A 224492-nucleotide genomic window follows, 5' to 3' on the forward strand; every position below is an offset into this window, starting at 1 on the left:
AGCTGTCACGTATACTGTACACAGCTCATCAACTGGCTTGTCAAGTTTTATACACACACCACACTGTACAGTTAGCATGAAAACAAAGCACATGTGTACCCAATTACGACAAATAAAAGTAGAATCTACCGAGTCTCTCTTGCCTTGCAGCGCTTCTTGCCATTACTGTACTGTACTCGGAGAATAAAATTTGATGGCCGGCAGTGAAAATAATAGCCTCTGTGTACCGTCCTGCGCTCGCTGCATCCGACTCTGCGCCTGTTTCTCAACAGAGTGTGATAATATCGCCACTTGGGAGCCGAACTGAACACCAGCGGGTTACAAAGCGCATTAAAAGTGTCGACAATGAGCTGTGAAATATCTCCTCTGCTACCTTCACTGGAACCGAATACTTACACAGTGTATTCTTCATAATGCAAAAAAATAAGACAAGAATCAGCCTTCATTACAAATGACTATATTTCAAAATCCGATCCAAGAAACCGTTTAAGTACTGTACTTTCCTCCCTCTGTCGAAAAGAAACTCCCAGGTTTGTGTGTTTTGAGTATGAAGTGATGGGTGTGAGCCAACGTACACACGTTTTGTAGATACACAGGGACATTTAAAGTTACAGTATACACTCACCGCGCTTAAGTCACGCTACAGACTTTGTTTGAATATTGTTGTTGGATAAAAAAGTATAGTCTTTTTCATGTATTCGAATGCAACCCATCATTAGGTCACGTTGGTGGGAGGGGTGGCAGATGGCATAAGTCAACGCCAATTTTATGCAAAGTTGCAGACAGTGCTTTGGCAGTGGCATCATTCATGTTTCAGCGGGATTTTAATTTTTTTATTTCACACATTTTGTGAAATGTTGCTTTTCCATTGCCCCCCCCCCCCCCCCCCCAACAGACGCTGTTCTCGGGGCTCAAACGGTGCAGAAACATTCATCAGAAAGTCCCGAAACTGCAAATGGCCTTCGAACGGGTCAGACTAAATTCCAGCAAAGTCCTGGCAAGTTCTGTCCTGACCGTATCGTCATAAACCACGGAGCGTGAAGTAATGTTCCTGCTTATTATTCTGGTTATGACCTGGAGAAAATATGAGCTGACTGTAGAGAATCTTGCTGCAGCAACAAAATACTGTAGTTCAGTACGGAACAAAATACAAGGAAGAAGCTATCCAATTGGACCGGGGATTCTCAGAAGTGTGGGACGCTTACGAGACTTTCTAGTGATACATCGGACACGAGCAGACTACGTATGTTTCAGTTGTATTTCCATTTGAAGTTCAATTTTTCAGAACTGTTTGTTTTTAAACATTTAGGTGTAATTTTGAACGTACAATACATAATAATAAATTATTCATCCGGAAAAGCACTGCATTAAGACTTGAATTTTACATGTTACACTTAAAGCGGGCGGCACGGTGGGGCAGCTGGAAAAGTGTTGGCCTCACAGTTCTGAGGACCCAGGTTCAATCCCAGCCCCGCCTGTGTGGAGTTTGCATATTCTCCCCGTGCCTGCGTGGGTTTTCTCCGGGCACTCACACACCTAAATTGCCCCTAGGTGTGATTTGGAGTGCAACTGTTTGTTTCTATGTGCCCTGTGATTGGCTGGCAACCAGTTCAGGGTGTACCCTGCCTCCTGCGTTTTGACAGCTGGGGGAGGCCCCAGCACTCCCCGTGACCCTCGTGAGGATAAGCGGCTCAGCAAATGGATGGATGGATACACTTAAAGCGTGTGCCTCACAGTTCTAAGGTTCAAATCCCAGCCTCGCCAGTGTGGATTTTGGATGTTTTCCCCGTGCCTGCGTGGGTTTTCTCAAGGGCACCCCAGTTTCTTCCCACATCCCAAAAACATGCATTAATTGAAAACTTGCCCATACGTATGATTGTGGGTGCAACTGGTAGTTTTTCTTTGTGCTGACAACCGTTTAGGGTGTAGCCCGCCTTCTGCCTGAAAATAGCTGTGATAGGCTCCAGAACTCCCCTGATCTTAGTGAGGATAAGCGGCTCAGAAAATCAATGGATGGACACTGAATAATGAAATGAAATAAATGAATTAATACATGTTGAAATGCAAAACAATAAATGTTTAAACGTTGTGTCAATTTGACTCTGCAATATAACTGTAATACTGCATATTTGCATTCTGGCATTTTCAAATTTGCCCTTTTGCAAATTTATTAGACCCTATCTTTTGATATTTGCCAAAAACTCACCTACTCGCTGATTTAGGCCTGACCCCAACGCAATAACACGTATTGCTATAGCGCCATCTGGTGGCATCTTGATTTTAAATAAGTATGTACACACATTTATTTCGATGTATATGGTGCTTTTCTGGGCGGCACGGTGGCTCAGCTGAAAAGCGTTAGCCTCACAGTTCTGAGGTCCAGGGTTCAATCCCGTACCTGGTTGTGTGGAGTTTGCATGTTCTCCCTGTGCCTACGTGGGTTTCCTCCCTCATCCCCAAAACATGCAACATTACTTGAACACTCTAAATGTCCCCTAGATGTGGTTGTGAGTGCAGCTATTTGTCTCTATGTTCCCTGCGATTGGCTGGCAACCAGCTTGGATAGGCTCCAGCACTCCCCACGACCCTCGTGAGGATAAGTGGCAAAGAAAATGGATGGTGCTTTTCTGCCATCTTGTGACATCTACAGGTAATTTCAAACGTTTTTTTCAGTAGGGATGACTTTCACTTTTCGCGGTTGTCTGTGGTCTGCCATGAAAGGTGGGCGTTCACTGTCAATCCATTTCTGAAATTTCCTACTGGCAAAATAAAAAAAAAGTGAACCAATTGGAGGACAAACCTTACTAGCAAAATGCCGACATATATTTCATAGAGCTCGGCGTTACAGGACGAAGAAAGGAAATAGTATGTGGAATATATTGTGTAATCTAGTATGTTGTACCATTCATGATCATGTTAAAGTGTTCAATTAATAAACAATCAATCTCTTTAAATCTTTTGATCTCATTTTCTCAAGCTGCACATGCTTTAGAATTCATAAAATATAACACTTGCAGATTCTTCTTTTACTCTTGTTGCAAGTTTTAATGTTTTATTTTTAGTACTTTATTTTTCCCTTTTCCTTTCTAGTGTTCTGAGAATAAGCTACAACTGCTTCCTTACTTTTCATAGATGATTACGCTGTCATTATTTCAATAAATAGACACACGTTGGCGCTCACACTCGTATACACACAAACGTACAGACAAACTGTTCAACCTCAAACCTCACACAAAGCGCAGACAGGACCACACGCACACGTTGCCCTACACGCTAAACATTTTGAAGTCCTTTAAACATTTATTTAGGTTGAAAGTTTTTTTTTTTTAATTTTTTTTTGCATGCGGTTAGGTGTATACAGTCATGTGAATGACTTATTTTTGCAGAAATGGATGGAAAGTTACACTACACGTGTCGTCGAGGACGTGTGTCCACAAAACTTAACCACGTGACACAAGTACTGGTCGAGTACGGTTGTACCTTGAATTATAAGTTTAATTTGTTTTGGGACCAAGCTTGTAACTGAATTTACTTCCATCCATTCATTTTCTTCACCACTTATCCTCACGAGAGTCGCTGGAGCTTATCCCAGCCGTCAACGGGCAAGAGGCGTGGTACACCACGAACTGGTCGCAAGCCAATCGCAGGGCACATCGAGACAAACACCCGCACTCACAATCACACCTATGGGCAATTTAGACTGTCCAATTAATGTTGCATGTTTTTGGGATTGGGAGGAAACCGGAGTGCCCGGACGAAACCCACGCAGGCTCAGTGAGAACATGCAAAGTCCACAGAGGCGGGTCCGGGATTGAACCCGTGACCTCAGAACTGTGAGGCCAAATCTTTACCATCTGAACCACCGTGCCGTCCTGAATTTACCTTCTATAACAAATCAAGTTGAATGTAGGTATTATTAATGTATAAATTGTGGTGACGTTGGTATATGAAACTTAATTCTTTACATTTTAAGCTATAAAACTTTTTTTTTAATTCCATGTACTGTATGTACATTATTTTTGTAATGGATGTATCGTGTCCTTACTAAAGTTTGCATCAAGTTTCCCAATTGAAATTAATTTGTCAATCTGTTCCAGCCTTAAAAAAAAAAAAAAAAAAAAAAACATTTTTTGGCTAGTTATAAGTAAGCAAAATATTATCAAAATCATAATAAAAGGGTGCGTAAAGCAGTAAACAAGCTTAATGAAGTGAAATTAATATCACACAACTTGTAGTATCAGTTTTTGGTATAAGGACCACTGTACCGTATTTGTTTGATAACATTTCCAAAGGATTGTGACAATCAAAGCCTCATTGGTATCTAATTAACTTCTGGCAAAATATGAATTTCATACCGGTATCAGTCACCAAAAAGTAACCAACTTTAAAATGTAAGAAGAAAAAACATACAGTACGGTAATGACAACTATGTGTACTGACGGCATCAGAGTCCATTTGTTTGGTAAAGATTTTGCAGATTTTAATGCCCAAGTGTCATCCCTATGAACATTCTAAAATGGATATTGTCATGAAAAATACATATAGCATTATTCACTTCAATGTCTATACGACAAAATAAATGTGAGCAGAGAACGTGTCATCCATGCGCAAAGTTGCAGAAGTGTCATTCTACGACATCCAAGTGGTCGCCATATTGGCTGCATCCTCTGTACGTGACGTCACCCAGACATTGGCCAATGAAAACACGCGGTGCACCCTAACTATGGGAGACAAACGCGCCCCTTCTGACACTGAAGCTCTTTTCGAAAAGGACAACACCACACAACCGAGTGAAGTCACCGGGGCAATATTACACTATTGTTTCGAGCCCTCGGGGCAATATTACACTATTCTTTCGAACCATATTCAGATGATATGCGATCACGGCCAAACCGCATCCCTGTCCGATTCGCTTCCGTGGCGGAGATGAGCCATCGCGGCTCATCACAGCCGGCCGGTGTGGCTTATGACAGAGCCGAGCGGTGCTGCTTTAGGGGGAAGTTCACGCCGCAGGACTGAGCAACACAGTCGAGCCGGGGCGTTTTATGAGCTCACGCGGCTGAGTGAGGCATTCTCGGCTGGGTTCTTCAGAGCCGCCTCCGTCCCCAAAGCCCGACGCGCAGCCTTCGCAGAAGCAGTGCCGGTGTGGCTGATTTTCGGCGCCGTGGTGACATATGATGGAGCCGACCCGTGCTGCTTTTAGGGGGATGTTCAAAACCGCCGCAGTACTTGTTGAACACCGTCGAGCTGGGGCGCATTAATGCCTACCTGTTATTTGGAACCCACGAAGCTCTCGTCCTCTGCACCCGTGCAATCCATTTTTCACAATGAACCGGGTCTCTTGCAAACTTATCAAGGCTAAATGTATTCCCCCGAGTGTTCAAGCAATGTCCAGCAATGCAATGAGCCGGCATTTTGGCTAACACGAAGGAACAACGAGCTACTTTCCCAAAAGTAAAACTAATGAAAACAAACGAGTCCACTTGGGGGAGCCACTGTCCTTTACGTCACTTCCTGGTTCTTCTTGAAAACAAATCCCTCGAGAGGATTTTCACGGTAGGAGTTACAAAAAGCTGTATACGTCAAAATCATGTTTTGTGGCGAAAAAACGCATGGGCCCATATTGGCTGACATTTTTTTTCCATTAATAACATACTAAAAATCATCCATTTCATGACAGGAGCCCTTTAAGAATTGCTGTTGATCACATCCGCTTTCCCCTTGTTGCAAAAAAAATGAATTTTATTGTGGAAAATAAAAAGAAAGGAAGCTTGTGCAATAGTTTATTAAGCAAGTGAGGTTAACGCATTCAGTCATTAAAGAGCCGTCATTTCAAAATTAACACACCCCGAGAAAGGAATGTCGTTTGACACTAAATAAATGTGTGTTAGTGCTGCGGGCCAACAGCGCGGTGAGACATCTTTATCTTCGGGTTTTATGTACGCGCGTTAATCTCTGACATCGGATTCTGAACGGGCCCATGTTGGTTTCCACGGCAGCCGAGTGGAGCCGCAGGGCGCTGGCAAACGCAGACTGCAACATACAGGATGCGTATGTACATAACGTGTACTACTGTACATGCCAATGTGAGGCCACATTTGTAGGTGTTGGTTATGACGAACCTCACACGCACACACGCACACAAGTCACACTGTTGCCTCAGCTCTGCGCTCAGTCTGGGTGGTCCGTGCTGAAAATGTTTATGATCTAGAGTGAGCTAATCCAACTGGCTTGTTTCGCTGAATTGAGAATGATTTACAGGATGCTGTCGCAGAGGAGGAGGCCCGAAAAAATCTCAAGGCTCCATTTCAAGCCATTCTGGGTCCAGACGTGCACACTTGTCTACCCCCCGCCCCCTCCCCCACACCCCCAACTGCTTCTCACTGCAATGTGTTTTTGTATTTTTGCCTCGTGCTGCTTGGACGGCCATCTTTGACTGTCAAATTAGCTGCACCTTGGACAGCAGGCACAAAGATGTTTTCCTCCCCTTCATGGAAAAGGGAAATCTTCATTATGATATCAATCATGTTTTTCAGGCACTGACTGTTGAAAGCAGCATTTCCAAAAATGGAGTCGGAGAATATGCCAGTTGACTGGCAAATTAAATTAAAGGAATACTCCACTGGACAATGAAAAACCTTAATCTGATCGGTCATGTCATATGTACTGTACCATGAAAATTTGAGGTTAATCCGATATTATTTAATGGTGTTTTGAGAAGATTTTTATCGGCAATTGCGAATTTTCACGGGCGTTGCCATTTTGGCGAGAAAATTTACATATTCTGTGCGCAAACAAAGAAATCCTGTCCATTTGTAGTATCATCACATGCAGTACACCACCATCGGACACGTGAAAATGCCCTACTGTATCGTGAAATTATGCCATAATTCAGATGGGAAATAATCCGAGGAAGGCTTGTGGCATATTCTGCTCAGTAAGAAAAAGAAAGATTTAAGGACCCAGCGGCTAGCGAAGTGTGGTCGCCCTTAGCCGTCCGACATAAATACAAAACACCATTAAATATCGGATTAACCTCAAATTTTCAAGGTACAGTACATATGACGTGACCTATCGGATTAAGGTTTTTTTCATTGTTCCGTGGAGTATTCCTTTAAGAGTTTGTGTTGTTCAATAGTTTGAAGATATTTTCCCTTTTACTGCAAATGAATCTGCTAATCAGCGGCAAACACTGTAATTATTATAAGCCCCCTTTACTAATAATCAGTTGCACCAGGCAATTACTATGGTGCATTGTGGGACTCGTAGTATGGACTGTGCTGATTTCTACCCCCAAAACACAAGGATTGATAAAAGCAGCTCAAACATCCATTTTATTTGCTGCTTATCCTCATGAGGGTCGCAGGGATTGCTGGGGCCTATCCCAGCCGTCAACGGGCAAGAGGCGTGGTACACCACGAACTGGTCGCAAGCCAATCGCAGGGCACATCGAGACAAACAGCCGCACTCACAATCACACTTAGGGACAATTTAGAGTGTGCAATTAATGTTATATGTTTTTGGGATGTGGGAGGAAGCCGGAGTGCCCACCTGAAGAAAACCCACGCAGGCACGGGGAGAACATGCAAACTCCACACAGGCGGGGTCGGGATCAAACATGGGTCCTCAGAATTGTGAGGCCAAGGCTGAACCACCGTGCCGCCCCAGCTCAAACATGTTAGAAGTAATATTTCAAATTATATTTGACTTTAGTGTATCCCCCCCTATCATTTATTTATGGATTCTGGCATTGAGGTAATGTAGTTTATGTGCACCTAAACACTCCCCCTCTCTCTCTCCCTACTGTCAACCAAGCAGCGAGTTAGTCAAGCTCATCTCCTGGCCAGCGGAAACACAACCAAAAGCCACATTCCCTGAGCTCAATTTGCTGTTACGTCTCTCGGCTCTATGAAATGGGAGTCGCCAAGCTTGAAGTCAGGAGGAGTTATTGAGTCCCTTCTGACTGCTAATCTGTTCACACCGCTTTGTATAAGTGTGAATAAAATGGGGGGGGGAATAAAAGAAAACAAAGAGAGCAGTGGGGGGAAAAAACATTCCGTGACGGTGAGGCAACCACAGTAAATTGTAAAACGTTTATCACATAGAAATAATAATAATAATAAGACAATAATAGATTGTTCTTATTTTGCCATGACATAATGGAACAATTTTTAAAGTATTACGTATCATTAAATGCAATACACATGAACACATAAAAAGAAATATGGATTCCGTTTACTGCTGTATACTTACATTATTTTTTTAATCTATTTGAATTCTTTATGGATTTTTTTATTTGTATTTTTTTTCTGGCGGAACGATTAGTTCCATGAAGTTGTATCCCAGTCGGACGTGTTACAGAGAAACCACCGTGATAGCAACTCGCAGCACAAGTTGTTAGTGTTCTATCCTCGGCCGTTTAAACCCTCTCCGGTATGATTATTATTGTTTTTTTATTCGGCAAGTTTTAAGCTCGTTCAGTGCCGGATCCCACCTGCTCGACAACAGTTGTTTCAGCAGCAGTACAGTAGAATTTTGTTCCGTGCAAAATGTTAGCCGAGTGCTGAAAAGTCTTTGACAGCAGCCCATTCAATTTACATGTGTCCACAGCAGCAAAAGCTCACCTCGGATTCGGGATCCATTGAGAGGTAAACTCATATTTAAAAAATGACTTATCCTTCATCTGATTTATGTTATCGTGTAAATGTGCTAAACATTCTGTCCGGACTTGGATTAACTCGCCCTTCTACCGGCCTGTATCAGCATGATACCCCGAAATTTCTGTCAGGGTTTCATAGACTTTTCAAACATTTCATCATTCACCCGACACTTTTCTATTGCTTTTGTTTGTGTAATATTCCTCTGGTCGCATATTGCGGTCATAGACACACGCATTTGAAATATGGAATTGTCACACTTGTGCTGACACTCTCCATATGGCTATGTTCCTCGAAGGGTTTTGATGATTATATAACACTTGTGCATATGTTAAATATTTAAGGCATTATAGTGGTGTGGTTATCAACACGTCTGTCTCACAGTCAAGAGATACTGGTTGATCGTTATGATTGTTATTCTGCTGTTGTAGGAACACGTGAGTTTCTCTGCAGGCTTATTTTTTTTTCTGCACTTGCACACGTGTTATGCAATTTCAATAAGTTGATGTCTCTTTCAGTCATTCCTAGCAGACAGCATGGAGCTGCAGGCGGTGTTGATGGCGGCCGGCGGGGGGTCACGGATGACCGACCTGACGTACAACACACCCAAAGCAATGCTGTCGGTTGGCAACAGGCCGCTGATTTGGTATCCTCTGAACCTGCTGGAGCGGGTCGGCTTCGACGGTGAGAAGTGGGTCATTACGTGCAATGTACGCTGGATTGTGTTGTCTCTGAGCGTGTTAAATTGAGATTGCAGTCAAATTAATTTGACAGTGTGTGCTTTGCAAGTTTGATATTTGCATAATTTCACGTGTATAATGTGCCCCCCTCCTCTGAAATACGTCAAGTTCTTTTGTATAGCCCCTAATCACAGAAGAGACCCAAAGGGCTTCAGCGGGCCAAGTTGGCAATGATTGACAACATCCAAAAGTCAATAAGCGCGCATTAGGTGTAAGGAAAATGAAACAAATCTTTCAAATTGTCTAAATGTATACTGGTACCTACAGGTTGTCAAAAAGGTGTACTTTCATTCTAACAGGATTGGTCATATCTAATTGTACATATTTAAATACAATATAAGAACTTTTCACTGCACACCCGAGGCCATGATGTCCTTGCAGGTGTCATCATATCTCCCAAGTAAAGAAAAAAAATAATCTTTTTTTAAAAAATGAACCAAAATGAAAATGTGTGGCAGAAACCAAAAATGTGTGAACAAGGACCAGAATCAGAAACACTGACAGAACTTATTTTGTTAATTATTTCTAAATTTACGTATGTGGCGATGACTGTGTACTAACTTCACTAAAAGCTAAGTATTGCCAGTGTATAAATAAATATTAATGTTTCAAATGTTCAATATATTTACTTAGCATTGAGACTAACATTCCAGCAATGCACAGGTAGCACTCTGCAATATAAAGAAAAAAAATCCCATCAAAAATGTTTTATTACATTTGTCACGTATGCTGCAAAAGTAGCCCACCACTCGTTACTCAGCGGCGAGATTTGTCACAACAGTGGTCACAGGTTTGGGACACCTATGGCTCCTCTCCGGGTCCTGTCGTTCGACAGCCTGCTCTGCATATGTGTCCACTGATCAAAAAAAAATAATAATAATAAAAGACTGGATAGCGGATACACATTGAGTGTCATAGTGATTGGTTGAAGCTAGTTGGCCGCCATCTTGGTACTCCCAAAACATGTGGAGGACATGCCTTATAGGTTGGATTATGGTGGGGTTTTTCCTCAAAATTTGGCATGTAGAATTAAAACTGGTCATGTGATCTTGATATTTTTTCAGTTCTGGTAACGTGAAGGATTTTTAATTTGACTTTGTCAGCCAAAAAAAGGCTAAAGAGAGAACACCGTGACTACCAAGAAACCTTGCATATTACCTAGGGCCCGATTTCCGTGACATGTTAACTTTTCCCAAAGTACGCTGTGAAGCACTATCATCATAACATAGCAAAAAGCTAACCATTTTTTTTGTCATAAAAACATTCAATTTTAAGGCAATCAGTTTGATATATTTTTGGAAATATGGGAAAATACATGATAAACGCATTGTTCATTTGTTGCCTCTGCGATGCCCTATTTCAGACAGAAAATTTAAACTTGTTTCCTCACATGTGACACGTGAAAATCAAATTCAATTTGCAAAGTTCTCTACCATGAACTTCATCCAAAATTTCACAAAAAAATCTGTTCTTGGTTATCCACTGAGGAAGTTTGGAAAATATTTACATCGCTTTTTCAATAAAAACCGTCGGCCTATAAAGGTGAAGCAGAGAGTGAACAGTGAACAACAACAACCTTAAACAAAACATTGTTCAAGTGTATTAAGCTCATCAGAAAATAAAAAAAAAAAAAACTTTACAAACACACGTTAACAGTGTCAAAGTAAATCTTTCTAACTTATCTGTGGAATGTTTTCTCACAGCCAAGAAACTGGCGATTAACGCACAGGTTGGTATTGTTGTTTTGGGAGTATCAAGATGGCGGATGGCGACTTCATTTTTGGTGGCCCATGAGCCATTCATTCTTTTTCTTTAGATCAGTTTATGTGTCCGACAGTGCAGTCTGCTAAGACCCGTCTGTTCCCACCCTGTCAAGTCTCCTGGACACTTACCTACTATCTTTGTAGATGGACTGACGCTGGCTCGCTGTGAACGTGATTGAACCGGCGGCAGCCGGGTGACGTCATTACACTCTTGTGTGTGCAATACCGTGAAAAATGTCAAACTTTTCCACACCCGTATTCACACATACGCCTTTACGTACCAAAACGTCATACTGTTTGATTTGACGTGAATCAATACTCTGTAGCACTGACCAAATTTGACTGGTTGCAGAACCCATCCCAACTTGAGAGCATATTAGACATGAGAAATTACAGTAGTCTGTACCTGTTGCTCATTGAAAAAAGAAACCATTTTGGGGCACATTGCTGTCAAATACTCATGCAATATGATGGTGATTGGTGTGATACCAAGCTTAGAAGAGTCAGCCAAGGCCAGCTAAACTTTATGTAATATTTAGTATTTGTGTTGCTGATCTCTTATCATATTTTTGCACGGTCTCTGCCCCATATTGATGATCGTGAAGTAGTTACTCAAGTGCAACTTCGACCATATTGGATGTGTCACTTGAAATCAACATGAGCATACAGTAGATAAATATAGGCAGTGAACTGCAATATGGCACTTGGAGTCTGTTATTCTTCATTTTTGATCCATTGGAAGAGCTATGCAAGTTTTCCTGCCCAACTTAAAGCTCAACTGCCATGGCTATAAACATTCAAAAAATAAATATTGTAATGAAAAATACATATAACATTATTCACTTCATTGTCTTTATAAAAAAAATAAATATGAGCGGAGAGCGCGTCATCCTTTCACAAAGTTGCGGAAGTCTCATTCGACATCCAAGTGGTCGCCATATTGCCTTGTCGACAAGGCCGTGCGACTGCTGCGTGGAAGCTGTCCATCGCGCTCATCGAAACATTTACCACCCCTGACTTACGTACGCGGATCTTTTGTTACATTATGAGAGGACAACTGTTTTTTTTTTTTTTTAAGTATATCTATACACAGCTACCTGTCATTTGGAACCCATGAAGCTCTCGTCCTTTGCACCTGTGCAATCCATTTTTCACAACAAACTGGGTCTTTTTTAAAAGTATAAAGGGTAAATCCATCCTCCCGAGCGTTCGAATGATATCCAGCAATACAGTGAGGCGACATTTTGGCTAGCACGAAAGAACAACGAGCTACCTTCCAGCAGGTAATACGTGTATAAATACATAAACCAGCCTCAAAACAAATCCCTCGAGAGGATTTTCATGCCGGGAGTTACAAAAAGCCATATATGTCAAAATCACGTTTTGTGGTGAAAAAATGGATGGGCCCATTCCGGCTGCCTTTTTCCCCCATTAATAACATACTAAAAATCTTCCATTTCATGACAGTGGACCTTTAATGTTGTATGTCGGGAGGTGAGTCTGTGTGCACAATTTCTTTGTGGTCTGGTGGCTTGAGACGGTGCGGATGAGAACAAGACTGGTCAACAAAAATCGGCACAGGGGTTCATTCAGTAAATTCAAACACACTCCTGTGTGGACACTTCTTATGTACTATAAATTAATACCGGTAAGTAAATACTGTCGTGTTTATCTTGTTTGGTTCACCTCATGCTGTTTGGTGCTTGGAGGACAATGTGCAGCTACAGTGTAACACGTCTTGTTTCATGGGATGACGTTAATGATTATTCCGCTTCACTGTCCATATTTTCACCAGCTTGACAGCACTTCATCCGCCGTTGTCATATGTGTGTGTGTGTGTCTGACTCCATTTTCGCTGCAGTGTTTTGGCCCCTGGTGCTGGGACATGGGGTCAGTCCAGAAGCGCTTGGCTTATAATTGGATTTGTTGCACTGGGCTGTTCTTGCCAGTAAACAGGGCTGTTCGGTGTTAAAAAAAAAAAAAAAATACTGTTGCTCCTCACTGCCTTCAATAAAACTACATTTCTGTATTAATCGCCATGTGTGGCCAGCAATTTTTTTTTCTTTTTTTTTTTTTTTTTTTTTTTTACTGTGCAGCCAGCTAGCCAAAAGCCTGCAATTTTCTTTTACTAGGCTGACACAGCAAGTGGAGAAATGCATTACACAAACCATTTTATACTGATAAGTAAGCAATTCATAGAAGAATTAAAGAGGTCTGCTCATGTTATTGTGTACTAAAAGTGAAGATTAACTGTGGGAGTTGAAAAGAGGACATCTAATGTTATGTTGGGAATAGTTGTAGTGGTTAAACAGAGACCTGCAGCTGTCAAGTAATGCGTGCAATTTTACCTCAATTCTGTCAAGGTGAGATTAACCAACTAACGGTTCCACAAGACTGACAGAGTTTTAAACCAAATAATCGATGCCATTTCAAGTCATAAATTCAAAACAAAGTCGACCTGAGACTTGGGAGCAGTGTGAAGTGACCATTTTTTTTCAGTAGGACATTAGATGCACAATATATATCACTGTACAAGTAACAGAATGTACATTATTGTTGGTTCTAGCATATCACGTATGATGATGACCGTTTTGTCCAGGAAAACTGATTTGTTCTTTACTTTAACTTCAGAGGTAATCGTGATCACCACCAAGGGGGTCCAGAAGATGATGAGCGCAGACCTCAAACTGAAGAAGGATGTGAAGATGAAACTCGACTTCGTTTGCATCCCAGAAGACACGGACATGGACACGGCCGACGCTCTTCGGCACATCCATCCGAAGATTAAGGTGTGGCGCATGCAAACATTTTATCAGTTGTTCTCATACATGTGGTACAATTAGTTACAATGTTATGTTTGATGAAAGAATTAGGACGACAATGATCTGGAAAACAATCGATGCAAACCATTCAAATTGTTGTCTAATCACGGAGTGGTGCCTTGACTTATGGACAGTATTTAAATAATTCCGTGACCACACTCGTAACTCAAAACAGTTGGATCTCAAATCATCTTTACTCATTGAAATAAATGGAAATGCCATGAATTAGTTCCAGCCTCCATTAAACCCAACAACAACAAAAAATACATTTAATGAAAAAAATAGCCCTCTATTGTGCTATACTTTAGTAAAATGTAGAGTTATAACACCATTAAATGGAATGAAAATGATTAAACAATTTGCATGATGAATTAATGCACAGGTGTCAAACTCGAGGCCCAGGGGCCAGATCCGGCCCTCCGCATGATTTTATGTGGCCCGTGAGGGCAAATCGTGTGTATCAACTTTCAGGATTTTGGTGAAAATCTGTAACAAAATTTCAAATTGTCATTTCATTAAAGATAAAGTTGACCTGTTGCAAGAATTTTCATGTTACCAAACATGAACAATAGTTGGAAAAACCCATTATGCTTGATTTCTGATTCCAAAAGTAGTTGATAAATTTCATGTGTGAATATGATGAGGCAAAAGATTTTCACGGTTTCACAGTCATAACGGCCCTCCGAGAGAAACCGTAACTACAATGTGGCCCGCGACAAAAATGAGTTTGACACCCCTGATTTAATGCATTCATTGTGTGGCTTTTTCTGGAGTGTACAACTTTGCCACCAGGGGGCATCATATGTATAAACCTGAAGAAGACAATCACAATTGCTCAGTAAGCTGCGGAAATGTGGTTTATTGCAAAGAATAAAGATATGTTTGTGAATATTATTATATTGTCTTTCTACATGTGTTGCTGCAATGTATGTGTTCAAATATCTGTCGCTCTAATGGTTAAACAACATTTTATGGATGCTAGTATTGTTAGCTCCTTCAAGAGTGTTTTGCATTGTGTGTTAACATTAATATACTTTCAGTTATGTGGTGTTTGGTTAATTACACGTTTGATAGAGTAGCATGTTACCTCTACGGATATGGGTTATGTATCGAGGGAACCCCCCCAACCCCACTGTATAGACGGTCGTCAGGCACACGCAGACATGGTATTCCTGACTCCCAGTCTCAGTGCCCCACCCCATCACTCCCACTCATGCCTGCTGATCTCGCCCGCCATCCCTTCGTCTGATTCTCTGAAAACAGATGAAGTCAGAGTTTAGACGCGCCGCACTGCCAGCTCGCTCATTTATTCTCATCCTGTAGTGGCGCACATCTGTGCACCACTTGGGTGTGTGTGTGTGTGTGTGTGTGTGTGTGTGTGTGTGTGTGTGTGTGGTGTGTGTGTGTGTGTGTGTGTGTGTAACTGCTTGAGCTACACACTGCTCTGGGTTCTTTTTGGGATGTGGGAGAAAACCGGAGTACCTGAAGAAAACCCACACAGGCACGGGGAGAACAACAAAACCCCACACAGGCGAAGATGAATTTAAACCCGGGTCCTCAGAACTGTGAGGCAGATGAGCATATCTCTATAATATATATAACCCATATCTGCATATCTTTTGGTCTTCTGAAATCAGCTGTTTCGTCTCATCTAAGTATCTGGGCCATCACCCTGGTATGCAGTATATAATGGGTACTCCTTGTTTGGTTATGGTCTGGTACGTTATTCAAGAATTTGTATAAAATGTATCAAATACAATCACATCATGAAAAATAACAAGACTGAATAATAATTGATAACAATAACACAGTCTTAGAGGTTTTACATGTTGCCGGATTTTATTTTGAGCTTGAGGACTTCTGACTTCATTTTTTTTTTTCTCCGTCCTTTCTCATCTCGGTGAAGTACCATCCACATTTCGTCACGCGAGTATCTACTGTTGGTTCGTTCAGTTAGTACTTCTCCAAGATGTCTTCTGCTACCGATGCTCGAGAGCTTCTCGGCATGGAGATATTGTGTGAATCCTCCTTGAAAAGCAGACGCAGAGGTTGACCTGGGTACGGCGCTGGCCCGGTGTGACTGTCTTGAGCGCTCCCGGTGCTGCAAAGTCTCTTTGTGAGTAATGCGCATGCGCGTATATTTTGCAAACTTCCAGCCATTCTGAAACATCCCCATCCATGCTTCAACATGTGCCATTCGACAACTTGTCGCCGAGTGTTCATGTTCGCTATGGACGCCTGAGAAAGACGAACACAGCAGACGTACATATATTTGTATATCTTTTTTTTTTATCAACTTTTGTTTTAAGGTTAAGTTATAACATATGTTAGCTCCGTCTGTGTAGAAGAAGGGGAACTATGTGACCGGGAGATTTCCCAGGAAGCGTCTGCTACGTACCCAGAGTTCCCGTGTTAGTAACGCATGGGCATTCATCACAAGGAGACTTTTCAGCACAGGAGAGCGCTCAGCCTGTCAGACCGGACTAGATACTTCTGAACCTGAAATGAGGAAAAATGCAAGTGACTGTGAAAACTTTGAAGACACTTAAATTTCTAGAGCCACCTGTTCATACATTTTAGTGTAACGGTAAAGAACATCTGGCCCAGTTTATCTTGCACACAGCCACTGCTGGCTAATGTACGTAATGATTGCATTGGGTTTTAATGAATTGCGCCCTCTGCTGGTTGCTCGCAAACAGTGAACAGCCACTGTGCGGGTTTTTTTTTTCCTGCCAAGGCACTTTCTCTACGCCACCTGAACCGATTGATACAAAGGTGAGATCAATCAAATCCTCAGTGATTGGCAAATTTCCTATCCAGAAGTGTCCCTCGACCAGGAACTGTCAAACAGCTGTCTTCCATTTGCTCTATGTATAAAAATGCGTTTTGACAGGTTTAATGTTTTCCCCCCCTCTGGCATTTGTGCGAAATCATCGAGCTTCTTATTATTCCCCTCGCCCAGGAGTTCTTTATTTAACCCACAGCGTAACCGCACACAAGCGCACTCCGATGGGACAAGTTCCCTCACGCTCCCGTCGAGGATATTGGAGTCCGTAATCCTTTGAGCAGCCAGCTCAGCCAGCTAGATTAGAGGCATTGAGTTACAAACACTCTCACACTGGAGGGTGATGAGTGAGGGACCATAACCGTGGGCTGCCAAATCCCACCGGCGGAATCATTCGAACTGTCAGCGTGCTTCATGAATACAGAATAGACACGCGCACACGCACTCGCCCATCTCTTTATACCAACAACGTTCTGTGAGTGGATTTTGTCTTACTGATCACACAAAATACTTAGAACAATACGCCCACACTCTCGGGGAGCAGCAAAGTTCTGTTCCCCGAATGGTGAGATTAGTACAAGCAGCATGTTTTATTTTGTCTATTGAAGCCGCATAAAGCTTGATGCCTTTGTCCAAATTCTTTCACTTTAAGCCCGAGGTATCCTAAGAAGTAACCTTTATGTCATCCATCCATCCATTTTCTTTGCTTCTTATCCTCACGAGGGTCACGCGGAGTGCTGGGGCCTATCCCAGCTGTCAACAGGCAGGAACCCTGAACTGGTTGCCAGCCAATCGCAGGGAACATCGAGACAAACAGTCGCACTTACAATCACACCTCGGCGCAATTTTGTGTCAAATTAATGTTGCATGTTTTTGGGATGTGGGAGGAACCCGGAGTGCCCAGAGAAAACCCACGCAGGCACGGGGAGAACATGCAAATTCCACACAGGCAGGGCTGGGATTGAACCCAGGTCCTCAGAACTGTGAGGCCAAAGCTTTACCAGCTGAGTCACCATGCCACCACATTTATGTCATACTTAATACAAAGTACATCAAGGTCAAAGCAGGACACTTTATTCATCACGTCTTGTTTAAATCAGCCCCCTTTTTGTTTTTATGTCCACTAGACACTACATTGTTTTTTTCCCCACCCTCATATTTCCTTTTCCATTGTGTCCCCGACCATAAGTGAAATTTGTTCAAAAAAAAAAAAAAACCATGCAGTTGGTTGTGAAGTGAGTTAGGATCAGTTGTTGCTCTAAAGAGTTTTGTATTTGAGTGATTCTTTAGCCACGTTCAACAAAAGTTTGTTTTGGGTTTTTGAACAGTATTCTTCACAATTACACAGCTTGTTGGCTTTATTGAGTATCATACACTATATTAACAAGTACTCAAATGTAACATATTACCAAGTAAAAATACAGACCGTCGTCGCTCTGGCCATTGCTTAAAAGTAGCTGTTGTTCTTCACACAGTCTTGCTGATCACATCATGGGTGTGCAAACTGTGTGGTTGGGCGGTCATCATAAACGATGATTTCTGGAGATTTTATACCGTAATTTCCGGCCTACAAGCCGCAACTTTTTTCACCCGCTTTCAACCCTGCGGTTTATGCGGTGATGCGGGTAATTTGTGCATTTTTTTCTAATGGACGCAAGGGGGCACTCGAGCAGAAAAGAAAAGAGTGAGACCGGTGGAATATATGTGCCGAGGAAGTGACTTTTACCGGTCATATTAGTGCTCCGCTAAAGTTAGCACTGTGGTAGTGCGTTGCTGCTGTGTTACTGGCGTGTCTCAATGGTTTTACTGGTAAGTTTTTTTTTTTTTTTTAACTTACCCTCTCAGCGCCACGCTAGCGTTAGTGCCGAGCTAGCATTAAACTTTTTCTGTGTACTGTCTTTCTTTGAAAATATCTCATGTTTCAATGTGGGCACTTGCGGCTTTTACACAGCTGCGACGTATGTATGTACCAAATGGTATTTACTCGGTGAGGCTTATAACCAGGTGCGCTCTGTAGGCCGGGAATTACGGTACATTAGCTTCCCAGAATTTTCTAAACAATACATATATACATGGATGCATACAAACATATATGTCTAAACAAAACTTTTCATGGGCCCCTTTTAAGGGCCACATTTATGCAGACTATTTTTTTTGAATTTGTAAAACAATTGTAAAAAAAAAAAAAAAGAAAAACACACTTGGTATTTTAAACTATTAAAATACATCATTTAAACTATTTAAATAAATCTCAATATGTTGTCCTGCCTGTTGACAGCTGGGATAGGCTCTAGCACTCTCTGTGGCCCTTGTGAGGATAAGCGGCTAAGAAAATGGATGGATGGATTAATATATATCTAAAAAAAAAATGACAGTAGATTATTTGATATGTCATTTTTCCAATTAGTCAACCAAAGCAAGGAAATGCTGTCACACGCCGAAGCCTTTCACCCATTGCAGTGGTGGAAAGGTGCTCAAAGATGTGAGCTCGACATTCTGACATCCGTTAATTGGTTATGTCATCACTTCCATGGACAACTGCAACGGAATAGGGAGAACACAAAATGTGGCTTCCCTAGAACAAGAACACCAAATTCTGGACGTCCTCCAGGGTTATCACACGCAAAATGGTGGCCTCGTCCTTGACAATCCCAACATCAAAATCTACAAACCACAGCTCGCAATATTTGTCCCGTAAGAATGTTTTTTCATCGAGGAAGCTAAAAAAGAAAGGCACTATGACTGCGTGTGTGGCAGCGCGTGTGTGGTCCTGACCTGTCCAGAGATCCTGGGCGTTGAAAGGCCGGAGTGTCTCCGTCTCTCCAGCTGACTCCACTCCGCCGTCGCCTGTGAGTGTCCATGTGTGTGTTCTGTTCCAGAGCATGTGTACCAGCCTTCCTGTGTGCGTGCGCGAGTGCGCGTTAAGACAGAGAGTTGAAAGGTCTCTGGGTCGTAGTGTCAGTAGATCTTTTGCAGACGCCCGCAGCCTTAGTGCGGCAGCTTCCTGTCGCCAAGTCCAGACCGGGATATGTTATACGTTGCCAGCGAGTCATGACCCTTGAACCCAATCATACGCTCCTCTCACACACGTTCACTCTCCTGGCTGCAGTTGACATTACGACCAAATATCGTGTGCATCTTCACGATGCTCCGTAGTGCCCCAGTTTGCGAAATTTTCACCTTAGGAAACTTTGTGTTCAATTTTTGTGAAAAAGGTTTTGCTCTATGTTGCCAGGGAATATTTCACTTATGAGAAAGCTTCTGATACGCTGATGACCCAAATTTCTGAGAATGATTACACTCATCCATGAGCAACAGCTGTTTAGCAACTGCCTCAAGGTGTATTTCTCCATGTTTTTTTCCCCACTGTAGCCAACCACAATTTTTCCTCTTTTCACTGAAATCACTCCGCCAACATCTCTATTGGATCATTCAGCTGTCGCCGAATTGAATTTTTCTCTCCCGGCAGCAGCGCAGCACCTACGCAATGAATGGGTTTGTTGATTGGGCGTGGTGTGAAAAGGCCTTAACCCTCCTTGTTCTTGAGGTCCTTCACCGGACCCTGCCCTCACATACAACTCTACACTGGAAAGTGAATAGTGTTCCCTCGGTATGTCACGGTTCTATTGCAGTTTTACAGCATTATGGATTTTTCATATTCATATCGCCCCCTAGGAAATTAATTAAACCTCATTACAAGGAGTAAAATACAGTAGTACTGTGGATCACTGTATGTTTCAGAGTTTATAACGTATTTTAGTGAATAGAACCTTTTTATAAGAGTATGGTAGCGGTTTATAGGAGTATGGGGAAGATTAATAAGAGTCTGGGAAGGTTCGTCCAGCTTTAAAATACACTATATTGACAAAAGAAGTTGCTCACCTGCTTTGACTTAGAAAAGAATTTAGCTGCATCCCATTCTTAAACCTCAGGATTTAATATGACATCGGGCCACCCTCTACAGTTATAACATCTTCTTTGAAGGTTTTCCACAAGGTTTAGGAGTGTCTCTATGTAAATTTATGACAGTTTTTCCAGAAGTGCATTTTTGAGGTTATACACTGGTCTTGGACAAGCAAAGCTGGCTCTCAGCCTCCACTTTAGGTCATCCAAAAGTGTTCTATTGGGTTGAAGTCAGGATTGTGCCAGCCGGTCAAATACATCCACAACAAACTCTCTCATTCATTTTTTTTTTTTTAATCAACCTATATTTGTCATGTTGGGACAGGATTTGGCCATCTCCAAACAGGTCCCAGAAGGTTGTAAATGTCCAAAATATAAGCCCATTGTGGTCAAATAAAAGGAACTCCAAGTGCTTCAGCATACCAAGAGATTCCGGACAGTGAAACAGTTTGGAAAGTTCCTCTTCTTGTCTCATTATTCCTGTGCACCTGTGGAAGGGCCATAAAGACATGGATGAGAGAATTTAGTATGGTTGTACTCAACCCAATAGAACACCTTTAAGTTGATTTCGAGTGGACAGTGAGCCAGGCCTTCTCGTTCAAGATTAGTGTGTGACCTCATCAATATGCTCCTGGAAGAATGGGGCAAAATTCCCTTTAAAGTCACTCCTTCACTTTGTTGAAAGCCTTCCCACAAGAGTTGAAGCCGTTATAGCTTCACAGGGTAGACCAACATAATATTAAAGAATAAGACTTGAGGGTAAGATATCACAGTCAAGGTTGGTGAGCGAATGCTTTGGCACTGTAGGGCAGGGGTGCTCAATGGGTCGATCTGCAGTCTTGGTCAATCGAGGGACCACGTGCTAAAAAAAAAAAAAAAAAAAAAAGACGTCAGCCAATGTTTCCTCTAAACTGCGTGCGTATGCAATTGTGCTCCACTGATGCAGCCTCTTCGTAGATATTCTGCGTTGCACGCAAAAAAAAAAAAAAACAATGCAAATTGAAATTATAACCAACAGCAATTCAGTTTGTGGCATTCTATAGTGCAATCTGATTCAATGAGGGAGGGATGACTGGTTGTTACATCCAATGGCACAATTCATATACGTACTGTAAAAAATGAAAAGAAGAAGCCACTGGTTTCTCTTGGGCTGTACACGGAACTTTCTCTAACAACGACCGGTGCTCCGCCACACTTTTTTTCTAGTTTAGCTTACACCCACCCCACGCCCCGCTCTTAAAGACGTACACTCATAATTACAAATGTTACAGTACTTACGCAGCCCAACAATCTGTTTTGTAATGACAGCGTCCACCTCCGCTGCTTTAGCACAGTCTGGGCAACGTAGAGCAAAGACGAGCTAGACATGCTGCTTATGTTTGCTTTCGAGATTAATGGAGAAAGTTAAAAAAGAAATGCTGTTATTTTAAGGTGCTATGACTGTTGGAGTATGTGAATAATCGAGGAAAAAGTGGTTAAACTGGACGAGATTTTCTCTTTTCCGAGTGGGAAAGGTCTTGTCTGAAGCCAAAGTAGAAAATGCAGGATGAGATGGTGTGTAATTTTAAAATTCCACCTCACCCCTCCCCGGCGCGCGAGAGGCTAGCTGCTTGAAAAGTAGATCTTGGGGTAAAAAAAACAAAAAAAAAATGAAAAAAATAAAAAGTCTGAGCACCCTGGCTCAAGGGAATGTGTTCATAAACAAAAAAGTGTGTAGTCAGCAATTTCACCTATTTCGGGAGTGGTCTTTAACATACCCCTGGTATAGACTGGATTACTTGAGAGATTTTTCAGTTCATTCAAATGATGAATAATAACTTTAAATACAAGTGTTCATACAAGTTATGATCTTAGTCACTCACTGGAATAAACGAAACTTGTAAGTCAAGGTTTACTGTAGATTTGTCCTACTCTTTCTTTCCCAGGCTTCCTCCTTTGTAGCCCTAACAAGAGGTATCTCTGTCAATAAGGCGGCGGGAACTAATGGTAGGATTAGTCCTCATGCTGACAGCCCACATCACTGAGCAGACAAATGGCTACTGTGAACGCAGGCACAAGTTAAAACACATACGCACGTACTCGTGCACATAAACACAATTGAAAACCTGTTAAAATGGCCAATCTCGCTTGCACGCCGATGCGGTGTAAGCGATATCTTAATGGCGTTCACAAGCAGCGTATTGATGTTTAAGAGTGCTCTCATTTACTGAATTACTCAGTACCTGAGATGCATTTGTGTGAAAATCCCCACAGTTACTCTAGCTCCAATTTTATTTTCAAACCTCACTTGTTTTAGTAATAAATTATACAGGCAATGTTTTGACTGTAATGCAAGTATCACGAGAGTTTAACCAATGTATAATAAGACTATACATTTTTTAAACTACATTACTTATTTTTAGATGCCTCATAATAGATAATAAAACTGCAGTTTGTTGGAAACATTCTCCAGTCATTAGCCATTATACTTTCAGCTACGTGTTATTTATGTCAGCCATATTTTCTTTGTCTTCCCGGCTTTTGCTTGTTCATGGCGCCATTTTGGAATACTGTAGCTTTAAAATGTTCCTAAGAGCACTCCTTCTGTCTGCTTTTTCTCCGTATTCATGTTGTGCTATGTTTTCTAAACGGACTATAATGGTATCTGAAGTGGGGGTGGGGAGGCTTTTCTGAAGAGCGAGCTGCAAATATACATATACATCATTTAGTGTGTTTTATAATGAAAAAGCAAAAAAGGTCTTTCCTTTTTCTTAAAGGTCAAGTGTCATGCCTATAAACATTCTAAAATAGATATTGTAATGACAACTACATATAACATTATTCACTTCGATGTCCATACGAAAAAATAAATATGAGCGTAGAGCGTGTCATCAATGCACAAAGTTGCAGAAGTCTCATTCAGGTGGCAGCCATATTGCCTGCAACGTCTGTCCATTACGTCACACCGGGACATTCGCCATTGAAAACACGCTGTGCCACCTACTATGGGACACGGAGGCTCTTTTCAAAGAAGAGAAGATCTCACAATCGATTGAAGTGACCGGGCAATATTACTTTATCGTTTCGAGCTATACGTTTTTAGATGATATGCGGCCCACTTCTAACTGACAACAGACTCCCAGACAGTATGTATGAGCCAGCCCAGTCGAAGCTGTGCCTCATCGACGGGTACATCGACACATTTAGCAGCCCTGAGTTACGTACGCGAATCTTTTGTTACATTACCCACCCCAAAAGGTTTTTTTTTTTTTTGTAGCTGTATACATACCTACCTGTCATTTGGAACCCACAAAGTACTCATCCTTTGCACCCGTGCAATCCATTTTTCACCACGAACCGGGTCTTTTTGAAAAGTATGAAGAATGAATCCATCCTCCCGACTGTTCGAACAATAACTAGCAATACAACGAGCCAGCATTTTGGCTAACACGAAGGAACAAAGAGCTACCTTCCAACGGGTAAAACTAGTAAAAAAAAAATACGAGACCGCCTGAGTGGGCGTCTGCTACTAAAGCCACTTCCTGGTTCTTCTCAAAAACAAATCCCTGGAGAGGATTTTCATGGCGGGAGTGACAAAAAAGCATATACGTCAAAATGATGTTGTGTGGTGAAAAAACAGATGGGTCCATTCCGGCTGCCTTTTTTTTTTTTTTTTTGTGAATAACATCCTAAAAATCCTGCATTTCATAACAGTGGACCTTTAAGCAAAGATCTTTTGTTTGTCTTTTTCTATCTTGCCTCCTCAGACGGACATCCTGGTGTTGAGTTGTGACTTGATAACAGACGTGTCACTGCATGATGTGGTTGATATGTTTCGGGCCCATGATGCAACACTGGCAATGCTAATGAGCAAAGCCCACGAATTCACAGAGACCGTCCCAGGCCAAAAGGGCAAGAAGAAAACCGGTACATAAAAAGCATACCACTGTCTGCATGATACATTTTTATATATATCTTAATACATTAGCTTAAATGACTTTACTTTCTGTAATGAAAATGTAATTGAATCTTCTATTTGTTTCTCTGCAGCTGAGCAACGAGATTTTGTAGGCTTGGACCAATCAGGGAAAAGGATCTTGTTCATGGCCAACGAGGTGGATTTGGAGAATGGGTTATCAATTAGGAAGTCAATCTTGACCAAGTAAGCATCTCAATATTTTGTTTTCCATCCCGCTTATCCTCACCAGAGTCGTGAGTGTGCTGCTGTCTTTGGGCGAGAGGCGGGCAATTTAGAGTCCTCAATTAACACCATTCATGTTTTAGAAATGTGGGAGGAAATCAGAATACCCAGAGAAAAACCACGCTGGCACAGGGAGAACATGCAAACCTCACCAGTCTCGTACACTCTGCCATTTAAAATTTTAATACTGGAATTTTCTTTGGGATCATCATATAGCTTAACTTGTCTAGTTAATGCAGTGTAAACCTTGACTGTACACAATGTACATGACTGCATTCCACTTTATTAGAAGACCAGATGTTTTGTGTTTTAATCAGGGTTTCTGTAGCTGGTGTGTGGGATATTTGTTACAGGAAGAGAATGCGAGGTAGGTTTTCATTTCCTCGTCCTAAAACGCACGTATGCGCGAGAGCGGCGTTGTGGGAGCTTGTAAATACTTCGTGGAGCCAAAGCCACTGTAAATTCCGGAAAAAGGAGAGAAGCATCCAGAGCAGCTCCTCGCGAGCGTCCTTTGCACAGAGAAGTCACTGTGCTCATTCACACATTTTGATCATATACACGGACTTAGTGGGTACATGCTACCGAAGCACACGTGAATGCATCCTTGACAACATTGTGCAGGAAACTGATATAGAAAGGGCATTCTTTTGTGATGCTATCACAATGTGTGTGAGCCCACCACTAAACATTTCTAACTTTTATTCCCTGTTTTAAAGGCTGTAATCTATACATCTATATATAAATTAGAAGAGAAATGCATAAAAAGCAAACAGTGCAAAGTATTTTTATGTAAGGAAATGGGAGACTAATTTCCGGAGTTTAGCAATTCTACAAGCCACTCGTGGGTAGTTTTAAGTGTAGCGGGACTGTTTTACACATCAGTTTTCTTCCAGCCACTGGGCCCATCAAAAGCATGCACAGGCTTTTTATCGTCTGTTTTTCTTCTCCTTTTTTTATGTGCTTGATGATTTGTAATGTTTATTGGCCAATCATTAAACGTATCGAGTGATGATTGGAGGGCCGAGGGATTAACAATTGTTCAAGATTTAAAAAAAAACATTTACTCTATTTACTTAAATTGTGCCTGTTACAGAACACTTGACGTTTTATTTTGTAAAGACTGATCATTTCAAGATTCAATCATTTATCAACAATTGCTTTTTAGCAAACATTAAATGCAAAAAAAAATAAAAAATCATGAGCTTCTTTAGACGCTCAATAAATTGAAACATCAATTCAACGGTACACGAATTAATACATATTTACCAGGTAACTTGTTTTACTTAAAGACTGCAAAGTGAATTCAAACTTTTTCTTTCTTCTAAATACATGAAAAATATTTGCTGAAAACATCCAAAGACTGAACTACGTAGTACAGTGGAAACTCGATTCTCACAGACCTTGATTTAACAAACTTGGACACAAAATAGTGTCCAGAGGGAATTCCAAATTACCTCTCCTACCCACCAGTCAGGTAAATTTGGATAAACTTACAAACTTTAAAAAACAATTTAAAGCTTTTTTAATGCTTGCTTGTATTGTTTTTAGGCTTTGAAAAAAATTGCAAAAGTACTACTGAACCATTTTTTTTTAACCCTCATTATTTTGAAGCCCGATTTAAAATTGAAAATTGGATTCAAAGTTGTTCGGTTTCTTCACGACACTATTCTTTGTGGTATGCCAAATTTAGAAGACATTTATTTTCAATTTACAGGGACTTAAACGCTCCCAAATCCGTGCTTGTAATTCAGCCATTTTCCCCCTCCCAAATTCAGTCATTTTTGCTCAGGGTCTTGAAAAAAATAACAACTAGACAATTACAAATCAAACATTATATTGTTTAACAAATCTCAATCCTTTTCTTATCAAGTTCCTAATCTGCATTGATGTTTAATCACCCTTTGAGGTCAATTCCTTTTTTATTCTCATGTGTGCAACTCATCTCATCTATAAGTGGATGTTTGGGAGTTAAGATGTTCAGTTGATGTATTTGGGCATCTTTGCAGTGACTTTAAGAATTTTGGCTTGAGAAGCTTATTTGCAAGTGTTTCAATTGATGGCTCAAAAAGCTCACATGCTGCACTTTCAAGTAAAAAGGCAGGGTGACATTGTGTCAATGGTGTAACTACATTTATGCACAACATGTAAAGTGAGTTACCGTAATTTCCGGCCTACAGAGTGGACCTTACTATAAGCCTCACCCAGTACAATTGTAAAGGAAATACCATTTGGTACATACATAAACCACACCCGTATATAAGCCGCAAGTCCCACATTGAAACCCACGTTGAAACATACGATATTTACAAAGAAAGACGGTGCACAGAAAGAGTTTTCAATGTTTTAATACCTTAGCTCAGCTTAACATCGCAACAACACGGTAGCACGAACTGGGCTGATTTAAAAAAAAAAAAAAAAAAAAAAAAAAAAAACAGTTGGACAGCACTAACAGGGCCGGTTAAAAAAAACAGCATACCTAAATCACTGAGACGCAGCCGTAACACCGCAGCAACCCGCTACCACGGCACTAACGCTAGCACAACGCTAACAGGGCCAGATAAAAAAAACATACTGGTAATAATCATTGAGACACAGCAGTAACACAGAAGCATCAGGCTAGCGCAACGCTAACAGGGCCGGTTAAAAAAAAAAAAACATACTGGTAAAAGTCACTTCCTCGGCACATATATTCCACCGGCGTCACTCTTACCTTTTCCACTTGAGTTCCCCCTTGCGGCCATTAGAAAAAATGCACAAATGAGCCGCATCACTCCATAAACCGCAGGGTTGAAAGCGTGTGAAAAAAGTCGCGGCTTATCGGCCAGAAATTACGGTATTATGTAGTGTTCTTTGAGATCTTTTCAAAGAAGAGAAGATTTTTTGTCTTTTAATGAAATCATGAAATTGGATGATTTTGGAAGGCTTGATTGATAAAATCTTGTGTGTGGGGAAACATGTCAGCCTGGCTGCCATTTCTTATTTCTCTCACTTGGCCCTGAACATTTTTATACATGTTTATTTCATTATGTTACACAGAGAAGGATCTAGCTCAGTTTCCGGATCATCAGTACGCCAGACTATCCTTGTTGCACCAGCAGTGGACCATATGTGGGTTTAAGCTGCTTCAGACATGAGACAAAATGAAATGCATTAGACTATCTCAGCATTAGGGGAATCACAGGCATTTTTATTTTGCAGGCTATAAGCGAATATCCTAAATAAGCTCCTTAGCCATGTTGGCTCAGCCGAGGAAACCTGACTAATGAGGGTATTAGCAGTCATTCTACAACGTCTGACTCACCACGCAGTGCTCCTTACAACTAAACTATACATCATGCCACATGTTTTGCTGTGACTCTCTCCTGCTGAGGATTTTGGAAGAACTTTAGTCGTTGTCATTAGTCCAAGAATTGTGTCATGCTTGCCTGCCGAGGAACAGAATACCTGCATCTTCCCAACAGTAACCTCTGTTGCATTTATTGTGGCCACAAGACGCGGCTGCTTGTGATGAACAGTGAACAGTCCTCAAAATTGTTCATTATTCATGCCGCAGCTAGAATATGTCATAGATTTTTACAGTATGCAGGCGAGTCTGAATTTTAAGTCGTGTGTCTTCAGCATACTATAGTACCATCTTGTGCTGCAACATGGCTTGGCAGCATTGAGTGCTCCTGGAAGAGATACACCGTAATTACAAGAAACAAGAAGAGACACAAAAAGGTCCCCAGTTAAGCTTCAGTTCCAGTTCCAACAGAAGAGTCAACGCATGCCTCTGAGTATTGACACTCTTTTACTATGAATCCGTGCCCTGTGATTGGCTGGCAACCAGTTCAGGGTGTACCTCGCCTCCTGCCTGTTGACAGCTGGGATAGGCTCCAGCACCCCCTGCGACCCTTGTGAGGATAGGGGGCGAAGAAGATGGATGGATAGATGGATACTATGAATCAATGCTGTTGTAACGTGCAGAATTTGTTTTGGCAGTGTCTCATTTAAATAAGCAGGGTCGTCAAAGAAAAAGACATTGCTTGGATGGCAGCATATGTTTGTAGCATTGGTGGTGCCTTCATAAATGTGTAAATTACCCATTGTACTAATATCACCCCATACCATCACAGATGATGGCTTCTGAACTTTGTGTCCATAACAGTCCAGATGTTTTTTTTTTCTTCCTCTATGGCCCAGAGGACACGACGTCCACAATTTCCAAAAACAATTTGAAATGTGGACTCGTTGGACGACAGAACACTTTTCCACTTTGTATCAGTCCATCTTACATGAGCTTGGGCCCAGAGAAGTGAGGGTTGTTGATAAATGGCTTTTGTTTTGCATAGTAGACTTTTAGGTTTCACTTATAGATGTAGCGTCGAACTGTATTTACTGGCATTGGTTTTCTGAAGTGTTCTACGTGGTCATATCGTTGACACATTGTCAGTTTTTGACGCAGTGCCACCTGAGGGATTCAAGGTCACAGGCATTCAGTGTTGCTAATATATTATCTTGTAGTGTATTCAATTAAATATAGGTTGAACAGGATTTGAAAATCATTCTATTCTGTTTTTAATTTCCATTGAACACCACGTACCAACTTCATTGGAATTGGGTTTGTACTCTATTTTTCACTTCTTCAGCAAAAATAGTTGCAGACTTTGTCATAATTAGTAGTAATGCTCAGATCTCGAGACAACCAGTCAAGGGTGTGGATGTGGGCCATCAGTCATTTTCAAGTGTCGCGACACGCCAGAAATTCTTTGGTTCTGTTGTGGAAATGGAAATCAAGGTTTTCGTGTCAAAGCTTCAATGTGAACAGTGAATTGTCGTGTCTGCTTTTCATTTTGTCAAAGCTGCATGATTGTTCTGTGGTAATGAGACACAGTCCTTTCAAATCAATAGCTTCCAACCAAAAAGAATACAAATAACTCACAACACTGTGTGTTGGAAAATGTTTAACGGTGGTCTACATGGTAAAAGTTTGGCGTCGTCTGTTTTAGGGGACAGTGGGGCTTTTTTTTTTCTTTTTTTTTTTACGATCTAATAATTGAATGGGCGGTGAAAGAGGAGTACATGTATGGCATAATGGGGTGAGGGTGGATTTGTTTATTGAACCCTGAAGGATGACTTGGTCTTCTTTGGCTCTCGCTTCATAAATGTCACATGTTTGTGTACAAGCGCCCCCCCCCCACTGCCTCAAGGAAACCTTTACAGTAGCCGACGCAGGACAACACACAGATTTGACACCCCCCCCCCCCCCGCCCCCTTCACTTTGTCCATCTGTAGCTGATATCTTTTGTCATATTGTCGTTACAAAATAGCGCACTTAATTTTGCCCAAGTTAGAATTAGACGTGATTTATTGTTATTATTTATGATTGATTTATTATTTAAAAATTAAGTCTCCACATACAGCAGGGTGGCTCAACTGGAAAGCGTTGGCCTCACAGTTCTGAGATGCCAGGTTCAATCCCGCCCTCGCCTGTGTGGAGTGTGCATGTTTGTCTCTATGTGCCCTGCGATTGGCTGCCAAGTGGTTCAAGGTGTACCCCGCCTCCTGCCCGTTGACAACTGGGATAGGCTCCAGCACTTCCCGTGACCCTTGTGAGGATAAGCAGCTAAGAGAATGGATGGATGGATGCATGGATATGATAAATATAGAACAATCAATCGTGTAATTTGGTTTTGTAAACTTTTTTATGTTGACTCACGTGGTTAAAATACAAAGAAGAAGATAAAGTCTGTCACAAGCCATGATGGTCAGTCAGTGGTTTTGCTGCGATTCAAAATTTAAATCGCTGGTGCGTGTTGACAGTCTCGCAGATGTAACAGCCAATCAATAATGCACGTGAGGTTTCACATACATGAGCTTTCACACACAAAGAAGTGTCAACAAACTAGTTGAGTGATTCAGTGCCACCTCTGCTGGTTGTTGTCAAGTTGTGCACTCTGTTTTCTTTCAAGATGTGATCGAATCAGCCAACAACTCCACAAAATCAACACAATTCTTCACAATTAATTTAGCAAAGAAGTAATTGCGCCCATTTTTCTCTCTTTCGCTCTCTCTTTACCTCCCTCCAGACATCCAAGGATATTCATCAAAACAGGCTTGGTGGACGCTCACCTTTACTGCATGAAAAAAGAAGTGGTGGAATTTCTGATGGACAACAAGTGAGTTCATTCCTTTTTTCAATCAATAAATCAGAAGCATGATTTACCCTCGTGTATTCTTGAATTTCTGTCATGAAGCATTGAAGATGATCAACGTTGGATTTAACTGGCATGCAAGACACTGTCCAGACACACGTGCTCATTCACTGCTTAATCTGGGGCAAATGTTAAAGAGGGTTCCATAGTGTGTGAGGCTTTCAAAGGTCCTGTTCGCAGGATATTCTACTCAGGTGTTAATTTGTTTTACAACGTGTCACAGAGGCAGGCTGTGAGGCCTTTAGCCTCTGAAGTGGAGGGGTGTCACCTGGCCGCCCACAGCTCCACACCAGTGGCTAGACGGCCCCCGAAAGAAGGAGCGATTTGGCCTCACGCTTGGAAATATGCACTCACGAGGTGTCATTATCGAAATAAAATCAACCGCTGTTTTATTTGACTTCACTGTATCGTGTGCGTGTGAATGATGATGATAATGAAATGGTCTTTATTTGTAGCCCTGTTTTTGTGTCAAAGTAATAGGGTTGTTGCTTCTGGATGTTGTTCAAATTCCATAATTGGTCCGACGACAATTCAGTTTAGTGATTTCCAAAGAGAACGTTTTGCTTTCACGTTGGAAATTTAGAAAAATAACAACATCATTTGATAGCTTGTAAGTCTGGGCCGTTTACCAGAAATTGTTAAGCTGCTTGTAGTCACACCAAACATCAGTCAAGGAATTCATCCTTTGACTGCCTGGCCAAAAGACACAAGGGCAGTGAATTTCCGACAGACAAACATTTTTCGCACCAGCTTCGCGAAAGAAAATCTGCCTCTTTAGATTCGCTACCATTCCAAGACTAACCTCTCGTGGCCAAGTAATTTAAATAAAGCAATAATTTGCCAGGTTTTATATCTTTATCTGCAGTCGCTACATATCTCTTGTTATTTGACTGTCTCGGCTCATCTCCTCCTCCCTTCTCTCCAGAAGACACGGACACAGTAACTTGTTTTTCTCCCGTTATTCACATGGAAATTCTAATCTCCCCCTTTAAAAGAAAGTAAGGGAGAAGGTGAAGGGGGTGCAGGGTATTGGAGAAGGAACACTGAGTACAGCAAAGTTCTGTGCCTAGAGGATTAAAAAAAAGGGAAAAAAATCTGATTCATTTCAACCCGCTCATAAAGTTATCACAAGGTCACTGACAGATTTATTCATATCTTCTTTGTAAAAAAAAAAAAAAAAGGTGGCGATGTCAATAAATCTTGCAGCCTTTTAAATTTGCATGTTTATATTAAGGTAATGTTACATTTCAATCATGCTAAGTTAATTTAACTTCAAAGAATCAAACTTTTTCCAAGACTAGAGCTCGTAATTCTAATAATGGTAAAATAGCGGTGTTGTTGTTTTGCTTTATTGCTAATCTAGCGCCCCTCTTGACTGCAGATCCATTTCATCAGTCCGTGGTGACCTAGTGCCGTATTTGATGCGCAAGCAGTTTTCCAAAACACGGACCTGTCCAAAACTTAATGATGACGCCGATGAGCAGAGTCAGAAGAGGAGTGACAGCTCTACAAACAATGGTATTTGTCATGGGCACACGTACATCAGTGTTTGCAATTAATACAACTCCCCTTGCTCTAAATGAACAGTGGACTGAATTGTTTATACTTTATGAACAGATGTTTGAAATTAATTGGCCATACGAAGTCTTGTTTGGGTTTAAAAACATGTTTACAGAACTGATAAAGTTTGTCTTGATACCATATTTGATCACGTAGTGGGTAGGGTTGTTTATTTACTCCAGATCAAAGAAGACCTTTATTAAGGCATGTACCTTGGATTATAGAAATTAAAAAATACACAATACATATGCGAGCTTCTGTTTTTAACATTACAAATGCTGCTGAATTCCAGATAAAGTTCACAGTGTAAAGTATTTCCCCCAGGATTATTACATGGTGAAACTAAAACTAAACTCGTTGAAACCTGGAAATACTGGAGGCAAATTCCTCTTCACATTTGATAGACCTTTCTTGAATGTCGAAACTTATATTTAAGTACCGTAATTCTTGGACTACAGAGAGCACCTGGTTAGCTGGCCAGCGTTAGCGCGGCGCTAGCGTTAACCTCTTTCTGCGTACCGAGGCTTATAACCAGGTGCACTAACGCCAGCGCACAGCGCCACTCAGGCTTACAAACAGCGCGAGTTACTGTCTATGCATGTTTAGCTTCTAGCTACGTTTATAGAGAGATATCTTCATATAAACAGGTAACTTCTGGACTTGTCACATATGCGTACAAAGAGATTTGTATTTACCTTCATGTCATCACCTTCCGGTTGCTTCCGCTGGAACCTCTTCTTCTCTGGTAAAAGCAAGCCACGTGTATCCTTGTTTTTCTGACGAAGGTGATGCATACTGCTATCGAGTGTACTGAAGTGTAATGACAAACTGAATACATAGAGCGGTAGCACAAAAAATGTTTGTGACAGCCATGATTTATTCGGAATGGGTCACTACAGATAAATGTATATGTATATATGTGTGTGTGTGTGTGTGTGTGTGTGTGTGTGTGTGTGTTTCTCAAAAAGTACTATTATTGAGTAATGCAGAGAAACTATTTTGAATTTGAAGCAAGCACTTCAGAAAATACTGTGTTAGAATGAAACTCCCTAGAAAGATGCTATCTTCACACAGTTTAAGGCAGGGGTGTCAAACTCATTTTTCTCACGGGCCACATTGTGGTTGCGGTTTCCCTCAGAGGGCCATTATGACTGTGAAACAATACAAATATTTAACCGTCTCATCGTATTTACATCATCAATTTATGATCTACTTTTGGAATTAGAAATCAAGGGGAATGTGTTTTTCAGCGATTCATGTTTGATTGTATGACAATTTGAAATTTTTGCACAGATTTTTACAAGAATAATTGAAATTGACTCTCTAGATTTGGCTTTGCGGGCCACATAAAATCATGTGGTGGGCCCTATCTGGCCCCTGGGCCTTGAGTTTAACAACTGTGGTTTAAGGTCATCTTGGAGCAGCGTTACAAATTTGTCACCGGTTTTGTAGTCCCTGACTGGTGTTCCCTGCCAGTTTAAAAAAAGAGTTATGGCACTGCTCCACTGCGTAATACAGTTTAATCTGTCTTTGGCAAGTTTCTCAAATCAGGATCTGTTCAGCTAGTACCACCACTTATAACTGTAAACTGCTAGAGCAGAAGTTTGCGCAAAGCCAGGAAAAAGTACACAAAGAGCTACACTGGAACTCTGCATCAGCAAAAGCTTTATTCGGCGGATGCTTTGGAGAGTGATAAAGCTTTGTTATTCTGAGGTTTCAAGCGGAGGAATGTGATGTTCAAGATAGCACTTTGTGCACAGCTGCTCAAAGGGTTTTGATCAGTGGTGGTAGGAGCAGGGCTTCCCCTGTGTGGTTTGGAGATTCTCTTTCCAGATACATACCATGGTATACTTTAAATTGTCCTACATATTGGAGCAGTGTGACAGCCATGAAGCTTCCCTAACTGAACTGCACTTAGAGACAGGAAAAACCCTTTGCCAGGCAGCATTTTTGCAAAGATGGTCCAATGCCGATTGCCGAGCCACAGGCGAGGGAATTATATGCTTACGGAAGCCTACCCCATCAAATGCTTCAGCCCTCATGTTGGTCCAGCCAATACCTTGAATGAAATACAAAAAAAGGTTGGAAGTGACTTTTGGGACACCCTTTACATAGTAAATTTCTTTTTTTTTTCCCCCCTCCAATATGGTCCAATTCAATGTTTTGATTTCTACCATTGCCTATATTTACAGCAAACAAATTAGTCCTGAATTAATTGTGCTGTGTCTTGGTCGCTGCAATAGAGCTCGTGCACCTCCGTCATCACATCACGTCACTGGCCAGAAGTGTCGGTCTAGGAAAGCATTCTTCAATGTTAAGTCGATTGGAGACGGCACGAAAATATGTCTTATAGCACGACGCCCAGAGTTTTGTGCAATATCTTTTAACATTTAGAAGGTGATAATAAACGAATGTACGTGGAAAAATGAGAGACACTTGGTATAGAGGACCCATATTTAATGCTGAAGTCGATGTTTTCGCCGATAAGAAAGTGGACTGTTAACCCACTCCCGCTTGTCTGGTGAGTAAGTCGTCGAGATTTACACAGAAGAGTTGAAAGCGTAGAAAAGGTCTGGAGGCATACAAATACTTCATTGCTGGATCTGGATCAACGGGGACACGGCTCGTGAAGGCGGAAGTGTGTTCGGCTACACGTCAACCTTTGCCGAAATCCATCGATCTTTTCAAATCGTATTCAATACAAATACCAATATTTAAATATATGACCCCTGGTTTTACACAAACTCGCATTCATTAACTATGATTGGGAAAAAAAAGAGAACAAGTGAGTCGGCTCCTCCACAGCGTTTCCCAAGAAGTACTTATAATGCCAAGTTGGCTCATTTGAGATCAATGCATTAAAATAAATAAGTCAATAAGTCGGCTCCTGCGTACACGAAGCGTGTTGCGGCTACACGTTAACTTACGTAAACCTCTGTGTGACCGAAGGTTTATTTTATTTTTTTAAATACTCATTGGACTCATTTGAGAACAACGCATATTAAAAAGGAAAAAAGTGTCGGTTTAGAAAGAGAGGTTTACCGAAGTTTAACGTGTGGCTGCAAAACGCTTCCGTGTACGTTGGAGACGGCTCCGTGTCGTTTTCTTTTGTTTTTTTTAATATGTACTGTTCTCAAATTAGCCAACTTGGCATTATAAATACTTCTTGGGAATTTGAAATTGAGAAGAATAATTCCTACCTGAAATGAAGTGATCACTACACAGTCGTGTGTATTTGGTTGGGCACCATCCATCACGTTTAATTCCCGAAATCCATCAATCTTTTCTGGTCTTTTCAGCTGGTATTCCGTAGAATGATCTCTTTGAATATCTGCCCCGTCTGTTGTAACAACCAACAGCACAACAAGTTTCGGGCATTGTGTATATTCTGCTCCGGTTCAGTGTCCCCCACACTGTAAAGCAGCTCTTTTTGACAGGCAATATGGCGCCGTGAAAATGGTGACGTCACGTGCACAAGCTCTATAGCTACTTCGTTGCTCAAGCTGTTCTATCTAGCAAAATATTTGTCTTGCATTTCAAGTTGAATCACTTATCAGCTGCCTCTCCTCCCAGAGCTTCTCATATCATCACCCGACGATCCTCTCCTCCAGCTGGCCCAGGAGCTCTCATGCTGGAACGACCATCACGGAGACATGAGCGAGGCGTACCACGGCGGAAAGCTCCGCTGCTACGTACACATCATGGACCAGGGCCTCTGCTTCCGCGTCAACACGCTCGCCGCTTACATGGAGGTGAACCGCCTGGTAAGGTGGAGGCGCTCAGATAAAATAAAAATGTCAACTGTTTTTGATAAATCCCACTCCCTTTTTTACTGTGCTTATGCAAGGTTCCCAAGCTTTTGTTTGAAGAACCGGCAGTCCACCCATCTGCCGTCATTTCAGAGAGATGTCAGGTCTGTGTCAGTGGTTGTTTCAACCTTTTGTCTCGTGTTTCCGGGTCAATTGGGGTTGTACTAATTTTCCTCAGATGATCAGATCATCTCAGAACTTATAGTAGACTTTGATAAAAATCACACGTCTGTGTGGGTGTAAATGACTGAGTAATGTCTCTGTCTACTGTCATCTGCTCAGATGGGATCTGACAGCATGATTGGGGCCCAGTGTCAGATTGCGGATAAGACTTCAATAAAGAGGTCCACCATCGGAAGCTCCACCACTATTAAGGAGAAGGTCAGGGTGACGAACTCCATCATCATGCAAGGGGTTACCATCGAAGAGGGGTGAGAACACACACAAACAGATTCTCATTTTTGATTTTGAAGCCAGCATGTTATACACATTAAGAAGGAATTCTGCCTTCGAGACAAGTTTTTGGTTTAGGTCTGAATTTTAACCTCAATAGCTGTGCAAGATTCACTTGATGCACTTATTTTGCTTAATAATGATTTCAGTTTATTCCTCTTGCCAAAACACAGTGAACACCCAAAATGTCTAATTAGTTGGCTGTTATTTTCCACATGTGGCATTTTGGGTCCCTGTAACAACCACTCCCACTGTTTTAAGTCAACTTAATACAAGCATAAATGGATACCAGGAATATGGTTGATAGCTTTGAGGAAAGTGTCGAGTAGGGCTATGTTTGAATCAGCGGTGATTTGAAATGACTTGCAAATTTGTTTGAAAAAAACAAAAACAAATCCTGAATCATAAATTCTGCTTCGAAGCAAAATGAATCAAAGAATAACATAATACGTACGTGGAGCCGCATACCTACAGTGATTACAGTCGCCACCGTTTCGACTTACTGGGCATGCGCAGTTGAACAGTAGCTGCTATCGTTGATGACATGGATCGGCTAGCTGCCTTCCCCAAGACAACAAACTCCACAATTAATCGAACAATTGCGGTACCTGAGGAGCATCGCGGATGTTCATGGGAGAATGCGACCACAGCAGATGAATTGGATAAGACAGCTGGCTTGATGCTCTTACCCAGCAGCTAAGATAACGAGCTTGCTTCCAAGCCAGCCAGTGGGGATTTACACATTTTACGGCACCGAGACAGCAAGGGATCTCGGTTAAAGTAAGCCATTTTAAACTAAAAAGAAGCATTTTTAGAAACATGCGCCAGCCACAATGGATCTTTTCTGTGGTTGTGACAAAATTTGTGACCCAGAAAAAACTGTGACCACGACATAACCACAAGGGTGTGGATAATTTTCAAATAAAATTGCCTTTTTGTTGGACCATGACATCTTTATTTTGCAATAGTACAAAAAGAAACGATTCTATTTTATCTTATCATTCCTGACTGTCAGTCGGAAGAGAGCATGGCCATCATATTTAAATATTTTATTTTTCTAACATTACCTCTTTTTCCACAATGATATTTTGAGCTACTACCAAATACTAATGGCATGACATGACATGACTTCTCCTTTTTCTGGCATTTAATAAATAAAAATAATTTTAGTCATGTTAAGTGACATAAAATGGGACAAGTTTACTCTGATTTAATGTCTGACAGTGAGGGGCGGGGGGGAGTATCCTTTTATTTAATGAATGTAAACTTCAGGTTTCAACTGTAGCCGACCATTCAATGTTAAGAATGAACTGTTTTGAATTTGAATACGGACAAATGGTGTCTGCCGGTGTGTGTGTGTGTGTGTGTGTGTGTGTGGTGTGTGTGTGTGTGTGGTGTGTGTGTGTGTGTGTGTGTGTGTGTGTGTGTGTGTGTGCGCGCGCGTGTGTTTTAAGTCAGATGCTTTGTAAATGGGAGGTGTCACAGGTTTTGTTTTCCACGCTCCGCGGGGTTGAACAAGGCGCGCTGGGCCCACAATGTGCCCATTGGTGTGCGACCAGCCAAAGGGCAGCTCCAAACAAACTCCAAGCCGCTGAAGTGAAGCACACAACATCCCAATATCTCATTTGACCGCTAATTTACTCGGCCACACCAGGATTCCCACTGCTTATGGAATTTGGAGAACACTATGAACCCTTGTTATTATTCCACACAGTAAAATCCTGCGCTATTTAGGAAATGAGGGAGTAGAAGTTTCCCAAGCACATGTGAAAAACACATTGGGGTTTGAGAGTTTTTTTCTGTAATTCCACGCATAGATATCAAAGTAGAGTATTCTGTATATTCCTACATTTTATCGTGAAGATTCATGCATTCAGAAATGAGGTAAAATGTCATATTACATTTTTTTTTCAATATAGTTTTTTATACACCAGCTTTATTTTTCTCAAAATATTATACCTTTTCTCATGTAACGTTACAACTTTATTTTCATAACATTTACACTGATTGCAACTTTGTCACGTTACAACGTCTTCATCCAAAAATCATTCCTTTTTTTCTTGCACCATTACAACTTTGCTCCCATATTTTTTCTTTTTTTTTTCTTCTTAATATACTATCATGTTACACCAGTTTTTGGTAACATTAGAACTTTATTTTCATACCATTTATGCTTGTCATTTTTCAACTTTATCGTTGCAACATTCTAATGTTTTCTTCATGAGTTCTTTATTCACACATCATTACACAATTTTGCAATATTTTTTAATTTTCACTAGTACTCATTGTTCACTGAAAGAATTTCAGAAAAGGCCTGTATATTGGGACTTTTTTTATTTTCTTATTATACCTTTCTTCATGGAACATTGACTTTTCTTAATTAGCATTTTAAAAATGTTTTTAGTAAATTTAACTGTTTGGCTCATCACCTTTTTTTTTTTTCCCCCAAAATGAAATGGGCTCTTTTTCTGCCTCACAAAGTTTCAGTTTAGTAGTTTTTGCATAATCTCAATTGGGAGCAACCAAGCACAACAAAAACTTCCTTTGCCAAGGTAATGAGTGAATCAAATCGCACAGGGCTCATCTGTGATGCCGCAGATATTTCACTGTCGTCATCATGACGCCCAGTCACTCATTCGTGCGGCTGCAACAAGAAAGCGCTTGTATCGAAAGAAGCAGAAACTACAGTACTGTAGAATTTTAACGCAGATTAATCAGATCTCCGGTCCGGCGGAAAGCCATTGAAATTGGCCCGAGTCTGGATCTTTAATGAAACTATTCAAAGGGTCCACTTATTTTCATCCTCTCTTCTCTCCACCGAAGCCTCAACGCTGTCACCCTTCCGTCCCGCTGTCTCCCCGCAGCACTTCTTAAAAACCTCTCAAGGACCCCAGCCAGCTAGCGTGGGGACCCTCATCGTGGCCACATAGGCGCACGCACAAAGGCATGAAAGAACGAGAGAGCGAAAGGGAGATGGCAAAAGGAGGCAAAGCAAGCTCGACTTCAGGGAGAAAATTGCAATTCTTTCCTTTCTTTCATTGGGCACATAAGAAGGGAGGAGAAAGAGGGAAAGAAAGAGCCAGTATGAGCGGATTAGCAGACCCTGGCCATGTCGGCGAAACCCCTCGCATTTCTGGTTTCTTTGTTTGGAGCTGACCAGAGCTTGTTGACAAAGCGCTGCGTGTTTGGCAAGGGGGATAGTAGGGGTCAACTTTACAGGGGGGGGGGGGGGGGGGGGGAACAGGAGGTGGGGGTTGCCGTCTGTGTGTGTATGTGTGTGTGAGAATGAGTGAGAGGATGATGGGGTGGTCATGGCAAGGAGGAGCCCTGGTGTTAGTAATTAGTGGTGTTTCAGCTTTGAAACTTCTTTGGTGGTCTCTCGCTCTCCCACTCTTGCTAATGTTACAAAACTGGGATTCTTGTAATCTCCCATCACCAACTAACACCGCCACCTCCGTGGCAGTCACTTAAACACACAGACATGCACACACGCACACGCACACACACACACGCACACCGTCTTCCACTCTTTCCTGGCTTAACCACCTGAATAAAACGAGGCCAATACAAACCTGTCTGTTTTGGAGCTACAGAAGGCCAAGTGTGTGTGCGTCACTGCCTGGGCAAGACCAACATGTGTTCACCACTGGTCTCCCCAAGCTACTGAAGCACGCACACACATTTCACACACACATACACAGCCTCCATGTTCAGCCAACACAAGACCGTCTGTGTGTCCTCTCCAAAAAATTCTATGCCAATGGTTGGGGTGAAGGTGAGAAGGCACGGGGGGTTAGCAGCACGAGCTCAGGTGGGAGCGACGGACGCCGCGATGTCCTCAAACATGCCGACGCGTGTGCCCAGCGTTGTTGTTCTTTAATATAAATGCTAATGTGTAGTTATTGGGATGTATGAGATTGAACCTTTCGGAGCAGGTGGACGGTGCGAACAGGCCAAACATTTCGCTCACGTCCGGTGTGGTACGACATCAGTGGTGGAGGCGGGTGGAAAACTGTGGTCGCACTGGGCTGCTCCCAGTATGAATGCTTCTAGCTGTGTGCGTGGGCACGCGTACACACGTTTTTGAGGAATTAATGAGATCAAATCTTCTGCAGCCTTTCAAACAGTATAGTGGGAAAATCGTGTTTTTCTTACATTACTGAAACCACCTTAGTAGTTAGGAGTACTTTTTAACTCGTCTGTAATTAGTACCCGCAATCAATCCCTCACAATGAACAAAATTCTTAAAACAGTTGGTGTAACTTCTATTTATGGGCATTATAATCAATTAATTACATTGGTGCTTTGACATACGACTGCCCCAACTTCCAAGTTTTTCAATACACAGGCCAAAATTTATTTTTGACTTGCCAGCAAAAACTTGAAACTCAAGCACTGTATGGGCAGTAAACTTGGGAGGAAGAGTGAAACCTCAGGGAGAAGAGATAGTGAAGGTAGACGACTTCTAATACTTGGGGTCAACAATACAGAGCAATGGTGAGTGTGGTAAGGAAGTAAAGAAACGGGTCCAAGCGGGATGGAACAGTTGGGGGAAGGTGTCTGGTGTTCTATGTGACGCAAGAGTCTCTGCAAGGATGAAGGGCAAAGTCTGTAAAACAGTGGTGAGGCCAGCCATGATGTACGGTTTAGAGACTGTTGCTCTGAAGAAACAACAGGAAGCAGAACTTGAGGTAGCAGAAATGAAGATGTTGAGGTTCTCGCTTGGAGTGAGCAGGTTGGATAGGATTAGAAACGAGCTCATTGGAGGAACAGCCAAAGTTGGATGTTTTGGCGACAAGCTTCAAGAGAGCAGACTTGGATGGTTCGGACATGTTCAGAGGCGAGAGAGTGACTATATTGGTAGGAGGGTGCTGAGGATGGAGCTGCGAGAGGAAGACCAAAGAGAACGTTGATGGATGTTGTGAAGGAAGACATGAGGGCAGTTGGGGTTAGAGAGGAAGATGCAAGAGATAGGCTTAGATGGAAAAAGATGGCACGCTGTGGCGACCCCTAAGGGGATAAACCAAAAGGAAAAGGAGAATAAACTCAACTCACTTCACAACAAGCAGGAGTTTGGTCAATAAATCTTCAGATGTTGTTTTATGCCACTTTGTTGTTTACTGTCACACTAAACAAATGACAAAGAGAAATATGTGTATTTAAAGCCACACATCTTTGCCTGCCGCTAACTGAATGCTAACACACGATGTAAAATGACATGGACATGGTAATGATTACCAGTTATAGTTGTGGTGTTGTCACCCTTTAAGCAACAGTCCCCCAACACAACGATTGAGTCCCCAGCGGGAACACTCTCCAGCATTCCTTTCAAGGACTTCAAAAAGGCTGAACTGAACGAACCCCAATGTACAGATGCCAACGTAATGAGGATGGTTCCACCTGCTCTGCGCCTCTCGCCGTGGGCAACTCCAGAGTGAAAAAGTGTCTAACCCCTCTCGAGAGAACTGGTACCAGATCCCAAGCTATGTGTGGAAGCAAGGATGACCATGTCCAGTCAGAACTTCTCGACCTCGCACACCAACCTCCTTCCCTGGCAGAGAAATAACGCTCCAGTTTCTGTGGCTGAGGATCAGATCGCCAAGGTCTCGGCCTTCAGCAGCCACCCAGCTCACGCTGTCCCCAACTCCGATGATCCCCTCCCACAGGTGGTGAGCCCACGGGAAGGGGGGACCCACATTACCCTTTCAGGCCATCCTAGGCTGGACCCCATGGGTGCAGACCCAGCCACCAGGCACTCGTCTTCGAGCCCCACTCCAAGCCTGGCTCCAGAGTGGGGGTCCAGTGACCTGCAAGGGAAAACGTGATTCCATCAATTTACTCATAATAGGGGGTCTTTTAGCCATGCTTTGTCTGGTCCCTCACTTAGGACTTGTTTGCCATGGGTGACCCTGCCAGGGGCATAAAGCCCCGGACAACTGAGTTCCAAGGATCAGTGGGACACACTCACCCCCTTTACCCCGATAAGGTGACGGCTCAAAGAAAGGCTTATACTATTATTCTTATATTATTATACTTACTTTTATTATTATATAAGGATTATCGTGTGCTATTTTCCTGGGCTTGACTGGATTCATTGCATTTCAATTCATTTTGACAGGGAAAGATTTTTTTTAGATATGTGTTGACATGGATGGAATTAGTCATATCCTAAGGGACCACTTGATTAGGTTCTTCGGGACAAGTGCTTTAAAAAAATGGATTCATGAATAATTATGACGATCCGTAGTAGTAACACGCCCTTATTAAGCAGAACAAACGGGCCAAATTGATTTGACAGTGATATTCTGCTTTAACCGAAATACTAAATGAAAAAAATCGACACATCTTCCAGGTGCAACGTCCAGGGCAGCGTGATCTGCAGCAACGTCGTCATCGGCCGAGGCTCGTACCTCAAATACTGCCTGGTGGGAAGCGGACAGCGGATCGAACCGGCGGGTGAGCACCCAACACACTCAGTAAAAACACAAAAGTTGCAATTTTTTGGTTCATGCGACATATTTAGAATTTTCGAATGGAAAAAGATTCCACGCCGCAATATTCAATACTTAAACAGATGTTTATGGTTTTACAAAGCTTTACGAAAAAAGAAATATTACCGTCCTTCATACTCAATCTGATGTAAATAGCAGAAAAATACCACAAAATGCGACTGAAGGAATTCAACGTTCAGTTTCCTCTCAAGCAAAAATATACGTGTGGGGTGTCTGGTGGAAAATTGGCCAACGCGGGATTCCCCCCCCCCCCCCATGATCAAGCGATTGGATTTTTTTTTTTTCATGTTCTTAATCCTCTTGTAGCCAAAGCTATATGGGAGTATGTTTGTGTGCATGCATGAGTGTCAGTGAATGTGTGTGTGTGTGTTTGTGTGTCACATTGATGGAGAGGTTAGAGAGCAGGGCCAGAACAGGACCACCCGGAATTCAACAGCAGCGCCCTCCAGCCACGTCCAGCACACACATGCACGTTTAGAGAAAGAGACACACGCTCGGGCCACCAGACCACCGAACCGCCTAATTGAGTTAACAATAGACCGCTTTTAAAAAAAAACTCTACTTTGACTCTTGCTTTAGTTTTCATCTTCACCTAAATTTAATCTCAATTTGAGGGGAACAACAATGAAACTCACTAAATTGATCAAAAACAATTCATGTATTTGGCCTTTCATAAGAAGCTTTTTCGTCTGGTTATTTTATTTCCAAATCCAGGAAATTCCTACTTATAAGCATTCTTCAGTCTCTAGTCATGTTGTGTATTTATAAAGGAACAAACATCAGTACGTTCAGTATTTGTTCCTAATATCTCAAAAGTCAAATCTACTTGGATCCAATGGAGATATTGTTTGTCCTTAATCCACAAAAAAAAATAATAAAACGGTCCAAAACAATGTTCTGCTTCATCAAATATCAACTAGTCAAGCTCCATAACACACTAGAACAAGGTTGACCAGACTTTTTTTTTTACCCCAAGATCTACTCAAGCAGCGACGTCGGGGAAGGCGGTGTGCCATTGCTTTATTTTTGTTTTGTTTTTTTAGAATGACCAGTGATGAAATAGAATGACCAAGTCACAGAGATCTACCCACGATGAAAATGCTAAACGTATTTATTTCAAAGTATATTGAGGATTCTTTATGTGTAAATGTATGTTTGTGTGCCTTGCATAATCTCAAGAGCCAATATTACACAACACAACAAAATTAAGCTATAAACTCTTTTTGTAACTATCTGAGTTCACGTTGACGATCACGAAATGTGGTACGAATGAAAATGCACAAATGGGCTGTGTCACTCACGTCAGTGGATTCGTCCACCTGCAGTGAGAAACACCCACAATCTGAGATGTGGGACACACAAACCAACCCCCTCTATCCCTATAAGGTGACAAACAGATTCTCATTTTTGATTTTGAAGTGAGCATATTATAGAAGGAATTCTGCCTTTAGGACAAGTTTTTTGGTTGAGGTCTTAATTTTAACCTCAATAGCAGTGCAAGATTCACTTGGTGCACACTTATTTTGCTTGATAATGATTTCAGTTTTTTTCCTCTTGCCAAGCCACGGTGAACACCCAAAATGTCTAATTAGTTGTGTGTGTGTGTGGGGGGGTTTGAAGGTAACAACCACTCCCAGTGTTTAAAGTCAAATTATTTCAACCATAAATGCATACCAGCAATATGGTTGATACCTCTGAGTAGGGGTGCCCGGACCTTTTTACCACAAGATCTACTTTTCAAGATATTTCCGTCTTATTTTTAAAAGATCGGAACAACGAGCCAGCTGTGCCTCTTTTGCCATCTCTCCGTCTTGGGAGGACTTCTCGTTAAAGATGATGTGATGAACCCGGAATTCGGTGGCGGCTTTCGCTGTTGAACTATATTGTGTGAAAAGTGACTGCTGTGCGGCCATTTGGGATTTTAGTTCGTTCACTTTTCTCATTCTCAGCTCGCTTTTTGGCGGAATGTCAGTGTCGTATTTTCCATAAACAGTTCGAAAATGCCGCGACAGATTTCACTACACTGGCAGATGAGGCATACGCACTTTGAAAATGACACCGTGGAAAAAAAAGTCTGCCTCCCATTCCGCATGAAAGTGATACGTTTTTGTCTTCTTTAAATTTAGAAATACTACATTGTGACAAATTAAGCAAATTTTATTTTCAGATCGTATCATAGTTATCGTCTGTCTTCATTGAATGTGTGATTGTTTTCGAGATCACTGTGCTAAAAAGGTTGGTTCCCTCTGGGTTTTTATAAGTGGAGCATCTGCCGAGTGCAACAAATCAGATAGCGTGTTTTGGCACGGTTGCCGCTCCTGGCAAAGCGCACGTTTGCTAACATGATATCATTCAATCCTTGAAACGCGCTTGCATAATTGTAGCGCAAAAGCCGTCTGGCCAAAGTTCTGTCAGATCAAGACAAAGCTTTAGCTTTTGTGTCTTCAATGGTCTGAAGTGCAGTGTGTTTGAGGAAAGATTTGTTTTTGGTGCATCAAGACGGGCTACCGGTGGGAATCTAATCATTTTACCCACACGTTTTGTGAAAGTCAACTAAAAAGAAACTCAGGTATCAAGTGTTGCAAAAAAAAAAAAAATGTCCCCAATATTTTTATCTTATTTTAGGATTCACATGGCTGAGGTAGGGGAAATGAAAAGGAGGTCTGGGAGGGCAATAATAACAGGAGGAGGGAAGGAGGTCACATGGTAATTAGGAAGGAAGGCAGGATGATGGGTTGGAATGAAGGTGGCTCGGATTTATGGAAGGGAAGACATAATGGATGTGGTAAGAAAGGGAGAAAAAAAGGCGGGACGCTGGGTTAGTAGATCGGCTGGTACGTTAGAAGGAAGGGAAGCCGCGATAGAAGCGTGGTAGGTGAGAAGAATGGCAAGACAGTAGGTCAGGAGGAAGGAAGAATGGAAGTGTGGTGGAACAGTTGCTAGCACTCAAGAGAAGCGGTGACAAAACCTGATAGGTACCATACAGAAGAAATGTAGCTTTAAAGAGGGAGAAACCAGAATGGAGAACTAGTGGGAAGATAAGATAAGATGGTTGCACAGTGAAGAAAATAAGTACTGTCCTGGGCTGATTCCTCACCTTTCTAAGGATCGTTGAGACCCCACGAGTGATAGCTTGCATGGGGCTCCACTCCAATTGAGATTGACCGTCAAGTTTAGCTTCTTCCATTTTCTACTGATTGCTCCAACATTGGACCTTTTTTCACCAAGCTGCTTGGCAATTTCTCCGTAGCCCTTTCCAGCTGTGTGGAGTTGTACAATTTTGTCTCTGGTGTCTTTGGACAGCTCTTTGCTCTTGGCCATGTTACAAGTTTGAGTCCGACTGATTGTATGGGGTGGACAGGTGTCTTTATGCAGCTAACGACCTCACACAGTTGCATCTGATTCAGTATAATACATGGAGTTGAGGCAGACCAGCAGGTCTTTGAGGGTCAGAATTCTAGCTGATAGGTGTTCAAATACTTATTTGCAGCCATATCACACGAATAAATCGTTCAAAAAAAATCATTGTGATTTCTGGATTTTTCTACTTAGATTCTCTCTCTCATAGTGGACATGCACCTACGATGAAAATTTCAGACCCCTCCATGATTTCTCAGTGGGAGAACTTGCAATATAGCAGGGTGTTCAAATACTTATTTTCTTCACTGTATGTGTATGTGTACAAAGGACGAGATCAGAAGTTTGCGGAAAAAGCAACAGAATGAAGTAAAAACAGGAAGGACAAATTGATAGTTAAGTGGACAAGAAAGAAGTGGTGTAGGCAGTATGGAATTAAAGGAGTGCAGGAGGTAGAGAAGAAGAATGGCTGCAAGAAACTGCTTTACTTACTCATAGATAATTGAATTCATTAACGTAATGGAAAAGGTAAGCGGTTAACGTAGCAGCAGTGGAGCTGGATTGGTTGAAGGGCCGCTGAAGGCATTACACTATCAGTACTTCTAAAGCTGCGAGGAGGCACGGACCACCCAGACTGTCCGCCACACACACACACACACACACACACACACACACACACACACACGCACGCACGCACACACCCATACGGCCGTCAGGTTTTGATGTTATTGCGTAGACACTGTACCTCTGTGCTGTGAGCTTTGTAAACACACACAAAGATTGGGTGTGTTTTGTATAATTGCGTGTTGCCAGTAATATCAGTCAGTAACTAATCAGTCTCGCAGTCTTTTGTGTATCATTACGGGGTCATCCACGTCCACTCTGTTGTGTGAAACAATAGGAGCAACAATAAGCCACAAGGCAACACTCCCCAGTGATTGTCAACCAGTGTGCCGTGGAAAATTATAACATTTGACATGAAAACAAATACATTTATATATACAATAAATAATGGCCTTGGCTCCATAAAGGTTGGAATTCACTGACTTAGCCTCATGCTAATAAAGACTGCAAAAGGCCATAAATGGGCGAAAGAATAGCATGTAATATTCCCCCCTTTGCGTTAGTAACATGGTCACGGGATGAATTAAAAATTATGTATCAAGACAACAGTGTACAATACAACAATGTGAAGAAATTATTTTGTAGCCCAATTACTGTCCCTATCGTAGTTGATGTTGAATGTGCACCTTTAAGAGGCGCGTTGTTCACCCCAGTTGTGGCGTATATGAAACTTAGCCATAACTACACTTTTTGTTCATAACATAAAGCAACAAATAATAATAATGAAAAATCGTCCAAATGACATCTTGAGTAGGGTCACTTATGTGTCAAGGTATCAATGTAAACAGGTTACAGACAACTCATTGCAATAAATTGAGCAGGCTTGGTCCAGGTGTCCCACAGCCCATTTGTCTCCTTATCCACACAGCTGAGGGGGAAAAAGCGCATTTGTGAAGAGATTCCTTCACACTAGAAGCCGCTTGGCGTGAATGGAACATTATTCTCGTTCGGCGTTTGCTTTGGACCGGTCCAGATGTTGGGGCTCGGAGGGCTCGAGCGGAGGCGTGTGCAGCGGCTGCAGGCAGACGTACTTTCAGGCATCATCTGTTTCCTTTGCGAGGTTCAGGTAGCAGGCGGCATGAGCTAAGTCTCGCCGCTCCGCATCTGCTTCTGGGACTCATCGCAGATGCGTTTAAAAGTGTCGGAAACGACCGAGCAGCCTTTGTTTTGCGTTGAAAAAGGTGTTTTAACGTTATTACACATTTATTACACGTCTTTTCATTTCGTTGTTTGCTTAACAAATTGTTAGTTGTTTGCCTGATGTAATTTTTAATGTTTTTAGAAAATGAAGGGGAAAAAAAACCCAACAAAATCAACAAATACGTTCATTTCCCGGTTACCACAACCTGGATGACTGAGCGTCGATCCAGACATGATGAAAAAAATCTTTTTTTTCAATTCTTATGTGTGGTGTTTGCTCAAGCTTTTCTGCACACTACGTACATCAGAATGTAGTTTAGAACGTCATTACACAGTTATTACACTTATTTTGATTTCGTTGTTTGCGAAACAAGTTGTTAGTCATTTGCCTAATATTGTAATTTTTTTTATGTTTTTAGAAAATGGGGGGGGGACCAACAAAATCAACAAATGCGTTCAGTTTCCGATTACGTCATTTTTAAAAATACTTTTAAAAGTATTTATGTATTTTTTTTTCCTTTTACTTCATATAGTTGTTAGTTGGTGTTCTGTTTAATTTGTGTATGTGTGTCTGCGTGTTTCAAAATATATCCTTACTGCTGAGCTGTAACATTATAAAAGAAACCCACCCTTAATATGAGCCGCCATATCTTTTGTCTTCCATTTTGACTGTCATAATTTTGGTTTTTTTTTGTGTTTTTAGCTGATAAGACCAACGAGGTCATCGTTGGGACAGACCAAATGATGGAGATCTAAGCGGCCTCACCTGATCCACCAGGACCTGGATAATACTTGGTGACACACTTTCCGCAGTCCTTTTCCTAAATTGTGTTTCAATAAAAAGTCCAATCCACTCGAGTTTTCCTTATTTTGCCACCGCGGCGCGTTTGTTTTTTACCGCGCACTCGTAATTGCCTTCCTCCACGATCGAGTTCCACTTCCACCCTCCTCCGCGGCGCGAGTTTGGCGTCGCACGCCGCGCAGCTGTGAAAACCAAGAGGAGGCGAGCAAAAAGCGGGTGGGAGTGGTGACCAGAATGGAGTGGGGGGGTTCGTTTATTTGTACACAAAAATGGTGTATGTGTCGGTCGTGGACCACCCAGCTTGATCCTGTATCAGTTAACACCGACACCCCGCCCTCGCGCACACTCTTCGGAAGAGGAAGCGTACTCGCGGCCGACGCCTTTCTTCTTTCTTTCCCCCACCCCCGCCCCTGCCCCCACCTCATCTTTTTTACCCCCTTTGGTGTCACAAGATTTATCGCGTCCCTTTGGCGAAGCGTTTCTTAAATTACAGGTTGGAAGTTCTTTATTCACCGAGGGAGACGACGCGAACAGAGTTGTCTGTGCGGACGCTTTGTGTGCGCTCGTGATTTACGACGGCCTCGCTTTCCTTTTGTGTCGGAGGCTTTTGCAGGAATAGAAAAACAACCGGGGATGATTTTTGATGTGTGAGTAGCGGTCGGTGGAAAGCCTTGCTTGGTGAGCGACGGGTAAAACCCTTACATGAAATTTGCTTTAAAAGCCCCCCTACCCCCCTTCCCAAATGTCCCCATAAAGTCACAATGGTGGCAGTAGCCCATCATGCGGTTTCATCAAAACCTTTCGAAACCGCCAGACTCTTTTCATAAATCTTAATTCCCATGTGGTCACAAACAAAAATCTCGTCCAACGCATCGGACGATTGAGGCTGTTGGGGAAAATGGTAACGTGCACGAATCGCAAAACGTATTTCTCTGGTGAAATTTTAGATTGAACCTAATAATGCACAATAACCTTCTCGAAACTTTTATAATCGTGCAGTATTATCATAGACATCTGATGATTTGGCCTTTGCTAACTTTTAATAACAATAGTGTGGAGGCCTCAAACACCCGTGAATTTTGCTTTTAGTGAGCAAAAAGTTGTACTACCGTAATTTCCGGCCTACAAGCCTCGACATACATCAGAATGTAGTTTTCAACGTTATTACACAGTTATTACATTTCTTTTGCTTTCATCGTTTGCTTAACAAATCGTTAGCCTAATGTCATTTTTAATGTTTTTTTTTTTAATTAGAAAAAAAACAATCAACATAAGTGTTCATTTCCCGATTACCAACGGGATGAGACTTTTCCCAATGGACTTTATCTTGAAAAAAAACTTTATACACTTTTTTTTAGGGTTTTTTTTTTTTGTAGTTACCATAATTTCCAGCCTATAAGCCTCGCTTTTTTTCACATGCATTCAACCCTGCGGTTTATGCGGTGATGCTAACTGCCGCAAGGGGGCACTCGAGCGGAAAAGGTAAGAATGAGACCAGTGGAATATATGTGCCAAGGAACTGACTTTTACCAGCCCTGTTTGCGCTGCACTAGTGTTAGCGCTGTGCTAGCATGTTGCTGCTGGTTTACTGGCGTGTCTCAGTGATATTTACTGGTAAGTTTTATCTTAACCGGCCCTGTTAGCGTTAGTGCTAGCGCGGCACTAGCAGTACTGCTAGCTTTAGCGCGGTGTTAGCGTTATAATTAGCACCGCGCTGGTGTTAAACTCTTTCTGTGTACTGTCTTTGTAAATATGTCGCGTTACAATGTTTCAATGTTACTGCCGTGTATCAGTGATTTTTACTGATATATATTTTTTTTAACCGGCCCTGTTAGCACAGGACTAGCTTTAGTGTTAGCACGGTGGCGCTTGGGTTGAACGCTCTGTGTACAATATTTCTTTGTAAATATCTCGTGTTTCAATGTGGGCGCTCGCGGCTTTTACGCAGCTGCAACGTATGTATGTACCAAATGGTATTTCCTTTACAAATGTACTGCTTGAGGCCGGGAATTACGGTACTCTACTGAAACTGCTACAAGTACTGAAACACAGAGTAGTTGGACATGCATTTTTATTTTTAGGTCGGTGATTCGTCCTATGGACTATTTTCATTCATATTTCACGTTTACTGAGGCAGCATGAGAACAGTACATCCCAAATACGAGAAAATGTTTGTTTGGAAAAATACAGTATGTCCCATTTATTGTCATTGGGTGGGTAATGTAAACTCCCCCCTCTGTCTTTGGGGTTTGGACTGTTCCAATGGAAACATATTGACTCCAGCCACAGTGTCTTATGTTTGAAAGGCACACCTGAACGTGTGAATATCCAACAAAGTGCGACCCACATTGAAGCCTGTGACACGATGCCCTCTTTGTTCCCATTTTTCGCCCATCACACACGCTGACCTCACGGCAGCTGCCCGTGTTTGCATAAAGCTTTTGTATGTTTGTACAAAGACCCCGGAGTCCCCTCGAGACAACGCCGCCGCGGCCGAGCCCACCTACCGGTTCGTCGGCGTGTTTGCTCATGTGTACGTTTCACACATTAATGCCGACGTTTACCTGCGTGTGGCCGACGTTAATCTGCCGTCTCGTAAATTCATCGCGCCGCTGATTTTGTGCATCTGCGCCTGTGTGGGAGTTTTTAAGTTCTGGACCTCAGATGTCGTTTTGACCTTGTTTTCTTAAGTTTTCTCACGTCAACTTTTTCCCTTTGTATTTTGACATTTTCCTCTTTAAATTATGACTTCGTCCCAATTTTACAACGTTGTTCTTCACAGGAAAAAAAAATATATTTTTGAATTTTGTTGGTTGAATATTTTCCCATTATTCTGTTTTTAATGATGATTTCTCCACTTAAAATTCGACTTTTTACTCATAACGGTGAGACATTTTCCCGATGGTCTTATACTTTATCTTGGAAAAACTTTATACTCCATTTTTTTTTTTGGGGTTGTAGTTACCGTAATTTCCGGACTACAAGCCGCGACTTTTTTCACAGGCTTTCACCCCTGCGGTTTATGCAGTGATGCGGCTGATTTGTGCATGTTTTCTAACGGCCGCAAGGGGGCACTCGAGCGAAAAAGGTAAGCGTGAGACCGGTGGAATATATGTGCCGAGGAAGTGACTTTTACCGGTCCGGCCCTGCTAGCACTGCGCTAGCGCGTTACTGCCGTATCTCTGTGATTTTTACCGGTATGTCTTTTTTAACCAGCCCTGTTAGCACGGTGTTAGCATTAGTGCGGTGCTAGCATTAGCATTAGCGTGGCGGCGCTAGTGTTAAACTCTGTGTAGATCTTTCTTTGTAAATATCTCAATCTATGTATGTTTCACTGTAGGCCCTTGCGGCTTTTACACAGCTGCGGCGTATGTATGTACCAAATGGTATTTTCTTTACAAATATACTCCTTATGACCAGGTGCGCACTGTAGGCCGGGAATTACGGTACGCTTTAAAAAGTTCACATTTCGGAGATGAAGCCTCAAATAACTGTCGCAATGATGCGTGTCAAAAGACATTTCAAGTTATGTGGCGGCATCCTACATGAGTTGTTGTGGAGACAATGATCATCTGGCATCAATGTCCCGCTTTGAATGGGGGGAATCGAAAGAGGAATGTTCGCATCGGGGTTGTTTTCCGCATGGCGCGGTCGCCTCGAGTGTTCCAAATGGGTGTCGACAGTTGATCGTCCAGTTGTGATGTTGACACCCTCTGATGTCTCAGATGTCCCTCCAAAATAAAACACAGCTGTTGTTACTGGTCGGTCGTTGCCGCCGCCGCGCTAACCCTTCGCACTCGTCGCGACGCGCAGCACGTGTGGTCGCGGCGATTCGGCTCTCACCGGGCCAAAGTTTTGCTTGTATCAGCCTTTGTGTGTGTGTGTGTGTGTTTTCTTTGAAAAGTAATGACAATGATTCCTGGGAGTGAAAGTGTAGAGTTGCAATGAATCACTCCAAATAAGAACATTTGTGGAGAATATCAGTTGCTCAGAGGAGGAGTGTTGTGACCTTCCTCGTGTCAGATTCATGAGGTGAGACGTGAACTGCCAGCGCAAGGACGCCTCAGATGTTTTACTTGGACGCTTTTCATTTAAGAATGAAAACTTTTTAGCAGGATGCACGCGTACCCCTTTTTAGCATCTTTTTAAAAAGTGAGACCACCCCACAAAAAAAAAACCCCAAAACTTTACACGCTTGCTACTACAACACAACGCACACACAACTGTTATCACCATCGGCACTCTGGAGTTTCTTCCACCGAACCAGTTTTCCTTTTTAATAGCAAGACTGGGAAATCTGCTTTATAAGGATCATTTTTTTAACGGGTTCTTAAAATGTGTTGACTGTAATGTCTTAATCGTGTGGGAAAGGAGAGCCACACTCGCCGATCCACTTTACAGCCATTTATTGAACACCAGGAGAACAGTAAAGCGGAATATTTCAAGGGACACGCCGACGCTGGAGCTGCTGTTGGCTACCGCTTACATTCACGCAGACTTGGTGACATCCTACACCCCCTACCCATGCTCCACCTCTCAAAGGCACATGCAGAATTTTACAGACACTACAAAAGGTACAGTATTTTTTATACATTTTTATGCTTGCAATTTTCGGTGTATTTGAAGCTGTCTTATAATGAATTTAATGTTTGTGGTTTGAGTCAAGTCATTTGAGCAAATATTCTCTGCTATAGTGGATCGAAGGCCAAATAAAACAAAACCAAAAAACAGCCAGACATATTTTGCAGAAATAGCCAGACAGCTAAATTTAACGTTTAATTTCACACTTGATGGGTTGGCAGGCACTCCAGCAGCCCAACTGTTTTCATACAAAATTAATCTTATCATAATTTACAGCCTATAAGGCGCACCTTTTTTCACACGCTTTCAACCCTGCGGTTTATGCGGTGATGCAGCTAATTTGTGCATTTTATTTCTAATGTCCGCAAGGGGGCACTCGAGCGGAAAAGGTAAGAGTGAGACCAGTGAAATATATGTGCCAAGGAAGTGACTTTTACCGGTCCGGCCCGGTTAGCGCTGCGCTAGCGTGTTACTGCTGTGTCTCGGTGATATTTACCAGTATGTTTTTTTTTTTAACCGGCCCTGTTAGTGGGACGTTAGCATTAGCTAGCGTTAGCTTTAGCACGGCGGCGCTAGCCTTAAACTCTCTGTGTACCATATTTCTTTGTAAATATGTGGGCACTTGCGGCTTTTACACAGCTGCGGCGTATGTATGTACCAAATGGTATTTAGTGACTTTTACCGGTCCGGCCCTGTTAGGTTAGCGCTGCGCTAGCGTGTTACTGCCGTGTCTCAGTGATTTTTACCAGTATGTATTTTTTTTACCGGCCCTGTTAGCGTGGCACTAACTTTAGCGCGGTGTTAGTGTTAGCGTGGCGGCACTACCATTAAACTCTCTGTGTACTGTCTTTCGTTGTAAATATCTCGTTTCTCAATGTGGGTTTTAATGTGAGCACTTGCGACTTTTACACAGCTGCAGCGTATATGTATGTACCAAATGGTATTTCCTTTACAAATGTACTAGGTGAGGCTTATAACCAGGTGCGCTCTGTCGGCCAGGAATTACAGTAATATAATATATTCACTTGTTTTGTTTTGTTTTGTTTTTCTTGTAGAAATGAAGCTTAAAGAATCATTTCAGCAGATAAGGCAGCACAGAACCTGGACGTGGAGACAAAAGTGGACACGAGTAGAAGGTAGGGTGGAGTTGTAGCTTTAAGTAGGGGAGGTGGAGGGGGGGGGGGTTGGTCGAGTAGCTGGGTGGCTTCATGGCTTGAGGGCTGATCGTGGGTGAGCAGGGAAACACAGAGCAAGGGAGCGGCCCACCCAAGTGGCAGTCACTCAGAAACCTGTGTGTGTGTGTGATTGTGTGTATTTTCCTATTTGCGTGTGTGTGTGTGTTTTGTGCTGACCCTGACATATTAGCACAACACTTCCTCAATTTGTCTTCTGTGTTCTCCGGCCACAAATGAATTTCCTCCCTCCCACTTTTTTTTTCTAACCCCTTCTTCCACACGCTACCTTTCAAGATGTCCCCCCCCCCCCCCCCCGACCCCCTACTCAACCAGCCCACCTCCAACAAACACATAGCAACACCACCCCAACCAAGCATCCCCCCCCCCCCCCCCCGTCTCTAACTTAAACATCTGAATACATGCGGCCTTTTTACAAGCGCTTTAGTTGCAACGTTTGCTTATGTTGCTGGCGGTGTGTGTGTGTGTTTAGGCGACGATACCATGTACGGCATCGCAACTTCACTGACACACACTCAAACAAAGGCAGACATGCCTGTCACAGTGAAGGCCCCCACCCCCCACCCCCAAGCTAATTAGCTAAACATTGGCTGGGTGGTTGATTGAATCACATCTTAAATGGCCTTGCCTGCAAAGTCGATGGAAGAAACACACCACCGACTCGATTTACACTCGCAGGAGGGCTTTTTTTCTCCTTTCGCTCTCCTTTATTCCATCCCCATACTTAGAAATTAGTCTTTCGCTGTCCACGTTGGGTATTTTGTGACCAGATCTTGATACAATCGGTCTTTATTGTTTTAATTTTTTCCAGCAAAAAAAAAGGAAGAAATTAATAAGGAAAAGAATGTAGATAGCGCTGGTCGTAATCAAAAGTAAAAAGATAAAATGTGTGATATGGAGGGGAAAAAAAAAGTAGCCATGGACAAATTCTGATCCCATAGCATTGATAGTCACAACATAATAACCCTTTAAGGCAAACTCATTTTTCTCGCGGGCCACATTGTCATTACGGTTTCCCTCAGAGGGCCGTGATGACTGTGAAACAATACAAATATTTAATCGTCTTTACATCATCAATTTATGATCAACTTTTGGAATCAGAAATCAAGGGTCATGTGTTTTTCAACTATTCATGTTTGGCAACACAAAAATGCTTGGAATATCTCAACTTTATCATTTATGATGCATGGCAATTTGAAATTTGTGTACATATTTTTACATGATTAATCGAAATTGACCTTGTAGATTTGGCCTTGCGGGTCACATAAAATCACGTGGTGGGCCGGATCTGGACCCAAGGCCTTGAGTTTGACACCTGTGCTTTAAGAAATGAATACTTACTTGAACACAAATGGTGTGTCAACACATGTAGATGGACAATTTTAATGATAAAGACACATTTTCTTTATCCCGCTTAAAAAAAAATAATATTACTGCTTCATTGGGTCACAAATTGAATCCATGTTGCAGAAAATGGTCGGAAAGTGCTTTGATGTTGCAAAAATAAGGTTAGAATCTTGGGGGGAAAAACTCTTTAGTTACTGGAAAAAAAAATAATGTTATATTAGCATATGATTAAAACAGGAGCATTGGAGCAGTATTTAAAAAGTTGAAAAAAAATCTATTATAATACATATAACGTTTTTTCATGGTTTAGGGTTTAGGGTGAGGTCTGAGGTCAACTCAGCACCATCCTAATTGTTCCCTTTCCTCAGACACGAGTGAATGTTGCAAATGGATTTTATTGACAAAATATTTTCCCTTCTGTTTGCTCACATTGTCTCAAACACACTGAGAAAGTTGTGAGGTTTGTTTTAAGAGCGCAGGTCCGGCTCGGCGTCGCCACCTGCTCCCCCCTACGCAGCCCCCCCCCCCCCCCCCCCCGCCCCCCACAATACCTCTGTTACAAGCGCACAAACAAAGACTTAACACAAAAAAAAAGTGGGTTTCTGTGGTTTTTGTGTGTTTTTGGCCCCCAGAAAAGGCGACCATTCATTAGGGCAACAAAAGGCGCCGAAGAAATGCATTATCATAATTAATCTTGTGCCGAGACCGTGGGTGGCAGCTTCGGCTCCTCTCCGAGACTGACAAGAGGCGTTTTGAAATGGAGGTGGGAAAAAAAAAAAGTAGCCATGGACAAATTCTGATCCCATAGCATTGATAGTCACAACATAATAACCCTTTAAGGCAAACTCATTTTTCTCGCGGGCCACATTGTCATTACGGTTTCCCTCAGAGGGCCGTGATGACTGTGAAACAATACAAATATTTAATCGTCTTTACATCATCAATTTATGATCAACTTTTGGAATCAGAAATCAAGGGTCATGTGTTTTTCAACTATTCATGTTTGGCAACACAAAAATGCTTGGAATATCTCAACTTTATCATTTATGATGCATGGCAATTTGAAATTTGTGTACATATTTTTACATGATTAATCGAAATTGACCTTGTAGATTTGGCCTTGCGGGTCACATAAAATCACGTGGTGGGCCGGATCTGGACCCAAGGCCTTGAGTTTGACACCTGTGCTTTAAGAAATGAATACTTACTTGAACACAAATGGTGTGTCAACACATGTAGATGGACAATTTTAATGATAAAGACACATTTTCTTTATCCCGCTTAAAAAAAAATAATATTACTGCTTCATTGGGTCACAAATTGAATCCATGTTGCAGAAAATGGTCGGAAAGTGCTTTGATGTTGCAAAAATAAGGTTAGAATCTTGGGGGGAAAAACTCTTTAGTTACTGGAAAAAAAAATAATGTTATATTAGCATATGATTAAAACAGGAGCATTGGAGCAGTATTTAAAAAGTTGAAAAAAAATCTATTATAATACATATAACGTTTTTTCATGGTTTAGGGTTTAGGGTGAGGTCTGAGGTCAACTCAGCACCATCCTAATTGTTCCCTTTCCTCAGACACGAGTGAATGTTGCAAATGGATTTTATTGACAAAATATTTTCCCTTCTGTTTGCTCACATTGTCTGAGAAAGTTGTGAGGTTTGTTTTAAGAGCGCAGGTCCGGCTCGGCGTCGCCACCTGCTCCCCCCTACGCAGCCCCCCCCCCCCCCCCCCCCGCCCCCCACAATACCTCTGTTACAAGCGCACAAACAAAGACTTAACACAAAAAAAAAGTGGGTTTCTGTGGTTTTTGTGTGTTTTTGGCCCCCAGAAAAGGCGACCATTCATTAGGGCGACAAAAGGCGCCGAAGAAATGCATTATCATAATTAATCTTGTGCCGAGACCGTGGGTGGCAGCTTCGGCTCCTCTCCGAGACTGACAAGAGGCGTTTTGAAATGGAGGTGGGAAAAAAAAAAAGTGTCGCTCTGGGTAACTTGTTGCCTTTTCATTGATATCGGCCTTATTATTATGATTATTGAAAAGTAGCGAGAATAGAATACTCCTGTTCTTCTCCAATATCTCAGGGAAAATGAAGCGGAACACCCAAGATGAAAATGTTTGACGTCAAAGAACTGCTTATTAATAAGCTTTGCTTTTCTTTGCTCTGTCATGAGTTTTAGTGACTAGTCAGTTTTCTTTGACCTACATTACACTGAAAACTCTAATATTGAATCAAAGATCATGAATGTTTAAATCTGGCTATCATAAATTCGGAAACTTGACAGAACAAAACTGGGATTAGAGAAAAGTTGATCAAATATCTCCCATCTTGAAATGAAACGTGAAAATAGCTTGTAAAGCGTAATATTACTGGAATAAAAATGTGATGATGACAGAAGTCCTTATTTTACGACAAAGACGGAATAAAAGTTGTAAACTTGTGAGAGTTACAAGAAAAAAAAATCATAATGTTACAAGAAAAAAAATTCAATATGTTTTGAGAAGTAGTCTACTTTTATGAAATGTTACAGAAATAAAAACTTATATGTTTAAGAATAAAGTCGTCATCTTGCAAAATGAGATTTTGAACGTTACCCCCAAAAAAACTAAATATTACTATAAAAAAAGAACCCTGTGAGTAAAAATATTGTGAGGAAAAAACAAAGACAAAAAAAAGTACATTATTTTTGGAGACAAAGTCAAAGTTTTTCAAGAATAAAGTTGAACTCTTACAACAATGATAATGTAATATTATGATAAAAAAACAACTTTTCATTGCATTAAAAAATGTTAAGGTGACGATAAAGCCATAGCATTAAATTCACAATGTTACAAGATTAATTTTGTAATCTTGCAAGTAAATTGTTGCCACTTAACAAGAATAAAGTCGTAATCTTCTGAGGGGGAAAAACTGCTACAAGAAAAACGTGCAATGTTGCAAGAAAAAAAAAAGTCAGCGTTTAGTGTTAAAAGTTGAAATATTTTCGTCTAACCCACCTTTGGCCCACAGTCGCAGCGCCCGGAAATAGTGTTACATGACCCCAAAAAAAATGTAATAAAATTACGTTGAAATAATTGTTCAAAAAAGTTTCAATAATGATAGCATACAGTAATTGTGTATTTAATCAGTTTAAACATCAGTGAAAACAAAATTGCCCAGATCTATCTATCTATCTATCTATCTATCTATCTATCTATCTATCTATCTATCTATCTATCTATCTATCTATCTATCTATCTATCTATATCTATCTATCTATCTATCTATCTATCTATCTATCTATCTATCGAGCTGGCTAGCTAGCAAGCTATCGATCTAGCTAGCTTTCTATTTATTTATATTGTTGGGTGTCAATAGCAAATATCAACCCACTCGGAATATGTTGACGTCAATTTATCTAAAACTAATAAAAAAATGTCATGTGTTTAATCTTTGCCATCGTTTGAGCCCATAAAATAATTTTTTTTCCACCCAGTTCACAATCGAAGAAGGGTCGAAAAGTCATTTTATGCGCGATTCTTCTTTCTTTGCAAAATAAACGCGTCGTGGGTCTGAACTTTGAGGGTGTTGGCGCTTGCAAGGTCGGCAGGATGCCAGAGGTGTTCCGTAGGACCCCCCCGTGGCGCGCGCACACAGACCCCGGATGGATGGATGGATGGATGGATGGATGGATGGATGGATGGAATGCGTACATGTGTGGTAGTTAGAAGTCTGGATGGGGAAGAGGAGGGGAAATCAGGGTTGCGGGAAAGATGAAGGCATCAAGACGAGTCAAAAGTAGAGAAGAGGGAGCATGTGGGACACAGTGAGATTCTTGGGGGGTGGGGGTGGGGGGTTGTGTACGTACTACAAGGCGCTGCGGTGGCAGTTATCTGCGCGGCGCACGGTCATCTCAGACGGTTTATTTATCCAAGGCCTCTAGACCAGGCCTCGGACCTCCCTGAGTTTGTTAGGCTTGAAGGGGGCCCCGACCGCACAAGCCAATTCCTCGCATTCCACTTGGGCTCCCATCTCCAGCTGCCCGTTTCCCTCTACCACGCTGAACCGGAGCGGGGGCGGTGGGAGGGGGGACATCAATCCACAATAGAATTTGAGGTCTTGTAGCTGCACCATTAAGACATTTATTGACCAAATATTGCTCGGAAAAAAAAACAGCCTTTTCTTCAGTAACACACATTGGTCAACCCTCACGGAAAAAAAAAAAAAACATTGAAATAATACTGCCAGACTAATGTTGTAGAATGAGGAGAATAAATCATGGTGGTGGGGTTGGGGTGGGGGGGTTACGAACGTGAGTAAAAAACAAATTTTTTTGGGATATTTAAGTCCTAATATGAGAAGAAAGTATGACCAAAAAAAGGACTTCACAATGATACGTATACATCTTCTTTTATGAGAATTACATTCCTAATATTACAAGAAAAAAGGTAGAATTTGTGATATTACAATAATTCACATTTATGAAACAACAATTGTAAAGTTATGAGAATGAAGTTAAAAAAAGTTATTACGAGAATGATTTCCTAAGAGAATGAAATTGTGATATTATGATAGAAATGTCTTTTTTTATCTTTTTGCCAGAATAAAGTTGTATTAGCTACAATAAAATAAGTAATCATTTTATGAAAATAAAGTTGGAATAGTTTGATGGGAGGGAGACATTTTGTAAGCATTATGTCTGAATATTGTAAAGGGAACAAGTGGTAAAAGGAGAATAAAATTGTTGTGAAATTAAGATTGTTTTTAGGATTATTTCATCAAAGTACTAATTTTTCTGAGAATATTTAATATTTTGAAAATAGTCTTTATATGAGGCCAAAAAATGAAATTGGAATAAAATTGTTATTATGTAATATTAATATATGAAGAGAAATGCTGTCTTTTTATGATAGTAAAGTTGTAATATTCCAAGTGACTATATCACATGAAAATCAATTTTATTTACCTTTTATAAGCATAGAAAAAAACTGCAATGCATCAAATATAAACTTCTAATACTAAAAAAAAATTTCTCTGACTTTTTTTGTCTGTAGCCATGATCACTTCATTGTGGCAGTAAACTTCACAACAAGCAGAAAGAAAATTCACAAAAAAAAAGAGAATGACATGGTGTTTATTTTAAACAACTACATTAACTTTCTGCTAGCAATGTTCGTTTAGCTTCATGCTAACCAACTGTGTAAACCCCACAGATGAGCTAACAAAACTAGCAACAGTGTTGTGGGATTTCTAAGCCTTAATAGAATTTATATTTTAACAGAAATGGTGCAGCAACCTATGTCGACAAACAACATAACAATGCTCACAGACGTCCATTTTAGCTATCCATTGAGTTAAATGTGCGCAATATTTCTTGTTTATGGGCTATTGAACCGACCTGGTGGTAACGATGCCTTCCGCCCTAAGCGGCAGAAAGGCCAAGCCGGCGAGCGTGCGCGCTCCCCGCAAAACGCGCAGCTGTCAGTAGTGGACCGACACCTAAATCCAATTACTCCACATCAGCTTCCAATTGTTTTTAAGTCAAGCAAAGGGGCTCAAATTATCACCAGGTGCCCGACAAATGTTCTCCACAGCAGCGCCGCTCGCCCCGCGAGAACCGCCGTGCGCTATTGTGACATGTTCGTTAGCCGTCGTACTTTTGACGTAGCAAACTGCACTTTTAAGCTTTTTTTTTTCGGGGGGGGGGGGGGGGGGGGGGGTCGGATTATCAAGCAGTTTTGTCTGGGAACCTGCTTTCCAGGCTCATGTGAGCTCCTTTGTGAACTCATGAAATCATGCATGTCAAGACGTGGAACCGGTCCAAAGATTGTCACTCTGAACCAAGCCGCCACCACTTGGGGGGGGGGGCAGGATACACGTGTATTATAAGTCCTGTGATGTTTTAATGTCACTACAGTATTATGAGAGCTGAACTTAGCGCTGACACTTCTTTGCTTTCATGCATTTTTTTTTTCCCCGAAACGCAAACACAGCAAAGACTTGTGGGTTGATAAAAGAGGGCGGATGCATAATTGCGACACCGTGAAAGTTTTATCGGTTTCCAAAAATAAAGTTTTTAACAGTTTCCGCTAACTTTAAATAAGTCCTTTGAGTCAAGCAATAATCTAGTGCTGTGTAGTCAAACCACATTATGAACTCATTCGTTAAAAATTGCGCATGGGGTTCTGATTCTGATTCATTCATAGACTGATCAGTCACACTAATGGCTGATATTGCACAAATGTAGCACATTAATAATTTCAATAAGGGACTCGAAATCTCACATTACAATAAAATAAAAAATAAAGTTGACAATTTGTCATGGTAAAGTGATTGAATACTTTTTTTAATGCCTGTAGTCATGTAGACTTTGATTTTTTTTTTTTTTTCAACTAGAATTGGGAATAATGTACACTAACAGGCAATACTGTGCAGAAAAATGTACACACACTGGGAATAATGTGCTCAAAGTAAGGGAATTGTGCGCATTTGCGGAGTCATTTGCACAAAGAGGGAATAGAGCTCATGCACCTACGTCATAAAAATCACATGACTTTTGTTTACGTCGCCATATTGCCGGTCAAGCTAAGCATTGCTCAATGCTAAGTCGGTTGGGGAGGGGTTTGGTTAGGGTTAGGGATTAGACACGGAAATATGTCTTGTAGCACGACGCCCAGAGTCTTGTCCGATACCGTCAGCGAATTAGAAGGTGAAAATAAACTACGGTATGTGGAAAAATGAGATAAACTCGGCATAGAGGACCTGTATTTAATACCGAAATCGACGTTTTTGCCGATATAAGAAATTGGACTCTTAACCCTTTCTGGGCAGGGGTTGTAAATTTGCAACAGGTTCAATATAATCGAAAATGTTAAGTCCAGAGTATCATTTTCTGAAAGTATAGGATTTTTCTCTCTGCAAAATTTTATTTGGTCCAGAGAGAGTTAATTCACTTCAGCTTGTCTTGCACAACTGGATCTACACTTGGATCTGGTGAGTAAGTCGTCGAGATTTACACGGAAAAGTTTGAAAGCGGATAAAAGTCTGGACGCGTACGAATACTTTGTTGCTGGGTCTGTTCTCATCAGGAATAAATCCCACATAGTGACGGTTTTGACGGCTCGTGAATGCGGAAGCGTGTTCGGCCACACGTTAACCTTTGATGTCTGACTTGGGTGCAGGTGTCATGAGCCAGGCTGGACCACGGCTGTTCCACATTGGGACTGTCGTTAGTATTTGAGTTGGAGTTTTTGTCACTGGTGTTTGCCAGTTCGTTGTTTGAGTTTGTGAGTTGCATTCACTGACAGTAGGAATCTCCACCACTGAAAATAGCGTAGTGTTGAGCTATCCTCATCACAGTGTTTTTGTGCCACTTCAGCTTGAATAAAACTACGCCTAAGATGTCCTCGTCTTGGAGTCCTGCGTTTGTGCCCAGCCCCGCACCGGAGGTTCGTGACAGCAAGGCAGCGTAGGATCGATTCCCGCTCAGTGGTGGTGTCGACATGCGCCCTGCGACCAGTTCCGGGTGTAGTCCGCCTTCCGCCCCGTGTTAGCTGGGATAGGCTCCGACTCACCCGTGACCCTTGTGAGGACAAGTGAGAAGGAAAATGAAATGTACACTAACGAGGATCAATGATGGGGAATGATGCGCACTAATAGGGAATAATGAAAATAACTGGGAACGTGTATAATCGAGGACTGACTGACATGATGTGCAATAAAAGTGGGAAAACGTCCACGGACGTGGAAACGCAAGTGGGATTAATGAGCGTCAACTGGGAATGATGTGGACGAGCAGGGAATAATGTGCCCAAGCATGCAGTCAGCGAGCGAGCGTGCGTGCGTGTGCGGGTTTTATTGAAAGAGTTTCTCTCTCTCTCTCTCTCTCTCTCCTTCCCTCCCTCCTTTCCTCCCCCTTCTCTCTCCTCCCCCCTCCCAGCACAGGCAGCAGCAGCAGCAGCAGCAGCTTGGGTGGTCTCTCTCTCTCTCTCTCTCTCTCTCTCTCTCTCTCTCCCTCCCCACGTTGGTGAGCTGTTGCTTAGCAGCTAATAATAGGCGATGTTTGCAAAGTAATTTGCCTCTTCCTCGGCCAATGGGAGCCGCGGCACTTTTCCATCAAAGCTCCCTTTTCAGGATTCGCCGAGAGGCGAGCTCGTCCAAACGTTGCCGCAGCGCGATCGGAGGTAGACGCGACGCGCGCCCACCAGCGAGACCGCCGCAGCTCGGCTACTACCGATCCCATCTGAGACGCTGGGGGTTGTTGTTTTTTATTATTATTATTATTATTATTATTATTTGTTTGCCCGCGTGTGCTTTTTTTTTTTTCCAACAACCTCGCGATCGAATGACGACTGAAGGATCTTTACGGATTTGGGCGCATAATGTTGGGATGGAGTTTGGCGACTCGTTCGGCTCCACGGAAGACTAGCAGGACACTTTCTTGCAACTCGTCGGCGCCGGACGCGCTCCTCTCCCATGTCGGATTACTGCGACGCTCTGTGAAATCGCAGCCGCTTCGTGTGTCGCTTCGCCCCCCAAGCCTGCTCGGACCATGGCCTCGGATAGCGGGGTCCCAGGGGCCGGTGTCTTCGGAGAGTTACCCCCGAGCTACGCGCGCTCACGGCCGGCCGCCGACGCCGAAGACGCGCTCCGGAGACCCAGCGGCTACTGCCACGCCGCTTTTGCACTTAAACAGATCTCAAAGGTGATGAAGGGAGATTTTGTTTACAAGTCCATTTTTGTTGTTGTTGGGATGTTTTTTTTTTTTTTTTTTTAAAGGAATATGTACTCTTTTACTAGGGGGGGGGGGGGATGCAAAACTTCCAAGAGGTCTCACGTATGGATGACAAGGTTTGACTTTTTGGTGTCAAGGTTTGAATTCTTTTTGTAGCTACGTTACTTCTTTGAATTTACACAGGTTTTGTTTACGAGGGCATCTTTTTTGGAGGGTGGGGGGTGTAGTTCTGTGTTTTAAGACTCTTTTATTGCTGTCCCAAAACCCTTTGGAAGCCAACTTCCAATAAATGTCAAAAATGCAAGAACTACACTTAAAAAGTGAAATCTTATATCAGTGTTAGTGAATTTATAGAAGGACTTTTGTTCACAGGGGCAGCTTTTTGTTTTTCATTGGTTGCAGAGGTATTTTAAGAGTGTGTAGTCCCTAACCGGGGGTCCCAAAACCAGCCAAGTGGGTGCCAACCTCCAAGAAGTACGGCTGGACTAAACATGGATTGACTTTTGAGTTACATTAGCATCAACTACATGAAATTTAAGAGATTCTGTTCACTAACTACCTTTTGTGTGTGATTGTATGTATTTACGGTCCTTTGTTGGGGGTCCCAAAGCCACCCAACTGGGAGCCAACTTCCAAGAAGTGTCATGTACTAACCTGCCAAAAAGTCAAACCTTGACATGGTGTAAAGTTCATTTATCTGGGGACCCCAGGACCAAATTCTAAAAATGACACTCAAAAAGCAAAACCTTGACTTTTTCTGTCTTTACATTGACACGGTCTTCATTGAACTTGCGAGTTTATCAGTTTCAAGAACCATAAATGTCACAACCGTTTAATACACCTCGTTTCTAAAGCAATGATTTAAGACTTGTAATAGTTTTTTCTTACGGGAAACCTCAAACAAAGAGTTGCTGTTGCGCCCGACACAGGTGAGGTGAAGATGGAAATTGTAGACGCAGCAATCATCATTTGGTCGGTGGGGTTCATATTTGGAAAAAACTACCGAGAGCCCAAAAGAAATGGAGTATGTGCCGTACTGGTATTTAAATTGTTATCGTAGGGTTGACTCGCGTTCCCGCTCGGTGTTGTTGTAATGTCACACACATCCTGGTTTCCCCCGTGCGTGCGTTTTTTTGGCTTCAAACGGACCCTCGGAGCAGCACGGTGGGCTACGCCAGGCTCTTGTTTGGAAATGCGGTGGGTCCTGCGAAGGAATTCACTGATTGAGTTTGATCTGACAAAGCATCTTTTCGGACCGCCCGGATGCTTGGACGGGTTTCAGCGCTGCGGAGAGGAGCGAGAGAGGGAAGGGTGGGAAGTGGGGGGGCGAGTGGTAGAAACACAGCGGTGACAGTTGCGGCGTTCGCAAGCAAGAATTTCAAGCAAATATGCACATGATCCAGCAAGATCGATGAGCTGCCGGCCTCGTTGTGAATATGTAGAAAAGTCAGTCGGCAGGTTGATTAATGTGGAACGGTTGTGACTTCCAGTTTGTAAATTGAAGACATTCGAAGATCCGATGTTGGCCACCGAATCCCCTTAATTGCGTTGCGTCATGGGAGATCCTGCCTCAGCTTTGGACCCGGCCGTCGCGATGGATGCCGGGTTCCAGCAGCCGCGGATTGCTCCGAAACTCTGCGGCGCTCAAGCGTCGTGTGGAAAGCCGAACAAGGGTTGAAGCTGGCAGGAGGTGTCAAACTTGTTTTCGTCATGGGCCCCTTTGTAGTCAGAGTTTCTAAAGGGGAAACTGCATCATGTAGATTATGTTGTACAATAATGTTCGGTGTTGTAATGGAAGGCCAAAAATCTAGCAGAAGTTGAGCTGCACTGTGTTTGTTTACAGACAAGATGTGTTGGCGCTTGCCCGTGGCTTCTTTGGGGCACAGTTAAGAAGGACCACGTAGGCTATGTTTGTGGGGTCGGCGTTGATCGGGGCTAATATCCGCCGTCCCTCAGGGCCTCTTACTTGCCACCGACCAGCAACAGCTCGTAAGGGGGCCCACGCAGGGGGGATTCCCGACACGTGATCTTTGCTGTGTCTGAATCAGTGCCATTGTTTTGTCATTGATACGGGCCGGTGCCAGCCGTCTCTCGGGGGGGGGGGGCAAGAAATTGCCTGGGTTGTCTGCCACATTGAGATTGCTGCCCTTTATATGTTCCGTCTGGGAACCCTAATAATCGGCATGTCATATTACACGATTATCGCTGGGTTAGATAGTGGTTTTTTTTTTCTCCATCTCACTCTTCTTGAACAGAAGTCAAAGAATTATAGGAACGTTACCGCAGGCCTTTAGTTTGACATCTGTGGTTTTGGAGCATACATCATAATCCTGACTTGTCCTTCACCCGCTTACTTCCACTTCAGGGGAAGGCGGTAGGTCAGAATGCGCCCCTGTGGATCCGCGCCAGGTTCCAGGCCCTCCTGTTCTCTCTGGGCTGCCACATCCAGAGGCACTGCGGGAAGGTGCTCTTCATCGGACTCTTGGTGTTCGGGGCGCTCTCCGTGGGACTCCGAGTGGCCGCCATTGAAACGGACATCGAGCAACTGTGGGTGGAAGGTGAGTTGATTTTTTTTTTTTTTTTTTTTTGGACGAAAAAAAATTGCGAGGCCGCCGTGCTTCCGGTGTTGTTTTTATTGGTCTTTGACCTGTTTAGTGTTTTTCCCCAGTAGTTGCAAATGGGGGCTTTTATGGTAATCAAGAGCTGGTGTCCTCTCACTTTATTGGGATGGCACGTTTCGGTGTCACATGTTGACAGGCTTACTGTCCGTCAGGTTCAATTGGAGGGGGGGGGGTCCTCCAGTTTACGATGGGGTTTCATTGCTGGGAGCGACATATGCTGTTAACGCACTAATCTGCGCCTACGCGGTCGTAAAGTGTTGATTACGGTAAATACTTGTTTGGAGGAAAAAAAAAACACTTCTAGGCCATAAAAATAAAACATTCAAATGAATAAAAATAAGTGAGCAGGTATTGTAGTCGTATGCCGCTGCACGTGCATTGGTAACCTAAAAAACGTTGTATGTCTTGACCCTTGGTTGCATAGGGTTAGTCCTTAGCTTACGATCTAGTAGCCTCCATTGGCGCAGTAGTAAAGAAATGATTACAGTAAATATATCTATTAGGCCTTAAATGTGAAATACATAATCATGTGTAAAAACAATAATTTCATGATGACTTTTTATGTCAGTTGGCAGTGTATTGTTACCCGCGCCGTAGCCTATCGCTAACCTACAGTATGCTAGTTGTCGTAAATTGTAATTACGGCACATATTTGTTTTACCAACACATCCAAACACTAAATATGAGACAACTATATCACAAATAGTCAGTTTGGGTGATGACGACGCAAACGTCCCTGTGCCACTTCACCACATGTTCTTAGGCCAAACATTGTAGTCCATAGCTAACAATGCTAAAGTCATAATTACAGTAAATATTTGTTTAAAAAGCTTCTCTTGGTTGTAGATATGAAATTATCAAATGGAATTCAATCAGTCTTTGTGATAACCGAGCGTACCTTCTTGTGTCAGGTGATGACATATTCTTCCACCGCTGCACAAGCTAGGTTAGCTAAACATTAGCTAAACTGCGCATCATTGCAAATATGATGTGTAGTTCTTTAGCTGGCCGAATGTTTTTTAGCGATGGCTGTTTGACTACATTTCCTTGATTGACTACGATCAAGTGATTGATCAATTTTATGGAACGCTGTCCTGCTCGGAACAAACGGGAGAATCTCAATGGTCCTCGGGGCTCGGTTTCAGGCCTTGGATGTGGATGGAGCTGATGACGTCATGTTGGCACCTCGTTAGACAGCAAACTAGCAGAGACTTAATCAGCGCTTCGCTCCGTTTGGCCTCAATTTGCATGGAGACACAATTCATCAACAATCACTTCTTAATCGATTATGTCGTCGGAATGATTTCATCTGCCCGTTAGTATTAGGAGGTCACGTGGAGCGTGTTCATGTTGCACCTCGGGCACGCTATCTTCGGTTTAGCTGCCGCCGGGTTTTAGGCCCAAGTTATCTGTACGTTATCTTTTTTTTTTCAGGGGCAAAAGCAGCTTTATTTGGTTTTTCACACTGGCCAAAATTCCTTTTAAACCCCCAGGCTTTCAGGGTCGGGGCTGATCCCTGCAGCAGATGGACTGTGTGAATGGTTAGCCATCTTTGAGAGAGGTGGGGGGGGGGGGGTGGTGGACGGGGGTGTCAGACCCCCACCCCACCCCACCCCTACTCCATCCCATCCACACACACTCACTCAGTCCCTCCCTCCTTCCCTCCTCCCCTCCGGCTCCCTGTGTGGTCCCTAACTATTCTTGGATTCCATTCAACAAGAGGCGAGGCAGGCAGGCAGGCAACTTAACCCCTCCTCCTCCTGGAAAAAAATCCAAGTGAATGCATCTGAAGTTTACCCACCTGTTTTGCACGCTCTAAAAGCGCCACAGCAGTTGGTGAATCTAAACAGACCCTATAGGGCCCTTTTCGGCCCACCATGTCAGTGTAGGACGGGGGTGGAGCAAGACGGCCCCGGCCGTCGCACACACTCGGTATTTAATCGTGTAATTTAGATATTTTTAGCCACAACATATATTCATTATCAGCAGCGCAACAAAAGTAGTCCTGGCTTCTTTTCTCTCGCGCTTCTTAATTGTGTAAAGATTCCGGATGACCTTCCGAGCTAATTGGCCAGGCCACGTTTTTTCTTTAAAGGAGATGTTTAGACGTTTGTGTGCCAGTTGTTTTGCTGCGGGACTGAACGAAGGAAAAGGGGCAGTGAGGAGGGAGAGTGTGGTAGTGTGAGTGGGGCGGGAGGGGGCAGGGAGTGGGGGGGGGGGGTTTAAAAAGGAATGCTGTGCCTTTAAGAGGCAGTGGCCAAGTTTCTAAAGTTTCTGCCTGCCTTGTTTCCACCAATAGCCCATTCACAAAGCTGCTAGGGGCCTCAATGGAGAGTAAAGTGGTTGTGGGACAAGGAGAGGTTAGTTCTCACACGCACAAATTTGAGTAAACACTCGCACGGCAGCGCACACCAACCGCCAAACAAAAGGACACTGATAAGACGGCCGATAGCTCACGGCGCTGGGCTCAGATAGTTGGGTTTCGTTTTGGGGCAATTGGAGACTTTTAGGAGGGACTGTTTGTGAAATAATAGTCAAAGTGAAAGAAAAAGTGTGTGAATGTGGAGACTTTCTTCCCAACAAGTTTGTTCATGTTGGAAAAAAAATGTAATGGGCTTAAGTGAGTAGTATAAAAAAGTTTTTGTTTTAATTACAAAAAAAATGATATATGTTGTCATTTTACATAAAGAAAATAATTACATTAAAATGTGTCAGATGTTGTGGTACAATGTAGCATTTTAAAATATATGTATATAGCATTTTAAGGGTAATCTTTTATTGTTGTTGAGAATTATTATTTTAATACAAAAAATCTTATTTAAATTATATTCATTTACAACATATTGTAATATTACTTTGGAAATAAAATGAAATAAAAACATACACTTTGAAATCACAGATATGTACTAAATATGACTTTTTAAGAACACCATCTCCAAAATATATTATGTGAATACAAAATAATTATGTAATTTGTTTTAAATATTTATTTCCTGTTGTAATAGCACTTTAAGTAGTAACATATAGAGTACAAAGACCATTAAAATTTGACAAAATATTGCAGTTTTAAGAAAATTGCAAAGTTTTAAGGCAAACGATATACCATTATTATCATTGTTAAATACAAAAATATTTTATTGAAACAATAGTCAATTCTATTATAATTTTACTTTTCCAACATCTCTCTTTAGAGGCCGCTGCAGTAATTTTCTGCACCACATGATTTTTTTATTTTTTTTTATTTTTTTTTTTTTTAGAAAATTGTGTCATTCTAGCATATTCCCTTGCTGACATTTCATAGTTTCCCACTAAATGATTGCAAAATCCCATTGGAATGTGTTGTGAAGTTTTGTTTTGAGAATTGTCCTCACACGACACACGCGTTTTATCTTTGTTGCCTTTTTGCACGTTTCTCGAGATTTCAGACTTCATTCAACCTCCAGGAGCGTCTTTAGTCTGCACACCTGTGTGGTACTATAAGGGTATTTAGTCTGATGAGCACTTTAAGGACAAGTGGGAAAATACGGTATCCGCATTGTTTGCATACTGTAAGCAAGCATTACCCCGCTTTCAAGTGTGAAATCTGAGCTTGGCTACATGTGACCCGGTCAAGGACATTTCCTTGAAAATAGGGTAAGAGAAGGCTAGTAAAAAAAAAAAAAAGGGGATACAGGAAGAGGAGAGTGATGGGAGTAGACACCCAGGAGGAGCTGGGTGGGGGGGTTGGGACAGGAAAGACTGGAAGTTTATGACCCGCTGACACTTTTTCGCCTTGCCTTGTCTCGTTTTTAAACATTGCAATCCCGTGAGTGGTGAGGTGTTGCTATTGAAAAAAACATCTCTGGAGGTTTAAAAAAAGGAAAAGAAAAAGAGGAGAGAAAAGGCCTCAGTGTTTCTGTAAACAAATGCTTCCTAGCTGAGTTTTAGGTGAGCCGTGACAGCCGCGTTCAGTGATTCCAACTGTCTAAACAAGAGCGCAGGGGAGAAAAGGCCGAGCGGGCGTACCACATGTCCCATAAAGAGGATGGGAGAGGCGGGAGTCGGGGGGGGGGGGGTCAAGACTGCAGCAATGTGCGGTACAGTATGGTAGCATCTAAATGAGGCATGATGAGAGAAAAGACAAAGAGAAAACACCTCAGAGTTTGCACAAAGGAACTTTTAGGAAGGGGGGGGGGGGCGTTCATCTTTCTCTTTTTTTTTTTCTTTTCCACTCTAAACAAACCACAGCAGGTAAGTGCTACAATTTATGTGCGCGCACACAGCGACCCAGTTCGGATGGAGAAAGGGAGCTCTATGAAGCATTATTGGAGGTGAATAGTGCGCGCTGGGTCCCCCCCCCCAGCAAGATAAATAAACTCTCAGTGCTCAGGGCCCGGGACCTCACTGGTAGAGAGAACAAACAAGAGCAGAGTCAACCTGGGTCAGCTCCAAATGTTTATTTCACCACACACCCCCACCCCTTTTTTTTTTACACTCTATCCTTCAGCCCGAGTCACACCTTGCCATACTCAGCCCCCCCCCCATCTCTCAACTAAATATCACACTGTTCAACGTTACACGTGAATATGACAAGTTTGTCTTTTCACCCGCGATGCTTTCTGCTTGCCTAAATGCAGGAGCGTCAAACTCGTTTTTGTCGCGGGCCGTATTGAAGTTACGGTTTCCCTCAAAGGGCCGTTATGACTGTGAAAGTGTAAAAATATTGAATTGCCACATCATATTTACACATGAAATTTATGAACTAGTTTTGGAATCAGAAATCAAGAGTAATGGGGTTTTCAACTCTTGTTGTTTGGGAACACAAAAAAAATGCTTGCAATATCTCAATGTTATCATTTATGATTTGACCATTTCAAATTTTTGTACAAATTTTTACAAGCATAATTGAAATTGACCCTCTTGATTTGACTTCGCGGGCCACATAAAATGGCCCTGGGGCCTCGAGTTTGACAGCAGTGCTTTAAGGAATGAATATTTATTTTAACACAAATGGTGTGTCAACACATGTAGATGGCAATTTTAATGAAAAAGGCACATTTTCTTTATCCCGTGAAAAAAAATTATCGTATTACTGCTTCATTGGGTCACAAATTGAACATGATAAAAAAAAAAATGGAAGTTGACACAGATGATTTGCCTTCGCTGGCCACATAAAATCATGTGCCAGGCCAGATCTGGCCCCCGGGCCTCCAGTTTGACACCTATGCCTAAATGGATCACCGGGGATAGATTGGGACGATGAATGTCAAGTGTGAAATGATTCATCGAATAACGAATAATTTGAAAAAAAAATTAAGCCTAAGCAAAGTCTCTCCACACAGACTAATGTTACTGCAGTATCACGTGCAGTATATGTGAAGAAATAAATTGGCGTGATGGCGGTGAGCCAATTTTCAAGAGTGTGAAATGGCAAGAGAAGGCGCAAAGTTTGGGATCATGTTACACTTTAAAAAAATGAAGATTAAGTGGCACGTGCACAATCACAAACACAGAAAGTAACATATGATTGTTCGCTAATTTAGTACACTGTTCCACCGCTGATTAGAACTTATTGCAATGGTTCCAGAAGGGATCAAGTATAGACACAGGCAACGTGCACTTGTAATCACTTTTTTGAACAAACAGAAAGAAAATACCAAACGTATTAAGTGATTTGCGTCCTGAATTCCTGTTTCAAGCTAAATACTGTTAGCATAGCATGCTTGTAGCTCACGTGTCATGTTCTTGAGTTGACATCGGACTCAACAGAACCTCAGCTGGTCACAGCCGACTAATGCTCTCCATTTTGAGAGCACAGTGGAGAAGTTTTTAGCATTTCAGTCTGACCGTTCAAGGTTTGAATCTTGGCTCTGGCGTTCCTCTTTGGCGTTCGCATGTTGCGTGGGATTTCTACTGCGCCCTCTCACGGCCACAAAAACATGCATGTTAGATTCCTTGAATGGGAGTGTACATACTTGTTTGTCTAGATCTGTTCAGGGTGGACTGAGCTTCTTTCAGCAAAAGTCACCCGGGATAGGCTCTGTCTCACCTGTGACCCCAATGAGGGAAAGTATGGATAATGGAATGAAGGTTCTAAACTCCCCTTGCCACACGGGATGTAGCTTATAACGTTTTGTAGGAACATCTTCAGACAGCAAAGTAGTTGAGATTCAGTAGCATCTGTGCTGTTTGTGGTCATGTAGAGCAGTTTGACTATCAATTAAAGTACAGCCTCGGTTCTCGAACGACCCCGTTTTCGAACAAAAATTTCGAGATATTTTTGCTTCTGTTTTTGAACGAAAATACTCGAACCCCCCCAACAAAACCTGGAAATAACAGAACGCCTGCGGCCAGACCAGCTGATCCACGACGCACTTTGTTGTGAATTCCCACCTGCCGAATAGACACAGAAATAACATAAGTCGCGCGGTGGTTGATTCGGTTTTCGAACAAATCGCGTTTCAAACCGCCTTCTAGAACGGATTGCGGTTGAGAACCAAGGCTCTACTGTATATGTACACTAGTTGACAGAATTGTGGCATAATCATCAGGTGATTATCCTGTATTACTTCCCGCACAAGCCCTGTGATCAACTGGCCACCAGTCAAGGGTGTACCAAATCTCTCGCCCGTAGGACAGGGGAAGGGATAGGCTCACCCTTAACCGGGCGTGATTCTAGAATCTGAGGTTTAGGGGTGATGATCTCCCGACAAGGCATGATACAGTTCACAGATTTGTACATTTTACTATTCAGTAGTACATTGGCGTTAATATGATCGCTTGCACATGACACTCCAACTAACCTCCATCTATCTCTCTGTCTGTCCACCCGAGCCATCTATTAGCGGGAAAAACCATCAGCTCACTCCGATCTAACAACATAAAAAGTGAGCTACGATTAAGTAGGAAAAAGGAGGACTGGTAATCTGTTTGGGGTTGGGTGGAACAAACTATCGTTGAAAGGGAGGGTCCTGTATTTTTTGTTGTTCAAATATTGTGTTTCACTCCGTTTCTGGCAATTTTCTAGGTTTTTTAAATAAGACGTACAATTGTCTGAAGGGCGGCACGGTGGCTCAGCTGGTAAAGCGTCGGCCTCTCAGTTCTGAGGTCCCGGGTTTCAATCCTGGACATGCCCGTGTGGAGTTTTCCTGTTCTCCCCGTGCCTGCGTGGGTTTCCTCCGGGCTCTGCAGTTTCCTCCCACATCCCAAAAACATGCAACATTAGTTGGACACTCTAAATTGCCCCTAGGTGTGATTTTGAGTGCGGCTGTTTGACTCGTTGTGGCCTGCGATTGCCTGGCAACCAGTTCAGGGTGTACCGTTGACAGCTGGGATAGGCTCCAGCACTCCCCACAACCCTTGTAAGGATAAGCAGCAAAGAAAATGGATGGATGGAATTGTCTCGAGTTTTAGGGGCACTGAGATTCATTTTAGGGTTGCCTCAGCACCCCCCCAAATTGGGCTAAAAATGCCGATGCTGTCAACCCTAAAAAGGATTAGCGCTACAGAAAATAGATGGATGGATATTTGTAACACAAAAGTGTAATGCATATATTCTCCTATTATTTTTGGGACTGAGAAAAGCGTCAGGATGAAAACTCAATCAATACAGGCCGGCATCCTTTGTTTCTTTGGCCGAGGAGCCGACCTTTTTTGTCTTTTGCCGCGCACCGCATAAAGCGACACCAGTCACCTTTGAGTTTGCACAATTTCCCTCCGTGTTTACATCGCGGTCATATAAAACCGAGATGTGGAAGGAGACTGGACGCTCTCTTGGTATTTGTAAGAGAAGGAGAGAGGGGGGGGGGGGTTTAAAAAAAACGGGGAAAAAAAGAAATGATTCCCGGGCTCAATAAATTCATTTCTGCTTTGAATGAGACCAGCAATGTGGAAAAATTTTGCCTTTCAGGCCGGGATGAATGTATGTTTCAACCGCACATTAAGCAGTATTAGCGGTCAGTGGAGTGTCTAATGTGACTATTTTTCACAGTGGCCAACACTGGCCACGATTAGCATAATTAGCAGAGGCAAGCCTATACATATGGAAATGAAAAGTGCCTAAATGCCAGCCCCGGTGGAAATTTATGTGTGGTGGCTAACGCCGCTGGCACATCTGAATAGAATGTAAGTGAAACAGATTTTTTTTTTTTAATTGTCGCTTTCTCTGTCTTCTACTGGAAACACAGTTCTTTCTCACGTACACGCATCGCTTATTTTGTTTTAATTTTTCAACTTGTAATATAATCCAATAATAGGTAAGTAGAATACAGAAGTGGAGAAAAAGATCAAACTGTATTTCTATAGGTAACATAGCTAAGTGCCAGCTTTTTGGGGTTTTCTTTTTGTTTTTGCACCCCCTCCCAGTCGCCCACTCCCACAGTCAAGTCTGGCATTGTTTTACAGGCTGGGAACGTTTTGGTCCATTTGCTTTTTGTTGTGAGGAAGGGGGAAAAAGGGGGGAAAAAAACAAAACTCCCGCTTTATTTTATTCTGCTGTTTGTTGGGAAACATCTGAAAGAAATTGAACGGCGGACGGACAACAAAAGGGCGGCGCGTTGGGAGTGGAGCCGCACTCCGGAGGGGCCTGCCCATCTGCTCGGCGCAGCACTGTGTGGGGCAGACTGGACCGGGCCAGGAGTCCTGATTATGGTTAGTCTACATGTGATAAATCAAATTAGGGAGTTGATTGGCCGAGAGAGTTGACAACCATCCATCCATTTTCAATAGCGCTCGTCGCGTCATGTGGGTCGGGGCGCAGGGTGAGCTGGAATCTATCCCGGCTGACTCTGGGTGAGCGGTGGGGGACCCGTTGGACAGGTTGCCAGTCAGTTTTCGGTCACATATGGACAAGCAACCATTCACACATTCACACCTTTGAACCATTTATTAGAGGCTTCAGTCCCAGTTGGTGAGAGAAGCTAGCTACCACCAATTTGTGCTATGCTAACATTAGCATTTTTCCACTCTATACAACGCCGGTGTAAAACTTTAGAATCGCATACATGATTAATATTCCAATGTTGTCCCATAGATGTCTCTACTCACTAGCGTAGCATTTATGTAGCAGGTAAAAGAAAAAAAAGCCAGCCTCTTCTCGGGTCTTCCTCCAGAACAGCGTGGGGCCTTTCAGAGGCCCCCCCTAATCCAGCTAATCTACCACGCTGAACTTTGAAGGTGGCCTGGCCTGACCCAGCGTAGCCTGGAACAGGGGACTAAAGGCCTGTACGCCACCAGAAGAGAATAGAATAGAATGGGTTGCCTCTGCTATGTCTGGTAAAGCCTCATATATACATTTGCCTCAGTTTGGGAAATCTCAGCTTTAAGAGGAAGGGAAGGGTCACGACGAGAGGAAATGACTGAGGTTGTTGCAGTCCAGCGTTTACTCCGGGCCACACACGTTCATCCAAACATTAGGTCCGTACGACCCAGAGTCATGACGCCGTGTCGGGGCTTGTTTTGACATTTTTGTTCATCTTCTCAGTGTTGTAACTCTTTACTCGAGACGGTGAAAGAATGCCGATGTTATTTTATGGCTTTTCTTAATTCATCTTTAATCATCTTGCCGACCGATGATTATGGCATCTTGACTCCCTTGGAGTGAAATAGGCATCCAGTTGTGTGTTAAAATCCCAGGTCTCCTGACTCAAAGATGTTTTTTCTTTGAAATACCCTCTGCGGAGAACCTTTTCCAAGGAACGGTCTCTTTAAGGTTGGGATCCACGGATTGAGTGCTAGGAGAGGCCGGAGGGGGGCGAACGACGGCGAAGAAAGACGAGAGGAGACTCAAAGAAAAGACAAGTGGTCCATCTGGGGCCGAGCCGGAGTGAGCGAGCGCGGCGGTTTGTGAAGTTGAGGTGTTTGGGGCCGGACTAGGGGAAAGAGAGAGTGAGAGAGCGATAGAGAGAGGAGGCGAGAAGGAGCGAGGAGGGCGGATCGGGCCGCCTGGGTGGTCCAGATGGGAGGAACAAGACACAAATAGCTATAATTTACTTCAGGAGGCCTGTAATTACAGAGCCAAAGTCTCTCTCACCGAAGCCACCCAGTTCCTGTTGGGATCAAAAAACCTCGACGCTGTCGATGTTAACATCCAAAAAGTCAAAAAAGCTTTTAACAGATGTCAACGGAAGAAGTTCCATTTTGCCTTTTACATATTGGGATGTAGCCGTCGGACTCTTAACTGGAGGCCATCGCAATCGGTTCATGGCTAAATTAAGATTGGCTGAATTTGATTAATTGCATCCTGAAGCAAATGAGGCAGAAATGGATTGAATTGCTTTCCACGACTTGGTACACACATTAGGATTGTTTATACTGTATGTTACAGACCTCACACATGATAAAAAAAAGTCGGACATTTGACAGTTTTGAACGTGCTCTGTGGTGTGTGTCTTCCACCGCTGATCGAGAAGCCTAGATCAAAGTTCATCGAACAAAAATTAAGAAGAAGAAACGTAGCAACATCTGGGAAACACAAGAAACAACATGGCAGAGGACACATGAGAGTTGGGAATTATGCTGGTCTTGGGGTTTTTTTTTCTAATAGAAACAGAACTAAGAAGAAGAAAAAACTGTGGAAAATAATCCCAGCCTTTTGGCCGTGCTAGAAGAGAGTTTTCAAATTAAGATAATGGCTGATGTTATTATCCTAGTAACACAGTAGCCTATTTGCTTTAGTTACGTCCGCGTCTTTGTTTCTCGGTGAGGTCGTTACACGAATGGCTACATTCCGTTTCACGTCACAAAGATTTTTATTCGTCAATATTAAAACCTTTTGTCACGACCAGAACACGGGGTTGGACCCAAATGCACGAATCGGGAGACGTAGAGGCAGTTCGGGAAACGTATTTATTCAGTCCTTTGTCGGGGATCAGGCAGGCGGTCAACGGGAGCAGCAGTAAGAACGTCGGGCGTAGGAGGCAGGTCAGTGGGCAGTTACATGGGAGTCAGGAACGGGATTACGAGAGTGTGAGAACGAGGCATGAAGCAACGATCTGGCAAAGGCCAGACCGTATGTGTGGTTCTATATAACTGGGACGTAATGACTAGAGACGAGGCGTAGGTGCCGCCTCGGTGACCGGTACAGCCATGACAGAGACCGGCAGGGCCATGACACCTTTTAACATTCAAGATTGTTGGCCTGACCTGTTTTGGACCCTATTATCGGGACAAATTCAGTTTAAACACAGCTCAGACCAGAGGATAATCTTATCGGATAATCTTTTAAAACAAAATAATCTGTCACGGCTGGGAAGGCGAAAAATCGGAGCAAAAACAGCTTGATTATCTCTGCGCGTGTCCCGGGCCGCCAATTGCATATCGCATCTGTTGATCATCACTTTGGCGCAATTCTTCACATTCGTCTTGTCAGTGAAACGCTTACGCCCATGCTTGCCTGAGAACGTCAGATCTCGGAAGCTAAGTGGGTTTGGCCCTGGTTAGTCCGTGGATGGGAGACCGCCTGGGAATACCAGGTGCTGTAAGCTTCTCTCCCCAGCTAAATGCAGAGGGGTTGTGTCAGGAAGGGCATCTGGCGTAGATTGGCGAAGATTCAGTGAGTCAATCGATTGTTGTCTAGGATACCTTCTCGGACAGATTCCCTAGTAAGAGTTTGTCATAGTACAAGCCTGGAATTCACTCAAAATAGCTGCCTCAAACCAAAATGGCCGACTTCCTGATCGCTCCTTGAGACATTTGACTGTGTTCAGCTACAATAGATGTGTCCACCAAATTTCCTGTTGACCTGGGGGCAATCTTTTTTGTCTAAATTTAATTTGAAGACATTCATTTTAACGATTTTGACCATGATCCCCACGCCTAAAAAAAGCGGTGCCGTTTTGAACATTTTGAGACCCCCTAAAAGGTGATCGAAGAGAGCCTTCGCACCACCAAAATGAAGCAATTTCAACAGTAATACAGACGTATATTAATAATGGAGTTCTCCCTGTGAGAGCACCAGTTAGGCCAAATGTGATCTGTCAGGAAATGACCTAAACTTTTACTGTTGCCGTTCTCTCCAAATGAAAACATCTATGTCAACATTGGGAGGAATGTCCATTTGGGGGGATGCACTGAGCTCGACACCGGCGACTGCAAATAAACGAGGTGATGTGATATCCTCCGCCCTCACTCGCAGCGAAGGTAATTAAAGCCTTGAAAGTGCGGTGTAGGAATATTGGACCCGCACCACCACCCCTCCCCAAGGTCCAACTTGATCTCAGACGTTCGCAGGCCTCGCCGTTTGTTTTTACTTTTGCTCCCCATCAATTACAGGCTGCGTGGGGGGAGGTTCACAGTGCACTAGTGTACACTGAACCCCCGTAACGCGTGGTACACGTTCCGGCCTCACCTGTAATCGGTGAAAATCTACAATATCGAGACCTTCTTTTGCATAGTTTTACTGCTTTACACTTTAAATTCAGTCTGGAACACAGTTTTTAAGTGACTTAGCACCAGTCGTCACTCTCTTGTTGAGAAAAGATCGTGTAGCATCACTTTGTAGAGAGGAAAGGAAAGTTCTGGCACGCACATTGTTGGACTCCCAGTTAAAGTTTACTATAAGAGTCAAACACACTATTAATACAGAAATGTTCAACCAAATGCTATAATATGATCTAACTGAAGTCAGCAGTCTTAATGGTCCCATATAATGCAGAAGACACGGATTACCATAGATGTTACCATAACAATAAATCACCATACAGCCGCTATATAACAGCTTTAACACACACGGAACAGCAACACACACAAAGAAAGTATATACCAAAAAGAATTTCATTGTACTCCACAATATCAAAGTGTTTAGTCAAGCCGCATAATTTCGGCCAACAAACGTATGCTAGCGCAATGCTAGCATGTAGTGCGAAACAGCGGCGCGGCATTCAAGAGATAACATGCCCAGTTAAGAAACACATCCCCAGGATCGAGCACAAAGCCGTGAAAGTGACTCCAAGAGTGACAAGAGTTAGAATTAAGGAGGAGCTAGGCTTTTACAAAGGTTCCCACATACCCCCCCCCCCCCCCCCACCCCACCCCCTTCAATCTCCTCACAGCATTGTCATGTAGCGGGACAGCGAGAGAGGGGCAGACGGGCCCTCTGTGATCCGGCGCGGCATGTTTCATGTCCACTTGGCACGGGCACAGATCCCCTGGCTGGCAAGCTCTTTTCAGGGCAACCTCTCGTAATTAGGAGGCTGGAGCGTATATGGCGCGCACACACACACACACACACACACACACACAGCATTCCTCTTCCCCTCTTTCAGCCTCGGCTCGTCTTGCGCTCCTCTTTAGCGACGTCTCTCCCGCACGGCATCTTTAACCAAATCCGTTGACTTGATGTGCTTTTTATGTTCATGTTTATGTCCAGCTACAATATGCAGGCTTTGAAGGCAGCCATGAGAACACATAGCAAAACCTTTGACTTTTGATAAATCCATTACTTGTCTTTTACACTTGTCCTCATTTTTTTCGGCATATGCAAATGTTATCATGCTACGCCCCTGACAATTTAATTACGACTCACTTTCACTTACCTGTACATTATTTTGTAATTACACGATACAGTACTGTAATTTCCGGGCTATAAGCCGCAAATTTTGTCACACGCTTCCAACCCTGCGGTTTATACAGTGATGCAGCTAATTTGTAAAATTTTTGTAACGGCCGCAAGGGGGCACTCGAGCAGAAAAGGTAAGAGTGAGACCGGTGAAATATATGTGCCGAGGAAGTGACTTTTACCGGCCCTGTTAGCGCTGCGCTACCGTATTACTGCCGTTTGTGTCAGTGATTTTTACCAGTATGTCTTTTTTTTTACTTTTACCGGCTCCGTTAACGCAGCGCTATCGTTAGCATTAGCGCTAGCATTAAACTCTCTGTGTACAGGGTTTCTTTGAAAATATCTCTTGTTTCAATGTGGGTTTCAGTGTGGGCACTTGCGGCTTTTGCACATCTGCGGCATGTACCAAATGGTATTTCCTTTACAAATGTACTGGGTTAGGCTTATAACCAGGTGCGCTCTGAAGGCCGTGAATTAATTATATTACATTTATATTATTATTATTCCCCAGATAGAAGAAAAGATTCATTCTGGACCAATTTCCCCTTCGGTTTTGCGGGTGCGCCTTTGCATCTTCGCCTAGCGTCCAAGAAAAGGTGATTTTTCAGCAATTTGAACTGGTCCGTGGCATCTGCCATGCTGAGTGGGATGGCGAAGGGATGTGGAGAATTGGGGGACTTTTTTTTTTTTTTCTTGCAAAGTAACCGGGCACATCTGCTTCACAGAAGGAGCCAATGTGAAGCTGCATTAGTCATTTCTTTTGGCCAGACGTTGCGTTGTGTGAAGTGCCTTCAAAACCAACACTGGCGAGGGCCAAGGGCGTTGCTCGATATACACGTGTGTGTGTGTGTGTGTGTGTGTGTGTGTGTGTGTGTGTGTGTGTGTGTGTGTGTGTGCGTTCATGCCCAAATGTAGGAACACACTTTTTTCTAATACGGCCAAATGTGTAACATTAAAAGATGCCAGTAGTGATGTGTGAATCCAAAAGATGAGCCAATTAGGTAAAGGATCTTTTTTTTTTTTTTTCCAAGCTGGTAGTCGAGTGAGCCAGGAGCTTCACTACACCAGGGAGAAGCAAGGCGAGGAGTCCATATTTACCTCACAGATGCTCATCCAGACCCCCAAAGAACGGGGGACCAACATTCTTACCCAGGAGGCTTTGCTGGTGCACATGGAGGCCACGCTGTCTGCCAGCAAGGTCCAGGTGTCACTGTTTGGAAAGTAAGTGGAGCGTTTCATGAGCGATATCTTGTGTTTTGTTTGATAAAAAAATTGTTGATTTCATTTGTTTTGCGTTTGCTCCCGTAGGTCATGGGATCTCAACAAAATATGCTATAAATCCGGAGTCCCTATAATTGAGAATGTCATGATTGAAAGGGTAACTTTCAGCATTCTTTCATATTATTTTGACCAATGTAACATTTCCACTTGAAGCGTGTGTAATCGTCGATGTTTTCCCCTTCCCAGATGATTGACAAGCTATTTCCTTGTATGATAATCACCCCGTTGGATTGTTTTTGGGAAGGGGCCAAGCTACAAGGAGGGTCCGCCTATTTACCGTAAGTGATGGAATACTCACGCTACTTACATTTTTGGAAAAGCTTCTTTTTTTTCAATTTTATTTGAATGTTTATGTTAATGAGTGACATCGCTGGGTGAAGTGAAATCCTCGTTAGCCCGCCAGAGTTATCTTACTGTCTAATACAGTAGCTAATACATGAAAAACTTCATTGTTTTAAATCACAGCAACAGATAAAACAGTAAAATGTTCATTTCTCTATAGTATTTTTACTGCATGTTTATAGTTATGAGCCACATCACCTTGTCAAAGGACCTCTGCCAAACATATTCTATATTAATATTCTAAAGCTCCCAGACTACTTTTTACTTTAATCACAGCACCAGTTTAGCAAGGCAAAATATGAAATATTTGTCCTTAGTCTTGTTTTTTAAATTTTTTGGTCATTTTATGAACACATTTTAATACATTCCACCATCTTGGCTAAGACCCGCTCGCCCACTGACTTATTCTTCACAAGAACAGGTTGCTAAAATGGTATAATGTTCAGTTCTCATTTATTTTATTTTTTTATTGGACATTTACGATAATGAGTTACAGCCCATGAACTGGTACTTAATATATTAGCTAATGGAAGCAAACATTAACTTTGGCAACGTTAGCTTGTAGTCTTAAAGCACCCCGTCCAATTCCTTTTATTATAATCACAGTCATGAGTTACCAAAAGAGTAAAATCTTCTCGTTCGCCTTCTCCTTCTCCCTCCCTTCTTCTTTTTCTGTGAGCTGACACTTGCTATATTGCCAAAGTTAGCTCCTAGCTAGTTAGCCCATTTGTGATCGGCATTTTTTCATGTTTTTAATCTGTAATTTGTTATAAATCCTGTGTGTATTCATGTAATTTAGAAGATACAGGATCTCCTTATATAAGATTAGTAGATGAAAAGCAAAAGTTATTTTCTTGATACATTGCAGTCTTTGGAGGGCGGGAAAATATACATTTCTTTGACTTTTAAGCACTTTTCGAACTTTGAGGTAGTCAAAGCGCTTTAACACGGTCTCAAACGACACTTTGACGTGGTCACAAGGGCCGTACCCATAATCTTAGGATACACTGTACACTGTACCACTTGAGCCATGTCGCCCCCAGAGTAAAGACATTTTTGGGGGCATTCATAACACTTAGCACACGCTGGATGGAAAGATACAGTCGGCCTGTCAGTGGAAGCTGTGACTGACAGCAGCGGTCAGTAATAGAGTTCTTTTAGGGCCCGGGCTGTGGTGGGACGGGGGGTGTCCTGACAGGGAAATTCAAAAAGAGAAAGTGAGGCAGTGAGGGAGAGATGGTGGGCTTGTAGAGGGAAGCAGGGCGGGGTGGCGGCGGCGGCGGTGGTGGTGGTTGTAGCAGGGGAGCCCTTTGGGCCAGACAATGGTAAGCATTCTTTCAGTTTACGAGTGAGTGTCCATCAGTGCAGGGGCCCCGGTGGAGGGAAGGTTGGGAGTTGGGGGTGCCCCGGCTTTGTCAGCTCACGGCTAACACTTGCCATTCTCATGGTAATGCCCCCTCGCTCCCAGCTCCCCGAGTTGTCCAACAAATAAAATGGGCTGCATTCAAACCTCAAGTCCCTCGAGAAAGACACAGAGAGGCAACAAGATGGTTAACAGTGGAGTCTGGGGTGTTTTTTTTTTTTTTTTTTAACCCTCCTTCTCCAAAAGTTTTCAAGAGCGAGAAGTGATATTTCAATTGAGCGCTTCATTTATAAAAGAGTCTGTATACAGCTGAGCTCTCTTTGCAAATTTGTTTACACTCCCGTCAAGGGCCTACATTATGTTCCCCCACTCCACTCGAGAGGGCCGAGTGTCGCGAATGTGTCGCACTCTGTCATCTCGGCATCTGTTGCTATTTATTTGTTATCGATTGTTTGTGCAGGGAGGATTTGAGGGCGGGTAGTCCAGCCACGGTCGATCTTCTTACGCCTCACTTCTGCAAAAACACACCCAAAAAAAGGAGTGAGAGAAAGAAGAGCAAGACAGAAAACAAAATGCGTGAGAACAAAAGAGCAGTAATCTGGAAAAACAAAAAGGGGTCGTTCTAGATTCATTCCAAAAACTTTGCATCAATTAAGCATATTAATATCATTGGTATTACTATCTTAAAAGTATATCTGTCATAGAAACTAAGAAAACAAAATCAAAGTGGGCTAATGAGAAAGCATTGTCCATCCAATCATCTTCTTTGTCGCTTATCCTCACGAGGGTCACGGGGATTACTGGAGCCTATCCCGGCTGTCAATGGACAGGAGGCAGGGTACACCTTATACTGGTCGCCAGCCAATCGCAGGGCACATTGAGACAAACAGCTGTACTCACAATCACACCAATTTAGTGTCCAATTAATATTGCATATTTTTGGGATGTGGGAGGAATCTGGAGTGCCCGGAGAAAACCCACACAGGCACGGGGAGAACATTCAAACTCCACACAGGCGGGGCCGGGATTGAACCCTGGACCTCAGAACCTTGAGGCCCGAGAAAGCATTGCGAAAATTTAAAAAAAAAAAAAAAAAACTGAAGTCAAAATGGAAACTAGTTCAAGAATAAACTTGTAGAGAGACTTGATGCAAGGTCCCAATAGTTAAAGTGGCTAAATAAAAGTAAATGCTAATTTATTTACCTAGCCTAAAAGTGAAATATATCTGAAGCTGAAAAAAAAAAGTTTAGACCACTTACATATTTATTTCCCTGATTTTTTTCATGTACCAGTAGAGAGAGCCTGCATACCAGGATTAACCAACCATAGCTTTGAAAATTGCTGCTGTGAGCCAGATATGGTGCTATCTGGTTGTGAATTTAATAACAGCAAATTTTCCTGCCAAGTATGTCGTTGAATACAATTGTTGCAGTCTGACAAGTATTTTCTACGAGTATTAAGGAAAGTTTAGTTGCTACGTAAGAGCACGCACAGTTCCACGAGGATTGCGTTGCCACTGTTTTTTATTGTGCGTGTGTGTAAAATAGCAAGTTGGGACACTTTGGGATTTTTCCTCAAGTTTAAGGGAAGATAGTTCAGCGTTGAATTGAACTTTTGACTGCATTTTCTACTTCTCTATGTGTAGGTGAAACATATCAAGATGTTTGGAAGGCAGAAGTAATTGTTATGACTCAGTGCAGGGCATTGAGGAATGGAAGCCACCATGCCTTTCCCCTGTGCATTGTGGCAGTGTGAAATGGGATAATAACGGCCATTTTATCCTGTATCTGCCGAGGGCAGGGGAGCGTTCGAGTGGACTGAAAGATTCCCCCCCCCCCCCCCCCCTTAAACAGCGTGCATAAAGGGTTTGGTTTTGTAACTCTTGGGATGTGTTTGGGGTTGGTGTTGATCATCAGTGGTTGCTCCGCAGGGGTATGCCAGACATCCAATGGATGAATCTGGATCCAGTCAAGCTCATGGAGGAACTGAGTCAGTTCACATCCTTGGAAGGATTTAAGGAGATGTTGGACAAAGCCCAGGTGGGATTTCGCTTTACTTCTTAATAGTCATCTGTGGCTTCCCGTTATGGTTTCACGCATTGCCTCCTCTTGTATGATTCCACAGGTGGGCCACGCCTACATGAACAGGCCGTGTCTGGACCCATCCGATCCCGACTGCCCTCTCAGCGCTCCCAACAAGGAACTATTAGAGGTATGGATGCATCCAACACATTATTCACCAGGACGAAGTACATGATCCAACAGGCTCACCGTGTTTCTTTTTCCCTCGTAGCCTCCTGACGTCGCCGGACGCCTCCAAGGCGGTTGCCACGGTTTTAGCCGGAAGTTTATGCACTGGCAGGAGGAGCTGATCCTGGGAGGGCGGATGAAGAACACCCAAGATGCTCTGATGAGGTATGCTCGGCCTCCTCCTAGGAGTTCTTATTTTTAGGCGCAGGTGCAAATGCCCAGCAGCTATCCCGTCAATCAGTCCCGTGACTGGGGAATCCGCATCAACCCCGGAATAACCCTTAGAGAAGACACACACACTCGGAATGTCTCATACCCACTGCGATCGCTTTCCCTGCATGACCCTGCTACAACGTAGGCCGATTAAAGATGTCTTACTGCCACAGAGAGGCCTTCCTCCAAACTTTTAGTGTAAGCCAGTGATTCCCAGCCAGGTTTAGTTTGCCGTCAGAGGTCATCACGTGACCTGGGAAATTATCCAATACCATTTTATTTGACCAAAAAGAACAAATGTATCTTTGGTCATCTGTCTGTGCCACTGACATTAACAGGTAGAACAAAAAAAAATACTCCACAACACATTATCCTTATTTCTTTTCTACATTGCCACCTTAACTTACATTTGCCCTAATTTATGATATATATATATATATATCAATTTATTTATTTATTTATTTATTTATTTATTTGCGTTACAACCCATTGCTCAGTCATTTTTTTTTTTTTTTTTTGTGGTTGCAAGCATCATTTAGCTTCCACTGGAGTAAAGTGGGGGCAACAAAATGGAAAAATCAAGGTAATGGACAAGAAGCGCAGTTGCCAATGTACTTTCAGCCATTTTTTGGATGGGGCAAACATTCATCCATCTGTTATCTGAGCCGCTTATCCTCACAAGGGTTGCAGAAATGCTGGAGTCTATTCCAGCTATCTACTGGCAGGAGACAGGATACACCCTGAACCGATTGTCAGCCAATTGCAAGGCACGTAGATTTAAAACAACCATTCGCACTCCACAATCACACCTACGGGCAATTTAGAGTCTCCAATCAATGTATGTTTTTGGGATGAGGCTTGGAACGTATTAATGGCACATCAATTAATTTCAATGGTCAAAATTGATTTGAGATGTAAGTTGATTCACTTGCTTGATGACGGAAAAATTAAACTCGTCAGTTAAGGTCCCACTATATGTAATTTTTGTGAATTTTTTTCTCTCCTGTGTCAAGATTTTTTAATGTTGAATATGTGGCTTGGCTCAACAAAGGTTGGGAAACACTGACAACTCAAATCGAACCCTCAAGCCAGTTAGTCAATAAGATACGTTCCCCCTTTTTTTTCCTCTCTCTCTCTCTCTCTCGACTTTGACGTGTACTGGATTTTAAAAAAACGCACTGACCGCATTGGGTCCGGGCCCAGTTTGCGACCCACGCGGGCCCGAGTAGCGCAGCCGTGAATGAAAGAGGATTCCCGTCCCATCTGCGAGAGAGTCACACACGCTCACGTTTGATTTACGATCTTTTTTTTTTTTTTTTTTTTTTTTGAGCAGAGCTGCCGCTAACCTCGCTTGTGCCAAGAAAAGCTCTTCTGTAGTCTGGGATGGTGGCCCAGAGAGCGGCAGACTGACCAGATAACACTAACACCTGCTGCATCTTTAGGAGCACTTGTAAACTTATTGTACAACTCTGTTGCTGAACGTAATGTCTTGTGCGATTCTTTTTTTTTTTTTTTTAAATGTGCAGCGCGGAGGCTCTTCAAACCATGTTCCTGTTGATGAGCCCCAAGCAGCTGTACGAGCACTTTAAAGACGACTATGAGATCCATGACATCAACTGGAATGAGGAAAAGGCCACGGCCATCCTGGAGTCGTGGCAGCGGAAGTTTGTGGAGGTAGGGATGTATACCTTTTAAATTTGGGCAGGGGATTAGAGTTGATGTCATAGTAATGTGATTGCCATGGCAACATATTTTGAGTAGTTAACATGGATGTTTATGTAATGTGGAAGCAAGCCGGGATTTAAACCCATGACCTATCAACGGTGTGGTAGATTTGTTGCTTCTCACATCAGTCAGTCGCATCAGTGCCATCTTTTTTTATTTTGCTCCATTACTTCCCATTTTAGGATGGAAGAAATGTTACTATCATCACACTTTGGGGTAGTGGGTAATCAGTTTGCCTCAGACTTGGGAGGTTCGCAGTTCGAATCTCAGCTCGCACATTCCTGTTTGGAGTTTGTTTGTTGTCTAGCTTGTGGCTATAATTTATAAAAAATTCTTCTTAGATTCAGTGAAGTTTCTAAGTTGTCCATAGGTGTGAAGGTATGGAAGTAAATTACTCCCACCAGTATTTGAATTTGAAATGTAAAGTGATCACATTTTCAATAGTTGCTACAATCCCTGCTAATAATTTTCTATAGAAATTCTATAAAAATGAATAGAATTCTATAGAATTTGTGCAGAACAACTTGTTCTATAGAAGTTTGGCTGTGATTTTCTATGGAATTTCTACAGAACAATAGAATTTCAATTGAAAATTCTATAGGACTTGGGTCCTCAAGTTCTATAGCTCTTTAGAATTTTTTTAGAAATGTTCTGTAGAACATTTTTAGCAGGGATTCGCTGTCTGAAATTCAACCGGCTACAATTTGCTGTCTGAAATTCAGCGTCTGTGCTACCAGGCAGGGTTACTTCAGGTCAGAACCGAACAGCCAACCAATCACAGTTAGGCTTTCTTAGTATGTGACGTCACGTGACTAAGGAAGCGTAACTGCGATTGGGTGGCTGTTGGGTTCTGACCTGAAGTAACCCTGCCTGGTGGTACAGACGGTGAATTTTAGACAGCAAATTGTAGCTGGTTGAATTGTTAACATTGAAAAGTTACACTGAAATACAACTATTGAAAGTTTGATCACTTTACATTTCAAATTCAAATCCTGGTGGCAGTAATTTACTTCCATATGAATGCTTGTCTCTGTCTACCTTCCGATTATCTGGCAACCAGTACAGGATGCCCCTCTCCCCAAATGAGCTGGGAAAAGCTCCAGGTCTCCTTTCACCCCACTCTTTGTCATCCCTAGTTTTGTTTCACTTTTTCCCCTCAAATATTTTGCTCAAACTCCAAATTGTACATTTTTAGACTTTGGAATTTCCGTTGTAACTCCAAACAGGTGTCCCATTTGTTTTCTATCCACATTGTACCACAGTAGCATTCATGTAAACGTTCGTCTCTCTGGAGTCATACAATGAGGAGATGTTTCCATGTTCTTACGCATACTCTCCGTCGTGTTGGAATTCCGTCAGCTTCCTTGTAAGCAAATCGCGGACCGCGGTGTGTGTGTGTGTGTGTGTGTTTGTGTGTGTGCGTGTGGCAGGCCAATCATCTCTCACTGTCAGATCCCTCGTTATGGGAACAAGCTGTTGCTGTGATAGCTGACACCCACCACTGTGGGGCGAAGCAGAGAGGGTGGGAGGGCGAACGAATGACGTTTCAGGGGTAGGAAGCGTTGTGCTATCTGACTAAACCAACCCAAAACGCAATGCAACAAGCCAAAATATGGATATGGACTGCAGTGTTGATGAGGTATTGTCCCGAAAAAGCTGTGTGGCGTTCATCTATCTTGAGTCATGTGATCCTCACTCCGTTCACCTTTGACACTGCAACCTCTGGCTTCTGCGCTCATTACTCCTCGGTTGTCATACGTACACACATTAACACATGTGAAAACACACACACACGCACACATTAGGGTTCTCTTTCAAAGGACTTTTTCAGTTTCGGGGGCTCTTAAATACGGCGGCGTTGAAAGGGACATGCGAGCACTGGTTGTGCTGGGCTCTTTCATTTTAAATAAACAAGGTGCAGAATGTATGTAATGGCATCCAACTCAGTGCTTTGCCTTCTTATGTCTAATGCTAATAGTATTTGGATAAGCTGACGTGAGGAGATTTGGAAGCACTTTGCAGGGCCTCGGACTGATTTATCGCCGTTTATCCCTCAGGTGGTCCACCAGAGTATCCCGACTAACTCCAGCCAGTCCATCCACGCCTTCTCCACCACCACCCTCAACGACATCATGAAGTCCTTTTCCGACGTCAGCGTCCTGCGAGTGGCCGGAGGCTACCTGCTCATGGTGAGCGTAGCGATTCATTTGTCCGTCAATTTTGACTAAACCGAGGCAGCTCCAGTTTGGAAATGATTTGCCGCATGTGTGTTTTTTTTTTTTTTTTATCTCCAGCTAGCCTATGCCTGCGTGACCATGCTGAGGTGGGACTGCGCCAAGTCCCAGGGGGCCGTGGGGCTGGCCGGCGTGCTGCTCGTGGCCCTGTCGGTAGCTGCGGGATTGGGCCTTTGCTCCCTGCTGGGACTTTCCTTCAATGCCGCCACCACTCAGGTAACGACACAGACAATTACTACTTTATTCGACAGCAAAAAGGGGCTTTCAGTTTTAGGGCTGGGCATTTGGTACTCTCGCGTTCAGTGGAGACTTAATCTATTTGTCAATACCATACAAAAATGGAATATGACAGCACCCAACTGTGCCATATACATCAACATTTATCTAGTACTTGAAACAGAAATGGTTTTAAAAAATAAAATGTTCATCAGAGATGATGATTATATTTTTTTCTCCCTGGGGTGGCCCCTAAAATTTCCAAGGCAGAAACAGAACATTCAGAATCACACAAGTTCTACTTACGGAAAAAAGTCACTTGCAGTTTCTGAAATTTTATCGGAAAAATGTGCAATTTGGTGCCAGTCTGGAGCCATGATCTATCCGGATTGTTCGAGACATGTTTTGCTAGTCAAAGAGTTTTGCTCTGACCAACAAATCAGCGGATGTAAAAATGCTGGTGTTACTCAAATATGAAATGTGGTTGGTCAATCCTTTTACTAATATAGTTTGGATGAAATCTAATTTGACAGCAAATTCAAACATCCGCATACTGGATGCAGTGCAGCCAAGAGAAATACTAGAAAATGAAGAGAATACGACAGACTGTCGGGAATAAATGAATACAACTTCATGGAAGATATATTTGAATTTAGGGTTTAAATGACAGTGCTTTTGCGGTTCATCTGTGTTTAGGCCAACGTTGTTTGATGTAAAGGCTTGGTCGTGATGCCGAATACTCTCTCTGACCTTTTTGTGGTTCTCATCCCAGGTGCTTCCCTTCCTGGCACTCGGAATCGGTGTGGATGACATGTTTCTTTTGGCTCACTCCTTCACAGAGGCTGGGAGTAACATTCCGTTTAAGGTGCCGTCCCTTTCCAATTCTGTTTTCTCATGCCCCCCCATCCCTCTCCCACCTTCTCCGCTAAGATGTATTCTCCCCCAGGAGCGAACCGGAGACTGTTTGCGCCGGACGGGCACCAGCGTGGCTCTGACTTCCATCAACAACATGATGGCTTTCTTCATGGCCGCCCTCGTGCCCATCCCGGCCCTGCGAGCTTTCTCCTTGCAGGTATGCCTTCTTTTTCCGTTTGTTTTTTTTCTTTATGAAAAGAACCAAACACAATTACATCCCAAGAAGCCTGTGGCGTCTTTGAAAATAAAAGGGATAACTTAAGAGAGGTGACATTTATTCAGAACGGGGGGAAAGCCTTTGTTCCAATTTTTTATGGCCGCTACACCAACTGCGCCATGAGTGTGTACGTACGTGCAATGTGGAAGAGCCGGAGCAAAGCAAGCGGGGATACAGAGAGACATCTTTAAGGGGAGCACCCGGATCCGTATATCACTGGGCCGTCGAGGCGCTTTGCTCTGATCTGTGACTTAACCGTGGGTGGTCCACAACACACAAATACACACTCCCGCTAGTGCACACAGTGCAAACCGCAGCCAGTCAGGACGTCAGCTCCGGGAGGGGGCTGCAGCGAGGTGCTGCTGAAGGCTGATGGTTTCCCTCAGACGCACGGCATACATGTATATATTTCCCACCCCCTCCTCCTGGCTCCTTTCTCTCTCTCTTCCTAATAGTAGGAGAGCTTTACCTTCTGGTCTGTTTCTCCCCCGCCTTGTCTGCTTAATGTTCCTGGTCTATTGTTTAGAGAAGAATGTCTAACTTGTTTTCATCATCGTGGTTATGGTTGCCCTTAGAGAGCTTGGTTATGTATACATTTTGGGGCGTACCAGTCTGCTAAAGTCACGGTTTAGTACGTACCATGGTTTGGTTCACATTTACTACAGTAAGGGAGCAAAATGGAAAAAAAATGTCTTTGGCGTGAAGTCAAAAATATTTAATGACGAAAAGAAATTTCAACGGCTCAATTCTTTTCTTTTTAGGAATGTGCAACAACAATAGTTTGTCTTCTTTTCAGGCGATGAATGATAAAGAAAAGTGCATCAGAAACAGTTTAGACCAGGGGTGCTTAATGCGATCGACCGCTCAATCGCGAGGCATTTTCGCTCGGTTGCACCGGTGTGCCGAGAAAAAAAAAAGACATCAGCCATTTTTTTTAAACTTTAGCGCACTGCCCATGTCCAAGAAACGATAGTACAGGAAAACACGCTGTCAATGAGTTCCCCCCTACTTTAAGCTCTCGCTTAAGAAATCTTAACAAACATGATTATGGATGCTGTAGTAAAGACGACAAAAACGTATCACTTTCATAACACCTTCCCCTCCATCAACTGCGAGACGCTGGATGCTTGAGAAGTAAAGCTTGGGGTAAAAAAGTCTAGGCACCCCTGGTATAGACAATGTGAATTGTCCCCTTAGAAAACTATATGTCTTTGCACTTGAAAAATGTTTTCTAGGATAATTATAACCTCATCTTGTTTTAGTTTTAGGGTAAGAAAGTAGACATTGTTCCTCTTTCTGTATATTGTATCGGCGTTTTGCCGTGAGACAAAGCAAGATGTCTGTGGTTGGGGGGATGACAGTTGCATAAGACAGATAATAAATACCCTTTCCATGTATGTTTCATCTGACCTTGCAATAGACAGGCACTTCCTAGAAAGCAGCCATTCAGTTATATTTGAACTGTCTCCCTGCATGCGATTATTTTATTCAATTTTATCTCTGATTACTCTAAAAGTGCTTGTGCCATCTATTGTCTACTCGAGGGGTTACAAATTTACCTTGACAGTTATAAAACCATTCATAATCGCATCTGTCGTTGCTTTGGCTCACTCTGAAGGGAGAGGCTGTTTAAAGGCTGCTAAAGATTGCTTGAAGAATAATAGAGCTAGTGATGACATCTGCTAGCCAGAAGCTGAGTTGCACTATTTGCAGAGTGCAAGGAAGGTACAATTCTTGTCCCTGATCTGATATTCATTTTGTGGAAACTTAATAATTCCCACATCACATTACATAATTGCCCTTGCATTTGGTTATTAGGGATCTGCCCTGCAGGCCTTGCGTTTGACACCTGATCTTTAAAGCGAAATATTTCTCTGGGTTGGAGCCAGCAATACCGAAGAAAAATAACTCCTCAACTCAGGCGGTCTCTAATTTCATTTTGTTGTCTCCTTCCTTTCAGGCGGCCATCGTAGTGGTGTTTAACTTTGCCATGGTGCTGCTCATCTTCCCCGCCATACTCAGTTTGGACCTCCACCGGCGCAAGGACAAGCGCTTGGACGTCCTGTGCTGCCTGTACAGCCCTTGCGCCGACCGAGTCATACACCTCTCCCCGCACGAGCTGTCGGACGGCGCCGAGCAGAGCCAGGCGCCGGCACCACATACCCACCAGTACGCGACGGGCTCCACCATCACCACCAGTACGCAGATCACCACCACGGTGCAGGCCTTCACGCAGTGCGACGCCGCCGGGCAACACATCGTCACGATCCTGCCGCCGACCTCTCAGATCTCCACCAGCCCGACTTCAATAATTCTGTGTCCTACTTCCCATTCACAAGGTAAGAGGTGGCAAAGAATCAGCAGTGCCTTGAAAAGTTTTTGGATCACTTGTATCTCAAGGTAACTCTGTACCTGGTAACTTGAACCTTTGTAACATTTGTTTTCTTCTCCTCTAGCGATCAAGCCTACGCCTGCTACCCCAGTTCAGGATCCCTACGGCTCCCAGCTGTTCACCCCAACCTCCAGCTCTACCCGGGATCTTCTAGCCCAGGTGGAGGACTCCAAATTGGGGAAAAAGTGTGTCCCGCTCCCCTTCCTCCACTGGAACCTGTCCCACTTTGCCAGGGAGAAATACGCTCCACTTCTCCTCAAGCCCAAAAGCAAAGCCATTGTGGTCATCCTCTTCCTGGGCCTCCTGAGCCTCAGCCTGTACGGGACCACCATGGTGCACGACGGCCTCTACCTGACTGACATTGTGCCGCATGACACCAAGGAGTATGACTTCATCGACGCCCAGTTCAAATACTTCTCCTTCTACAACATGTATCTGGTCACCACGGATGGGTTCGATTACGCCCGCTCACAAAGACTTCTGATCCAGCTACACAACGCCTTCAACTCGGTCAGATCCGTGGTCCGGGACAGTGACGGCAAACTGCCCCGCATGTGGCTGCACTATTTCCAGGACTGGCTCAGAGGTACATTATTGAGTTTTTGGGGGTGGGGAGGGGTCCTTGTTTTTTTTTTCTTAAATTCAATCAGGGAATAGATTTTGACAATTGAGAACAATCGAAGATGGATGGATGGATGGATGGATGGATGGATGGATGGATGGATGGATGGATGGATGGAGTAATAGTAATGTCAGTGGGGTTGGGGGTGAGCAATGGGTTTTTTTCAGGTGTACTAAGGCTAGTAGTGAATGAGGTTGGAGGTTGGGTGAGAAGGGTGAGTGAAAGTTCAGTCACACTGTTTCCCCCCCCCCCCCCCATCCACCTGGGCTCACGGGTGGAGCAGTAGACAGATTGGGGTGGGGTCGGAGGTTATCTTTTGCATGTGTGTCTTTGTGTGTGTGTGTGTGTGTGTGTGTCCTCGGGCTAGGACATGTCAGAGGCCCAGTCAGAAGGAAGTAATACCTAACAGGTCAATCAAAGCCAGCTGCCCAAAACGAGACAGAGAAAGAAATTTGATATTTAACTTTTTTTTTCTCTTTTTTTTTTTTTCAGCACCCACCCTCGAAAGTTGCTCTTATAGGTTTCGCCAAAGCAGAAATTAAAATGACAACGCATGGTAATCTTTTCATCGTCAATTTTTCCAGGTCTTCAGGCCTCTTTCGACTCGGACTGGCTGGCGGGAAGGATCACCTCGGACAGCTATCGGAATGGCACTGAGGACGGAGTCCTGGCGTACAAACTCCTTATCCAGACCGGCTCCAAAAAAGAACCCTTCAACTACAGCCAGGTAAGATGGAAAATGATTTCCGTGTTGTGCCACGAACATCTCTGTTTGGCATTTGTTCGAAGAAATGTTTCCGTTTGTAGCTCACTTCTCGTCGGCTGGTGGATGCGGAGGGTCACATCCCCCCCGAGGTGTTTTACATTTACCTGACGGTGTGGGTTAGTAATGATCCACTGGGCTATGCCGCCTCCCAGGCCAACTTCTACCCCCATCCCAGAGAGTGGATCCACGACAAGTACGACACCACGGGGGAGAATCTGCGCAGTAAGTGTCTGAGGCTTTTCCTATATTGCGCATTTTTGGGAGATTGAGCCGAGGTACACCACCAAACAAACAAAAACGTCACAAAAATTAAATAGTGATCCTCGTTTATCACAGAAGTTATTTTCCAGATCCACCCATGATAGGCCAAAATCTGCACTATGGGGACACGGTATTCATTCATCCATCCATTTTCTGAGCCACTTATCCACACAGTGGTATTGGGACACCTGGAGCCTATCCCAGCTATTTTCAGCAAGAGGGGGGGTACAGCCAGGACTGATTGCCAACCAATCGCAGGGCACATGGAGACAGACAACAGTCACACCGAGGGGCAATTTAGACTCTCCAATTAATGTGTTTTTGGGATGTGGGAGGAAACCAGAGTGCCCGGGGGAAAGCCCACGCAGGCACGTGGAGAACATGCAAACTCAGTACAAGCAGGGCCAGAATTTGAACCTGGGTCCTCAGAACTGTGAGGCCAGTGATCCAACCAGATGCTACACTGTGGCGCCTGGTTCACCATATTATTTAATCCTAATTGAAAAATGTTTAAAACAAGAATGAGAAAGTAACAGAACTTTAATTTATTTATTTATTTTAAATGAAAGAAACACAAATCTAACTTATTAGCAGGAATCCAAGAATGACACACAGCTTCATTAACAATATTTGGAGACCAATTAAGTGATATTGGATATTTTTATGCAGGACAAACATGACCTCTCATAACAGAGTGATTTGGAACCACTGCTATATTAAACTCCTTAACATAAAATGTTTCCTCACATCCAACCCTCGTTCTCGTCCTTGCAGTTCCGGCCGCAGAGCCCCTGGAGTTCGCTCAGTTCCCGTACTACCTGAACGGGCTGCGGCAAGCCGGCGACTTCGTAGAAACCATCGAGAGCGTGCGGGCCATCTGCGACGAATTCAGCCGCAAGGGTGTGTTCAACTACCCCAACGGATACCCGTTCCTCTTCTGGGAGCAGTACATAGGCCTCCGACATTGGTTCTTATTGGCCATCAGCGTGGTGCTGGCGTGCACCTTCCTGGTTTGCGCTCTGCTCCTGCTCAACCCGTGGACGGCCGGCATCATTGTGAGTCCACCACCCCGTCTTCAATATTTTCCACCTCAGCAACCTGATTAGTTCCCTTTCCTGCGTGCTCGTCCCGCTCTCCCCGTTCCTCTCAACTCGCTCTGCACAGCTCAATAACGTCGTCCAACGGGGGGCCCCTCTGGCTCCGCGGAGGGCCGGTCCGCACACACATACGGGGGACCTTTGTCATTCTAATGTAGGCAGGGCCGGCCTTAGAAAAGGGAATGCAAAGGAGCAAGAAAGACTTTGCCCTCCCAAAGCCTACCTCCAACTCCATCACTGCTTTTGTCAGAGGGAGAACGAGAGGCTCGGGGGACAGGACGGATCTGCCCAGTCGCGACCTTGGCCCGCTCGACCCATCCATCAGAGAAATGTGTGAGCCAGAAAAAGAGAGACAGTCTTGAGTGTTGAGTCGTTAGAAAACGTTTCACACACAAGCTGGTGCCCACCCGCCCCCCGCAAATGCACGTCCGCAACCCTTGGAGGGGGTGGGCTGAAGCACAACGACAGTTTCAGTTTCTGCTGGAATGTGTTTAATTAGACTGAAATCAGACACACATACACGTACATGCGTGTGCAGTCTCCACGGATCGGACCGCTTTTGGAAGCTTTCAGTCACCCTCTATGTGGTGGTCGACCAGTAAAACGGCTATTATCATTTTGTTATTTAACCGTGCCCCACCACGGAGGTCCCGTTGCGATCAAAAGCTCTTCGGAACAGTCTACTCATCTGCGGTTGCACTGGCGGGGGCATCGTTTATTTACACGTCTTAGTACAGCGAGATATGAATTTAATACGTTCACGCTTGTAACTCAAACGTTCCCCCACTGAAAGGGATGTAAAAGTCATTAATCCATTGCTTTTTAGCTGTAACCCCAACCCCTCAAAAAACAATAACAAAAAAAACATTTTTAATTAGGAAAAAAATCACCTCACTCTGAACGGTGTTAGCATGTCTGTTAGCGTACGTTAGCCTGACAGTGGCGTTTTGCAAGTTTGCGCTCGCAAGTCAAAGCAAAAAAAAATCATCCAAATGATGGGTTGTATCTCCAAAATCTCATTGTCTCTCATGTCTTAAGGCACCACTGTACAGTGTACTGTAAAAAGTACAAAAAACGAGCACGAACATGAACGACAAACTGAGGTGCGCCACTTTCACTCGCAAACAGTTCATCATAAAGGGGGCTATTGTCTCACGTTCTGTCAATCATTACGAGGACCTCTGTTGAAGTAAAAGCAAGACGCGTAGTGGGATGGAGAGGTATTAGCCCCAGGGTGGGTAATTTGACGCCACGCGGCGGAGACCCCGAGGTCAAAGATTGTGTGGGGTGAAAAGGCGAAAGAGCTCAAGTCAGTCCCTCACGTCATCTTTAATCTTCACGCCATCTCGCTTCCATTCTTTCAACAGGCTTTTTTTTTTTCCTCCCCTAACCGAAACGCTTCCTTTTCTTTGCATCTTCAGGTGTTCATCTTGGCCATGATGACGGTGGAGCTGTTTGGCATCATGGGTTTGATCGGCATCAAGCTGAGCGCCATCCCCGTGGTCATCCTCATCGCGTCGGTGGGCATCGGCGTGGAGTTCACCGTTCACATTGCGCTGGTGAGTCTGCGGGGACAACATTTCGCTACACGCCGGGCTAGTGGTTAGCACGTCTGCCTCACAGTCCACAAGCGGGTATTCTGACTGTGTTCGCACATAGTTCCACGCACCAGACCAAAGTAATAAATAGATCCATACAGATTGTTAATTTCCCTTATAATCGATCAAGGAAATTCTATCCAATTCCCATCCTGAGTTGAAACCGCTTCGCCTCGCAAATAGCATACCATCCTTTAGTGTAGCTCTATATGCAACCACCCAGCCCCAACTAAAACATATCCAGGAATTCTGAACGGTGCCAAGGCTCGTCACCACAAGTGCGAGTTTTGTACGATCGGCAAGATTTCCAACTCATTTCTCCTTTCCAACCCCCCCCCCCTCCCTACTCCCCCTCCAAACCAACCCCCTGTTTCTTGCGGCAGGGCTTCCTGACAGCCATTGGCACCAGAAACAAGCGCTCGGCCGTGGCTCTGGAGCACATGTTTGCCCCGGTGGTTGACGGCGCCATTTCCACCCTGCTGGGCGTTCTCATGCTGGCGGGGTCCGAGTTTGACTTCATCATGAGGTGAGACGCGAGCGTGTGTGGATCACACATATCAAAACTACTCACGCTCTTGAGTAGAAGTACAGATACTTGTGTCAAATATATTTTGCATGTGGGGGAAAAATAGGATATGTAGATGATGATGATGCTAGATGGAGTAGCATCTGTTTGGGAGGAGAGAGTGTAGCTCGATTTTTCACTATTTGAAGCCTCATTTTATAAACTTTCCATTATTTATCAATCAAAATTGGCAGGGTTGTTAACAACGCTGAAAAGTAGAATTTTTTTTTTTTTAAAAAGTGGTAACAAAGCTATTTGTACACGGTAAAGAGTAGATTTTTTTTTTTTCAAATGTAGGGAGGGCGGCATGGTGGATCAGCTGGAACTCGTTGGCCTCACAGTTCTGAGGTCCAGGGTTCAACCCGCCTGTGTGGAGTTTGCATGTTCTCCCCATGCCTGCGTGGGTTTTCTCCGGGCACTCCGGTTTTCTCCCACATCTCAAAAATATGCAACATTGATTGGACACTCTAAATTACCCCTAGGTGTGATAGTGAGTGCGGCTGTTTGTCTCCATGTGCCCTGCGATTGGCTGGCAACCAGTTCAGGGTCTACCCCGCCTCCTGCCCGATGATAGCTGGGTTGGGCTCCAGCACTCCCGTGACCCTCGTGAGGATAAGCGGCTAAGAAAATGGATGGATGGATGGATGGATGGATGGATGGATGGATGGATGGATGGATGGATGAAAATGTAGGGAGTAAATGTTAGAAGTCATCAGAAAAAAAATACTCAAGTACAGATACCTGAAAAATCACTTAAGTACAATACGTAGTTACTTCCCACCACAGGTGTGGCACGAGCATCCATATGCTACCTTCAGAGAATGTTTTGCTTTGGCATGGTGTGGTGTTGAGCCAGTTGTCTTGCTTCACCCGGGGATGGTCTGAAACCTTGTGGGGGGTCAAAGTAACATGCAGGTGGAAATGTTATACTGCAATTTATGCACACACACACGTAAGACACGGCAACAAACATGCACCTGGTTCTGTCACTCCGGACACACACGCATCCATCTCTTCAACCTCAGAACACACAACAAATGGAGAAAACATCAAGGGTGTGTAGCAGCTGCTCGTAAACATGGAAGTGTTTTCCTACCCACTGGGTGGTGTCTCTCCTTCTCTCACACACACACAGGAATGTGTAAAAATTCCCATCAATTTGGCGCTCTCCGCATTGGGTGCCATAGTAAAACAACCCCCCCCCAAAAAAAAGTCAGGCAGTTAGATTGTGCCTGGGCCACCAACAGACATGGATGTCTTGTGTTTGTCTGCGTGCGCCCCGTTTTCTACCAGTGTTTCATGGTCAGAGTGGAAAAAGAAAAAAAAAAAAAAAGAAGGCAAATAGCTCAATGTTTTTCTGCTGAATGCGGTCTCGGGCCCAGAACCCAAAACCACAACCTTGAGCTCACAGACTGCAAGCAGGGCCTCCGTGACATAAAAAGCACAGTTTGTCTGCAGAACTGAAAGCGAGGGAGTAAGAGAAAGAGAAGGGACGGAGATGATGTGAGCTTGGAGGGTGGGTGGCTTCCTTGCATCCAGACGGAGGACAAAAGGTGCAAACGTGTACGTACGGTGAACCCCAAGTTATCGTGGTAGACCTGAGCCTAAAACTCAAAGTAAAAATCATACTTTTTAAAGTATTCCTCATTGGTGATACTCATTTTGGCTGTCACACATTTCTCCAAAGAGAAAACAAAGCGTGCATGCTTCTAGCCGTTTGTCACTCCCGGTTGAAATTTACCGTCATACCGACACATAAACAATTAAACATGGTCTATTCCGTTTAACCAAACAATACCGGGTACCTAAAATCCCCTCGCTTCCTGCTTGCATACATTGAAATACGCCATCTATTAGAAAATTAGCATCTATGTTATGGTAAGTTTAAATCTTCAAACAAGTGCTGCAAACACACAGCAGCAGCAATATTTGCAGAACATACGACAATGCTAAGCATAGCGTCATGCTCACGGATAGCATCAATGTGGCAGTGTGATAGCGCTTTAAGAAATAGATATTTGAATACAAACGGTGCACAAAGATAGACAATATAAAAATAGTGCTGGGCATATATCCTTTATCCTCTGTGGAAAATGGCTAATATCCATCCATCCATCCATTTTCTTTGCCGCTTATCCTCACAAGGGTCACGGGGAGTGCTGGAACCAATCCGAGCTGTCATCGGGCAGGAGGCAGGGTACACTCTGAACTGGTTGCCAGGCAATCGCAGGGCACATAGAGACAAACAATTGCGCACGCAATCACACCTAGGGGCAATTTAGAGTGTCCAATTATTGTTGCATGTTTTTTGGGATGTTGGAGGACTTCGGAGTTCCGGAGGAACCCCACGCAGGCACGGGGAGAACATGCAAATTCCATACAGGCGGGTCCGGGATTGAACCCGGAACCACAGAACTGTGAGGCCAATGCTTTACCAGCTGATCCACCATGCCTCCTAAATGGATAATATTATTGGAATTTTCTAAATCTATCACAATAGTTGATTGCATGAGTCACTGTATATTTTTTATAGAGTACAATATTACAAAGTGCTATTTGCCTTGTTAACAAACACATTTCACATACTTTTTTAAAATTATTTGGAGGGGGGTTGAGGACATCGAACCGATCAGTGACGTTTTCATTCTTTTCAATAGAGAAAGATGATTTGCAAACGGGACCACGGAATTAATTATACTTGTATGTGCAGAGGGTGGTCACGACAAAAAAATTCCCAATACTGTTCAAAACCCATTTAAAAAAGGTAGTTCAGAAATCGACATGATATGATTCTTTTATTTGTCTTTTCGAGAAGTGAGAAAAAGGGATTTGGGTCGTCTTTGTTGGAGGTCCTGCGGTCTGGACGAACAGGGTAGGGTTGGAGCTGACTAGTTAGAGTAGCGTAAATAAGATGCCGTAAACATCTCCTGGCCTTGTAATGTGCCGAATAAACAGCACGCCTAATTCGGCGCATCCAGTCCGTAGCAGATGCACATGTACAAACACACACTTTATACACATACGCGCACAGATGTAAACACACAGCCCTGCCCTCATTCTCACACACGACTCCCCAGACCCCGACAGCGAATGGAAAAGATTAAAGTTTATGTAAACAACAGAATTCCGAAGAACGAGACGCCGTTGGAGGTCCTCGCCGACGTCGGTCTCGGCGCTCTGGGTCTGTCTCGTGTTCTGCAGGTTTTGGGGTTTTCTTTGGGGGTGGGGGTATTGACTGGCACGACGCCTGACTGGTGATTTCAGCGTGTCGTCTTGGCTTTGAGCGCGCAAAGAACTCGAGTGACTTCAGCTTATGTGCTCTTTTGGTACGGCGGCATCCGATTGACATGCAGTTCTGAAAAACATAAAACCGGTCAAATGCAGTTTAACTGTTTTAGCCCTTAATCTCAAAAGGGCTGTCACAGGCCCAAGCTTCACAGAGATCGACGACATCCCCTCAGAGGTTTTCCTGGACCTCTACCGGTCGGTCGATGCAGAATCCATGCAGCACCGCCTCTGGGGAAGTGGTTCACTTCGGTTCTTGTCTCGGTCTGCCAGGAGAGAATCCTTATAGCAACAGCATCACATCAATCTTCGGCACCTAGCAGGAGAGGGAGGGGGCGGCGGGAAGTGGAGAGGCGGCAGTAAAACAAACCGAAATCCGGATGTCAAGGGTGTGCTCCCGCCTCACTGGGCTCCATCTTACCTGCAGCCCTAATATGGGCTGTAAACGCTACGGCTAGTTCAAGGAAATTTAAAGGACATGTCTTTTATCCCGGTCTTTTTTTTTTCTTTTGAAAATGCCTCTCCTCCATCTCACTGTCCCGCTCTTTCTGCTTTCTGTTAGCGCTTAAGTGTACTCCTCTCTAATTTTCCCGGGTGCTCTTTCTTGTGGTGCGCCTTCCCCCACCAGCACCTCCCCTCAGCTCTGCTGAGACTCACGCGACGCAAAAACGCACAACAGAGCGCGGAGGGAAGCGTTCATGTAGTTAACACCCGAAGAGGCATCAAAGGGTGTTTTGGTTGGAGTAAGCGGGAATCAAGATTTGCCCCCCTCTCATCCTCTGCCTCTGATACACAAACACCGGGCATCCCTTTGACTTCTTCTTCCTCGACTGTTTGCCCTCATCATCCTTTAAAGTACAACTGACAATTTAGTACCTGTTCGCACAAATTGATTTTTAACATTGTGACTGATTTATTATTATTTTTTTTTAAGGTGACAGACCCCACGCAATATAAAACACATTATACGTGTTCTTACCGCTGTGGTGTACTCACTCCAAATGACCCACACACACATAAAACCTGGTGTCTGGTGCAGTACCAACACTGACCTGTGAGAAGTAGCATGACACCAAAGGGTCGAAGAAGAGTAGTAGAAGAAGAAATAGAAACAGCATGGCTAACTTTTAGCTGATCTGGGAACAACAAGCAACATCTACACCACGTCATTGATCTACACCGTTTCATTTTTACTGCAGCGACTGCTTGATGTCGCTTCCTGATTAACTATTAATCCACTTCACGTGGCGGTTATGGAGTCTGCGACATGTTGAACAGGTGTATCATTTCCGAAATCACTTAAACACACCTCGCACCACACGATAATTGAGAATATCAATCCATTCATTTTCTTTGCCGCTTATCCTCACGAGGGTCACGTGGAGTGCTGGAGCCTATCCCAGCTGTCAACGTGCAGGAGGCGGGGTACACCTTGAACTAGTTGCCAGCCGATCACAGGGCACATAGAGACAAACAACCGCACTCACAATCACACCTAGGGGCAATTTAGTGTCCAATTAATGTTGCATGTTTTTGGGAGAAAAAAAAACACTCAGGCACGGGGAGAACATGCAAAGTCCACACAGGCAGGGCCGGGATCGAACCCGGTTCCTCAGAACTGTGAGGCCAGCGCTTTACAAGCTGATCCACCGTTCCACCTAATTGAGAATATAAAAGAATTGTTTTGTGATGCTAAATATTGAACAACGATCACGATTATTGGCCCCTTTTCAGATCTGAACAGATGGGGGGAAATGTGTCTTAACTCACTGTAAACCACCCAATGATTAAGAAAGTAGGAGTGAGAATTTGTGATCATAAATATTGAACAGATTAAACATTTCTAATTGCTGGGTCCCACTGTTTTATGAACAAATCTTGTAGGAAAGATTACTGTCAACACACAACAGAATTATCGCTCAGGTTGGTCTTTCATTTCTGACTTATTTTAATGGGGTATGTTGGAGGACGCTTTTTTCCTCCGCGTGTTCGTTAATTTCGCGTAGTGAAAATGTTGGTTATCCGAATAAAGGCCGGAGACGATGAACGGTTTCTTTGAAGTTTTTTACTTACAGAATATTCCGGGGATTTATGAGTTACAGACAATTGGCTGTCGGGAGCGTATCACAAGTGCGAAGGTACAGAGAAAGCGCACGTCCTTTATCTTGTCGGAAGGGCGGACCATGGGCGGTATCAAACCTGTGGCATGACGTCGGGGCTTTCCACTTAGACAAAGGGTTTCTGTCTCAACCGGTTCTAGCTGGCCATGGATTATTACAAAGTGTCCAGTTTGCAGTTCAGCAAGGTTAGCCTACGTGCAGAGAAGCGCATATCACTCAAGGACACATCTGGCTACAGACCAGGGCCCCATTGGGGACATGAGGAAATTATGTAGTCATGAGTAAATATGGGCATAAGACATACTTCAGGTTAAAATGTCACAATCAACAGTATTCGTGGACCACACATTAATGTTTTTCACCTCTTGTGTTCTTAGGTATTTCTTTGCCGTGTTGGCCATCTTGACACTTCTGGGGATGCTGAACGGCTTGGTCCTGCTCCCGGTCCTCCTCTCCCTGCTGGGGCCCCCCGCCGAGCTGACAGCCGGTGACGACGGCGGCCGCCCGGCGGCGCCTTCGCCCGAGTCTCCTCTCCCGCCGCCCATGGCGCACCACGGTTACTTTGCGGACCAGCACGACCAGCGCCGGGCGTTCTCCGAGACGTCCGACTCGGAATACTACTCGGAGATGACGTGCACGTCGGGGATCGGCGAGGAGGATTACAAGTACTGCGACCGCAGCGCGTACAGTGTGCCGCCTGCGTCCTCGCACATTCTGCTAGAAGCCAGCAAGAACCCCAGCTTTCCAAAACTCACGGTACGCGGGACGAGACGAGTTGAATGAAGTATTTCAAAGAATTTTTATACAGTAAATATTTTAATGTAATAACTGAGCATGCCTTGTTGTGCATTGCGTGGGCTCATCTAAGATGGCTGTCAACGTTTTAAAAATCTTTATGTACGTCATGTTTTCCACGGCAGGTGGTGAGGCCGCCAAGGGAAACCGGAGGACGGATAGAACCGTCCGTGGACTCTCCGCACAACGCTCAGCCGCCTTTGAGCTCGCAGTTGACATGCTGGGATGGACCCAAGCGAGACCACCAGCAGCAGCAGCCAGGACAACAAAACTTACCCGGAGACAGAGCTCACCAGCCCGGGCGGACTTATCCGAGCGGTCCGAGGCTACAGAGCGGCCGGGGGCCTCAGCCGAACAGGACTAAAGGGCCCGCCGGCTACGGGGACCCCGCGGCTAGGGGGCCCGTCACCATGGTGACGGCCACGGCCTCTGTGACGGTGGCCGTGCACCCGACGCTGCCCGGGGCGGCGTACCAGGGCTACATGCACGAAGGCTTCGACACGGACACTGAGTCGGACTGCTTTGAGCCCACTAAGAGGACTAAGTTTTCGTCGTATAAGAGAGACTCTTTAGAGCTCCAGGACTTGGAATGTCCGCAGGATCAGACGACGCACCAGACCAGACAAGGTGAGATTTTGCACTTTTTCCACTTCTGACGAACAGTTCCCTCCATCAATGTGTCACAACCTTTATTGAGTCGTGGCTAGAGTGGTACCATGACTTGTGTTTTTTCGAGGTCTGATTACTTCACGAATTTTTGTGCATTATTTATTTATTTATTTCAGAATGATACCCAGTATTCCCCAGAGTACTTACCAATTCTGAGTACCGATACCTCTACCACTTTTGATCTATAAAATTAACAGAGATAATCTCAAACAGAGGCCGTTCTATCTTTGGGGCACAAATAGTGATACGCCGATGTGTCAAAGTACTGAAATGTAGCACCATCTAGTGGTGTGGAGGACTTACTCGACATGAGTTTTTTAGCCTTAGTGTTGCTGCCCTGTGTCGGCATGTTTCACAAGTATCAATTTGATGCTGATACCTCGTATAGGTCCGAGCCCACCCCTTGTTTTTATATAATGCCGTTCTATTTTAAATAATTTGAAAGCACAACAAGGCGGGGCGGTGGTTCAGCTGGTAAAGCGTTGGCCTCACAGTTCTCAGGACCGGGTTCGATCACGGACCCGGATGTGTGGAATTTGCCTGTTCTCCCCGTGCCTGCGTGGGTTTTCTCCGGGTACTCTGGTTTCCTCCCACATCCCAAAAACGTGCAACATTAATTGGACACTCTTAATTGCCCCAAAGTATAATTGTGGGTGCGACTGTTGTCTGTCTGTCTCTATGCCGACCAGTTCAGGTTGTACACTACCTCCTGTCCGTTGACAGCTGGGATAGGCTCCAGCACTCCTGCGACCCTCGTGAGGATAAGCGGCTAAGAAAATGGATGGATGGAAAAACACACACAACGAAAAGTATTGCAGCATTTTGCGTGTGTGTGGGGGGGGGAGAGGGGGTGCTGGAAAAGATCGATGACATTTCGTTCTGTTTTTTTTTTTTAATGGGGGAAAATGATCTTGTAACTGAACAAATTAAATTTGTAAATCAAGAGACCTCTGTATTTTATACAAAAAAAAGCAAAAGATTTAACACAGTTTAGTTATGTACCTTCTGCCATCTTGTGGTGAGCACTTCTGCCCGTCATTATACGTTGCTTGCATAGAAAGTTGTCATAAATGAGTCATCTTCGCACCTATGAAGCAAAAGTGGATAATTTTTTGGATGATCGGCAATCGCTACCCTGCATGTTCAAAACTCTAATTTGCTCCCGTTTCCTGTTTTTCAGACGTGTCGAGAATCCAGACGGCCAAAGAGTGATGGGACCTCCTCCACGCGCTCGTCCTCTGGAAACTGTACATAGACGCCACATAGGATTTATTTGAAGGACGTTATGTACTGTAAATCTATGAGTATATATTTTAATACTAAAATAAGAGGGAAGCTATTTAAAAGAGTACTGTATAACTATGGGTATACTCGTGTAAAACCTTTTTTGTTTTGTGACGGGGGCCGGGGTGGGGGGGGGGGTTGTTTTCTCGAACCCCCTGCATATAGTGTACAGAATGAGAATAATGTGCTATTTGTAAAAAATTGTCCACACAGAGTGAGATCCTATTAAGATATTAGGCTATTGAACATACATGGTCAGTGTTTATTCCTATTTGTATTATTGTTTTTTTTTTCTTTTTTGTTTTTTTTTGCTGCTACACAAAGTCATTTTTAAGTGATTTGCCTTAAAAAAAAATGCAGTAACCCCTCTTCCTCCCCCTTAAGGCCACACACATACACGTGCGCACACACACACACACACACACACACGATATAAAATATACTGTGAAATCGACCCGATTTCTTAATAACGTGCCTTTATCGCTATTGTCAATGCAGCATCCAGAGCTCAGTATTACGTCCTTTGCAGTTTTATGTACTTGAAGGTTCTGTTATTTGTGACTGCACCTCACATTTAACAAAATGGGAACTTAAGGGAGTCGTTTTGATTTGTTGTAACCCCGACAGAGTTACCTATAAGCTACTATTTACATTTTACAGCAGCTTTGTTCTTTTTTTCCCCCTCCTTCTTCTTCTTTATTTCCTCTGCAGTTCTTACTTTACAGAAATGGTCTCATCACTGCCAGAGTCATTTGCAGGGAAAGATCTTTTCTGTATTTTTCAAGTGGCAGCTTTGTTTTTTTCTTTGTTTGTTTTTTCATTTTTTGGAGTAGCTACTGTGCAGTTATGAAACAATAACTCACCCTACATAACCACCGTTGGCAGGAAGACTTTATAGGGAGGAGGTCGAGGGGAAGCTTGTGCATTGTTTGTAGTTTAAAAAAAATGTTAATGTCATGCCATATAAATTATTTATATTCAAATTTTTATTTTTGTAGTTTGTACAGATGTTAGTATTTAGACTGAAGTTCTATTTTTAAAAGAGTAAATATATATTATATATAAATATATCTATTTGTTGCCGAGTTTGATTTTCTTTTTTTTTTTCATTTAGGAAAGGGTGGGGTTATTATGTTGTTGTTGTGGCGAGGAGCATGAAGGTGTCACTTTTACACCTCCACCCCCCTTCATGGCACCCTCTTTTGTCGTTGTCCACGTCTAAAACACTGTGACTTCTGAAAACTATGCTCAAGAAACCCCTCGTGTGACCGCTATGTTCTCTCACCTGCTATAGAAAATGAACTAACAAAAATAAATTCCATGAAAAACTAAAAAAGTTCCGTGTCTTTGCTGCAGAATATTACACTCATCCATTCACAAGACCGAACAAAAAGTTGACATTTAGCATCTCAAATGTGCAAATTGCCTGACTGTTTGTTTGACAAGTTTCTATGCTCAATGGTGATTCACACTAACTCTGTAATTGGAACTCACACAAACATAATCAGGCCAAATTCCAACCATACACAAACCTCTTCCATCCTTTTCCTTCCTCACACATAAATATACAACCACGCTCGCACACACATGCCGGGCCCACCTGTGTAGATAAGAAGTAGAGGCTGTAAATTCCTTTCTTTGTCATTCAACAGCAACACATTTGTCTGCATCTGATAGCGTCATCTCAAGGCCTCTTTATCCTCACGCGTGCCGGGACCGCGTGACGTCATTGCAGGCTCCAGCGCTGAGTTTTGCCTTTTGAAAATGCGCTGCAGTTTTTCCTCCAAGTCAGAGGTGTCGCTGCGCCTGTTTGTGGCTACAACACAAAGCGGAGTTTCCTCGACACGTTTTGTTCACTTCCGGTACCCATTTTTACTTTCGTTTCCGTAACTAGCAATGACGTTTTATTTACGTCATTGGGAATAAGGAACAAAGCAAACAACAATGGCGACAGCGGAACGGAGCCTGCTCGAACAAATGCCCGTAAGTAGCCAGATGATACGTTTAATTATGCTGCAAAAAAATCAATTGATAAGTTGGCGACATAAATGGCGTGTGGAGCCGAGAGGAAGGGTGAGTACGTCATCACAGCATGTGACTAAAACGGGCCAATCTCGAGAGATTTTTTTTTTTTTTTTTTTTTTGGACGTGTGTGCGGCAAACTCCAACAAGCTCCACAAGGTAGTGGGTCACATGATGCTTGGCCTTGATGGTGGTGGGGGCCTCAGACACATCCATCCTCAGCTATTCATCCCCTTCTCCCTTCCTTCTTTTCATACCATCCATGCTTCCCTCTTTTCTTCAAATCCATAATTTTATAAAAGAATTACAAAATATAATTTCCTTCTTTCCTTCACTCCAATTTCACATCCATCCTTTCTTTCATAAATCCTTGTTTCCTTCCTTCATTGATCCTTCCTTCCAAACATTATTTGCAAATGTCCATCATTCCTTTCATCCTTCCTTCCTTCACTCTTTGTTTCTTTGTCTTCCTTTCTTGCTTCTATCCTTCCCGTGTTTCCATCCTTTCACACCACCACCCACGCCACTTCCTTCCATCCTACCTTCCTTCCTTCATCTACACTGTATGATGTGATACGTACATATGATACATCATATCACATAAAGCGTGTGTGTTCCTGCGTCTGCGTGCGCGTGCACTGCCGAGTGGGTGGGCTGAGGACGAGCGGCCATTGTTGTTGGAATTCAATAGGGCTGATTAGTCAAGAAAAGTGTTTGGGAGTGTGTTGGAAAACATGCAGCGGCACGAGTGTGTGTACTTTTGCTCTAAGTATGACAGAAGAAGAATGGGGGAGTTGGGAGAAAAAGCCTGCGAGAAAGCAGACTTGCGGCTGACGTGCGCAAATTCTCATTTAGCCCAACACATCTTAATTAATACCAATCAAAGAAAATAATCAAGCTCAAATGCGAGGCATTGAACCCTCATCCGAGCTGGCGTTAGCAAAATCAGCAGAAAAGATAATGTGCTAGCAGCGCTAGCTTTGCATTCAGAAGTAATGAAGGTTAAGGGATTTTAGTTCACCTTTTTGTACGTTCGCTAACGCAAAGATAAATTCTTGATTATGTGGACTGATTTTTTTTTTTTCCCCCGTCCCACTACAAATTGAGCCGTGACCACACAATGTTGGCTTGCTGTTCAAAAAGACAGAAAACATTGAGTTCTTTGCTTCTTGCCGGATATTTATTGACGATTTACTGTCCACTCGGCAAAGCTATTTCGTTTGTTGCACTCTTTTATGGAAATAGCTGTAATAGAGTAAGCTAAATGAACAACACACTGCATTAAATACATGTTTGTCTTCTTCTTCTTTTCCTTTCGGCTTGTCCCGTTAGGGGTCGCCACAGCGTGTCATCTTTTGCCATCTTAGCCTATCTCCTGCATCTTCCTCTCTAACCCCAACTGCCCTCATGTCTTCCCTCACCACATCCATAAACCTTCTCTTTGGTCTTCCTCTCGCTCTTTTGCCTGGGAGCTCCATCCTCAGCATCCTTCTACCAATATACTCACTCTCTCGCCTCTGAACATGTCCAAACCATCGAAGTCTGCTCTCTCGAATCTTGTCTCCAAAACATCCAGCTTTGGCCGTCCCTCGAATGAGCTCATTTCTAATCCTATCCAACCTGGTCACTCCGAGCGAGAACCTCAACATCTTCATTTCTGCCACCTCCAGTTCAGCTTCCTGTTGTTTCTTCAGTGCCACCGTCTCTAATCCGTACATCATGGCCGGCCTCACCACTGTTTTGTAAACTTTGCCCTTCATCCTAGCAGACACTCTTCTGTCACATAACACACCAGACAACCTTTCGCCAGCTGTTCCAACCTGCTTGGACCCGTTTCTTCACTTCCTGACCACACTCTCCATTGCTCTGTATTGTTGACCCCAAGTATTTGAAGTCGTCCACCCTCGCTATCTCTTCTCCCTGTAGCCTCACTCTTCCCCCTCACTTTTGTCATTCACGCACAGATATTCTGTTTTACTTTGGCTAATCTTCATTCCTCTCCTTTCCAGTGCATGTCTCCATCTTTCTAATTGTTCCTCTGCATGCTCCCTGCTTTCACTGCATATCACAATATCATCTGCGAACATCATGGTCCAAGGGGATTCCAGTCTAACCTAATCTGTCAGCCTATCCATTACCACTGCAAACAGGAAGGGGCTCAGAGCTGATCCCTGATGCAGTCCCACCTCCACCTTAAATTCTGTCACACCTAAGGCACACCTCACCATTGTTCTGCTGCCATCATACATGTCCTGTACTATTTTAACATACTTCTCTGCCACACCAGACTTACGCATCCAGTACCACAGTTCCTCTGTTGGTACTCTGTCATAGGCCTTCTCTAGATCCACAAAGACGCAATGTAGCTCCTTCTGACCTTCTCTGTACTTTTCCACGAGCATCCTCAAGGCAAATAATGCATCTGTGGTACTCTTTCTAGGCATGAAACCATACTGTTGCTCGCAGATACTTACTTCTGTCCTGAGTCTAGCCTCCACTACTCTTTCCCATAACTTCATTGTGTGGCTCATCAACTTTATTCCTCTATAGTTCCCACAGCTCTGAACATCCCCTTTGTTCTTAAAAATGGGAACTAGAACACTTTTCCTCCATTCTTCAGGCATCTTTTCGCCTGCTAGTATTCTGTTGAATAAGTTGGTCAAAAACTCCACAGCCATTTCTCCAAATTGCTTCCATACCTCTACCGGTATGTCATCAGGACCAACTGCCTTTCCATTTTTCATCCTTTGTAGTGCCTTTCTGACTTCCCCCTTAGTAATCATTTCCACTTCCTGGTCCTTCACTCTTGCCTCTTCAACTCTTCCTTCTCTCTCATTTTCTTCATTCATCAACTTCTCAAAGTATTCTTTCCATCTATTTAGTACACTACCGGCACCAGTCAACACATTTCCATCTCTATCCTTAATCACCCTGACCTGCTGCACATCCTTCCCATCTCTATCTGGCCAACCTGTAGAGATCCTTTTCTCCTTCTTTCGTGTCCAACCTGGTGTACATGTCTTCATATGCCTCTTGTTTAGCCTTTGCCACCTCTACCTTTGCCCTACGTCGCATCTCGATGTACTCCTTTCGCCTCTCCTCAGTCCTCTCAGTATTAAATACATGTTTGTAATATCATTAAAGACAACTCATCTAAAAACACAATATTGAGCAATCTTTCTTAACACTGATATTGTTGGAGGGTGTGAGTTAGTTACTACACAAGCGAATGGGACAATGTGCTAACATTAGCATTCCACTCAATAATGTCGGAATAAATTAATTAGTTTGATTTAAAAAAAGTGATTTTTGTTACTTTTCTACTTAAAGTTAAAGGTCAAGTGTCATCCCTATAAACATTATAAAATAGATATTGAAATAAAAAATACATACAACATTAATCATTTCAATGTCAACACGAAAAAATAAATATGAGCGGAGAGCGCGTCATCCACGCGTAAATTTGCGGAAGTCTCATTGGACATCCAAGCGGTCGCCATGTTGGCTGCATCTCCTGTCCCTGACGTCACCCTGGACATTCGCCATTGAAAACACGCTGTGGCTCCTACTGTGGGAGACGAACACACCCCTTCTGACACGGAAGCTCTTTTCAAAGAATAGAACATCTCACAATCGAGTGACGTATCGGGGCAATATTACCCTATTGTTTCGCGCAACATTTAGATGATATGCGGACCACTTCTAACTAACAACAGACTCCCCGACAGTAGGACATTACGTAGCGTACTCAGCCGCGAGCGATCACAAAGCCGCGGCCCGGGTGCGACGAGCCGATCACAGCTTCGGCCGGGGTGGCGGCAAGGTGGCTCATCGCGGCGCCGAGCTGGGGTGGCTCATCGCAGCACTGAGCCGGGCTACTTTTCGGCGTTGTCGTCGCTCGCGGGAAGCAACAACGAGCTAGTTTTCCGCAGGTAAAACTAATAGAAACAAATGAGTCCGCTGGAGGGTGCTCTTGCCCCGTATGTCACTTCCTGGTTCTTCTCCAAAAAAATCCTTCAAGAGGATTTTCATGGCGGAAATTCCAAAAATCCATATACGTCAAAATCATGTTTTGTGGTGAAAGAACAGACCGACTGCCGTTTTTTTTCATTAATGACATACTAAAAATCATCCATTTCATAACACTTGACCTTAAAGAAAGCTTTTACTCACAAACAATTGTTTACTTTTGACGTCAGCTAAAACTTGAGTCTCGTCCAAGCTAAAAGTTACCTGTGATGCTAACATGCTAAAGGAGAACATTAGCTTCATAAAAAATAGGACATACAGCTTCAACTGTTTGTATATGCGACAACTGTCAACATTGTGGTCCCCCCCCCCACCGCATTGTAACTCAACTTTTCTGCCCTTTTTGATTTTTTTACACCTTCCCTCCCTCCGTCATAAACTTCCCCTCAGTTCTCCGTCTGCTCTTGTGATTGCCCCCCTCGCGAGCTCTTCTAATCACCAGAGGAAGAAGTGTAATCAATATATACCGAAATCAGCGTCGCAAATGTGTTTGCAATCTGCGCCCCGCGTCTATACGTCCGTGCGCGTGTGGCTATACCTTGGCCGCGAGGAGAAAGGGGAGAAGGAATCCAGCAATCATGTAGACGGGCGGGAGGGCCCGCGTAGTGTAAACATGTTTTAAATAAACAGGAAGCGGCGTAATGCCCTTTTAATTGATTCATTCTGCGCGGGGCTGTTTACAGAAGGCTCCAAATATGAGAGGGCCTCCGTGTTTAGAAGCGCTTTGTTTAGCTCAAACCATAACACTCCGAGGGCCAGACCTGACGCTGGATCATTGTGTATATGAGAGAAATGGTGGGGTGTGGCGGGGGGCAATATGAAGAGCTGTCGGGGTTACAATTCAAGATTACCTCTCACACACACACGACTGAAGTGCTCACAAAAAAACACGTACGGGAGCGTAATTTCGATGATATGGAAAATCTGCAGGACGCGTGAGAGCATTACAGAACTTTTCAGTCGTGTGTGTGTGAGAACAGTTCTGTCCTGTGATCATGTGTGTTTACTTATATGAGAGTACAGTAATGCAAATGAGAGGGTTCAGTAATTGTATGTGTGAGTAACAAAAGATAATCAGTAGTGGGTTGGGGAGTTCCCCGCTCTGTGCTCTTTACAGTTTCGGGATTTGTAAGTATGACATTTTTTGGGAAAACCCACTTTTTCTAGTATTTGCGCAGTGATATTGTCGCAATGATGCCTCAGCAAACATGTGAAATATGAATTCAAATCATCCACACATTCCTTTGTTGGAGACATTTTTCTGCCCAGAGGCCTGAAATCGAATTTCTCAAGGTGATCTACATCCCTAGCGAAGGTCACTGCGGACCTCTCCGCTCCCGAGCCGGCGCCGCTAATGTAACTAACGTCACAAGTGAGTATTCGAAACAGAAAAAAAGAAGGCGGTCTTGGCTAAATATGGACAGAGCCGATACAACACTGGGTCAAACAGAAGTAACTGTCAGAGGGGTCTTTTTTCACGATACTTGTATGACAAAAGCAAAGATTTTTTTTTTTTATATACAAAGTTGACATGGTGGATCAGCTGGTAAAGTGTTGGCCTCACAGTTCTAAGGTCCCGGGTTCGATCCCGGAACCACCTGTGTGGAGTTTCCATGTTCTCGCCGTGCCTGCGTGGGTTTCCTCCCACATTCCAAAAATATGCAACATTCATTTGACACTCTAAATTGCCCCTAGTTTTGAGTGTGAGTCCGACTGTTGTCTGTTTGTCTCGATGTGGCCCGCGATTGGCTGGCAGCCAGTTCAGGGAGTAGCCCGCCTCCTGCCCGTTGACAGCTGGGATAGGCTCCAGCACTCCCCGCGACCCTCGTGAGGATAAGCGGCAAAGAAAATGGATGGATGGATGGATGGATTGATGGATGGATGGATGGATGAAGTTGACAGTTTTATACCAATTCCATGTTACAGAGTCACGCCATGGACGTCTAAATAGCCAAAATACGGGACTTTTAAGTTAGATCTGCGGCGTGATAATGGAGGGTTTGCTCCAAAATAACAAAAAAATGAGAGCGAGAAGGGAAGCAGGGGGGTTGGTAATTAGACAGACAAGTCAGAATCACACCCACACAGAGGGGAGTGTGGGGGTGAAGGGGAGCAAAGCTAAACACATCCAAGTGGGCTAGTAAAAAGCTAATGGAGGCTCGGCGCTAGGCTGGCACACACGCACACTCATTTCATGTGGTGGCGAGGAGGAGGAGGAGGAGGAGGAAGAGGAGCCGGACTAGACCGGGCCGGGGGAGCAACAAGGCTCACTGAGCTCGTTTGGGCAAAACTGTAATTGATACCATTCGCCCGGGTGCTTTTTCATTTCTCTTGACGTTTCTTCTTCACACGCGACGCACACTGGAAAAGGACCCGCTCACGCCCGTGTGTGTGATGCGGGCGTTACGCGGCGGCCGGATCTTTGATGACAAACCAAAAATGCTCTTTGCCGCTCATAGTGTGGCTTCTTTTGTTCTTCACGCTCATTTTAGGAGAAAGCTTTTCTACACTCTGCGGACACAAGTATGAACCGCCGGTTTGCGTGTCTGCTTTGTGAGGTTCTTGGCTCAGATTCTCCACGGATTTCTTATTTTCTCGCCACCCTTGGCTGTTTTGTCTTTTTGTTCTTTTTTTTTTTTTTTTTTTCCCCCGGTGCAGTTCACTGGGGATGGAGAACAGGCCCTGCCGCGAGTTCACTGACCCTCACCCAAAAAGATTTGAAATTGCCTGGACATGACCACAAAGCATTTTCTCTATATTTGACGTGCCTTTGCCGTAGTTAAATGAAGCTCCTCCCCTTCACTTCAACATAGTTGCGACGCACCAAAATAACACCAGATGCTGGAAAAGAAATAATTTTATGGCACAAAAGCAAACAAAAAAACTGGTTTACTCCACAACCAGTTCATATATCTTTGCAAGTCACATCTTATCGATCCATCCATGCATTTTCTTTGCCGCTTATCCTCACTAGGGTCGCGGGGAGTGCTGGAGCCTATCCCGGCTGTCAATGGGCAGGAGACGGGGTACGCCCTGAACTGTTTGCCAGCCAATCGCGGGGCACATGGAGACAAACAGCCGCACTCACAATCACACCTAGGGGCAATTTAGGGTGTCCAATTAATGCCATCTTATCGAATCACGTGAAAATAAAAATGTGTTTGTTCATCATCCCGTGTGCAAAGCCAGTCGTCACCCTTTTAACTAACTTAATTAGCAAATCGCTTTCCTCCATTTTATTTTTTTTTCAATGCCATTACCATAATTCCCGGCCTCCACCCGCCGCACTAGTTAATGTTAGTGCCGCCAGGTTAGCACCACCGTGCTAGCATTAGCGTTTACAGCCCCGCGTTAGCACTGCCGTGTTAGCATTAGCCCCGCCGCGTTAGCGTTTACTGCGCCACGTTAGCATTAGCGCGGCCACACTAGCGTTAAACTCTTTCTGGGGACCGAGGCTTATCAACAGGTCCCCTCTGTAGACCCGGAATTATGGTCATCTATTTCAGCGCCCAAAAAAAAAAACCCACCAACATTAGTTTTACGTTTTTGACAACAAAAATAAAATAGCACTGTATTGAAAACCATAAATATGTAAACAGCAAAAGAGAATGAAACAACAACAAATAATCTAATAAATAATCATAATAAAAGTGTATTTAAGACATTGTAAACACATTGTAGCATCCTGGTGGCGTGAGGGGGGCATGACGTTGATCCTGAGTGTGCACTTAAATGAGTTAAGGTTGGCAAACCCCCCCAACCCCAGTACTTCCATCGATGAACACATTTTGTTTGAGAAATATGTAATTAGAGCCAAAAAATAAAGCCGCAATAACATTCTAACACGTCCGACCCATTTCCATGATCAGTTTTCAAGGTGGAAAAAACTTCGATCCAACCTGGCGTATATTTTAACACAACAATCACAATCTCCAATTGTTTATGAGATCATTTGTACTATTCAAGCATTTTCATTAAAAAAGAACACTAACAGTCATAAATATCCTTTCACTCTGTTTGCAAAAAAAAGTCAGCGCGTTTCCAAATATTTGCTGGCTTGGGAAGAATGCACTATAAACAATATAAAATCAAGCCATGTATAATCAGTTGAGTTAAACGCTTTTTTTCATCGAGTATGCCTATGGCGGAGGTGGGGGGGGGGGGGGGGGAATAAAAATCCAAGATGTTGTGTAGGTTGACGGACTTTTTGGGGGCCACATGTTGCAAATATCACTACGCCGGCAAACAGATGGCCCCTTCTGCTGTGGTCACTAATAAAAAAAGGGAGGAGAAAAGTTACAGCCATGGGCTTAAAGAATTAATTTAAAAAACACACCAACACATTTTACCACTATATTTATGTTGCGGTTTCAGTTGGTATTGACTTCAAAGTTTATGCGAAAGCCTGCTATAGCCCTCTTTAGCGTGGTTTATGTGTAGGAATTGGTCACGTTAATTCAAAATCCTCAATATTATTCCAAGCAATATAGGTACCAAAATCAACTCCACTGTACTGTATAATAATAAACACACTGTTGAATCCATGTAACTTGCTAATGTGTTCGCCAATATGCTAGTTTGCTTTTTGGCTAGCTAGCATAGTTAGTCGGTAAAAGTAGCTTTCAGTTTATCACATAGAACTTCACTTTTTATGCTTCTTCGTCAACTAGCATTCTAGGTATACCTAGGTACAGGTATATATATATATATATATATATATATATATAATATATATATATATATATATATATATATACAACAGGCAAATTGACTAACAAGCTAGCTAGCTAGCTTGTTAGTCAATTTGCCTGTTAGCTAGCCCAGTTTTAGTCAGTCGGGAAACGTCCATTTTATCACGAAAACTTCCCTTTTTTAAGTTCCTCAGTAAACCGTCACCCTAAAGTGTGTTTTTTATAGATAAAATCATTCCAATATTAGTGTTACTGTTAAGTAGTTAAAGCTGTGAGCCGGTCAAAAACAGCATAAACAAAAGACTAATGAGCAATTATCCTGTCTTCCCGTAGTAAAGTTATTTTATTAATGTCATAAATAAATAGTTTGGATGTAAAATTCCCGCTGCCAGAGGGGAGCACACAGGCCGTCCCTGTGGAGCCGTGCAGCTGTGTACGCTACTCTCACCGCACTTTCGTTGCGCAGACCTAATAAATAAACAAAATTAGACCTGAAGAAACGGATCAAATTTGCCAGCTGGGCAAACGTACAGTAGGTGGCCGCTGGCGTGCCTGCGGGTCTCGGTGGCCGAGCTCAAAAGGTGAACGGGCTTCTTGTTGAAAACGATGTGTTTGAAGAGAAAGTTTAGTCTGTACGGCGGCGTTTCTCTAATGATGCTCTTGGAAGCAAAATGGGCGCGTTTCAGCGTGCCCTGCCAATACTAATGCGCACTAATGAGAGAAGGTTCCAGGAGCACGGCTGTATTTGCTCAGTTCGGCTGCTTGGACACACACTAAGTTCAGTCATGAATCAATAAATCAACAAAGACCATCCAATGGTCTGCTTCGGTCTAAAAAAGGACACTTTGGGGAGAATACGTCTGTTCAAATGTACTTTATTTTTATTTTGTTTTAAACCTGGCAGGTTAACACCCCTCTCTGTAGCTTCATCTCCCCCTACTGGCAATTTAAAAAAAAAAACATTTTTGAATATTAATTTTAAAAACAAGGCGCAGCCAGCCGCTTGGGCAACCCAGACGTTGCTGACGTGAGCAACTGCCGCCCGACGTGCCTTCGCGTTGCTAACGTCAGCGCAACGTATGATTGATGACTGCGATCTGCAGGTCAATTAAGTATATTTTACTCCTGTACATAATTTAGAGCAGGGGTGTCAAACTAATTTTTGTCGCGGGCCACATTGAAGTTACAGTTTCCCTCAAAGGGCCGCTACGAATGTGAAATCATGAAAATCTTTCACCTCATCATATTTACAAATGAAGTTTACGAGCTAGTTTTGTCATCACAAATCAAGGGCGATGGGTTTTTGAACTATTGCTGTTGTTTGGGCACAGAATATTGCTTGCAATATCTCAATGTTATCATTTATGATATGAAGATTTCAAACTTTAGTCCAGATTTTTTTTTTAATCATAAAAGTTGATTCTCCTAATTTTCCTTCGCGGCCCACATAAAATCATGTGGCGGGCCAGATTTGGCGCCCGGGCCTTGAGTTTGACACCCGTGATTTGGAGTTACCATCATTGTAGTTTAGTTACACATTCATTTTAAGTATTATTTTTTTCATCATAGTGAATCGTGAAATATGGTAAGTAAAGTTTTGAACCAACTATAGTAGATTGAACAAATTGTTGAAGCTATCCAGCCAGTTAGCTTGCTACTGCTAGTTAGCTTTATAGCTAGTGTTGTATAAGTAAAGAAAGTACACTTTCAAGCAATTTATAACTTTTTTATATTTAACCGGTGATCATTAAAAGTTGGGCGAAAGTGTCTCGAAATGGAAAGACTAAAATTTTCCTAAAGGGGCTCAGGGTCTTTTTTTTTTTTTTTTTCTGCGCTCATGTCAAGCTTCCTGGGTGGTTTGTCAGTTTATCGAGCTCACGTAATATATGGATGTGTGGTTATTTAGTCTGCAAAGCGGAACCGAGATGTGGCCTCGGCCAATTTTCTTTACATTGAGTGGAAAAAAAAATATGCTTTTCACAGATGGGGGAGGAAAAAAGAGGGGAGAACAGTTAGGCAGATTTCGGGCCAACAGATACAAGAGTTCCCCCGGCTTCCATCGCGTCAAACCACCAACGCTAATGCTTCGCCTTCTTTTCCAACGATTGCATTTCTCCGCCGGTACAATCATTAGCAAGATTACTACTCAAATCTTGTCAGCGCGAGTCGTACGGTAGGCGGGATGTTGTGGGTCGTCCGCTCGGAAACTCAAACCTGGCGACTCGCAACCTTTTATCCATCCTTGGGGTTTGAAGCTCGTGAGTGGAAACACATGCCGGACGGTTCAAGTGACACTAATAACGTGCTTACTTGGAGCGCGGCTGAAATCCCACCTGACGACGCATGCGGCTAATGCAGACGCTAATGAGGCTACGAGCAGGCCGCAGAGATTCTGTGAGATTCAGGAAGGGTAAATTATATTTTGGCGCATCATTTTGCATGCATGAATGTGATGGTAGTAGTTCATAGTTCAGGATTACGCCTCACACACGTGACTGACATGCTCCTACACGGATGAATGAAACGCTCTTATGCACATTAATACGACACTTACACAGTAACGAAACATTCTCAGCCAATCAAATGCCAATCTCACGCTACTGAAACACGCTGGAACACAACTGCAACGTGATCACAAAATGTACTGAAATAAATGTTTCGGTATGCGGAATTGTGATCGGTTTAACAGTCACAATTACCGTAATTCTCGGCGCACACAGCGTACCTGGTTATTAGCCTCACCCGGTACATTTGTAAAGGAAATACCATTTGGTACATACATAGGCCGCAGTCGTGTAAAAGCCCCAAGTGCTCACATTGAAAATGACATTAAAACACGAGATGTTTACAAAGAAGGACGGTACACAGAGAGTTTAAGGCTAGCACCGCCGTGGTAATGCTAACGCGAACGTTAGCGCCGCCGTGCTAATGGTAACGCTAGCACCCCCATTTGCACTAACACTAGCACTGCGCTAACAGTGGCGGTTAAAAAAAAAATTATTCTGGTAAAAATCACTGAGACGCGGCAGTAACAGGCTAGCGCAGCGCTAACAGGGTCGGACCGGTGAAAGTCACTTCCTCGGCACATATATTCGGTCTCCCGCTTACCTTTTTCCGCTCGAGTGCTCCCTTGCGGCCGTGAGAAAAAAAAAATGCACAAATTAACCGCCTCACCGCATAAACCGCAGGGTTGAAAGCGCGTGAGCCCAAAAACCTACACTTGACACATCCCAAGATGATTGCTCGGGATCATCTGTTGGAGGCGTTCGAAAATCAGACTTTTGCTGACATCGATGGGAAGGGGCGGTAAATGCTCAAATTCGGTAACGATTGACGGTATGTGTGACGACGTCCCCGTAAGTGTCTGCTTTGAGCACAACTGGGCAGGAGAAATGAGTTTCAGGTGTTCAACTTCACACCCCTTTCGCACCATTCCCACCCTCCTGTGTTAAGACTGATTCTACCAAAGCCAGAGTCTTGGCAGCGCGGGTCAGACCCACCTCCACCCCACCCCCTCAGAACCCCCACCCTTCCATCCCATCCATTACAAGTCGGTGCAATTCATGCAGGACAGCAGCACGGGAGAAAAAAAGGCATCTTTTAAATGTAGTGTAAAAAGAGCTCTCGATTGCCGTCGACTTAATTAAGATAATCTGTGGTGGGATCGAGGCTCTAAATGATTGTTTCCTTCCTGGAAATCTGGGTATCTCTTAACTCTGGCACATGTGTGCCAGATGCATCCCCCCGCCCCCTTCCCACACCCCCATCTTGGAGCGTTTAGGTCCATCTGTCCATCCAGGTTCTTAAAGTGTTCAAGGGTGAGCTGAAGTGTAGCTCAGATGATTTCATGAAATTTAAAACTGTTACAGTTGATAAAACATTGTAAATGTCGAAGATACATTTTGTATATCCAATTATAGTAAATTTTAGTTTTTAACCACAAATTGATATAGTGGGTTTTTTTCCTCCACATTATCTGTTAGTTTTACACGTTATTAGCCTATTTTAAGAGGTGGGGATTGGGAGCCCTGTATGGAAGTAAATATGTGCCGCCAGGATTTGAATTAAAAATGCAACTTAAAATTTGATGCTGTAAAATTCACATTGTTGTTTCAAATTTTCTATAGCTGCTCTTCAATGTTAACAAATTCGCCATGTCAAAAAAAAATTCAACAGGCAGCCGATCCGGTTACGCTTTCTTAGTATGTGACGTCACGTGACTAAGAAAGCGTAACTGGATTGGCTGGGTGTTGGGTTCTGACCTGAAGTAACCCCGCCTTCTGAGCACTGAATTTAGACGGTGAATTTCAGACAGCCAATTGTAGCCAGTTCAATCACTGGAGACTGAAAATGTTGCTTTTGAATTTTAAAGGTTGATTTTTTTTTTTTTTTGTTAACATTAAAACGTTAAAATGAAATACACCTTTTGAAAATGTGATCATTTTGAAATCACAATGTGATGGATATTTTGCTGATACTTTGGTATGGACGGCTGGCGCTAACAACATACAGGCAACGTGTCGCACCATTTTTATCAATGTTATAAAAAAAGTGATGTATTAAATTGTGATTATAGAATAGGCTATTTAAAATGGTGGTGTATTGATTTTAGTCACAGTGGAGGACAATATAAGGTAAAATACTAACTTCAACAATGCAGTTTTTGGTAACCCAAGCAAGACGACATTTTAAGAATCAAATCTATGTCTTGTTTTTGAATAACACGTGGGCCTACTACACTACTGTTTTCTAATGATGGTCATTATGGTGGTGCTTACAGAGATAATTATATTTTTCAGGTGTTATTTGGAAGAAGAAAAAAGTACCACTTGTTCAGAGGCTCATTTAATTATGCACTTGGCCACTAGGGGGTGTTGGGACAAGTGAGCTAGGGAATGGGAAGTGAAGAAAAGGGGGGAGGAGCATGAGAGGAAAGAAATGGAGGGTGGCTGGTGTGGGGGGGAGGGGGTGGGGTTGAATGCCACCCACTAAGGCAGTTGTGGAAGGGCTGTGGGGGTTGGGCCACTCACAGGAAACAGTTGTGGCTCCATCCCAGGCCTCACACCGAGCAGCCCTGGGCCACCCAGTCATCCGCAGGCGAGACCCACCAAATGGTCCGAGCCCACAGAGATCTGTTTATTTTTCATCCTTTGCTGAGGGGTGGGAGCGGGGACCGGGGAGTGGGTTGGGTTCGCGGGGAGGAGGCGGGGGATAGGGTGGGGGCACCAAGCTGTTTATTAAACCTTTGATATATCATGTGGCCTCATCACTTGCGGGAATCGTGCACACATACCTGCCTGTGTATGGTTTCGAGGGGGGTCTGACAGGGTGCGGACACAAAAGAGTGTTTAGACTCGGGAGCGGGGGGGGGGCTGGAAGTGAAGAGGGAAAACGGGAAACCTTGCACGCTAAAGGCAAGACTGAGCTGAATTATAGGCCATTCTCCAGCTGTCCCGGGTTTGCTGATGTCATGGGGGAGTGAGCCACGGAATGCAAGGGGGGGGGGGGGGGGGCGAGCAAAGGAGCACGTGGATACATTTAGGATACCTGCACCCCAACTATGAGTATTGCAAAGTGTCACTGTTCTTTGTGAAAGAAGTACTGTAGAGTATAAATAGATACCTGGCCAGACGGCATGATACTCTGAGGCTATTTTTACCCGCCATTAATCAGCCAAGGTACATATTTAAATTGCATTCAAAGAATTTGAGAAAAATAAAATGATTTCAGAATCGATGATGCATTGTTGGCGGGGAAATTTGCTGTACTTATGTCGCAATCATATAGAAAAGAGGTTCACACTTCACACTGAGTAACACCAGGGGAAAAAAAACTGAGGTCTCCGAGTACCACCATAATGACCAACATCCATCCATTTTCTGAGCCACTTATCCTCACTAGGGTCCCGCGAGCGCTGGAGCCAATCTTAGCTGTCATCGGGCAGGAGGCGGGGTACACCTTGAACTGGTCGTCAGCCAATAGATACTTTTCGCGTGCCGTCATGAGTCACATGACTTTTGTTTACCACGCCTGCTGGACGGACAAATTCCAATACAGCCCACGTGTCGTAGCGGTCTTTATGTGAATACTGACTTCTTTCTCATCTCAGCGTGTTACGGCCTTTTCATCATGTTTTTTTTTTTTTTTTACCGTCGGGCTTACGGTTGGAAGAACAAACAGAAAAAGGGGTCCGGTATACACGTTTATCGCTTCCCAGTGAACAAAGAAAAGTGTGACAGATGGGCATCTGCCATGAAGATGGACGACTGGGTGCCCACCGTTACACTCTCGGCTGTGCAATAAGCATTTCATTTCTGGTAGGTAAATGTACATATTTTTGTTTGTGGTTGAGTGGTGGTGGTGAGGGCTAAATTACGTAAATTACGCTAGATTCGATTGCCAACAGGAATGCTTGTTACAATGTATCTCTAGTTTGTTGCCACTAACGCCGATTATGTAGAACTAAACTTCCAGCATTTTCAAAACATTGCGGTTATTTTACCTTTGTGTTTGTTTGTTTTATTTTTGGGTTTACAGTTATTTTATATTAATATGTTAAGAAGAAGTTTCCAAATATTTTTTCCCCCTAATTTAGTAGTATGGTATATATGGTTTTCCATCCCGAATCACACGTGCAACTTTATATCTGTGGGCATCACTGACCACAACCGTACATTTTTCAAATATAAGTAACTTTTGAATTAAATATTTTTTCCTTGTTCTTTTATATATTTTAGGTGAAAAGAGTGATAACCCTCTATCTTGTTATTTTTATTGATTTTTTTATTTATGTATTATTATTTATATTTCTGCCTAGTATTTTGTTATATATATTTATTTTTATTTTAGGTATTAATTAAAATATACTTACTCTGGCTTTCAATACTAAGAAATCTACGCTTTCAATTGGTGAAATAACATCTTGCGCCCAAACAGCAGCAAAGAAACTGTAAGCATCTAAATTTTGTAAGCTTTGAGGGCCTCTCCCGTGTACTTGGATGGGGTGTTGATCAGATAGTTAAAAATGTCAATGTAATGTAGATCAGGCTTGCGGACAAAATCAATTAAACAGCTAAAATTGTGTAAAGGTATGCAATAGGGATCGATACCGATTGCTTCGCCATGATAAGTAGGCACGACCTTTACGTCCAAAATGGCGATGTAAACAAAAACCACGTGGTCTGTGTGACTGTCAGTGAAAAGTATCTTGCAGGGCACATAGCGACAGACAAAGAGTCGCACTCACAATCACTCTTAAGAAAAAAAACAGTGCCCGGAGAAAACCCACAAAGGCACGGGGGAGAACATGCAAACTCCACATAGGCGGGGCCGGAGTTGAACCCTATACCTCAGAACTGTGAGGCCAACGCTATTCAGCTGGCACCGCGCCGCCTGGTCAGTAACATTTTGTCAATAAAAAAAAATAAGTTGTACGCAATATTTCATACGGACACTAGATAGCGCTGTCATACAACAGCGGGAGTGTGTTGTCAAAGGGGAGGTAGAAGAAAAAACTTAAAATTGCGTCACTCTCGACGACCAATCACATGCTGAATCACTCGTAAGCAACCAGTTCAAATCTCGGGCGTCGTTTATGTGGAAAAGGGTTGACGTGGGATACACTGTGAGCCACTAAAGAGGCAAAAGGTAAGATAAACGACAACTGGGTTGTCAATACACTTATTTATTTGACCGGAGAAGAAACATTTATAACGATGACACAGCACTGGCGTTCGCTACTAGTTACGGAATTTTACTTGAACAGAATCACGGAGTAGCGACAAGCAAGATGGAGTCAATATTGCCCAAAAACCTCGTTGGACTGTCTGTGCAGATTGGTCGCAGTGATGGTGAGTTAATAATGTTCTTTAAGACGCAGTCATGTCGTGTTCGTCGCCTTTGGGGCGTGGACGTGACCGGCTCGTTGTTTACGTCCATATCCAGGCCGGGTCCATGGGGCCACAGTGAAGTCTGTCGACACCGTCAACTCCATCGTGATGGTCGAGTGGTCCGAGAGGGGTTCCAATCGAGGGAAGGAGGTCAGTCACGATATGGGAGTTTGTCAAAACTCCTCAAAATCAAGTTTATCAGCGGCACATGTAATTATTTAGAAATGGCACAAGCGCTGACGTTGGCCCTAAGTAGAACAGTGATGGGCCATCAAACGGGTCCATTTAGTTTTCATAATTCAGTTTGTATCATTGTTTGTGGTTGCTGCTTCGATCAATCGCAATCAAATTTGAAATGTAGTCAAAAGTGACCTATTGCAAGCATTTTGTTGTTGTTGCTAAACCTCTTATGACTGTGACTCAATCAATCGTTGAACAAACCATGAGTCAGGTCAGTTTGTTATGTATATGTAGTACTATGGCTTTTATATTCTTTCAAAGTAAAAAATGCCCTCTTGAGGGAAACTGTATCAGCAATGTGGCCTGTGACAAAAATGAGTTTAATAACCTGGTAATGGACTGAACTATGTAACTTCTTAGCCAAAAAAATCAACCATGTTTTTAACCGTGACAATGTGTGACTGGTAACTAAATTCCTGGATATTAGACAATGTAGATTATATTTCAGTTTCTTATGAGGAAGCACGGTGGTTCAGCTGGTAAAGCATCGGCCTCACAATTCTAAGGACCCGGGTTCAGTCCTGGCCCTGCCTGTGTGGAGTTTGCATGTTCTCACTGTGCCTGGGTGGGTTTTCTCTGGGCACTCCGGGTTCCTCCCACATCCCAAAAACATGTAACATTAATTGGACACTAAATTGCCCCTAGGTGTGATTGTGAATGCAGTTGTTTGTCTCTATGTACCCTGCGATTGGCTGGCAACCAGTTCAGGGTGTTCAGGTTGACAGCTGGGATAGGCTCCAGCACTCCCTGTGACCCTCATGAGGATAAGCGGTAAAAGAAAATGGATGGATGGATGTTTCTTGTGAGTGAATCAGGTCAAGTAAATTATGGATCTAATAAGGCATTTAAAAAAAGCTTGTAGCTCTGATTTCCCGACTGACCCTAAAAATTCCCGCCAACCCAAATATTTAATATACAGTACAACATCTCGGAATATATTAGCAGGTTTAGCTGCTAGTTCTGTGTTTTTTCCAACAGAAATAATGCAAGTACAACTTTAATATGAAAACTATTTATAAAATGCGAAAACAAACACGCATCCATATGAAGTCTGCCATGCTTAAACCCCAAGTGTCATGCTTATAAACATTCTAAAACAGATATTGGAATGAAAAATACATATAACATTATTCACTTCACTGGCTATACGAAAAAATAAATATGAGTGGAGAGCGCGTCATCCATGCGCAAAGTTGCGGGCGTCTCATTCGACATCCAAGCGGTCGCCATATTGGCTGCGTCTTCTATCCGTGACATCAGAATGGGACATTGGCCTTTGAATTCACGCTGTGCCCCCTACTATGGGAGACAAACACGCCCCTTCTGACACGGAAGCTCTTTTCAAAGAAGAGAACATTTCACAATATTACCCTTTCGTTTTCAGCCATACTTAGATGATATGTGGATCACTACAAACCACATGCAAGTACTCAAGTAAAATGCAAATACCTGAAAAATCTGCATGATTACAGTCATGAGTTGCGGCATTTGTACTTCTCACCACTGGTGTTCTAACGGTGTTTCTCCACTTCCTGATTCCTCATCCAGCTGGAATTGAGTACGTTGTGTGCACTCAATCCGGAGCTGCTGGGCCAAACGCAGCCCACCATGAATGACTGTGGTGACAAAGCCACTTTCCCTACAGAGAAGGTACAATTTCTCATCATTGCCACAAAATAATATATATGCAAGTGTGTTCCTCATTTTTTGCTGGCTCCAATTGAAGTCGAGGTGGTCCTATTTGCGTTTCCCCTGCCTCCAACTGGCTCAAGGAAATTATTCTGTCAAGTATTGACAAGCATTTCATAGTGGTCCTTTTTTTTTTTCTTTCAAATCTTACTCAAATCTCACTCAAATCTTATATCGCTACAATAGAAAATAAAAATAGAACTGTTCAGTATTAAATGTAACTACAGCTAATATCTACACTACAGCAAAGTTAACCAACAATTTCTGATGCAGTGCCACTGTGGCATAGTGAAACAATCACAGGTAAAAATGAAAATAACAACAGTGTTTTTCCTAAAATTTTGTTTCCCTAGAAATACAATGGCCGCCTGCGCTCATCCCGGATTCCTGGCCTAACCTCCAGTACGTACATAAAAGCAGCAGTGTGACTCATTTCAATGTTTACTGTGGATCTTGTTACCCAATGCCGTGCTTCCCTCCAAAAGTTCCGGCTATTTCATCAGTGGACAAGCCTGAAGACACAGGTCGGGCAAGAAATTCTTGCGCCATCCATCCATCCATCCCTCCCTCCCTTCCTCTCATAGAAAATCACTGTCTTATCACACCTCTCGGTGGAATCAGGGTCTAAGGGAGTTGTAATCAAGCTTGGGAGAACCAGCATCACCCTTTATTATGTACTGGTCACCCCTTATTTATTACCCGTCTGTGATGTTTGTGATCTCACTCCACCACTTTCTTCGGAGCAAATTTTAAAGGAGACATGTTATGGAATTCTCTCTTCAATTTAAAGGGGAACAGAATTAATGGCAGCAGTTTTACATTTGCCCTGTATTAGTTATTCCAAACAATATATATATATTTGCCATAATTCGAGTGAGAGAAGTAGTCAATTGGTAAATTCTGAGATTGCTGCTTCTATATGTGGTCAATTGGAGATATTTCTCAATGCAGATTAGGCCAAAAGTGCGTGATTGTAGCCGTTTCGAACACGTAGGATGTCTGAACACATTACCATAAGTTCTCGAAAGTAATGCGCAATTTCTTCCGAAAATATTTAAAAAAAAGTACAATCACATTGTGTCGTCATTTACAGGTACATAGAGTGGTTTAAAAAAAGGTGTACATGTAAATTTCGATATGATATTCGATGTCTTATGTTACACATTTATATGTATTACGGTAATGTCTGCCAGCAACGTGAACTCTGACCTCCTCGGAGGGGGTGGGGGAAGACGTTTTGCATTTTACGATCGTTAGCGTGGCATATTTGTTGCTACTGCACCAAACATCAGAAATGACTGCCCGTGAGTTCGTTTCAACTGAAACGAAGACAGGAAATGTCGACTACAAAGGCGAGTTGTGCAGCCGCTTTTAAAAGAAATGTTTCAACACTCAGCCCGATGATGCGGCCAAACCGGAAGCAAAACAACATGGGCTGAAACTACATAGTACGATCATTTAAGAAAAGGGATAGTGCACACAATTGAAATGTTCGCTTTTTTAAAACAAAAAAAAGGTTTTATGCTCATTTCTACGTAGTTTTGAGCTTTCGTTTTGATCACGACCTGACGTTATGAAGAGCAAGGATAGATTGCAGCCGAATGGGGGCAGGAGTCTACGCTGTTAGCCCGGTGAACCTTCCCATCAAAGCACTGACAATAATGAGAAATAAAGGGAAGCAAGACTCTTGGGATTCAAAAAATATTTCCTCACAAACGCCATAGATGGCATAGAGGATGACAAGATGGGATCACAGTTTATGAATGCAGAAAGAACCAGAACTAGACCAATTAATCAATGATCAGTTTGACAGTGATACACCGAAGGTAGCTACGATGGTTATTTTTCAGATTGGCGATGAGTCAGATGCTTCTTTTGAAGTATTGGCCAAGGATGTGTAATGTAGAGGATAAATTGTACTATGCACAAATATTTAATGCAACCTTTTTTTTTAAGTTAAATAGATTATATTTTCACGACTGTAATACGTGTTATCAGCAGTATTAATAAAATGTTATGCCATCGTTGAGCATTTATTTTAGTTGGTTGAGGGATTCTGTTCTGACAATTACAGGGACCAGGACAAGCGTGTCCTGTGGTCTGTCCCGGGAGGTGTATGAGTACATGCACAAAAATATTATTAATGATTATTGTACAGACAATTTTTGAGAAACAATACAAATATAAACTAGTAAAATAGAAATACAGAAAATTCCTAATATTTTGAACATTTGGCTAGCAGCAAATTGGTGGTGTGCATTTTACATAGGTAGAATGGTTTTCCTGATTTTTTTTCATTTTATTTTTTTAGTTCAACTTTAGGGGGTGCGTATTTTTCTTCAGGACGCATTCTACTCGAGAAATTACGGTACTTACTCGTGTCCACAAGACACGTTTTTGCCCATTTAATAAATTCATATATATATATATATATATTTTTTTTTTTTTTTACCAAATTCCGTTTCAATCCTATGAAGCAATTTTGTACACTTTTTAAGAAATGTGGCCCCATTGGCGTTGACAAGAGCTTCCCTGTAGTTTGGCTGGACTAACTTGGTTGTTTATCTTTACACGAGTAGATCCCCGCAGACCAAATGATATGTAGATATACAAAAAAAAAAAAAAATGCTACCGCCATAATATGTCTCCCTAAAGTGACGACAGTGACACAAACATATTTGGTTTTTGCCATCGTGGAAAAAAATCATGGCAAAGACTCAAAGAGCATGTAGTTTGTCTTTTTGGATGACCTAGAAGAAGTAGTCCACCAGTGCTGACTTTATTTTAATGTTTTTAATTTACCTCTCTTTCTTAGTCTCAGTTGTAGGTCGGGCTCAGGTTAGACAGACGTGCCGGTTCCAGCCTCAAGCTACCATCTCTGCACCATCTTCCAATGGAAATCCCGGACAAATATCCCCCGAGTTTCCAACTTCGTCTCACCTCGCAAATTCTGGTTGGTAGAAAATTCATCCATCCATTTTCATCTGTTTATCCAAGGTTGGGTCACAGGGGCAATAGCTTTAATAGGGAAGCAAAGACTTCACTCTCCCCAGCCGCTTCAACCGGCTCATCCAAGCGGAATCCTGAAGAGTTTCCACCTCAGCCAGGAGGCATAGTCTTTCCAGGGCATCCTGGGTCATCCTGTGTCATCCTGTGCGTCTCCTCCTGGTGGGACATGCCCAGAACACCTCACCGGGGAGGCATCCTAATCAGATGGTTGAGCGACCTCATCTGGCTTTGCTCAATCCGGAGGAGTAGCAGCTCTACTCTGAGCCCCTCCCAAATGACCGAGCTTCACACCCTATCTCTAAGGGAGAGCACAGACACCTTGGAGAGGAAATTGATTTCAGCCGCTTGAGTCCAGTTGTTCTTTCGGTCATGAATCAGTGCTTCTCAGGGTAGGAATATATGTTGACCAGTTAATAATTGAGAGCTTCCTCTTCCGGCTTAGCTCCTTCCTCACCACAACGGACGGATACAAAGTCTGCTTCATTGCGGACGCTGCACCAATCCACCGTTGATCTTCCAATTCTTTCCATTCGTCCCTCACTTGTGAACAAGACCACAAGATACTTGCTTGTCCACTTCGACGGGCAATGTTGCTAAGGCGTGTGAACCTGGGTAGCCCAATAACATCCAGACCACGAAGTTTGCCATCGAACTGCAGCCTTGGGTGTCCTGGCATGCACAGATGGGGACACCGTTATGCTTGAACATGGTACTCGTTATGGACAATCTGTGGTGAGCACACAAGTCCAATAACAGAATACCATTCTGATCGGGGTGAGGGAGGTTCCTTCCAATCAGGCCCTTCTAGGTATCACTGTCATTGTCAACATGAGCATTGAAGAACCCCAGCAGAACAATGCAGTCTGCAGGGGAATTGCTCTCCAGCACCCCCTCCAAGGACTCTAAAATTGGTGGTTACTCCGAATTGCTATCTGGTGCATACACAAAAAAAACAGTATTCAGGACCCTTTCCTCCACCTGAACATGGAAAGAGGCTTTTGTTCACCGGAGTGAACCTCATTGAAGAGGCGCCTAGCCGGGGCGGCAATTGGTATACTCACATCTGCGTGGCACCTCTCACCATATGTAACTTCAGGGTAGGAGAGAGTCCCACCCATCTTAGAGGACCTACCAGAGCCCAAACCATGTGTGGAGGCGAGTCCAAATATCTCGTCAGAACCTCTCGACTTTTCAGATCAGCTCTGGTCCTTTGCTGCCAGAGAGAGAAAATCCTGACCTGTCAAATATCCATCACACGTTTGCCGGCTTTGACACATTCTTTCACTTTGCATAGGGATTCAGACTGAGAAGAAACAAAAGAGAAAGGTCAAACAAACTTCATCTGTGCCCCTTGCCCAATCAGCTATGAAAGAAAACGATGAACCAGAGGAGACACCATCATTAGCTCCAATTAGAGGTCAGTTACCAGTTGCTTTTAAGACGTTGTAACACATGCACTAACTCGCGCTTTCCCAACTTTTTATGAAGGCCATGCACATATTTGACTTTACTCAGCTTGACATCTTGGTCTGTTTATTTAAGCCGCTATTGTTCTGTTGCGCCAATGGCAACATATTGATTCATGAGTTAATTCCACCTTCTGCTTCTATTGGTAAAGCAATTAATTTTTCTGTCTGTCACATTACATAGCTGGCATATAGCGATTAACAAAAATACAGCGGAACGCCCACGTAAACATTGCTTCTGTTATTCACTTTTTTTTTTTTTTCTTTGCTCGAAATTAGCTTCAATCCGAAGGAAGACGGTGGTTTCGCAGGAGCTCTACAAAGGCAACAAAAGACTGTCTAGTGTCAAACCTCCTGGGGTGCAGACCAAGAAGGGCAAGGTTAGTCTTTCCTCTCCTCTTCTCATTTTTAAACGGAACTCGTCACAGTTCCAGTGAACTTCACTCTACTGTGTTCACGTTCCAAGTTCAAAGAGGTGTCACGGCCCAACCAGAAATTCTATGAAATGATCCAAGACTTCAGAGAGACCTTGGAAACCATCCCGTTATCAATCACCGAAATGGTGCGTTTATACTCGAGCAGCGTATGCAGGGAATGATCTCTCTGTTCTTCTACAAATTGGCTCTTATTATAACTTTATTGTATTTTTGCAGGCCGTGCCTCAAAGGATTTGTGTGTGCGTACGCAAACGACCCCTGAATAACCAAGGTGTGTACATTGAGCTGGGGACAAAAATAATGGCACCTCTATGCCCTGTCCAAGTCTTAAGACCTTTTCATACTTTTTGTGTTAGAGGTGAATAGACGGGAGATAGATGTGGTCTCAGTGCCTGGGAGAGGCGCCCTGCTAGTCCACGAGCCAAAGCAAAAAGTGGACCTGACCAAGTACTTGGAAAACCAGATCTTCCACTTTGACTACTCGTTTGATGAAACATCCACCAATGACTTGGTCTACAGGTAATGTGTCCTTTCGAACAGTAGTGATGTCATTATAGATGCAGTTGCAGTATTATAACCCTTCGAAGTGACGAATGCTTTAACCCAAATGGTGTAGCTACACGAACAGACACACAATATAATTATTCATCCATTTTCTTCGCCGCTTATCGTCACAAGGGTCGCGGGGAGTGCTGGAGCCTATCCCAGCTGTTAACGGGCAGGAGGCGGGGTACACCCTGAACTGGTTGCCAGCCAATCGCAGGGCACATCGAGACAAATGGCCACACTCACAATCACACCGAGGGGCAATTCAGAGTGTCCAATTAATGGTGCATGTTTTTGGGAAGTGGGAGGAAACCGGAGTGCCCGGAGAAAGCCCACGCATGCACGGGGAGATCATGCAGGCGGGGCCGGGATCGAACCCAGGTCCTCAGAACTGTGAGGCCAACGCTTTACCAGCTGAGCCACCGTGAAAATCAATTAATCCAAAATGTTCTTTCCCGATTACTACTTATTCACTGATTATCGTTGTTTTATTTGGTATTGTTTGACTAAACAAAACGAAAAAATGACAAGCAATATTGCATGAGAGGGAATGACATTAACATTGGACATTTGTGTGCGTGCACGTAACACACATAAATTGCCATCCCTGGTGTGCTTTAAACATTGATATCCCAGGTGTAGTTTACTGTAAGGTTTAACTTGTAACAAAAAGAGTTACACACATTGTAATACTAGACGCACACCGTCTTCTTCGCCTTTCGGGTTTATATTATTTGATCGGGACAGTATCAGCAAATACCGTAATTTCGGTGCCGGTTATGTATGTACCAAATGGTATTTCCTTTACAAATGTACTGGGTGAGGCATATAACCAGGTGCACTCTGTCGGCCGGGAATTACAGTATTTAAAGACGCTGGTACCAACCTACTTTTTACGGTCTGCTCTACAGGTTTACTGCAAGGCCTTTGGTGCAGTCCATTTTTGAAGGTGGCATGGCTACATGTTTTGCATACGGGCAGACCGGAAGCGGGAAAACTCACGTGAGTTTCGAACTGAATGGGGGGACTAAAGAGGGTGTAGTGGTTTGACTTGTCTTCTGCTTGAACAGACCATGGGCGGGGATTTCTCAGGAAAGCAGCAGAACTGCGCCAAGGGAATCTACGCTTTAGCGGGTGAGACTCCAGGACAGCGGCAAAGCCAAAGATCTTGTTGAAATCCCTGACATATTATTATTTTATTTATTTTAAAGCCCAAGATGTTTTTGCCAGCCTCCGTGATTGGAAGTACAAAAACCTAGATCTGTCTACCTATGTCAGCTTTTTTGAGATCTACAATGGAAAAGTACTACCTCTATCTATTGCTAGCTGTCTATCTTGATCGTGTCTCTTGAGATCAAGTTTCTCCTCCTTGTCCATGTGCAGGTGTACGATCTGCTGAATAAGAAGGCCATGCTCCGGGTACTGCAGGACGAGCATCAGCAAGTGCAGGTCGTGGGCCTGGAGGAGGTCTATGTGTCCAATGCAGATGAGGTCATTAAAATGATACAGCACGGCAGTTCTTGCAGGTATGAATTGAAACATTTAAGGCAGAGACGTGCTTTTTCTGTAATTGTCTTAAAGGTCAAGTGTCATCTCTATAAACATTCTAAAATAGATATTGAAATAAAAAATACATATAACATTATTCACTTCAATGTCCATATGAAAAAATAAATATGAGCAGAGAGCACGTCATCCATGCGCAAAGTTGCAGAAGTGTCATTCGACGACATCCAAGTGGTCGCCATATTGGCTGCATCTTCATGTCCGTGACGTCACCCCGAACATTCGCCATTGAAAACACGCTGTGGCCCCTGCTATGGAACACGACACGGAAGCTCTTTTCGAAGAAGTGAACATCTCACAATCGGGTGAAGTGTCCGGGGCAATATTCCATAAATTGTTTCGAGCCCTATTTAGATAATATCCGGATCACTTCTCACTAACAACAGACTCCCAGACAGTATGTATGAGCCAGCCCGGCCGAAGCCGTGCTCGTTCGCAAAGCCCGACGCGGCAGCCTTCGCCGGTGAGCACATCGACACATTCACCACCCCTGTCATATGTACGCAGGTATTTTATTACATTATGAGACAGATTATGTGGTCCCCCCCCAAACTGTAGCTGTATACACACCTACCTGTCATTTGGAGCCCACAAAGTTCTCGTCCTTTGCACCCGTGCAATCCATTTTTTCATGACGAACCGGGTCTCCTGCAAACTTATGAAGGGTAAAGCCATCCTTCTAAGTGTTCAAGCAATGTCCAGCAATGCAACGAGCCGGCATTTTGGCTAACACAAAAGAACAACGAGCTATCTTCCCAGTAGGTAAAACTAATAGAAACAAACGAGTCTGCTTGAGCTCGCGATTGGCTCCAACGCCACTTCCTGCTTCTTGTCGAAAACAAATCCCTCGAGAGGATTTTCGTTGGGGGGCGGTGGTTACAAAAAGCCATATACGTCAAAATCATATTTTGTGGTGGGGAAAAAAAACGGATGGATCCATACCGGCTGCTGTTTTTTTTCCATTAATAACATACTAAAAATCATCCATTTCATGATACTTGACCTTTAAGATGCCTGTAGAATGATTTTTGTCAAAGCACCCCGAGAATAAAAATTTTTTCGTCCCTTTACGCATCAGTTTTGTTTTGACCAAATTTGCCAAAGAGCTGGCCCTTTCTCATGAAAGTCGGGTAACCCTAATCCTGAGCAAATAAACTGTAATAGACTTGATGATGAATACTGCAAATATATGCGTGGCAATACTGTTGTGTTTATATATTGTAAAACCAATTAAAAATATCAATTCACTCCCTGCCCTAGAACATTTGGTCAGACCTCGGCCAATGCCAACTCCTCGCGTTCCCACGCCGTCCTCCAGATCATCCTCAGACGTAAAGACCGCGCCACCACGCTCCACGGCAAGTTCTCCCTGGTCGACCTGGCGGGCAACGAGCGCGGCACTGACGTCAGCAGCAACGATCGCGCCACATTGGTGGAGACGGCCGAAATCAACCGCAGCCTCCTGGCCCTGAAGGTGGAACTCGGAATACTTTGTAACGTGTCACGGCACCTGGGCCCTAACCTCAATGTTTGCGTGCGATTCCGCTGAAATTGCAGGAGTGCATCCGGTCACTCGGCATGAACAGCGATCACATTCCATTCAGGATGAGCACTTTGACCAAGGTCCTCCGGGATTCCTTCATTGGAGAGAATTCCAGAACCTGCATGGTATGTAAAGATTTGGGACATTACCTATGACCCTTTGCTACAATATGAATGAAAGTGTAAAATGCAATCATAAGGACCAAGCTCTGCTGCAACTCGTGCCCCCTAAAAATGTTAAAATTGTAATAAAGCAAATTTATTTCATACACAAGTTAACTCAATGTGCTTCAAGTTGTTCTACAATATCTTGATTAACGTGAATTGATTTTTCAATTAATGAATGGAAAAAAAAAAAACATTTCCAGGCCCTGAGCAAGCAAAGCACGCCCATAACTTGATTGTCCGCCATGCATCATAAAATCTTTGGAGATACTTTTGTCGCCATTTCCAGCTTTTCAAAAAAGTCAATATTTCCTAAATATGCATCAAATCTAGCGTGGTAATGTGTACATGGGACACAAACTGTAGTACCTTTTCAGTTAGGTATAGTACACATCAGGCAATGTGTTTTGACTACAAATATTTCTAAACTTTTTTTTTTTTTTTTTTTTTTTTTTGGGTGGCCAACGCAGCTTTAACCCTTTCCGGGCAGTGGTTGCAAATTTGCAACAGGTTTAATATAATTGAAAATTTTAAGTCCAGAGTATCATTTTGTGAAAGTATCAGATTTTACAAAACTACAACATTTTCTTTGGTCCAGAGAGGGTTAAGCCATACTTCCACTTTTATTTCATTGATTGGATTCTAGGTTTGCTCACACCTGACTGATTCGCTCTTGAAGATTCTTTAGCGGAGAGATTCACTTTTTCCTTTGTCAAGTGAATGTTAGTTATTTCACCCCAAAAAAACAATTGTTTGTGTGGTATTGCATTAATCAGGCTGATTTAGTTGATCAGACCACAATTTCTGACCAATTTTAGCAGAGGTTTAAGAAATTCCAAATGGTTCACATACTTTTTTTTTTTTTTCCATCAGTATTTCCACAAAGAAATATTTGTGCCGGTCATTGTTTGATTGCCTTCTTTTCCTGCCTCAAACGGCAACTATACAAAATGTATATCTTCTTTTTTTTTTTTTTCCTCCTAATCAGATCGCAATGGTGTCACCAGGAATGAGTTCATGCGAATACACAATGAACACCCTACGTTATGCTGACAGGTAAACATCTGTTGGTGCCAAATGACAAAGATGGCTCCCTACGGTTTTATGTGCTTCATTCAATTGGATTAACTTGAAATACTATCAATTGTTTCACAAGAGTGAAGGAGCTGAACGGGAAGTCCAAAGCCGACGTAGAAGCCAAAGCACAGGACCCAATGTGCAGCTCTTCTGAGGAGGTCAGCACACCCAGTTTATGACTTAGAAAGAAAAACTGACGTGCAGTGGTACCTCGGTTTTCGTACAAAAAGGTTTTCGAAGGAAAATTTTGAGATTTTTTTTTTTTTTTTTTTTTTTTTTTTTTTGCTTTGGTTTTGGAACAAAAATCGGTATTCGAACGCCCCGACCAGCTGACCCACGCTGATCTGTTATTGAGCTTTCGAACGCATCCCTGGAAAAAAAAAACGGAAACGACACATACAGTTGACCCACACACTCCTCTGCACCCGGACGTGTCCTGGGAGTGACGAATTATAGCTCCAAATAAGGCCAGTGGAACTGCTGGTGCTGGGGAAAAAAAAAAGTGGTGCGTAAAACTGTCGACTTCAAGAAGGATTTGATAGCCAAATACGAATCTGGTGTGCGTGTTTCTGAGCTATCGAAGAAATATGGCATGCCGAAATCGACGATCAGCACGATCCTGAAACAGAAGGATGCCCTCAAAGCAAGTGACATTGCTAAAGGAGCAACCGTGTTGACCGAGTAGAGGCCACAGATCTCGGACGAAGTCGAAAAGTTGCTTCTTATTTTCGAAAACGAGCACCGGCAAGCTGGGATAGTGTTGGCAAGGAAGGGATTTGCGCCAAAGCTAGAAATCTGTATACAGATTTAAAATGAACTCCATCACTCTAACAAAGCCAAATGTGGCAGAGCACTGCAAAATTTCAATGACGACGTTATGAGCCACTTCAGAAAGGTGCTCAAAAAACGGCAGAAACAGTCTACATTAGATTCGTTCTTTGTTTAAAAAGGGGTGAGTCACCCCCACCGAAGACATTTGAAACAGTTGAATGTTTTGCATTGCTTTTTTCTTTTGTTCCATTAACCCTACCTCTAGTTGCAAGTTAATTTTTTTGTACATGTTACATACTTTATGTGCAAATAAATAAAAATGCCTTCCCCCTCATAATTGCTTGTTTAAAGTTATTCTGGACTTTTTTTTAATTTAAAAAAAAGAAAGTTTCCAAGGCTAGGGGCCGAGTCGCTACAGACTACAATGCACTCCCAGCCTAGCGTACTCTACTACTAAAGCATACATTTTAGGCAAAAAAAAATATATATATATATTTCTTAAATGATTTAATTATATAAAGTTTTTAAACTATACATGTATTTTTACTATGCAGTTTATTATCAGGAAAAGCTTAAAAAAAACCTTTAAAAAAAAAAAAGGCTTTGAACACATTATTTCATTTTCCATTCATTGTAATGGAAAAACGCGCTTCGGTTTTCAAACGTTTGGGTTTTCAGCCAGCCTTCTGGAACGGATTGTGTTCGAGAACCGAGGCACCACTGTACTTCGGAATTTTATTGTCTTAGACAGCTATTGTGACTTTTCTTGTGTGTAACCTTTTTGTGTACTGCAGGACAACGTTGTGGACACCAGCGTGTATGATGCCATTAGCCACGTGGCGGAACTGGAGGAGAAAGTCTATGTAGAGCTCCAGGTAGCCTTTCCTCAATTTGCTGCAAACGATTGACATTTTAAAAATGATCTAGTGAATTTGGAATTGAAATGACAACCAAACTTAATGCTTTCTATTTGCTGTTTTGCAAAGAACCTTTGTCAGCGAGGGAACGAAATTGTCAAGTCAATGGAGCAAACGTCATACAACATTGAGGCGGGCCTCCCCCACCTGGTGGAGTTTTCACAGTCCTCCAAGTTAACAGGTTTGTGAAAATCCCATCAAATCGATTCACTTACTCCCACGACTGGAATGTGGGAATTGTTTAATCAAACCAAAGCTTAGTCTCATGAATGTTGCTTCAATCCCATCAGCAGAATTGGTGCTGGCATTGCAGGCTGCAGTAGAACAAGAAGGAAAGGCCCGATTCACCCACTGAGTCACCGGTCGCGTTTGAGATTTGCCGATTCAATGAACTGTTTTATCTTTTATGAGTTGCGGTTAGTAATTTAACCCTAAGGAAAATGAATGTGAGCACTACTTAAATAAAATTTTGCCTTTTGGATGCGTCGTGTTGTGCTTGTTTGAACTATCATGACGTTAATGTGTTCGTGTCAGCAAAATTCCTTCCAAAAAAAAAAGTGTTTTGCCGCCAGCAATCTTTGGCCGAGGGGGGGAGATCCTGAACTGGTCCACAGCCAATCGCTGAGACATGGATTGCCAAATACGTCTTTACAGAAGTCCATGTTAAAGCTGTGTGCTTAATTTGTGGTACACAGGTCTACAATTTCAATCACCACTACTGCACCTGACCAAACATGAGGATACAGAAATCCATTTGCTAAAGAGCGCGCAAGGGAGTTTGAAGTGTTGCTCACATAAGTACGATGGCAACAAGGATTTTTTTTTTTTTAACAACATCCAGCTCTCAGGACAAGTTTGGTTATTTCTCACAAAATCATCCCAAAAAAAGGACGGGTAGAGTGTTTTCTGATGGAGTCAGGGACCAACATACAGTGAACTGCATGTTTTTAACAAGTTACGATTGAAATGGGACAAGCAGGCAGCTATGATAAGGTTTAGTAGTCAGATGAGACTAAAAATGAAACATTTTGGTCCTAATTCCATGAACTGTGTTTGGAGGAAGATGAATGATGACTTCCATCCCAAGAGCACCATCCCTACTGTGAAGCATGGGGGTAATAGCATCATGCTTTGGGGGTGTTTTTCTGCACACGGGACAGGACGACCGCACTGTATTAAGGAGATGATGACGGCGGCCATGTATTGTGAGATTTTGGGGAACAACCTCTCCCTCAGTCACAGCACTGATGATGAATCGTGGCTGGGCCTTTCAACATGACAATGACCTGAAACACACAACCAAGAAAACCAAGCAACCTAGCCTACCCAGTCTCCACACCTAAACCCAATCGAAAATATTTTTTCTCAGCGACAGCCCAGAAACCCCTCTGAGCTAGATTAGATCTGTGTGGATCGGAGTTGGCCTAAATCCCTCCTGCAGTTTATGCAAACAATGGTGAAAAACTACAGGAAATGTTTGACCTCTGTAATTGCAAACAAAGGCGACTGTACCAAATATTAACATTAGTTTTCTCAGGTGTTCAAACTGCATCTGTATCACACAAATAGTTTAAAAAAAATCCATTGTTATTTCTGGATTTTCCTTTTTAGATCTCTCTCACAGCGGACATGCACATGCGGTGAAAATTTCAGACCCCTCCATGATTTCTTAAGTGGGAGAACTCGCAATAGAGCAGGGTGTTCAAATACTTATTTCTTCATTGTAAATGTGTATGTTACGCTGCACATTTATGTATAAATTGCCTCCATAGAATCCCGGAAAAATACCCCAAAACAACAGTATTATGAAAGCGTAAATCATTCCTGATTAAATATAGATTAAGAATTATTTTCCCTCTTAAATGTACAACCATTTTCCCGTACTGAGAACGGAGACTCTAGATGGCGCTACAGTCACGGAGCAATAGATTTAAAGTCTTGATTCGCCGAAGAAGAAGTCCAGGGACCAAATCCACCCGTACTAGCTCAACCGATTCCGCTGTCACTCGTTCGGGTTCGGTCGGGGTGGATAAGGCACCACCCCGGAAAAGAAATGGCGATGAAGTGGCTTCGCTTCTCCTTCCTCGCGCTCGGGCTCTTGTCTCTGTGCTTCGCCGCGTCCGGCGACAACAGCGGCTTGAAGAAGATGAAAATGCAGTTCGCGGCGGGGCCCTTGCTCAAGTTCCAGATTTGGTAAGCGAGGCCAAATGTGGCGAGTCATGGCGGGCTAGCACGATAACGGCAAGCAAGCTACGGCTAACCGTTCATAAAACCGTTCATAAAAACGTGTCAAACATTCGAGTGACTCGAGTAAATAATTGACCAGGCGCTTCAAACTTTGTTATTCAGGGCGCGTATTTTATGTACAAGTTCTGTCGAGGCCATTTAAAAGTGTTTACACGCCTTTCCTCGTTATACGCAATCGTGGCGACGTAAAATGAAGATGAACGTTGGTACGTTTCGTTTCATGTTATGCGTGAGCCACCATAACGCAGTCGTCAAGCAGAAATTGTAGGAAACATTTATGTGTAAAAGACTTGTAGCCTTTAAAAATACAACAACCAAATGACATAGTAAGTACGGCCAGTGGCGGTCTTCGCTTGTGTGGCACCTTGCAAACCAGTGGACTTGCATATTTTTTTTTAAATATACAGAATCAGTAATCAAGTAACTGAGAACAGAAAGGAGTAAAGAATACCTACAAATGAGGAAACAAACAGAATTACAAAAAAAATAAAACATCAAGGAAGCTTTTTGCAATAATTTTGTTTGTCTAAATGATTTAGCGTAATATCTGCCGCCCGACTGTGCGGCTTATGCTTAGAATGCTGAGGCCAGTTTAAATGTTCCTGGCATGTGGTTGATTTTTATCATCTTATGTTTGAAAAGGTTCTTTCTGTCCTAGCCTCACTGACAAAGTGTGAAAAGAACCTTGTCCTTAGCCCGACCCCATTACAAGCACCAATAATTGAGATTGAAATGAATTGTATTTATTGTATTTCGCATATGATTCCGCAGCTGCTTCAGTGTTCCTCCTCGCTTGTACTGCGAGTGTTTGGGAGGCACTCGGCTGTCTCTCTTTGCATTTAAAAATACAATGATGCCTCGGTTCTCTACCACAATCCGTTCCAGAAAACGGTTCGAAAAACGAATCGATGTTTCCCATTACAATGAATGGAAAAAGAAATAATGCGTTCCAAGCCCAAAAAAAATAGGCTTTTTAAAGCATTTTTTAGCGTTTCCTGATGATGAAGTGCATAGCAGAAATACATGTATAGTTTAAGTACGTTATGTAATAAAATAATTGAAGAAATATTTTTTGCTCAAAATGTATGCTTTAGTAGTAGTAGTAGTAGTAGAGTACGCTAGGCTGGGAGTGCATTGCGGTTTCTGTAGCGACTCAGCCCCCAGTCTTGTAAACTTTTTTTATGAACAAAAGTGCAGAATAACTTTAAACAAGACACTTTCCTCCTTTAGAGCCATGATTGGGGGTAAATACGGTACTCGTTGATGAGAAGAAAAACAACTGTCACTACCGGGACACGTCTGTGTACAGAGGCTGCGTTATACAGAATAACAAAAGTGCACTGCTTGTGCCGCTCGCATTGTTATTTCAGTTTTTTTTTTTTCCCACCGTGGAGATTCACAATAAACCGCGTCATGGGTCAGCTGGTCTGGCCACGCGCAATGTGTTATTTCCGGGTTTTGTTGGGGGCGTTCGTGTACCCATTTTTGTTCGAAAACAGAAGTAAAAAAAAAAACTCTTGAAATTTTCGTTTGAAAACGGGGACGTTCGAGAACCGAGTCTTTACTGTACATGTTTTACAGATGTGCTTCCATTTTATGGAACTATTTTTATTTTGGGCCACCACCCACCTACCCCAAACTTATGCTGCCTTGTGCAGCTGCAAATAATATTCATGCCAAAAACCATCACTGAATTTGGTGCTATCTGATCTTAGTGTGGGACGATCAATTCTTTCACCCTTTTCCAAACTAGTGTTGTTTGTAACAAATCAAAATACTGTAAATATTTGCATGAAAAAGATTTGCGCCATGGCTTGATAAAGGTTAAGAAACACCAGTTACAAAAAAGTTGCAAATAATTACTTGTTAATGTCAAATGAGAGAAGGATGTACCAGCCCATATTTACATAGTTGCGAGTAGTAAGATACATGGAGTACTTTGAATGCGTCAACAAATAATCTCCAGAGAAGTTAATGTGTGAGAGTTCCAGGTTAAAGTTTACACTGGCATCTGAAAAGTAGCCACAGTGGCGTCTAAATTATGCAAAACTGCATTTTTGTGTCCCTGCAGTATCTCCTGAGGGTACAAGCGGGTGTTTGAGGAGTACACGCAGGCCTTGTACCAGCGGTACCCGGACATCCGCATCGAAGGGGAGAACTACCTTCCCATCCCCGTCTATCGGTAAGAGATTATCTGAGGAGCCACGAGTGGGTTCTAAGCCGCTTTGTTAAAGCAGTCTGGAAGAATGATCCGGATTATCGTCGATTGAAGAAATTCTTATGCAAGATGAGTTAAAGGAGACTGGTTTTCTTTTTCAATTTACAATTATTAGGTTACAAATGTCTGATTTTGCTTTGGTGAAAACATCCAGAGTACCCGATTTCTTGCTAGAGGCCAGGAAAACTCGAGTTCAGGTTGACAGGAAATCCACGCTGCTCGCAATGACGTGCGGATCCTGTCCCGTCCTTTGTGTCCAACCACTTTAATTCAAATTCTAGAGATTACGTTACAGGTTGGAGTTCAGGATTCTTGTATTCTTGTCTAATTCATTTTTGAAAATTCTTTTTCAACAATCATTAACATTACCCCCTTCCCCCTCCAACACACACACTATGTCCCCTTTCAATAGCAATGTGACAAGTTTTCCAAAAAATCACTCAGTAAAAATGCAAATGTGTTCTGGAGAGAATAAAAATAAAAAAATGCTTATTGGGGATTATTTTGTTTGTCATCATCTACAGAAAACCTGGTTTAAAAAAAAAAAAAATCAATTTTAACTCCTCAACATTCAGGAACCCTTCTCTGAGAAGTTTTTTTTTTTTTTTTAAATTATGACAAATGCCTCGTGAGTCTAATTTTTTTTTTTACTAACCCAATTTTTTCTTTTCCTGAAAATTCTACAAACAGGGTGCCCACTTGTCATATTGCTACTGTCAATGTCCACTTTTTAGTCTGTGACCCACCAAAAAACAGTCTCACGTTAAGCCCGTAGTAAACGAGTCAATATGATACTATTTCCATTGCGTGTTGTGTTTATGGAGTCTACGGGGTGCCCATTAGTTACGCTCCTAATAAACAGACTGGAGACCTAAAAATAGGAACTCATTAGTCAATCCCAATCATGCATAAAAGTATGTTCACGTCATATTTTTTTTTTTTTTTTGTCCTTCCTTTAGGCACATTGCTTCCTTTCTGTCTGTCTTCAAACTGCTGGTGATCGGGATGATCATTGTTGGCAAGGATCCTTTTGCTCTCTTTGGCGTACAGGCCCCGGGGGTCTGGGAGTGGGGCCAGGGAAATAAGGTAAGCGTGTACGTATGTGACAGTGTTTATTGTTGTGGTCGTGGTCTGCTTTATTTTGTTTTATTTTTTTTTTACTTTAATTAGTGTACTTCCCCAAGGGTGTTGACTGAAGAACGTGTTGCATTTCAAACATGTCAAGCCCGATGGGATTTAATTAGCCTGTGTCTCCTGAGTAATGTTTGCACCTTATCTTCTTTCAGGGCTCGCATTTGCGTTAAAAGATCAGAAGCGAAATGAAGTGTTATGATTGGCAACCTGCTCTTAAGGGATCCTTCATTTACCGTAATTTCTCGAGTATAATGCACACCCCAAATTTTGACCTAAAAAAAAAAAAAAAACAAAAAACCTTTCTACCAATGGACAATGCGCACCGCCAATTTGCGGCTACCCATATGCTCAAAATATTGGGAATTATCTGTATTTATATTTTGTTAGGTTTGTACTTGTATTGTTTTTCAAAAAATTGTCCATATAATAATCATTGTGCACCTGCTGATGTTGCTGTAATATAATCTTGGGAAAGGCCACAGGACAAGCATGTCATTGTCATAAATTGTAATTGTCATAAAAAGAATCCCTCAACCAGCTAAAATAAATGCTCAATGATGGCATAAAATTTTATTAATACTGTTGATAACACATATTAATGTCTTAAATAAATATTTAACACTGTTTGACTTCAGCATTTTTTGTAGTAAATATTTGTGCATCGTGCAGTTTATCCTCTACATTATACATCCTTGGCCAAGACTTCAAAAGCAAGATCTGGCTCATCTCCAATCTGAAAAATATCCATCGTCGCTACCTTTGGTGACTTGGTCCAGTTCTGGTGCCTCCTGAATTCATGAACAGTGATCCTATTTCGCTCCACGGTGGGTATAAAAACAACGTGAGCTCAAACTACATGGGAAGGAGGGTAATGGGCACATTTAAAAAAAAAAAAAAAAAAAAAAAAAAAAAAAAAGCGAGCATTTCTATTGTGTGCGCTGTCCTTTTTTTTTTTTTTTAAATGTGCCCATGACGCTCATATTACGTAGTTTGAGCTCACGTTATTTTCATACCCACCTGAAGGCATTGAGGCGAGCTATCGTTATTTCCGACTGCGGCGCTACTTCCAGGTTGGCGGCGTCATCGGCACGCGTGATGACACATTTCTTTTAAAAGCAGCTGCACAACTAGCCGTTGTAGTTGACATTTTTTTTTTTTTTTTTGTCTTGGTTTAAGTTAAAACAAACTCACGGGCAGTCGTTTCTGATCTTTGGTGCAGTAGCAACAAACATGCTGTGCTAATGATCGAAAATGCAAGCTCCCTGAGGACGTCGTAGAGTTCAGCGGTTGGGGGCGCACATTACCGTGGTAAATGTGTAACAAAAGACATCGAATATCATATCAAAATGTATATGTATACCTTTTTTTTTTTCATTTGTTTTTACCACTATACCTGTGTACAATGTCATTGTACTTTTTATTTTTCATCCATACCTAAATTTTAACTTTTTGAAAATATTTATGGGAAAAATGTGTGCATTATTTTCGAGAAATGACACAAATCCAATTGTATCTCAACATTTCTTTCAGATTTACGCATGCATGATGGTGTTTTTCCTCAGCAACATGGTTGAAAATCAGATGATGTCCACGGGAGCTTTTGAAATCACATTGAACGGTAAAGTACCTTTTGGACTTTTCTTCCCAGGAAGGAGCTTTTAAAAATGCTGAAACAGAGAGCCAGTATTAATGACGATGTAGGTATCGGGTATTACTAAAAGAACAATTTGTGCGTAGACGTGCCAGTGTGGTCCAAACTGGAGTCGGGCCGCCTGCCCTCCATGCAGCAGCTGGTGCAGATCCTGGACAACGAGATGAAGATGAACGTTCACATGAACACGAGGCCACTCCACCACTCCTAACAGCCTTCCTCACCCCGCGGCCGCAGCCAAAAGCACCTCCAACGTAAGGCCGCCGCTTCCGTTTGTCACCCCCCCCCCCCCCCCCCCCACTCTTCGCGTTTCTGTTCCGTCTCACCCGTGCTGTCCTCCCGCCCGCTCAGGTTTGAGGCGGGCCTCTCGAGGGACTGTAACGTGATGTTTATGAAAGTCTGCACTGAAGGCAGGACCACTGCTGGCGCAGACCGGATGCACCCACATCGTCGTCAGCACGCCCCTGAGAGATGGCCCGCCCCCGACGCCCGAGTGGGCTTGTTGGCGACACTGCCAGCCAACCAACCAACCGGTCATTTTCCCGTACTCGTCACTCACGTCATGTCAAAGCAAAACATCCAAATTAGGAGATTTATCGTGGTTGCGTAGACAGTAGTCTTTAATGAAATGCCATTTTTACCACTGAGCCAAATGTACAGGATGTTTGGAAAGTCACTGTGCACTTATTTTTATCAAAAAAAAAACAAAAACATGTACCCCCTATTCTGTCTTGATAAGTCAATATTCAAATTTGATAGTCAATTTAAAGAGATGATACAGGTGTTAGGTGTGCTGTCTGCTAATCCAGGTCTGAAGTCAGGTGCAGTGCTAATTCCCCATTTTGCCTACGTTGCAGGAATAAGTGGACAAACTGTGGATCCTCCTCGTCGTTATAATTCACGTGCAATGTGCACGCACGGTTATGACGCTGAATGATAATGTCCTGATGTCTCAATTGAAACGTCTTAAAAGTGTAAATGCACAGTGAGTTTCTGAACACCCTGTAGAATTCCTAAAAAGTTGTTGTCAAAGTAGCTCAGCTGTGTTTAAAAAAAAAAAAAAAAAACAACTTATCCTGCTGTTGTCCAACTAACATTGAGCGACTACGTTTTTTGCTATGATTTGAGTAATTTTTATATTGCATAACTTGGAATGAGTTGATATGATGAATTAAAAACCTATTGTAACTATGAAAGCAGCAGGTGTCTTTCTTGGATTAGAGACAGTCCTGAAGGCAGCCCCTGATGAAGGCCCGTTCGTGCTGGCTCATCAGGACGTTGGTGCTGATCTCCAGGAGTTTTTTGCCGAAGACGCGGATGCTCGGGGCCGGCGCGCTCTTCTGGTGCAGTGGCGTCAGGAGGCTCCAGTTGAGGTGCTGGATACACAGGTGGATCTTCACGCGGGCGGCCAGCACAAACAGCTCGTCCTTCAGCAACGACGGGCTGCTCGTAGGCATCTCTCTCGTGCATTTACACTGCGGGGAAGGTGCGTCGCTAGTTAATGGAGGACTTTCTAGTTTTACTTGTCCATTGCCCCAAAACCAGTTTCAACAACTCGGGTACGATGGAGGAAGTCGCGCGTATGGTTGGATGTTTTTAGTTGAGAAAGATAACGGCCATTTCAAGGAAGGAGTTTGTTGTGATTTAATCTCATCAGAACCTGATATACTAGTTTTTTTTTTTTTGACTCCGGCTTCCTCCCACATTCCAAAAAATGTCACTTTCAGAGATGAGAGTGTTCTGTGGATTTGCGGAATTCTCAGGTTTTATTTTTCAGCTGAAAATGTCATTTTTGTGAAACGTGTAAATCGATTGAGAAAATGTGGGGTGGGGCGAGGCTGTGATCGAGACCGGCTGCAAGACTCGTCGCGAAATTAGTCACAGCTGTGATAGCGGAAAAAGACATTGCTATGTTTGCATTAAATTTGGTGTTTATAATGACAACATTCCGATTTCTGGCAGCATTTTGGCGGTATTTTCACTGATGTTAACATTTCATAGAGAAGCATTGTTTACTCGAGCGTGGTTATAACTTATAGACGTGCATACGTTATTGAGCGGTCTGCACGTTTGCCAGTGTGGTGAAAGTCTTGGAGCGAAAAGATGATCGTGCCAGGGAAACCCGTTGTACCCCATTTCTTGCGCCCAATGAAGACGGGTGCTTTATAATAGGGACGGCTTTCCCCCCAACTTCAACCCAATTGAACACATTGACGTTACCTGTGCGCTGCAGCTCCCCACGCTACACCTTGCCTGTTGACCGTTAGCCAGGAAGGAGACAAAAATTTGGTCCTTGCCCAGGACCCGCACCCCGATATTCTTATTGAGGGACAGGAAGAGAGGAGGCAGGTGAGGGGGAGGGAGCGTTTTCCAGCTCCAGCGACGGATCCTGCCGCCCGTCTCGTCCAAGCACTGACCCCCGGCTCTGTTTAGACTCAACCTAAAAGCAATCGGAAGATCTATAAGTGGAATTTCCATATTTAGATAAAGCTCAAGGTGAGAGGAAAACTAATGTCAATATTTCTTTTTACCATCAGTTTACCATATGTTTCCGTTGCTGTGGTAACACGTCGCCTTGCCGTTCGACTGGAAGATGGCTCGGATGGCCGCGTGGGGCGTCGCGTTCTGGTTGTTGTTGGCTGCGTGCGGCGTCGCATTTAGGTGGTTGTCATACACGATGCAAACCTTTTCCTTGGCTTTGGTGGTGACAAACACGAGAGCCAAAAGTTGTCCCGGATAACTGTCAGCAAACGATAAGGAGAAGCACAAGTTTTGTTGCACTGGACTGTGAAAAAAGCTGTTTAGCGGTGAGCGCGTACAAGATCTGAGCAGAGCCGTCCGGGAACATGTTGAGAAAGCGTTTGCCGTCCGTGTAAAACCTCTGCTGAAATTCCCCGTCCTGTCGATGCAGAAATGGTGAGAATTAGTGCGTGTAAAAGTTAGCCTGCGAGTTTGTGTGTTTGTTCTCCCCTTATAATGACATATGCCAAACAGAGGTGGCCTGTGGTCGCAAATGGACTCTCTGGCCTCGTCCGTTTTGAGTTGCACCACATTTTCGGGCACATTCTTGAGCGTCCACCCTCCTTCTTCCGCGGAACCAGCGAGCCGGAAGCTGAGGATCTTTGTCTCCAGGCCTGTGGGCCGACAGGCAATAATCTTGGGTCAGTAGTTTAGCTGAACAAAAATGGAATGTTTTGGTCAACTCACTGGGTTCTGCCTTTTGGGAGGCGTCGTCATCTCTCCTCAAGTCTGCGAGCTCCCTGACAAAACGCATGACTTAAGTTGGCCTCACGTTGTTTCAGTGAAGAAAATAAGTATTTGAACACACTGCCATATTGCAAGTTCTCCCACTTATAAATCATGGAGGGGTCTGAAATTGTCGTCGTAGGTGCATGTCCGCTGTGAGAGAGATAATCTAAAAAGAAAAATCCAGAAATCACCAATGTATGATTTAATTGTGTGATAGAGGTGTAAAAATGTATTTGAACACCTGCCTATCAGCTAGAATTCTGACCCCCAAAGACCTGTTAGTCCGCCTTTTAACAGTCCACCTCCACTCCATGTATTATCCTGAATCAGATGCACCTGTGCGAGGTCGGTAGCTGCATAAAGACACCTGTCCGCCCCATACGATCAGTAAGACGAGAACTTGTAACATGGCCAAGACCAAAGAACTATCCAAGGACACCAGAGACAAAATTGTACAACTGCCCAGAGCTGGAAAGGGCTACGGAGAAATCGCCAAGCAGCTTGGTGGGAAAAACGTCCACTGTTGGGCAAGAAGCTAAACATGACTTTCAATCTCAATCGGAGTGGAGCCCCATGCGAGACATCAGCTCGTGGGGTCTCAACGATCCTTAGAAAGGTGAATCAGCCCAGGACTACACCACAGGACTTGGTCAATGACCTGAAAAGAGCTTGGAGAGCACCATTTCCAAGGTGACTGTTGGTAATACACTAAGACATCATGGTTTGAAATCATGCATGGCACAGGTTCCCCTGCTTTAACCAAGCACATGTCAAGGCCCGTCCTAAGTTTGCCACGGACCATTTGGATGATACAGAGGAGTCATGGGAGAAAGTTTTGTGGTCAGATGAGACCAAAATGGAACTTTTTGGTCACAATTGCACTAACCATGTTTGGAGGAAGACGAATGATGAGTTCCATCCCAAGAACACCATCCCTACTGTGAAGCATGGGGGTGGTAGCATCATGCTTTGGGGGTGTTTTTCCCTGCACATGGGACAGGACGACTGCACTGTATTAAGTAGAGGATGACGGCGGCCATGTATTGTGATATTTTGGGGAACAACCTCTTTCCCTCAGTCAGAGCATTGAAGATGGGTCGTGGCCGTGTCTTTCAACATGACGATGACCTGAAGAACACAGCCAGGAAAACCAAGGAGTGGCTCCGTAAGAAGCATATCACGGTTCTGGCGTGGCCTAGCCAGTCTCCAGACCTAAACCCAATAGAAAATCTCGTTTCTCTCAGCGACAGCCCAGAAACCTGCCTGATCTAGAGAAGATCTGTGTGGAGGAGTGGGCCGAAATCCCTCCTGCAGTGTGTGCAAACTTGGTGAACAACTACAGAAATGTTTGACCTCTGTATTTGCAAACAAAGGCTACTGTACCAAATATGAACATTGGTTTTCTCAGGTGTTCAAATACTTATTTGCACCTCTATCACATAAATTATACATTGTGATTTCTGGATATTTCTTTTTAGATTATCCCTCTCACAGTGGACATGCACCTATGATGAAAATTCCAGAGCCCTCCATGATTTCTAAGTGGGAGATCTTGCAATATAGCAGGGTGTTCAAATACTTATTTTCTTCACTGTAGTTCCAGGCTTTGTGTTTTGCTTCAAAATCCTACATCAGTCCACGCGAGAGGTCTGTAAAATTTTTGGCGTTCTTCTTCTCTCTGCCGCTCAGCAGCGCCTCGGCCAGGTCGGAGGGCTTCTCCCTTGGCCTCATGCTGGCGCTCTCCTCTTCCAGTTCGGCCTTCACCGAAGGCCTTTTCCTCACCAGGGCCATGCAGAGCATCTTGCGCTGGGCACAGCAGAACCCCGGCACCGCCTGACGCACAAACGGTTTGTTGTGAGCATGGGAATTTACACATCCGGCCTCTGCTCTGGCTAACCTCCAGTTCGTCTTCCCATCTCACATCCAGCACAGGCCGGGCGTTCCGGTGGCAGTATTCACACTTTCTTGGATACTCGAATGGAGCCTGAGAACACATATTAAGTGTTAAAAGATTTTATTAACATGTCTGTAAAATTGCGAATGTGAGTGCAAATGATCGTTTCTATGTGCACCGCGATTGGCCGGCGACCAGTTTCGGGTGTAAACTGGCTCTCGCCCCTCTCAATGTATCCCATAATGTTATCAATCTTGAAAAGACGATTGTGAGAAAAGCGATATATCCCATGATGCATTGTACCTCGACATAAATGATTTTCCATTTCCAGAGTATTGTTTTGATTTTTTGTATTTTAATGGAACAAATATTCATTCCTGAGTTGTGATGCAAAAATCTCAATGTAGTTATTTGTGCAATAGCATGGAAAATCAACCAGTTGATATTAATCTACATTGTAATATAATTATGCAACAGCAATGATATAATTAATAGCACACTTGAATTTCCCAAATTATTTTTCATTCCACTGATGAGTGAACTATATCTATCTATCTATCTATCTATCTATCTATCTATCTATCTATCTTCCTGCCCCGTTGACAGCTGAGATAGGCTCCAGCACTCCCCGGTGACCCTCGTGAGGATAAGTGGCAAAGACCCTGGGTTGTACAGCTACTTGTCCAATGACACCACATTTTTCCCCCCTTAACTCAAATCCCCTCTACGCCATTTATTATACTTGTACTTGGGGTGAGTTTGAAAATCCAACATATTAAACTAATTTGGAATCATATTGTGTGTGGTATGTTTGCCGACACAGTTCCAAAAAATAAGTAGATTAAAAATGAAGAATTTCACACACTATTGGTGAGCAGGCACTTGAGAGACTTAAACGTTCCGACCACAAACCATCACAAAGTTGATCTGTCCATTTGGTTTGAATACCTCTAAGTGCGCTGCCGTGATGGCCAGTCGAGGGTTGTCAGACTCGCGGTGGTAGCTCAGGACTCCCGCGCGGATGCACTGGGTGGGCGTGTCGTAGAAAGCCTGAAGAGAGCATCTCCTCTGATTACAAAAATGATATCGACGGGCATTCCGATATTGCCTGCTAGGCTCCTACTTACATAGTTGAGGTCACGGAGGAGCTCGCAGATATCGTGTTCTAACTTTGCAACTGCGTTTTCTAAAGGCAAAATAACAATTTTAGGGTACAGTGAAACCTCCAACTTCACCCCGAAAGTGCTACCATTTTGGAGTTCAACCACCATTTTGGGAGATTCCAATCATGGACTTCAAATTGTAATCATGACGAATGTCACAAATGCATCAGCATGCTCAGAAACTCCATGTGCCTGCTTTTTCTTTTATGTATGCATATTGTGTACCGTGTACAGAAGGAAACGCGTGATAGCCAATAAAAATAAAATGTAAATGCAACTTGCTTTGGCAAAGTACAAAAGTTACTAACTCAAATATCAATTGCACGTCTTCATTTTAGTTGCTCGCAAGGTTATGGATGTAAATAAGTGCCACCAGGATTTGAATTTGACATGTAAAGTGATCACATTTTCAATAGTTGCTACAATTCACTGTCTGAAATTCGCCTTCTGTGCCACCAGGCAGGGTTACTCCAGGTCACAACCCAACAGCCAGCCAATCCAGTTACGCTTTCTTAGTATGTGACGTCACGTGACCAAGAAAGCGTAACTGCGATTGGCTGGCTGTTCGGCTCTGACCTGAAGTAACCCTGCCTGGTGGCACAGACGGTGAATTTTATTTCGAGAGTGAATCGTAGCCAGTTGAATTGTGAACATTGAAAAGTTACACTGAAATACAACTATTGAAAATGTGATCACTTTACATTTCAAATTCAAATCCTGGTGGCACTTATTACAAGTTTAGTTTGGGGTTTGTTTTTGGATGATTCCTTTTTTTTTTTTTTCTATCACAAACACACACATTTGACCAGGGGTGTGTCGACTTTTTATAGGCGCTGTGCATGGGGTTCCCTCCTCGATATTATAATGAATTTGTCTGTGGATGACTTGAGAAGACTCACTGGAAAAGCTGGACCTCATCTTTTTCTGTTTTCACTTCTTCCTCGCCTCGCTGCAATCGCTTGTCTTGCAAAGTTTCTATCCTGCAGACATTTTTCACACAGAGCAAGTGGTTAGCATGCCTGCCTCACAGTCTTGAGGTCCTGGGTTTGACTCTCTTCCCGTGTGTACAGTTTGTTTACAGTCTGGTTAATTGTGGACTTTACATTCTCCCGCAATGGGAGTGCGAATGGTTATGTGTCTGTATGAGCCCAGCAATTAGTTGGTGACCTCACTTAAAGAGCAATTAAATAAGTCACGGTATGTAAGTCCCAAGACATTTTGATCATAAAATCATTCATAACGTGAGCGCGTATACAAAGGTGTAAACTTACCCATGAGTCCGGTCTGCATGCAATAATCCTTCATACAAGCATTCATTGTTGACTGTAACCATGGAGATGAACTACTGGTAGTTGTGAATTGTCACCATAGCAACCACGTTCTGATACACTAATAGGAGTGTGGCTTAGTAGCTTGTCTTAGTTTTTTGTCTATATTGGTTTTTAAATTTATCTGATTTCAAGATCAAGGCATTTTTTTTATTCTTATGAAGTTGCAGAGAAAGTGGGAGTCCCTCACAGCTGACAAGAGGCGGACGACACCCTGGATTGGTCACCAGTCAATCACGGGGGATTTTGAAAAATGATCCATTCATCTGTTTTGTTATCGTCATATGGGTCAGCGGTTAGCCCAGCTGTCTGTCGGGCGAGAGTCACGATGCGCCTCGGAGCGGTCGCCAGACAATTGCAGCACAAAAACGGACAAACAACCAACTATCCTCACAAGTTTTAATCTTCATTGAACTTGCATTTTGGGAATGTGAGAGAAGGAATCCGGGACAAAACTCACGTTTAAACGCGACACCCCACGCAGGAAGTCCGGAGCTGGGATTCGAACACAGAACCTCGCTTCCCTCTTCAATAGATGTGCTTTTGAAATGATATCACGCAAAAATCAATTAACTTACCAAGTTTGCCATACGATGGCTGCTCTGAAACGTTCACGCAGCAAGTGAACTTTGCTCTGTTGTCACGGAAAAGGGCCTCGATGCACATTGTGTGGCTGGAACCTGGAAAAATTAATAACACCCCCTTATAGCAAATAGCCAAAATATCGTCGGGTAAACAATTAATATGTACTTTCATTTGACAACCCTGGAAATGTCACAAATCCCGTTGAGGGTGCATTTCAGCTTAGAGACATTGTGTCATACATATCTTATCCACCGGATGGCGCCAATGGGAGAAGTATTTACGGAAATTAATCTTCTAATCTTTATAATGCTACTTTTGGACATTTCTTTCTCCTTGCGTGGACTACAAAGGTGCACCGCAGTACAGCTCACGTAGGCTCTTCCCATTTGTAGTCGAATAAAGTTGAAACTGTGATGAAGGACAAGTATTTTGGGAGCGGGGACTGTGGTGTAGAGCCGTGCAAGCAACCAACAAACGCAGTCGTCGTCGAAATAAAAGGCCACTGAAACGCCAGTATGATGTCAAGATGGTTGAAAAAAACCTCACGTCGGAATTCTAATCTTGGGGTTAGCGAGTTCTTAGACGCAACGATTTCATTTTTGTACATAACCACGGAAAAAAAATTGGTAAATGGTACCGGCCACCGTAACTGCACAGTGATTCTGGAATGAATATTGTACCTGGCAGGTGAAATGTCACTTGGGATACATAAAAAGGAATTTAAAAAATGTTTCGGTCCCTTGGTTATTTTTTTTTCCCAGTTTATATTTTATAACTTCACATTTCGTATTATTCGCCCCGCCTACTTTAACACGGTGTTCGGCCAGGTGCAACCAATCTTCCCTGATCAGTTAAGCCCACCCACCTTGGCCTCTGATTGGTCGCTGCACCCGCCCGTCGTCACGCTAGCAGGAAGCGGCGCTCAAGTCAAAAAGAGGAGCCAAAATGGCGGAGTTACTTCTTTGCACGAGTTTCACGCGTAGAGCGACGAGATGCTTAAAGACAAAAGCGCTAGTGGTGCACTTTTCCGCGGTGTGTCTGCGCTGATTCTGGCGTGTTTTTTGGCCCACGCGGTGGACTGTTATCGTCTGAAGAAGGCAGACAGGAGAAAACATGCTCCCGAGGGCTTCAGGCGGGGTAAGATCGTGTTTGGGAAAGTTCCTCAGGGGAAGCCAGTGTTCGATGGAGAAGTTAAAGCCAACATTTCTGTGGAGGATGGAGCTGCTTATCAGGCGGACTCTGCCGGTATGAAAACATTGCCACATTTTCCACTTCGACTCCAGATGTTATATTTTTTTTTTCCCCCCACTGGTGCTCAGGAGGCTGGGGGCTAACCCCTGTGCCGGTGCAGCAGCAGCAGCCAACTTCTCTGGAGGCTTCATGGAGACGCCTGACATCCCTGCAGTGTGGGGATAACCACATGAAGCTCAGTGTGAAGACGCCAGGGCTCTCCCACTTGTCAGTGCTGCAAGGTAACGTGACAATCTTTGAAGAAAATTAAAATTAGTGGTATTAATTTGCCAGGTTTTTGTTTTTTTTTTCTTCGTTTTCTGCAGCTCCTAACGCAGCTCCATTGCCTCTTCCCCTCGTGCCCTTAAACTGTGGCTACAATATGCATCGAAATTCCCTTGGATTACTCATGTATGTTCCCTATGGTGGTTGTTACATACTTCAACAGGTAATGTTCACACTGTTATAATTTAATACTTATAGGTTGAATGTGTTTAACCTTAAATTAATGTTTTTAGGCATGAAATCAAAATGAGGGTTATGGTTTGTCTGTATGCAATTTGTCAATTGAATGCAATCGTGATTGAGCACAACTGTCATTTCCTTAGCTTTAAATTCCAATTTTACAAGATTTTCTCATTCTCATCAAGTTTGAAGTTGGTTATGTTAGAATAGTTGTACATTTGAGGAAAAAATTTGTATTTTGTGGCAGTCATATTTTGAGAATTAAAAATTTTGTCACTATACAAAATTACATTTAAAGTTTTTTTTTATATCAAAGCTACAATTATAGTCATTTTCAAGGTGTATAAACATAATTTACAAGAACTATTGCTTGAATATACTTTTATTCACATTTTTACAATTAATTTCTTGTGAAAATATAACCAAAGAGTCACTGGTGTAGTGGTACACACTCCTGTCTTTGGTGCTGGAAGGGTGTGATTGATTCCCGCTCAGTGATGGTGTTTCTGCCCTGTGACTGACTGGTGACCAGTTCAGGGTGGATTCTGCCTTTTGCCTACTAGCTGGGATAGGCTCCAGCTTTCCTGCAACCCTTGTGAGGATAAGTGGCTTGGATAATGACAAGACAATATGACTAGAACGAGAGTTTTGTCTAGAGATTTATATGAAAATATGTATTTTTTTTTTTTTCTTTTCTTTCTGAAGGCTGGAAGTTATGTGCTTCCGATGCACTGGCAAGGAGTTCCGGTCAACCTGGTATGCACCAAACATGCTCCAACTGAAGCCCCAAAGCCAACCATGCTACTAGCACCATCTGATCCAGTTGCGACCAAGGGGCCCACTGTAAGCCAGGTCCCCAAGTGGCTGGCTGTCTCCAAAACTCCAGGTTCCCCCGTAATCATTGGGTCCCAACATGAGCCCCGAAGCCACGTCCACTTCCCCTCCCTCAGCCCCAGATCTAAAAGTGGCCAGCCGAACCCTAGGGTCCAATCTCCTTATGTGCCTTACTTCCCTCAGTGGCCACCCGCGATGCAGAGCCAGGCCTCCCACCCCGGGCTCCAGAAGCCTATGGTGCTCCCGAACCCGGCCTCCCACCCCGGGCTCCAGAAGCCTATGGTGCTCCCGAACCCGGCCTCCCACCCTGGGCTCCAGAAGCATTCGGTGCTCCAGGACCATTTGTTCAATTTCAAGCTGCCACCGCTCCAAAACCCTTATGTGTCCCAGTACCCCGTTATGCCACACATGCCGTATGCGCACAATGTGCCTCACCAGTACCAGGTCCCCCAGGCGATGCCTCAGTACCAGTTCTTCAACCCCTACCTCTGGCCCTTCCAGGGATATCAGCCCAGAGCTCGGAACCCTAGCCAAAAACAAGCAACTCTATCAAACCTTCCCCATCTTCCGCCTCCCTCTATCGCTCCAATTCAAACGACAACCAAGGCACTGACCACCACTGCGGCACCAGCCCCTGAGACCACTCCGTTGTTGCCATACAATCAGTTATTCCAGTTTTCCCCTGAGCTGATGCACTACATCTCTTATGAAGACCTGCTTGCTGCAATATATGCCAATCAACAAAAATAGTTCTAATAAATTATTCAAACAAGCATTGTCCTTTATTGTTTCAATCTTTTGTAATGTTTCTAGCTCTTAAAATATGGAACTATTTGTAGAAATTGCTTTGACTGACTGTACCTGATTAGCTATGTCTAGTGACCCTTAAAAGGATAGTACATTTCAATCTAACAAGGGATTTTTTGAACTCTACTGAAATTTCCATAGGTGTCACGGTGAGTCAGCTGGTAAAGCATTGGCCTCACAGTTCTGAGGAGCTGGGTTCAAGCCCAGGCCTGCCTGTGTGGAGTTTGCATATGCTCACCGTGCCGCTGTGGGTTTTCTGCTGGCACTTCGGTTTTCTCCCACATCCCAAAAACGTGCAACATTAATTGGGCACTCTAAATTGCCCCTAGGTGTGAATGTGATTGGCTGTTTGTCTCTATCTACCCTAAGAGTGGTTGGCAATCAGTTCAGGGTGTGCCCTGCCTGTTGACAGATGGGATGGGCTCCAGCACTCCCTGTGACCCTTGTGAGGATAAGTGGCAAAAGAAAATGGATGGATGAATTTCCTTTTTTTTTTTAAGGTAAATTTTAACAACTGGAAATTCAATTGTCATATTTATAACCTGTGATTGAGGATGACTGGTTAAGAGCGTCTGCCTCAGAGTTCTGAGGATGAGGATTCTAATCCCATCCCTGCCTGTGCGGAGTTTAAATGTTCTGCATGTGTGGGGTTTTTCCAGGCACTTTGGTTTCCGTCCACATCCCAAACTTTGCATTGGTGACTGTGTGGTTGTATGTATGTGCCCTGCGATTGGCTGGCAGCCACTTCAGAGTGGAACCAGCCTCCTACCCGAAGACAGCTGGAGTAGGCTCCAGGGCTCTTGTGAGGATAAGCTTTTGAATAAAGAAAGGATGGAAAATGTGATAATGGGGTGATTTTAGTTGTGTATGTTGTAGCTCCATGTGGGGGGGGTCAAACAAGGATCATTTTGATTTTGTGTAAAGTGCATGTGTCGAATTTGTCACTGGAATATAACTGATGATTGAATCAAAACCAACATTGTCCATGATTGTGACTGAATGATCTGGAATGGTGGCCAATAAGATGTTTGCATTTGCTGGACAGTGGACACAACAGAGCAACTAGTTGTGTCTCAAGTCCTTCCCCAAACATTTGTCACTGCAATGTAGTTACCAGATAGGCTATTGGTTAGCCGAGCTTCCATTTCTTTTTCTACTGTAGAGAAACGTTTTCTACTGTATTTAAGTTGACTTCAGCTATTTAGTAAATAAACCACCTTCTGGTGTTTCAAAAAGTTTGAAAAATAATTCACTTATCATTAGCTAATTTAGCATTTTTGGTTTGTTCACGATGTTAGCAATGCCACAGAAATGTTTTGATTAGCATCAAAACCTGCTAATTATAGGTAACTGGTTTAAAATGCAGTTTTTAATTTCTTCATTGATGCAATATATCAAAGTTGATAATGTACTAAGTTGTAATTTAGCCTTCTCATCGGTTACTTGCATGATTTGCTCGGCACAGTTTTTACAGTAAAGGTTTAGTTTTACTCTTGTATTTTTCCCAAATTTTAAATAACACAATTTTAGTCTATTTATTTTTGAATAGCTGAATGAGTACTTCTAGCAGACCTTGCAGTATTTTATTTGCACTTCTTAATGAGGCTAATTTGTATTGTGACTACTCTTGCCATCTACAGTATGTGTATACTGTTTGTGTATGCATTCCAGTACTGTATTATATATAATGGTGTGTAATCATGGATTTTATCTTTGTTTTTTTACCATGAGTTTTTACCTTTCACACTAAAATACATTTCACTCTGTATTAATAAAGAAAAACAGTTTACAGTACTGTCACCTTTTCTAAAAGTCTTTAGTAGCCCTTTAGACTTTAGAGAGTGTGAGTAGTTTTAGCAACTTTAAGTGTGCTGTATTGGTCATCTTGAGTACACCATACACGATAAGAGTGGTAAATACACATTTGGTGATTTTAGAAATAAATGTTAATGTATACGCATAGCAGGCCTAAGTCACTGTCAAGCCAACAGAGGAGCCTGCCAATAGGATCAGCACGCTTAACGAGCTCACCTTTTCAGTCCTTGATGAGCACAGGTGTGAACTGAAGCCAGGCCGACACCCCCCTGGCGAAGAACTTTTTTTTCCCCGCACCTTTAAAAGTTCCCCTTCAGTTGCAGTAGATCATTGTCAAGTGCGACCACCACTAGGTGAGCGTCCACAACAATGGCGGCGGACGCTCCAAGACGATGCACCTCGTGCACTCCTGTAGCGGTTGTCTTGCTCCTCTGCTCCCTCATCCCAAGTTTCAGCTGTTTTCCGCAGAAGGCTCTTGGTAAAAACCAGCCATGGAAACTAGCTAGCTTGGAGTTTGCGATGAGACCGGGTAAGATACTTTTCAACGGGAAGGTACTGGACCCAAGTCAAGGGTTGTCTTTGCCAGAATCTGATGTTTCAGGTGAGTTTGCTCCTTCTCTTCTGTTAGCATGCTAATTGCCTTAAACCACAGGGTCAGTTCTAACTGAAATTGTGGTACCTGGATGGTCAATATTTAAAAACATACTGACCAGTGATGTGAAGGTGTATTTTAGTTGTTACAGGTTTTGCTGAAAACAATAATTGGGAGTACTGGTACATTATGGACTCTCCTTCTTCTTTCATGAAGGAGTATCGGAGCAGGAATCCCAGTCTGACCTTCTAGAGGCTGAAGCAGCATGGCAGCGCACAGATCCCTCACTGCAGTGTGGCCCTCAAAAGATGATCTTGCGAGTCACTGGACTTGGGGCTGCAAACTTGGAACTTAACCTTGGTAGCACCACATCTTTGTGGAATGCTTCTTAGTTGAGGCATTTAGAAACTGAATGGGCCAACCCCATTTGTCATTTTGCAGAAGAGTGAAGTTTTATGGCTGCTCCCTTGTTGCAAGCAATTGTCCAAACAGCTGTCAAATTTATCAAGACTAAAATATAATGAAACACATTAGCATGCACTGATACCCAGTCTTAAAAGTGAGACCAATGATCTGCCTCCCATGTATCAAAGTCTGAAAACTTTCATTTTGGATGATTTCATCTGACATGCATGCCTTTTTCTCTAATTACACTTACACTTGATCTAAAATTGACAAAAGGAGTTGGCCCACTTGAATTTTTTTTTTTTTTTTTTTTTTTTTTTTTCCTTAAAGCTGTCTTGTTTCAGGCACTGGCCATACCGTAGCTTTAACCGAGCTGTCGGATTCTTGTGGCTACATCATCTACCAGAATGCGCTTGGCCTTGTCTTGGTTGTTCCCTACGATGGCTGTAATGTGTTAAAAGAGGTACCTTTGGAGATCCCATCGGTTACACTTTGACCTTGAAGAATTTTTCTAGAAACCTGACTGCAATGTTTAAAAATATTTGAGTCTTTCTCTGCTTTTCATCACTCTCAAATCCTGACGCATCTGTCCAATCTTGTTTCAGAATGGCGACTATGTGCTGCCGATGAGCTTCCTGGAGAATTCAGTGACACTCTCCTGCCCCGTGCCTCCCGCTTTGACCTCGCAGCACCCCTTCCTTCAAATTCCTCTAAACGTAGACCGGTCGAAACGTGGTGCGACTCAAGGCTCCTCTAAGAACGATCCTTACAGTCAATACCAGGACTATCAGAACTATCTGAACTACCTCTACTACTTGCATATCATAAACAACCCCCACATGTATCCTTTTGTACATCGCACTTACAATCCACTGCACCAAAGGTCGGAGCCTCTCTCTCACGGGTATGCGTACCTTCCAATGCATTATCCACTCTATGCCCAGTACCCGCAGAACCCCGCTGCTCCCTATTGCCACCCACCTGGAGCGCTTTGCCCTTTGCCGCATTTTCTGTCCTATCCGCATCATCAACCTCCCCCGAAGCAAGACCGAAGAGTGGAGGCTTCCCCAGAGCCGACTGAATTTACAACAAGGCCTACTCCTCTAGCCGCCACCCCGATCCCGACTAGAAAACCCTGTAGAAGGACTACTACTCCTCCTCCTCCTCCTCCTCCTGCTGCTGCTGCTGCTGCTCGTGCTACTCCTGCTCCTGCTACTACCAGTAAACGACGCTGTAGACCCAGAATTCCACCAGAGGATAACATGAAACCTCACTCCAGCAACCCCTTTGCAGAAGAGATCTTGTATGGTGAAGACAGGCAATTGCCGGCTGACCCTTATGGCGCAGGTTACAATTCTGGACCACTCATGAAGTACCAGTACTGGCAACACCAGCCTTGGTTTGCCGACGAGGACGATGAAGGCATTCCCTTCGACTGGGACGAGCTCGACTCATAATTCCTGGTAAGCGTCACTTGGAGAGATATATAGATAGATAGATTTCCCAAGGCTGTGTCCAGTATTGTAACATCTTTCTCTTTTTCAGGGGTCATCCTGACTTTGTTGGCATTCAATAAATGTTTTAAGTAAAAATTGGTCTGAAGTGTTTTCATGCCCAAAAAGTATTAAGTTGGGATTCAGGAAGTTACAGCTCATTCAATCTTTCCACTGGAGAAATGTACAGGGATTGGAAAAGGAACATTTTTGTAATCCACTTATTCTGTTACCTGGGCCTGCAGTGGGAATTACCAGACTTAATCCACCTCTTAATCTTACTATCATGTCGCAGTGATATATCCAGCGTGTGACTGAGTTGCAAAAATGGTTCAGACTCAATGGGTTTGTGTGAAAGAGACCAGGTTATTGAATGGACAGTATTGTGCAATATGCATTTTCTGCTCATTGATTTTGGGATGTAAAAACCTTTTGCTGGGATTTATTTGCAATCTGAAATTGTACACTGGGAATTAATGAGTATTTTTTTTTTCTTTATCTACACATGGCCTGTTTCTGATTATTCAAAAATTTAGTGAGACCATCTTTGCCAAAATCTCTATAGTGACCATACAAATGGAGCTGTTTGCTATGGGAGTTTAAAAAAAAAAAAAAAATTTACAGCTTCAAGCGATTTTGTCATCTCACCAAAGAGCAAAAACGTGGCTTGCACAAATGCTAATTTGGTTTGACTGTGTGAAAGAAGGGGACAAACGGTTAGTCTGACACGCTGAAGTGTTTGATCTTCCAAGTTTTATTTCTATTAAGAGTATAAAAGCATTTGACCCACCTGGTTGGGGGTGAGAATGGAAATCGAGTTGTCCACGAGACTCGAACTATTTGCAGTTTTTCAACTCCTGTTGTATATTAACACACCCTTTTTGTGACAATGAAACTAAAGAAAAAAAAATCAAACCATGGGTCATAAATATTACATTCTTACAATTTACATTTTGTTGCCCTTCCAGTTTATATCCAAGTAAATTTTACTTCCATCCATTTTTCTTTGCTTATCCTCACAAGGGTTGCAGAAAGTGCTGGAGCCTAACCCAGCTGTCAATCGGCAGGAGGCGGGGTACAACCTGAACTGGTTGCCAGCCAATCACAGGGCACTGAGACAAACAGCCACAGTCACAATCACTCCTTGGGGCAATTTAGTGTCCTATTAATATTGCATTTATTGGGATGTGGGAGGAAATCCACGCAGGCACAGGGAGAACATGCAAACTCCACACAAGCGGGGCTGAGATGAAACCTGGGTCCTCAGAACTGTGAGGCCAATTGATCTGCCATAAATTTTACTTATGCCTTAGTTGTCGGCACACTTTGAACATCAAATTCAATGTAATAATTCTTCAGAGATGCAGAATAGGTGCGGTTGAAAATGTCACTAAACTCCTTTTTGTTTGAAATTGGCCTTGGCTCCACAGTGCGCATGCACCTTCCACCCCATTCTGTCCACTCCTATATATTTCACAGATGGGGCCATCTCCTCTGGGCACCCCCCCGGCGCCGACGCGCATCTACACACATCAGTGGAGTCGGGCCGCACGTGACCGCCATGCAGCATCGCCGATGTGGAAATGTGCGCTCGCGTTGCTCCTCTTCGCCGGGCGCTGCCAGTGAGCCTCATGAACCCTCGTCTAATGCAACCTTTTATGATCCTATCATAAGTGCTATTAAGCATGGAAAAGGAAGCTCTTGTTTCGTTCACATTAGAAACCAGACAGTCTACAGTGAAGGTGAGTGCTTGTGAAATTGGAGGCCTTTATGCATTTTAACTTGTATTTTAAATTTTCTTCTATAATGCCAGGGAGCATGAAGATGGAGACTGCCATTGTTCAGGTGACGTGATCATCCGCACGCCTTAGAGCGTTCGTCTCCACCGAATCTTTCCATGGAGGAGGACTACGATGTGGACGAGGGGGAAGTGTTCGTGGGGAAGGTCGGAGAAGGCCAGTGGTGGATGGGCTTTAGGGAGGGAGTCGGCGCCGAGTCCAAAAGAGGCTTCGTGGTGAACAGTCGGAGCTGGGCTGAAGAGCTTCAGGAGTGTTTTAATGGAGGGCAAAGAAGACTGTCCTGTATCTTGGTAACATTTTTTTTCTTTAAATGTAATAATTCCACACCTAATCTTTGTATGTCTACGTGGATCTTTTCACACTATAAACGAAGTAAATGAGCATCAGAAATCATGAAAAACCTTGTAAATCATTCTGGAATAGAAAGATTGATAAAAACAGAGACCAGCAGTTATGAGGAATTAAATCATGTCAATGTAATACAAAGTTGCATCTTCATATATTGAAAAACAGTCTAATTACGCCAAACCATCCATTTTCTTCACTGCTTATCCTCACAAGGGTCACAGGGAATGCTGAAGCCTATCCCAGTCGTCACCGGGCAGGAGGCGGGGTACACCCTGAACTGGTTGCCAGCCAATCGCAGGGCACACCTACGGACAATTTAGAGCGTCCAATTAATGTTGCATGATTTTGGGATGTGGGAGGAAACCGACGCGCCTGGAGAAAACCCACACAGGCACGGGGAGAACATGCAAACTCAACACAGGCGGGACCGGAATTGAACCCAGGACCTCAGATCTGTGAGGCCAGCATTTAATAGTCTTTCAAAAAACATAGGGGATGATAATCTACATTTTCCATTTTTTTGTTTGCATATATTACTTATAGATGTAAAATAATACATTTGTAAATATTTAGCTTTCATAACAGCAAATTTTGACCTAGACACCTCATTACAACTAATAAAATTAACACTAGCAACACTACAAACTCAGTGGGGGCTGGGGGAGGGATTTACTGATAATTCTGCAGTTCTGTACAAAAACCTGTGAAAGCATTCACAGTGAAGAGAAAAGGGATGAACTAAAAAAAAAAGTATAAATTACATAAGCAAAAGTATAAAAGCATTAGTGTTAAGTGAATTAGGTGATGTGCCTTTGTGCTAATATATTAAAAAAAAAAAAAAAAAAAACAGCATTAGCACAATGTTGTAGTGTGAACAAGGTACATATTGATTCTAAAGAGGCTCTATTGTTTCTGATGATTACTGTAAGTACCATAAAGTGACTGGAGCTCTTTTATTATTATTATTATGATGATGATCTGAGTAGCGTTCCACGCTGATTGTTTTCCGTGTATACGCAAAAACATCCTCCTCACAGTTCAGCCTCTGCTTCGTCGAGAAACGCCCGGTGTATTTATAGTCCATGACGCGGGATGGATGACTCAAATTGTAACGGTGTGTACCCAGCATGCCTTGCTATGACACAGCACTCTGAGGCGTAGCTGTGGGCGTTGGTTAGCGACTGTTTTTGGTTTTGTGTGTAACGTGGGAGCAAAATGCAATTGTCATATGCCGCATTCCCCTGAACCAGGAGGAACTACCCCTCACCCCCCCAGACTGAAACTAAATCACGCTTAAGATCGGATTGAATAAACTCACATTTTAAAGTGTTATGAAATGGATGATTTTTAGTATGTTATTAATGAAAAAATGGCAGCCAGTGTGGAGCCATCTGTTTTTTTTTTCACCACAAAACATGATTTTGACATACATGGCTTTTTGTAACTCCCACCATGAGAATCCACTCGAGGGATTTGTTTTCAAGAAGAAGCAGGAAGTGACGTACAGGGCAGTACCGCACTCAAGCGGACTCGTTTCTTTCTAATATTTTTACCTGCTGGGAAAATAGCTCGTTGGTCCTTCGTGTTAGCCAAAATGCCGGCTCGTTGTATTGCTGGATGTTACTCGAACACTCGGGAGGATGGATTTACTCTTCATACTTTTCCAAACGACCCGGTTCGTCCTGAAAAATGGGTTGCACAGGTGCAAAGGACAAGAGCTTCGTGGGTCCCAAAGTACCCACCCAGGTAGGTGTGTATACAGCTACTAAAGACAATAATAGTTGGGGGGGGGGGGGGCGTAATCCATAAATCAGGTGTGCTAAATGTGTTGATGTGCCACCCAGGCCGGAGCCGTGATTGGCGGACGCGGCGCCGCTGGGGTGGCTCATCTTTGCCCTGTAGGTGGATCAGAGGGGGAGGTGGTTTCGCCGCGGCGTCGCTCGCAGGCGGTGTTGTTTTTATCACCGCCGTGGAGGTGGATCAGACGGGGAGGCGCTTTGGCCGCATGCAGTTTGGCCATGATCCGCTTATCATTTAAATATGGTTTGAAACAAGAGGGTAATATTTCCCCGGTTGTGAGATGTTCTCTTCTTCGAAAAGAGCTTCTGTGTCAGAAGGGGCGTGTTCGTCTCCCACAGTAGGGGTCACAGCGTCTTTTCAGTGGTGAATGTCCCAGTGTGATGTCATGGACAGAAGATGCAGCCAATATGGCTACCAGTTGAATGTCGAATGAGACTTCCGCAACTTTGCACTTGGATGTCGCACTCTCCGCTCATATTTATTTTTTAGTATAGTCATTGAAGTGACCACTGTACAGTTCTTATGTCGCCCCTGCATTTATTTATCATTTTTCTGGCTAGTCTTGGAAATTTGTAGCCGAAAGTTTGACTTTGAAAGGCTGGATCTGGCCTGTGGGCCTCGAGTTTGAGACCTGTGATTTAGAGTTTTCATTTAAGATTTTTTTTTGTTGTTGTCTCGTTTTCCAAATGTGGGAGGAAGCCGGAGCTGGTGTTTGGATCCCAGAGTTCGGAACTGAACTGCAAGGTGGACGTGTTGAGCAAATCTCAAATTCTTGACCCAGTGTAGGGAAACGTGCCGGTATTTAATCAAAGTCATTATCAGAGCGATGTATTGATTAGTCATCGACCCGGGTTGCTGCCTCGCTTATCGCCCTGTTGGCACATTACCTGCGGTTGCTTTTGTGGTCGCATTATCAGGACTTGAACAAACAGCAGAGATGGAGCGAATGAGGAAGATGGAGGAATAGATAGGGCGTCGGGCGAGCTCCTCCCTCCGTCCCTCCTTGCTTACGTCTGTCTTCCCACGCTCCCCCACTCTCACATCCACCCCCCCCCCGCCCCTCTCCCTCCCTCCTGCAGTATATGAGGAGGGGGGTCTCCTGGGTCCGGCTCCACTGCAGTGTACAAGGAGAAGGGCAGGGCGTGCTTGCGTGTTGAGTACCATGCGCTGAAGGATGGTTCACCAGGAGAAACGCGTTTACCAGGTGTGTGTCCCCGTTTTATTTTGCGTGCGCGATGTCGCGTCGAAGCTGCGGGCCGGGTCGGCAGGTTCTGCGTGTTTGGCACCCGGCGCCGGTGTGATGCTGGGGATGATTCAGCTGTACAGAAGCGGGTGTGTTCCTTTCCTCATCACAGGACATCTGCTGTGCAAAAGCGACAGATATGCCATTTGTCTTATGTATAGTATCATGTACATATGTCAGGTTGATTGAAATAAATGTGTTTTAGTTTTACGGTCTCATGTCACAAATTGTGCCATGAAAATAACATCCGTCACATACATTCGGAGATAGCCTTGGGACATGAATCTCATTATGAGGGGAAAGAAAAGGTTCCAGAGGGGGGAAAAAAAAAACGTTTTTCCGTCCCGCTGAAATGTTGTGTTGATGTTCGGATAAATTATGATTCTAAAAAGAAGTAACAATGAAAATGTGGATTATAGGTGAGGAAAGATGAAAGAGATGTGGCTGGGAAATGGGAAAATGCTGTAAAGTTCTATATGATACAGCACAGCTTGTCGTAAATGTGGTTACTTCGAGAAATGTTTCGATCAGGGCGATGTGCCTCATCATTCCGTTTTCTATAGCATCCGGGGAGCTGTACTGTCAATCCCATGATGCACCGGGGTGGACGGACCTGCCACCGGTCCATTCATCAACGACATTTTGAAACCCATGAAGATGACAGTTTAATTTGCGTTTGGCTGTTGTTTGTCATGGCAGCACGGTGGAGCAGCTGGTAAAGCGTTGGCCTCACAGTTCTGAGGTCCCAGGTTCAATCCCGGCCCCGCCTGTGTGGAGTTTGCATGTTCTCCCCGTGCCTGCGTGGGTTTCCTCCAGGCACTCCGGTGATTGTGAGTGCGGTTGTCTGTGTCTATGTGCCCTGCGATTGGCTGGCAACCTGTTTAGGGTGTATCCTGCCTCCTGCCCGTTGACTGCCGGGATAGGCTATGGCACTCTCTGCGAGCCTCGTGAGGATAAGTGGCAAAGGAATTGGAGGGTTGGATTTTGTTTGTCATACTTAATCACTGAACAAGCACTCCGGGGGCCAAAGTATTTTTATACAGGACATCAAAAAGTATATATTTCTAAAATCGACAATGTTGTACGTTTCCTTTAATGCACTCTAACCCGGTGTCAGGCATTGTAGGTTCGCCATCACTAAAGAATTTGAGTTGTGACGTTTTTATCTGATGTCTGTAACGACTACCCATATCGGACAGAAGTCCAAACCTCCTTTCAAAGGATAGAAAACTATCTATATACTATAGTAAAACTGTCTGTCACGCCTCATCCTTCCTTCTCGACAGAAGAGAAGCAACTCAACAATCCAGACCCCCCGACTGGGTCCAAAAACCAAAAGACAGAAGGTCTGGACTCACCTAATTAACAGAAGCTTGATATATCAGATCTGCAAAGCCACAAACTGGTGGATCAAAGAGAATTCGGGCCCTATGATGAATCTGTTATCGACTACAGTACAAGAAGACAGCCCAAGACCAACAACGTCTCGGAATTACTGAACAGTGAAGCTACAGCACCATCAAGAGGGAAATCTCGGGACTGACAAACAGCATTTTGTCAAAAGAACTTTTTCTAGTAGTGTATCTGGGACGTAATAGTGTCGTGAAATATGAATTAAAATTGGCCATGCATTGCTGAGTTCAAAATGTTTTCAGATGCATTACGGAGCACAATTTATTACATCTCCCCTCCGCCAACGATCTTTGGACAAATTTAGGGTTTACACGCAAAACAAGTCATAGAACAGTTAGTGATTAAGATGCGCTAAGCTAGTTTTCATTTTTGGTAGCACGGTGACCCATTGCTCGCAGATCCGCCTCACAGTTCTGAGGACCCCGGGTTCAAATCTGGCCTCACCTGTGTGACGTTTGCCGGTTCTCCCCGTGTCTTCGTGGTTTTTCTCCGGTTTCCTCCGACATCCCAAAAACATGCAGTGAAGGTTAATTGCAGACTGTAAATTGGCCATGGGTGTCGATGTAAGTGCGAATGGTTGTTTGTTTATGTACGCCTTGCATCTGGCGACCAGTTCAGTGTGTACCCCACTCTCGCCCTGACACATCTGGGATAGGCCCCGGCATCCCCGCGATACTCGTGAGTATTGGCAATATGGAAAATGGATTGTCACTTTTTATTTATTTTTTTTAGGGGGGGGGGGGGGATTTGTGGTGTTAATAATCAGTTCATGTAATGACAGCACAGTGGTGCCTTTAGATGCGAGTTTGTGTTCCGTGACCACACTTGTAAGTCAAACTCGGATCAACTTTTCCCCATTGAAATGAGTCAAAATGCTATCAATCCATTCCATCTGCCCCCCCAAAAAGAATTTTTAAAAATAATTTTAGTAATAAAAATACCACCCTTTAATATTACACTGCATAAAAACATGCACTAATATAATTCAATGAAATGTATAAAAAAAAAAAACTTTTTGCTTCATTTCAGTGGACAAGGTGCTGCTCCCTCTAGTGCACAGGTGCTAAACTCTGGCCCGCGGGCCAAATTTGGCCCATTGTGTAATTATATTTGGCACGCGAGGCAATTTCAAATTAATATTAGAGCTGGCCTGCCGGTATTACAAGTATTATACGCTTATTTGGTTTCATATTAAAAGGTTCATTTCTTCAACCTTGACCTGCAGCTTTGCTCAACTTAAAATTTTGGCCCACTGTGAATTTGAGTTTGACACCCCTGCTCTAGAGTGTGCACCCTGGCCACCTAGTGCCAGTATAATTAAGACATACAGAGACACACAAGGAACTGTTTCCCAAAAGACTCATTAAGGTGCAGTAGTTTTACTCATTTTCAGCAAAGGATAAAGAATATATTCCTGCGAGTATCGTTAAATTATCTGGCTACGTGTTTTGCACCACCTTTTTTTTTTTTTTTTTTCTTCAAATAGCAATTGCTAACACTGATGCTAAACGATCCTACTAAGGCAAGGTTGGCTGTTTCAAATGCATTTCTCCTTTCTATTTCCGACAGGCCCAGCGAAATGAGAGGGAGTCTATCAGGCAGAAACTCGCCTTGGGTAGTTTCTATGACGACGAGCCAGTCATCTTCACCAGCTGCAGCAAGAACGACGCTTCCTCTCGGTGGGTTCTTCAATGGAGCTTGTGATGTATCGAGGGGTTTGATTAGTGGCCTCGCTTTCCTGCCGAAGCATTTTCGGTCTTTTATATTCCGACTGACGACCGACGCGTTTGATGTCGGCATCTATTTTCGACGCTGCCCCCCCACCCCCCCACTGTAACATCATGGATATTTCATTGTTTGCCACACAATTTTACAAAGGCAGCTCTTCCTACTTTGTATCGCAGAACCGCTGATGAATGTTGTATGAATGCATGCGTGGGCGATCAAATATTCAATTTACTTTGACCCATTTATCTCCTGATTACTTATCTGTAAGTAAATGCTGCTTTTTGTGTTTAAATCCTTTTGACATCTCCTTGGTGGACTTTGGTGAAAATGATCAATTAGTCATTGCAAATTAAAAAAATTCCCATCGGGTATGGATGGAGTTGTTTACTATATTCGGCATTTCAAATTTGTTTTATTTTTTGTTTTGTTTTTGGTACTCCGGTCAGGTTCCACGGAGGAGTCAACCTGCAGGTGTGTTTTGTCAACGACAGCAGCAGCGACAAAGACAGCGATGCCGAGGACAGCAGGACGGAAACCAGTCTGGATACACCCTTGTCACCTGTGGTACGCACGGCTGGAGAGACCGTAGACCCGATGAGATCCAATCCCACAGCTGTATTCAAAATAATAATAATTACAAAATAATACTCCTCCCTACTTTGAATTTAAACCAGTTAAAAGTTAATATGGTACTAGCATATTAAATAAACGTTTATTTAATAAAATAAAAATAGATAACAGAACATCAGTGGTCTGACATCCCTGCATGAAAGTGTTTTTTTTTTGTAGTGTATGACTGACAGGAGCAAAATGTGTATTTTTTTTCTATAATTGAGTCCTATTTTTTCAAGAATAATGGTGCTTTTTTTTTTCAGAAAAAAGGTGTAACATTGCATAAATGAAGTTCTAATTTTTGTTTGTTAAAATATAATTTTCATCCAAAACTTTGACCGTGGTATAATATAATAACTTCATTTTGGGTACTTGAACAAATATCTCCCCTCTAAGGGGTCCGTGGACCCAAAACGTTTTGAGGACCTACACAATGCGCGACCATCAACATCTGGTACAGTATGTGGTACATCTCGGTACTAACCCAAATTCTCCTGCTCCAGAGCAAGCAGAGCTCATCGTTGTCAGATCGCGACACAGCGGAGGAGGACTCGGACCCGCTGGACGACTGCGGCGGCTTCTGGCGGGTGCAGCGGAGGCTCCAGGAGGAGGCTCGGGTGGCCCTGGCTCTGGCCAGGCCCATGGCCCGTATGCAGGTGGAGGTGGAGAGGCAGATCCAGCAGCACAGACGCTCGCCGGTGGCGGATCTGGTCAGTCGTCAGTCACAACTGACTCTGCAGTATGGAGCAGTGCTTTTTGATATTTTTACATCACCTAAAAAAAAAAAAAAAATCTCTCCAAATACAACCATAAAGAACACCATTAAAATAGCATAGTAGGCCCAAGTGTTCATCAAAAATGACATAGAGCTTTTGTTTATCAAATGTATCGAATATTGTAAGCTATTGTAACATTATCCACAGTTTGAACATTAACACTTTGCTTAAATACAGGAAAATAAAAATGTAGTCAAAAAAGATCACTTACTGTAATTCCCGGCCGACAGAGCGCAACTGGTTATAAGCCTCACCCAGTACATTTGTAAAGGAAATACCATTTGGTACATACATGGGCCGCAGCCGTGTGAGAGCCGCAAGTGCCCACATTGAAACCGACATTGAAACACAAGATATTTACCAAGAAAGACGGAACACAGAGAGTTTAACGCTAGCGCCGCCGTGCTAACGCTAACACCGCCATGCTAACGCTAACGTCGCCACGCTAACGCTAGCACCGTGCTAATATGGCCTGTTAAAAAAACATACTAGTAAAAATCACTGAGACACGGCAGTAACACGCTAGCGCAGCGCTAACAGGACCGGATCGGTAAAAGTCACTTCCTCAGCACATATATTCCACCGGTGTCACTCTTACCTTTTCCGCTCGAGTGCCCCCTTGCGGCTGTTATAAAAATGCACAAATTAACTGCATCGCCGTATAAACCGCAGGGTTGAAAGCGTGTGAAAAAAGTCGCGGCTTATAGGCCGGAAATTACAGTAAACTTATTATACACGTAAGTTACATAAAACTGTACCAAAATAAATATTCTTTCACATACTACTAGATAGAAACTCAGTACCGTTTTCCCCAACACTTACACTAGTGCAATTAAGAATATAGTACTGTCCGGGTTTTGTGGCCTTTTCAGGATAATTTAGTCGTACTTTGAGGAAGTAATGCTGCTTTTGCGTGCTCGTGCAGCTTCCCCATCTGCCTCACATCAGCGAGGGCTTGATGAAGAGGAATCTGAGGCGAGGCGACATGAGGGAGATGAGTCTTGGCCAGCTCCAAGTCATCACCAACGACTTGCACTCGCAAATCCAGAGTAAGTAGATTACATATAATGCAACGGGTATTTCAGTTATGCTTCATTTACTTTTTGCTACAATGAACAAGGGTAAATGATCTTGAGTACGTTAGCGCTGATGGTGTGCGTGCTTCACAGTTCTGAGTGTGCATTACAGGTCTGAATGAGGAGCTGGTGCAGCTGCTGCTGCTGAGGGACGAGCAGCACGTGGAGCAGGACGCCATGCTGGTGGACATCGAGGACCTCACCAGGTAAATCCAGTCCGTCCGCTCATGTGTCCCGCTTGAAAATCAAAACGTTTGTATCTGAACTCATTTTTCCCCATTGAAATGAATAGAAATACTATTAATCCATTCCATCTTCCTAGAAGAACCCACCATAAAAAACAAATAAGATAATAAGAAAAATAGATCTCCAATATTTTCCTTTGTAAAATATCCATCCATCCATTTTCTTTTGACGCTTATCTTCACGAGGGTCACGGGGAGTGCTGGTGCCTATCTCAGGTGTCAACGGGCAGGAGGCAGGTTCCACCCTGAACTGGTTGCCAGCCAATCGCAGGGCACATACAGACGAACAACCATTTTCACTCACAATCACACCTAGGGGCAATTCGAGTGTCCAATTAATGTTGCATGTTTTTGGGATGTGGGAGGAAACCGTAGTGCCCGGAGAAAACCCACGCAGGCACGGGGAGAACATGCAAACTCCACACAGGTTGGGCCGGGATTGAACCCAGGTCCTCAGAACTGTGAGGCCAATGCTTTACTTGCTGATCCACCGTGCCACCTTTGTAAAATATATATTAATTAAATAATACATTTCCAGACATGATGGTGGTTGCCCAAAAAGGGGGCCACATTATCCAGACATTTCTCACGAAGAGTTTCACATCTGACTTTTTGCAAAGTATGTAAAATACCTTTAAGTATTTAGATTTTTTTTTGTCTTTCAACATGTGTTGCTCCACCATTTTTGTTTAAATATCCATTGCTTGGTCATTTAACTGCCACACAGATGATATTAGTTAGCCCATTTACGGTGTTTTGCATTATTATATAGCCTTAAGTTAAACAGTTTGTAAAGCATAACTATGTGATTGGTTTAAATAGACGCAATTTTCTTTGTTCTATGTTTAGTTTGACAGTAAATGTCAACTGAGAGTGGTAGTAAACGGCTCGAAGCCTCTTTTTGGACAAACTGTTCACTCTTCGCCAAACTGCTGGTTTTTGTGAAGAGTGTTGAGTTAAATTTTTGCCCACAAGTCAAAGCAAAAAAAAAAAAACAACACACACGAACGGCAGCTCATATCTCAAAAAGTCATCAATCGACTCACTCATATTTTAAGGTTTCGCTGTACGTGACACTTGTCAATCTGAGGATGATCAAATACGTTCATATGCTCAGGTTGCTACGAACAAGTTTTACTAGTCAAATTCTGGAACAAGTTTTACTCTAAGCAACCAGAGGAAGGAAAAATACTGACGTCATCAGGCGGTGGTACTCTGGCCATATGAGGACAAATCTGATCAATACTCATTCAATGTCATCAGACAGCACTACTAAGTCTTCAGGCAGATTAAATTGGAACTACTGATACTCTTTTACTTGTACTGAAATACTCTTTGTCTCTGCCTTGATACAGGCACGCTCACAGCCATCAGCGACACCAGGCTGACAAAGCCAACGCTAAATAAATTCCCGTGTGTCCATCTGCACGCCACCCGACCCAGTACCCGCTCCATGGACCGTCACTTGTCTCGCCACCGAAGCGCCATCTGTGCTGGGAAATGAAGACGCCGCGTTGTGTTTATACATGTACATAAAGTATCGCACCACTGGGCCCAGTTGACGGGCGTTTCGCTTTCCACTCCGCTGGATGAAATATGGCGTAGTCCGTAGAATAAAGGGGAATGTTCTTGATGTCGTTCCATCACCAAATGAACTTTGTCACCTAATAGGGTTTTGCAAGGTACATTTTTAGAGGGATAGAGGGAGCACTTGCACACTTTGTCGTTTACTTTCATTCACCATTCAAAACTGGAGTTCAGTGTTGTAATAGAAATTTAGTCACGAGTGCTGATTTTCAAGCATCGCTTCGATCCCGCACCGCCACACTAAGAATCCCGAAGACACGCAACTGGATGTAAATCAACTGCTGCTATAGTGCACACTTTCATTGTACTTTTTGAGTGTTGTCTTTGCACATTTACTTTGCATACATCCGTACAACACAGAGAATATGAAAGGTATTGTGGAGGAGTATAAAAAGCATTATGGACTGCCTCAAAAAAAAAAAAAAAGCTTCTCTGTGAAGTTCAATTAACTCAGAAGGGAAAACTGACCAATGAAGTCCAAGACTAAACATATATATTTTATGTGATAATGGTTTGTGACAGAAAGGATGTCGATTAAAAAAAAAAAAATCAACTTTGTTTTTCTCTTGTATGCTACGTGGATAAATGTTATGTTATGAAATGTAAAGATATTGAAAATATTAAACATTTTAAATGTGTGTGATGGCTGCTTCTCGTCACTCGACTGGATTTAGTAGTGCTACCTGCTGAGGTTTTTTGGTTAATTGACCCCTCCGTACAGGGCACTTGACCACGCCTCCTGAAGTGACGTCACGCCACGTGCGCTGACGTAAGACAAACAGTAAAAATGGCAAATACAATACAATACATTCTGAACTGAGACAGACTCCATGCTTCTGATTTCATTCAAAGCAACGATATATTATAGATTCTAAATACAATACATTCTTAACTGAGAGAGACGCCATGCTTCTGATTTCATTCAATCATTCACACGTAGCAATGATATGCTAGCGGAGAACGTCTCGTTCATTTATACGAGACGTGTATTAAAAATCAAATTTAGGGCATATCTTCGTGCAAACACAGTCTGGTTAACTTTCGGCCACGAGCCAGCAAGAAATCAATATGTTTGTGCAGTCCGATCATCGCTAAATATCGCTCAACAAAGAATAAGTGTGTCAATCGTTCACGCGTAGCGGTATTATGCTAGCGGAGAACGTCTCATTCATTTATACGAGACGTGTATTAAAAATCAAATTTAGGGCATATCTTCGTGCAAACACAGTCTGGTTAACTTTCGGCCGCGAGCCAGCAAGAAATCAATATGTTTGTGCAGTCCGATCATCGCTAAATATCGCTCAACAAAGAATAAGTGTGTCAATCGTTCACACGTAGCGGTATTATGCTAGCGGAGAACGTCTCATTCATTTATACGAGACGTGTATTAAAAATCAAATTTAGGGCATATCTTCGTGCAAACACAGTCTGGTTAAGCTTCGGCCGCGAGCCAGCAAGAAATCAATACGTTTGTGCAGTCCGATCATCGCTAAATATCGCTCGACAAAGAATAAGTGTGTCAATCGTTCACACGCAGCAGTGTTATGCTAGCGAAGAACTTCGAAATCATTTATACGAGACATGTATTGAAAATCAAATATAGGGCATACCTTCGTGCAAACATATGTGTTCCGGTTGATATTAGATGGATTTAGTTGATGATGCGGTCTTCCACAAAGTTTGATCCATCGAAGGCATTTTTCGTACTGGGTTTTCGGTTTTGGAAAGGGTACGAATCGAACTCCACCAACTAGCCTTTCAGGATACCTGTCGTCACTATTACAAAGTCCGTGACTACACCTCTTTACCATATTTTTTTGTTAAATAACCCAAATATGCACTAAAACGCTAACAAGTAGACGCCACAGTAAGTGAAAGAAAATGAAAACCAAAGAAAAAGGAAAAGCTGCTAAGTTTTAAAGGAGTGATTTCAAAACAACTGTGTTGTAGAATACTTGCACATTTCACTTCATTGGTCAGAATATTATTTTCTTAAAAGAAATGATGTATCTCTGTGCATCCATCTATGTCACCAAAGCACAGTGACACACGGAACAAACAATATGAATGGAAAGCAAAGGCTTTGATTCTTATAAAATTGCTGGTGGAGTGCCGGAACCGGAAATGAGGTCACACGGCTGGCGCGAAACACATGAGTGGGGAAAGTCTGCGTTAATGAGAAAATAACTATTTTGTATTTCATTTATCAATTTATACAAAATAATAAAGTGTCGCAGTCTGTATGAATATACATTTATCAAAACGCGTTTTCATTTCTGTACCTTCACAGCCACACACCTGGTGGCAGTTGTGTCTAATTAAGGGGCGGAGCTCTCGGTGTTCAACTTTAATTAAACGCCAAACAAAAAGAAAGAAAACTCATCACGGCGGCATCGTTACACGTTGGTGGTGTTTGGTGAGGTTAAGTGAAACTTTCTCTAACTTGACACCTCAAAATGAATCTCTCCCCTTGTTGGACCGTCTTCGTCCTCTTCGCCATTTTTAGCCTCACTGAGAGCCTGCGCTACCCCTTGCTATCTTATGACCGCGGTGCACCTCGGAGGCCGAGCGCAGCTTCGAGTTCCGTCCAGTCTCATTTCCCTTCGCCGCAGCAGCAGGAGCAGCAGGAGGCTCGCTCTGCACGGGTGCTGGTAAGATGTCACCCGGACTCTATGGAGATCGTGGTTCAGGCTGACTTGTTCGACACCGGCTTTCTGGTGGACCCGGAACATCTACGCCTCGGTTCCGAGCCGGCGAGTGGAAGTGGGTCGTGCCGTGCTGGCCAGTATGGAGATGACTGGACGGTAACCATATGGGCCAACCTCCAGGACTGTGGAACTCGGCTCTCGGTAAATACGAGTTCAGAATTGTGACATTTTTTTTTCTTTAAAAAAGCAATGTTTTTCTGATAATCTCCCAAGCAATAACCGAGTAACTCTATTTAATAGTTATGTTGCTTCTCAGGGACAACCAAAATCGTGCAATGTTTCAATTCATTCACTTATGAGGCACCATTTGTCCAATATGATGTAATTTTGTCACAACTTTTAGTTCAAAATGTTTGAACTCTGGCTTTGAGACAGTCCCACCTTTTTTTTCTTCTTTTTTTTTCTATTCCTCTAGTCAACACACGACAAGATAATCTATTCAAATGTGCTGGTCTACTCACCTGAGCCATCATCTGAAGGCTTGTTTCGACTGGATGGGGCGACCATTCCGGTCGAGTGCCATTTTGACAAGTATTTTTATTTTTATTTTATTTTTTCTTAAACCTTATCAGAATAACACATTTGGATACCATAACTCTGTCAAACCTCTTTTCTTTGTTGGCCACATGGTAGTAAGAGAACAGCTTGTATGTTACAAAAATTTCAAACTCATGGAATTGGAAAGAGCTTTGAAAACCCTTTTTAAAATATTACTTAACTGATCTTCAATAGCTCAAATAAAAGTTATGGTATTGGTAAAACAATAAGTGCAAAGAGTTGTGACCCTCCCCGTTAATGTATAGGTTTCCAATGACGTCACCATCACCTTTAGACCAATCGGATAAATTAACGATAGAAAAAAAAACTTCGTTTCACCTATCACCTGTGTTCTCTGACCTCTATGACACACAAGATGGTGTAATTGGAAATTTATCCATTAGGATCTTCAAAATGTCATAACTTTTTTTTTTTTGTTTCTGAATGGATTTTCATGAAATTTCAGTGACTAAAGCATTACCATTTGCACTTATTTTGATTTATAATTGCATACAGAACAACAAATCTGGCAATTTTACAATGTGACCAACATTTTTTGAGGAGGCATATCACCTTCATATTTCATGTGTGCGTTAAGTACATATATGTCATAAATGAAGTACTTTAGGAAAAAAATTATATAGGTACTGACTTTTTTTTTTTTTTTTTAAAAGGTTTTAAATGGGGAAACATTTTGAAAAACTTACTTCTCTAGTGGTTTTAAAAAAATTGTTGATGGAAACATGGACTACATCATCAGCTTCTGTGTGTTTTGGTGCAATAATAAACAAGCCTTATACACGCAAAATAGTGACTCACATTGTGCTCCAGGGTTTCTTATATAAGCACGGACAAATCCATCGTGCAGTACAATGAACGGCCGGGTTGTCTCGTACCTACCATTTTTGTCATTTTACATATCTCTAATTTTATGCGATTCGTGACACCAAATTGAGTCTCAATCGGTAAGGTTTTTTTTTTTTTTTAAAAAAAAAAAAATCTTTTCCTTTCGGCTTGTCCCGTTAGGGGTCGCCACAGCGTGTCATCTTTTGCCATCTTAGCCTATCTCCTGCATCTTCCTCTCTAACCCCAACTGCCCTCATGTCTTCCCTCACCACATCCATAAACCTTCTCTTTGGTCTTCCTCTCGCTCTTTTGCCTGGGAGCTCCATCCTCAGCATCCTTCTACCAATATACTCACTCTCTCGCCTCTGAACATGTGCAAACCATCGAAGTCTGCTCTCTCGAATCTTGTCTCCAAAACATCCAGCTTTGGCTGTCCCTCTAATGAGCTCATTTCTAATCCTATCCAACCTGGTCACTCCGAGCGAGAACCTCAACATCTTCATTTCTGCCACCTCCAGTTCAGCTTCCTGTTGTTTCTTCAGTGCCACTGTCTCTAATCCGTACATCATGGCCGGCCTCACCACTGTTTTGTAAACTTTGCCCTTCATCCTAGCAGACACTCTTCTGTCACATAACACACCAGACACCTTTCGCCAGCTGTTCCAACCTGCTTGGACCCGTTTCTTCACTTCCTGACCACACTCTCCATTGCTCTGTATTGTTGACCCCAAGTATTTGAAGTCATCCACCCTCGCTATCTCTTCTCCCTGTAGCATCACTCTTCCCCCTCTACTTTTCTCATTCACGCACATATATTCTGTTTTACTTCGGCTAATCTTCATTCCTCTCCTTTCCAGTGCATGTCTCCATCTTTCCAATTGTTCCTCTGCATGCTCCCTGCTTTCACTGCATATGACAATATCATCTGCGAACATCATGGTCCAAGGGGATTCCAGTCTAACCTCATCTGTCAGCCTATCCATTACCACTGCAAACAGGAAGGGGCTCAGAGCTGATCCCTGATGCAGTCCCACCTCCACCTTAAATTCCTCTGTCACACCTAAGGCACACCTCACCATTGTTCTGCTGCCATCATACATGTCCTGTACTATTTTAACATACTTCTCTGCCACACCAGACTTACGCATGCAGTAAAAAAAAAAATGACATCTATAAATTCAAGAGCCAGGGGTGGTTTCTGATATGGGCACCTGTGCAATCTCAAGCCTCTCATTTCCAGCCTTTGTTGGAAACGTGTGGCTGGCTGGGGGTTTGACAAGTGCCTCAAGAGCAGGTTCTGTAGTCCCAAAATGAGAGAATTAGGAGTGCAAGCACAGAACAAATTTTAAACTTGTATCTCAAGGCATTTTTTTCCCTTTCTTTCCTCAGGAGGTATTCTGTGGCAAGCATGTCATTGGGCCCTGCCTGGGTACCTTCAGTCCTGGTGGCCTCAGCAGAGAATCGCATAGACTTCAAACTGCGCCTCATGACTGGTGTCTGGACAGATTCAAATTTCATAATTTATTCAAATTTAATCTCAATTTGAAGTGATTCATGTTTTGTTTTCCTCCACATGAATGTTTCAGACGACTGGCTGTTTGAGAGGGGCTCGCATGCGTATTTTGTGGGCGACCCGATGCATTTCGAGGTGTCCGCTGTGATCCGCAAACACAAGCCCTTGCGCGTCTTTGTGGACCGTTGCGTCGCTACGGCCGGCCCGGACCCGGATGCTGCCTTAAGATACGACTTTATTGAGCGTAACGGGTAAGTTCTTAATTGTAGGAAAGATGGATCTGAGCGTGTTATGTCATTGCTCTAAAGAATGTATTGCTTACCTCAACAGATGTCTCTATGATGCCTTCCTGACAAACTCCAGCTCTCACTTCCTGTCCAGGGTTGAAGGGCACAAGCTTCAATTTCTGCTTGAAGCGTTCCGGTTCTACCAGCAGCACAACACTCAGGTTAACTCCCCCACTCTCAAAATGCTTCCTTGGACTTCAAGCAGGGTACACACAAACCAATGTTAACCCTCTTCTCCCTCCAAATGACAATAGACTGGGGATTGTGCCTTTTCATATTTATAAAGGTTAATTTAAGGCCATTTATTGTGGCTGAATTTCATTTGGGGTTTTGATTCTTAAAGCCCCACTGTCATGAAATGCAAGATTCTTAGTATGTTAATGGGTGAGGGGGAAGGCAGCTGGAATGGACCCATCTGTTTTTCCACCACATGATTTTGACTCATGTGGCTTTTTGTAACTCTTGCCATGAAAATCCTCTTGTTTTGGAGAAGAACCAGCAAGTGACATTAACAGCAGCAGCGCACTCAGGTGGTCTCGTGCGCGTTTACCTGCTGGAAGGTAGCTCTTCGTTCCATCGTGTTAGCCAAAATGCCGGCTTGATATTGCTCAAACACTCGGGAGGATTGATTCACTCGTCATACTTTTCCAAAAACTCAGTTCACCGTGAAAAATGGATTGCACAGCGGCCACGGACGAGAGCTTTGTGGGTTCCAAATGATGGGTAGGTGTGTACACAGCTACTAAAAAAATAGTTGGGGTGGGGGGCATAATCCTGTCATAACATCAGATCTGTGTGCTAAATGTGTTGAGGTATCTGCCGGTGGACTGCTAATACATACTGTCTGGGAGTCTGTTAGTTAGAAGTGATCCGCATATCATCTAAATATGGCCCCGGTCACTTCACTCGATTATTAGATGTTCTCTTTGAAAAGAGCTTCCCTGTCAGAAGGGGCGTCGGGGAAATTCTGTTGTTCCTCTCCCATAGCAAGTGGCGCTACGTGTTTTCAATAGCGAATGTCCCGGTGTAACATCTTCTGATAACGTTGCAGGCAATATGGCTACCACTTGAATGTCGAATGACACTTCTGCAACTTTGCGCATGGATGACACGCTCTTGGCTCATATATTTTTCGTATAGTGATGTGAATAATGTTATGTAGTTTTCATTACAATATCTATTTTAGGATGTTTATAGGCATGACAGACAGCGGGGCTTTAAGCTGTCTGAATTTGAAGGTCTCCCACCCCCGTCCTTGTGCTAATTTGAGTAAATTAGTCAGTACTTGTGTTTGACCTGAATTGGAGTACTATACCTTTATCGTATTCTAAAATTAAGCTGCTCGAGTACAATTTTTGGCTACTCTAACTACTCCTGATTATATCCGTGGGAGTTCTCGAGTCTCCTACACAAACCAGATGTAGTGTCAAGATTGACCTGAAAGAGGCAGTGCCACATGGACTACCCTGTAACTGTTCTTGCCTGATAACGTTATTTGGCAAAGCTTTGCCTTAGAAGTATGCTGCAACCACTTGCTCTCATTTGCTTGGCAGCAGTCAAAACATCAAATTGTCACGAATTATTTTCTGTTCAGATGTGAGGAAAAGTCTTAACACACATTCCTGCATGATATTGATCAGCGAGACCAGGCTTTAATCACTAAAAGAGTTTAAATAAAATGCTCCTTTTGCCTGGTTTGTGTACCTTGCTTTAGCTGGCTGCAGTATTATTTATGAGTGACTTTAACACGTTGAGAGTTATGTGCTCCAAAGGTTTACATCACTTGCTGGTTGAGGGCAGTTCCAGACTCATTAGGGGTGACCTCTCAAAGCAGGGCCTGCTCTTTTATCAACAACAGGTAATCTCACTATGCAAAATTTACTCTCGTCGTAAATTACACTTAAATTTTATTTATTTTTAATTTTTTTTAAATTTCCCTCCCTCCATATACAGATGGTGGTCAGCAGATGGGGAGCATGAAACGTGTAGGACCTGTGATCCATTGGTCCCCGCGAAGGAAAAAACTGCTACTACCAAGAAGCTGACCACAAATTTGGAACCAAGTTTTGCACAGAACAAACCCAAGCAACCAGTTTCCTTTTTGTGGGTACGCCCAGGACAAGTCGAAATGCACAAATCTCAGTGGCCCTCGTCTGGTCTAAAGAAAACTCACTACACAACAGGTAACCACTATAGGAGAGAGGAAAAAAAACCTGAACAAATACTATATTGGTTTACTGGTGACATGGCTAGTTATGTCTGAAGTTTGTCACTTAAAATAGCAACTTTTCAAGGTTGCACTATAGTGCGTGCACCTAAGTCATGTGACTGGCCATATTGCCAGTCAAAAAGCATTTTTCAATGCTAAGTCGGTTGGAGACGACACGGAAATATGTCTTGTACCACGACGCCCGGAGTCTTGTTCGATTGTCGGACATTTATAAGGGGGAAAACAAAGGTACGTGGAAAAATTGGATAAACTCTGCATAAAGGAACTGTATTTAATGCCGAAGTCTATGTATTTGCCGATTTAAATTGGACTGTGCTTTTGCTAGTCTTGGACCACTGGATATACACATGTATCTGAGTAAGTTGTCAATTTACAGCAAAAAGTTAAAAAGTGTAAAAAAAAAAAAAAAAAAAGTCTGGACGCATACGAGTACTTCGTTGCTGGATCGGTTCTCAATCCGGAATAAATCCCACATAGTGACGGGTTTTTGGCTCGTGAACACAGAAGCGTGTTCGGTCACACGTTAACGTTTGCTGGAATCCATTGATCTTTTCAGCTAGTATTCAATACAAATGCCAATATTTAAATAAATGACCCCCTGGTGTAAAACAAACTCATTAACTCTGATTGTTCTCAAAGGAACCAATTTGACATTATAAATCCTCCTTGATAATTTGAGATTAAGAATAGTTCCTACCTGGAAATGAAGCGATTGCTACACAGTCGTGTGTATGTGGTTGGGCACCATTCATCATGTTTAATAGCTGAAATCCATTTATATTTTCTGGTCTTTTCAGATGGTATTCCATAGAATGATCTATTTGAATATCTGTCTCGTCTGTTGTGACGACCAACAGCTCTCGGGTATTGTAAATATTCTCCGGTTCAATGTCGAGCAGCTCTGTTTGACTGGCAATATGGTGACGTCACGTGCATGAGCTCCTATACAGTATTGGTCATGTGATTTTTCTTCATTTTAGTGTCACTGACACCCCGTCTTCAATTATCTTTTACAGAGGGACTTGTCCAGTTTGGACCGCTAACTGTTGAATAAACAGTCTTTAATATTCGCCAGGACTTCCTCTCTGGTAGCGCATGGAGAAGCTAAGATGAACTACACTGAGTAACTTCACTCTTTATTTTTGTGAAACTCTCCAATATACGTTTTACACCACTCAGGATTTTCCTCATCAGTCTGTTTTGCAAACTTTCCAGTCCGGGGACTCCAACTGGAAAATTTTAATTTGCAACGGGTTACAAGGCAGCCAATCGGCCCTGAGAAAGCAAATGGACATGTAAACCAATGTAGTGTGAGGTCTTGGTGTCTGCTTTTTGTAACAAAGGAGGGGATGCTTTTATGGAGCACTTCCTTCCATTACCACCCACAACCTGCCCATGTATTCACATGTATTGATTTTGTTGAGAGTTGCCTTGGAGATGGATCTCTGTACTATATTATTCTCTATGTAGCCCTTATAACTGTCCTCTGTGCGCTTGTAAAAAAAAAAAAAATTTCTCAAACTGTGTCTCCTCTGAGATGGCTGAATTGACGCACGGTTTCCAACAACTCCAATCCAGAAAAAATTTCTGTGCTGCCACATTCAATACAATTATTTCACTAATAATTACCTCCATGTCACGAAGCTGGAGTCAGCAAAACTGTTGCTGCCACAGATAAAAGTTCAACTCCGTCTGAAAGTCTAGAGAACATAGCTAATAAGACACAAACTGGGTGATTGAACGCAGTTTGCTCATGAAGTCGGCAAAATGGCAGCAAACACTGGAATTAAAGAAGTGAATGTCCTTGGTAACTTTAAAAACTGCAGTTAAACGGCCATTTGCAAAATTGACAGACTGAGCAGTTAATTTGCATTCAGAGGTTTAGGTCAAATTAACACCTGCTCTAAAGCTTACATGTTCACCAGAGCCCTATTTTTTTTTAAAAATATTCCTACTCTTATCTTAATAGTACATCAAAACCCTATTGAAATTGACAACCTCAAAGCAGCCCACCTGGACTGTAAATCTCCCACCTAAAATGCCACTGTAACAAATCACCAGGGACCATTTTGCTGCAGAAGACTGCTTTTGTAGATGAGCTTTTAATCCATTAAAAGTTTTATCCATGGGGGCTTTTGAGTGTGTGCCACAAATTTGAGCTGCTCACTGACATCTGGTCAGCATCTCTTCCGTACATTAAAAGTTCCTGGGGATTGTTTGGAGGGCTGACCATGCCGGTGAGGCTTGTTTTGTCCTTCGCCGTGATAAATCGTTATCTTTTCAGTGCTTGGAACATGACCGGTCGATTTCCTGGGCGCCTGTTTACTTTCATAGCAAATGAATACGAATGTAAGGCTTTTGGTTGCAATTCACTCAACGCTAAAATGAGCTCACTAAGTGCATAATAAATCTGTTGGGCTTTTGTGTTGCAGAGCACATGCGAGTGGGACATGCTGAGAGCGAGATGCTTCGCTCTGTACTCACGATGATGATGATTCAGTGACTCGTCTTCAATACATCCTGCATCTTCTGCCCGCTTTTCACTGGCAATGTTTTTCCAGCGATACAATATGTTGTCTCTCCTCACAGTGTGCACTTTTCTTGGCACGCACTCCATCCACCGATGCAGACCTGCCCTTTGTCCGAACGACCAGGACTGCTGTCCCCGCGGAAACACTACCGCTTGTTGTGACCCCCTGGAGGAAACATCCTACTACCACATCACCATGGTGACTCGAAAACTTTCCGGCGTTCTCATCATGCTCCTCCTCTTTGCTTTGGGGTACCTGGTCCAGCGTGTGTTGTGTTCCCGGTCTAGACCTCTGAACCCGGACCACGGCGGACACCCGGCCGTCACGACTTCCCAGGAGCTGCTGGTCGAGAGCTCCACGCCGGACAGCCTCCTGGAAGGCAGAACCACGGCTCATCTGCCCACGTATGAGCAGTGCAAGCATCTACCCACTTATGAGGAGACTGTGCGGTATGGACAACCCCAGTCCTCTGTAGGACAAACTACATGACCGGGACCAGTTCTTGACCAAAAACTGACATTGTCAGAAGTGCTTCTGAGGCTTACAATCAAGGAAAACTCTCTGAGGTACCATTGATGTTGAATAAATAGCTGACCTTAGTGGCTTTTGCGAATGTTGATTAATAATTCACCCATACCTGATAGAGCTGGAAAACTAAATGTTGCATCATCTGTTCTAGTGCGCTAAAATCACAGGTGAAACACTTCATGAAAGTCTCAAGTTGCGTGATTGGTACACTTGCACTTTTTTTTTTTTTTTAAATATTAATGTCGGAAGTCGCTATGCACTTTGTAGCAAGCCAGGGTGGAGAATTGCGCTGCATCAGTCATTCTCTCCTGTAGCTAAGGCATAGTCATTTCTACACATAGTACAACACCAATTTATTCCAATTTTTTTTTGTGTATTTACAGACACTCAACCCAATCTGTCACGGTCCAATGACATGAATTTTAACATTTTGTAGGACAAATAATTTGAACTCTAATTGAAACGTTTACTTCAAAGTGAGAATGGGTAAATGTACACAAATGTTTATTGAACGAAACGAGCATTTCATAGATTGTGCAGTATGCCCATTTATTACTGTAATTTTAGGAATGACAAGTGCTGAACTGTATTTGCCTACAGTATCTTTCAGCGAAACAAGGATCATGTTACCATCAATTTGTCCAATGGCTTATTACCGCCACTCAATATTATGCCAACTCATTGTTCAGTAAACCTGAACCACACCAATAAGGTGTAATTTATTTTTATTTAGCTTCAGATTTCTGCGTTGTGGTGATAAAATGTATTTTGTCTGTGAAACAAGCTTGACATTCATCACAAATGTTTGTTACAAAAGGAATTGGCATCTGTTTTAATGATTAAATAATTCCAGATCTTAATGGCGTTGGCATTGCGTTCATATTCATTCGTGGGTGTGCTTGAATGTAGAAAATGTAACTATCCTACCAGATTACATGCCTTTCAGTTCACTTACTTGGTTTTCAACCCTTTGTCAGTGTTGGTGTATAGTAAACAAGTTCATGATTGTTCTCGGCTCAAACAATGTGGAGAAAGAGAAAACAAAAATTACAATACTGTACATACTTTGTATTATCTGGTCCACAATTAATCCTGAATTTCCAAACACTCCTGCTAGTCCAAGCAATAAAAAGTGATGCCCATTTCATATAACTAAATTTCTTCTTGTTTGGGTCAAGCAAATGAAATTTTCTTAGTTTATTGTATGTCCAAAACTGATTTATTCTTACAGTAGTGTTTAGATTAAATAAGACTTTTTTTTTTTTTTTTTTTGGTAACTCTTACTAAGGTTTTGATTGCAGTGTTTACATTTTGTTGGCAATATTGCAGCAATCAAATGAGGTTGCTCAGACAATAGTGTAAGGTACATTATTTTTAAACGGGACTATTTTAAACCACAATTTTAATTAATGCTTACTACAATCCTGTACCAGTGTTCTCTAAGCCTTTATATCGTAATACGGTAGTTCAAAACCTGTCCATTATTGGTGTACAGTTTATGTGGTTGATTGAAATGGTACCAAAGTATTAAGATTTCATAATGGCCTTTTTTTTCAGGTCTTGGATTAAAAAGTATCTACCTTTTTGGTTGAAACGTTGACACTATTGGTTACAAAATGTTAGCACAGCTCTTTCTCAAAATTCCTAAACAAATCATCATTCAATTAATCAAAACATAACTCCTAAACTGCAATTCAAATTAAATTTACAAAAATATAGTCGATGATCCTTGAAGGTCCAAAGTGTTGATTTATACGTGTCACAATACTAAGTTCTTGTATGTTTTTGTTGACACGATCTTATTTAGCGAATTTAAATGGGACCAGTATTCCCAAACGTTCAAAACTGGGATTGAAATTATTTTTATGGAAAGATTTAAAAACTGCTGCGCTGTAATTGTCTGTTTTGATTGAAGCAGATTTCAAAAGTAGTCATTTTCTACTCTGAACACTGACACAATTATTTTTCTTCCAAAATGGTGACTTTTCATTACTGTACTTGGACTCCCCGATTCTCAAAGCCATACATCAAATTCCGATTACCACAACCGTGTCAGTTTCCACCCCAAAGCGTTTTTGGATTCTTCCCAAGTGTCGTCAAAACTCGGATCGTAGTCCACATTCAACGCCGCACAGACTTCGCTCTGATATAATTAACGGTGCCCTTAATGTTCTCCTTGACGTGGGCTGCCGATTCCGACGGCAGCTTGGTCATGTGGCTGACCCTCTTGAGGGCTTCCTCCAGGCCGAAGCCCGTGGACGCGGAGCACGGCTGGACGTACCAGTCCCTCTCGGCGCAAATCCTCCTCAGGTTGAAGAAGTCTTTGACTTCGCTCACGGTCATAGCGCCGTCCACGTCCTGCTTGTTGGCGAGCACGATGAGCGGACGGCCGCGGAGCTGCTCGCTCCTCAGGGCGTTCTCCAGCTCCCGCTTGGCCTCCTGCACCCTGGACCGGTCCGCGCTGTCCACCACGAAGACGACGGCGGCGGTGTCCTGGTAGAAGCTCCGCCAGTGGCGCCGCATTTCCGCTTGGCCGCCCACGTCCCACACGGTCAAGGCAAAATTCTTCTTGTTCTTCCTCACGTCGAGCATTTCCACATTGAAGCCGATGGTGGGAACCGTGCCGACGAACTTGTTGATTTTCAGCTTGTACAAGAGGCTCGACTTGCCCGCGTTGTCCAGACCCAGGAGGAGGACCCGGACCTCTGGTTGTGTGGAACCTCGCTGTCCCATTAGAGTCACACAAGTACGCCCAGGTACGCGCACAGTATGAATTTAGTGCTATTTTTTTCCCTCTTGTCTTCGCCCTTTTGTATGCGTTCAAGTTTTACCTGCTCGCATGTCTTTTTTTCCAAGGTGTGTTCTAGATTAAGCGTCATATCCCGTCGAACCGTGTGACGTAATTATTTTAATAGGTGAACCATTAGTTGAGCAACAGGGACAAAGGAGACTAAGTATTTGTACCATTTGGACACCATTAAGGAGAACGTTGTACTACAGTATTGCAAACAGGAGCGTATTCAGTCATTTCACCCTCCACAGATGCAAATAATTTTATCAACTAAGTAAAATACACAATCAGGATTTTTGAGATAGATTAGCCACTTTAAAAAAAAAATATCTGATCACAAGATGGAGTGATGTGGCTTTTTAAATCACTTGTTTACATAGTCTATTCTATTGTGAGTCTCTTCAAAAAGCCAGCTCACGTATTCTGATCAGTCAGGTGAAACCAGCATTACAACATGACATAGATGGAAGAAATGAGCAATAACAATGTTATCATGTAATCTAGTGAAATTAAAGTACTTTATTGTAGTGAAATTACTTCACCCACACCAAAACTTTAGAGCATGATTTGACAGAAGGCCAAAATGTTTATATACAACCGTTCAAGCTAGCTCTAGCTTGCTCGACTATGTAACATTTTGTTTCCTGCTTGCGAGAGGTGTCGTATTAGAGGTACGGGAACAGCCTTAAATGAAGGCTGCCATGTGTTGTCGTTGCCATGGTAATCCAGTTGCATTCAAGTGGACAAGATGAGGCCCAACTTAGTGCAATTGTGAAAGACCAAATTTCAATACAAAAAATGGGTTCTGTCCCACATTACTGATGTTATATTTTTAAAATCTTTATTTGCTGTCAGATATTTAGTATACTACGTCAAATGATGCAACATGCCTAAAAGTAAACAAGATTTTAGAGTTGAATATAATGTACACGACAGCAACACCTGCTGTTTTTTGCGGAGCTGCTCAGTTACATCATTGATCACCAAATCGTGACATTCAAGCCAATCAAAAAACACTAATTATCGGCGATCACAATCAAGCCAATTCGATTATTAGACATCTATTGAAAAGTGAATTTGAGAAAATTATCACTTCTTGAGCGAACGTCTTTAAAATCCTTGAGGATTATCTAAAAAGTGAATAATTTCATTATTACTGTAACAGACAACATCACTCTACCTTTAACAGTCAGTGTCATCTGTCATCTCTACTGCATCCTCAGTTGACGCTGACAGCAGCACGACTGCAATTGACCTTTCCGACCTGTCAATCACTTGTACAATAATAGCCAATCAGATAGCCACGTTGTCTTAACCCCCGGCTTGATGCACCCATCTCATCATATTGTACCACAAGCAATGCTGGTTGTCAGTAGCGTGCGCTTGGAAAAGTTAATGTCACCAAGAAAATAGTCCTCAGATGCGCTTTGGGAACGTGCAATTCTGATGAAAGATATCTGGCTAGGTTACAAGGGGCCCGGTTGATTCATTTTCCAAAGTCTAAAACACAGTCGAAGAAGTGTCTAAAACGGATTAAGGGTCACGGAAGACTGCACGTACAACTAAATGTGGACAATATAAACAAACACTAGGCTGTATATTCGAAGGTAAGTGACGGAGAAGTATCTTTTCTGAGTTTGATTTGAATTATCAGTGCTTTATACATTGCAGCAGAACAACTTTCACTTTTAGTGTATCACTGACCTGCTGAATGAAGTGTGTAATGTTTTATGTCGAAGAATCGGGTTAGTGATGCATAAATGTGTGATGTCAAGCAAGAGAAATGTCTATTTGCCTCTTTGTATCACATCGGACTTTTAAGACAAAGCACTGGGTTCCATTATGAGCCAAGTCAAATGAATACACCCACTCAGTTATAAAGACTACAATGATATTACTCGTGATCTATCCAAGTAAAAAGTACTCACCCTGCTTTACATGTGCAGTACAATTTCACAATTTTATCCTGTTGGATTTCAATATGAAGTTTGTCAGGCGGCAAACTTTTTTGCATCGATCGCCAACATTTCGCTGTAACTGACATTGCGTCCTGCTTCGTCCAAAATCTTAATTCCGCATACATATCCTTGCGTGAAATAGTTTGGACCTCTCTGTAGAACTCTCTTGGACAACTCTGACGCTATTGGCAAAAACATACCCCAATATTATCTGGATTACGCGATAATCGACTTCAAACATGTTATGTTCAATCGCTATTTTGAAACCTTGTGGGACATGGCTAAGGGGGCGGAGCTTAAGGTCATCATTGGAAAGGTCCATCGGGAGAGGCTTTGGTTGTACTAAATAATGAAATCTAACTAAACAGAACAGAAGACACATGCGCGATTTCAACCCCATCATTGCAGCTGTATGCAAGGAATATAAAAACAATCAAAGGATCATCTAAAAATATAAAAGGAAGTTTTGTTATTAAATAAACATCGAGGGTCAAAGTGCTATAATAAAATGTTTAAAGCTTTATTGGTTATGAAAAATGCATTGTGCGCACACAATCAGTTTGGAAAAGTATAACCTGATTGCACCAAAGTCATCATAAATCATCACATGGCTCGTTTGACTTCCGACCAGTTTCAAAACGAGCTAAATAAGCATGTAGTGACGCGACCAGGAAAGAAATACCAGTTCTCCATCCGACTTCCACGCCCTTAAACACACCCGTTTCAAAACAACATCACAGGCTCATTCAACAGTTAAAAAAACAAAAAAAAAGAAGAAGAAGAACCAGAGTTTAACCGTTTCAAGCAATCCACATTTTTCAAATGAGCTGTTTCTGGCAAGAAAATACAATTTCAAAATGGGCTCATTTGACCCTTTTCCAGACACTTTCTGAACAACTTTCTTTTTCTTAATCAACCGCAGCCAAAATCCCTCTCAGGCCGTCACACAACCCGGTCACCATGATGCAGCAAAGTTAGGTAAACTTAAATAAAATGACATAAAAATGCTACAGACAAATAATTAAATCAATAAATGTTCACCTGGACACTGTAGCTCTCCTTGTTTTGTCCCTTAAAAAAAAAAATCATTCTAGCCCATTCCATTTTTACAAATGTCCTTTTAAAGGGTTCTGTACTTTTATTATTGATTCCCAAGATTACATATGCAGTCTGCAAGTAAACAAATGCTCGTTTTCTGTCTGACGCACCACTTCTCTTCCTCTTGGGCTCAGGCCCCCCCCCCCGCCCCCCAATGGACTCCAGCGTTCATCACATCAATGTCTCTTTTGACTCAATCAATAAACGTCATTGATCCACTCAATTTCACGGTGGACCAGCAGACAATCATAGCGCCTCTGCTACACATTGGACTGTATCCAAAGGCCAGCATGATTGGATTTGGGTTATTCCTCACTTTATTTAGTGAAATAATTCTTTTAATGTTGTATCCGGGGTCAGGTTCTAGTCCATTGCTCTCTGGGCTTCACCCACACTCCACCGGTCGGGTTGTCCACGACGTACACCAGCCCCGCGGCGTCCTGGCGGACGTGGCTCCGAGGTGAGCGGCCCGCGGGTCTCTCCGGCGGTGGCCGCTGCGCATGCTGGCGACTCACCGACCTCTGGATGCTTACGACCTGGCCTTGAGAAAAACCCACGTTCCGCTTGTGTGACAAATCCACCGTGGCCAAACCCTGGAAAATCACGTGCGCTTCCGATGGAGGTTTGGAACCTTGCAGACCCATTTCTGATGCAAAAACTCCAGAAGTTTAACTGTCCGCCTTATTTAACCAGTCCCCTTTGTGCGTCTTTGATCCGTTTATTGAAGCGTTCCCGTTCAGCCGTAATGTAATGTATTTACGGTCACCAAACACTTGCGGTCACATCCAGACTATTCTGAGTGCGTCCACCTGGCACAGGCCGTCACTTGGACATGCAGAGTCGCACACCAAAGAGTTGGGTTTCACTGCTGTGTGCCTGGTTGACGTTGTTACAATATTAGCCAGGCACAGTCATTGCAATGATGTCACCACTGTTCTTATTGATGGAACTACAATGCGCCCAACTAAAGGCTGAGACTCTAATACCATTTTATCCAGGTCAGTTCAGTTCCCATAGCTGGGACATGTGTAAAATGAGAAGTTCACCATTAACCTACGTTAATGTGGTAGCATTCATAGGAAAAATCCAAATTGAAATTTGTAATGGGCCTGCTGGCTGTTGCCTATTCGCTAACCTGCTTTTATGAAAGACATAAAATGAGTCGTGCTTCCCTTGTAGAACTATTTTAAACTTTGTGCTGAATCCTATCTAAGGGAATAGAGCTTATGCTAACAGTTGGTATGGTAACATATAGCAAAATGTCATCCTGAGTGCAAAAAGCGCAAAGGCGCATTTTCGAAGATTTCAACATTTTGCCCAGGTACAATGTTGAAAGGAAATAGCTCAAATGATAACACGGTAATAATTTATACTAGCATAATGCAAGTTAGCACATAAAAAATAAAAGGCAGATCAATGAGGGTTTCACGTTGTACATTTGTGGAGTGGCACAAATGCTAACATAAAGTAACCTGGGTAGAGAGAGCCTGGAGATGAATCGATAATTTTACATTTTGGCTTGAAATGGGAAAATTAGAACATGTTTACAGTTAATATGCTAAAATAGGAAGTCAGACTGTTAAGCAATTAACATTGTCCTCTTGTGATAGTGGTTCAAATGCTAACATGCTAACATTGAGTACAGAAAACACAAAAGGTCAGGATTGTGACATGATGGTGAGGTATTGTTTTGAAAGAGTAGATAAGTGTATTATGTACGTATTATGAGCATTTGTGAGTTAAATGTATATGGTCTTATTTTTGGTGATAGATTGCATGTCGGCGGGATCCAATAATTTCAAGAGCAAAATGCGGTCAACGGGATATGGGTTCCCCCCTTCTTGAAATGATGAGTTCCAGAGTGAAGTGATGAGAATGTTTTATTGTAAAACAAAGGAACAAAAAAACATGTATATACAGTACACAGATTTGGCAATCTGCTTGACACCAAAAACAATAAATAAGGCATATAAGGTACTGTACGTTTAAAATAAAATAAAAATAAGAAAACGCTTCAACTTCTTTTATAAAGAAGCCAGTTTTAAAGGGAATTTGGTCAGATTTAAGATAAAAACATTTGCAATTAGAACTAAATAGAGACAATGCAATGGTTATAATGCTACCTTTTTGTTTATGGAGTGATGCTCAACAGGTCACACAATATCCGACTACAGTCCAGCAAGCAAGAACCTGAAATTAATTGAAATGAAAATTTGTATCTTTTTGACAACACTGGTTACACAATGTATTGCTTCAGGGGCTTCTCGTGTTACTTTGCAGTGTACGGCTGCAGCGGCACTACAGTGCAACGCCGTGTGTCATCATCCAGATTCTTACGGCAGCTGCCACTTTTGTTCTTGAGTTTCAGAGACGTACAGATCAGACTCTATCCATTCAAATCCTTTTGCTTCCCTGAAGTGACTTAAATGTTATGTCAGGAAATGAGTTAATTTTAGGTGTGTACAGTGGTGCCTTGAGATGCAAGTGAGCCAATTTAAAAAGTTTATGATTTAATTTTTTTCAGGGGAGTTGCTAGCAAGCATTTGAGATGCACTGTAAGGTGGCAGCGAACCCAACTTGCATAACTATCAAACTATAAATCAAACACAGGGATTACATGTTCTCTATTTAAAATAACCACATAGCTTCATTTATCTTAATGACTGACAATGGAAAATGCCATAGATGGGATAATGAATGGCATTGGTGTCAAGGTGTTGTAACCCTTATGCTGAGTTTACATTTTTCACAGATTTAAAAACTGAAAGTCAAAAGAACATTCGTTTTACTGAAATAGCAATCTTAGCTGTTTTAGATCAGTCTTTTCCTGGTCTCGGCTTTACGACTGCCAAACGCGTTTTGCTGTGATCAGTCTTTCAGTCTTTGTGGTGACGTCACACCACCTACAACCAAATAGTTGAGCTCTTAAGAAAAAAAAAACAATGGAAACAGGAAATTTTGCAAACAAAGGGGCTGGTCTTCAATCCCAGTTTGTGACAAGTCTGTTACAAAAAACTTTACAACTTGTCTTTAGATGTGATCAGATCATGAAGAGTTTTCCAAATCTTTTCCAAGTCTTTGAAATGCAGAAGTAGAATTTAAAAAAACAAACAAACAAGCAAACAAAAAAAAAGACTCAGAACAATACTCACAGGCTTTTTTTTTATTCTGTGACTGTTACTGCAGTTAGCTGAGTAGTGACCGTCTCCATGCAAATGTAAGTTTTTATAAAATACAATATTATTAATATGTATAGTTTTATCATTTAAAAAAAAAACTTCAATTCTCTATTTTGAAGGGGAAATTGGAACAGACGAATAACTTCCATTCATTACAATGGGGAAACAATTTGAGATACAAGCGTTTTCGGTTACAAACATGCTCACTAAATGAATTAAATGTAATTTCAAGGCACCACTGTGTTATGCAGTTGAATTATGTTGTCATATTTCTTGGGCACTGGCAAATTCTTCTGGACCCGCAATGTTAAAGTCAAACTTTATTTCTTCATATAGTGGCCAGAGGCTTTTTTTTGTTTTTAACTCAACAGAAGAATAGCAGGCATATTTTAAAGGGATTGCTTTATGTATAAGAAATGCAGTTTCATCATATTTTTATCATAGTATAGTATATAAAATATTGTGTTACAGGTTTCTGTTGTATGTTCTCCCCGTTTGTTTGCTTACACATCAGCCAAACATGCTTTTTCGGTTGGCTGGAGACTCTAAATTGCCCAAAGGAGTGAACGTGAGTGTAAACGTTGTCTGTCCATATCGGAGACTGACTGGCGACCAGTCAAGGGTGTACCCCACATCTCACCCAGTCAGCTCGGGTAGGGTCCTGCTAACCTGTGGCCCTAATGAGGACAAGCGCGAAAGAAAATGAATGGATGGATTGTATTACACTTCTTCCATCAATCACCGGGGTCACGTTAGGCTTGAGTGGATGTAATACATCATTTTCCAATCACAGATTCCAAAAACATGTCTGTTACTTTGAAGACACCAATTTTAATCTGCACTGCAGGTGGTGTGTTTAGGTGTAGTTAAAGGTACAGATAGTCCCTAGTTTAAAGTCTCGACCCAAGACGTTTCGACTTTACAACGCCTGTCCCCCCCCGCCATTTTGTCTGGCTAATGCTTGTCCATGTTCGCGCGCCGGGAGTATGTTTGCATTTTTCGTCCTCCTTTTTTAACATTATAAAGAAAGCTGTGTCTTTTAGCAATGCTTCTGCAGCCAAAAGAAAATCCGTTACCATGGAAACAAAGCTCTAGATCATCAAAAGATTGGAGAAAGGAGAGACACCAAACACCACCAAGGCATCAGTCGGTCGACCGTGGTGACAATTATTAAAGACAAAGCTCGTATTTTAGCACATGTGAAGGGTTCTGTTCCTACGTCGGATACAATGATCACAAAACAAGGTTCTTTGATACTTTGATTTGAGGCTTGAGGACCAGGTTTCTTCGCAATATCTAAGCACATCATCTTGTTTATTTCCATGTATTTGTTTTTTATACAAAGTATTTTTACGTAAATTCTGACTTTCATGGTGGAATCCGACTTAAGTCGAAATTCGAGTGAAGTCGCTACTGTAGGAACGGATCTCAGTCGTAGACAGAGGACTCCGTGTAATTACGGCCACCGACTTTTAACATTGAAGGGATTAAAAAAAAAAAAAGAAGCAGGTGTCTGACACACAGCACTTATTTGTTCAATTCCATGTTTAACTGGAGCGAAGGGGTCTATTTGGAAAGATGCCTCTATTTAAGGAAATGGGATTTTTTTTTTTTTGAATGTGGACAGAAGGCTGGTGTTTTTCCACACTTTACAATTAGGCACCATAGTGTCTTCTGAAGAAGCTCCTGTGGGGGGCGGGGGGGGGAGGAACTGCATCAATAATGGACAGTAAACTGTAATAGTTGAATACATGCTGGTACTTTCTCTTGGTATATAATAATAGTATTCAGGCTCCCTTGTCTTCATTTTCTGCGTTTGATTCATCCAGTTGTACACTTATCCAATACTCGTGCCCTAGCTTGTCTCAGTCCTCCTGTAGCATTTTACGTGACTGGTAAAATTCCATGCCTAGTCCCCCGCCTTGCTGCTCCCCCCTGCCCTGCTTTTGAACTTGACCACCATGACGGTGATGTTGTCTGGGCAACCGCGGTAGAAGGACTGCAAGACGATGCTTTTGGCGCCAAAGTGCGGCTCGTCCAGCCGCTCGCGGACAAAGCGCACCGCCTCCTCGTTGCTGAAGGCGTCCCACAGGCCGTCGGACGCCAGGATCATGAACTCGGGCTGCAGTTTGTCCAGGTCGAACGTCATGATGTCCGGGTCGGGGATGACGACGTTGAGGTTCTTTAACGGATAGTCACCCAGAGAGCGGGACATGGCCAGAATTCCCTGAACTCTCCAGGAGCCGTTAAAACTGATGAAGCCTCCTGTGGAAGGGTTAAAAGATGCTGTGTCAAAACACACCAGGAGGTGGCAGCCAAGCACTGAAAATATTTTCCTTTAGTGATTCCCAAAGACAAATTTCACTTTTATGGTAGCACAGTGCAGTGACTGGTTAGAGGTTAGAGCGTTGCCCTCACAGTTCTGAGGACCAGGGTTCAAATCTAGACTCTAAATTGCCCCTAAGTGCGATTTTGAGTGAGACTGTTGTCTGTCTCTATGTACCCTGCGATTGGCTGGAAACCATTTCAGGGTGTACTCTGCCTCCTGCCCGATGATAGCTGGGATAAGCACCAGCATTCCCACGATGCTTGTGAGGATAAGCGGCAGAGAAAATGGATGTATGGATGGTCTGAAAACCAAGTAGTGGCTCCGTAAGAAGCACATTAAGTTTCTGGCGTGGCCTCGCCAGTCTCCAGACCTAAACCCAATAGAAAATCTTTGGAGGGAGCTGAAACTCCATGTTTCTCAGCGACAGCCCAGAAACCTGTCTGATCTAGAGATCTGTGTGGAGGAGTGGGCCAAAATCCCTCCTGCAGTGTGCGCAAACCTGGTGAACAACTACAGGAAACGTTTGACCTCTGTAATTGCAAACAAAGGCTACTGTACCAAGTATTAACATTGGTTTTCTCAGGTGTTCAAATACTTATTTCCAGCTGCATCACAAATAAATCATACATTGTGGTTTTTGGATTTTTCTTTTTAGATTATCCCTCTCACAGTGGACATGCACCTATGATGAAAATTTCAGACCCCTCCATGATTTCTAAGCAATATAGCAGGGTGTTGAAATCCTCATTTTCTTCACTGTATATAGGTGACATGCCAAACAAGTAAAGTCCTATTTCTCTAGATGGCAGACGGCTCAATTACTGTGTACCCACCTGGTGCCAACCATAGAACAGAATAATAGCTTTGTGTTCAAATTAAAGGGTCCGGATTTCATAAGTTGGTCAATTTTTGATTAAATTGAAATTACGCTACATAGAGTATAGATTTTGTGATGTTTTTGTTCCGTGTTGTGTCGTGAGATATTCCAAATGTAAAATATGTGCCCTGGCTCAAAGTTTGGGAAAGGCCACATTCATCATGGTGATGAATCTACTAGTTTTCCTCTTATCTTACCTGCCCTCTTGATCCTTTTGCGCTCCTTGAGCTGATACGGTTTATGGTCGTGGGACAGCGCCACGGCGTTGCCGTCCTTGTCGCACAGGACACCGCGGGAATCGCCGACGTTGGCCACTGTGAGTTCCCTGTCGGACAGCAGTGCCACCAGACAGGTGGTACCTGGACAGGGCACGTTTGGAAAAGGTCATAAAACAGCTGAAGCGACATCTAGCGCAGTGTCGTCAGTGGAGATCTTTCATCAATCTGCACATCTAATTCCATGCACTATGTATTCGTATGTATGTATTCATTGTCCTCTATCCTTTCCAGTGAAGACTGCAGACAAGGCTTCCTCTATACTGACCCGCTTCGTCGTGGTTGGCAGACAGCCTGTCCAGCATGTCTCTGTCCACGCTCAGGATGCGCTGCTCCAGGACGCCGGCGTACGACTGGACGCTCTCCTTCTTCTCTCGCTCCAAAGCCTGCAGCTGCTGCCTCAAGGCTTCGGGCAGGTGGGCCTTCACGAAGTCCGCTGCAGCCTGGGGAAAAGGGGAGTGGGGCGGGGGGGGCAGACTCCATTACTTTCAGCATTTCGGAAGCTTTACTTTGAGTAGCCCAAAAATAATGTAAAGGTGCTTATCAGCCCATTTAATTTTACACTCACTGCATAGTTTATACTTCTGATCCAACTTAGTTCTTTTTTTTAACAGGGGAAGAGCTGCATCATATTTAGGTAACATCCAAAGGGGGAAAAACTAAATTACGAATTTAACCATATTTATAAATGAAAATGCTTCAAAAGCGTTTCATGTGCAAATACCACAGAAGAGGATGGGTACCACAAACATTGAGGGTAAAGGTGAACATTTTTAGTCATGAAAATTGAATTTCTTTTGCTGACAGGTATCTTTATAAGGCTTTAATTTAAATTTATTTAGCTTTTGCAATTTAAAGTGTTAAAAATATTACTGGACAATTGAATGAAGAGTTAATCACTTTGTATGGGTTGTGCAGGAACAACATATTTCACACTATTTAAATATTCACATGTAAAAACTGTTGTGTCGTACTCCTGGCTGCTTTTACAGTTACAGGAACCTTCCAAAAGAAATTCCACACTTTTATTTCTCCTTAGTGAGGAAAGGAATGCTAAAGAGCTAACATACCGTAATTCCCAGCCTCCGTAATTCCCCGCCTGATTATGACTCTCACCCAGTACATTTGGAAAGGAAATACCATTTAGTACCTCCATAAGCTGCACCAGTGCAAAAGCCACAAGTGCCCACATTGAAACAATATATTTACAAAGAAAGACAGGACACAGAGTTTTCAAAGTTTTAATACCTTAGCTTAGCTTAATAGAGCAACAACACAGTAACACGAACAGGGCTGGTTTAAAAAAAAAAACAAAAAAAAAACATACCAGTAAAAAAAAAAAAAAAAAAACAGCCGCGGCAGCTACAAAGTAGCAACACGGTAGGACAGCAGTAACAGGGCCAGTTAAAAGAAAAAAAAATACTGGTAAAAATCACTGAGACACGGCAGTAACACAGCAGCAACATGCTAGCGCAGTGCTAACAGGGCCGGTTAAAAAAAAAAAAAAAACATACCGGTAAAAGTTATTTCCTCAGCACATGTATTCTACTGGTGTCACTCTTACCTTTTCCGCTCAAGTGCCCCCTTGCAGTCGTTAGAAAAATGCACATATTAGCCACATCACCTCATAAGCCGCAGGGTTGAAAGCGTGTGAAAAAGGTCGCGGCTTATAGTCCAGAAATTACGGTAGTCATCCAAGAATTGACCGTGTGAGCAATTTAATTTCAATACTTACTTCATTTAAAGTGACTGCATCATGTTGGCATCAATATTAAAATTCCAAAGACCACCCAACACAGCTCGATCAATAGATACAACACAGACAGAATCAAAATAATGAAAAGAAGCTGAAGACAGGGAGGAGAGCACATCTTGGGAGAAATCCAGAAAGATCCTCCCAACTAGGGTATAAGTTAAATATTTGCATTTAGGTTAAATATTTGTCTACGGGACAGGAATAGACAGAGGGAATCTGTTGAGTAAACAGACATTTACATTCTCCAACTTGCTGTCATCAGAAAGCACTTAACAAGACTGCTGAGAGTCACAGGAAATGAAAGACTGATATGAGCTGTGGAAGGAGAGGGTGTCAAGTTCTCTGGTGGCTCTGCAACAGGAGGATTACATTAAAAAAATATTCATTTAAGTTTTATCCACCCGAAAATTCTTGAGGAAATTAAATCCTTAAGCAAGCCTTAAATTTATTGCGCCCAAGCTCTGGAAATTGTCTAATCTTTTCAAAATAGACTAAGTAAACAGAATAGATGATGGAGTTGTATTCAGAATCAATAATAATAAACTGTTAACTTTCCCCAAAGTCTCGCTGTTATGGCGAGCACAGCACCAAGCGTGGCGTCGACATATTGGACGAGCCCGCTGGCTGTCCGCAGTGTCTGCAAGCCTGTTAGCCCGCAATGTCGTTGGTGGGTAGCGCCTGTCGTTGGGCCCTGGAAAACCCCGGCGACAATTTGGTGGAATATTTTCCAGCCCTTGCAGGCTTTAAAAGGAAACTAAATTTGTTTTTGTTTTTGCAAGAATACAGCGCAGCCTCGCTTCTTGAACGCTCCTGTCCTGTAAAGTCGGTTTTCGAACGAAAATTTGGTGATTTTTTTTTTTTGCTTCTGTTTTTAAATGAAAATTCAAGTCACACTAAAAGGAGTTTCGTCATTTGCCATAAAATTTGTTCGGCTCGATTTAGGAAATCAGCTACGATAGCTAATCGGGCTAACGGCGGGGCTGAAATCCTGTGGTCTGATCTAGGCACGAGGCTGATTGTGTTTAACGGTGTTTTGACAAGTGCTGATACGTACGTTTTCTTGCAACAAAATGTTGGGGGTTGAGTCTAGAGTATTTTCTGTGTCAATCATGGGAATGTATCGGCATTCATCTTTGCGATACGAACGTATTTGATTGCCTGTTGAGCGGGACGTGGTTTCAGCACATTCAGGGGAAACGCCGACAGCATCTGAGAGCTCAGAGATCGTCTTGATTAGTCACAACTTTATTTTATATACTTGGCTATTAAGTTTCTTTCGGCTTGTCCCTTTTGGGGTCGCCACAGCGTGTCATCTCAGATGAACGCACATATATGTTTGGCACTATTTTTACGCCGGATGCCCTTCCTGACGCAACCCTTCTCAGGGAGTGGAGGCCCCAGTGGGATACGAACCCACAACCCCTGGTTTACCAAACCAGTGCTCTAAGTCATTTAAATGTGGGAGGCTAGCTATTAGTGAGAGTTTTGTCGCCATCTTGTGGCATTTTAGGGCATTTTAAGAAACGCATCTGCAAGTTTTTCAGCAAATGCTGCAGCAGAAGATCGGTTTACGGCAGGGGTGTCAAACTCATTTTTCTGGTGGGCCATATTGTTGTTGCAGTTTTCCTCAGACGGCCGTTATGACTGTGGAACAAAATATTTGATCACTTCATCATATTTCCATAATTTATGAACTAGTTTTGGAATCAGAAATCAAGGGTGATGTGTTTTTCAAACTATTCACATTTGGCAACACAAAAAAAGCTTGTAATATCTCAACTTTATCATTTATGATAGGTGACAATTTGAAATTTTGGTACAGATTTTTGCAAAAATCATGGAAATTGACACTCTGGATTTGGCTTTGCAGGCCACAAAAAATCACGTGGCGGGCCAGATCTACCCCCCAGGCCTTGAGTTGGACACTGGTGGTTTACGGATTAAAAAAAAAAACGCAAATAAGCAAATTGGAGAAAGGCAAGGTTGCGGTGGGGTTCACTGTATATACTGTTTTTAGATTTTTCTTTGGTGATGTGCTTTGAATGTTTGTTTCCCCCCCCGCCCCCTAAAGTTTCTAAAATATTGGCACAATAGAGGTTTTGATGAGTGTCGCGAATTGCAGCCCTAACAGACTGGTGGATCTTGGAGGGTCTCTGGTATTATTTGACAAATACATTTGGAGCTCCGGGGCATTGGGGGGGATACTGGTGACAGATGGCTACACGAAGATACTCAAGTCTGATGAAGTCCACCGACCTTTGACAACACAGGGAGTGTAATCAAGACAAAACACACACACACACACACACACACACACACATTCTTCGTGATAGCTCCAGCAGAAATGGGGTACACACAAAGAAACAATGCAGTTGTAAGGATGGGAGTTCCTCTGATTGACAAATATAAGCGTACTTCGACTACTACCATAAAAAAATACTGCGTAATGCTCATGTTATTAAAGTCAAGGACCACAATAATGCACGTTGTAATATAATAACACAAGACACATTGTCATAGTTTGCGTTTCCATCCAGTGACGCTGATCGTGTATTTTGGGCTCCCGATGAGACCAAATGACGCATTCAGGTGCAACAGGGAGGCCCGACGGCGCTTACCTCTCCGCCGTGGCCGTCAAAGATGCCGAAGATGGACGGGTGGCTCTTGTTGGCGATGTCCGTGAGCACTTCGTAGCGGTCCTCCATGTGGTCCCTTCTGCCCTGTATGGAGTACACGGCCACGTTGTCGCTCTTGAACTCCCAGGTCTTGGAGAACTCCGCGTCCAGCACGCTGAGGCCTCCCAGCCGGTCGTTGTGCATCATCTCGGCCACTTTGCCCTTCACCATCTTCACGGCGTCGCGGCTCGACTTGACGATGGTCTTCACCTCGTCCGTGTGGAAGAAGTAGCTCCACAGCGCCAGGCTGATGCACAACAGGAACAACGTCTCCGGCCTCAGGAGAAAATAGCGCATGATCCGACCAAGAAGAGACAAGAGCGTCATCGTGTCTCCTATCATCACACGCCGCCAAAGCACGGTTCACGCCATGAACGGGGGGCATTGAACGCACCACCGCCTCGACCAAGAGCCTTGCGGAGCTTCTGCGGCCGCGATAACCGCACAGCGGGCGGCTAGGAAGCAAGCGGCGGGGCCACCCTCATTCGCTCGCTCTTTAATTTAGCAGCGAGACGACTCCCGACTCGAGCCCGATGTCTCGCGGTCCATCTCAGGAAGCGGACGCGGATATCGCTGGTGGTCGACCCACCCCGAATGAGGGCGGGGGGCGGGGGAGAAAGTGCCTGCCTCCTTTCAGTTTCGCAGTCCCGATTTCGTAATCTCAACCCGAAACAATCCGGCGTTTTACACACTCGCACGGACCTCGCATTCTACAATGTACAAAGGCAAAGGCAAAGTAATGCGGAAGTATTGCACACGTTTCATGAAATCCTTTTCTTTTGAAAATACAGAGCGGATGTGACGACATGCAGACGTTTCCCTTGACGATGAGGATCAAAGTGCTCAGACGGGGCACAGTTGAACAAAAATGGTGCAAAAAGGTAAGATGCATCACTTCGTTCATACACAAATCAGTCAGACGTGTCCTTTATTGATGGGAAAGTTTCTAATTTCCACGGGAAAATTTGGTCAAGGAACAAGGAAGAGTACTGGATTAGGGTCACGATGGAAAGAAAACGGAATATTACACCATGAGATTACAGTTGTAGGGTAATAATACGATAATAAAGAGCAAACTTTTCAAAAACATTTTTCAAAAATGTTCTAGATCAAAGTGAAACCCTTATTCCATAACCTTTATGATGTGACTGAAGTTGTATATTTTCAGGGTCAAGTCATTATGAATAAAAATTGATTAACGTATGCGTTGGTAAAGCTGGAAACATTAAAAAAATAATTTTTCTAAGAAGGCATATTATGTACATATATTTTTTGGAATAGATAAAAGTGTATTTTCACAAGCTTCAAGTCATGATATATTAAATGTTCATTTTTCCTTTGTTGATACAATGCTATCGTTTTAAGAATAGTATATTTTTACAGATAAAGTTCTATGTTGAGATGGAAAAAGTTGAATATTGTACAAGATTGAAGTGCAGGTAATAAGTGAAAAAGTTGTATATTTTGGAGAATGGTCATACATATTTTTAAATCATTTGAAATTAGCTGTCTTTTAAACATATGTAGGTGTGAGTCATATTTGTGTCTTTTTCCCCATATCCGTGCATGTAAATAGTGTAATGTTTTCTGTCATTGTTTCACCATTGGGTGCATGATTTGCACTATTGGAGCAATGGAGGATGACTCATTCCAAAGCCATGGTGTGCACCTTTCCATCACCAGGTAACACGGACCCGACACTTCAGGATACTTTGTGAATGCACCTTGTTGCTCTGGTGATGATTCAAAGCTCCGAACTGGGAGACGGACATCCTAACCAATATAGCACCGTACAATAAATATAAATAATAACATTCATATACGCCACAGGGCTTTTAAATCCCAGTCATACCCATAACACGCCACTAGGGGATAGTATTGCTTTTCAAACACCTTTACGTGGCTTCTAGTCTATTTATTTCTATACTATTATAAAAGATTTAAGGCGCTTCTAGTCTATTTATTTCTATACTATTATAAAAGATTTAAGGCGGCACGGTGGAGCAGCTGGAAAGCGTTGGCCTCACAGTTCTGAGGTCCCGGGTTCAATCCCGGACCCGCCTCTGTGGAGTTTGCATGTCCTCCCCGTGCCTGTGTGGGTTTCTTCCGGTACTCCGGTTTCCTCCCACATCTTCAAAACATGCAACATTAATTTGGACACTCTAAATTGCCCCAAGGTGCGATTGTGAGTTTGAATGGTTGTTTGTTTCCATGTGCCCTGCGATTGGCTGGCAACCAGTTCAGGGTGTACCCCGCCTCCTGCTCGTTGATAGCTGGGATACACTCCAGCACTCCTGCAACCCTTGTGAGGATAAGCGACGGAGAAAATGGATGGCTGCATATCATAAAATATTTATTTTAGTTTTATCATTGTGTGTGTTTTCCAAAAACATGCATGCAAGGTTCATTAAAGGTTAGTGTGAATCCTTATTTTTCTGTATGTGCCACGTGCTTGACTGGCAACCAAAGTCAAAAGGGCTATAGAAGATGGATGGCTTAGTCTTTCAATGCAATTAAATCCTTGCGGCTAATGTTTTTTTTAAAACGTTTATTAGTGAGCACATGATCCTCCCGTCGTAAACAGCAGAGAATAACAAAAAGATACCATCTTTCCTTGTTATGCATAATAATCTCATATTGGACATTTTGCAATTTCTTCAAACTGCTGACCTTCACATTTACATTTTAAAGACGTTCCTATTTGTCTTTTAAGAAAAGGTTAAAGGTGAATTGCATTCTCTCTCTCTCTCTCACACACACACACACACACACACACCACACACACACACACACACACACACACACACACACACAGAGCAAAACAATGCATCCAACCATGAGGCTGATGTGAGGAAATGAACAAAATGCTGGATGATACCAAAGAAAAAGAGCTTTTTGCACACCGCCCCGGCACGGATAACCCTTCTGCGGTGAAGTCACGAACGACATCACCGTCAATTTTTACCCGGCGGTGCCCGCACCCTCCACTGAGTGATGCCATTGACTTTTCCAAAAGTTCCATCCCTGCGCAGAGTGCCACTAACTCCCAAGCCTGCACACAACAGCAACCCATCTTATTCTAGGTGACACATTTCTAAAGAATATACATTTTTTCATTTTACAGTGATATTCCGCCGAAAGCCGCCTCGCTGTCACGAAGTTCCTCCCCGAGCAAATATGTAAGTTGTGTTTACGTTTGTAAAGATTGAGGTTTGATGAATGAGAAAAGTCATAACTGTTTACTGTATTCAATTTAACCTTTATTTGTCCAGGAAAACCTTGAATTTAAAAGTCGCTTTTACAAAATCGTACCGCTCATCTAAATGGTATATTTGCCACAGATTTTTTTTTTTTTTTAAATGTACACATTTTTTGATTGATCCTGCAACTCTCGTGAGGATAAGCATCTCAGAATATGGATGGATAGATGGGTTTTTCATCGAATGGCAGTTATGGCCATTATTATTGATTTTATGTTCTGCCTGCATTATGGCTTTTCTTGACAAAATGTAACATTAAAAATTAGAAATTTTTGTAATAACAAGTTCATGCAAAAAATCATATCAAACCTAAGTAATGAACAAAACTATGAATTATTTGTAAATTTGATCCAGAGTATGTCATTTCATGAGGTCATGTTTGATTGATTTAATCATAGTATCGCAATAAAATTGAATATCATCCAAAATATCATTTATTTCAGTATTTCAGTTAAAAAAGTAAATATTGATCATATAGATTCTCTACGTACAAAGTGAAATATTTCATGATTTGTTTCTATAATTAAACACCCAAGTTCACCATAATTACAGAAGAATTATTGAAAACTATATTCTTGAACGAATTAGGGGGTGTGTGGTATTTTCCTGTATATTTGATAAATCTCTGTAATATGAGATCCACTTTTTGAATTGTCACTACTAAAATAAATCTGCATTTCTCAGATTTTCTCATTCAGCGAGATGCGCCTTTTTCCACTATTTCAGCATTTCACTGCAACATGCACTCTCACAACAAAATGATTTTGTGCAAAGTACACAAAGCTACCAAAAAATAAATGACACTATATACAGCAATAAATGCATTTTGTTTCTTATGACGCCCCAGGTTATTTATTTTTCTCTCTCTGCAAATAATTCAAAAGCACTTCCAATGCACAAATTGTCGCAAGTCAATTAACTATATGTTATATGCATATTAATTACAGTTGGTGACTCAATAAGTAATCACTTGGTGTTGCTGACAATTTGTGTAATGAAGTCCGCGCACACACACACACACACACACCACACAAATCCACTGCAAACTACATTCACAATAATAAATACCGAATATTATTCAACGCATAGTAGCACCAATCAACTTTAGCATTATCTTTTGAATGATAATAATAGATTTGTTAAATAGTTTTTACTCTGACTCTCCTTTCAGGTGTAGATATTGACAAAGTATATTTATTTTTTTGCACGTCATCTGTCTAGCAAATTGATTTGCATGTGTCAAAAAGGTAGAAATACCAAATTCATAAAGGGTTCTGACAGGTGACATAATCATGTTGAGTAAGAGTCCACATGCAGGTACTTTTTGAAGAGTGTAGATTCTCTCTCAAATTACCACAAATTTTACATTGGTGATGGCGTGCGCGCGGCTGTGTGTGTGTGTTAAAAGTGCATCCCGCTTATTTGTGTGCAGGCCTATCTGTGAATATGTGTGTGCGTGTTTATGTATTTTCTACTACCGGGCGTGAAAATATAAATAACTACGTTGGCAGTGTGCGCAGTGTAATCTGTTCCCAGCAGGCCGGATTCCCACTGAGAGAAAGACAGTATATTGTTCCTGCAACGGCGCAGATAACAACTAATTAGCATACTGAATCATTTGGCTGCGAGAGCCACTCAGCCACCCATCTGCACGACGCTGATAAACACACACACGCGCACACACCCGGCATTTATGCAGAGCGTACTCTCTTACTCAGACGTACGCGCGCAGGCCTCCTCTCGTACACATTAGCCTCTTTTGGTAAGTTTTTGGGAACGTCAGGAAGACTGAGGCAGGTATGGGGATTAACCCAGAGAGCCCCCTCAGTGGAGCCATATAGCGCCGCGTACTGACGCTCTTCAAACACGTCTCGCGTGCTGTCTGGAAGCAATTCCATTTTTTAAGGTTGATTTAATTTAAACAATTTTGTACAGATCTGCTTTTGCAAGCAAAAGTGTACTTGTTCCTTATATCTTAACCAATTTTAAAATTTGTGAGACCCAACAAGCAGTAAGCAATAAAAATAGCCAAATATACACTTAGTCCTCTTATAGTTTGTGGTGTGCTCCTCAAAATGACCAACACAGCACACATATACCGTCATTTCTGACCTACAGAGCGCACCGCATTATAAGCCTCACCCAGTAAATTTGTAAAGGAAATACCATTTGGTACATACATAAAGGCGCACCTGTGTAAAAGCCGCAAGTGCCCACATTGAAACACGAGATATTTACAAAGACGGTACACAGAGTTTTCAAAGTTTTAATACCTTAACTTAGCTTAACATAGCAACAACGCGGTAGCACAAAGAGGGCTGGTTAAAAAAAAAAAAAATGTACCAGCAAAATAAAAAAACAACTGCGGCAGCTACACAGTAGCAACACGGTAGCACAGCACTAACAGAGCCGGTCAAAAAAACATACCTTAATCACTGAGACACAGCAGAAACACGCTAGCATGGCTCAAACGCTAGCGTGGTGCTAACATGGCCGGTTAAAAAAAAACTACCTGTAAACGTCACTGAGACTCAGCAGTAACACAGCAGCAACACGCTAGCACAGCGCTAATAGGGCCAGTTAAAAAAACATTCTGGTAAAAATCACTGAGACACAGCAGCAACATAGAAGCAAATGCTAGCACAGCGCTAACACTAGCGGAACACTATCAGGACTGGTTAAAAAAAAAAAAAAACATACCAGTAAAAGTCACTTCCTTGGCACATATATTCCACCAGTCTCACTCTTACCTTTTCCGCTCGAGTGCCCCCTTGTGACCGTTAGAAAAAAAAATGCACAAATTAGCCGCATCACCGCATAAACCGCAGGGTTGAAAGCGTGTGAAAAAGTCGCGGTTTATAGGCAGGAAATTATGGTAACCATATCCCCACCAATGATCGTGAATTACTTACTTCAACCAGAAGTCTGTCGTCGCAGGGTATTTGGAATGCCAGAAAATGCAAAGAAGTAGAAGAAGTCGCTGACAATCACGGGGCTTGTGGCTGAGCACAATTTCCATTGTAAAAATATTGCATCGGTCTAAAATTTACGATTCTCAAGCACTTTCAGTGCAGACCGGGATACAACAATCACTCTTATCACCTCCCACACCACAGGATAAGCACTTGGGATCATCTTTTGGAAACATCCGAGAAGCAGGACCTTGTGACTTTGATCAGAAGGTCAAGTTTAACATTTACAAATTTCCAAGGGTGTAAGGGAGGTAGAATCAGTCTTAACACACCCCACACCACACGATAATCACTCAAGATAATCTTTTAGAGACATTTGAGAATTGGGCCTTGATGACTTTTAACACACCTACAGTGCAGGATAATCGCTCAGGATAATCTTTGAGACATTGAACATTTTGGCCTTGACTGACTTTTAACACACCTACTGTAAAGGATAATCGCTCAGGATAATCTTTTAGAGACATTGGACAGTTTGGCCTTTACTGACTTTTAGCAGACCCCGCGCTACTGGGTAATCACTCAGGATGATCTTTTAAAAACATCTGAGAATCAGGCCTTTGCTTACTTTGATCAAAAGGTTAGGTTTAATATCTTAAATTATCGACCCAATCGTTTTTCAAGCAGATGAAGGTGTAAAATATCACTCTTAAAACACCATACACAACCATGTGATCGCTGAGAATAATCTTTAGACATTTGACAGAGTTTGGTGGGAAGAGGGAGTAAAATATTGGCCCAATCATCTGTATGCCGCTTTACCAGTACTCACTGGTTCTCACACACATTTTTCCTCCATCTTTTTTTTTTATCTCATCAGGACTATTGAACAGGTTTAGAATTTACAATTGTTGGCCTCACTGTTTTTTGAGCAGATCAAAGAGGAAGAATTGCTCTTAACAGTCCTCACACCATCGGAACAATCGCTCAGGATAGATAACCTTAAACATCTGTTAATCGCACCTTTCAGGGAAAAAAATTGACTCTGTGATCGGTGTGTGTGTGTGTGTGTGTTTGTGTGTACTCCATTTTACCTGTTTCCCTTCATTTGGTTTCTCTCTCTGTTTTCACACTCTGATTATATATTGAACGTTTAATATTCATATTCAGTTTTTCCGAGCATATTGGAGTTAAAAAAAAAAAAAACCACTTAACCCACAACACGGGATAATAACGCAGGATAATCTTTTCGATCCATTTGAGAATGTTCACCTTTACTGACTTTCATTAGAAACTCCGGTTTAACGCTTTAAACAGAATCACTCATCGCGGTAGAAGAGAAAAAAAAATCACTCTTTTCACACCCCACACCGCAGGATAAGTATTTAAGATAATCTTTCAGAGACAGCCAACAATCAGACCTTTGCTGACTTTGTTTGGAAGAGGGTAAAAGAAAAATGTTCCTATTGAGGGTATGTGTCTCAATCTGGTTTATCAGATTTCAAAGTCCTATATTTTATCAAACCAACTTTCCCCAATATTTTGGATGTTTCGTTGGCTCTTCTTCTTTTCCTTTCGGCTTGTCCCGTTAGGGGTCACCACAGCGTGTCAACTTTTTCCATCTTACCCAATCTCCTGCATCTTCCTCTCTAGCCCCAACTTCCCTCATGTCTTCCTTCACAACATCCATCAACCTTTTCTTTGGTCTTCCTCTCGCTCTTTTGCCTGGCAGCTCCATCCTCAGCACCATTCTACCAATATAGTCACTCTCTTGCCTCTGGACGTATCCGAACTGTGGAAGTCTGATCGCTCTCTAACCTTGTTTCCAAAACATCCAACTTTGGCTGTGCCTCTAACGAGCTCATTTCTAATCCTATCCAACCTGTTCACACCAATTGTGGACCTCAACATCTTCATTTCTGCCACCTCCAGTTCTGCTTCCTGTTGTCTGTTCAGTGCCACCGTCTCTAATCCGTACATAGCCACTGTTTTATAAACTTTTCCCTTCATCCTACCAGAGACTATTCTGTCGCATAATACACCAGACACCTTCCGCCAACTGTTCCATCTGCTTGGACTTGTTTCTTCACTTCCTTACCACACTCACCATTACTCTGGATTGTTGACCCCAAGTATTTGAAGTCATCCGCCCTCGCTATCGCTTCTCCCTGTAGCCTCACTCTGTGCTTCCTCAATAAACATGTCAAATAAAAATTAAAATTGTCCACGTATTCGCGGAAATCAGGTCAAACCAGAAATCAGGTGTTTCTCATTTCTCCTGCTTATCTGCGTCACTACCGAAGATCTCCGCGTCCCTCTTCGCTCCCGAGCCAGCGCAAAGCGGGTACAAAACTGGGTCAAACAGAAGTATCTGTCAGAGGGGCCTTTTCTGGACATGAGTACAACAAAACCAAGGTGTTTTTTTAAAAAAAAAAAAAAAAATCAAATTTCCATAATTAGTTTATGTTATAGTTACTGCATGGAGGGTTGGATTGTTGTCCCAAAATATGGGACTTTTAACAGCCAGAATCACCGTCAGCCCTGACCATGTTCTGAGCAGTTTGGGGAGATCAGAATAATCATAAAAATAGAGACATCTGATAATCAGGCCTCCACTCAGACTTGATCCGAAAGGGGTTGGGGCCAGGAATGCTCAAACTTTGATCCACTTATCAGCATGTGTGTGTATGCCACTTTATAGAGTCGGAGCTCCGTTGGCATAGTTTGGACACAACATCGTATACACGGAGAAGTGCCAGGGGAGGCTGTCGAAAGCACTTTCACAATGGCAGGATATCCTGGAGGTCACTGAGCCACGATGACCTCGACAGGAAGTTGTCACTCGCTGGGAGGAAGTGAGGTTTCCAGCGTCCACTGAGGGAGAATCATTACGACGTTACGGTTTTAACAAAGTGGAGTCCCGCTTTCGGCCTCTGAGGGTCGTTCAGTTTTATGGGACTACACCCCAACTGGCCACAACATTAGGTACGCTTGCACAATGATGAGATCCAGTCAAGAGTTGAATTAAAAAAAAAAAAAAAATCATTTAAACAAATTAACTGACAGGTTTGCTACCACCATTTTGCTATGGTGTTTTCCAATATATTATCATATAGAATAACAATTATAAACAAATTGTCCCGAGAGGGGAAGTAAAAATAAAAAAGATAATGTGGTTGTAGCAGCACAGTGGCTCAGCTGGAAAGCATTGGCCCCACAGTTCTGAGGTCCTGGGTTCAATCCCGTACCCACCTGTGTGGAGTTTGCATGTTCTCCCCGTGCCTGCGTGGGTTTTCTCCAGGCACTCCGGTTTCCTCCCACATCCCAAAAACATGCAATATTAATAGGACACTCTAAATTGCCCCAAGGTGTGATTGTGAGCTGTTTGTCTCCGTGCCCTGCGATTGGCTGGCGACCAGTTCAGGGTGTACCCCGCCTCCTGCCCGTTGACAGCTGGGATAGGCTCCAGCATACCCGTGACCCTCGTGAGGATAAGCGACTGAGAAAATGGATGGATGAATGTGGTTGTACATGTTTGCACACCCCCCCCCCCATAATTGGTGATGTGGTTTTGTTTGCAATTAAATAATCACATTCAAACTCACTTGAAATGAGAGTCAGCAGAGACCTGCCGCCATTTTTAAGTACCCCTGACTTAAACCCAAAAAAGTTTTACATGTCCTTTTTAGCAATATCTGTCTTTTACACCGACTGGTATTTGGAATGCTTCCGAATTCCAACCACCTTGACTAAGGTCTGATTTCAACCCTAAACATAGTTTACTTTAGCACTTGGTATTATTATTATTATTATTATCATTGTTTTTTTTAAAGTGATGATTAGTGTTTGCATCAAATATACTGTACCTTTTAGAATTGTGGCCAAAAAACTGGTGTTCATTTTCAAGTTTTGACAAGATTTTCAACAGGGGTGTGTAAACTTTTTATATCCATCCTATGGAATATTTTGCTAAAAACGGTTTAATGGAAGTATAGTCTATAGCAGTGATTTCCAAGTGGTGCCAAATACGTTTGAAAGGGCATTTAAAAATAAAATAGAGGCGTTCAGAGGTTATTTTTAAACATTTCAATTATGCTTCAACTTCAATAGAGTTAGGTTGCTAGTTTGCAAAAATAGGAAAATGCACGTCCTGAGGTGACAACCGTTGAGAATCACTGCTATTGATGACATCTTTCAAAATTATTCAGACAGAGATTTTTTTTTTTTGTTCTGCATCTTTTATTCAGAAGCTTTTGTGGAAAACTCAATGGATTTAACATTGGATATATTCATAGATACATCTATCATACAACATCATTACCAAACATACAATGTCCCTTTACCGTAATTCATAAAATACCATAGTTACCAAAGGTACCAATATAGGTGACAAAGTTCTGCGGAAAAGGCAGAACGCACAACACCGGCGAGCCAAAAAAAAAAACGTTTACCGTCCGCGTCAGGAAAAAACTGCTGGTGCTGTTACGATAATAACGCTCGTGCACGCCGCTGTGATTGTTGTCTGTGGGGTGATAAACTTGGCAACCGAGGGGGGTTTATCTTTGTACCTTACTAAAACCACATATGCAATACAGTTGAAAAAAAAAAAGGACAGACATTCGTGTCAAAATGACATCGTGACCGACATTTGTACACCTCGAGAATCGCTGTGTCTTCTTGTACCTCCCAAGCAAAGTTGCATCAATTCGTTTTCGAGTCTGTCGTCGCGTTCCCGCCGCCGAAATGTAACGAGATTAAAATGGTACCGACATTTCACGTGAGCGACTCTCGGCCGCTCGCTCGACGCGTCTTTCTTTTTAAACGAAACCCGTGGACAAACAACACAACTATCGGTATACGTCTTAAACCACATGACATTGTTCCGTGAAAATAGAAAGCTATTTACAATACACCATTGCGTGACTACGATAATACTCCATGACGCTTTACGGAATACTGAGCCGTATTGTCACGAAAAATGTGTAGTTGTTGAACTGGCTCGTCATATGAAGAGTTTGTTTTCAAAACGAGACATAGGCATTTTTTTCAGATTTACGAAGCTCGGGCCAAAATTATGCATTCGGAGCTGGATAATTTTGGCGCGAGTTTCGTAAATCTGAAAAAAAACGCCTATGTCTCGTTTTGAAAACAAACTCTTCATATCCTTCGTTATTTTGATGTAACAAATTATTTGAATTGAAGTTGCTCTCAATGTTTATAAATGCAGGAAGTGTATCTTTTCTTTGTACAGTGCGTCATTATAGTTTGGTTTTTGTCTCGTTTTTGCTTTGATTGCACATGTTTACTTATTTTTTCTTCTTTTAAATACAATATAAGGGATTTGGCCCACGTGGTTCTCTTAGCTTTTTAAAAAACCAAGAAATCTTTTCATCCGCAGGCCCCTCAAAGACATGCAGAATTTACAAGTTCCGGTGTTCGGCCGACCCAGGCTCTTCCGTCTCGCCTGTCAAGTGTGGAGACGGGCAGGAAGGTAGGTAGTCAGGTCCATGTTGTCTCAGATTGCAGAGCTACGTTCTCCATCACAAGTGACCCGGAGGACTAAGCGGGCTCTCTTTCAGTCTGTTCAAGTCTCGCTTGTTGCTTTTTCCACTCTTTTGGCGCCAGTATCATCGTCGGCCGGAGCCATCCAGCGGGCGTCCATTGCGCCTGAGATGGAGCACGGGGCCGCGTGAAGCGGTGATAGTCCTCTGAGCCGGAGGCGAGTCCTGATCCTCCACGAAGCTCTCCGGGCTGCCCTCGGCGTCTCCGTCGGGCAAGCTTCCGCAGCTCGATCCGGGCGACATCGTCTCCAGGAGGTCGTCTCTGGCCAGGCCTACCACAGTATCCTGACGCGGCCCGACCTGGGGCACCCCCTCGTGGGCCCCGACCAAGATCCCGGAGTCTCCCTCAGTTGTGGCGCCAACATTGCGCCCCCCGTCCTGGTCCTCCAGGAGGTTGGAGAGGAAGCTGATGTACTTCATGGCCAGACGCAGGATCTCGTTCTTGCTCAGCTTTTTGTCCGGAGGGTGCGTTGGGATGAGTTTCCGGAGCTCTGCGAAGGCGCCGTTCACGTTCTGCTGCCGCCAACGCTCGCGGCTGTTGGTGAAGATACGCCGGACAATCTTTGGCTGACCCGCTGGGAGGAGGCACATGAAAGAGACATGAGTAAACTGTAGAGCCGTCTTAAAAGCAACTAGAAAACAGCACATTAAAGGAATACAGTAATCCACTGCGTATTCGCGGTTCATAATTTCGCCTCGCAGTGGTACTTCGAGTGGGCCAATTTACAGGTTTGTCCTGTCACAAGTCATCTTTTTTTTTCTTTTTCTTTGTGCAGTGAGCACTAAGTCTGCATTTCAGGTATACAACCAAGCTTTAAATACATCACTGCATGAGTAAATCAAAATAAAAAGGGGCACGGGAACAGTCACTGATGCACTCTCAGGGGTTTAGTGAACGGGACATGTAGTGGCCAAACAGCCAAATACAAAATGAAAACATTCACAAGGAGCATGAAGCACACATCCATGCATGCAAAGTGACCAACTGGAGTCAAGAGTCCATTCCAAACCCTCTCGCCCTGCAAAAAGTGAATATCTGCATGGAGTACAATGATCCTATTGAAATACACCCTTAACGTGATTTTATAACATTTATGGTACTCTCTTACAAGCACATATGCAGTAATATATTGAGAGAGTGTATGAGCAACTGATGGCATAAATGCATTGTACAAACAGTATTAAAAAAATAACTGTAATAACCTCTTCCAAAAATAGCTACCATAATTTCTCAAAAATAATGTGCAACTTTTTCCCACATTATTTTCAAAAAGTTAATACAGTGCATTATATTTAGGTGTGTATGAAACAAAAAATGCAATCACATTGTATAGTCATATAAAGGTACATAGAGTGGTTAAAAAAAGGTATACATATAAATTTCGATGTCATATTCAATGTCTCGTGTTACACATTTATATTTATTATGGTATAGCAAAATGCAAAAACATATAATTGCTAATATTTTGAGCATATGGATTGCAGCAAATTGGTGGTGTGCATTGTACATTGGTAGAAGGGTTTTCCGAATTCTTTTTTTTTTTTTAGGTCAATTTTGGAGGTGCGCATTATACTAAAAAAATTACGGGACTGGAACTGCGAAAACTGCCTTGTGCTATACTGGCTATTTACTGTGACTTTGGAGTTAATTACACTTCATAAAACTACTTTTGTTGTATTACACTTTGCTGTCCTTTATATATATATTATACTTGTAATGCAGTTATCGTACTAGTATGTCAAATCAGTCCGATGAGTGAGGTCAAGCCAGTATTATTTCAATATCCTTGTTATCCATGTTAATGTCTATAATGTACTAGTTCACCCTTTGTCCTCACGACCACGACAACACTGCAGACTTACTAGTCTAGACTAGAATCAGAGGCACTTTGTGACGTTTTTTAGCTACTATATAATATATCTGCACACTATTAGGACAACTACATGTTACAGGTGATAAACACATGTACTAGTTGACATCTAAGCATTACAAGTACAATTACAGAAATGGTAGATGTTAAATAGTAGTAGTTAGTCTTACTAGTGACAACAAAACACAGTTGAAGCTTAAGTCAACTTAACATTCTTGATTCTCAGCCTTACCCTCACGAGTAACATTGTAAAGCATCCTAGTACAACAACTACGGTGCAGTAGTAGAACGGCTGTGTCTCGTTTGTAATGTTTTTTTCCCCCCACTACTCGTCCCATTTTTTTGGCCCATTAAGTAGATTATTAAACCTCACTAGAAAATATTTTGCAAAGTATTAGGCCCAACTAGAAGCCATATATCACACACTAGTACCTCCTGAGCCCTACTAGTAACACCAAAATGTCATTCTACTCATACTCTGAATTGTCATACAAGTGAAAACTGTACTGAGTATTTTAATGAGAAAAACTACCACCCTGAGATATTGTTTCACAAAAACACAGAGCAATTACATAATTAATTAGAATGAAAACAAAACTGTTTTTGTCACACTGCATTAATCACCTGATGTTCATCTGGGTGTGCCCACCTGGGGGCAGTATGAGACCGACAGATCAATTTACTGTTCACTGAAGCGTTATAATGAGACCCACTTGAGTTCTTCTCAAAAGTATTTGGCTCTTTGCACCAGCCAATCATAACACACCTTGTGCATATCCTGCCTCGATCCCAGTTAGGAATCATAGTAACCTCTCAACTACTTTCTGAGCTCATCAGTTCGGCACTGATGGTAGTCGTTCTGCACCAAGGGCAAACTGTAAGACTGTGAGTACTGTTAGGCTACATTTGGTTTCGGTAAATCTGATCTTTTTAGCTTAGCTGTTCACAAGCAAAGATAAAAATTAAAAACGCGACGACCCACACAACCGGACAAAATAGGATGTCACGTTGCACATGCGCACACATGTGGTGTTGTGTTTAACGTCGTAAACATGCCCCCTCGCTCCTTTTTTTTTTTTTGCAGCCACATGACAAATTTTGTGATATTTACCAGTTCTAAAATGTCTTTTCACCCCTTTCTGCTCCAACTGCCGTTGATCTTGTGGTGTCTGTGCTGTTGAACAAGCGTTTGTCGCCCTTTGATGGCTTTTAGGTCAGATAAATGGGATTTGCTTGTCCGTACTGCACCCGCATCGGATACATATCTGATTTATATCCACATGTGAAAGACGCCTGGGTCAGATTGTGAACATATCAGATACATGTCAGATTGAGCAAAAACAATACAAAATCTGAATTGACCTGAAGATGCTTATTAGTGTTTTAGACGGCTGTTGATCTTTTTCACAAATACATGCGTATGCACGGTGTATTTCTCTTTGTTTGAAGTTTATTTTGACAGTAACCGTCAACTTGCAGTGCCGAAAAACAGCTTGTTTTCCCATTTTTGGACGAATTGTTGAGTATTTGCCAATGGGATACTTGCTGTGCATTGATTTGCGTTCACTCCCACCTTACTGCATTCATACCTCAACATTTTTGCCCGCAAGTCACAGCAAAAACTGGCGAGCTGCACCCCGTACGTCGAAAAACTCCGACCACGTAAGACTTCTATACTGTACATAGAGAGTATGTAAAACTGTCGTGCATGCAGTCACATCCTCACACCCCCATCCATGGTGTCTTCCAGGCTTTTGTCGTCCTTGGAACACACCCAGTCTATCTTAATCCCTCAGCCCACTCTGCAGTAAATGCTTGGCATGGAGGTGGAAGCAGCAACCCCCCCACACCCCCCAAGCCCCCCTTTCCCCTCCTCCTATTCTCCCATCCTCCATCCTTGCATGTGTCAGTGTGAGTGGGCAATGGTGGAGAAGATGCTTCACACACAATCAAGTCAAATAAAATCTACCTGACAGGATTTCACTTTAATTTGACACAATTAATTAAAGGTTTGACAGTGATTTTGTTTCTTTTTTCCCCCCTAACAGGGATTTTTATTTATCTATTTTTGGAAAAGCCCTGGTTGAGCCCATTTCAGGGGGATGGATGAAGGATTGAGATGAGGAGGAGGTGAAGAGTTGTTGTGGGAGAGGGGGTTTAATGGGGGTGGGGGGTTGGCGACTATAACCGGCAGTGGGAGGACACAGCAGAAGTGCGTCTTACCATACTTATAAAGATCTAAAATGCGCCTACCCTCGTCGAGTTCAACCTCATAAGGCGCCGGGCGGCGTTTTACCCTGTTGCTGGGGTACATGCTGTACTGCTCAGAATCCCCTCCAAGACTACACGGGCACAGAAAAACAGAACAAGAGCACAAGGGCACATTATATTTGATGTCGTTTGACGTAGGATCCAACAGCAATTGGTCTGCTTGGCCTCATCATCATTATCATCAAAAAAAGTACATTTTAAAACTAATCATGTTTGCATTATCGCCATTCCGTCACAATGATGTTAGCATGGTGGTTTTTGCTTTTCATTATATTTATCCTCATTACGCATCAAATAATCCTGATCAAAATAGAAGCCCCCTTGCAGGAAATGCATGTGAAAGCTGCAGATGTGTTCAATATGATCATCTTTGCGCATCATATTGTGACATTTTTCACATGAAAATAAGATCACATGCAAGAAACATGTTACCATTTCTCAAATGCCAAACAAAATGTTTACTTTTTATACATGCAGGAAAAGCGATGCTAATCCTGGTTATATATTCACTTTATCATCATTGCATCATTTAAACAATATGTTTTTTTTTTTAACTGAAGCATTTTTTAAGCATGTACTTATCAAAATTTGACCACTTGTGAAAAACACATTTTCTATGAACAGTAGTGGTACACATTCATTATACTTAAAAATGTTCATTTCACACAATCATTAGCCCACTTGAAACAAAATAATGAACATGTGAGCTTTATCATCATTGCGTCGTCATATGTTAAAATCTTGTTTTAATGTACACACTCATCATCAAACTAAGACCACATGCAGGAAAAATGCACATGATTTTTTTAAAATTTTTATCATGAAAATGTGCATGCAGTATATTATATTTTGCACATCCATGAGTGCAGAATGCTTGCATGTAATCGTCATCGTACGAAATAAGATCTCAAAACGCAGCTCATATGTTGGTGTTATCATTACCGCCATAATTATATCCCATTTTTATGTTGCATCATTCCTTTCACATGGACAAAAAAATCAGCAAAAACAAGACTTCCTTGTGGTTCGGAAAGATTATCACCGCTATCACGACATCATCAATCTGCAACATATCAGAGTGTTGATTTGTTTTCTTTCCCAAATTTAACAGTAATACAATACAAGAGCGCAGTTTCCTTCCTCCCCCTTTGTTTTTTTTTTTTTTTTAAATCAATCTTAGTTATTCGAAATTTGCTCCGCGGGATGCAAATCGACTTAATGACGCCATTGTTACTTTATGACAGCATGCACACGCAATGCAGCATGCAGAAAAGCAGCCACATTGTCAATGTTCGCCTTCATCTGACAAGCACGTCTAAATCTAACCGGAGGAACGTGATCTCCTTTGCGTGTTTGTTTGTCTGTTTGTTTGTTTGTTTGTTTGTGCGTGCGTGCACGTTTACCTGTTGATGGCGGCGAGAGGCTGCGCCAGGTTGTAGAGCATGGCCCGGGCCGGGACAGGGAACGCGTTGGGGCTCAGCTGGACCATTCGAGCGTCGTCTCGTTGGGTGTGCGGCAGTGGAGGAGGAAGAGGAGGAGGAGGAGGTGGAGGAAGAGGAGGGTGAGGAAGAGTGGGAGATAGGAGAGGAGGTCTGCGGAGCTCCGTGATGGGCACCAAATGGCTGTCCGCCCTGCGCTCCAGCGCCTTTATAGCGTCCCTCCTGGAGAGCTCGATCACCGGCACTTCCCTTTTCGGGTCAAGGGCGTCGCGAGAGGCGGTTTCCTTGGCAACGCCGTTGATGACGATGACGCTCCCCTTCGTCGAGTTCTGCAGGGGCGCGGCATCCGTCTCCTCGGAGAGACCTCCCCCTTCCTCCTCCTTCTCCTTCTCTACCTCCTCTTCTCCATTCTTCCTCCTCCTCCTTCTCTTCATCATCACCTGCTCCTCCTCCTCCTCCTCTTCCTCCCGTCTGATGGTGATGATGGAGGAGTCCTCAGGCTTTCCATGACCGGACTCTGCATCTGGACTCCGAGAAAGGTCCGGCTGCCTTTTTTCCATCATTTTTTATTTTTTTTTTTTTTTTGGTGGGTGGGCGTTCTCTCTCTCTTTCACAGACAGTCCAGAGTAACACGGTTTAACTCATAACTCATGCGCCATCCTAAAAAAAAATAATCGTGCACGTGCAACCCTGTCGAAGAAAAAAAAACCCATTATATGACATATTTATAATTTTCTTCTATTGTATTCATGCATGGAAACATGCATATGATCCCTTGTTGGTTCCAAATTGAAACTATCCATTTTCTTAGCCGCTTATCCTCACAAGGGTCTCGGGGAGTGCTGGAGCCAATCCCAGTTGTCAACGGCCAGGAGGCAGGGTACACCCTGAACTGGTTGCCAGCCAATCGCAGGACACATACAGACAATCAATCACACCTAGGGGCAATTTAGAGTGTCCAATTAATGTTGCGTGTTTTTGGGATGTGGGAGGAAACCGGAGTGCCCGGAGAAAAGCCAAATTGAAACTATTTTTAAAAAATGGCAAGACAAATTATGTAACTATTTTTTATTATCTAAAAAGTACGTTTTTTGGTGGCAAAAAGCTCATTGAAAATAATTTGAAGAGTTACAGGTATTTCAAAAAGTACATTTTTATAGACGCCAAAAGAATAAGCCAATTATTTTTATTTGTCTGACAATATGACAAAATGTGAAAAACCGCTTTTTAAAAATTTACATTTGTTTGAAAGGTTGATTGAGATGTTGTGCCAAAACGATATTACACAATTTTTTTTTCTAAACGTCACATTTTGGGGGTAACGACATGAGAAGGCCTTTAAAAATTACCTGAATTCTTTTTTTTTTTTTTTTTTTGTCCTAAAACAAGCTTAGACGCTTTTAAAAGCTTCATTTTGCGATTTCCCGAAACGTCACACTGTCTTCCCACAACAGAATAAGATCTTTAATTTTACAAATATTTATTAAATCACATTTTACTCTGCCAAAACGACAACGAGACATTCTTTTTATTTACAGTTGTGTGAAAAGTCAAATTTATACATTTATCTCACCTTAAAAAAAATTTTCGTATTTAATATACTGTACTTTTATTTTACATGTATGAAATCAATTTGACCATAGCTTATTCAGTCTACAGCAGGTGAGTCGAACCTTTTATTTTTTTTACAATTCCACACGACATTCCGTGTAATGGAGGGCATTAGGGACATGTTATATTAGCACATGGAAAAGCATCCCAACCCCATCAGAATCATGGATGAAAAACTGCCTTTTTAGCCTCTTTCTCCAAGGCCGTCGTGCTGTTTTTGTCGAAAAACTAAATAACCCGCGTGTTAAAATCAACAAAGTAACATTAGATTAGCGTTCCAAATGAGAACGTGGCGGGGTTATGAATGTGTGTATGTTTTTTAAAAAGTGCTTTATTCCTTCAGAATCTCCCTCACAGGCCTCGCATCCGTTATACTGTATTAGCCTTCCCAGCATGTCGTCCCAATCGGCGAATAGCACCCAAAATATCCACGCAATTCCTCCCCAAAATGCCGTGGAAAATACCCCACGATCCAATAAAGCGAGCGGACGACGGCGGCGGCGGCGGCGGCGGCGAAACGTCGCTTTTGGACCACTTACCGTCGGGAGTGCCGCTGTTGATGCTACCGCCTAAGTGGAGCCATTTTGTGAGTGGGTCATCCATGTCTGACGCTCTTTTTTTTTTTTTTTTTTTTTTTTTTTTTTTTTCCCTCGGCTTCCAGTGTGTGTTTCGTGCGTGTGTCTGCGTGTGTACTGTACGTGTTTGTGTGTGTATTCGACGCAGTATCCAGCCCGGCTCGGCGGAACCCGGGCCGCAATGTGGCCGAGGGAGATAAGCGCTCGGCGGCGGCCTCTTCATTGGCGATAAGCCCCCCTAAAGCCATTATTTATGAAATGATTCATTATTATTTGCCTGTCGCGTGGGGGCGCACGGGGGGGGGGGTGTATAGGCGTGTGGAGGGCAAAAAATATGTAATGTAACAACGTGTAACGTGAGGTAGGATCCTGTAACGGTGGCTATCAAGGTGTTCCTTTTTTTTTTTTCTTTTTCTAGAGAATAATCAAAAAACTCACGTTTGACCGATTTCACTTTTTGTCTGATAGGGTCGTATATCTTAAAATCTGATAATAATAAAAAAGACTTAATCCTTCCCCCCACCACCACGACTTTAAAAAGATCAATATGTCTTTTAATCCATATCCCGCATATGTGATGGAGCTCCAATTATCACAGATGCTTCCTTAATGGCTAATTGATACAATTCCGCCAGGAACAGGAATTAGTGCATGTCTAAATAATATATATATATATATACCACAGAATGAATTTACACGCGAATCCACCCCTGATTGGCACGAGATCATATATGTGTATATGTATATATATATATATATATATATATATATATATATATATATATGTATAGCAATGATGTGGCGAGTCTGCTTCATGAAATAAATGTTAATGGCTCTAAAACTAAATAGGCATATAACGTGACGCAATTACCTCCATCAAATATTTTAAATGACGTCTCATCATCACATTCTGCATAAATGCCTAAAAATCGATGTATAAATAAAAATAATCTCATCCTTTAAAAAAAAGTGTATGAACAGCCTGATATTTAGATTTGTCGTGAGCCTTCAAAAATGAGAATTAAACATCACAAATGTATAAAAACGAATTTTTAAAGGTGCAATTAAAATTTGGACAGATTCTGAACTGCCAACTGAAACAATTCATTGAAAACGAATACAACCGGCACCAAAATAATTTTTTTATAAAACTGTCAACGAGGGTACTGAGGGAGGAAAACAAATAAACAAGACTACAATAAATAAATAAATTGTCATTGTGTTGAGGGCTTGTACGGTAGGGGCGGTTCCCCGGGGGGGAGCATGGTCGGGGGAGATAAAGTAGGGGCTATCGGCTTGTGGTCACACACACATCAGATACATAAATAAAAGCAGCAACATTAACGGTGACGCGCTATCACGGAGAACATTCGCAGCAGCAGCCCCGACAAAAAAAAAAAAAAAATACACTGGCAGGTAATAACGGACATATTTCATTCATAACGGATTTCTTGCCGTCCACTAATCTGATGGATAAATGCAACACGACTGCGCGCAGTTCTTGGGGTTGGTCAGATTGGTATCAGTGCCGTACGGGTCGCGTCTCGTCTTGCGTGGACGGATGTTTACACGGCG

At 42.9% G+C, this 224492-nt stretch overlaps 12 protein-coding genes and 1 long non-coding RNA gene across 23 annotated transcripts; 8 read left to right on the forward strand and 5 right to left on the reverse strand.

Moving 5' to 3' along the window:
* The first annotated feature begins 8333 nt into the window (after window positions 1–8333).
* Window positions 8334–49352, forward strand: eif2b3 (eukaryotic translation initiation factor 2B, subunit 3 gamma). Its single transcript, XM_061839197.1, has 12 exons — window positions 8334–8648; window positions 9176–9341; window positions 13792–13949; window positions 24417–24576; window positions 24700–24811; window positions 30919–31008; window positions 32426–32562; window positions 36178–36368; window positions 36452–36517; window positions 36696–36844; window positions 43219–43322; window positions 49203–49352. The coding sequence occupies exons 2-12, from the start codon at window positions 9194–9196 to the stop codon at window positions 49253–49255; spliced, it is 1368 nt and encodes a 455-aa protein (XP_061695181.1). The 5' UTR covers window positions 8334–8648; window positions 9176–9193; the 3' UTR covers window positions 49256–49352.
* A 15072-nt stretch (window positions 49353–64424) lies between these two features.
* ptch2 (patched 2) lies at window positions 64425–108817 on the forward strand. The gene is made up of 23 exons (XM_061838988.1): window positions 64425–65112; window positions 67508–67700; window positions 82329–82518; window positions 82606–82675; window positions 82765–82856; window positions 86214–86322; window positions 86408–86494; window positions 86576–86697; window positions 88272–88419; window positions 90528–90659; window positions 90765–90920; window positions 91693–91785; window positions 91867–91992; window positions 94013–94391; window positions 94509–95030; window positions 95651–95793; window positions 95874–96054; window positions 96868–97148; window positions 98612–98749; window positions 99172–99314; window positions 105136–105514; window positions 105679–106180; window positions 107403–108817. The coding sequence occupies exons 1-23, from the start codon at window positions 64960–64962 to the stop codon at window positions 107432–107434; spliced, it is 4371 nt and encodes a 1456-aa protein (XP_061694972.1). The 5' UTR covers window positions 64425–64959; the 3' UTR covers window positions 107435–108817.
* LOC133510721 (uncharacterized) lies at window positions 102130–109223 on the reverse strand. Of its 2 annotated transcripts, XR_009797694.1 has the most exons (3): window positions 109107–109223; window positions 107225–107467; window positions 102130–102954 (listed from the first exon to the last, which is right to left on the reverse strand). It is a non-coding gene; the product is annotated as an uncharacterized LOC133510721 (long non-coding RNA). The 2 variants fall into 2 exon arrangements; XR_009797695.1 differs by lacking the exons at window positions 107225–107467; window positions 109107–109223 and adding an exon at window positions 103060–103902.
* Window positions 109224–109336: 113 nt separating this feature from the next.
* kif2c (kinesin family member 2C) lies at window positions 109337–140043 on the forward strand. Of its 5 annotated transcripts, XM_061838993.1 has the most exons (24): window positions 109354–109489; window positions 114811–114929; window positions 126014–126098; window positions 126193–126287; window positions 127926–128027; window positions 128420–128468; window positions 128552–128590; window positions 130882–131019; window positions 132370–132492; window positions 132821–132921; window positions 133008–133103; window positions 133195–133249; window positions 133335–133497; window positions 134436–134526; window positions 134595–134658; window positions 134736–134827; window positions 134908–135050; window positions 136351–136564; window positions 136648–136758; window positions 137786–137853; window positions 137954–138032; window positions 139440–139520; window positions 139632–139743; window positions 139853–140043. In XM_061838993.1, the coding sequence occupies exons 3-24, from the start codon at window positions 126038–126040 to the stop codon at window positions 139915–139917; spliced, it is 2142 nt and encodes a 713-aa protein (XP_061694977.1). In that variant the 5' UTR covers window positions 109354–109489; window positions 114811–114929; window positions 126014–126037; the 3' UTR covers window positions 139918–140043. The 5 variants fall into 5 exon arrangements, with proteins under 5 accessions (XP_061694973.1, XP_061694974.1, XP_061694975.1 ...); XM_061838989.1 differs by lacking the exon at window positions 114811–114929 and having other exon boundaries at window positions 109337–109489; XM_061838990.1 differs by lacking the exon at window positions 114811–114929 and having other exon boundaries at window positions 109337–109489; window positions 139856–140043.
* A 1469-nt stretch (window positions 140044–141512) lies between these two features.
* On the forward strand, window positions 141513–147523 carry selenot1a (selenoprotein T, 1a). The gene is made up of 6 exons (XM_061839538.1): window positions 141513–141755; window positions 143881–143991; window positions 144987–145113; window positions 146692–146779; window positions 146899–147066; window positions 147164–147523. Exons 1-5 carry the CDS (start codon window positions 141616–141618, stop codon window positions 147021–147023), a joined length of 591 nt encoding a protein of 196 aa, XP_061695522.1. The 5' UTR covers window positions 141513–141615; the 3' UTR covers window positions 147024–147066; window positions 147164–147523.
* On the reverse strand, window positions 147508–155858 carry LOC133510983 (glutamate-rich protein 6). Its single transcript, XM_061839536.1, has 13 exons — window positions 155712–155858; window positions 155025–155126; window positions 154018–154098; window positions 153083–153141; window positions 152904–153005; window positions 151959–152045; window positions 151692–151894; window positions 150020–150072; window positions 149782–149946; window positions 149632–149710; window positions 149355–149552; window positions 149033–149252; window positions 147508–148287 (listed from the first exon to the last, which is right to left on the reverse strand). The coding sequence occupies exons 3-13, from the start codon at window positions 154034–154036 to the stop codon at window positions 148030–148032; spliced, it is 1443 nt and encodes a 480-aa protein (XP_061695520.1). The 5' UTR covers window positions 154037–154098; window positions 155025–155126; window positions 155712–155858; the 3' UTR covers window positions 147508–148029.
* Window positions 155859–155973: 115 nt separating this feature from the next.
* On the forward strand, window positions 155974–158333 carry LOC133510984 (uncharacterized). The gene is made up of 4 exons (XM_061839537.1): window positions 155974–156276; window positions 156351–156503; window positions 156588–156709; window positions 157432–158333. Exons 1-4 carry the CDS (start codon window positions 156024–156026, stop codon window positions 158308–158310), a joined length of 1407 nt encoding a protein of 468 aa, XP_061695521.1. The 5' UTR covers window positions 155974–156023; the 3' UTR covers window positions 158311–158333.
* Window positions 158334–160470: 2137 nt separating this feature from the next.
* Window positions 160471–162771, forward strand: LOC133511277 (uncharacterized). The gene is made up of 5 exons (XM_061840040.1): window positions 160471–160783; window positions 160991–161134; window positions 161524–161642; window positions 161785–162642; window positions 162725–162771. Exons 1-4 carry the CDS (start codon window positions 160552–160554, stop codon window positions 162634–162636), a joined length of 1347 nt encoding a protein of 448 aa, XP_061696024.1. The 5' UTR covers window positions 160471–160551; the 3' UTR covers window positions 162637–162642; window positions 162725–162771.
* A 4981-nt stretch (window positions 162772–167752) lies between these two features.
* Window positions 167753–175870, forward strand: zgc:153615 (uncharacterized protein LOC777747 homolog). 2 transcript variants are annotated; one of them, XM_061840042.1, is made up of 7 exons: window positions 167753–167823; window positions 170845–170954; window positions 171450–171567; window positions 172119–172325; window positions 173317–173440; window positions 173580–173673; window positions 175068–175870. In XM_061840042.1, the coding sequence occupies exons 1-7, from the start codon at window positions 167794–167796 to the stop codon at window positions 175117–175119; spliced, it is 735 nt and encodes a 244-aa protein (XP_061696026.1). In that variant the 5' UTR covers window positions 167753–167793; the 3' UTR covers window positions 175120–175870. The 2 variants fall into 2 exon arrangements, with proteins under 2 accessions (XP_061696026.1, XP_061696025.1); XM_061840041.1 differs by lacking the exon at window positions 167753–167823 and adding an exon at window positions 169590–169953.
* Window positions 175871–177594: 1724 nt separating this feature from the next.
* On the forward strand, window positions 177595–186377 carry LOC133510557 (zona pellucida sperm-binding protein 3-like). 4 transcript variants are annotated; one of them, XR_009797641.1, is made up of 11 exons: window positions 177641–178148; window positions 178423–178538; window positions 180780–180883; window positions 180977–181154; window positions 181234–181351; window positions 182963–183048; window positions 183144–183373; window positions 184437–184543; window positions 185705–185769; window positions 185853–186149; window positions 186239–186377. XR_009797641.1 is itself a non-coding variant. In XM_061838602.1 (9 exons), exons 2-9 carry the CDS (start codon window positions 177972–177974, stop codon window positions 184472–184474), a joined length of 1047 nt encoding a protein of 348 aa, XP_061694586.1. In that variant the 5' UTR covers window positions 177595–177715; window positions 177806–177971; the 3' UTR covers window positions 184475–184941. The 4 variants fall into 4 exon arrangements, 2 of the variants coding, with proteins under 2 accessions (XP_061694586.1, XP_061694585.1); XR_009797642.1 differs by lacking the exon at window positions 185705–185769; XM_061838602.1 differs by lacking the exons at window positions 185705–185769; window positions 185853–186149; window positions 186239–186377 and having other exon boundaries at window positions 177595–177715; window positions 177806–178148; window positions 184437–184941.
* Window positions 186378–187438: 1061 nt separating this feature from the next.
* On the reverse strand, window positions 187439–189311 carry arl14 (ADP-ribosylation factor-like 14). Its single transcript, XM_061838611.1, has one exon. It carries the CDS (start codon window positions 189210–189212, stop codon window positions 188601–188603), a length of 612 nt encoding a protein of 203 aa, XP_061694595.1. The 5' UTR covers window positions 189213–189311; the 3' UTR covers window positions 187439–188600.
* A 4877-nt stretch (window positions 189312–194188) lies between these two features.
* On the reverse strand, window positions 194189–204198 carry ppm1la (protein phosphatase, Mg2+/Mn2+ dependent, 1La). The gene is made up of 4 exons (XM_061838609.1): window positions 203361–204198; window positions 199255–199429; window positions 198909–199070; window positions 194189–197770 (listed from the first exon to the last, which is right to left on the reverse strand). Exons 1-4 carry the CDS (start codon window positions 203757–203759, stop codon window positions 197415–197417), a joined length of 1092 nt encoding a protein of 363 aa, XP_061694593.1. The 5' UTR covers window positions 203760–204198; the 3' UTR covers window positions 194189–197414.
* Window positions 204199–215079: 10881 nt separating this feature from the next.
* On the reverse strand, window positions 215080–222970 carry tal1 (T-cell acute lymphocytic leukemia 1). Of its 2 annotated transcripts, none has more exons than XM_061838604.1 (4): window positions 222882–222970; window positions 220696–221421; window positions 219275–219363; window positions 215080–215725 (listed from the first exon to the last, which is right to left on the reverse strand). In XM_061838604.1, exons 2-4 carry the CDS (start codon window positions 221292–221294, stop codon window positions 215217–215219), a joined length of 1197 nt encoding a protein of 398 aa, XP_061694588.1. In that variant the 5' UTR covers window positions 221295–221421; window positions 222882–222970; the 3' UTR covers window positions 215080–215216. The 2 variants fall into 2 exon arrangements, with proteins under 2 accessions (XP_061694588.1, XP_061694587.1); XM_061838603.1 differs by having other exon boundaries at window positions 219245–219363.
* Window positions 222971–224492: the final 1522 nt, after the last annotated feature.

Source organism: Syngnathoides biaculeatus, chromosome 13, assembly GCF_019802595.1.
Source record: "Syngnathoides biaculeatus isolate LvHL_M chromosome 13, ASM1980259v1, whole genome shotgun sequence".
Taxonomy (NCBI): domain Eukaryota; kingdom Metazoa; phylum Chordata; class Actinopteri; order Syngnathiformes; family Syngnathidae; genus Syngnathoides; species Syngnathoides biaculeatus.

Coding starts and splice junctions, on each gene's coding strand:
- eif2b3 (XM_061839197.1), top strand. CDS start 9,194: ATGGAGCTGCAGGCGGTGTTGATGGCGGCCGGCGGGGGGTCACGGATG. Junction 24,577..24,699: donor AAAGGGCAAGAAGAAAACCG/GTACATAAAAAG, acceptor GTTTCTCTGCAG/CTGAGCAACGAGATTTTGTA. Junction 36,518..36,695: donor TCATTTCAGAGAGATGTCAG/GTCTGTGTCAGT, acceptor TCATCTGCTCAG/ATGGGATCTGACAGCATGAT.
- ptch2 (XM_061838988.1), top strand. CDS start 64,960: ATGGCCTCGGATAGCGGGGTCCCAGGGGCCGGTGTCTTCGGAGAGTTA. Junction 90,660..90,764: donor CCGGAGGCTACCTGCTCATG/GTGAGCGTAGCG, acceptor TTTTATCTCCAG/CTAGCCTATGCCTGCGTGAC. Junction 90,921..91,692: donor TCAATGCCGCCACCACTCAG/GTAACGACACAG, acceptor TTCTCATCCCAG/GTGCTTCCCTTCCTGGCACT.
- kif2c (XM_061838989.1), top strand. CDS start 109,451: ATGGCGACAGCGGAACGGAGCCTGCTCGAACAAATGCCC. Junction 136,565..136,647: donor GCAGCCTCCTGGCCCTGAAG/GTGGAACTCGGA, acceptor CTGAAATTGCAG/GAGTGCATCCGGTCACTCGG. Junction 136,759..137,785: donor AGAATTCCAGAACCTGCATG/GTATGTAAAGAT, acceptor CCTCCTAATCAG/ATCGCAATGGTGTCACCAGG.
- LOC133510983 (XM_061839536.1), bottom strand. Junction 151,895..151,958: donor GATGGGAAGACGAACTGGAG/GTTAGCCAGAGC, acceptor TTTGTGCGTCAG/GCGGTGCCGGGGTTCTGCTG. Junction 149,253..149,354: donor CACAGCAACGGAAACATATG/GTAAACTGATGG, acceptor GATTGCTTTTAG/GTTGAGTCTAAACAGAGCCG.
- LOC133510984 (XM_061839537.1), top strand. CDS start 156,024: ATGCTTAAAGACAAAAGCGCTAGTGGTGCACTTTTCCGCGGTGTGTCT. Junction 156,277..156,350: donor TTATCAGGCGGACTCTGCCG/GTATGAAAACAT, acceptor ACTGGTGCTCAG/GAGGCTGGGGGCTAACCCCT. Junction 156,504..156,587: donor CCACTTGTCAGTGCTGCAAG/GTAACGTGACAA, acceptor CGTTTTCTGCAG/CTCCTAACGCAGCTCCATTG.
- LOC133511277 (XM_061840040.1), top strand. CDS start 160,552: ATGGCGGCGGACGCTCCAAGACGATGCACCTCGTGCACTCCTGTAGCG. Junction 160,784..160,990: donor GCCAGAATCTGATGTTTCAG/GTGAGTTTGCTC, acceptor TCTTTCATGAAG/GAGTATCGGAGCAGGAATCC. Junction 161,135..161,523: donor AAACTTGGAACTTAACCTTG/GTAGCACCACAT, acceptor GTCTTGTTTCAG/GCACTGGCCATACCGTAGCT.
- zgc:153615 (XM_061840041.1), top strand. CDS start 169,849: ATGGTTGTTTGTTTATGTACGCCTTGCATCTGGCGACCAGTTCAGTGT. Junction 171,568..172,118: donor ATACACCCTTGTCACCTGTG/GTACGCACGGCT, acceptor CTCCTGCTCCAG/AGCAAGCAGAGCTCATCGTT. Junction 172,326..173,316: donor GCTCGCCGGTGGCGGATCTG/GTCAGTCGTCAG, acceptor GTGCTCGTGCAG/CTTCCCCATCTGCCTCACAT.
- LOC133510557 (XM_061838601.1), top strand. CDS start 177,756: ATGAATCTCTCCCCTTGTTGGACCGTCTTCGTCCTCTTCGCCATTTTT. Junction 178,539..180,779: donor GTCGAGTGCCATTTTGACAA/GTATTTTTATTT, acceptor TTCTTTCCTCAG/GAGGTATTCTGTGGCAAGCA. Junction 180,884..180,976: donor CAAACTGCGCCTCATGACTG/GTGTCTGGACAG, acceptor TGAATGTTTCAG/ACGACTGGCTGTTTGAGAGG.
- arl14 (XM_061838611.1), bottom strand. CDS start 189,212: ATGGGACAGCGAGGTTCCACACAACCAGAGGTCCGGGTCCTCCTCCTG.
- ppm1la (XM_061838609.1), bottom strand. CDS start 203,759: ATGATAGGAGACACGATGACGCTCTTGTCTCTTCTTGGTCGGATCATG. Junction 199,430..203,360: donor TTGACGGCCACGGCGGAGAG/GTAAGCGCCGTC, acceptor CCTTTTCCCCAG/GCTGCAGCGGACTTCGTGAA. Junction 199,071..199,254: donor TGCCAACCACGACGAAGCGG/GTCAGTATAGAG, acceptor TGCCCTGTCCAG/GTACCACCTGTCTGGTGGCA.
- tal1 (XM_061838603.1), bottom strand. CDS start 221,294: ATGATGGAAAAAAGGCAGCCGGACCTTTCTCGGAGTCCAGATGCAGAG. Junction 219,364..220,695: donor CCTCTCGCCGCCATCAACAG/GTAAACGTGCAC, acceptor GTGCCCGTGTAG/TCTTGGAGGGGATTCTGAGC. Junction 215,726..219,244: donor TTTAGATCTTTATAAGTATG/GTAAGACGCACT, acceptor GCCTCCTCCCAG/CGGGTCAGCCAAAGATTGTC.